Source organism: Gymnogyps californianus, unplaced genomic scaffold (assembly GCF_018139145.2).
Source record: "Gymnogyps californianus isolate 813 unplaced genomic scaffold, ASM1813914v2 HiC_scaffold_33, whole genome shotgun sequence".
NCBI classification, from domain to species: domain Eukaryota; kingdom Metazoa; phylum Chordata; class Aves; order Accipitriformes; family Cathartidae; genus Gymnogyps; species Gymnogyps californianus.
The window spans coordinates 1,135,279-1,423,636 of record NW_026114213.1 but is presented as its reverse complement, the minus strand read 5'-3'; the positions used below and the strand labels follow the sequence as shown (position 1 = coordinate 1,423,636).

The 288,358-nt window shown below is 40.8% G+C and overlaps 1 protein-coding gene across 22 annotated transcripts; it reads left to right on the top strand.

Annotated features, from left to right (window-relative positions):
* Window positions 1–49,709: 49,709 nt before the first annotated feature.
* Window positions 49,710–264,273, top strand: LOC127028488 (single-stranded DNA-binding protein 2-like). 22 transcript variants are annotated; one of them, XM_050914234.1, is made up of 17 exons: window positions 49,710–49,768; window positions 109,422–109,494; window positions 119,563–119,624; window positions 121,410–121,494; window positions 207,313–207,402; window positions 227,036–227,095; window positions 230,240–230,306; window positions 230,498–230,568; window positions 234,293–234,360; window positions 235,604–235,652; window positions 237,413–237,445; window positions 248,468–248,522; window positions 251,818–251,888; window positions 253,123–253,201; window positions 256,207–256,235; window positions 261,197–261,295; window positions 263,728–264,273. In XM_050914234.1, exons 1-17 carry the CDS (start codon window positions 49,710–49,712, stop codon window positions 263,755–263,757), a joined length of 1,080 nt encoding a protein of 359 aa, XP_050770191.1. In that variant the 3' UTR covers window positions 263,758–264,273. The 22 variants fall into 22 exon arrangements, with proteins under 22 accessions (XP_050770191.1, XP_050770190.1, XP_050770189.1 ...); XM_050914233.1 differs by having other exon boundaries at window positions 237,413–237,448; window positions 263,739–264,273; XM_050914232.1 differs by having other exon boundaries at window positions 237,413–237,448.
* Window positions 264,274–288,358: the final 24,085 nt, after the last annotated feature.

Genomic DNA, 288,358 nt, shown 5'->3' with positions numbered 1-288,358 from the left:
CAAGGTACAAAGAAAAACTTCCTTTTCTATGAGTAACAAGAATATTCAAAACTGTAATAGTTAACCTAAAACAAATATGTACAGAATGAGATATAAAACCTCAGGTTCCAGATCATCATTCAATCTGAAAATAAACAAGTGAGATGATATAAAGACAGATCGGCACATTACTATACATATTTATGGAGGAGTCCTTGAACTTTTATTTGAAACATCTGATTCTAGCTACTACTGAGATTAAAGAACTGAAGAGAATAGGAGATCTCATCCCTAAAAGATACACTTATGTTTGTTTTGAACTAAGAAGAGATTGCAAATTAATGAGTTCTTTCAAACAATGTGTGGTCATTTCATCTGCTGGAAAATACCTGCCACAGAGACATATTCTTTCAATTAAATTTGTTGGTACACATAATTTAGGTTTCTCAAACTGAGAAATTAGAATTAACCCGCTTTACATCTATCAATATATTTATTTTTATAGCAGATTTTCACTCTACAAACTTAGTTTTTATTTTGATTGGATTGAAAGTTGTTCATCTCTGTTTCAGGACAGTAACATTCTCATTTCCACTATTGACACTTTATTAAGCCTGATTGCCTTAGGATATAGACACATGAACAAGTTACTGCAGGGTAAGTGTACTGGGTCTGGCTGGGTAGAGTTCATTTTCTTCATAGCAGCCTGTATGATGCTGTGCTTTGGATTTGCGACTAAAACAGTGTTGATAACACACCAATGTTTTGGCTATTGCTGAACAGCGCTTGCACAATGTCAAGGCCTTCTCTTTTTCCCACTCTGCCTCCCCACCACAGCAAGTAGGCTGGGGGTGGGCAAAAAATTGGGAGGCAACACAGACAGGACAGCTGATCTGAATTGGCCAAAAGGATATGCCATGCCATATAACTTCATGCTCAGCACTAAAAAAACTGGCGGGGGGGGTGGTATCTTCCAAGGTGACCATTGCTTGGAGACTGGCTGGGCATCAGACTGCTTGTGGAAGGTGGTGAGTGATTGCCTTTGCATCACTTGTTTTTTTCCTCTTTCAGACTTATTAAACTGTCTTTATCTCATCTCACCTCACGAATTTTCTCCCTTTTGCTCTTCCTGTTCTCTCCCCCATCCCACTGGTGGGTTGGCAGGGGGAGTCAGCAAGTGGCTGTGTAGGTGCTTGGCTGCTGGCTGGGGTCAATCCACCACAGTAAGTTAGGGTGTTAATTTACAAGTCAACATCTGTGGTGGAACTGCATCTGTGTGTGCATAAAATGAGGTGTAATCTACCTTGAATTAACTCACTTTTATCCCTGAGTAAAAGTGTGCACACAAGCTGTTACCATGGAGTAGGTAATAAATTGTAAATATACAGTTTTGCTTTACTCTGTCATCAGGGTCAGGGCAATGTTTTTTACCCTACTGAAGTGTCTGAGATGCAGATACCTACCACATTTTGCTTAAGGTTGCTGGCAGAGAACAGGCTATGAATGACCTGCTTTGATTCCTGCTGCTGAAGGACAGAGCAGATAGCTGGGGAAGTCAACCCATTGAACTGGGCAAACAAAGCTGTGGTAGCCTGAGATAATACTTTACCCAACTGTCTGCCTACCCCTATGTGGGGGTTAACATAACAGCTCTACCTTCTGTCATCCTGGTTCACAGTCTGTACTCCACAGTGTGTAGTTTGCTGGACTGTAAACAGGGTTCACAAAAGTGCAAGTGCATTTCTGCATCCTTACAGACTGTGGCCTCCCTCATCCTGTGGTTGTTTAGCTATCTGTTGGTCCAACTGGTCCCACCTACTACAGCTTGTCTTGGATCCACACCCTTATGTAGGAGAGACATACATAAGTGTTGTTATGGAACAGGCATGAGTATCTTTCTAATTTCTATCCATGTTTACGTCAAGTAAAAAACAGCAATAGAGAAATGAAAGCAACTAATCTGTACAAGGCATTTTTCGGTATATCTCACTGTGCTACTCAAATTTATCCCAATATAGACAACAGAGATAAACATTTTAGCACACTCTTCAAAATGCAACCTGTGAAGATGTGGTGGGTTGACCCCAGCTGGCAAAGCACCACACAGCCACTCGCTCATTATCCCCCCTCCCAGTGGGATGGAGGAGAGAATAGGAAGAGCAAAAGTGAGAAAACTCATGGGTCAAGATAAAGATAGTTTAATAAGCGAAGGCAAGAGGAAGAAGAAAGAAAAAAAGAAAAAAACCCCCACAAGTGATGCAAAGGCAATCACTCACCACCTCCCACAAACAGACCAATGCCCAGCCAGTCTCTGAGCAATGGCTACCTTCCCAAAAAACCCGTCCCCTCCATTTTTATTGCTGAGCATGATGTTATATGGCATGGAATATCCCTTTGGTCAGTTCGGGTCAGCTGTGCTAGTTGTGTCCCCTCCTAACTTCTTGCATACCCCAAAACTACTTGCTGGCAGGGGCAGAGTGGGAAAGAGAGAAAGCCTTGAGGCTGTGCAAGCACTGCTCAACAATAGCCAAAACATTGGTGTGTTATCAACACTGTTTTAGTCGCAAATACAAAACACAGCACCATACAAGCTGCTATGAAGAAAGTTAACTCCCCCCCAGCCACACCCAGTACAGAAGTTCACCATTACAGGGCACAAGGTTGTTGCTTATCATATCCAGTTAGTCATTAGTGAGATTTTTTTTTTGTGATGATGAAGGGTGACAGGATTATACTTTTTATCAATACACTAAACTAATGATGTGTACAAAATACTTCAGTATATCTTCACCAAATCAAAACCTGCTCTAATATCTATAGGAGGTTTGTGTCCTACTAGCTTTGGTTCTATAGTTTCATCCAGTGATCTGAAGTTTTGTCAGTGTATTTGGACACAAATTATTCTTCAGCATTGACTGATATGGCAAAGAAGTCTGTGGTGGTGTCGTGGTTTAACCCCAGCTGGCAACTAAGCACCACACAGCCACTTGCTCACTCCCCCCCACCCCTGGGATGGGGGAGAGAATCAGGAAAAAAAACCCTCGTGAGTTGAGATAAAGACAGTTTAATAGGACAGAAAGGAAGGAAAAATAATGATAATGATAATAATAATATGACAATAGTAATACTAAAAGAATTAAACTATACAAAGCAAGTGGTGCACAATGCAATTGCTCACCACTCATTGACCGATGCCCAGTTAGTTCCCGAGCTGCGATCCGCCCCTCCCAGCCAGCTCCCCCAGTTTATATACTGGGCATGATGTCATATGGTATGGAATATCCCTTTGGCCAGTTTGGGTCAGCTGTCCTGGCGGTGTCCCCTCCCAGCTTCTTGTGCCCCTCCAGCCTTCTTGCTGGCTGGGCAGGAGAAGCTGAAAAATCCTTGACTTAGTATAAACACTACTTAGCAACAACTAAAAACATCAGTGTGTTATCATCAACATTATTTTCCTACTAAATCCAAAACACAACACTACACCAGCTCCTAGGAAGAAAATTAACTCTATCCTAGCTGAAACCAGGACAGGTGGGTTGATCCTGGCCAGGTGCCCACCAAAGCCACTCTATCACTCCCCCTCAGCTGGACAGGGGAGAGAAAATAAAATGAAAAGCTCGTGGGTCAAGATAAGGACAGGGAGAGATCACTCACCAATTACCATCACGGGCAAAACAGACTTGACTTGGGGAAATTAATTTAATTTATTGCCAATCAAATCAGAGTAGGATAATGAGAAATAAAACCAAATCTTAAAACACCTTCCCCCGAACCCTCCCTTCTTCCCGGGCTCAACTTCACTCTCAACTTCTCTACCTCCTCCCCCGCCCCGAGCGGCGCAGGGGGACGGGGAATGGGGGTTTCGGTCAGTTCATAACGCGTTGTCTCTGCCACTCCTTCCTCCTCAGGGGGAGGACTCCTCACACTCTTCCCCTGCTCCAGCATGGGGTCCCTCCCATGGGAGACAGTCCTTCACGAACTTCTCCAACGTGAGTCCTTCCCATGGGCTGCAGTTCTTCATGAACTGCTCCAGCATGGGTCCCTTCCACAGGGTGCAGTCCCTGAGGAACAGACTGCTCCAGTGTGGGTCCCCCACGGGGTCACAAGTCCTGCCAGCAAACCTGCTCCAGCATGGGCTCCTCTCTCCACGGGGCCACAGGTCCTGCCAGGAGCCTGCTCCAGCGCAGGATTCCCATGGGGTCACAGCCTCCTTCGGATATCCACCTGCTCCGGCATGGGGTCCTCCATGGGCTGCAGGTGGATATCTGCTCCACTGTTAACCTCCCTGGGCTGCAGGGGGACAGCCTGCCTCACCATGGTCTTCACCACAGGCTGCAGGGGAATCTCTGCTCCGGCGCCTGGAGCACCTCCTCCCCCTCCTTCTTCCCTGACCTTGGTGTCTGCAGAGTTGTTCCTCTCACATCTTCTCACTCCTCTCTCACAGCTGCTGTTGCGCAGCAACTTTTTCCCCCTTCTTAAATATGTTATCCCAGAGGTGCTACCACCGTTGCTGATGATTGACTCAGCTTTGGCTAGCAGCAGGTCTGTCTTGGAGTCAGCTGGAACTGGCTCTATCGGACATGGGGGCAGCTTCTAGCATCTTCTCCCAGAAGCCACCCCTGTAGCCCCCCCACTACCAAAACCTTGCCACATAAACCCAATACAGGAGCTTCAGTAATCCAGGGAATTTTAATATTATTAAATTGCAAAGTTTTCACATTTTTAATTATTTCCTCAAAACAGAGCATTATTTTAACAGGCATTTCAAAAAATACCTTTCAAGTTAACCTCAAGGTCAGCTTCCCATTTTGCAGTTTTTTTAGTAGAATTCTTGATGAATTCTGGTAAGATTACATTATGTCAAAGGTGTCCTTGTGATTATCTGCCTTTGCAAATATCAGAAAAATGAAAGAAAAAAGCTTTACTCATCTTTTTAAAAAGTACAGAAAACTCAATGTCAGAATTTATAATTTTTCACATGCTTGATAGTAATTTTGGTCAGGTCAGAATACTGCCACTGAATTGCCATTTTGAGTCAATGATGTGGACTGCCTTCAGAGGTCTAAATGAGTTATCCAGGAGTTCCCCAGGTTTCAGTTATACTACAGTTCATTGTATTTTTATCTTCTTCCTTGTTTCAGTCTACATTTGTACTATTTTCCAGACTTGGTCTAGGTCTATATTAGTCTGGGGCTTAAGCATACTCTTAAGTCCAGATCCTTTTTAAAGCCTAAACATCAGCTCACTGGTATGCCACTAGTCTTGAAAAAGCCAGATGGCTCTGTATGCAGAGAAACTCAGGTATAGGTGCAAAATGGATCATGCTTGAACTCTGGCTCTACAGTGAGTACTGATGTATGGCATGAACTACATGGCTGTGAAACTTAAGCCCAAAGTCAAGCATGACTATGGAAGGCAGGATAGTAACCAGTCAGTGCAGCTCTCAAATTTCAGGCTTAATGCTTCAACCTATCCTGGGGGAAATGCCATATATCCTTCTTTCAGTCATTGCCAGAGTACTTGTACCTCAACCAAATTTTTCCTTTTGCCTTGGTAATATGCAAAATTCAGGCAAGAATTGCTTACCTAGGAGTGGAATAAAGTATTTTGGGAAAAAAGTCTCCAAAAAAGTAGTTTACATACATATTTATCTTATCTAGACCTCTGTCCTTTGTAATTGTAATCTAGATGTTCCCCCATGTCTCAGTCTGGTTCCCTCAAACAAGTAACTTCCTCCATGTGAAGTATCCTTTTTAAACCTGCCAAAGTTTATTTGATCTCCTGTTTTAGCCAGCCTTTTCCTTTCTTGCTTCAAACCACCTGTAGGTTACCTGAAGAGGACGAACAGTCTTTAAAATTAATTGTCCTGGTTTGCCTTTGTTAATTGTGATGGCATAGGCTTGCAACCCTAGTTAGGAGGACATAAAATTAGAACTAATAAGAATTTGTGACAATAGTCCACGTGTGTTAGAAAAAATGAAATTTTTTTTCAGAGGCCTACAAGTCTCAGTACATGATCAAAATTGTAGGTTAATTGGCATAGCAAGCAGTTGTTTGAGTAATTTACATGACTATAATATTGATATGGAAGGGTATATCTTGTTTAGGGAGGGTAGGGAGGGCAAAAGAGAGCTGGTGTTTTCTTGCATATCAAGATTATACAACAATTGTTCTAAGGTCCAGGATGTGAAAGAAGATAGATGGGCTGTAAGTTTGTGGGTGAAAGTAACAGGAAAAAAATGAGGGCACTGTCACAATATAGGCTTTTGTGGACCATTGAACTGGGAAGATTAGGTGACTGAAAATTTGTAAACTGATAGAATCGTGTGAAAGCACCAGACGTGATGAAATGCAGGAATTTAACAGCTCTGGACATCTGTTAGGAAATCAGAGATATAGGAGACAAACCAGCAAATTCTAGGAATGTGTTTTTCAGAATTTTGGAAAAGATGAGACTCTTCCAGATTTGATTCAAGCCAGTCAGATGGAACTGGTTGAGAATGTGAAGGTGTAAAGCAGCTGGGGTGAGACTGACCTCTAAATGTCAGAGTTCCTAATTCTTAAGCAGGGAAGGAAAAATAAAAGCAGTGGACCTTAAGAACTTGTTATTCAATAAGTTCACAGAATTGGCAAGATAATTTTTCTGGGAAACAAGTCTAAGAGATCCTGTAGATTTCACAGTTCCTTAAAAAATATATTAAATCAGAAGCATAAACTCTGACAATGGAGAAGCTTATTAAGAAATCAAAGTAGATAAATCATGAGCTTTTCGATGACTTAAAACACAAAAAGGAAGAGTATAGGAAGTTGGAAACTAAGCCAGATTCCAAAAAAATGAGTATAAAAACATGGGGATAAATTAGAAAGGACGAGATAAAAAATCAAATACAGTTAATGATAAATATAAGGGATAACAGGAGAGTATTCTAAAGGTGTTGTAGCAGGAAGAAGAAAATCAAGGAAAAAGTTGGTCTACTTCTCAAAAGGAATAAAAAGATATTGATACTAAAAAGGCCAATGCTTTTTTGTTTCCATCTTAATAACAACAAAAATCCCCATGATCAGTCAACAAAGTAATTAACATCAATGATAAAGGGGTAAGAATTGAGACTAAAATCAGGAGAGAAAAAATCTTGGATACTTGAATAGCATTAGATGTATTCAAATGAGCTGGGTCTGGTGAAATTCAGCCTGGGATATTTAGAGATCCACCTGTAGCAGTTGCAGAATTATTACTGATTATTTCTGAAAATGCATGAAGGATGACTGAGGTTCCAGAACACTAAAAGGGGCAAACAAGTGAGAGAGAGAGGAGAAACTCTCAAAAGATCAGCCATCTTAGCTTCAATCTTGGATGAATTAGTTAAACTATTTATATGCCTCTAAAAGACAACAAAGAGATAAGTAGCAGCCATCATGAATTTATCAAAAGCAAATCATGTCAAATCAATCTAATTTTCTTCCATGACAGAGTAATGGGCATTAAGAATAGGAGGAAGCAATAGACATCATACATATTCAACTTCAATGGGGTTTTGGCACTATATCATATAATTCTCATATGCAAGGTAGAGAAACACATGAAACTACTATTAAGTGGTAAACGACTGACAGAAAATATATTTTCAGAGTATTATCATTATCAAATTAGAGATACATATCAAATGGGGGTTCACATAGGTCTTTTCTGGTCCAATGTTATTTAACAGTTTTAGTAATGACTTAGATAACAGAATAGAAAATGTTTCTTAAATCTGGAGATAACAGCAGGTGGAGAAGGGCTGCAGTCATTTTCAAGGACAGGGTTAGAATTCAAAATTTTCTTGACAAATTAGAAAAATAGTCTGAAAAACAGGATGAAAATTCAACAGGGGCAACTGCAAACTTTCACTCCCAGGCAGTAGTAACCAGCTGCACGTGGGAAGGACAGACTTTGTACTGCAGAAATAAATACTAGAGTTGTAGTAAATCAAAGTTTAACAAGACTCAACAACATCAGACTCTCACAAAAAAGGTAGACATTATTCAGGGATGTATAATTGGGAGTGTCATCTGTAAGACTTGCAAATTAATCCTTTTGCTTTACCCAGTGCTGATAAGGCCTCTACTGGTACACTCTATATAGGCTTGTGCTGTACAATTCAAGAACTAATTAGAGAGAATAAAGAGAAGCACAGTGAGAATGAGGCCTAGAAAGCATCATCTGTGAGGGATGAGTGAAGGAAATGAGGTTGTGTAATCTACATAGAAAAGATGGAGAGAAACATAAGGGACTTAAAATGCCTAAAAAGTAGCTGCAAAAGAAAGGCAATGCATTCTTTTCCATGTTTACTGCTGGATTAAATTGCAGTTAGGAAGATATAGTTCCAGGAAAATCTTTCTAACAGTAAGGCTAGTGAAACACTGGAATAGATAGCCTAGGATCAAATCTTCATCACTAGAGTTTTCTAAGATCAGGTTAGACAAACATCTATACAGAATGATGTGTCTAGAACTGAATCTGCACTGAAGCAGTAGCATGGACTAGAAGATATTCCAGATATTTCCTATGATTCGTCTGATTTAACTTTAAAATATTATAGGAGAGGTGGGGTTAGTCAGTACAATTTATCTTCAGCTGCTTATTTTTTCAGTCTTTTTCCTTTGAGTTAAATATTACTTTAATATTACTATTAAATATTGCTTTAATATTATAAACATTTTTATATTATGATATCATATTATGATATTTTAATATCATAAAATATTACAGTAAGCAGATCAACATACAAGAACTACTGCAAAGCCTATCCAAATCTGTCACAGCCCAATGAGTGATGCAAGTTAAAATTTAAGAAGTTTTATACTCGTTTTGCCCCATACATGGGTTCTGAGGTTTTAATAGATTTACCTGAACAAATGCAGCACAGTTCTATATAATCTTGTTATATTAGTCTCATATCAGTGCTGTAGATCTCTACAGCTACTTCTCATTGACTGTGGTACATGTATTAAGGAATAAAAAGCTATAGGCCTTCTTCCTTGCTTCTTTCCCCCCCTTCCTGTCAATGACTCAGCCAATGAGCTCATAGAAACTCTACTGGGAAACAGAAGCCTTCATGGAAGTAACTGCCAGTTAATTTTCAATATTCAGTATTTGTGACACTCAACTCAGGTTCAGTAGAAGCCAGTATTAAAATACATTTAATCACCGGTGTCTACAAAACAACATATGACTTACATTATATGTGCAAAGCCATTAGCCAGAAATATTTAGTTTGTTGCTGTCCTGGTTTCGGCTGGGACAGAGTTAACTCTCTTCTTAGTAGCTGGTACAGTGCTGTCTTTTGGATTTAGTGTGAGAATACTGTTGATAATACCCTGATGTTTTAGTTGTTGCTAAGTAGTGCTTATCTTAAGCCAAGGACTTTTCAGTTTCCCATGCTCTGCCAGCAAGCAGGTGTGCAAGAAGCTGAGAGGGAGCATAGCCAGGGCAGCTGACCTGAACTAGCCAAAGGGGTATTCCATACCATGGAACATCATGCCCAGTATATAAACAGGGGGGAGTTGGCCGGGAGGCGCGGATCGTGGCTCGGGAACTAACTGGGCATTGGTCAGCGGGTGGTGAGCAATTGCATTGTGCATCACTGGGTTTTTTCCCTTTTTTTCCCCTCTTCTTTTTTTTTGTTATATTCCTTTTCATTACTATTATTAGTATTATATTTCATTATTACTATTGTTAGTATTATATTTTACTTTAGTTATTAAACTGTTCTTATCTCAACCCACAAGTTCTACCTTCTTTCCCGATTCTCCTCCCCATCCCACTGGGAGCAGGGGGAGTGAGGGAGCGGCTGCGTGATGCTTGGCTGCTGACTGGGGTTAAACCACGACAGTTGCCTTTCTTGATTCAGGTAGTAGCTAAAGTTTAGAATCCTGCAAGTTTTGTCTATGAGGAGAGAAACAGATGAGGGAGCTGGTAGCTATGACATGATCCAGTTTATTTACCAAGAGTGTACACAAGACTAAATGAAAAAAAAGATTGCTGCTTCACTTTGCCTTTGCAAGTACCCCTGATACTGTGCCTGGTGCTTTCTCGCTCTTAGCTTCTCTGCTTTTTACCTATTGCATTCATGGACATGAAAACAAACATCAGAGATTTCTAATTTAGTTAATGTCTAACCTCCATGCCCCCTTGTGCTTTTTATATATATTTATATATATAAATATATAAAAGCCCCAATAGATGACACAATATAGCCTTATTATGTACCTGTGTTCTTCATAGTGGCCTCTATTGTTTAAATTATCAGGTTGCACAGTGGACTCAACAGCTTATTTACAGTTATACTGCATGGAAGATGCCTGTTAAACTGACCAGTTTTAACTACGTTTAAATTAACCAATAACATCATGTATTATCTGTATTTGGATGTGTCTAACAACTATTCATGACACTGAGGAAAAAAATGTTGGGAATTGTGCGGGTTTGGGCAAATATACCTACACTGTTCACTCTGGGCCTGATCCAAAACTCACTAAAGTCAATGGACATATTGCCATTGATATCACTGGGCTTTGGATCAGGACCAAGGCTACTTCAGTCTTTACTCAGATCTTGCTCTGGCAATTCTCCCATTGAAGTCAATGAGATTATTCCCTGGTATAACAGAACTCACAGTCAGGAAAATTTTAATGATATTCAGTCTACATTTTCTATGTCTTAATATTGCCCCATTAATCCTAGTTATATCTCATTATTTTATTTTCAGGGACCCTCCTTAGTCAGGCAAAACTCCTGCTGACTTCGATTAAGGAAGAAGGATCTCACTGGGATCTTTACTATATGGAAGCTGCTGTCATGTGCCCCCATGATGTCTTATAGGCAAACCATGCATGGTATTTCTGCTTGTAAAGACTGCAGTATTGAGCCTATGGTAATATTGAAGAGGAGAGAAAGATGAAAAGACTTGTCAGTACAATTTCAAGACATACAGCAATATGAATTTTTAAATAACTTGATCTTATAAAAACATTCTATCATCTTTCTATTGCACATTCTCACAGCTATATAAAAATCTGTAGTAAAATTATTGTAAGTAGTTTCTTTGATTAAGAACTCAACATTTGTGGTTTAGAATAGCTTTATAATTTGCTGTGGACAAGACAGATAACATGAGATCTCTTTCTGAACAATCATTTATTATGTATAATTTGGCCTTTCCAGATAGTTGGATTGGAATGTGTCCTAAATTACCAGAAGTTAAAAATTTCTTATACATCCTAAAAAAGTTCATTTTCTATAAATTTGTATTAAAAGCTTGGATTTTATTTAGGATTAAGACATCATATATCTCTGATGGTCTTTATGCATATAAACTTTTGCACACTTATAATTCTATTAGTTTAAAATGTTAAACTCAGGTAGTAGAATTTCATTAGTTTCTCTTCTGTCTGTGGTGTGCCAGAGCTGTGCTCTGAGAAAAGTATAGAGTCCCTTCCCCTCCATCCAGTCACTAATCAAAAGACTAGCAAGGCAGCAGACACCACCAAGGCAACCTGGTGTTGTGGTTTAACCCCAGCCAGCAACTAAGCACCACGCAGCCGCTCACTCACTCCTCCCCCCTCCCAGTGGGATGGGGAGGAGAATTGGAAAAAAAAGTAAACCTCATTGGTTGAGATAAGAACAGTTTAATAACTAAAGTAAAATAAAAATAATAATAATAATAATAATATAATAATAGTAATGAAAAGGAATATAACAAAAAAAGAGAGAAATAAAACCCAAGAAAAGACAAGTGATGCACAATGCAATTGCTCACCACCCGCTGACCGATGCCAGAGCAGGGATCCGTCCCTCCCAGTCAGCTCCCCCCTGTTTATATACTGGGTATGACGCTCTATGGTATGGAATATCCCTTTGGCTAGTTCAGGTCAGCTGCCCTGGCTATGCTCCCTCCCAGCTTCTTGCACACCTGCTTGCTGGCAGAGCATGGGAAACTGAAAAATCCTTAACTTAGGATAAGCACTACTGAGCAACAACTAAAACATCAGAGTGTTATCAACATTATTCTCAGACTAAATCCAAAACACAGCACTGTACCAGCTACTAAGAAGAAAATTAACTCTATCCCAGCCAAAACCAGGACACCTGGTTAACAAGGTACCTAAGGCTAATGGGCTAAAACAATATAGCACGTCAGCACACTGCAACACCAAGCCCCTGGACAGATGTCATGGACGGTAATACCTTTGCCAGTTTTTTAAGTCCTTGGAACAAGAACCCTCTTTTTGTTTGCGTTTGTACAGCAATGGGCACTGAATGACTGGGATTTTATGGTAGTAGAGTAACACTAATAATATTAATAATAAAATAATTAATACTAATGCTAATTAAAAGAAAGAGGGTGTGGACATTATACAGCACACAACAAATACTCTGAAATATGTTCCCATTCCTGATACTGTGTGCTTCCCTACTCTGTTCTGGAGAAACAGTATGAATCCTTCCAGCATGGATATGTGGGACTCTCTAGTAAGGACGTGATTTTGCCCATTAGGGATATCAGTTATGCCCAACAGCTATGACAAATCACTTTTTCTCTACATGCTGGATTTCCACACTTTTCTATCACATACTAGTAATTACTTGTTGTAGATTTACATGTGTATTCCTTTTGCTATCAGTCATATTCATTTTTTGGTAACTGCACAGACATCACATACATTAAGATTATGAATGGAAAACATTATTGCATGTTCTGTGTTCATCACCGCTGTCCTTATTTGCTCCACCCACTCCCTTTGCTGGTTTACAGCAAATGGAGATACAGCTCTCAGGTCACAGTTCAAATCTATTTCTTTAATAAGATAAATTCAAATACTCCAATGTTTGTGCAATTATGGAATTCTTCAGGAATGTTACACTGAAAATCAGCATATTCAAGAGATGTTTACTCAGCAGCTGAATAAGTTTACTTCTTTGTTCTAGTCCGTAACTCCTTTTCAGATATGAGGAAGCACAAATAATTAAGATGCGGAAACATATGCAAAAGAATGACTTGAAGGATGCATTTACATTATCATGTTTAGTTCAGATCAGTTTGCTCCCAATTATCCTAACTCACCATTCTTTTGTTTGCATCATGAAGCATGCAAATTAGATTCCTTTCAAATTAAGCTAAATCAAAAGATGCACTGTAAGAGCCCATCCAATTTGTTTCAAAGGAGCATTCAGTCCATAGGACCAAATTAGTCTGAAGTAAACCCCCAAAATATATAGTGTGGTCCTCAGCACCAGCTCTGTAGCTCTGTAGATCTGTAGATCTGATTCATTGCACTGCATTAATGGAGACATACCCTAATTTGCATTTCAGAGAACAGTCCCTCTAAGAGTCCTTTCTATTATTTGTTTTCCACCTAGTCTCCTGGTATCTAACCCGATCCTTCTTTGACCATATACTGATGGTGCAGCTTTTTCAATAACCAAATTAGACAAAAAAGTTGGTAGATAAGGAAAAATGCTTGTCACCAGAGTCCAGGCACTGTCTTAGCTTGTTTACAGAACCTCCCTATAAAGAGAATGGGGATCAAATTCACCCCTCAAGCTTGGATATCCTGTATGAGAAGGGCAACATTAGCTTGTTCAGAAACAGCGTCAGCTTGGATGTTGAGCCCTCTCTGATGTTTAATTACAACTAGTGAAATTATACAGTTACATTAATCCATTCTGTATATATCTATTATTTATTGTAGCTACACACTTTAATGTATTTTAAAATGTCAAGTTAAATTCTTTGAAAAGAATCTCCATCCTTTATTGGATGCGGGGGGAAACAGAGTGACAAAGGATGAGGAAAAGGCTGAGGTACTTAATGCTGCCTTTGCCTCAGTCTTTAATAGCAAGACCAGTTGTTCTCGGGGTACCCAGCCCCCTGAGCTGGAAGACAGGGACGGGGAGCAGAATGAAGCCCCCATAATACAAGGGGAAATGGCTAGCGACCTGCTACACCACTTCTTAGACACACACAAGTCTATGGGGCCGGATGGGATCCACCCAAGGGTACTGAGGGAGCTGGCGGAAGTGCTCACTAAGCCGCTTTCCATCATTGATCAGCAGTCCTGGCTAACCGGGGAGGTCCCAGTTGACTGGAGGTTAGCAAATGTGACGCCCATCTACAAGAAGGGCCGGAAGGGGGATCCGGGGAACTACAGGCCTGTCAGCCTGACCTCGGTGCCAGGGAAGGTTATGGAGCAGCTCATCTTGAGTGCCATCACACGGCACGTACAGGACACCCAGGTGATCAGGCCCAGTCAGCATGGGTTTATGAAAGGCAGGTCCTACTTGACTAACCTGACCTCCTTCTATGACAAGGTGACCCGCTTAGTGGATGAGGGAAAGGCTGTGGATGTTGTTTACCTGGACTTTAGTAAAGCCTTTGACACTGTTTCCCACAGCATTCTCCTGGAGAAGCTGGCTGCTCATGGCTTGGATGGGTGTACTCTTCGCTGGGTAAAAAACTGGCTGGATGGCCAGGCCCAAAGAGTTCTGGTGAATGGAGTTAAATCCAGTTGGTGGCCGGTCACAAGTGGTGTTCCCCAGGGCTCAGTATTGGGGCCAGTTCTATTTAATATCTTTATCAATGATCTGGATGAGGGGATCGAGTGCACCCTCAGTAAGTTTGCAGATGACACCAAGTTGGGTGGGAGTGTTGATCTGCTTGAGGGTAGGAAGGCTCTTCAGAGGGATCTGGACAGGCTGGATCGATGGGCCGAGGCCAATTGTATGAGGTTCAACAAGGCTAAGTGCTGGGTCCTGCACTTGGGTCACAACAACCCCATGCAATGCTATAGGCTTGGAGAAGAGTGGCTGGAAAGCTGCCTGGCAGAAAAGGACCTGGGGGTGTTGGTCCACAGCTGGCTGAATATGAGCCAGCAGTGTGCCCAGGTGGCCAAAAAGGCCAATGGCATCCTGGCTTGTATCAGAAATAGTGTGGCCAGCAGGACTAGGGAAGTGATTGTCCCCCTGTGCTCAGCACTGGTGAGGCCGCACCTTGAATACTGTGTTCAGTTTTGGGCCCCTCACTACAAGAAAGACATTGAGGTGCTGGAGCATGTCCAAAGAAGAGCAACAAAGCTGGTGAAGGGTCTAGAGCACAAGTCCTATGAGGAGCGGCTGAGGGAACTGGGGTTGTTTAGCCTGGAGAAAAGGAGGCTCAGGGGAGACCTTATCGCTCTCTACAACTACCTGAAAGGAGGTTGTAGAGAGGTGGGTGTCGGTCTCTTCTCCCAAGTAACAAGTGATAGGACGAGAGGAAATGGCCTCAAGTTGTGCCAGGGGAGGTTTAGATTGGATATTAGGAAAAATTTCTTCACCGAAAGGGTTGTCAAGCATTGGAACAGGCTGCCCAGGGAAGTGGTGGAGTCACCATCCCTGGAGGTATTTAAAAGATGTGTAGATGTGGCACTTAGGGACATGGTTTAGTGGTGGACTTGGCAGTGTTAGGTTTAAGGTTGGACTCGATGATCTTAAGGGTCTTTTCCAACCTAAATGATTCTATGATTCTATGATTTTGTAATTAGCATATGAGTAACATTTTTTATCTGATGAGTTTCACAAAAAGATAGATGTTGGACTGTCAGCATCTCTTATTTCCATTAACCTTCTTTTCCTCATTAATAACTGACCTAGAGCAATAAGAGCCAGTCATGAATTCAAGCAAGTAGAACAGTCCACTTTTCTAGGCTGTCGTGGTTTAACCCCAGTCAGCAACTAAGCACCACACAGCCACTCGCTCACTCCCCCCCAGCAGGATGGGGGGAGAGAATCATAAGGTTAAAAGTGAGAAAACTCATGGGTTGAGGTAAAAACAGTTTAATAATTAAAATAAAATAAAATAATAATAATAGTAATAAAAATTATAATGAAAAGGAAAATAACAAAGAGAGAGAAATAAAACCCAAGGAAGACAAGTTATGCAAATGAAAACAGTTGCTCACCACCAACTGACTGATGCCCAGCCAGTCCCCGAGCAGCAGCCCCTCCGCCAACCTCCCCCTTTAGTTTTATTGCTGAGCATGACATCATATGGTATGGAATATCCCTTTGGTCAGTTGGGGTCAGCTGTCCCAGCTGTGTCCCCTCCCAACTTCTTGTACACCCCCAGCCTACTTGCTGGTGGGGTGGTGTGAGAAGCAGAAAAGGCCTTGACTCTGTGTAAGCACTGCTCAGCAATAACTAAAACATCTCTGTGTTATCAACACTGTTTCCAGCACAAATCCAAAACATAGCCCCATACTAGCTACTGTGAAGAAAATTAACTCTATCCCAGCCAAAACCAGCACTTAGGTCCAGTACTTTTTGCTGCATTGAGCCTTAACAGAGTAAGCAGCAACATATCTGCTGAAAACCATTTACAGCTCCACAGGCAACAACTTTTTACTGCATTTCGTCAGTTTCACCCATTTAACCACTCCAACCTTAATACAATAACATGACCCACATGTACTAAAAGCCCTGTTAATAGTCTGATCCTGGAAAATTATCAAAAAGTATATAAAAAGACAAGCACAATAGAACACAGAGGATAAGAACGTTTAGCATAACAGATTCCAATATCATTATCTCCTGTATATTCTTTCTAATTCAGACCAGTTTTGTACATCTCAACTGTGAAGATATATCTGATGAAACAGAAAAGCTACGGTGAAGAAACAATGAATATGAAATGTTTGCAATGTAGTATGAAAATAGTGCTTGGGATTTTAATACACTGTAATTGACAACACAATATTTCAGTGAAAAGATAATCTGATATTAAAATTATGCAGTGTTTAAATAATCTAATTTTGATAATGACAGTAAAATGTTTTCTGTAATGCAAGCAAACCATAAACTTTAATATTTTTATCATTCAAATGAAGTATTTAATATGTCTGAATGCTGTAACTATTATATTTTAAAAATAACTTTGCTATGGACTTGTATTAAATATTATATTTCAAATACTTAACAAAAACTGGTAACGTCACAGTATAAACATATTGAAATGCCATGTTACATTTATTTGGGAAATAATGAATCCTGTGGGAGTGAGTCAAACTTTTTCTTCAAGTCAGTTGTATTACAGACTTTTTAAAGAGCTGAAATTTAAGAACTCTTTCCCCATGTTTAGTCGAAAACTGAAACTGTGATGGGTTTTGAATTTCCAAAGATAAACATTCATTCCCATGGATAGTCAGTGTTCCCATTGCTTCTTGTGTTGTATTGGGCTTCTGAGACAGAGGATTAATCTGTTAAGGAGTTGTTCAGAGTGAAATTGCACTAATGTTAAAAGCACCGTTTTGTTTGTGACATTCATCCTAAGACTTTTTTCACAGCTGTTTGTACAAAAAGTAGTGTTGCATCAATTATAAAATATCTTAAAGGAATTTTGATACATAGACTAGATAAAATGAGTGTTCAGAGTAATTTGTTCACGTTAGTTCAGTTAGGTTTTTAATATGGAATATTCTTGCCTTTTTTTTCCTTAGGGTTCTTTCCTTTTCTCCTACACAGGAGCAGAACATATTCACCATGAGCAGAACAGACTCCATTATGTGGCTTGTACAGTTTCGACATCAGGCTATGTAATCTGGGGCACTGCAAAGCATACTTTGATGTTTTGAACTTGTGGTGCTTTTCTCTTTACAGCTGGAAAGTGGAGTGGTGCAGATAAGTCAGCACCACATCATGGGATCTTTGTGTAAACTGAGGTGAGTGTTAGATTATAACTTGCTGTCGTGGTTTAACCCCAGCCGGCAGCTAAGCACCACGCAGCCGCTCGCTCACTGCCCCCCCACCCCTGGGATGGGGGAGAGAATCAGGAAAAAAAAACTCGTGAGTTGAGATAAAGACAGTTTAATAGGACAGAAAGGAATGAAAAACAATGATAATGATAATAATAATAATATGACAATAGCAATACTAAAAGAATTAAACTATACAAAGCAAGTGGTGCACAATGCAATTGCTCACCACTCGTTGACCGATGCCCAGTTAGTTCCCGAGCCGCGATCCGCGCCGCCCGGCCAACTCCCCCCTGTTTATATACTGGGCATGACGTTCCATGGTATGGAATACCCCTTTGGCTAGTTCAAGTCAGCTGCCCCGGCTCTGCTGCCTCCCAGCTTCTTGCACACCTGCTTACTGGCAGAGCACGGGAAACTGGAAAGTCCTTGGCTGAAGATAAGTGCTACTTAGCAACAACTAAAACATCAGAGTGTTATCAACATCATTCTCACACTAAATCCAAAACACAGCACTGTAGCAGCTACTAAGAAGAAAATTAACTCTGTCCCAGCTGAAACCAGGACACTTGCATCATGCCCCCTTTGATCTGTGCATATATTCTTTGATCCCTGCACAACACATTCAGCCATGTACTAAGCAATTCTTTCTCCTTTGTCTAATGCTGCCAGATATTACATTGGATATTCTCTTAGGTTTTTTAAATGCATGTTTAAAGTGGAATATATATATATAATGTTCCCTTATGCTGCTATATTTAATTTGCAAAGATATGTTTTATACACTGTAAATTTTACTTCTTACCAAAAATATATTATCCTGGAAGCAAACTGAGTCAAATGTTCTCAATGTGCTTGTAATTTCTTCGCAATTGTGTGAGGTGTGAAAATTCACTTGACTGTTTTAGTGAAAGATCTGAAGGCTGGGAGATACAAATTGTTTTACTTTTGCCAAGCAAGCATGGAGAAGTACAGATTATATCATTTCTGGAGAGAAGATGGAGGAAGTGTAGTTCCAAAAGACAACCTCAGGCTCAAAGAAAAAGAAAAGGACTTAGGACAAACATTTTAATTTTTAATCATATATGTATATAGTAAAGATTTATTAGACCAAAGGATAAGATAAATGATCGAAGGAGCTTAATTAAAGTTTTAGGTAGCAAAAATATGCAGAATGTCCCAGGTACAAACTTCTTCAAACAAGGGATTTCTATTACTCATGAAAGAAACAAAAAAATGACCTTTTTTTGAGTGGATGAAAGGTCTTTTTGTTTATGTTTTTGGGTTTTTTTTAGCAGATTTAATGTAATTTTTACTCTTTATTTGAAAATGATGATTCACTCATAAAAGCAGACATTAGATTTCATGGTATTAAATTTACTCATAAATGTGGGAATCAAGAAAATATCTAAGTTGGTATTAGTGATTTTGTGTTTTGCCTTCTCAGTCATTACCTTAGCATGGCACTAGGAGGCAAATTGACAATAGAGGTGTCATCCCTCTGACATCAAAATCTTTAAATATTGTGATCTTTCAAGCATCAAATGGCACCATTCATGAGAATAAGTTTTAGTAATTTTTTTGTGTCAAATTCCAGACTGAATTATTACAGTCTCCCTAGTGTCTTCCATATAAGTTCAGAAAATGGCAGATCAGTGATTCAGAATACCTTACTGGGAGTCTGACCACTGATGTAACCAATCATGACAATTTCTAATATACTAATGTGGTGGGTTAACCTTGGCTGGCTTCCAGGTGCCTACCACGCTGCTCTATCACTCCCCCTCTGCTGCAGGATGGGGGAGAAAATATGATGAAAAAAACTCATGGGTCGAGATAATGACAGGGGGATCACTCACCAATTACCGTCACAGGCAAAACAGATGCAACTTGGGGGAATTAATTTAATTTATTGACAATTAATAACAGAGTAAGGACACCGAGAAATAAAAACAAAACTAAAAACACCTTCCCCCCACCCTTCTTCCCAGGCTCAACTTCACTCAAGACTCTTCTACCTCCTCCCCTCGAGTGGCACAGGGGAATGGGGAATGGGAGTTGCGGTCAGTTCATAACGCTTCATCTCTGCTGCTCCTTCCTCCTCACGCTTTTCCCCTGCTCCAGCATGGGGTCCCACCCACGGGATACAGTCCTTCAAGAACTGCTCCAGCATGGGTCCTCTTTCCATGGGCTGCAGTTCTTCAGGAACAGACTGATCCAGCATGGGTCCCCCACAGGCCGCAGTTCCTGCCAGGAGCCTGCTCCTGTGTGGGTTCTCCATGGGCTGCAGCTTCTTTCAGGGCATATCCACCTGCTCCAGCGTGGGGTCCTCCATGGGCTGCAGGGTGGATATCTGCTCTGGCGTGGTCCTCATGGGTTGCAGGGGGACACTCTGCTTCACCATGGTCTTCACCACAGGCTGCAGGGGAATCTCTGCTCTGGTGCCTGGAGCACCTCCTCCCCCTCCTTCTTCACTGACCTTGGTGTCTGCAGAGTTGTTTCTCTCACACATTCTCACTCCTCTCTCCCAGCTGCTGTTGTGCAGTGTTTTTTACCCTTTCTCAAATATGTTATCACAGAGGTGCCACCAGCTTCGCTGACTGGCTTAGCTGTGGCCAGCGGTGGGTCCATTTTGGAGCTGGCTGAAACTGGCTCTGTCCAACATGGGGACAGCTCCTGATGTCTTCTCAGGGAGGCCACACCTGCAGCCCCCCCACTACCAAAACATTACCACATAAACCCAATACAACTAAATATATAAGCGAAGTTAGGTGAAGGAATATTTAGACTGCAGATCTTGACAGGACTGAGATACTTAAATTGTCTATGTTGACAAGACATATATGTTTCCAGAAGCAGACCAGCTTAGATAACCTTAAGAGGGAAAATTTATGCATCTATGTACTGTGGACATATCTAGGGTAGAAAGCAGCTAAAAAGGCATTGGGGTTGAAAATGAATAGTTTGGATTCAGGTACCAATAGGGCAGTTAGAGCCTAGGATCTTAATGGTATTGAACATACAGAATAATAAAAATGCTAATTACTCTGAAGAAAGAACATGGGCATTCTCAAAATGGGCACCAAAATACATACATTTTTAATTTCTCTTTGGCTCAGATTGCATTCTGAATTTATTAACTATCTTGTACATTCAGATGTTATAATAATATGAAAGCCACAGGAAAACCTAGGAGAAAGTTCTGTTTTCACAATAGGGTCTAAAAAGTGTACCATACTGTACATAAGGCTGTGGTCATATATTGAAAAATGAGGTTGAATAAATATTCATTATCTTAAAAATCTATTCTGTGTGCTAAATTAGCAGGTGTTCTTTCAAAAGGTAGCATAATTACATATGTACTGCAAGACTGCATCAACATGCATATGGGTAGTAACTGAGGTTTCACAGGCAAGTGTCATTCCGGCTCTTCCTAGATATTGAGGGAAAATATATATTTATATATTTTGCAATTCTATACAGAAGTTTATTTAGACAGTTTTGAAGGATTCTATGCCTATCACAGGGAGACTCTGTAGGAGAGTTGGAAACATGCTTTTAAAAATGTTTCCACAAGTATTTACTAAAACAGAAAGTCTAATTCAATTTCACCATGTTCCTGCTCCTTTTGTTTACTTTTCTGTGAATATTTTAACTAATAGGTTTAAGATGAGGATTATTTATAGAAACAAATTTTAAGCAAATATTACATAAATCTAATGCAAAATATAGTTTAGATTTTAAAAAGCAAATATTTTTACTAGAAATCTAATTATAAGCTTTACTGTAATGTATATTTTATTATAAAATAATTAAATCAGGAAATATGTGTATGTACATATGTGTCCTGGTTTCGGCTAGGACAGAGTTAATTTTCTTCCTAGTAGCTGGTATAGTGCTGTGTTTTGGATTTAGTAGGAAAAGAATGTTGATAACACACCGATGTTTTTAGTTGTTGCTAAGTAGTGTTTAGACTAAGTCAAGGATTTTTCAGCTTCTCGTGCCCAGCCAGCAAGAAGGCTGGAGGGGCACAAGAAGCTGGGAGGGGACACCATCAGGACAGCTGACCCAAACTGGCCAAAGAGCTATTCCATACCATATGACATCATGCCCAGTATATAAACTGGGGGGAGTTAACTGGGAGGGGGGATCGCGGCTCGGGAACTAACTGGGCATCGGTCAACGAGTGGTGAGCAATTGCATTGTGCACCACTTGCTTTGTATAGTTTAATTCTTTTAGTATTGCTATTGTCATATTATTATTATTATCATTATCATTGTTTTTCCTTCCTTTCTGTCCTATTAAACTGTCTTTATCTCAACTCACGAGTTTTTTTTTCCTGATTCTCTCCCCCATCCCAGGGGTGGGGGGGCAGTGAGCGAGCGGCTGCGTGGTGCTTAGCTGCCGGCTGGGGTTAAACCACGACAATATGGTTTTGCATTCAGTCAGGGACTACTAGCTCCAGGGTTAAATAGCAACTATGCAGAGGGCATAGTTTGAATCACAGAATCATAGAATTGTTTATGTTGGAAAAGACCTTTAAGATCATCGAGTCCAACCGTTAACCTAACACTGCCAAGTCCACCACTAAACCATGTCCCTAAGCACCATATCTACACATCTTTTAAATACCTCCAGGGATGGTGACTCAACCACTTCCCTGGGCAGCCTGTTCCAATGCTTGACAACCCTTTCGGTGAAGAAATTCTTCCTAAGATCCAATCTAAACCTCCCCTGGTGCAACTTGAGGCCGTTTCCTCTCGTCCTATCACTTGTTACTTGGGAGAAGAGACCGACACCCACCCGATACGGTCCCCCACAACATTCTTGCCACTAAACCAGAGCGATATGGATTTGAGGGATAAACTGTTAGATGGACAAGGAATTGGCTGGATGGCTGTGTCCAAAGAGGGGCTCAATGTCCAAGTGGAAACCAGTGACAAGTGGTATCCCTCAAGGGTCCATACTGGGAACAATATTATTTAATAACTTCATCAACGACATAGATAGTGGGATTGAGTGCACCCTCAGGAAGTTTGCAGGTGACACCAAGCTGAGTGGTGCAGTTGGTTCGCTTGAGGGAAGGGATGCCATCCAGAGGGACCTGGACAGGCTTGAGGAGTGGGCCCATGTGAACCTCATGTACTTCAAGGCCAAGTGCAAGGTCCTGCACCTGGGTCGGGGCAACCCCTGGTATCTATAGAGGCTGGGGGATGAAGGGATTGAGAGCAGCCCTGAGGAGAAGGACTTGGGGGTGTCGGTTGATGAGAAGCTCAACATGACCCGGCAATGTGTGTTCACAGCCCAGAAAGCCTGTGTATCCTGGGCTGCATCAAAATAAGCATGACCAGCAGGTCGAGGGAGGGGATTCTCTCCCTCTACTCTGCACTCGTGAGACCCCACCTGGAGTACTGCATCCAGCTATGGGGTCCTCAGCACAGGAAAGACATGGACCTGTTAGAGCGGGTCCAGAGGAGGGCCACAAAAATGATCAGAGGGATGGAACACCTCTCCTATGAGGAAAGGCTGAGAGAGTTGGGGTTGTTCAGCCTGGAGAAGAGAAGGCTTTGGGAAGACCTTATTGCAGCCTTTCAATACTTAAAGGGGGCTTATAAGAAAGATGGAGAAAGACTTTTACCAGGGCCTGCAGCAACAGGACAATGGGCAAAGGTTTTAAACTGAAAGAGGGTAGATTTAGATTAGATAGATATAAGGGAGAAATTCTTTACAATGAGGGTGGTGAGAGACTGGAGCAGGTTGCCCAAAGAAGTTGTGGATGCCCCATCATTGGAAGTGTTCAAGGTCAGGTTGGACTGGGCTTTGAGTAACCTTATCTAGTGAAAGATGTCCCTGCCCATGGTAGGGAGGTTGGACTAGATGATCTTTAAAGGTCCCTTCCAACCCAAACCATTTTATGATTCTGTGAAATCCTTAGACCTTTTAATTCCCTTAGATACTGCCCTTTGTATAAGCTGATCTTAAAGTCTGTATTTCAAGTGTTGGGATGTGTTGTGATATTGTTAGATAGATCAAAGGATGCAAGAAAATTAGACACTGCACAATTTCCAAAGAAGACAGAGAATCTTGAACCTGGATCATGACATATGTAACAGAATTTTTTTCTAATAATTTGGATTTTCAAATATATTTAAATGTAATTCCTTATCTATAATTTCTCTTATGGGTTTGAAATCTTATATAAAAATTTGTTTTGTTTTTTAAAACCTCTCTTTTCACCTTTTAGAAAAGAAATAATAATCATATTTGTTTCTCTAATAACATAATTAACATCAGTGGTATATTAAATTATTTCTGTCTGCAAGGAGAGGTTCATAATTAAATCATAGATTTGCTACTGTGCAGTTTGAAGATGTGAGCTTTGCTTACAAGACAATGGGTTTATACTCTATATTCCATAGATTCTCATTATATGTCTTGTGTCAGCAAAATTATGTTAGACAATCTCACTACTTGCATCAGCTCATTTAATATTGTTTATAAGACAAAATCGTCCTTGATGTTATGCTTCTACTCATTATCAGAAATCATTTTTCTGTAGCATATTAATATTAAAGTTTATATATGATAAAATTTTAAAAAATATTTCCCAATAACAAGACCTACTGTTTTAGTGACTCATTTTATTTTCTTGTATTTCCTGGAAGATATTCCTTTTCTTTTTAAGGAATACAAAAATAAGTTGGTTACAACTCAACTCAGAGGTTGATTCTATAGGCTGTGCTTAGTGAAGGCTTCCATTTAAACCACTGATCTGGACAGGACATGCAGGATTGGGTACCTTTTATCAGCTTCTGAACTATGCTCTTTTGTACTGAATCTTTATAAAATAACATTAATTAAGACTTCAAATATAATGGAAAACTGCTAATTGAGAAATAAAAGAGAGCAAGGAAGAGAGAGAAAGAGGTAGAACACAGTCAGTCCCTTCTATAATATGCCATATCAACTTCAACCCACAAAATGACAGATGTTTTGACGCACGACACCATCCTAGAAATGCATTACCTAGAAAAATATTAAGCAATAACTACATATGTGGAGTATGCTACCAATTGCAGGTTTACTTCTCAAGGAATAATTATAAGGATCTCAAGGAATAATTATAAGGAATAAAAAGTAAATTCAGATTTCATTTTGACAAAATTAAAAATACTTCAATTTCAAATTCAACAATAAATTTACTGCCCTTGAATAGCCAAAGCTCTCAGTGAATATAATGCATATGTATTGCCAGATCATTCTAAATTGTATATTTGAAATATTGAAGCCTACTTACAAAATAGGAAGTAATGGAACATGTAGTTGTGTTGGTGTATTTTGGGAAATACAGTAACTTTTATTAATGTAAAAATGTAAACCTCATTATAAAAATATATTTCTTATTATCATCTTATCAAGGATATTTTAACTAAAGATTGAATTTCAGACCTTTGTAAATTATTTGTGGCCAGTTCAGCATATTTGTTATTGGTCATTGTGGTTTAGTACAGTAAACATTTTCACTATTACCTGTTTGTTTCAGTGCTCTACTTTGGCTAGTCTTCAGTTTATATTTCCATCTAAAAGGGCCAAATCCTACACTCATTTAGATCCACCCAACCCCATCAATCTCAGCCATATTCTTATTCTGATTTACAGCCTCATTAGGATTTTGATGATGTAAATGAGAGTGGAATTTGGTCCTAAATCTTCATTCGAAATTAAAGAGCATATTCACATTTCAGTATAGGATGTAGGAGTATATGCCTCAAACAGAGAATACACAGCTAAAACTTGGCAGGCAAGGTCTCAGATAGAGGGCAGGTTTTTTTTAATGTTGAGCTCACTTCTTTCCTAAAATAAGTAGGCACACATTCCCATGTATCTTGTAAAATCAGTAACAGTTCTGCACATGCATGTACAAGTGTAGTGCTGTTTTTACAAGCTACGCAACAATTCTTACTCATATATCTTTCTGATGAAAGAATCAAGTCATCAGTCTAAATATATTTGGTTTTACTTAAGTTGCAGGACTACAGAAAGAATAGTCGCTTACCCGCTCTTGATACTTTCTTTGAGTACCTCTACTACAGCACCAAAGGTTCAGATCTAAAAATCTCTAATTAGGTGGGCAGTGAATGAGAAAGTGCCCTTTAGAAGAAGTCTTTTTTTGGGGAAATTTATAAATCTTAGTCTTCAAGCCTGATCCAAAGCTCCCAGAAGTCAGAGGAAAAATTCTCATTAACTTCAGTGGCCTGGATCAGGTCCTGAAAAAGAAAATACCATGTATCACTTTCAGTATCTTCTATAAATTCAAGCCAGAAAACCTCTACTGCTTCTAAAACACCATATATTAAACAGTAACTCTGAAGAAGTTAATATTTATATTATGCAAATCCCATTATATTTAAATGCATTTTATAGCACATGTGGACTGGGAAGTACAATAAGTGACATATTTACTCTGACCTTATGCTGTTTGTAGCTTGGATGTGTATGTAACTCATAGCAGAGACCCACATTATCCAAAATCATTCTGTTCTTACCCATAAATTTCACCTATCATGAAAGAAGATATTTGGCAGAACTTGCTCCATAAGCATGATTTCCATATAGTTTTCTCTTAAAAAAATCAGAAAAAGAGAATGTCAGGAGACTAGAATGACCCTGGGCAGCTGATTTTATATGCTAAGCCTAGAATTCATTCAGCCATTGCTATCCCAATGCCAGTAAATTGTAAACAGTGTCACATAAATAATACATCACTAATGGAGCATGATGGTGTGGCCAGTAATAACTACCAAGTTTTGGGGATACTTGACCAAGCACACAGATTCACAATTCCCAGCAAGATCACTAGTGCAAGATCACTAGTGCAAGATCAGGTTGCATGTCACATGGACAGGTTTGAATACTTATGCACAAAAGGAAGAATTTAAGAATTTCTTGCTCATGTTAAATTAGGGCTGTTTGGTTTTGAGTTTATTTTAAAGTGTATTGAAGCTTGATTACTTTTAGTAATAGGTGAAGTACTGCAGAGTCAAGGAGTAGAAGAATTTTTAAAGACCTTACATAACTCTAGTGATATTTTTAAGCATATTAATTGGCAGGTGCTTCTCACAAATGAGGAGGTGACTTTCTGAAAATATATCTGCCTCGAGTATAGCATGGCTTATTTTGTAGCATTTATCAACAATAGAATTCACCACCTGTAAAAATGAAGAAGATTTTACATTTTTAGAAAGAAGTAATCAAGAGGAAGCTTTCCTCCCCAAAACAAAGTGAAGCAATGAACAGACCAGATCAGGAAGGGAATATGATCAAAACTAGGCAATTTTCAAATTCTGCAGAAGTGTTCAGAGTCATGTTCCAACCCTCCCAGCCAATAAATCTGCCAGTAATTGCAAGTGTTTGGGACTCATTATCATTTCAATATGATCATTATCATTTCAATATGATCACTCCTTGAGTAGTGATTATCCATGCAAATAAAGTTTACAAGATCTGGTCAGTGCATATAGTATGATTGTTCTACCAGCAAGACCATGGGTGGGCAGTGCCAAGCCCTATTGCTCAGCTGCCTGTGGTCCTCACAGCTTAAAAAGGGAGTTCTTGGAAAGACCAAAAGAAATCAAGTATTTAATAATAGTGCTGTCAGTAACTGGTTCATAGTAATTTTCTCTTTTTTGCTTGAGACAGTTACCCTTAATGCCCAACATAGAGAAATAGTTGGATCATGCTACATACACAGAGCTGAGAAGGAAGAAGAATCTGATGCTGTATATCTTACCTTCATGATGACAGACAGAGTGTTTTACTATAAATGTTTATGCATTAATACACAGAAACCTGTCATAGTAAGGTTTTTCTAGATATTTTAATTCTGCTGATGCAAAGTGAGGGTGAAATTACAGGTGCCAGTCTGCAATGTAGAATGCTTACCATTTTGGAGTGGCTGATCACATCTGGAGCCTTTTGGGATGCAAAAGTACTGGAGCATTATTGCAAAACTTAGGGACACTTATGTTACCATAACTTTTGTTTTTAACCTAAATTAGTAGATTTAATTTTTTTTTTCTATTGGAGGGAGGATCTTACTGGTTATATTATACTTACTTAGCTAATCAGCTAATTCAGCAGCAAAGCAAAAAGAATATCAGACCTTTAGCTCTTGTCAGAAAATTTTTCTAGTTTGACCTTAGACTGAGACAGGCTAGTATAAAACCATGGATCAGTGGATTTTTTCATTAATTTCAGCATATTTTAAAACTCCATGATCTACAGTCCCCAAATCTGACCTATCACTCTAAGTTAGCATGCAGTGTTCAACACCATTATAGTGTTGAAAAAAAAAGTATAATAAATTTGTGAATTTGTCTTTTTCCTCCTTTAAGTTATCATAATACTTTCATAACACAGCAAAATCAACAGACAAACATCTAGAGACAGATAGGTGGATCCACAACACACACATGACCACTGTACTGTGAAGGCTATGGGAGTAAGAGTGTCTCACTCTTCTATTTTGTTATTTTTATAGTTCTTCCTGTATGGACCATGTTAATATAACATTAAATTTGATTTTATATATCACAGCAGTCTTTTACCATTATCAAAGCCCCCAGTTGCCCTCTATTGAAAATCTCTGCTGAAATTTGAGACTGTTATGAATTAATATTTATAATATTATTTGTCATTTCTATTTGTTAATATGTGTATGGGAACACAAAAAGGTTTGAGAAAGGTTTGATTCTTCATGTTTCTAGTACACAGTAGCATTTCAAAATCCTTGCAAAATTTCCATCAGGTTATTGTAGTAATAATTACACATGTATGCAGTTAATGTTCCCTGACTGCTTGTCCTGGTTTTGGCTGGGACAGAGTTAACTCTCTTCTTAGTAGCTGGTACAGTGCTGGGTTTTGGATTTAGTGTGAGAATAATGTTGATAACACTCCGATGTTTTAGTTGTTGCTAAGTAGCGCTTATCTTCAGCCAAGGACTTTTCAGTTTCCCATGCTCTGCTAGCAAGCAGGTGTGCAAGGAGCTGGGAGGGAGCATAGCTGGGGCAGCTGACCTGAACTAGCCAAAGGGGTATTCCATACCATAGAACGTCATGCCCAGTATATAAACAGGGGGGAGTTGGCCGGGAGGCGCAGATCGCGGCTCGGGAACTAACTGGGCATTGGTCAGCGGGTAGTGAGCAATTGCATTGTGAATCACTGGTTTTTCTCTTCCCCCCCTTACTTTTTTTTGTTATATTCCTTTTCATTACTATTATTAGTATTATATTTCATTATTACTATTGTTAGTATTATATTTTACTTTAGTTATTAAACTGTTCTTATCTCAACCCACGAGTTTTACTTTTTTTTTTCCTTTCCTCCTCCTCACCCCACTGGGAGGGGGAGGGGGAAGTGGCTGTGTGGTGCTTAGTTGCTGGCTGGGGTTAAACCACGACACTGCTTCTGATCCTCTATGTCTGTTCCCTGTCTGTGGTCTTCTGTTGAAATCATACAGTCTGAATATAAGACACTGCAGACTGGTCAGAACTCAAAACCCTAGCAAATTTATAAATCCTGCTTATGAAAGAAATATTCCAATCCATACAAAATAAAAAACCTAAATGTTAATATACACACATTTCTTCTAACATTTAGTATATATTTGTTGTGTTAGAAATATCTGAAATGTCTTTGATGTATTTTCCATGTTTTTCCACAATTTCCTGTTATGTAAGGTATTTCTCAGTAGGGTTTATACTCAAGAATAGGTTGCATTGGGAACTATAACTAACATCTGGCCTAGACTGTTTGGGGTTTTTTTAGCTCACTGAGCATTACTGGTGTGTAGAGTATGGTATTTTTTCTATACTGTTTAGTGTATTTATATAAAATATTCACTCTGAAACAGACTGCTTCAAATTTATCATCTTGTGGCACACATGATCTTTCATGAGAATCCAGTGTTTTAAATACAGATTTTTTTGCTTCAGAGAAGATATTGTCAAAGTTTGGTCCAGCTTTCTTCCCCCTTCTATTTGAAAGTCAGTGATCTTTTAGGACAATTTTCTATTATGCATTTCAAATGCTAAGGCAGTGTTTGTTGCAGGATATGGGCCATAGTTTATCAATGAATCTCACTTTGTTCTTCTACCTCTTTCTGCTAATGTGGTACAGAGAAGCATGCTTTCATTGAAGTTCCTGTTTGATGATGGTAAACATCTATAATCGTGTGACTAATAATCTTTAGTCCTGTGACAATGCAACACATGCTACTTCTATCATATCAGGAAGTATTTGGTTGCATATTATTAGTTTTGGGAAGAGAAATTTGATAGCTCTTACCTTTTACCATATGTGCTGGCTACTGGTATCACCTTTTGTAGCTTAGTTGGAAAGAACATAGTGTGGGGCACATAATACTAAGGTTGAACACACATCTTAAACCTCATTAGCCTTGCCACCTCCCCCATCTAAGTAAATGATCATCCTTCTCCCACTTTTATGCATTTATTGTAATATCTCATATCTGAACTCCATTCCTAATGGTGTCCTTGACTTTCAGTGTTTTCCTTTTACTGTCCTCTTGTAGCTGCTGCATTCAAAGTCTGTTCTGCTCCTAACTTCATCTTATTCTCCTCCTCCAGTGCTAAATAGCTTTGTACAAAGTGTATGCATGTGTCTATATATGTGTGTGCATGTATAAAGAAGTATCAGTATACACAAGATTTTTTCCATTGTTTCCCATACCTAAAGCTCCCTTTTTGCCTTTCTTGACATTTTCTATGCACAAAACATTATGAGGCAACTTTTTCACAGTTACATGGCTCAGTGCAGAAATCTCTATGGCCTTAAAAATTTTGCCAGGAAAATATTTTAAGAGATATTTAACCCTTTAAATGTGCCAAGTATATTCAGATTTTATTAACTGAGCCAGCTAATAACATGCAAATTTCTTTTGTTAATTTTGCCCTACCTATCTGCAGTGCCAGTTACCCTCCTCCTTTCAATGCTTTCCTTTTTTCCATCCCTGCATTCCAGCACCCAAAAGGGAACAGAGAAACATTTGCATTCAGTTAAAATTAAACAAAAAGCCTGTACTTTTGGCTAAGGCATGCATAGTATCTTCATGCAAACCAAACAAAAATACAAAGTAGCTATCTTACTGCATCTTCAGAGGAATCAGGCATTCTTTTTATTATGTTCTGTTAGCTAATATACATGCTCTACACAGGTTCCTTAACTGCACCATGTAATGTTATGTTAGATTTTACTTCACCAAGGAATATTTCTTGAGTCTGACCCTGACTCTGATGGCAAGAATCCTGAGGTCTTTTAACAAAGTGCTGGCTCAACCAGGACATGGACCTGGGCAACCTGCTCTAGGTGACCCTGCTTGAGGGGGGGGAGGGTTGGACCAGATGATCTCCAGAGGTCCCTCCCAACCTCAACCATTCAGTGATTCTGTGATTCAGCAGTGACCACAGAACCACCCTTTCAGAGAGAGGCACTGACACTCAGCACACTATCCTGTGTTGTCAGCAGGGAGGGTGCAAGAATTACAAGGATTTACTGCTCTCCTAATACTGCTGATTCATTGACAAAAATGGAATTAAATTGTACAATATTAGTACTATTCATAGCCCTTCTACCCCTGTTGCAGACTGCAATATTTCTAAAGACATTTCCATTGGTGACAGAAACAGATCATCTACAAAACTCTGACCAACACTGGATCAAACAAAGATCATTAGTAATTTTGCACCCACAACTTTGCTCTTGTTTGTAGGTTGGGATTTTGTAAACTAGCTAAAAATATGGCACTCCGGTAATTTGAAGAGGAATATGACATCAGAATTTACAGATGGATTTAAGAAAAAAATAAAAATTAAAGGTTGCTGTTCAACTGAGCAGCATTATGGATTAGTCTGGTGCAGGAACAACTACATCCTAATGGATGATGTCCCTATTACTATTCACTTGAGCAGCTCCAGGACTGGATGCCTATCTGCTACACTTGACCCTCAAGTCTCTCCTGACAGTTGGCTGCAGTACTTCTACTGCATTGGTAAATGATAAAATGAATATGGTTAAAAGGAAAGGGATGCAATGAGCTGTTAGCATTTCTCCTCTGCTTTGTGGTCTGTTAATTGCACAAAATAATCTCATGCCAAATTCAGCACATTTGGGAGCCCTTATCAGAAAGAATCTAAACTTGGGCACAGAAAGTTTATGGTGAAATGAGCATCCCTCTAAAAAGACATAGTTTCAAAGTGTTCACTGATACTGAAACAATTTGTGCCAGGAAAAAAGCTATGCGGCTTTTAAGTTCCATCCCCAGCAGGGAAGTCTAGAACCTGTTGTAAGCCCAGGGGCTTTTGACCAAAGCATGGGGAGAGATAGGCATCCCAGAAGGGAGCCAGGTTGCTGACTGGGAAGGTATCTGGAGATTGCAATCAATAAAATTAGGGAATTATTCAGTTTTTAACTGTGTTCACAAAAACTGTTCTTCCCTCTTGTTCAATGATTGTCTAAGATAGTGAACTGCAGAAACTGTCCTGGGAGTAAGGATTCTCATCTCTACAGTAAATGCCCTGATCACTAGTCTGCAGGGTCCTATTCCCTTTTGTACATAATTTTCCTGGAATCTGGCATATGTTTCTGCATACCAATAGCTTCAGATGCTGGGGGGGCATCTATCTTTCAGCTAGCCAAGACTCTTCTGTCTTTGCAGTATGTGGAAAGAAAGCAACTAGAGCTGTATTTTTGAAAGGGTCTGATTCTGTGTAATATATTCTGAGAATATTTACCAGGGGCGGTAGAGGGAACCTAAATGGAAATATGCCTAGTTTCTATAGTGCAGTGGAACTTAAAGCAGGAGATGTCAAATTGGGCTGTGTGGTGCTTGACAAAATGTTGAGTCAAAAAGAAACATACCTATGAGTTCATAGCTGCCAGCAGCTGAAAGTGGATATTTTAGATCACAATATTCTGCTTAGTACTTCAGTTCCAACCAAGTCCTTCTTTAGGTACCTACATCCTTTACTAGATCTAGCCCATATAGTTTATATAATATTTTGAAGAATTAAAATGTTGTATAATTAGTATTGATATTGTGATAGCTCAGGCAGGATCAGGGCTTCAGCTCTTCCAGACAGGTAGATGAAAGTCTCTGATCCATAAAGTTTGTCATCTAAATAGACAAGGCATTAGTAGAAATGCAACAGATAAAGCTGAAAAAACAATCAAGAAAGATGCAACAAAAGCCCACAACATTTGTCCACACCAGAGGACTGACAGTTGATCTCATATGGCATGAATAAGGGGACAAAGAAAGGAGACTCTTCTTGGCCTTACAGAGCACTAACTGTTGTGTCCAGAGGAGGGCAACCAAAGCTGGTGGAAGGGCTGGAAGGCATGTCCTATGAGGAGCAGCTGAGGACTCTGGGTTTGTCTAGTTTGGAGAAAAGGAGGCTGAGGGGCGACCTCATTGCTCTCTACAGCTTCCTGAGGGGAGGGGAAGTGGAGAGGGAGGTGCTGATCTCTTCTCCCTGGGATCCAGTGACAGGATGTGTGGGAATGGTTCAAAGCTGTGCCAGGGGAGGTTTAGACTGGACATTAGGAAACATTTAATAGAATAATAGAATCATTGAATCATTTAGGTTGGAAAAGACCCTTAAGATCATCGAGTCCAACCTTAAACCTAACACTGCCAAGTCCACCACTAAACCATGTCCCTAAGTGCCACATCTACACATCTTTTAAATACCTCCAGGGATGGTGACTCCACCACTTCCCTGGGCAGCCTGTTCCAATGCTTGACAACCCTTTCGGTGAAGAAATTCTTCCTAAGATCCAATCTAAACCTCCCCTGGTGCAACTTGAGGCTGTTTCCTTTCATCCTATCACTTGTTACTTGGGAGAAGAGACCGACATTCACCTCGCTACAACCTCCTTTCAGGTAGTTGTAGAGAGCGATAAGGTCTCCCCTGAGCCTCCTTTTCTCCAGACTAAACAACCCCAGTTCCCTCAGCCGTTCCTCACAGGACTTGTTCTCTAGACCCTTCACCAGCTTCATTGCCCTTCTTTGGACATGCTCCAGCACCTCAATGTCTTTCTTGTAGTGAGGGGCCCAAAACTGAACACAGTATTCGAGGTGCGGCCTCACCAGTGCCGAGTACAGGGGGACAATCACTGCCCTAGTCCTGCTGGCCACACTATTTCTGATACAATTTCTTTACAGAGAGGGTGGTCAAACCCTGGAACAGCCTTCCTAGAGAGGTGGTTGATGCCCCATGCCTGTCAGTGTTTAAGAGGCCTTTGGACAATGCCCTTAATACCATGCTTTAACTTTTGGTCAGCCCTGAAGTGGTCAGGCAGTTGGACTAGATGATCGTTGTAGGTCCCTTCCAACTGAAAATATTCTATTCTATTCTATTCTTACAATCACTATCAAAGTTAGAGGAAAAAGCTTTCCTAGCATCAATAAACAGTTAATATATTAGAAAATAGAGGACATAAGCTTGCTGTTGTTCTTCAGTCTCAGCTTGTATTGCTTTCAATGGCTGTTTAACCTTGACAAAGACAGAAGTATCCAGGCCCAATGCTTTTAATTACAAGTGGCATTTTTAAGCCTTCTGTGGTCTGCACTTAATCCAAAAAAGTGACTTCATTTTGGACTTTGGCAGTATAGATGCTCTCTGTAAAAGGCAGACTGCAAACTAGCTTCCATCCTGCTTTAATAATAGGTTCACAATCCAAAAAGGAACTTTAAACACTTTATTTTAATATTCAGACTTAAAGCTTTCCTTCTGTAAAGGGGTTTATAACCCAGCCCTAAAAGACTGCCTTTGAAAGTTGACTTAAAAGGTCTTAGGAAAGCAGTGAATTTTTAGATTTAAGCTTTCAGTATTTAAAAAAGATTAACAGTTGAACAAAAATAAACAAATTGGTAACTTGCATGACCAGATCTGCCCTGACTAGGTGATAAATTCAACCTCTTTTACAGCAATCAAAATGTGCAGGATGCTCCAATGCAGAAACACTGTTTCAATAGTGCTTCCTGCAAAGTGAAACTGATAGGGATCGGTGCTGCTGGAAAAGATTTCTGTGGAGCATGCACTAACCAAGCTCTTCTGCAACTGCAGACCTGGCCCTTATCAATGAGAGCAAAGACATGCAGAATGAATGGGAAAAGAGAGATGGCATGCAAGAAACTTAAAGAAAGAACTGAAATGAACACTAAAATCTGGTTTCTACATGGCAGATAGCCAGAGGAAGGGCTTGTCTTCTGCTGAGTTGTAACCAAGCCCTACTGAGATTCCCGTGAGCTTTCAAGGAATTGGCAGAGGCCAGGGCAATCCACATGGGAAAAAAAACAAAACAGTTTTTTATTCAAATTAGATGTAAATGTTCTGATGGATGAGCTATTTACCATTTCCTTTGAGAACTTTGTAGATCCAGAATTTTCACTATTAGCAGTTTTCCCTGAATTTCAACTACTTGTTCCATTTATTGATTTCATTCCAATTTGCCTAATTATACCACTTTCTCCACAGTCAGCTATTCTGTATATATCCCAAATCTCTACCTGTCCTCAGGAAGCTCCTACTGGAGTCAGCTGCAGTATCCCTGAATTGACTGGTTAAGACTGTGTCATTTGTTTGTATCCTTATGGCATCTAAAGGCTGGTACCTTACCAACACCCATGGTTGCCTTTTAACCAAGCTATTTCTGAGTTTTATATATATATACACCCCAGAAATTCTATTGCATCAGCATCTGGACATTTTGGTTTGCTCTTCTCTAAAATTACCTCTGTGTGTCAATATTTTTCCTTATGATGATGCCTTCAGAACTAAATGTGAGTTCACAGTAGAATATTTTGTATATTTTGTTATAATTTTTGAGCTTATCATTCCACATGAAAGTATTCTACTCGCAGCCGATCTGAATTCATTTTTCAAGTAAGTTTTCAAGTAAGTTTTCATGAGGCAGTATCAAATGCTTTCCTGAAATCCAAATATATTATATCTACTGCTTTCACATCATCTGCTAAGTTTGTAATTCTATCAAAAATGCAATCAAGTTTGTCTGGTGAGGTTTATTTTTTATAAATCCCATGATTTGCCTACCAGTGAAGGATGAAGGACTGAGTCAACCTTTGCAAGCTTAATCGAACTCATCTAAACCTCTGTGTTGAATTGGAAGTTTTGCAAGAAGAGGCTTGCTCTCAGCATTTGCCTCACTTTGTGGTTTCTAATGGGATGGAAATACTGGAAGAAAAGGCTTTGGCACTGCATTTTAGTACTTCTGCACTGCTTAGAAATAGGGAGAAGCATAAAAATGTTTCTTTTAAAGTAGACTTTCAGACTGTAAAAAAAGGTTTTGGAAGACGAAAAAAAAATTGTTAGGTAATAGTTTAGGTCAAACTTTACTCTTAACTAGTTGTTTCCATTTCCTTTGCTGACCATGCCAGGAAAAAAAATTAAGAGAAAAAAACCCAACATAGGCAGTTTGAGTAGGTTTTTGGGTTCTAAGATCCCACTGGTACATCTGAGATCTTTTAGAGCCTTAACCTGAGAAACAGTTGACAGACATACAATTATATGACAGACATACAATTATATGACAGATATACAATTTCTGCTATTTAACTCAAATTAGCACAGCATCTGATGAACTTTGAGACCTTGCTCAGTAGAATTCTCCCTACTTCAGAAAAAAACACCTCAAATCTTCCTTTCTGAAGACTTTCAATTTTTATTTTCTTAGGCAATTGCTTTCCCTATCAAAAATATCCTTTCATTTGCTTTCCACTTTTGTTCACATTTTGGGGTTTCTATATTCCTGTTTGAATTTGAAAGGGCTCCCTTTACTGTGTTTTAATGTGTGTATTGCTCAGAGAAGGGAATTATTAGGACTTGGGCAGAAAACCCAAGACACATAAAGGATTATTTCTATAGACAAAACACCCAGGCATATAATAGTGGGGCAGAAATAAAAAATGAACTTGAAAGAGGTTTAAAGAGAGTGAATGCATTGGATATTATTGGGTGAAAAAGGAGTTACCTTAAAGAAGAGCCCAGTGTGTTTCTGCATGTAGTTCAATCAGTGGATTAAAAAAAGGAAGGAAAACAGAAAACCAACCTGGTTAATTAAAGTGTAAAATATCTGTTCTTTAAATATTGGTGTTGTGGGTTGACCCCGGCCAACAGTCAAACACCCACACAGCCGCTTGCTCACTCCTCTTGCATAAAAAGAAGGCAAGAAGGCTCATGGATGAACAAAATGGCAGTTTAATAGGTAAAGGAAAAGCTGTGTGCGCAAGCAAAGCAAAGAAGGAATTTATTCACTACTTCCCATTGGCAAGGAGATTTTTAGCCACTTCCTGGAAAGCAGGGACTCAGCACGCATAATGGTTACTTGGGAAGACAAATGCCATAACCACAAACATCCCCACTTCCTCCTCCTTTATCCCAAACTTTTATTGCTGAGCATGACATCATATGGTATAGAATATCTCTTTGGTCAATTTGGGTCAGCTGTCCTGTCTATGTCACCTCCCAATTTCTTGCCTATCTGCAGCCTACTCACTGTTGGGGTGGCCAGAGTGGGATAAAGAGAAGGCCTTGATGCTGTGCAAGCACTGTTCAGCAATAGCCAAAACGTTGCTGTGTTATCAATATTGTTTTAGTCACAAATCTAAAACACAGCACCATATGGGCTGCTATGAAGAAAGTTAACTCCATCCCAGCCAGATCCAGTACAATTGGCTAAATCATGGTACTGCACAAGTGCTTGGCACCTCAGTTGAACACTAAAGCTGTCAAAAGGGCTGACATTCATGCAAGTACAAGGGATCCACATACCCTTTTTTACTGGGTAAGTGTTCTGAGATGCCTTTGCACAAGCAAATGCAGTGAGAACACCTGTGGTAGCTGAAATAGCAGCTTCATTAGGGTTATGTTGTATCTATATGACTTGTGCTGTAATTGGGGGATAGCTTGTATACCTGCTGACCAATCTTATTTTCCCTCTCTGGGCCTGGTTGGTGAAGGAACAAAAGAGGACATGTTATAATAAGAGACAATCACTCTGGAGCATGTTTAGTTGACAAATACTCATTAAGGCCATGGATGAACACCCTCTACCACCTGCCCTGTGCCAGCTGATGAGATTCCTGCACCCAGCCTTCCCTCAACTCTTTCTCTACACTCTTTTCTGAGGTTTCCACCATGTAATAGAGAACACATGTACAGTTTGTGCGACTGTTCCCTAGCCCATTTCAGTCAATGTAAGCCATGTTCATGTGCACAGCTTAACTAGTAGGTCTCTCATAAGTGAGGTTATTTTGACTAAAATGGCTTAAGCAGCACACACTTAAGCAGCTCACTTGGCAGGCCTGAAAGTATAACCCTCTGAGGGGTAACAGCAGCAGGGAGCCATGCTAAGACTGCAATTTGTCCAGCTGGCAAAGTTGAAATTGGAAGAGGACATGCCCACAACCTAACTTGCTTGCTCCTTTCAAAATGTGTTTGATCAGCCTTGTTCACGGCTGCTCCTTTCCCACTAGTTTCTGGGTAATGAAGAGACAGTCTCTTATTTGCAATCAAATAATCCTTCAGTGCTTTGGAGAGCCATTGTATCCATATCCAGATACATAAGCAGTCCTTCTTTGGAAAAACTGGTAAGTAATTGTATAATCATCTCTGTGGTGACAAAAAGTGAGAACATACATAACTTCAAGACATTTAGAATAATAATGTGCCTAAGCAAGTACATATTTTAAAATGTGTTGCTTGTGTATGAAAAGATTCTAGGCAACTTCTGGCAGTCAGGAGAGACATTCTACCATAAACCTCTTCACAGCAGGCAGCTACTCAGTCTGAAAATTAATATATTCAGGGAAAGATGCATCAGATTATTCTTTAAAAAAAAGGAAAGACTGCAGTGAATCTTGTTTTCTTTGAGTATTGCATGTGATGCTATACAGACTGACTTTTTTCACGAATCTTAAGATAAAACATGATATCATCAAGAAATATTTAAATAGAATCATAGAATAGAATCATAGAATCATTTAGGGTGGAAAAGACCTTTAAGATCATCAAGTCCAACCGTTAACCTAACACTGCCAAGTCCACCACTAAACCATGTCCCTAAGTGCCACATCTACATGTCTTTTAAATACCTCCAGGGATGGTGACTCAACCACTTCCCTGGGCAGCCTGTTCCAATGCTTGATAACCCTTTCAGTGAAGAAATTTTTCCTAATATCCAATCTAAACCTCCCCTGGCGCAACAGAAGATTTAGACACTGACATATGAAATATGTTGACTATTGCTATGCTTTTTTATTTGACTTGGTCATTTTTAGCTCAAGTTTCTACATATTTGGCTTCTAATGTACACTTAAAAAATGAATATAGGACATATTTAAAACTTTAATATGCTTTTCATTATGTAAGATATTTTTTATGTTTCAGATAGCTTGGACGATGTCACTAAACTTGTCAGATTCCCCTTCTGCTTCTGATAAACTAACACAATACTTTTGAGTTAGGCTTCATACTCCTGCAGAGAAATATCCAAATCCTTCCAAAAGATTGTTTACATTGACATCAGAGAGGATGGAAAACAAATGATGACATTGGTATTTGTGTTAGGAGCCATATACTGCCAGAACCACTGAAATCAGTGGCAACACTCATGTTGGATGCTAGCATTTATAAATCCATTATTTATTTTTAAGCAGACCTAATTTGGGAACTTTGAAATAATTTGCTAGTCCCCTATTGTTTTGACTTCCATCTGTCCAAGTACTTCTTGAATGAGGAGATTGTTGGGTAATAGCTGCTGGAGATATATATGTGGTAGATTCACTGGAAGGAGTTAAGAGAAAGATTTTATTCAGTTTCCCTCATGTCCTTCCAAAATTTGAAATTTGTTATTTCCTTACTTCTTAGCAGTAATGCTTAGTCCTACATCCTGATCCTTCCTGGTTTCAATGGGAAACTTGCTCATGAATGGACTATATGATCAGACCTGCTAAACCTGAATTTAAAATTTGTTGTTTCCTTAGACATTACAAGCACCTATGGAAGAGAAAGGGGATTCATAAAAGACGGTGAAAAAGGAAAAAAAGTCTCAGTAAAAAAAAAATTATTTCTTAAAATCAATTTTAAAGAATCCGTGTGCAGGGAGAAAGACAAAAATAATCTAAAATGGACACTTTTTATCATTGTGCATTTCTTTGCGGGATTAATTTCGCATTTCCATTAACATTAATGCTACCTTTAATACTGACAGCTTTAAAAAAAAGGAATATGCTTGCCAGGATTGAATATATTTAAACAGAAGTATCAAATCCAGAACAATTCTCATGAGCAGCCACCGACTGATGATGGAAAATGGAGTACTTGGGAAGTCAGACCAAGTGCTTAGTCCTGCTTCCATTTAAGGTAATGAGAAATCAGGTCCAAACTCTTTAAAGAACTGTAATCTTAAAAAAAAAATAAAATAAAATCAGGGGGAAAGCTAGCATATGTAAATGAAATGGCTCCCTGATTCCTTTGCATTCTGGACAATTAGATATCTTTTTCAGGTGAAACTTTTTTCTTCCCACATTCATATATGATTTACAAGAAATTTCAATAAGGCTTACAAGAAATTTCAATATGCTGAACAATTTCAATATGCTGAACAGAGAATGCCTAAAATCTGAGGTATGTCCCAGAGTCTTGTCAAGAACAGATAAAATAATCTAAGATTTTAGAAACATCAATAAATGTCTCACTAGTCTGGCATGAGCCTCTTGAATTCAACATGCTGGAAAAAACTCACTGTGGCTAACTAAAAATGGTGTTAGAAAAAACAGCTATGCAGGGTGTCATGGTTTAACCCCACTCAGCAGTTAAGCACCACGCAGCCACTCCCTCACTCCCCTCCCCCACTCCCAGTGGGATGGGGAGGAGAATCGGGAAAGAAGGTAGAACTCGTGGGTTGAGATAAGAACAGTTTAATAACTAAAGTAAAATATAATACTAAAAATAATAATAATGAAATATAATAATAATAATAGTAATGAAAAGGAATATAACAAAAAAAAGAAGAGGGGAAAAAAAAGAAAAAAAAACAGTGATGCACAATGCAATTGCTCACCACCCGCTGACCGATGCCAGAGCAGGGATCCGTCCCTCCCAGTCAGCTCCCCCCTGTTTATATACTGGGCATGACGCTCTATGGTATGGAATATCCCTTTGGCTAGTTCAGGTCAGCTGCCCTGGCTATGCTCCCTCCCAGCTTCTTGCACACCTGCTTGCTGGCAGAGCATGGGAAACTGAAAAAATCCTTAAGATAAGCACTACTTAGCAACAACTAAAACATCAGGGTATTATCAACAGTATTCTCACACTAAATCCAAAACACAGCACTGTACCAGCTACTAAGAAGAGAGTTAACTCTGTCCCACCCGAAACCAGGACAAGGGAAATTAAAATGGTCTCTTTCAGAAATGATTCCAGATAGGACAGACATGCCAGCCTCAGGATTGCTACAAGGGTTTTGTACTGGGCAAAGAAAGTAATAAGAAACTAAGAAACTTTTGGCATTTCAACTTTATTGAAAAAGGGCACAAAGGAACCACCTCTGGATATTATAAAACTCACAAACAAATTCTTTAAAGCTGCACAAGGAAAGATAACAACAGCCCGATATTTCATTCCTAGCATAGTAAAGAATCCTATTATAGCCAATGCAGTTATGGGTGCACCAGCTGTACTCTGGAAATTCTATATAATTTCTGTCTGTTTCTGAAACAAAACCCCTGTGGACAGCTTGTGAAATTAAAAAGTCCTCCTGTTTCACATACATGCCCTTCCACATCTCTGTTCATTTACCAATGTCTGGAATTAAGTAAGTTGTCATAATCAGACATGATGCCTTTCCAGGCCAGGAAGGAACTTCTCAAGAGCTGTCTTCCTACCCTGCACTCTTGTATATTAGCAACAGTCATATAAAAAATGCACCTCCATCTTCCTTCCTAAAATCTATACTTTGGGATACTCCAGACAGACATATCCCATGCTGTCTGAGGTTCAGGGCAATGTAAGCTCTGGAGGGAGCAGTGTCCAGCTCTCTTTAGTTGGAAGAATGGTTAGTTTTTGGAGTGCAGAGGAAAATTTTAAAAAAGGAAAAGGAAATGGAAGAAACTAAAACATCTCTTCTCTCCAAGCCCACTTTTGAATCACCAGTAGCAAAGGGCTACCAAAGGTCAGGTAAGCATCATGAAGCTGGGCTATAAATTTTGACCTCAGAGATCAAAAACAATAAAAGAAATCTATTTTAAATAACACAGTTCCCCTGAAATTTTAGGCTTCTTACCAGCTATCCTAGGAAATTGAGATACTACCATGCCAGTCAGACTATCAGCAGTAAATATGTGAAGATCTCAATGGGAGAGAAACAGATGGGAGGAGTAACTGTTTCTAACACAGCTCTATGACATCTCTATTCCCTTTTTCAGGACTCCATTTTGTAACCATCCCTGTTCCAGCTACTCAGACCATGACTTGATTGTCCTCACAGACATGCAATACCACCCTTCATTGGACAGAAAGGCCACTTGCAGAGAAAGCAAGTAGCTTCAATCATGGGAACCATTCTGCTTGAGTAAACAGATCTCACACTGGCCAAAACAAGAGGTCAGAATAGCTCAATCATTTCAGCTCCCTAAATAATATCAGCAGACTTGAACATGGGAAGCGTAATTCAAGAAACCAGCAGAGAACACAGAATGAATAGATTGTACTTTGGTTCCTCTAGTGTAATTGTGTTTGTAATACACGGTTGTAACAGGGACTGAATTTCCTTATAGAACTCTGTTCTTCATATCTCCCAGTTACCCATGAAGAGCCAAGAATATAGACAAGGTAAGTTCTGCAATACATATTAACTGAAACTGAGAAATAAAAAGATTCCACATACTTTTGGTTCAGTGAAAGCCTGTGTGAGCAATAGGTGATATTATCTTTTCTTCTTATTATTATTCCATACACTATTGAGCATTTTAAATCAATTTTCCTTGTTATTTGCTGGAATTTTGGTAGGTTCTGTGGATTATATTCCATAATGCTTTTGTTTATATATGAATCTGTGATCTGTTGGAAGTTTAAGAGAAACAAAACATATATAAGTACAAATCTCTTCAAGTATTTTATACATCAGTAAGTTTCTGAATGAATAATGTTGTGGTTTTCTTTTTTACTTTTAACACTGCTATTGGTGAGCTGTTAAACAATCAGTCAGATCTGGTATACCTTTGATTTAGTATGTGCCTGTGTTTTTAATCATCATCACCCTTTCCCTGGGCCCAAGGTCCAAAACAGCATGAAGTTTTAGCCAGTTTTCAATATAAATATTCTTAACTGAACATGAAAACTTCAAATAGTTTGTAAAAGTAGAAGCAGCAAATGCTCAAATGTTGGTGTTAAAAGCAAATGAAATAAACATTCAAATATCAGAGTTCACTTGCATACTCTGTACTTCTCAAAAAGAAGAGCAAGCTCAAAGATGATGATTTTATTTTTCTATGATTTTTGAGATCTAGAGAAATTAGCTCCTTTGCATAAAAGCCCATAATGCAGGCTGAAATTATCTCCATCTTCTCCAGGTTATACATATCAAAGAAGGCAGAAAAGCTCCACAAAGCTACTGTATGTTTGAATGTGTTGATATAATGTGGCTGATGTTTTACACCACTGGGATGATATTTAATTTACCAATATGTGCTAAGTAAATACGTGGAGAGATAGAACCATTTTATTCATCTTTTATATTAAGTATGATCATTTAATGTTAAAGAGCTATCCAGGGAATAGAACATCACATGTATTTGTATTATAGAACTGTGTAAAAGTTTGCCAAAGCTGTCACAGTATGATAGCTTTGGCCATTTATTTCCCAGATCTTCACTTTGAGTACTACTGCTTGCTTTATAATCTTTTTTTATGAACAGAGATTAATAAATGTAAAAATCTTGAGAGCTCTGAAGAGGTTAGTTGTCTTAGTCGTGATTAATTACTGGCTAAAGTCAAACTCTTCCCTCTGATACACCTGTGCAACCCCAGGCCCATGATATGTAACCTCATTGGTACAGCCTCACAAAATTGCATTTTGACTAATCCCAAACCCAAAAGAAACAAATGGCTAACATGTTAAATAAGCCTGTTGAAGTCAACAGCAGTCTGCATATGTCAAACTAACTCAGGAATTAGCAGCTACTCCATATTGGGTTCATCCTTTCTCTGTAACATTGCTGAGTGCAGTGACCCTGAAAATAAAAGCAATTTTGATTCTGCTAATGTCGTTTCTGTTTGTTTGGGATTTTTTTTTTAGTATAGCACTAGTGGGAGCTAAGGCACCATAGCAGTAAAGTACTTACCCACAAATCCTTGTACCCACATGATGCAAAGATAGATCTGCCCATGCAGAGCTTTGTGTAGAATTGGGGTCCAATTTAAAAACACATCCTCCTGATGAAGCACCTATATTCCCAGTTTTCAAGCTGTGGTGGTTAGTTTTTTTTTTTCTCTAGTCCTTGGCACATACAGTGCACAGAATCACATTCCTGATGTGACACATCATTAAACCACCAATGGTGACTACCATCTATCCTTCCAAATATTAATAACTGAGGCTAACCTACTATTTTTTCACAAACAACTGGGTTGTCTGGTAACATATAGTTTCAGTCAGAGAGCTTAAAACACTCAAACCAGTTGAACAGAGCCAGTTCCAGCTGGCTCCAAGATGGACCCGCCGCTGGCCAAAGCTGAGCCAATCAGTGACACTGGTGGCACCTTTGTGATAACATATTTAAGAAAGGGAAAAAAAGCTGCGCAACAACAGCTGAGAGAGAGGAGTGAGAATATGTGAGAGAAACAACCCTGCAGACACCAACGTCAGTGAAGAAGGAGGAGGAGGAGATGCTCCAGGTGCCAGAGCAGAGATTCCCCTGCAACCCATGGAGGTCCGTGATGGAGCAGATGTACACCCTGCAGCCCATGGAGGACCCCACAAATCCACTGCCTTCCCTTCATCCATGAGGAGGGTGACCTTATCATAGAAGGAGATCAGATCAGTTAGACAGGACTTTCCCTTTGTGAACCCATGTTGACTGTGCCTGAGGATTGCATTGTCCTTTAAATGCCTTTCAATAGCACCCAGTATGACCTTCTCCATAATTTTTCCAGGAACTGAGGTTAGACTAACAGGTCTGTAGTTCCCTGGGTCTTCCCTCACACCCTTTTTGTAGATTGGAATAACATTGGCTAGCTTCCAGTCAGCGGGGACCTCCCCAGACTCCCAAGACCTTTGGTAGATGATCAAGAGGGGTCCTGCCATAACATCCACTAGCTCCTTCACTACTCTAGGATGAATCCCATCAGGCCCCATGGACTTGTGAACATTCAGCTGATACAGCTGGTCCCTTACTATTTCAGTGCCCACAAATGGAAAGTCACTGTTCCCACACTCGTGGTCCTCTGACTCAGGGGACCAGGCAGCCCAAGGTCTATCAGTATTATTAAAGACTGAGGCAAAAAAAGCATTGAATGCCTCTGCTTTTCCTTCATCCCTATTAGTCAGATGACCATCTTCATCAAGTATCGGTTCAATGTTTTCTTTAGACCTCCTCTTGCTATTAACATACCTAAAAAAGCCTTCTTTGTTGTCTGACAGAACACTGGCCAGTTTCAACTCTAACTGAGCTTTGGCCTTTCGTGTCTTCTCCCTGCATATATGAACCACAGCTCTGTAATCTTCCTGCAAAGCCTGACCTTGCTTCCAGAGATTGTACAATTTCTTTTTCCTCTTGAGCTCCACAAGGAGTTCCCTGGTCAGCCAAGCTGGTCTTCTGCCCCACTTGCTTGACTGATGACACAGTGGAATCACCTGCTCCTGTGCTTCTAAAAGGTGGTTCTTAAAGACTGACCAGCACTCGTGGACTCCTAAGCCCTCAAAAGCAGATTCCCAGGGGACTCTGCTAAATAGCTCCCTGAATAGCTTAAAGTTTGCTCTCCTGAAGTCCAGGGCAGCAACTCTGCTGTCCTTTTTTCTCATTACACTGAAAATTTTAAGCTCAACCATTTCATGACCACTGTGGCCAAGACAGCCACCTACCAACACATCCCCCACGAGTCCTTCTCTTTTCACAAATAGCAAGTCTAGGAGGGCACCTTCCCTAGTTGGCTCACTGAGTCCCTGTGACAAGAAGTTATCTATCTCCTACAAACTTCAAGAATTTCCCAGACTTGCTTGTCACAGCAGTACGATATTCCCAGTTGATGTCTGGGAAGTTGAAATCTCCCATAAGGACAAGGGCTACCAATCCTGAAATTTCTCCTAATTGCCTACAGAATAACTCATCAGTGCTTACATCCTGGCTGGGCAATCGGTAGTAGACACCCACTACAACATCTCCTTTGCTTTCCTTCCCCCTAATCCTCACCCAGAGGCTCTCAACCACATCATCACTAACTGTAAGGGCTGTACAATCAAACCTTACATATAGTGCGACACCTCCACCTCGCCTGCCCTGCCTATCCCTCCTGAACAGCCTGTAGCCCTCCATCCCAGCACTCCAATCGTGGGACTCATTCCACCAAGTCTCACTAGTGCCAATGATGTCGTAGCTCTGGGAGCTGACCAACCCTTCCAGTTCATCCTGTTTGTTTCTCATACTGCATACGTTGGTGTACAAGCATTTCAGATGTGCTCCTGAGCCCTCCGTGCTCCCAGGAGCAGTGTAAATGCTTTTTTGCCACCCTCAGGCGATGCCATGCCAACCCTTGGCTTACCTACTGCAATCCTGTTGGTATCCCCTTCCCCCATTGATTCTAGTTTAAAGTCCTCTCAATCAGTCCCATCAGCTTATGCCCAAAGATGCGTTTTCCCCATCGGGACAAGTGGATCCTGTCAGGCCCCAGCATACCTTGTGTCTCAAGGGCTCTTCCATGGTTTAAAAACCCAAAGTTTTGATGATCCTGTACCAAAATAAGTGTCAACTATCCTTCTAGCATTTGCCTAGGAATATTCATGCTCACTCTTTTTCTTCCCTCAGCTACTCGTATATTTTACTCACAACCCAAGTCCTTCTTTGTTCTCTGTCCTGATTCTTTCTCTGCCTTTCTTTCTATAATTTTTTGCTACCCATATTCACATTGAATAAAATCAGTCACATGACTAGCCCTCATGTGAACTCCATGGTACAATATATGTAAATATTATTTGGTATGAATGAGGTCAAAATATGTCCCTTTAGTTCACTCTTCACTCTTTATCACCCAAATTCATTGTGCATTATTCCTGGACTTTGCTTCCTTTTTTCTATTCTCACCCATTGTAGGGATGGTTCACCGACTCTGGTGCAGGTAAAACCAAAAAGCCTTTATTGTTTACAAATTTGTGCTTATATAGATTCATTAGCTGTCCACGCGCTCAGGCTTGTTCCATGATTAGTTAATACTTTCTGTTCACGTGCCGCGGCTAAGCTTCTGATTGGTGCTGTCGAGCAAGACACACGTCTTCTGGCTTCAGTCTCATATCTGTTTTCCAAGTTATTTCAGTCTTCAGCTTATTTTCTGCGCACCTGCTTTATCACTTATTTACTCCCTCATTCTATGTCTTTCAAGGCTATGTCTAATTGTTCAAGGCCGCTCGCAACACTCCCTGCGAATCCCACAACCCATGGTCATTTACACTTCCTTTTTTCCCTTTTTTAGCTTATCTTATCCTTCCATTCTATGTTCTTGCTCATTTTCTTCTGTCATTTCCCACTTCTTTCTACCCCCACCATAACTCTTTATTGCCACCTTGCTTGTCATTCTTTCTCTGGTTTTAGTGGTGTAACTTTGTCCTGGTTTCAGCTGGGACAGAGTTAATTTTCTTCTTAGTAGCTGGTACAGTGCTGTGTTTTGGATTTAGTGTGAGAATACTGTTGATAACACGCTGATGTTTGAGTTGTTGCTAAGTAGTGCTTATCTTCAGCCAAGGACTTTTCAGTTTCCCATGCTCTGCCAGCAAGCAGGTGTGCAAGAAGCTGGGAGGGAGCATAGCCAGGGCAGCTGACCCGAACTAGCCAAAGGGGTATTCCATACCATGGAACGTCATGCCCAGTATATAAACAGGGGGGAGTTGGCCGGGCGGCGCGGATCGTGGCTCGGGAACTAACTGGGCATCGGTCAGCGGGTGGTGAGCAATTGCATTGTGCATCACTGGTGGTTTTTTTTTTTTGTGTTTGTTTGTTTGTTTGTTTTTTCCCTTCCTCCCCCTCCTTTTTTGTTATATTCCTTTTTATTACTATTATTATTATTATATTTCATTATTACTATTGTTAGTATTATATTTTACTTTAGTTATTAAACTGTTCTTATCTCAACCCACGAGTTTTACTTTTTTTTTTTTTCCCCTCTTTCCTCCTCCTCACCCCACTGGGAGGGGGAAGGGGGAAGCGGCTGCGTGGTGCTTAGTTGCTGGCTGGGGTTAAACCACGACAAACTTGCAAGTAAGCAGGAGTCTGGTCCTGCAAAGATGTGGAGGCCTGGGGTGAGTACTGTCAGCTGGTTGAATAGACAGCCTAATACACTTCTTTCAACTACTCTGTCCCACTGACCTGTTAATATAAAAAAATATAGTGGGGCTGTCGGGGTAGCAGTGGTTTCTCTCTTCCTATCACCTCTCAGGAGAATGCAATTATTTGAAATGTACCTTTAAAAAAATCTTTAGTTTTTGTTGGTTTTTTTTTTTTTTTAGCTTTTCTAAGACATACTGTTTTGATTCAGTATCCCTACTGTGATAGGGAACGCACTCTCAGCTTGTCCCTGCCCTTCCTAGCTGTGCTAGAAGAAGGGTTTGAGCTTTGGTGCTCAAGGAATGTAGGAGCTGAGCAGATTTCTGTGGGGGGGCAGACATAGGTACTCAAATAGTTTGGGGCCTGACAGAACTAGCATGTGCCATAGCTTGGGGGGTACTTGTGGGTACTAAAAGAGGATTTGAAGCCCAGCACGAAGGGGTCTAGGTGGAAGGGCCCATGAAGTGGCCTCCGAGGTGGTCAGAGGGCTCAGGGGCAAGGGTGTTGCAGTGCCAAGGTTTGGTGTGGGCCCTCACGTAGTGCAGGGTGTGTGGAGCATCTCCAGTGGGCCAGAGGAGGCACAAAAGCGGTGGCAGACCCTAAGGTAGTTTGGGGCTGGGTGTCAGGGCCCTGCAGCTGCTGAGGGGACTTCTGCAGGGAGTGGGGTCACCGTGGACGCCGAGGGCAGTTGGGGTGGAGGGGAGGAGGGGGACGGAGGCAGCCGCAGGGCCGCTCTAGATCCCAGGGGGATGGCAGAGGCAACTCTGTGCCGGCTGCGCCCTCAGCCTGCGGGGGATGGGGGGCGCAGCGCACTCCACAGCTGGTTGAACGGGCTAGGGGCGGGGAAGGGGTGCCGGGGAGGGCGGCAGTGCGCGGTGGTCTGTGCAGCTGGCTGAACGACGGGGAGACTGGGAGCTGCCTGGTGGTGCTAGCTGTGGAGTCCAGTCCGCACTTTTCCTCTCTCCTTCGTGCTCTCCCTCGCCGGTAGCAACGGAGGGCGGGTAGCGCGCGCTCAGAACAGCGAGTTGTTTAAAATCCTTCTAGAACCGTTTCTAATTCCCCCTTGCACCAGGGAAGGGAGAGCGCAAGCGGGGGAGGGGAGGGAGGAAGAAGAAGGAGGAGGAGGAGGAGCCGAGAGGGTGGGGGGAGAGAGAAGGAGGAGGAGGAAGCAGTCTGTCCTGTTCTCTGCCTGTCAATCACCGCGCGGGGGGTGTGCCCTCCTGCGCGGCGGGCCAATGGGGTGTGTGTGTGGCAGCGTCTCCATGGTGACGGGGCTGTTCCCGGGGAGGGTGTGATGGGTTGACAGGTGCGTGACAGTCGGAGCTTTCTGCAGGCATGTACGGCAAAGGCAAGAGCAACAGCAGCGTCCCGTCCGACAGCCAGGCCAGGGAGAAGTGAGTACAACCTGCCTGACCGGGCGCCTACACACGCACATACCTTGCACAACGTAACTTTCCTGCTCGCGGGTGATATGGCCGGGTGTGCGCTCCGGGAAAGGAGGGGGGAGCCTGTGGGGAGCGGAAGGGACCGAGCGGGAACGGGCCGGGGCGGCGGGAGGCAGGGAGGAGTTGGGCCGTGGGGGTCCTGGATCTCGCACCGCGGTGGGCAGGGAGGCCCGACACGGGGGCTGGGAGCGATGTGGAGGGAGGCGATTGAGGCTGGCCTCTGCGCCGCGGGCGAGAAGGGTCCGGGAAGGGGTCCCTCAGCGCCCCGCGGCGGGAGAGGTGGCGGGACAAGAGGGGCCGGCAGGGGCTGGGTGAGTGGGAAGGAGGAAAGCATAGGTCGTGCTGGCGGGGACCATTGCCCGCCCCCCCTTCCCCCGCTCCTCAGCGCGGCGGGATGTGGGGTCAGGGAGGGCGACCGTTGAGCCGTCGGCGCGCTAGGGCGAGGACGGAGGAGTGCACTTGGGCGCCTCTTCCTCCTGGCCCCAGCGGGGCCAGGGAGTGTTTGTGGCAGCGCAAGGTTTTGGGACAACTTTGATAACAAAGAGCCTCAGCCTGGCTGCTGGAGATGGTGCTGCCGCCGGGTGGGGGCGGGGGCATCGGGAGCCTCCCACCGCTGCTTTATAACTCTCTGGCTCTCAACTTTTCATCGGGACCGCGTATCTTCCTGCCCCCTCCCCGTTTGTCTTCCTCTTCTCCGCCTGGCTGGCCCTGCCTGCCGTGTCTGGGCCCGGGGTGCGGGCAGCGGCCGGGCCGGGGAGGGGGCACGGAGTGAAGTGCATTGTTCTCCGGGAGTTAAAATGGGGTTACTGCAAGCAGGGGGGGGGAATTACTTGCGAGGGATATTGTGTTTCAAGATACAGGGGAAAGCAGTGGTGTGTTCATTGTTTCGTTTATTTTTCGTCCGTTAAAAAAAAAACAACAGCAAAGGTGTTAGAAGAAAGCAAACGGTTGTCGTGTGTGTGTGTGTGTGTGTGTGTGTGTGTAAAAGGGACACCAAACGCTAAAACTTGGTCAAAATTGCCTAAGGCTCAAATAGTGTGCAAGAACTACTTTTTAGGTGTTGGCACTGTGATATGAAAAATATAAATAAAATCTGGTAAAACCATGTAAGGATTTCTTTATTTAAACATACACAGGAAGAAAAAAATAATAAAAGGCTTCAGACTGGGAGAAACTAGACAGTGCACATGAGAAATGCTGAAAACTGACAACGTAGCACATGCAGTCAAATGCCCACAGTAAATATAGTGGCAGTGATGGGATAATAAACAGTGTTGTTTGGTTGAGCGGGGTTTTAGGATTATTTCCTTCAGATATGATAACGTTATACATTACTTGCAGATATAGTAGGTGCAAAATAATTGGAAGGAAAAATGACTTTTGAGTAGTGTCTCTTTAAGTTCACTGTAGTTGCAGCTTTGCTTTGCATTACTGAGATTGGTTTAGCACAGGCAGGAGGTGATGGTTGTGAAGGAGGAAAAGCCGAATACAGCGAAAGGAGAGGAGGAAGTGTATAAGTGGCTTTAGCCTGGTCAAGGCTACTGAGTCAGTCTGCTGCAGCCTGTAGAAGGTTGAGAGAGGCTGTTGAGAGGGTCAGGTGACCTCTAACCGAAAATATGTTTGCATGTGTCTTCTGCAAAAATAGTATTGCTTCAGAATTGCATTTAATATGACAATGAATAGTCCAAACATGAGTGATGAGTTTTTGTTCAGGCAGTTTGTCTTGAACTTTCAACTAGAAGTGTTCTGGGTTTGGATTTTTTTGGGGTTTTTTTGTTGTTTTTTTGTTGTTGTTGTTGTTGGTTTTAGTTTTGGGGGAGGTGGGTTTTGCTACAGTATTTTAGGGACTAGATAAGAGAATATGAGATTCATCTGACTGGATAAACAGTAGCCCTATAGGTTTATTTTAATTCCACTTTGCAAAGTCTACCCAATACAAGCTACACACAAAATTCTTTTGATTCTAGGGCTGTGTGCTGGTTTTGACTGGGATGGAGTTAATTTTCTTCATAGTAGCTATTATGGGGCTATGTTTTGGATTTGTGCTGGAAACAGTGTTGATAACACAGAGATGTTTTAGTTATTGCTGAGCAGTGCTTACACAGAGTCAAGGCCTTTTCTGCTTCTCACACCACCCCACCAGCGAGTAAGCTGGGGATGCACAAGAAGTTGGGAGGGGACACAGCTGAGACAGCTGACCCCAACTGACCAAAGGGATATTCCATACCATATGACATCATGCTCAGCATATAAAGCTGGGGGAAGAAGAAGGAGGAAGAGGGGACATGTGGAGTGATGGCATTTGTCTTCCCAAGTAACCGTTAGGCATGATGGAGCCCTGCTTTCCTGGAGATGGATGAACACCTGCCTGCCGATGGGAAGTGGTGAATGAATTCCTTGTTTTGCTTTGCTTGCGTGCACGGCTTTTGCTTTCCCTATTAAACTGCCTTTATCTCAACCCACGAGTTTTCTCACTTTCACTCTTCTGATTCTCTTCCCCATCCCACTCTGGGTGGAGTGAGCGAGCGGCTGTGTGGTGCTTAGTTGCCGGCTGGGGTTAAACCACAACAGGCTGAAACGTTAAAATATTTTCAGTCTTTTTTCTTTTTAGCTGACTTTTCTTCCCGAGTTCTGCTGACATTTTTCTTAGGGTGCAAGAGCTCTCAATACCGACATGCAAGAAGTCAGGCAGGGGAGGCAGGAGGCCAACTTGGCTAAGTCAAGACCTCTTAGCCACACTAAAATACAAAAACAACTGCATAGGCAGTGGAGGCAGGGATACACGTGCTGGGGAGTTTATAGGGATATGGCCCGGGAGTGCAGGGAGGGGATCAGGAAAGCCAAGGCACAACTGGAGCTGAACTTGGCTAGGGATGTAAAAATCATAGAATCATTTAGGTTGGAAAAGACCCTTAAGATCATCGAGTACAACCGTTAACCTAACACTGCCAAGTCCATCACTAAACCATGTCCCTAAGTGCCACATCTACACGTCTTTTAAATACCTCCAGGGATGGTGACTCCACCACTTCCCTGGGCAGCCTGTTCCAATGCTTGACAACCCTTTTGGTGAAGAAATTTTTCCTAATATCCAATCTAAACCTCCCCTGGTGCAACTTGAGGCCGTTTCCTTTCATCCTATCACTTGTTACTTGGGAGAAGAGACCGACATTCACCTCGCTACAACCTCCTTTCAGGTAGTTGGAGAGAGCGATAAGGTCTCCCCTGAGCCTCCTTTTCTCCAGGCTAAACAACCCCAGTTCCCTCAGCCGCTCCTCACAGGACTTGTTCTCTAGACCCTTCACCAGCTTCATTGCCCTTATTTGGACATGCTCCAGCACCTCAATGTCTTTCTTGTAGTGAGGGGCCCAAAACTGAACACAGTATTCAAGGTGCGGCCTCACCAGTGCCGAGTACAGGGGGACAATCACTGCCCTAGTCCTGCTGGCCACACTATTTCTGACACAAGCCAGGATGCCATTGGCCTTCTTGGCCACCTGGGCACACTGCTGGCTCATATTCAGCCAGCTGTCATCCAACACCCCCAGGTCCTTTTCCACCGGGCAGCTTTCCAGCCACTCTTCCCCAAGCCTGTAGCGTTGCATGGGGTTGTTGTGACCCAAGTGCAGGACCCGGCACTTAGCCTTGTTGAACCTCATACAATTGGCCTTGGTCCATCAATCTAGCCTGTCCAGATCCCTCTGAAGAGCCTTCCTACCCTCAAGCAGATCAACACTCCCACCCAACTTGGTGTCGTCTGCAAACTTACTGAGGGTGCACTCAATCCCCTCATCCAGATCATTAATAAAGATATTAAACAGAACTGGCCCCAGTACTGAGCCCTGGGGAACACCACTTGTGACCGGCCACCAACTGGATTTAACTCCATTCACCAGAACTCTTTGGGCCTGGCCATCCAGCCAGTTTTTTACCCAGCGAAGAGTACACCCATCCAAGCCATGAGCAGCCAGCTTCTCCAGGAGAATGCTGTGGGAAACAGTGTCAAAGGCTTTACTAAAGTCCAGGTAAACAACATCCACAGCCTTTCCCTCATCCACTAAGCGGGTCACCTTGTCATAGAAGGAGGTCAGGTTAGTCAAGCAGGACCTGCCTTTCATAAACCCATGCTGACTGGGCCTGATCACCTGGGTGTCCTGTACATGCCGTGTGATGGCACTCAAGATGAGCTGCTCCATAACCTTCCCCGGCACCGAGGTCAGGCTGACAGGCCTGTAGTTCCCCGGATCCCCCTTCCGGCCCTTCTTGTAGATGGGCGTCACATTTGCTAACCTCCAGTCAACTGGGACCTCCCCGGTTAGCCAGGACTGCTGATCAATGATGGAAAGTGGCTTGGTGAGCACTTCCGCCAGCTCCCTCAGTACCCTTGGGTGGATCCCATCCGGCCCCATAGACTTGTGTGTGTCTAAGTGGTGTAGCAGGTCGCTAGCCATTTCCCCTTGGATTATGGGGGCTTCATTCTGCTCCCCGTCCCTGTCTTCCAGCTCAGGGGGCTGGGTACCCCGAGAACAACTGGTCTTGCTATTAAAGACTGAGGCAAAGGCAGCATTAAGTACCTCAGCCTTTTCCTCATCCTTTGTCACTCTGTTTCCCCCCACATCCAATAAAGGATGGAGATTCTCCTTAGCCCTCCTTCTGTTGCTAATGTATTTATAGAAACATTTTTTATTGTCTTTTACGGCAGTAGCCAGATTAAGTTCTAGTTGGGCTTTGGCCCTTCTAATTTTCTCCCTGCATAACCTCACGACATCCTTGTAGTCCTCCTGAGTTGCCTGCCCCTTCTTCCAAAGGTCATAAACTCTCTTTTTTCTCCCTGAGTTCCAGCCAAAGCTCTCTGTTCAGCCAAGCTGGTCTTCTTCCCCACCGGCTCGTCTTTCGGCACATAGGGATGGCCTGCTCCTGCGCCTTTAAGATTTCCTTCTTGAAGAATGTCCAGCCTTCCTGGACTCCTTTGACCTTCAGGACTGCCTCCCAAAGGACTCTGTCAACCAGGCCCCTAAACAGGCCAAAGTTTGCCCTCCGGAAGTCCAAGGTAGCAGTTCTGCTGACACCCCTCCTTACTTCTCCAAGAATCAAAAACTCTTATCATTTCATGATCACTGTGCCCAAGACGGCCTCCAACCATCACATCACCCACAAGTCCTTCTCCGTTCACAAACAGCAGGTCCAGCGGGGCGCCTTCCCTAGTTGGCTCCCTCACCAGCTGTGTCAGGAAGTTATCTTCCACACACTCCAGGAACCTCCTAGACTGTTTCCTCTCCACTGTATTGTATTTCCAGCAGACATCTGGTAAGTCAAAGTCCCCCATGAGAACAAGGGCTAGTGATTGTGAGACTTCTCCCAGCTGCTTATAGAATATTTCATCTGCCTCTTCATCCTGGTTGGGTGGTCTATAACAGACTCCCACCTTGATATCTGCCTTGTTGGCCTTTCCCCGATTCTTACTCAATAACAAGAAGGGTTTCTTTAGGTACATAGGACAACAAAGGAAGATGAAAGAAACTGTACCCCCCTGATGAGCAAAATGGGACACCTGACTACAACCAACATGGAGAAGGCTGAGGTACTCAACAAGTTCTTTGCCTCAGTCTTCACTGGCAAGTGCTCTAGCCATGCTGCCCAACTCACAGAATCCAAAGGCAGGGACTGGGAGAATGAAGAACTGCCCACAGTAGGAGAAGATCAGGTTCAAGACCATCTAAGGAACCTGAAGGTGCACAAGTCCATGGGACCTGATGAGATGCATCCGAGGGTCCTGAGGGAACTGGCGGATGAAGTGGCTAAGCCACTATCCATCATATTTGAAAAGTCGTGGCAGTCCAGTGAAGTTCCCACTGACTGGAAAAGGGGAAACATAACCCCCATTTTTAAAAAGGGAAAAAAGGAAGACCCGGGGAACTACAGGCCAGTCAGTCTCACCTCTGTGCCCAGCGAGATCATGGAGCAGATCCTCCTGGAAACTATGTTAAGGCACATGGAAAATAAGGAGGTGATTGGTGACAGCCAACATGGCTTCACTAAGGGCAAATCATGCCTGACAAATTTGGTGGCCTTCTACGATGGGGTTACAGCATTGGTGGACAAGGGAAGAGGAACTGACGTCATCTACCTGGACTTGTGCAAAGCATTTGACACTGTCCCACATGACATCCTTGTCTCTAAATTGGAGAGAGACGTGGATTTGACGGATGGACCACTCGGTGGATAAGGAATTGGCTGGATGGTCGCACTCAAAGAGTTGCGGTCAATGGCTCGATGTCCAAGTGGAGACCAGTGATGAATGGTGTCCCTCAGGGGTCGGTATTGGGACCAGCGCTGTTTAACACCTTTGTCAGTGACATGGACAGTGGGATTGAGTGCACCCTCAGCAAGTTTGCAGATGACACCAAGCTGTGTGGTGTGGTTGCATGCTGGAGGGAAGGGATGCCATCCAGAGGGACCTTGACAGGCTTGAGAGGTGGGCCTGTGCAAACCTCATGAGGTTCCACAAGGCCAAGTGCAAGGTCCTGCACCTGGGTCGGTGCAATCCTAAACATGGATACAGGCTGGGCGATGAGTGGATTGAGAGCAGCCCTGCAGAGAAAGACTTGGGGATATACTGGTGGATGAAAAATTGGACATGACCCAGCAATGTGTGCTTGCAGCCCAGAAAGCCAATCGTATCCTGGGCTGCATCAAAAGAAGCATGGCCAGCAGGTTGAGGGAGGTGATTCTGCCCCTCTACTCTGCACTCATGAGACCCCACCTGGAGTACTGCATCCAGCTCTGGGGTCCCCAGCATAAGAAAAACATGGACCTGTTGGAGGGGGTCCAGAGGAGGGCCACAAAGATAATTAGGGAGCTGGAGCACCTCTCCTATGAGGACAGCCTGAGAGAGACAGGGCTTTGAGCAACCTGATCTAGTGAAAGATGTCCTTGTCCATGGCATGGGTGTTGGAACTAGATGATCTTTAAGGTCCCTTCTAACCCAAACCATTCTATGATCTATGATCATAAAGCACATAAGGATTTTTATACTCTATGAAATATTAATAATAATTTTCAAGGGAAGCCTGCCAAACTGACCTATTTCTGAATAGTAGCTGCACTCCTAAGTAAAGTTATGGGGAGCCCTGCTAGATGATGCTGTTCAATTTTTACATACACTTTGTCTCCCACTCATTATAACTAACAGCTGAAAAAATTAATTGCTCATGTATAGATTATCTTATATAAGACACTTAAATGGATTGATTTTAAATCATGGGCTAGCCTAGTTAGGAGTATTTTTCAAGTCTGGAAAAGGTGTGTGTGTTTTTTGGATTTTTTTTGTTTGTTTGTAATCAAGGATGTAATATATTTTACAGACTGATCCAGTGCCAAATATGTTTGTAGTGTAGTATCTCACTATAAGCTGCCTTTAATATTTGTCTTTTGAGGTTAGGTAATGTCTATTAAATAAAATGAAGATGTTTTGTAAGTCACTTAGAGAAGCCTCTGGCAAGTTTTCAGTTCCAAAGATGGCATTCATTTTATGTTCTTTCTCTTTGTCCCTCCCATGTGACCTTGGGGGTAAATTACCTATTTTGTGTAGCTTAACAACAAATCTGAAGTGTTTATAGATGAATTCAGGAAAAATAATATCTAACTTTATACCACAGAGATATAAAGTGTACAGCTGTGTACAGCACAGCGAGCTAAAACCTGAAAAATGAAGGCATGGTATCTGTAAAGCGCAAAGAAGATGAAAAGAGAAAAATCAGAAATCTTTTTACCTCACTTCCTCCCATTTTGGAACAGTTGTGACTTAATTCTGGGTTCAGGCCACCCCTATTGCATAATGGATGATAAAGTTGTATTAAACAATAGCTCTTGTTCTACTCATGCTGTGCCAGAGCCAAAATTAGGCTCCTCTAAATTGTTAAAGGAAAAAGACTAAAATTTTTCTTAACATCCTCTTTTGTTATCTCTTCACAGCAAATGTATCTTTTTTATTTTTCTTCTTATTCCTTTAAATTGGATTAATTCAGATTAGGAGTTTGGACCTCCTAACATTTCATTGAGTGGCAAAACTCTATGAACTTTTAATCTTGGAGAAAAAAGGATCGGACCATGCAAATTTTATATCCAGTTATATACCTTTTTAAACAGCACTTCTATTGGCATTCTCAAATAGTAATATCTGTAGATATAAAGTGTTTAAAGTTAGAAAAAAATAGTTAAAAAAACATATGTTATAAGCAAAATTAATTTCTGAAGGGATTAGCTGTTTTGTGTTCAGTTATCTTGATCTTTCAGCGGTCCTCTAAGCTAGGTTTTTCCCAAGATGCTTTTTTCTTGTTGGGGCTCAGCAAGCATTCAAATTTTGTTTAAAAATTACCAGGTGATTAGAGACTTCTATTTAGTTTAATATAAAAGGATGCATGATCAAAGTAACAATGTAGAGAGAAGCATTAAAATCAATTATTGATTTCTTTGCAGCTTGGGGTAGGAGAGGACCAAGAGAAAGTGAGAATATTTGATTGCTGTGAACATGGTATTCTTGCTCCTTTTTTTTGCATGACCCTACTTGTAAATGTCTTGTAAGTTTGATCTCTGCCAGTTGGCTGCATGAAGGAAGATGGGCATTTTTCTCTTTTCTCTTTTTCTTTTCCACATTGCTTGTACTGCTTTGAAGAAACAGAAAGTGTCCCCTTTGTTTCTCCTCAAGTCTGTTTTGGTTGATTGGCTGTTTGGATGTATTGGTCTTATATACGAATGGTTTGAGTGCCTGCCTTGATATATATCTCTTCCCAGGCAGGAAAACAGTGAAATTTACACAATTTCTGTCTTTTTAAATTTTTTTTGGTGGTACCAATAGAGTTCTCCATAAATACAGAAAAAATTAGCAATGCTTTCCTCATTTGATTCTGCTGCTGTTAAGCAAACCTCTGAGATTTCCTAAGGTTTTGGAGGGTTTGTGGATTTCTGGAGAATTGTGTGGATTTTTATTATTATTTGAAAAGACAGCATTACATGTATTTACATTACTAAGGCTATCTTTGCCACTGAGATATCTTTGCTTTGTCTGTAAGCTACATAAAAATAAGATACAGATTAAAAGTTCATTGCCATCAATGATAAATTTTCTGTTTGTCACTGGGAAATGGTGAGCTAGTTTTTCAAACTTCAGGTGGTGAAAGATATTGATATCCACACCCCCCTCCCCCCCGAAAACAAAATTGATAGTTTAATCCAGACTGCTTTACAAAATTTAGATTTGACATTTGCACACTGGTTTCATCCATTAGGTCTAACTTATAAAATATATCACTGTTGTATGTAACAATGTAGAAGTTGCAGGAATACTGTTTGGGGAGTCTATGAACATACAATTTTTGCAATTTTACAAGAATATATTTTTTTAATAGGGAGGAGCACAGAAAGGAAGGTTCTGGAAATGGTAACTATTTCTCAGTATTTATTGTTGATCATGGTACTTCAGGTGCTCTTCTATATTGTGCAGGTATATTGGACAGCATATCAAAGCATTTCACATAATGTATATGCTATAATTCAGACCACTAAGAAGAATTGCTCTTGCACTGTAGATTTAACAGGTCACTGATAGACACTATGATAGCTACAATGGACTATAGAAACATACTTCAGATTAGCAACGTGCTGAAATATATACCTAAATTTTAAGTGTATTGTCTACAGTGGGGCTATTTGTATGCATATAGTTAAGCACATGCTGAAGTGCTTTATTGGACTGAAAAGGCAAGAACCAAAGGAAAAAAAAACCTATTTCTGTATTGCTTCCTCAATTGGTCTGCTCATAAAAGTTGTCTTTTTTTTTCTTTCCTGTGTTTATTTTTAATTATGAATGTAATGAGGTGTCTGATTCCACCTTTCATAGCCTCTGTAATGTTAAGCAAATTTTTGCTACTGAAGAGTAGGGACTTCTGAAACCCATTGAAACCCACCCAGCAGATATACTGTTCACTATAGTAAGCATGATTTGGACTCGGTTAAGAGATAATTAAATCTTGCCGGAGGAGACAGTAGTTAACAGAAACAGGTATATATTAATAATTCATTTGGCTGAAATTATAGGCAGACGATAATGTCACCAAGTATTAAAGTAGCCAAACAAGATTTTTATAACTTTGCCAAACTTTAACTGTTTGGGCTGAAAATTTATAACAGCATATATATGCCTTGTGCTGATTTATTTAATTTCTGTGTGTGTAAAATTTTGATTGAAAATATTTTGGCTGGTTTTGAAAATTAGAAAAAGAGAAAAATGTATTTTCCAATGTTTTAAAAGTTCTGGCAGCTTTTACTGTGGAAACCGATAGTACCACTCTCCTTTGGAACACTTGAAATTTGGTTGAAAAAGCATGAGGGATTTTATTCCAAGGATGTCTTTTGCCATTTGCATGACAAAGCATCTGAATTTAGCCAGGATACAAGCCTTTCAAAAAGATCAATTTGCATATGCTTAGGGTTTACTAACTGTAATCTCTGAATATTTCATTTTTTTCTGAGAATGCTGCAAAGATGCATTCTGACTAGACTGCACACATGCCATTCTCACAGATTTGAGTGAGCAAGCCCAAATGTTTGGTTTCTGTGTGACATATATCCTTTCCCATTCAGTGACAGAACATGCAGTAGCCAAGGGCTTATGGGTGAAACCAGACTTTTTCTGTAAGGAGTTAAGAAACTGCATCTGGCTGCATAGGAGACATGATCTAGGAGCTAAGAAGGGGACAAGGGATACTGGCTAGAGTTCACTTGTGGATGGAAAATTTGTATGAAGAGCTGGGCTGAATGCAGTTTGTTAGAGAAAGGGATTGGACCTTGGAGAAGAAGAATTTGACAGGAATGTGGAGAGTGCAATGAGAGAACTGGAACTGGCCAGGCAGAGGGACTGAAAAAAGAACTGAAACATATGGAAATACTGGGATCAGAGGAGAAGCTTGGAGAGAAATTTGGGACTGGACACTGATGAGAAGGAGAATGTAAATATGAACAATTGGAGCCTACAGTTGAGAGATGTAAGGAAATAGAGATAATTGGCATTTGACTTGTGAAGGAGACTGAAGGGAGTAGGGTAGAAATGGCAGATCTAGAGATAACACAAAGAATTACTCTCTAAGGAGACTGGCAGTAGGATCAGAGATCTGACTGGGAGCTCAGTGAATCTAGACAAGGAAAATGAACCTGGTACAAAGCAGAGAATAGAGCCAGAACAACAACCAGAATACCTTGAAGGAGACAAATCAGAAAGGGGAAAATTTTTGTTAAGTTAGGAGGAACATACACTCCCTCAAGATACTAGAAAAGAATCATTCCTTTGCTGCCAGTACATCTGTGGAACTCAAGGGTAAAATGTCTTATACTGAAGATAAAACCTACAGATACCGATCAAATACTGACACTTGGGTGGAATGGGAAAGGTGTGGGTGGTAGTTGTAAAACCTGTGGCACAAATGAGATGCCATGTGAAATAATTTTGTGAGGGTGTATTGGGTTTGCATGGCAAGGTTTTGGTAGCGGGGGGGGCTACAGGGATGGCTTCTGTGAGAAGCTGCTAGAAGCTTCCCCTGTGTCCGACAGAGCCAATGCCAGCCAGCTCCAAGACGGACCCGCCACTGGCCAAGGCCGAGCCAATCAGCAACGGTGGTAGTGCCTCTGTGATAACATATTTAAGAAGGGGGAAAAGTTGCTGTGCAACAGCAACTGTGGCCAGAGAGAAGAGTGAGAATATGGGAGAGAAACAACTCTGCAGACACCAAGGTCAGGGAAGAAGGAGGGGGAGGAGGTGCTCCAGGCACCGGAGCAGAGATCCCCCTGCAGCCTGTGGTGAAGACCATGGTGAGGCAGGTTGTCCCTCTGCAGCCCATGGAGGTCCACGGTGGAGCAGATATCCACCTGCAGCCCATGGAGGACCCCACGATGGAGCAGGTGGATGCCCAAAGGACGCTGTGACCCCATGGGAAGCCTGCGCTGGAGCAGGCTCCTGGCAGGACCTGTGGACCCGTGGAGAGAGAGGAGCCCAGGCTGGAGCAGGGGAAGAGTGTGAGGAGTCCTCCCCCTGAGGAGGAAGGAGCAGCAGAGACAACGCGTTATGAACTGACCACAACCCCCATTCCCCGTCCCCCTGTGCCGCTCGGGGGGAGGAAGTAGAGAAGTTGGGAGTGAAGTTGAGCCCGGGAAGAAGGGAGGGGTGGGGTGAAGGTGTTTTAAGATTTGTTTTTTATTTCTCATTATCCTACTCTGATTTGATTGGTAATAAATTAAACTAATTTCCCCAAGTCGAGTCTGTTTTGCCCGTGACGGTAATTGGTGAATGATCTCTCCCTGTCCTTATCTTGACCCACAAGCCTTTCGTTATATTTTCTCTCCCCTGTCCAGTTGAGGAGGGGACTGATAGAGTGTCTTTGGTGGGCACCTGGCATTTAGCCAGGGTCAACCCACCACAGAGGGAAAGATTGGGAGCTGTAGAGAGCAATGAGGTCGCCCCTCAGCCTCCTTTTCTCCAAACTAGACAAACCCAGAGTCCTTAAGCCGCTCCTCATAGGATATGCCTTCCAGCCCTTCCACCAGCTTTGTTGCCCTCCCCTGGATGCATTCAAGGACCTTCACATCCTTCTTAAATTGTGGGGCCCAGAACTGCACACAGTACTCAAGGTGAGGCCGCACCAACGCTGAATACAGCAGGATAATCACCTCTATTGACTGGTTGGTTATGCTGTGTTTGATGCACCCCAGCATGCGGTTTGCCCTCTTGGCTGCCAGGGCACACTGCTGACTCAACAAAATTATCCATTTTGCAGTCCACACGCCCTCCAGGTTTTTTTTTACAATACAGCTGCCTAGCCAATTATTTCGTATTTGTGCATTTGTTTTCTTATTCCTGAGTGTAGTACTTTAAATTTTTCTGCATTTAGTTTTCTCTTATTAACTTTCCCATCTCTGTTCATGTCCCCAAAAGGGCTTATAATATTTCCCAACTTGTCATCTATGCTTTTATATTTCTACATCCAGCTCATTAATGAAAGTCTTTTGATTGAATTGGTTCAGGATAGCAAGAGCCTTCTTGAAATGTCCTCTCATTTGTACTAACGTACTGATGACTGACTATTTTTTCAAGCAGCTGTACACCATTTTTTTTTCATTTCATGAAGACTGTTTCCTTTGCTTACGTAAATGTCATGTGATGAGTTAAGAATCAAAACTCTTGTATCTTAACTTTTAATAAGCTATCCACTTGTTCTTTCTTATTCACTATGCAGTTACCCATTGAAATAAACCAAACTGAGTGGACAGATTTTTAAAATTATTTTTTTCTTGACAGATTATGTGGACTCTTTCTTATCTATGTATTCTAAAGGTGTTTATAAAATTGTTTCTGGAATTGTTTTCTGTATGTTTTTGATAGTAAAGCTGATGTCTGCACTAATTTTTGTATTTTTATACATGCAATGGCATGTTAAGATTTCTGTTGCTTGTTCTTTTTGTTTTCTCCAATACCAGACTAATATAATATGTGTAAACAGTCTCTGGAATAGGGATGCAAAACTGTGACTCTTTGTCCTCACATGAGCACTCTGACAGTTGGACTGAGAAGTTGAGCAGCTCACTTCTGTTTGTCTAAAACTTGCTTTCTTTTCTGTACAATGGCAGAGCTTCATCTTATACTGTGGCAGTTAAAACGTAGTCCTGGAATACCGGAGATGTGAGTTTGAATTTAATCATCTGAAGTGGGAAGTAAATTCAGATTTTTTTTTTTTTTTTTTTTTTTTTTTTTTTTTTTTTTTACTGGGGAAATGGCCTAACATCTAGGATTGGGGATGTGAAAGTCAGGAGCAGCCTTGGCTGCAGTGACTATGAGATGGTGTCATGGTTTAACCCCAGCCAGCAACTAAGCACCACACAGCCTCTTGCTCACTCCCCCCATGGCGGGATAGGGGAGAGAATCAGAAGAGTAAAAGTGAGAAAACTCATGGGTTGAGATAAAGGCAGTTTAATAGGGAAAGCAAAAGCTGCGCACGCAAGCAAAGCAAAACAAGGAATTCATTCACCACTTCCCATTGGCAGGCAGGTGTTCAGCCATCTCCAGGAAAGCAGGGCTCCATCACGTGTAATGGTTACTTGGGAAGACAAACGCCATCACTCCGAATGCCCCCCCCTTCCTTCTTCCCCCAGCTTTATATTGCTGAGCATGACATCATATGGTAGGGAATATCCCTTTGGTCATTTGGGGTCAGCTGTCCCGGCTGCGTCCCCTCCCAACTTCTTGTGCACCCCCAGCCTACTCGCTGGTGGGGTGGTGTGAGGAGCAGAAAAGGCCTTGAGGCTGTGTAAGCACTGCTCAGCAATAACTAAAACATCCCTGTGTTATCAATCAACACTGTTTCCAGCACAAATCCAAAACAGAGTCCCATACAAGCTACTGTGAAGAAAATTAACTCTATCCCAGCCAAAACCAGCACAGATGGTATTGTTCAGGATCCTAAGAGGAGGGAGAAGGGCAAAAAGCAGGACCACAGGCATGGATTTCAGGAGACCAGACTTGGGCCTCTTCAGGGATCTGCTTCGAAGAGTCCCATGGAATAAGGCCCTGGAGGGAAGAGGGGTCCAGGAGAGCTGGTTGATATTCAAGGATCACTTCCTCGAAGCTCAAAAAAAGTCCATCCCGACAAGTAGGAAATTGAACAAAGGTGGCAGGAGGTCTGCATGGATGAACAAGTAGCTCCTGACTGACCGAGGACATAAAAAGGAAGTGTACAATGTTAGGTGATTTTAAGAGTGAGGCCACCTCCTCCAGCCACTCTGGCCCAGGACTCCCTCCTTCCTGCCTGCTGGAGCCCAGCCTGGTGCACCCAGGGATCCGGGGTCTCTGCCCAGGCTGAGGGATGCAGCTGTCGCTTTCCCATTTGCAGGTTCAACCAGTAGCAAAGCTGAACACATATCCCAGAGACAGACAGGCATAGGACATACATAGACACACACAGGACACTGACATGGCCGGTCACACAGACTGCCACAGACAAGGTGTTGCCTTCAACAGCACCTACATATAGGACTCACATAAAACATAAACATAGACAGCCAAGTCCCCTTCCTCCTCTTTGGCTGGCAGAGACAGGTCTCTAGTGAAGGCACACACATGACACTCTCTAGGTTTACAAGCACACACACATTCGCGGCATAGCCCCTCTGTCTGCCTGGTACCCCTGCCTGGATCCTGGGCCCTCTTACCCACTTCATGGGTCCCCTACTCCCTGGCTAGTTCAGCTTGATGCTTGCTTGCTCGCAAACACGTACGCACTCACACACTTGTCCCACAGGCATTCCACACAGGGCATACTGGCACGGACCTTTGCCTGCCTGATACCCCTGCCCGGATGCGAGGCCCTCCTCTGCTACTTGCTGACTAGCCCAGCTTGAAGTTTGCTAGTGAATTACACATGCACACACACCTCACCTCCCCCCCCGCCCCTCCAGGTTTGGGGAAGATACAGACACTCAGTCCCCCAGCAGCTGGCACCAGGCATATGGGCTGTGACCTGTGGTCCTGCTCCAGCCACTGGTGCTGAGCCCCTTACTTGCCTCACTCATGCCAGTTCCCCCCAGTAGCTGGTGGTTGGGACACACACTGTTCCCATCCCAGTAGCTGGTGGCTGAGGCCCCTGCTCGCTCCATTAGATGACACCACAGGCTGTGGGGCACCTATAACCCTGGTCTGACTCCAGTAGTTGGCACCCAGTCCACTCATGCCAGTCTGCCAGTCCCCCCAGTAGCTGGCACTCCAGGCTCAGTCTGTAGGCCCTTCCCTAGATCCAGAGTGATATGGTCCCTCTAACTACTGATGCTAGGACCTCCACTCCAGTAGCTGGTGCCATGGGGTGCCTACACCCCTGGTCTGACTCCAGTAGCTGGCACCAAATCCATTCATACCGGTTCCCCCAGTGGCTGGCACCTAGTCCTTTCAGTTCATATACACATGCACACATGTGCCTGCAGTCATGTCAGTCCCCCCAGTAGCTGGTTTTCAGGACGTATGCTGTTCCCAACCCAGTGGCTAGAGGTTAAAGACCCCCGCTTGCTCCAGTAACTGATGCTGAGACACACCCCCACCCCCATTCGCTCCAGTAGCTGGCACCACAGGCCTGGGGTGCCTACACTCCCAGTCTGACTCCAGTAGCTGGCACCAAATTTCACTCACACACACACACACAGATCTCACCAGTAGCTGGTATGTAGTCCTCTCAGCACACACACACATGGGATACAGAGTGAGATTATGCAGAGAGATAGTTAAGAAAAGATTTAATGAGAAGATATAAGAAGATAAGACAGACTGTGGTGATCAGGCACAGGGCTCAGCCAGACAAGTACTCATCGGCCCCTTTTAGACCCTTTTCTGTCTACCCCTCCCTCTTTGTTGCTCTCTGCTCCCCCTTCCCCTGCACATCGTCTCATCAGCTGGAATATTCCACCGACCCCCTCCAACATCCTGGACCCTCAAGTTTGTATCCTCATCAGTTGCAAAGTCCCAGTTTGCCTGTAGTTTCTTGATAGCCCCTCAATTAGCATGACTGACCAGATTTGTTTCTGGTTGTCTTCGTTAATGTTAATTGGTCAGGTTTTATGGGAGGAGTATCGAGTTTGTACTGGGTATAAATGGAAAGGTTTTGGTAGTGGGGGGTGGGCTACAGGGGTGACCTCTGTGGGAAGAGGTCAGGGACTGCCCTGTGCCAGTCACAGCCGGTTCCAGACAGTTCCGCAGCAGACCCACTGCAGGCCAAAGCTGAGACAGTCAGAGGAGTTTGTGGTGCTTCTGTGAAAACATATTTAAAAAAGGGTGGTAAATGCCAAAAAAAGGCAGCAACAAGGGAGAAAGGACCAATAAGCCAGAGCAGTAGGAGGCACTCCATAGTGGAGCCAGTAACACCCAAAAAGGGACTGTGGCCCATGGATAACCCATGCTGGAGCAGAGGAAACAAGTAAAAAGGAAGGAGCAGTGGAATAACAGAATGATAAACAAGGAGCGGCAGAAAGAAACCACTACACTGATCCCAACCTCCTGTGCCACCCGCGGCCTAACCAAAGGGACTGAGTTCAACCTGCAGTGATAAAAAGGGGAGTAGAGACTAGGAAGTGGGGGGAGAGGTGTTTTCCCTAAGCGTTTAGATGTATGTCATCTTTGTTTAGAATAGAATAGAATAGAATAGAATAGTTCAGTTGGAAGGGACCTCCAACAATCATCTAGTCCAACTTCCTGATCACTTCAGGGCTGACCAAAAGTGAAAGCATGTTATTAAGGGCATTGTCCAAAGGCCTCTTAAACACTGACAGGCATGGGGCATCAACCACCTCTCTAGGAAGCCTGTTCCAGTGTTTGAACACCCTCTCGGTAAAGAAATGCTTCCTAATGTCAAGTCTAAACCTCCCCTGGCACAGCTTTGAACCATTCCCATGCGTCCTGTCACTGGATCCCAGGGAGAAGAGATCAGCACCTCCCTCTCCACTTCCCCTCCCCTCAGGAAGCTGTAGAGAGCAATGAGGTCGCCCCTCAGCCTCCTTTTCTCCAAACTAGACAAACCCAGAGTCCTTAAGCCGCTCCTCATAGGACATGCCTTCCAGCCCTTCCACCAGCTTTGTTGCCCTCCCCTGGATGCATTCAAGGACCTTCACATCCTTCTTAAATTGTGGGGCCCAGAACTGCACACAGTACTCAAGGTGAGGCCGCACCAACGCTGAATACAGCAGGATAATCACCTCTATTGACTGGTTGGTTATACTGTGTTTGATGCACCCCAGCATGCAGTTTGCCCTCCTGGCTGCCAGGGCACACTGCTGACTCCTATTGAGCCTGCTGTCAACCAGCACCCCCAGGTCCCTTTCTGCAGGGCTGCTCTCCAGCCACTCCTCTCCCAATCTATACTTGGGCCTGGCGTTACTCCATCCCAGGTGCAGAATCCGGCATTTGGACTTGTTAAATTTCATGCCATTGATGATTGCCCAATGCTCCGATCTATCCAGATCCCTCTGCAGGGCTTCTTGTCCCTCAAGAGAGTCACCAGCACCTCCCAGTTTGGTATCATCAGCAAACTTGCTAATGGTGCATTCAACTCCTGCATCCAGATCATTGATAAATATATTGAACAGAACTAGCCCTAGAATTGAACCCTGAGGAACACCGCTGGTGACTGGTCGCCAGCCAGATGCAGCCCCATTCACTACAACCCTTTGAGCTCTGCCCTTCAGCCAGTTCTTCACCCAGCACACCTTGAACCTGCTCATCTCACAGTTGGACAACTTGTCCAGAAGGATGCTGTGAGGGACAGTATCAAAAGCCTTACTAAAATCCAGAAAGACTACATCCACCACCTTCCCTTCATCCACTAGGCAGGTGACCTTATCATAGAAGGAGATCAAATTAAACAGGACTTTCCCTTTGTGAACCCATGTTGACTGTGCCTGAGGATTGCATTGTCCTTTAAATGCCTTTCAATAGCACCCAGTATGATCTTCTCCATAATTTTTCCAGGAACTGAGGTTAGACTAACAGGTCTGTAGTTCCCTGGGTCTTCCCTCACACCCTTTTTGTAGATTGGAATAACATTGGCTAGCTTCCAGTCAGCGGGGACCTCCCCAGACTCCCAAGACCTTTGGTAGATGATCAAGAGGGGTCCTGCCATAACATCCACTAGCTCCTTCACTACTCTGGGATGAATCCCATCAGGCCCCATGGACTTATGAACATTCAGCTGATACAGCTGGTCCCTCAGAATTTCAGTGTCCACAAATGGAAAGTCACTGCTCCCACACTCGTGGTCCTCTGACTCAAGGGACCAGGCAGCCCAAGGTCTGTCAGTATTATTAAAGACTGAGGCAAAAAAAGCATTGAATGCCTCTGCTTTTCCTTCATCCCTATTAGTCAGATGACCATCTTCATCAAGTATCGGTTCAATGTTTTCTTTAGACCTCCTCTTGCTGTTAACATACCTAAAAAAGCCTTCTTTGTTGTCTGACAGAACACTGGCCAGTTTCAGCTCTAGTTGAGCTTTGGCCTTTCATGTCTTCTCCCTGCATATATGAACCACAGCTCTGTAATCTTCCTGCAAAGCCTGACCTTGCTTCCAGAGATTGTACAATTTCTTTTTCCTCTTGAGCTCCACAAGGAGTTCCCTGGTCAGCCAAGCTGGTCTTCTGCCCCACTTGCTTGACTGATGACACAGTGGAATCGCCTGCTCCTGTGCTTCTAAAAGGTGGTTCTTAAAGACTGACCAGCACTCGTGGACTCCTAAGCCCTCAAAAGCAGATTCCCAGGGGACTCTGCTAAATAGCTCCCTGAATAGCTTAAAGTTTGCTCTCCTGAAGTCCAGGGCAGCAACTCTGCTGTCCTTTTTTCTCATTACACTGAAAATTTTAAGCTCAACCATTTCATGACCACTGTGGCCAAGACAGCCACCTACCAACACATCCCCCACGAGTCCTTCTCTATTCACAAATAGCAAGTCTAGGAGGGCATCTTTCCCAGTTGGCTCACTGAGTCCCTGTGACAAGAAATTATCTTCCACAAACTTCAAGAATTTCCCAGACTTGCTTGTCACAGCAGTATGATATTCCCAGTTGATGTCTGGGAAGTTGAAATCTCCCATAAGGACAAGGGCTACCAATCCTGAAATTTCTCCTAATTGCCTACAGAATAACTCATCAGTGCTTACATCCTGGCTGGGCAATCGGTAGTAGACACCCACTACAACATCTCCTTTGCTTTCCTTCCCCCTAATCCTCACCCAGAGGCTCTCAACCACATCATCACTAACTGTAAGGGCTGTACAATCAAACCTCTCCCTTACATATAGTGCGACACCTCCACCTCACCTGCCCTGCCTATCCCTCCTGAACAGCCTGTAGCCCTCCATCCCAGCACTCCAATCGTGGGACTCATTCCACCAAGTCTCACTAATGCCAATGATATCCCAATACCTGAATCAGTAATTAAATGTTTATGTTAATTGACAGTAAATTAGGTTAAATTCCCCAAGTTGATTATGTTTTGCCCATGACAGTAATGAGTGAGTGATTTCCTTGTCTTTATTTCAACCCATGAGTTTTCTTGCTTCTGTTTTGTCTATTTTCTCCCCCATCCTGCTGTGTGGGTGGGGGAGCGCAGAGGGTGGTTGTGGGCGTGATTTGCTGCTGGCCAGGATAAACCCACCACAGAGTTGCTGTCCGATCATGCAGGGACAGGATTAGGAAAGCCAAGGCTGACCTCGAGTTGAATCTGGTGAGGGCTGTGAAGGGCAACAAGAAAGGATTCTAGAAGTATATAAAAAGCAAAAGGAAGATGAGGGAAAACATGGGCCTGCTGCTGAATGGGGCAGGGGACCTGGTGACAAATGATACAGAAAAGGCTGAGCTACTCAATGCTTTTTTTGCCTCAGTCTTTAACAGTAAAACCAGCCTTCAGGAATCCCAGGCCCCAGAGACCAGAGTGAAAGTCTGGAGAAAGGAAAACTTAGCCTTGGTGGAGGAGGACCAGGTTAGGGAATACTTAAACAAACTGGATATTACACCCATGAGTGCTGACGGAGCTGGATGATATCATTGCGAGTCCACTTTCCTTTATTCTTGAATGGTCATGGTGTTTGGAAGAGGTTCCTGAAGACTGGAAGAGAGCATATATCACTCCAATCTTCAAGAAGGGCAACAAAGATGATCTGGGGAACTGCAGGCCAGTCATCCTCACCTCGATCCCTGGGAAGGTGATGGAGCAGCTAATCCTGGGAACCATTTCCAGGCACTTGAAGGTCAAGAATGTGATCAGGATTAGTCAGCATAGATTTACAAAGGGGAAATCAGGCTTGACCAATCTGATAGCCTTCTACAATGAAGTGGCTAGCTTGGTGGATGAGGGGAGAGCAGTGGATGCTGTTTACCTCAGCTTTAGTATGGCTTTTGACACTGTCTCCCATACCATCCTCATAGACAAACTGACAAAGTATGGGTTAGAGAAGTTGACAGGTGGATTGAAAACTGGCTGAATGGCCAGGCCCAGAGGAATCCCATGAAGTTCAGCAAAGGAAATGCAAAGTCCTGCACCTGGGGAGGGTTAATCCCAGGCACTAATATATGCTGGGGGCTACCCAGCTGGAAAGAAGCTTTGCTGAGAAGGACCTGGGGGTCCTGGTGGACAACAAGCTGACCATGAGCCAGCAATGTGCCCTCACAGTAAAGATCAACAGTATCTTGGTCTGCATTAGGAGGAGTGTTGCCAGCAGGTCAAGTGAGGTGATCCTTCCCCTCTACTCAGCACTGGTGAGGCCACACCTGGAGTAGTGTCCAGATCTGGGCTCCCCATTACAAGAAAGATATGGACTTCCTGGAGCAGGCCCAGTGCAGGGCCACAAAGATGATTAAGGGACTGGAGCATCTTTCCTATGAGGAGAGGCTGAGAGAGCTGAGACTGTTCAGTCCAGAGAAGAGAAGGCTCAGGGGGGGATCTTATCCATGTGTATAAATACCTGAAGGGAGGGTGCAAAGAGGATGGAGCCAGGCTCTTTTCACTGGTGCCCATTGACAGGAGAAGAGGCAATGGGCACAAACTGAAACACATGAAATTCCATGTGAACACAGGAAAACACTTTTTTTTACTGTGAGGGTGGTCAAACACTGGAACAGGTTGCCAGAGGAAGGTTGTGGAGTCTCCATCCTTGGAGATACTCAAAACCTGACTGGACATGGTCCTGGGCAACCTGCCATAGCTGATCTTGCTTGAGCAGGAGGGTTGGACTAGATGAACTCAAGAGGTGCCTTCCAACCTAAATGACTCTGTGATTCTCTACTGTATAACAACATGAGAAAACTTTCATTGTTGTTTTAGCAGCCACATTGTCCTGGTTTCGGCTGGGACAGAGTTAACTCTCTTCTTAGTAGCTGGTACAGTGCTGTGTTTTGGATTTAGTGTGAGAACACTGTTGATAACATGCTGATGTTTTAGTTGTTGCTAAGTAGTGCTTATCTTCAGCCAAGGACTTTTCAGTTTCCCATGCTCTGCCAGCAAGCAGGTGTGCAAGAAGCTGGGAGGGAGCATAGCTGGGGCAGCTGACCCGAACTAGCCAAAGGGGTATTCCATACCATGGAACATCATGCCCAGTATATAAACAGGGGGGAGTTGGCCAGGAGGAGCGCATCGCTGCTGGGGCATCGGTCAGCGGGTGGTGAGCAATTGCATTGTGCATCACTTGTCTTTTCTTGGGTGTTATTTTGTTGTTGTTGTTGTATTCCTTTTCATTACAATTATTATTATATTATTATTATTATTCTTAGTTAGTAGTGTATTTTATTTTACTTCAGTTATTAAGCTGTTCTTATCTCAACCCATGAGTTTTACCTTTTTTTTTCCTCCTCTCCACCCCACTGGGAGGGGGGAGGAGGAAGCGGCTGCGTGGTGCTTAATTGCTGACTGGGGTTAAACCACGACAGCCTTTTTGGCACCCAACGTGGGGCACCAAAAGGTTGAGATAACGACAGATCTGATCAGAGTGTGTTAAAACAAACTTGTTATAAGTATTCATTGTATTGGTTTGATAGTCACTGGTTACAATGTGGATTCTTTTGCTCTCAAAGTTGGCATGGTTGTTCTGGAAGTTGCATTATGTAATACCTTACTTGCAGTATATGCTCCCTGTTGTGCTGTTTATCACCTGTGGGAACCAGGCTAGAGTTATCATGTTGTTGTTTTTTGTAACACTGGCATATGATAGGATAGAAGTGCAGGCCGTGAAACTAATCGGGTGTTTGTACTCGGCATTGTTGTCACCTCTGTACTTCAGGAGCCACCTATGGGAGACTATTAATAATTGTACCTTTTACATTTTCTCCTCTGGGAGCCAATCTATGGAGGAGACATCTCCGTACTTCGGGTGCTATCTCCTAGAGAATATTAATAATTGCACTTTCTACCTTTTCTCCTCGGGGAGCCAACCTATTGGGGAGACATCTTCCCACATCTTCCCTTTCTCTGCCAGGTTAATTACAATAGCATTGGAGGAGTTGTTTGTAAATTTTGAATATCCTTGGGATGTTGAACTCAGCATGGTCCTATTGCTAGGAACCAGCATGTTCCCGAATGTGATTCAGATCTTGTTTAGGGTTAAACAACTATTTAAAAATACCACCCAGAGATCAGCTCCCACGACTGCGGCTACTCAAACCCTGGTGACAGGCACTGCAGCTACTCAAACTATGGCAACAGGCACTGCGGCTACTCAAACCCCAGCGACAAGCACTGCAGCTACTCAAACCATGACGACAGGCACTGCGGCTACTCCAATCCCCACAACTCTGGATACTCAAACCCCAGCGATAAGCACTGTAGCTACTCAGACCGCAGCGACAGGCACTGTGGCTGCTCAAACCTTGGCAATGGATGATGCAGCTGAACTAGAGAATCAACCGGTGCCAATATCAATCGCCCCTATACAGAAGAAGAAATATACAAAAAAAATCAGTTCGCTTAGCGAAGGATGAAGGTGAACCAGGGTCATCACGAGAACAGGAGGAAGAGGCAGAACCAGAGATAATCACACCATCCCTATCCCCGAGTGAGCTGCGAGATATGCGAAAAGACTTCAGCCGTCGTCCAGGCGAGCACATTATCACCTGGCTGCTCCGATGTTGGGATAATGGGGCCAGTAGCTTGGAATTAGAGGGTAAGGAAGCCAAGCAATTGGGATCCCTTTCTAGGGAAGGTGGCATTGAAAAGGCGATTAGAAAAAAACCACAAGCCCTCAGCCTCTGGAGGCGACTTCTATCGGGCGTGAGGGAAAGGTACCCCTTCAAGGAAGATGTTGTATGTCAACCAGGCAAGTGGACCACCATGGAGAGAGGTATCCAGTACCTGAGGGAATTAGCCATGCAGGAGATGGTTTATTATGACCCAGATGATGGGCAGTTACCCACAGATCCAGATGAAGTCCAATGCACACGACCCATGTGGCAGAAGTTTGTACGAAGCATACCATCATCGTATGCCAATGCATTGGCAGTAATGGACTGGAAAGATGAAGAGGGACCAACAGTAGATGAATTGGCTCGCCGACTTTGGCAATATGAAGAAAGTCTCACTTCCTCCCTCGTTGCGGCTGTGGAGAAACTGCCAGACATACTAGCCGAGAAATGGTCCCAAGAGTTCCAGTGATTTGAGGATAAGTTTGGCCGCCCACCTGCATGGACCAATACCTCAGCTATTAGGAGAAGGTATTCTTCTGGGCAAGAGACAGGAGAGAGAAGGTACACACCATGGGGTATCCTGTGGTTTTACCTGCTTGACCACGGAGAGGATATGAGGAAGTGGGATGGAAAACCTACCTTGGTCCTAGATGCATGGGTACGGGAATTGCGAGGAAAAACAACTACAAATGAGGGTTCTTCCAGGAAAATGGTTGCTTCAGCCTCCAGTGGGCAGTGTGAGTGGTGTGGCAGAAGACAGAGTGGAAGGGCTGATCTTACTCCTGATCCTATGAGAAGGAATTCTAATCCATTTTTACAAAGAGTGAGTGGAGAATCCTATGACCGGGACTAGAGGGGCCCTGCCTCCAGCCAGGTGGAGGAGAGGGACAACCAGGTTTACTGGACTGTGTGGATCTGATGGCCTGGCACATCAGACCCACAGGAGTATAAAGCTCTAGTAGACACCGGTGCACAGTGTACTCTAATGCCATCAAGCTATAAAGGGGTAGAACCTATTTGTATTTCTGGGGTGACAGGGGGATCTCAACAGCTAACTGTATTGGAGGCCGAAGTGAGCCTAACTGGGAATGAGTGGCAGAAACACCCCATTGTGACTGGCCCAGAGGCCCCATGCATTCTTGGCATAGATTATCTCAGGAGAGGGTATTTCAAGGACCCAAATGGGTACCGGTGGGCCTTTGGTATAGCTGCCTTGGAGACGGAGGGAATTGAACAGTTGTCCACCTTGCCCAGTCTCTCTGAGGACCCTTCGGTGGTGGGGTTGCTGAGGGTTGAAGAGCAACAGGTGCCGATCGCTACCACAAGGGTGCACTGGCGGCAATATCGCACCAACCGAGACTCCCTGATTCCCATCCATAAGCTGATTTGTCGACTGGAGAGCCAAGGAGTGATCAGCAGGACTCGCTCACCCTTTAACAGCCCCATATGGCCAGTGCGAAAGTCTAATGGAGAATGGAGACTAACAGTAGACTATCGAGGCCTGAATGAAGTCACACCACTGCTGAGTGCTGCTGTGCCAGACATGCTAGAACTTCAATATGAACTGGAGTCAAAAGCAGCCAAGTGGTATGCCACAACTGATATCACTAATGCATTTTTCTCAATCCCTTTGGCAGCAGAGTGCCGGCCACAGTTTGCTTTCACTTGGAGGGGCGTCCAGTACACCTGGAATCGACTGCCCCAGGGGTGGAAACACAGCCCCACCATTTGCCATGGACTAATCCAGAATGCACTGGACAAAGGTGGAGCTCCAGAACACCTGCAATACATTGATGACATCATCGTATGGGGCAACACAGCAGAAGAAGTTTTTGAGAAAGGGGAGAAAATAATCCAAATCCTTCTGAAGGCTGGTTTTGCCATAAAACAGAGTAAGGTGAAGGGACCCGCACAGGAGATTCAGTTTTTAGGAATAAAATGGCAAGATGGACATCATCACATCCCAAAGGATGTGATCAACAAAATAGCAGCTATGTCTCCACCAACTAGTAAACAGGAAACGCAAGCTTTCTTAGGTGTTGTAGGTTTTTGGAGAATGCATATTCCAAATTACAGTCTGATTGTAAGCCCTCTCTATCAAGTGACCCGGAAGAAGAACAATTTTAAATGGGGCCCTGAGCAACAACAAGCCTTTGAACAGATTAAACGGGAGATAGTTCATGCAGTAGCCCTTGGGCCAGTCCGGGCAGGACCAGATGTTAAAAATGTGCTCTACACCGCAGCCGGGGAGAATGGCCCTACCTGGAGTCTCTGGCAGAAAGCACCAGGGGAGACCTGAGGTCGACCTCTAGGGTTCTGGAGTTGGGGATATCGGGGATCCAAGGCCCACTATACTCTAACTGAAAAAGGAGATATTAGCAGCATATGAAGGAGTTCGAGCTGCCTCAGAAGTGGTCGGTACTGAAACACAGCTCCTCTTAGCACCCCGACTGCCGGTGCTGGGCTGGATGTTCAAAGGGAAGGTCCCTTCTACACATCATGCAACTGATGCTACATGGAGTAAGTGGGTTGCACTGATCACACAATGAAGTCGAATAGGAAATCCCAGTCGCCCAGGAATTTTGGAAGTGATCACGGACTGGCCAGAAGGCAAAGATGTTGGAATATCGCCAGAGGAGGAGGTAATGCATGCTGAAGAGGCCCCACTGTATAATAAACTGCCAGAAAATGAGAGGCAATATGCCCTGTTCACTGATGGGTCCTGTCACATTGTGGGAAAGCATCGGAGGTGGAAGGCGGCTGTATGGAGTCCTATACAACAAGTTGCAGAAACTGCAGAAGGAGAAGGTGAATCGAGTCAGTTTGCAGAGGTGAAAGCCATCCAGCTGGCTTTAGACATTGCTGAACGAGAAAAATGGCCAATACTTTATCTCTATACTGACTCATGGATGGTGGCAAATGCCCTGTGGGGGTGGTTGCAGCAATGGAAGCGGAGTAACTGGCAACGCAGAGGTAAACCCATCTGGGCTGCTGCATTGTGGCAAGATATTGCTGCCCGGCTAGAGAACCTGGTTGTGAAAGTACGTCATGTAGATGCCCACGTACCTAAGAGTCGGGCCACTGAAGAACATCAAAACAATCAACAGGTAGACAAGGCTGCTAGGATTGAAGTGGCTCAGGTAGATCTGGACTGGCAGCATAAGGATGAATTATTTCTGGCTCGGTGGGCCCATGACACCTCAGGTCATCAGGGAAGAGATGCAACATATAGATGGGCTCACGATCAAGGGGTGGACCTGACCATGGACACTATCGCACAGGTCATCCATGAATGTGAAACGTGCGCTGCAATAAAGCAAGCCAAGCGGTTAAAGCCTCTTTGGTATGGGGGACAATGGCTGAAATACCAATATGGGGAGGCCTGGCAGATTGACTATATCACACTCCCACAAACCCACCAAGGCAAGCGCCATGTGCTTACAATGGTGGAAGCAACCACCGGCTGGCTGGAAACATATCCTGTGCCCCATGCCACTGCCCGGAACACTATCCTGGGCCTTGAGAAGCAAATCTTATGGCGACATGGAACCCCAGAAAGAATTGAGTCAGACAACGGGACTCATTTCCGCAACAATCTCATAGACACCTGGGCCAAAGAGCATGGCATTGAGTGGGTATATCACATCCCCTATTGTGAGGGACTGAAAGAGTTAATGTCTGTCAATGTCTCAAACATTGTAGCAACCAAGGTGGGGTCTGCATAACAAAAAGGGGCATTAGCAAGAAGTTGGCTGGCATGGACACAGGGGGTGTGCTGGAGGGTGTGCAGTCCTGTGTTCTGGCAGAACCAGCCTGGTAACCCACCACATGTGGCCAGAGGCCACACAAAGCTTATTTGAGGAGGGGGCTTGTAGCTCCTTGGAAAGTCCCTAAGACCACCACCCCAATAAGCCGCACATGCTCAGTAGATAAAGAACCCTCTGGAACACTACTATATATGTTGAGAACTGTCTGGAATGAACCCATATAAGTCTTCAAGAGGCGTGACTGTGGATGGAGATTTAGACTATAAAAGACACAACTGCAAAGAGCCACGTTGCGCGCGCGCCCATCACCGGAGGATTGCTGCGCTCGTCACCGACACCGCGGGATCCAAGGGTGGTGACTATCTCTTTTTCTTTTCCCCCTCTTTCTTTTTTTTTCTTCTTCCTCTCTTTTCTCTCTTCTTGTGAACGTTTTGCTGCAACCCACGCTGCCCACCGTTATGCCTTCCACAGTTTGGATTGTTCAAATAAAGCATTCAAAGTGATCGTTTGGTGTCGTTTCACCTTAATTTAGCCCGGGGGGATCCCAGAACCTCTACGACCCTCTGGTCTGTCCGGTCTGGGTTGTAACAAATTTGGCGTAGTCGGCAGGATCCCCTCATTGGTGCTAAAGCGATCACTGGGACTCGGCTTTTACCGAAGCCCCTCTCAGAGAGGAGTCATACACCAGGGGAGACAGTCCTCTGAGGACTAGTACGGGATCTGGTCCCTATAATTGTATACTCATAATGGCCTCCCTGGGAGGACCGATTGTAGATTGCACCCCTCTCCTGGAGAGGTTAGAGGGCTATAATGCCCGACCTTCTCTCTCTGGTATGACTTGGGCCCACAATAATTGGCACGATCCACAAGCGGTAGCCGACAGAATTTCCACCTTGGCTAATGAACAAAAACTGAAACAAGGAAAGGGGAAGGCAGTAGTTTGTGTGGTTTTAGGAGCAGCTCTGGTGGCAGCACAATGGAATAAACACATGGCCCAACACGTGGAAGGGGAGACAATAAAATCCCTTCAAGATCTGGTGGGGACTCTGCAGGAGCAATTAGGAAATGAGACAAGACATCTCTCCGATCAGCTTACCGCCGAGCGGGTGACTAACCAACGGCTACACACCGCTTTGACGGAAGCTTTGGAGCCAGAGCGAATATTGCGGGAACAATTAGATGAAATCCACTCCCCAATTGTTGTAGAAAATTCAGATGCCGATTCTGACGAGGGGAAAAATCCAAAATCGTTATACCCTCTTAAAGACCTAGACCCTATAAAAGAAATATTTTCCCTCGGGGAGGGAGCTGTAATGTGACCTTTGATTAAAACTGAGACTGTGGATGGTGGTCAAGGAGGGGCCCAACAAGTTACCACTCGTATCATTCCCTATTCTCCCACTGATTTGGGTAAAATTCAGGAGAAATATTCCCAGGGCCCCCGAGAAACTGAAACTGAGTATGTGTGGAGAGTGTCTCTTACCGGGGGTGACCGTATCTTGCTGAGTGAGGACGAGGCGAGAGGATATTGGGGTCCGGGAGTTTTTCTAACCACAAATGACAATAGAGAACCCTGGTCCCTGACCCAAAGAGTGGCATACTGGGTGGGTGGATTGTATCCCATGGAAAGGGGAGACCCCTTCTCGATTGAAACACCTACGGCGGGGCACATTTTAGAGAGTGTACAGAAAACTGCATGTCTCCAGTTGATGCATGACCGGTTATTGGTTCCGCAACAGCCCTCTCCCATGCAATATGTGGCAGACCCCGACAGGTTGCATCCCCTTATAAGAGGATTACCTGATGCTTTGAAATTATATGCGGTGCAACTACAACATCGGTTGAGGGCGCCCCGACCCCGGAGGAGGGGAGGTCCCCCGGAGATGACATGGGGAGAGGTGGCACAAGAATTGATTAATTACGGGAGACGGATGGGATTTACTGGCCATGGAGAGACAAAATCCAAGGCGGACCTTAGGAGGGTGGAAGGCAATGGGGGAATAAAAGCTGCACCCCCCAGGCCGACGCAGCCCCCTGATAGTAAAAGATATGCCTTATGGACAGAAGGCATCTCAAAGGGGATTCCCAGGGAGGTGATGGATGGGTTACCCACCCCCAATCTGGAAAGTTTGGTGAAAGGCTGGGACAAAATAAAGGAAACCCCATCTCCCTCGAACCCCAAGGATTTTGTCCTCCCATCCCGGGAACCTGAAACAATAATCCTGTCCGCCCCCCGGGAGACTGCGTTGATCGATCTGAGTGTCCAGGAGTTGGGAAACCCCCTCCGCCATCCCCAGTCGGTGAGCCGGGGGATGGCCAGTGGATCTATTTAAGGAGGCTCACAGAAAACGACAAAGGGGACTTGTTAATTACCTTTGCCCCGGATCACTTTAAAACTCCAGTCACCTTTTTAGTAGATACTGGAGCCCAGATGTCAGCTCTCCGGGAGGATGTGGCTAACCGCTACGGGATAGCGGCGGATAAAAAGCAAATTTGGGTTACTGATGTGTTTGGAAATTCCAGACCCCAACCAACCGCTCGAGTAAAATGCTGGTTGCCTGGGGACGAATCCCCGATAGAGGTTTTGATGATATTGGGGAGGTTGCCGACGAACATCGTGGGACTTAGGGTTTCAGTTGTTCAGCGGGTCATTCTTTGCATTGTTTGCCTGATCCTGTTAGGCCCGTTGCTGTTCTTTATTAGGGAAAAGATGGTGTGGGGAAAGTTTATATTCTTACTTTGTGAATGTATAATCTTGTCTCAATCAACAGGGAATCTGAATAACCAACCCAACCTGGCATGGGAATTGATTACTGGTTTTGTCCGAATCTGGAATCGAACAGACCAAGGGTTTTGCGTGGACCTCCCTACGTCCGCGTCAGAGGGTCTCAAATTTGCCGTTATTTGGTTAAATCTCTCACGAGTGTTAAATACAAAATTAGAAATGTTAAACCAAAAGTGTATTCGGAATACTCTCTGGAAAGGACAATGTTTGTGGGGAATTGACTACACACCTCCTCCAGGGTGGGAAGCTGACTACATACCCTCTCCAGTAGCCTATAGGTTTCCAGTTAACACGACCTGGAGGGATATGTGGAAGGCTACATGCTGGAAGCAACAGCTCTGTACGGGAACTACAAGTGCTGCCCTTGCAGCCCGAGAGGGTTGGACAGCGCGTCCCCAGGAAGTGCACCTCCCTTGCATGTCTGTACTGAATTCGAAGTGGTATCCCCGGGAGGAGGAGATCCCTTGTAATCTGGTACATTGGTGGGACCCTCCCCCTCACGGTGAACCCCTACAACATGAATATAATGTTCCGTTATCCCCAGGTTGGTGTATTCAAATTCCTCACAGATGGGGTGGCTATGCCCACCAGAATCGTTCTCATTATGAATATGCTTGGTCCCTTAAGCATGCTTTACTTGATCCGGACAATATAATTGATGCGCGGGAAATAGATCCCCTACCCTATAAGAACACCCCCTTAATGACCTGTTCACGGACCATTGGTTGTGAATCGTTAACATGGGACCCTATAGAAACATGGTATGTCTCAGAATTGCGAACTTTCATTTGGGATATGTGTACTTGTTGGGGTTTTCCGGTACCAGGATTTAAACCTAGAGATCCCAGGTGTAAAGGGCCCATTACCAGTTGAAAAACTGCATTAAAATGTGGAGTCACACTTACCCACGAAACCAAGTGGAACCTTGTGTGGAAAGGAGAAATCGGAATAACTAAATCCTATGACCCATTAACGTGCTCCACTACGAGATATCCATCCCCTCAGGGCACCTTTTGGGCATGTTCGAATGGGAAAATGTACTCACACCTGCATGTACACGAAATGGCAGGTTTACGCTGTACCATCGGCGTTCCAACAATGTGCCCTTCTAGAGTGTTCAATTTCTCAGTGCCCCATCATAACAGAAGGCGCCGGGAAAGTGATGGACCCGAGACGCGACCCGAGTGGGCAGTGCGTGGAGTTCGAGTGCCTGATTATTATACCTGGGGCATGACAACATCTCTAATGTTGGAGAATATATTTACCCCATATGTGACCCTTAAAAGGCACCAATTCGTTTTAGAAAATCTGACCTGGCAAGTACACGTCCTAAGCAATTGGACCCGTTATGCCTTCGGGGAAACGAATTTACAGATTCAACAAGTGTCTAAAATGGCTTTGCAAAACAGATTAGCTTTAGATATGTTATTGTTAAAGGAGCAAGGTGTATGTGGAATGTTAAATCTCACCGATGGAGAATGTTGTCTCACCATACACAACGCAACCACCACCATAGAAGAAGCGCGAGAGAAGATGAGAGAGGTGACAGAGAAAACCGGAGAACTTTTTCAAGCGATGCAGCCCAAGGATCGGTTTAACAGCTGGGATCCGAAAACTTGGCTCACCTCTCTTGTAGGCTCACTGGGACTTACAGGTTGGGGAAAATGGCTTGTAAACATTGGCCTCATGATACTGTGTGGATTTTTATTTTTGATGATGGGCCTTGCAATAGGCAGATGTATGATCTCTCGTTTGCTATCCCCCATTACATCCATTCGTCATGTACGGATCACAACGGTCGAGGAAGACCTCAGGGAAAGTGACTTTTGAATATTGTTGTAATGTTAGGGCTGTGGGTTCTTGTTTTGCCTATTCTTGTTACTCTTACCTTGTGTTTCCTCTTTCTGCTGTCTGTGAAGTCGCCACCCTGAATGAGGATTATATGGACAATGTTTGAGCCACGGGGTGGTGTGAGGGACTGAAAGAGTTAATGTCTGTCAATGTCTCAAACATTGTAGCAACCAAGGTGGGGTCTGCATAACAAAAAGGGCCATCAGCAAAGAAGTTGGCTGGCATGGACACAGGGGGTGTGCCGGAGGGTGTGCAGTCCTGTGTTCTGGCAGAACCAGCCTGGTAACCCACCACCTGTTGGCCAGAGGCCACACAAAGCTTATTTGAGGAGGGGGCTTGTAGCTCCTTGGAAAGTCCCTAAGACCACCACCCCAATAAGCCGCACATGCTCAGTAGATAAAGAACCCTCTGGAACACTACTATATATGTTGAGAACTGTCTGGAATGAACCCATATAAGTCTTCAAGAGGCGTGACTGTGGATGGAGATTTAGACTATAAAAGACACAACTGCAAAGAGCCACGTTGCGCGCACGCCCATCACCGGAGGATTGCCGACACCGCGGGATCCAAGGGTGGTGACTATCTCTTTTTCTTTTCCCCCTCTTTCTTTTTTTTTCTTCTTCCTCTCTTTTCTCTCTTCTTGTGAACGTTTTGCTGCAACCCACGCTGCCCACCATTACGCCTTCCACAGTTTGGATTGTTCAAATAAAGCATTCAAAGTGATCGTTTGGTGTCGTTTCACCTTAATTTAGCCCGGGGGGATCCCAGAACCTCTACGACCCTCTGGTCTGTCCGGTCTGGGTTGTAACACCTATCATGCACCAGCCTCCGGGAAAATTGAGCGATACAATGGGTTGTTAAAGACTACATTGAGAGCAATGGGTGGTGGGACCTCCAAACATTGGGATACACATTTAGCAAAGGCCACCTGGTTAGTCAACACTAGGGGATCTGTCAATAGAGCTGGCCCTGCCCAATCAGAACTTTTACATACTGTAGAAGGGGATAAAGTCCCTGTAGTGCACATAAGAAATATGCTAGGGAAGACAGTCTGGGTCACTCCTGCCTCAGGCAAAGGCAAACCCATTCGTGGGATTGCTTTTGCTCAAGGGCCTGGGTGCACTTGGTGGGTGATGCGGAAGGACAGGGAAGTCCGATGTGTGCCTCAAGGGGATTTGATTTTAGGTGAGAACAGCCAATAGATTAAATTGTATGATGTTGATTGCTGTATAATCTTGCCACTGTATGTCATCATTATTATAACTGTTATATGCTATATTAATGGTATTACAGTAAGAATTACTTAGATTAATGAAGAATGAACTTTGACAAAACTGAGTGAAGTGCAGTAGTGATGGAACCAGGACTGACTTCAGCATGCAACAATCCAACACCACACACCATCCTCCTGCTGCGCCCAATGTCACCCACCCCACTGGGAGGGGGGAGGGGGAGGGGGAAGCATGTGCATGGTGCTTAGTTGCTGGCTGGGGTTAAACCACGACAGAAGTATAGCTATGACTGCAGTCCTTGGAGCAGGCCCTTCAGGGGAGTTAAGGGCAGCTTCTTGTCAAACTGTGGATTCCGTGTAGCTTAGGCATGAAAAAGGTGCCAAGCTCTAGAAAACGGAGAACTACAGGTTTCAGCTGGGGAAAAAGGAGGAAAAAAATTAGGCTTATTGCTTGCCCTATCTTAGTTGTATGTATAGCTTTATTTTTCAAAGTACTGCTTTAAGTCCCTCTTTATGTCTGGCCTTCTTCCACTTTCTCTTCTACTTAGCTTTGTGCCTTTATTCCCCATAAACAAAATGACCTGAGCCTTTTAGTGTACTAAGCTCTCCACTCCTCCAAAACGAAACTTTCACACTGCTTTGATATCCACATATCATCCTTAGGAAAACCAGCTTCATTTGTGACAACAGAGCCAAAATATAAATGAAGCTAACTTCTGTTGTCCATTTATTTCCTTTATCTCTTTCAAATTACTTAAAGTCTATTTTAGGACAAGTGTGCTGAAGTGGGGTTTTTTGTTCTTTTGTTTCAAGTTCGACCCATCTGTGCAAGAACAGTGACTGGATGGATTTCCTTCTTTTAAGTGTATTGAGAGGATGCTTTTTTTTTTCCTTTTTTACTCATTTCCTGTGCAAATTATAATTAGTAAAATATCAATTTATGAAAATGTATGTGTCAGAAATCAAACTTCTGATTGCAGGCACAGTTTGTCAGCTGTAGTTGTGGATTGTTAAGATTTGTCTAGCTCTTCGGTGTCCCCTAGAATAGAATTCACAGACTTTTTGATCTCATCCTTGTTTGACTTTACAGTCTGCCTTTAGACTCATTTCAGCTGAAAGTTCAGTCTTTCAAGTAGACACATTTAACTGAGAGCTGACTATGATGTAACCAAATACTTTTTGCTGAGCTTGTATAAGTCTGGTTGAAACACAACCCTTGACGTTAACCCAAAACTCTCAATGGAATTGATCAAGTCCAAATTGCTAATGAAATTGCTGTTTTGCTACAGACTTGGTTATTTTATCATAGAATCTTGACCTCTCTGATGATAAGTTCATCCTTATTAGTGAGCAACAGGTCCAGCAGTGCCTCTCCCCTGGTTGGGCTTTCCATCACCTGTTCTAGGAAGTTGTCCTCAATGTACTCCAGTAGTTTCCTGGACTGCTTGCAGTTCGCTGTGCCACTTTTCCAGCAGATGTCCATGTGGTTGAAGTCCCCTATCAGGATCAGGGCCTGCGAGCGTGATGCTTCCTGCAGTTGAAGAAAGAACTCTTCATCAACCTCCTCTCCTTGATCAGGTGGCCTGTATTAGACACCAACCACAGAGTTTCCTTTGTTGGCTTGGTCTCTAATTTTCACCCATAAGCTCTCGACCTGCGCATTGCTGTTCTTCAAAGATAGCTCTGTGCAATCAATCCCATTTTTGGCATAGAGGGCAACTCCCCCACCTCTCCTTTCTTGCCTGTCCCTTCTGAATAGTTTATAGCCGTTTTGTTTCTTTCCTATCTCCTATTCCTAAAGAAAAGACTTTTCTTTGAAAGAGAGAATTTCAATCATGAAGAAGAAATTAATGTAATGGGAAGAAAGTACTGATTACACAGTATCCTGTGTTTTATATTTACTTTCATTTTATTTGCAATGCTTCTTACTTTTGGGAGTGATTTCACCTTTTAGAAAAAATCCTTATAAGTTTTCTAGAAAGGACCCAGTATTTTGAAAATATGGTAAATCATGTTATCAGTATATGTAAATCCCATGGTTGTACATGTAAAATTTCTTTTTTTTAAATATTGACATTGAAAATGTCTTTTACTAGCAGATGTATTTTGAATTTCATTTAATGAGTTTGGAAAATTAATAATGTTCCATTCTTGGGATTAAGTGTTTTTACTAGTAAAGATATTAATCTTTCTAATATTAATAGATATTAATCTAATATTAATCTGTAGTGTATTTTCTGTGATAATATCAACTTAATGCTCATAGAAACAATCTCCAAGACTAATAGTCTACCACTTTTTATTGTTTTTAAAAAAAAAGTTACATCAAAATCAATGGCAACCTAAGCTTGCCTGTGTTGTCATATTGGCATATCACAGCCTTTCATTTGGAAGGGCTGTGCTTTCTGAAGAAAATATTTGAGTGCAAAAGTGGAACTATAATTCCTTAATAAATATGTTGTCTCTTGACAATCTCAGGACAAAATGGATCATGTGGCTGATGGGCTGTATGATCGTGTCATAAATATTCAGTGATTTATGAGAGTGAAAGTAAAGATTCCACCCAATGCTAGGACTATAAAAGTTGTGGTGCTTTATCAAATATTTGTAATTATAACAGTAAGATTTGATAAAACAAAAAAAAACCTTTGATTTTTAAATGCTAAATATTTTATTTACTGTTCTTTTCTCCCAACTGTCAAAGAATACGGGGCTAGTCATGGAAGGCTCCAATTATTTCAGATTAGGTAATCCTTTGATATGAGGTGTGTGTGTGGGAGTTGATAAAAGGTATTTATAGAGGGAATATGGATGAGTTAATGAAATTACATCAGGTGTATGAGGAATAATAAAGCTCCTCTGCTGAATCTGAAACTGTCTTACAAGTGAAGGTTATGACTCCCAATGACAATCTCTTGAACTGTTCAGCTCCTTTAACTGTTTATTACTAAACCCTCTTGAAACTGTGTATTGTTTAATCTGCCTTGAAATGTAAATTATAAGTCAAGGACTTTGAGTAATATAGTGAAAAGTTGTCTGATTTTTATTGCATCCTCTGCAATTACTTTCTAAAACTTGGTAAATTGCTGTTTAATAGCTTGTTATAGCAATGTTCTTTGACAACAAAACTGTTGGTGCCTCCTACAACTGTGGTATAGTAGGGGAAATGCTCCATTCTGCTCTGCTCCTTTTTTATAAAGAAATAAAAAAACCTTCTGTGATGATGCCAGTGTTAATAAAATATTTATAGAGTATTATACATGGAGAGGATGTTTTAGAAACTTAAAGAAACTTAATGTCCTGCGGAATTAACTTTGTTTTTCCTTTGTGTTATATGCATATTGTAAAATAATATAAATGGAAGTGGATTTTCTGGGCTGGAGTAGGAAAAGTACTTGATCAACAAATAAATACACACAGAGTAGTGCTTGCACACAGGACAGACTACATAAGAAAATACAAAGCTAGGAGAGATAAAGGAAAGCTTCAGAAGATGAACAGTGTGAGAAATATGAAAATACGCCTCTAGTAATAGTAATATGCTTCACAGACAGATATGAAAGGTACAACACATTGATGCTTCTGACTTCTGTTGCAGCTACTCAAATTCAATGCCACAATTTTACTGTTTGTACATCTAATTCTTTATAGAAGAGAGATGTTTACACTTTGAGACTTAATATCTGTAGAAATGTGTAACTGGATGTCGTGGTTTAACCCCAGCCGGCAACTAAGCACCACACAGCCGCTCGCTCACTCCCCCGCAGTGGGATGGGGGGAGAGAATCAGAGAATCGGAAGGGTAAAAGTGAGAAAACTCATGGGCTGAGATAAGAACAGTTTAATAATTGAAATAAAAAAAAAAAATATAAATTATAATGAAAAGGAAAATAACAAAGAGAGAGAAATAAAACCCAAGAAAGACAAGTTATGCAAATGAAAACAATTGCTCACCTCCAACCGACTGATGCCCAGCCAGTCCCCAAGCAGCAGCCCCCTCGCCAACCTTCCCCCTAGTTTTATTGCTGAGCATGACATCATATGGTATGGAATATCCCTTTGGTCACTTGGGGTCAGCTGTCCCAGCTGTGTCCCCTCCCAACTTCTTGTACACCCCCAGCCTACTTGCTGGTGGGGTGGTGTGAGAAGCAGAAAAGGCCTTGACTCTGTGTAAGCACTGCTCAGCAATAGCTAAAACATGGGTGTGTTAGTAACACTGTTTTCATCGCAAATCCAAACCATAGCCCCATACTAGCTACTATGAAGAAATTTAACTCTATCCTAGCCAAAACCAGTACATGTATGCACATGCTGAAACTGCGCTTTTTTATTCTCCTGATGCTAGCTCTGTAGTGTTATTTTTTTTAACCATGTTATGGTGGAACCTGTACTCTTAAGCTAGCAGCAGATCTTTTAGTTAAAACAAACATAAACAATCTCCTATCCCACAAAAACTTAAAATATTTTGGTGATAATTTTTTATTGATTTGGTTGCAGGGTTGTTGCAAACTGTATCTAAACCCTGAAATATCATGGGGAAAGATGATAGGAACATTCCAAGAGGACAGGCCAGATGTTCTGCTTTTTGGAATAATACATAAACTGCCTTAAGTATTGAGGTCATCTTTGAACCCTGTTTGCTCCATAATATTATGGTTATAAGAACCATAAGATAAAAATGCCATGTACTCCACACTAATTTATGATGTATCTGACTACTCAGAGGTGCTCCTTGGACCCAGCTTGCCATTTCCTCTTCCCTCAACCTGCTGTTTAGCACGGGAAATTTCCCAGCATTTGTTCTGCTTGTTTTTTCATCCAACATATTAGAGTCAGAAATTGGCTCTATAAATTAGTAGGGCAGGATCATAACATTCAGTGACTTGATTTAACCCGTAAGTTACTCTGTGACATTCCTCCAATAAAGATATTGAGGTGTCATTACATAATACTAGATTTTTGTTCTTCACATTCAAAGTTTCAGATTCAGTAAATAGTCATTTTCCAACTCATAGATGATCTGCCTCTTAATATTTTATATTTGTTATTTAGACCCCAGGAACGTCACTGCTTGAAGTGTTTGAAGTATGAGTGTTTTCTAGTGGCAGAATTATCTTTTGTCTATTTTTTAAAGTAATACAGTTCATAAAATTAAGTAAATTTCAACTGTCTGAAGCATTTGTGTGAATAAGTAATGTTCAACTATAGTATCTACAAGAGTTCAGCAGAATTGTACTGATATTCTCTTTTCTTAATTGTCAAATGTTTCAAGTGAAGATGTTTGTATACAGAAACACTATACTTAGGTCCTGCATGGAAGGAAATATATGAGATGATTCTAACAAATCCAAACCAATTTGAGTGTCTCTCTAATGTAGTATGATCCAATATGATGTACAAGTTTCAAATATGTGATTAAAGATGATAAAGCATAGTGTTGTATGCTTTAGCAAGATCATTTCTCTTTATGCAGTTTTTCTAGCACTTTAAGAATTTTCCTTTCAAAATGAAGTAATGCAAGGTTATTGAATCCTAGCTTATTTTCTGGGTTAATTGTCCTAAAACATCATGTTTGCTGTGTTTATTTTATAGTTGACATGACCCCATTCTGCTGGCCTTCTTTATTCTTCTGAGTACAGAAGGCAGTTAAATGTAGGTGGATTCTACTTGCATTTCAGTACCTTGCCTGCTTACAGAAATGAAACAAACTTGATGTGCATGTGTGTACCTGCAAATCAAAACAAAGTTGGATTTGCTCATTTGACTAAGTCACTTTCAGTTTGAAAAATATGTAAGAAATAATGGTACAGTTCAGATCTGGGAATCTTGTTGGCTACAAGATTCATTTTGGATTAGAACCAGTGGAAGAAAATATCTATAGCCTTTCAATCCTTGCAGCATCTGTGTTAGCAGCCTTCTAGAGGAGCATCCCAGTTGAGGGGAAAAGTTAGCCTCGGCAGAAAGCTCCAGAGCAGAAAAGGAGCAATCATTTACTCAGTTTGCTCATTTACCTTTCTCTGAATACCTTCAAACTCCACAGGTCATACTTCAGGGCAAGAGTACTGCATATATTACAAAACTGTTGTAGTAACTGTTTCAGATTTATGTGATGGGCAGCAACTGTGTGTTTCGGTGGTGCAGGGAGAGGAAAAATGTTTTTCTCCTCCCATCAGGACTGCATTTTTGGGTGTGTTGCCCCCCCCCACCCTGGTTCCAGTGTGCAAAATATGTTCATATGGGTGAGTCACCTCTGTTACTATGTTTTGAATACTTTCCTCCCTAATGTAGTTTATTTTCGGCAGGGAAGGGAAAGAATTTATGCTGGTTTGGTTCTTTATTTCTATTAAAGCGCTGTTAACAACTTATAGCTGAGGGAGTTCTTGATATTTCTAGCCTGAGATATCTAGATATGTTAGCCTCTTTATATATTTTTCCCCTGATAATATATTAACTGGGGGAAAAAATGGCTCTTGTTAGTTAATCTATTCATGAGCATGCTTGCCAAATTGCCTGTACTTATTCCCAGGAATCTGAACACTTCAGAATTTTTGGGGAAGTTTGGGTCCTGGTCTAAACTGTGACAGATGTTAGAAAAAGATTTTCATTGAATCTTCCTCTTTATTTTTAAGAGAATGTATTTATTATTAAAAATGTATGCAATTGATATTCTGCTCAAAAAAACACTCAAATTAGAAGTAAATAAACTAAAAGGATCAAAGAATCATAAAATGGGAATTCTTGTTATATTATTATTTATATTCATAAATAGTATGAAAAACTTTGTTCCTCATTTTTTTCAAGTATCTTTTGAGCAGCAGGATGCTCTGTCTTATTCCTAAAGTTACTGTTTTATTGACTGCCTGGCTTAGTCTGATGTAGTTCTTTAATATTCCAAATACTGAACTTGCTGGCACATCTTGTATATACAGCATTTTCAACTTTCTGAATAAACTTACCCCTCCATGAAATTTATATCACTATTACATTGAAATAAAATACTTCATATTGACCTTTTGCATTTAAGAACCATTTAAAACTGTTTAACCATAACTTTACAAATTTTGTTATCATAGGTTCTTTTTTTTTTCTTTTTCCTCTAACAAAATTTCATAATCTGTTTTGAAATCTGTTTGAATAGTAATTCTGTTTGAATCATTGGAATAATATCTTCATTAGGCAAATGATTCCTCCAAATTTGAGAATATTGTTATTATCATTAAACTTATTATTGGTTATACTTATGTTAGCTTGTCTCACTGAAATATAGTGATTCCAGTAAATACTCTAAAGGTCTCTCTGAAGGGCCTAGGGGGTGGGGGAGGTGGAAATCATGTTCAGTTTAAAATGAAAATTAAATGGCATTTGATGTTGGGTACAATTTGTCCATACTACCTTTTTCTCATTATCCACTCTAAGCTATTCTATTTATATATGGTAGTATATTTTATTGTTCTAACCATATCCACTTAGCAATCTGATGCAATTCTGCAGAGTAGAGAGATGACTTTGTGCCATCTATGCAAAATCTTTGTCTTAAGTCCTCTGATTGCCAGTCTGGTCTATAACATAAATTAAAGCCTCTTGAAGGTTGTCAACAACCACCAGGTTATATTCTATTAACTGAGACCAGCTGGGTACAAGTAAGTATTGGCAAGCCTACAGCAGCTCTTCACTACCCAACTATTCCTTTAGGGAGCTTGAACCTTCCAGTAGTTATTTACAAAGCTGAATCCTTAAATCTGGCAGCTAAAATAGTAGAAATAGTAGTGGTCTTTTTTTATTTATTTAATCCTAACTTCCCTGCTCCTCTGTGGTGGGTTGACCTTGGCTGGCCACCAGGTGCCCACCAAGCTGCTCGGTCACTCCCCTCCTCAACTGGACAGAGGGGAGAAAAATATAACGAAAGGCTCGTGGGTCAAGATAAGGACAGGGAGATCACTTGGCAATTACCGTCACGGGCAAAACAGACTCGTCTTGGGGAAATTAATTTAATTTATTGCCAATCAAAATCAGAGCAGGATAGTGAGAAATAAGAACAAATCTAAAAGTACCTTCCCTTCACCCCTCCCTTCTTCCCGGGCTCAACTTCACTCCCAACTCTTCTACCTTCTCCCCCCCGAGCGGCACAGGGGGACGGGGAATGGGGGTTGCTGTCAGTTAATAGTGCTTTGTCTCTGCTACTCCTTCCTCCTCATGCTCTTCCCCTGCTCCAGTGTGGGGTCCCACCCATGGGAGACAGTCCTTCACGAACTTCTCCAATGTGGGTCCTTCCCATGGGCTGCAAGTTCTTCACGAACTGCTCCACCGTGGGTCCTTTCTACAGGGTGCAGTCCTTTGGGAACGGACTGCTCCAGTGTGGGTCTCCCGCGGGGCCACAGGTCCTGCCAGAAAACCTGCTCCAGCATGGGCTCTCCACGGAGTCACAGCTTCCTTCAGGACACATCTGCCTGCTCTGGTGTGAGGTCCTCCACAGGCTGCAGGGTGGATATCTGCTCCACCATGGACCTCCATGGGCTGCAGGGCGACAACCTGCCTCACCATGGTCTTCACCATGGGCTGCAGGGGAATCTCTGCTCCAGCACCTGGAGCACCTCTGTCCCGTCCGACTCGGTGGGTGAGGGTGAGGTTAACCTTTTGATTCTCTGTGCGGTAATCCGGAGCAACGACAATTACTCGAGAGGCTCAATCAGATCACAACTTTACTCAAAACTTGCTTAAAACTTGGCAGAAAACAGCGGATAGTGGCTTGGCAAAAACTTGTAACAGTATAACCACGACAAACTCCTCGCCACGATATTACCATGACAAACTCGCAATGATATTACCACGACAAAGTCGCAATGATATTACCTTTATGTGCCCAGAATAAGGTCAGAAAACAGAGAGAGAGAAAAGAGAGATACAAGAAAAGGGGAGAGAAAGAAAGATATCACCACCCTTGGATCCAGCGATGGCCTCTGCTCTGGGTTGTAGTCCTCCAGTGGTGGGCGCACGCGACGTGGCTCTTTGCAGTTGTGTCTTTTATAGTCTAAATCTCTGTCCACAGTCATGCCCCCTGAAGACTTATATGGGTTCATTCTAGACAGTTCTTGACATATATGGTGGTATTCCAGATGGTTCTTCACCTACTGAGCATGTGTGGCTTATTGGGGTGGTGGTCTTAGGGACTTTCCAAGGAGCTACAAGCCCCCTCCTCAAATAAGCTTTGTGGCCTCTGGCCATATATGGTGTGTTACCGGGACTGCATACCCTCTGGCACACCCCCTGTGTCCATGCCAACCAACTTCTTGCTAAGGTCCCTCTTTGTTATGCAGACTGTACCTTAATTGCTACAATGTTTGAGACATTGACAGACGTTAACTCTTTCAGTCCCTTACACACCTCCTCCCCCTCCTTCTTCACTGACCTTGGTGTCTGCATAGTTGTTTCTCTCACATATTCTCACTCCTCTCTCCCAGCTGCTGTTGTGCCGCAGTTTCTACCCCTTCTTAAATATGTTATCACAGAGGCGCTACCACTGTTGCTGATTGGCTCAGCTTTGGCCAGCGGCGGGTCCGTCTTGGAGCTGGCTGGAACTGACTCTGTCCGACATGACAGCTTCTGGTGTCTTCTCACAGAAGCCACCCCTGCAGCCCCCCCGCTACCAAAACCTTGCCACGTAAAGAGCAGGTTTTCTGGCAGGACCTGTGGCCCCGTGGGGGACCCACGCTGGAGCAGTCTGTTCCTGAAGGACTGCACCCTGTGGAAAGGACCCACGCTGGAGCAGTTCGTGAAGAACTGCAGCCCGTGGTAATGAACCCACATTAGAGAAGTTTGTGGAGGACTGTCTCCCGTGGGAGGGACCCCATGCTGGAGCAGGGGAAGAGCGTGAGGAGGAAGGAGCGGCAGAGACAACGCGTTATGAACTGACCACAACCCCCATTCCCTGTTCCCCTGTGCCGCTTGGGGGGGAGGAGGTAGAAGAGTTGAGAGTGAAGTTGAGCCCGGGAAGAAGGGAGGGGTGGGGGGAAGGTGTTTTTTAGATTTGTTCTTATTTCTCACTATCCTACTCTGATTTGATTGGCAATAAATTTAATTTCCTCAAGCCGAGTCTGTTTTGCCCATGACGGTAATTGCCGAGTGATCTCCCTGTCCTTATTTTGACCAATGAGCTTTTCATCATATTTTTCTCCCCCTGTCCTGTTGAGAAGGAGGAGTGAGAGAGCAGGTTGGTGGGCACCTGGTGGCCAGCCAAGGTCAACCCACCACAGTGTGTATGTGTATATGTATCTATTTATATAAAAGGCATAGTTTCATGCAATCATTAATGTAACCTGTTAGCCCACATAGAACAAATGGGAGATAATCAACCATTCTGGTACCAGACAGGTCAAAACTGTATTGAGCTTTGGAGAAGTAGAGTGCTCAGTAAAACCAGTTGTTACCAAGTGTCTCATGTAAATCTTCAGTTCCAGCTTACTATACTTGAAATTTAGTCCTACTGTTGTAAAGTTAGCACTGACACATAGAAAGGTTTTTATGTGTTGTTCACCTTGAATGAAATGTGAAAAGCACTTTGGAGGGCCAATCTTGCATTGTTATCTGCAAATGTGAGAGAAAGGCATGTGAAAGAGAAAAGCAACAGCCTAAAGAACTGCCAGTTGGGTTTGCGAAGGTGTTTTTAGAAATAACACAGAAATACTTGGAATAGAAGAAGCATTGAGGGAACTTGTTACTCAGTTTAGGGTACTGTATTAAACGATTAAATTTGAGATTGACATCACAAAAGCTAACTTGAGAGTTCAAGTATAAGAACTTTTTTGTATTGGCTTGATTTTACAATTGTGATATCCATTTCAAGATGATATTAATCCATATTTCCATGAGCTATTGTATTTCTAATTGTTAAAAGATGTTCAAATCTACATAAATAAGTCATCTTGGCATTTGATGTATGTTGTTATTGAATAAGCACCAAGAAACTTAAACAGTGCCGATATACCAAATCTTAACAGGGATAATGTTATTTAAAAAGCATGTCTTCTGTAAAGACAGTAAAGTCAGTTTTTCTGTGTTCTGAAGAAATAGTTTGATCAAAACTCTTTAAAAAGTCACTGAGAAGAAATTAAAAAACCTGCTCAAGCAGTAGTTTGAACCTGAGTAGTGGACAAAGTAGTATTTATATTTAAATAAATCATTTTTGAGTGCCTTTTGAGTGTTAAATTTATTTTGCACTATTATTACAGAGGATGTTTAGATAAAATGCCTTATCACTGATCATATTTTGGAAAACGTGTTTTGAAACTCTCTGTAGCAAAACTAACTCCATCCCTAAAGTCCTTGCAAAGAGATCTCCAGCATTTTTTAATTGTAATGCTTTGAGTCCTTTAAGATATATTCACTATCTTTTCCTTTGTTGACAAGCTAACAGTAGTACTTTTTAGCTATGCTTGATATGCCACTGTTGGTATTCCCTATGGGTATTAGTGCTTTCAAATGTGCTTCCATAGGTGGAGTCAGGTGTAGACTCATGCAGCTGTATTAATAGGTGTGCAGTGTTGCAGTGCATCCGCCTATTGGAGCATAAGCCTTGATGCTAACTTCTGGAAGCTTAAATTGTTTTGCTGCCAAGACCCCATTTGTGGGGTTTTTTTGTTTGTTTTTGTTTTCCTCCTTCCCCATCTTAAAACCTGACCATGGCCTTTTTGAGTCTTCTTTTTGTTTACTGTTTTGCTGCTTTGGGTACACACTGCAGCATTCCATCTTGACATTATGACAGTGGCTTACAGTCTACATCTCCTGACTTGCCTGCTTATAAAATGTCAACAAAGTTAATTTGTAAACTAAATTTGTTTATGCCTTCAAAAGGCAACTGAGATTCTAGTAGTTCTAGTAATCCCTACTTACAGAACTGAGAAAATATAATTTGGGGACCTAGGGACACAAAAAAGCAAAATCTAAGATAACTTTTTCTGAAGTGAATATGTACTATACAGAAATGCATTCATAATTGGTAAGAGCAAAATAGCCAATCTGAATTGTGTCCTACACATGGTAGAATTTCAGTCTTTTTGATGCTTGGATCTTTTAAATTTTGATTTAGAAATAAGAAGTGCTCAGCCAGAGGTTGTCCCAGAAGTGGTTTGCTTATTTTCCCTTGTTTTTATTATGAAAAAATACAATACCATATCAGTTTTTCCACCAAACATCAACCATCAGTATGGAATCAAATACTTTCATCCCTGTTGTCCAGTGTCTGCTTTCTTCCTTTGTAAGACCAGCAAGTAGAAGCAATTTGGTCATTTAGCAATAAAATTCTCTGGATTGCTCATCACACTTGGTAGTATAGCTTCACAACTACAGGATTTTAAAGTTACTGGGTTGGTTGGTTTTTTTGTGTGGAACAACTCTTTGTTAGCCAGATTGTGAAATATCTTCCTTCCACTGATGAAATTCTTTCTGTTTTGGAAAGTATTCTCACTAAACATTTCTGGGAGGATATTGAAACTAGCATTTTTTTATGCCTTACTTCTTGAAAGAAAATATTTCCAGTAATTTCCAGTTTGGAGTCTAAGCAAATTATCTGTAAAGTTGTAAAATATGTATGTTTGCGCAGTAGACTATCCCCTCAGCAGTTTGAGAGAGGACTTGAAGCTTAACAAACTTGTCATGCATAGACTGCAGCTTGTAGCTGGATGCTTGAGTTGAGAAATTGCAGGCTTATAGCTTTCCAGCAGGTTAGCCAGATGTGTGAAAATTCAGCAGACAGGTGTAATAGGGCTGGCAGCCATATGTTAGTTGGTAGGTCCGATCATATCAAGTTGTGTGCAATTGACCTATGGGTGCAAACTGCAGTGAAGTTTTTTGTGCATGATGTTTTGCAGGATCAAGTTATGTGTGCTGAAAATTTCTGTACCTATACTATGTAGAGTATCTTTGGGTTTTTAAAAATTTTTTTTAATATATTCTTTTATTTTAAGGGAAATACCTTGAGTTCTTTCACTTTGGTCCCTTGTGCAGAGCTTCTCTCCCAACATGAATAGCAAACTCAAAGCTGATGGTGTGATTCTTCCCAGGAATCAGCATAGTAGCTGCCCATTTTGGAAGGGAAACTTTCCAATTCAAATGGATGCTTAGTTGTCATCTTATTGGACACAGAAGTTTAGAAAGGTGAAACTTAATAGCACACCTTTGAAAATTGCTTTTCCTGGTGGCCTCAGTACTCTGATGTTGATTGAGCCTGCACTATTCAGTGCACTGTTAAGCAGGCAAGCAGTTTTCATGATCTCTGCAGAGAAAATGACTGAAAGAAAAAAGGAAGTGCATAAAAGTTAATGTCATAGTTGATAGCGTGTTATCTGCAGCTCTGGAGTCGCAAAGTATTCAAAGGCAATGACTCAGCCTCCAAAATAAATAAAGGAAAGCCATTCTGAACTTGGGGATTGGTGGTGAAACAGGACGCTTTAGAAAAAGCTTAGTGTTTTCTCACATATGCATTGGCAAGACATTCAGAAGTACAGGCTCCAGCTTTTGCGAGACAAGGCAGTGGCGTTGAACAGGTAATGAATTTACTGCTGACTCCATGCTGGACATCCAAATTGACACCTCCTGGTGTTAGCAGCTTTAACACAGTCTCTGCCAGTGCTGAAGCTGCCCTTAGCACCAAAACAGGTCTCAGCACTACCATACTTTGGGCACCATAATGTTGCAGCCAGAACAGCCGTTGAATTCCACTCTTCATGGAGGCCATGATGATTTACACTGAGGGCATGCTTCCTAGCCTGACTAAAGTCAAGGTCTGCTTTCCCCATTTCTAACACCACCAGTTGTTCTGTCAGAGAAGGAAATTTGATTTTATTGAAGTAGAATTAATGTGATCTGTTCTTAAGAAGCAGAGCCAATGTTATGTTCTTGGCTTGTCTGATCCTAAAAAGTGAACATTCGTGGTGATAGAGATTATTTCTGAGTGGACTGTAAATCCCTGGACCATTTCTTTTTCCCTTTTCAAAAGACACGTACTAGACTTTCTTCAGTCCTTCCAGGTTCAGAAAATACTTTGTCTTGTTTCTTAGCAGTGTTGAGGGAATATCATCAAGTCCTCTCAACTGTAGTACAGCTGTCTTACTATAAGTATTCTTTAACCTGTTGTTTCCTATTACTGTGTGTATTGCTGTTGTTGCATTTAAATAATAATGCTGTCTTTTCCTGTTTTGTGAAGGTGGGAAAAAAGTAGGCATTAAGACTTCATACTTGACATTCTTTCCTTTATGCTCTTTTTCCATTTAATAGTAGAATTCTAGCTCTTTGGTGGTATAAAATGTGTTCTTGCTGCCTTATTAACGTCCTTGCTAATTGAAACTCATTTTGGACTTCAGTCTTTCTGATTTTGTCACTACATGCTTCTGGTGTTCCTAAATACTGTTATGTCTTTGTTTTCTTTTTTGTTGTTGCACCTTTTTCTTCTATCACTGAGGTATTTGTGACGCAGCCAAAATAACCTCATATTATTTCCTATCTTTCTTCCATGTGATATTTGCCATTGAGTTGTTTGGTGGGGTTTTTTTTAAATATAGTCTGAATCACTTAAGATGTCTTGCACTCTTTTCTTCAGGTTATTTATTTATTCAAGAAATTCTTTCCACCAATTCCCTGAATTTGTTTGACAAATTCAAACAGGCTAACAGTTGTCTGTTAACCTTATTCTGATGCTTTCAGGACTTCCTCTCTAGAATGGAATGCTATCATTTCATAATCATTCACACAAATTACTTTCCACCATTACTTTTTAGATAGATACTCAGGGAAATAATCCTATATGATTCCCATAAGATTGATGACGTGAACACATTCTTGCTTGTCTCTTCCTCCTTTTTTCTCCCTCTCCCTTTTGAGACTGACTCCGTTTCATGATTCTTTTGTGGCTCCTGGCAGTTTACTGTTTTATTCTTTTGTGATAATGACCATTATTTCAGCTTGCCATTGAGATAATCTGCCAGCCAGGAGTGTTAATAAGAGTCAGTCTTTGTCTATCTGGTTCTAAAAGGAAACTTTGTGATGAAATTCAGGAAGTAGTTTTCTAATATATTGCTGAGATGCAATTTCATCTAAACCAGTCAGTAAACTTAGAAGTGTTCTTTCTGAAACTTTGTGCTTCTTAGTAGAGGAGAATCTGTGTTTTAGAAATCTCTACAGCTGTATGCTGCTATCTGAACCCAAATTCTTCAGCTCTTTCCTATTTATTTGTTACTGCATGGGTATGCTGAAAAGCCAGGCATGATCAACTCAGAAGCTTTCCAAATAGATGACTGTGGATTTCCACCTGTTACCAGTTGGCTGCCATGTAAGTCTGTAGGTACACTGACCTCAAGCTGCTTCAGTAATATGCCAGTTTTTGATACTTAAAAAGAACTCTTTAGAGCATCTAACCAACTACCAAATAAGAACATGTTTTTGACATGTCAGCTGGAGCAGGCAGTGAGTGGGAAAGAACAATACAGTCTTTATTTGACTAATTATCTGTGCCTTCTCATGCTGTTGCACAAGTATGCTGCTTGCTAGTCGCCTACAGTGGGATTAGCCATGATATGCTCTAAAAGAAGAAAAAACCCCAATTATTTGCCCAACATTAACTATGACTCTTAAAAAGGAGATAGGCAGTGACTCCTACAGCCCTGCCTGTATTCCCATCCAGAGTCCTTGTCTTCCAGTTCTTCACATTGTGACAACTTAGATATTAGTTTCCTGCTGTCTCACTGTACAGCTTTGAAGAGGGGAGTTGAGGTTTCAGTGGCAGTGATTCCTGGTAGTCCTTATTGTTGTGGAACCACCATGTTTAATAAAGGTATTAAACCTATACTTTCTGAGAAGAGCTAGGAAAACTGGCAAAAACATGGATCCTTCTAGTAGCCAGATATTCAGAAATACTGTTTTCCTCATATGAATGAAATAAAGTAATATCCTACTTGCCTTGTGTAGTAAGTGGAGCTGATTCACATTGCAGCTTCCAGTTGGCACTGATTTGAGATTAATCTAATTCATTCTTGGGGAACTGGCTGTATACATTCATGCTTCCTCCTTTTTCTCTGCCTTTTCCTGATACTGCTGAAAACAGAGAATACTTTCTCCTGAAAGGATAGTTCCATGCTGTTAGCTCTCCTTACTGCTGGGGCAGGATGCATTTCATTAAACTCTTTAACCATAATAAATTACATAGTAGGGAAAAATAGCTTGTAAAAATTTGTTAATATCCCATTTGAAAGAAGCAGGGAAGACCAAAGTTATCACCTTTATTACCAGGAAGAGGTGGACCCTCCTGTATTTATAAAGGTGTTGAATTTTCTCAACTTTCTTTTTAAAACGTGTTTTGTTGTTTAACATTTTTAGCTAACATTGTCCTGGTTTCGGCTGGGACAGAGTTAACTCTCTTCTTAGTAGCTGGTACAGTGCTGTGTTTTGGATTTAGTGTGAGAATGATGTTGATAACACGCTGATGTTTGAGTTGTTGCTAAGTAGCGCTTATCTTAAGCCAAGGACTTTTCAGTCTCCCATGCTCTGCCAGCAAGCAGGTGTGCAAGAAGCTGGGAGGGAGCACAGCCAGGGCAGCTGACCTGAACTAGCCAAAGGGGTATTCCATACCATGGAACATCATGCCCAGTATATAAACAGGGGGGAGTTGGCCGGGAGAGGTGGATCGTGGCTCTGGCATCGGTCAGCAGGTGGTGAGCAATTGCATTGTGCATCACTGTTTTTTTCCTTCCCCTCCTCCCTTCCTTTTTTTGTTATATTCCTTTTCATTGCTATTATTATTATTATATTTCATTATTATTATTTTAGTAGTATATTTTACTTTAGTTATTAAACTGTTCTTATCTCAACCCACGAGTTTTACTTTTTTTCCTTTCCTCCTCCTCACCCCACTGGGAGGAGGGAGGGGGAAGCGGCTGCGTGGTGCTTAGTTGCTGACTGGGGTTAAACCACGACAGACATTTAACAAATTTTATAGGTAACATTTAACAAATTTTATAGTTATGATGAATTGAATAGTTTATATGGTTAACTGGAACATGGATAAAGGAAGAATGATAAAGGAACTACTTAAACGTTACCTTAAAAATACATTTGTTCTCATAAAATGACAAGTCTGAGATTCTAGCCACAAGGAAGAATTAAAGGCATTTTGTGGCTGCTCTGGCATTTGTCTGACCCTCAACAGGCTGATTCTGCTCACTAATCAAGCAGAAAAGTCTTTACTTTTTTTGTTGGGTTAGTTTTCTAACCACTTTAGCTGGGGATGGGAGAAGAAATGAGGGAGTAGTGGGAAGAGGAGGCTTGCTCCTCAGTGTCAGTGAGTGGTTGGATTAACTCAGCCTTCTTTCCTGACCTTACAGGAAGGAATAGGCCTATTTCAGTGTAAATAGCATGTCCTCACAGAGGAAAAGCATAAAGGGCAAAGGCCACATCAGCAGCAGACCGACTTAGTGTTGGACAGCCTTGAGAATTATGAGATAAAGGCATTTTATTATGTATGCATGGTCTCAGCAAGTCACCTGAACACCCAAAGACCTTGACTTGCTTCCTCTGGTACAGCAAAGTAATCCTTGATGACAAAAGATTTCCAACAGTAATAATTTGGCTAGTCTAGAATAAGCCTCAGCTTCCTGCGCCTTTGGGCCCGAGAGAGAAGGAAGAGGACAGTCTTTCAGCCAGTACAGAGACTAAAGAACTATTTGTAATGTGACTTCAGGGATGATATATCTAAATGATTCAGCTTTCTAGACTGGTGACATTAGATTGGGGAAGGTAAGAAGGTGGGAGAGGAAGCTGCAGAAATACATAATCTGTTAAGCAGAGGTAGTGGCAACTGAATAAACTGAAAGAACAGGACAGTTGAAAGCTACATAAGAATCACTCTGAAAATGCAAAGTCAACTAGAATTAATTTTGGCACATGTTTCACTTTTCATTTGCATCTATCATTTGCAAATGAAATTAAAGGTAGCCCTATTTCTGACAATTGCAACTGTTGATGCACTTGATGTTTAACAATTTTCACATAGCTATATTGTAGGAATAATGATGTAGCTGTAATGGCCTAAGAGAACAAGGTTTGTAGGAAGATATACTATATTTTGTTACACCAGCAAATATAGCTGGAAAAAGCAGACAAACTTCCAGGCATATAAGCCTTACTTCTCTTTTAATCATGGACTAGGAAGTCTGTGAAATTCTACTGGTAAACTTTTTGAGGAATATATGTGCACAACATAGTTGTGAAACCTTAGAGGTCATCAAGAAAATCAACCTTTCGATGAAGCATTTAGAATTTGGGAATCAATGAAAATTATCCCATTCAGAATGCAGTATACAGAAAGAATGTTTTAATATTGCAGTATTTTGGATCTGTAGTAATTTCTACAAGCTGAGACCTGAGACAAAAATTAATTTGAAACTTGGTCAGAATCAAATGAAAATAACATGTGGAGCAATGTGCATTGTGACATTTTAGCACAAACCAAGACATCCTTAGCAGATGAGAATATTTAAAAACATGGTCAATTAAATGCTTGTGGGAGAGACCACAGACACCACCACAGCATATATCTCTGATTTTTTCAAATGATCAATGGACACCAGATACTTATTTGATTTTTAGTTGAATACTGGAGCACAAGTTAATGTGTTGCTGGAAATGGTTATGCTAGCATTTAATCTCCCCCTACCTGTGGATTTCAATTAGTAAACGTATGTGAAATTATCCCCACAAAAAGAATTTGTGAGTTTAAGTGTATGGGTAAACTGAAAAAAAAAAATTATTTCTAATAGCATCAAAGTAAAAGGGCACTTACTAGGTTACAACTGTTTTTAGCACTTGAAGCAGTATATACAAATGAAGAGAGTATATACAATCAAGGGGAGACCAAAATTAATGAGACATAGTTTCAGGATGTCTTCCAAGCAATCAGGTAGAATAGAGAATAGACGTGAAAGTACCTCCCCAGAATCATGCTACTAGAAAGCTTTTCCTCTCTGTAAAACCAGAATAAATGAAGAGGAGGATCAGCTAATTCCTTTTGTACTGTAAACCTAATAGAAGGTACTGAGTCCATTGGTTATTATAACACTAGGTATAAGCCCCAAATAGTTAAATATGTACAGGGAGAACATTTTTTTGCTATCTACAAAGAGAGGAAGAAATAAGTGGTTATGGATAATGTCAAATACGTATATTTTTATGCTGCCTGTGTTTGTAGGGTTGTGATAGGAGCTCTCCAAAAAAGCAGTGCACATATTCGAACAAACATTTAGTATCACTTTTGGGACATACTGTTTCCTCATACTAATGTTTGTTTTTTGTTTAATACCCAAGTGTTTCTCAGAAAACCAGTCACATTGTTGATAGGATAGAGTACTAACATTAACATAGATGATGTTTTGAGCTGGAAAAAAAACCAGTAGACTGGTATGATTAGAGGCTCTTGAAAAGAGCAGTCTGCTGGCCTCAAGCTAAGCAAACAAAAATGTAAATTATGTATCGATGAAACAGCATGCCTGGGAGAGCTAATGCACGAAGGTGTGTGTACAGAAAAATAACTGTAAAGTTGAGGCCATCATTAATGTACCTGCCTAAGCAAATGAAAAAGCATAAGCAAATTCTTGGGTATAGCTTGAGTTTGATGCTGCATCTAAACAAATTGATCTTCCCACAATACAAAGAAGCTGAGTAGAGATAGGCACAGGTGACTCTACTATGTTGACTTTGTGCAGCATAGCACTTCTACATCCAGCACAGCCCTTATTATTTCTTATTCCAGTCCTCTGTTATCATGGATAATTGAGAGCTGACTGAATCACCTTAATCTCAGGTACTAGGAAAATGATTAAAATTTGGACCAGATGATCTTTCGAGGTCCCTTCCAACCTGGGCTATTCTATGATTCTATGATTGCCAGTATGATAAAATAGGGAAGAAAGGATGGTTTGGCCATGGCATACATGACTGTTGAAAATATGAAACTTTCCAAAAAGTTGTTTACCCTTGTTAGTTGAAACTGACCAACACCAGCTTGCTGTCAAGAGCTTAAGAGCAGTTTTAAATCTACTGAGGTGATGGGTTTGAGAAAGTTTGTTTGAGAAACTTCAAACTTGAAATGTTTTTTAGCTGTTGTATTATATTTTAAATATGGGCTCAATGCTACTGTCTCTTACTTTAGAGAATGAGATTTATATTTTAGATATTAAATCGGTGAGATTCCTAGGAATCTCAGGATTTGAAATGGAGTCTATATAACTTTTTTTAAACAAAAGAAAAAAATACTGCTTCTCTGTATGGGTCAGAGTAGTGATTTTGGAATATTGGAAGTCTCCTTAAACACAGAAAGGAACATTTAGGATCTTTGCTATGGAACTACTTTTAAATGTTGCTCAGATGCTTCACTCTTCTTCACACAAACTAAAAATTATCTATGGATATTGATTTATTAGTTTTCATTGTGATTTTTAAATTATTATTTAATATTAAATGTTTTATGGGTAGTATGTTGTATGCAGAACTTTCCATACACAATTAGTTTAAAAAATGAAGTCTATTAACAATCCAAAAATGCTAGATTTATTTCTGCAATACTCAGATCTGGAACATTACAACTATATATATAATTTTTTCTATATCCAGCATCAGATGTTAACAGCATAATGGCTATTGCTGGCAAAGGAGGTGCTAACATCTGATATATTTCTGTGATTGCACTAATTCTCTGTCATAGACTTTGTGAAAGAGTATACTACTTGGAATGTGCTTTTACACACTGCCAAATTTGGGGAGTGTGAGGCTTTCACTCTACCACATTGATTTTATTACTTTCTGGATAATGGTTATACACAACTATACCTTCAGTTAAAATATATTTTTTTTTTAGGTATGTGTATTAGGTGTATGTGGTAAGGTTTTGGGGGAGGTGGTGGTGCTGCAGAGGTGGCCCCTGTGGGAGAAGGTCAGGGGCTGCTCTGTGCTGGACACAGCTGGTTCCATCTGGTTCTGCACCAGATCCACTGCTGGCCACAGCTGAGCCCATCAACTAAGTCAGTGGTGCCTCTGTAAAAACATATTTAAGAAAGAGCAGAAAATGCCGGACAGGCAGAGGAGGAGGGAACAAAAAGAGTGAGAAATAACAGAAGGAGCACCAAGGTTGGAGGAGGAGGAGGTGTTCCATGGCAGAGTAGATATTCCCTGCAGCCCTTGGAGGACCCATGCCGGAGTAGAGATAAACTGTAAGAATGGAGTGGCAGAGAGAAACTGCTATGTACTGACTGTAAACCCCTGCTTTGCACTGCTTGTGGCCTCGCTGAAGGGACTGAGTGTAACCTGCGATGATTATAAGAGGGGGGAGGAGAGGAGTCTGGAGTGAAGCCTGGGAAAGGGAGTAGGAAAGGTGCTTTAATGTTTGTCTTTTTGTTTCTCACTGCCACTATGTGTTTAATTTATTTGTCTTGAAGGGGGGGAATCCTGGCCTATGGCCTGTCTTTATAAAAAATTACTACAGACTTCACATAAATTGATTAGCATAGGATGTCATAGGATGTCAACAAGTATGTAAATATGAAAATTTAACATATGTTTACTTGCTACTTTTACAAAATTTTTCACATCATTTTATTGTGTAAAGACTCTCTTTGAAAATGCCAAGTCCTTTGGTGTTGAAGAATATCTCACTATTATTTTCTTAGTCTTCTGCTCAGATGTGAAATAGTTTATACCTCTGTTAGTTGCAGACTGGACCCTCTTTTCAGGGAAGTTTGCTGCCTCCCTGGGGCCCGAATTAGGGATGTCACCACAAGACTGAAGAGCTTAGTACAACCTTCAGACTACTATCCATTCCTGCTCTTTCATGTGGGTACTAATGATGTCGCAACAAAAAGTCTGAGGTCAATCAAAAGAGACTTCAGAGCCCTGGGAAGAATGCTAAAAAATTCAGGAGCACAGGTAGTGTTTTCCTCAATCCTCCCAGTAATGGGGGGAGGCTTTGGAAGAAACAGGCGAGCCCAGGATATCAATATCCAGGACTGGCGCCTCTGCCAAAACTTTGGGTTTTTAAACCATACAAGAGCCTTCGAGAGACAAGGTATGCTGGGGCCTGACAGGATCCATCTGTCCTGATGGGGAAAACGCATCTTTGGGCATAAGCTGATGGGACTGATTGAGAGGACTTTAAACTAGAATCAATGGGGGAAGGGGATACCAACAGGATTGCAGTAGGTAAGCCAAGGGTTGGCATGGCATCTCCTGAGGGTGGCAAAAAAGCATTTACACTGCTCCTGGGAGCACGGAGGGCTCAGGAGCATATCTGAAATGCTTGTACACCAATGTACGCAGTATGAGAAACAAACAGGATGAACTGGAAGGGTTGGTCAGCTCCCAGAGCTACGACATCATTGGCATTAGTGAGACTTGGTGGAATGAGTCCCACGATTGGAGTGCTGGGATGGAGGGCTACAGGCTGTTCAGGAGGGATAGGCAGGGCAGGTGAGGTGGAGGTGTCGCACTATATGTAAGGGAGAGGTTTGATTGTACAGCCCTTACAGTTAGTGATGATGTGGTTGAGAGCCTCTGGGTGAGGATTAGGGGGAAGGAAAGCAAAGGAGATGTTGTAGTGGGTGTCTACTACCGATTGCCCAGCCAGGATGTAAGCACTGATGAGTTATTCTGTAGGCAATTAGGAGAAATTTCAGGATCGGTAGCCCTTGTCCTTATGGGAGATTTCAACTTCCCAGACATCAACTGGGAATATCGTACTGCTGTGACAAGCAAGTCTGGGAAATTCTTGAAGTTTGTAGGAGATAGATAACTTCTTGTCACAGGGACTCAGTGAGCCAACTAGGGAAGGTGCCCTCCTAGACTTGCTATTTGTGAAAAGAGAAGGACTCGTGGGGGATGTGTTGGTAGGTGGCTGTCTTGGCCACAGTGGTCATGAAATGGTTGAGTTCAAAATTTTCAGTGTAATGAGAAAAAAGGACAGCAGAGTTGCTGCCCTGGACTTCAGGAGAGCAAACTCTAAGCTATTCAGGGAGCTATTTAGCAGAGTCCCCTGGGAATCTGCTTTTGAGGGCTTAGGAGTCCACGAGTGCTGGTCAGTCTTTAAGAACCACCTTTTAGAAGCACAGGAGCAGGCGATTCCACTGTGTCATCAGTCAAGCAAGTGGGGCAGAAGACCAGCTTGGCTGACCAGGGAACTCCTTGTGGAGCTCAAGAGGAAAAAGAAATTGTACAATCTCTGGAAGCAAGGTCAGGCTTTGCAGGAAGATTACAGAGCTGTGGTTCATATATGCAGGGAGAAGACACGAAAGGCCAAAGCTCAACTAGAGTTGAAACTGGCCAGTGTTCTGTCAGACAACAAAGAAGGCTTTTTTAGGTATGTTAACAGCAAGAGGAGGTCTAAAGAAAACATTGAACCGATACTTGATGAAGATGGTCATCTGACTAATAGGGATGAAGGAAAAGCAGAGGCATTCAATGCTTTTTTTGCCTCAGTCTTTAATAATACTGATAGACCTTGGGCTGCCTGGTCCCTTGAGTCAGAGGACCACGAGTGTGGGAGCAGTGACTTTCCATTTGTGGACATTGAAATTGTAAGGGACCAGCTGAAATGTGGCCGATGCCCCAAGCTTGTCAGTGTTTAAGAGGCATTTGTACAATGCCTTTAATAACATGCTTTAGCTTTTGGTCAGCCCTGAATTGGTCAGGCAGTTGGACTAGATGATCGTTGTAGGTCCCTTCCAACTGAAAATATTCTATTCTATTCTATTCTAATTTTACATACTCGAACTGTGGCCATTTTTATTTTGTTCTAGTCTTTCTTATGTCATAGTTAAAGTCAGTATATCCATTAATCCTACTTGTTACACTGTGTTGAATCTTTTTTGATTTCTTTGCTATCTTTCCTCAGAGAATCAGTTTTCATCAATCTTTTTGCTGTGACTAATGCAGTAAAACATTAGTATCTTTTTTTTTATCTCTATGGCAAATGCATTTATTTCTGAATTGAACTATAATGTTGTTAACTTCTGTAAAGACTTCCTGACAGAATAATAACTAGAATGGGCAAACAATTTAGATTTAAAATGAACCAATCAGATTAGTTTATACTTTGCCTTCTGTCTCGCATCTGTTTGTGGAAGGTAGTCCTGGCTTTCCTGTCAGAGGAGTTATGCAGTTCCTTTGCTATTGTGGTCCCACTCTTAATTTATCACAGTTGAATCATCTTGGAAGCCTAAAATGTGACATATTTTATCTTTTCCTGAAATCTGTCTCCTCCCACCCTCTGCTTAAAAAAACAAAGTTGTTTCACCATTTCATTTCATAGTTAGTATATTTAGACCAGGATGTAATAATGTATGTCAAAGTGTAGGAGACTTTATAATTTTAATTACAGTTTAATTAGCACATTCCATATGCTTATATCACACCTCTAGGGTTGTCTTTTTTGTTGTGTTAAAAAAATCTCAGTTTTTTTTTAGATGCTGACCAACTAAGATGCATGCAGGGTAGTGATATTCAGTTATACTGGAACATTGCTGGCATGTGCTGTGTTTTGCAGATAGAATCTGGGAGTCCTTAGATGATACTTACAAATCTTTTATGATATTAAAGTATTGTGCTGTCGATTTGGGTATCATGGTGCAGTATTCACTAAAGCTTTTAATAGATGGCAGACTTATGAAGGTGGTGTATCTGCAATAAATGCCTGGTTCTGGTGCTTTTTTGCTTTCCTTTGTGGGATAGAAAGGATATGATCACACAAATCCTTTTATCTGGACTGCAGGCTTCATGTTTTGATAAGAACAAAAAAAATGTGCATCTTGGAAGACAAATGAAATATTTTAAAGTGTTACTAGGTATATAAGTCATCTTGGTTATTATATAAAGTTCTTCCTCTGTCTTTTACATCTTTCTGATCTTAGATTTTGTCTATAACCATTTATTGCTTAAAAATTGAATCATAGTTCAACTGGAAAGTATTAAGTCAACAAGATTTGACTTTTCTTTTTTTTTGAAAGATCCAGTTGTGCTTTTGAGATGAGAGGCTAGAATAAGTGATCCTCTCTCTCTTCACAGTACTTAGAAAAAGCATATCACTGTATTGTCTCTGAGCTGTTAGGCATTTGAGCAATAAATGGTACCATGCTCCATTAGAATAACTTAAGTGCTTTCTCCTTATCACACTGTATTTATTCATATGGCTTAATACAAACTAATAGACAACTGTTTTGTAAAATACTAGAATTACAATTTCTAAGCATTATTATTAAATCATTATTTTAAACAGATGAAAATCTCAGTGAATGAGATTTCATTTTGAAAGACTTGAAAAATGCAGACAGACAGGAATGTCTCTAGAGAATCAGTTGCAGAATAGGAAGTGCTACATGTTTAGTTTTCTAACTCAGATCTAGTCTATGTTAATAGAAATTGTTGTTTATTACTGCTCACCTGTTCTTGGTTTTTTTAAAAGGCATTCTCAGCCCAAGTTCTAGTGGATAGCCATTCAGGGTATGAGTCCACTTTTTGCAATGAGATCCTTGTGCCAGCTCTATTGATTTACTTGGAGATGTGCCTGCCTGCTGAAGATCACTTTTTTGTGAAGCTCCTTCTGGAACTGTGACAATAATTTGTAGCTGTGTTGTCATCAGAACTCAAAGATGCATGTCTGAATAAATCTAAAAATATGTTTAGGCTCTGCTTAAGAGATATGGTTGTACTACAGTAGTGTCATGGATTCTGTAATTACTTTTCCTGATGCAGCTTGAAGTTTGCATGTTCTTTCAATAAACATAGACTATTGTTCACATGTGCTCATAGCTTGACACATTCTACATGTAAAAATTTTGATTTGGAAAGATAATCAGGGTTGCTGTATGAATATATTCTATTTACAGTAAGCATGCTATAGTGGGCAAATAGGCAGCAGTAGGTCAGTTGTTAGCTAACTGGGCACCTGTCCAAATATCATTAAAATATTGACATCAAGTAATTTGGTTTTTTAATAATATTTAATTAACTACTATTTAAATACCTCTGCTCAGATTGATCTACATGTTCTAGTTTTAAAAGTTCAGTATAGATAATAGATTTGACATGCTTGGTGCATAATGGTTTCTGAAAGGAAACTGTGCAACACTGATTTCTGAAATCCTTTGTTTCTAAAAAGAGGAACAAACAAATGCACAATACTAAATATTGTCTTGTTTATTTTTCAGATTAGCACTGTACGTATATGAATATCTGCTCCATGTAGGAGCACAGAAATCAGCCCAGACATTTTTATCAGAGGTATGTTTTCCCCATCTTCTTTTTTTCTTCCATAACTTTCAAGCATGTGCAAGTGAAATAAATGTCAGTTTAAAATAAAAAGCAGTGACAACCTTGAATATCAGTTTACATTGATCAGCATAGATTTCTGATCCTTCAAAAGCCAGTTTGCTATGTCATTTTACATGCCTTAGTATAATTACTTTTTCTATGATTTGTTACCCCCTGTTCTCTGATTTGCTACTACACTGAGAGATTCCCCTATTTTCTCTAATAAATATGCATGTTAGAGAATGCATCAATGGTGCTCCTTTTTGATGATCTTCTAACTTATTGTTGATACCCCCAATTGTGAATAATGGAGCCATCCTAAATACACAGCAGTCAAGTATTTTACATCCTACTGTCATATACTTGCAGTTCTCATTCTCTTAAGCATTGTTAATCTCCATATATAGTCTTACCATGCTTCTAACCACTTCTTTTCATCTGATGAATCAATTATGACTATAACCATTTAGATCCTGTTTCTTAAACACTTTTTAACTGCTAGTAGAATTTTGACTATTACACAATAGTTAGTATTTTTCATAGTCTTTTAAAGACTATATATCTTTTGAAGATTGAAGTAAATGATATCTCTTTAGCATTTTATATTTATTCTGGAATACAAAACCACTTGTGTACCAAACATATTGAAGTCTTTTCACAATATTGTTTTTAATAAAACTTTCTTTGATGAGAATATTTAAGATAATAATAACTGAGTAGTGAGCAGAAGTGAGAAAAAAAAAGGCAGAATGTTGTACTAGGATAATTTGCTGCTTCAAATGTTACTTCTTGTATTGGGTTTACATGGCAAAGTTTTGGTAGTGGAGGGGCTGCAGGGGTGGCCTCTGTGAGAAGAGATCAGGAGCTGCCCCCATGTCAGACAGAGCCAGTTCCAGCTGGCTCCGAGACAGACCCGCCACTGGCCAAAGCTGAGCCAGTCAGCGAAGCTGGTGGTGCCGCTGTGATAAAATAAAGAAAGGAGTGAAAATGCTGTGCAGCAGCTGTGAGAGAGAGGAGCGAGAAAAAAATGTGAAACAACTCTGCAGACACCAAGGTCAGGGAAGAAGGAGGGGGGAGGTGCTCCAGGCGCTGGAGCAGAGATTCCCCTGCAGCCCTGTCATGGTTTAACCTCTGTAGGCAGCTAAGCCCCACACAGCCGCTCACTCACTCCCCCACAGAGGGGTGGGGGAGAGAATCAGAAGGGTAAAAGTGTGAAAACTCGTGGGTTGAGATAAAGACAGTTTAATAGGGAAAGCAAAAGCCATGCACGCAAGCAAAGCAAAACAAAGAATTCATTCACTACTTCCCATTGGCAGGCAGGTGTTCAGCCATCTCCAGGAAAGCAGGGCTCCATCATGCGTAACGGTTACTTGGGAAGACAAACGCCATCACTCTGAACGTCCCCCCTTCCTTCTTCTTCCCCCAGCTTTTATTGCTGAGCATGCTGTCATATGGTATGGAATATCCCTTTGGTCATTTGGGGTCAGCTGTCCCAGCTGTGTCCCCTCCCAACTTCTTGTGCACCCCCAGCCTACTCGCTGGTGGGGTGGGGTGAGGAGCAGAAAAGGCCTTGACTCTGTGTGAGCACTGCTCAGCAATAACTAAAACATCCCTGTATTATCAACACTGTTTTCAGCACAAATCCAAAACAGAGTCCCATGCAAGCTACTAAGAAGAAATTTAACTCTATCCCAGCCAAAACTGTACAAGCCCGTGGAGAAGACCATGGAAAAGCAGGTTGTCCCCCTGCAGCCCATGGAGTAGCATGCCAGAGCCTGTGGAGGACCCCATGCTGCAGCAGGTGGATATGCCATGAAGGAAGTTGCAGCCTGTGGAGTGCCCACACTGGAGCAGGCTCCTGGCAGGAATTGTGGCCCATGGAGAGGAGCCCATGCTGGAGCAGTATTTTCCTGAAGGACTGTACCCCATGGAAAAGACCCATGCTGGAGCAGTTTGTGATGGACTGTATTCTGTGGGAGGGACCCCATGCTGGAGCAGGGGAAAAGTATGAGGAGGAAGGAGTGGCAGAGACGAAGTGTTATGAACTGATGCCAACCCCCTTTCCCCATCCCCCTGCGCCACTCAGGGGGTGAGTGGAAGAGGTAGAAGAGTCTGGAACACAGGGGTGAAGTTGAGCCTGGGAAGAAGGGGGGGTGGGGGGAAGGTGGTTTTGGTTTTGTCTTTGTTTCTCACCATCCCACTCTATTTTTAACTGGCAATAAATTAAATTAATTTTCCCCAAGTCGAGTCTGTTTTGCCCATGATGGTAATTGGTAAGTGATCTCCCTGTCCTCATCTCCACCCATGAGCTTTTTCATCTTATTTTCTCCCCCTGTCCTGTTGAGGAGGGGAAGTGAGAGAGTGGCTTGTTAGGCATCTGGCAGCCAGCCAAGGTTAACTCACCACACTCCTCCAAAAGATAATAGAATTATATGCTAGTGATGATATTTTGGAGGTGGGAGAGGGAAGGAAGAGAACAGGAGGGTTGTTTTAGGTAGATATCATGGAAAATTCACATAACAGCTAGGTAAAAGGGGTAAAAATTGTGGTAGTATGAATTTATGCTTATATTAAAGTATGTTTTTGACAATTGTTTTTTCTTTTAGTAAAGCAACATAAAAATAAGAGGAAAAAGAGAAAATCATGGAGAGTACAGTCTTGGCTTTTACAAAACAGCTGTCATAAATAATACACTGTGCAGGATTCATTTTGCTCATTTTGATTTTAGGATATATTTGCAAAATGAGTAGTTGAGAGTTTAACTTCTGTGACATTTGGATTTCAGGAAAATATTCAATATAGTGTCTTGACACATTTCTCTTAAAACTAATTAAAACTTGGACTATAGAGAAAATGTCAGATCTGAACCAATGCAATCTGAGAATATATCACAGCTTTCAAATTCAGACTGAGACTAGCCAAAAGACTATGAGTACGAGGCAGAGATAATTAATAATGTATTGGATCGGTATGAGGTGTCTGTTAGGTTTCACACAGAGCTCTGAGCTTGTTTATCCCATTCATTAGCAATGCAGAGGGGCAAAGACTATGCTGGTAATGTTTGTAAATGGTTGTATGTTGGAACAAAAGGCAGTTATCACTAATACAGAGAAACCTGGAAAAAAACTGATATTTGGTCCGAAAGTCATAAAATGAGGTTCAGATTGAGAAAACCGTACACTAATACAGCTTGGAGGAAATAATCTAAGACACAAGTTAAATGGCAAGTGGTAAAAGCAGCACTTGTGGGCTGTAAACCACAAAATAATAGCTCTACCCCCCCTCTCTACCCCATGTGAGTCAGCTGTAGTTGTTAGAAAATTATTATTGGCATACAGGATGAAAATGAGAGAACAGCAGTTGAGAGAAGTCCAAAAAAAGTCTTCTAGACAAATAATTTATGATATTATGAAAGTTACAATTTTCCATCTGTCTTTGTACTTTTCTGACTCATGCCTGTTGAGAAGCAACTGCCCTATTGCAGTGAATTAATTGCGAGAATGCTTCTGTTTTAGGAGATATCTAGGTGGCATAGGAGAAAATTGATATTGTTTTGGTCGCTCCTGAAAGAGCATGGCTGTCTGGGCTCAATGCCCTCTCAGCTCTGGCAGTCCGTAGCTGCCAGAACAGTTTGGGTGGATTTTTTAAAAGATGAAATAGTTCAGAGTAGCTTTAAAACTGACTATTGGAGCATAAAAGAAGTAAGCATATATAATCTGAGCAATATAGCTGTCTGTGATATCTAAAGAGTATAAATGACAGAGATTAAGATCCCTTAAAGTTCTACCAGGGAAAGTGACTAAGAGTAATGGAACAAAATTAAGAAAAAGAAAATTTAAGTTAGATATCATGAAATCACTCTGATATTAGATAACTTAGAGATGGTTGTCTTAAGCATTTCTACATTTTTGTGATGCATTGTGTCTAGTTTAAATTTCATAGAACTGATTCACAGATCAGTAAGTTCCAGAAGCCCTCTGCTGGTCTTTCTCACTTACAAGATGCACTGTGGTTTCCATGTCTTTGTGGTCCCTGTTGAGTACAGCCTTCAAAGTTTTGTTGCCTTCATCTCTAAAATGTAGGACCTCATGTTCAACTAGCCTTTTCCTGGATCTCTGGATTGCAGAGACCTCTAGTTTATTAACTATAGCTCTAGTCTCTTGGTCTGCAAATTACTTCCTTTCTAAAGACATGGTGTGAAGTAATTGATTGAAGTAACTCAACAGCTGTTTCATCCCTAAATATGTAGTTATTGTACAATTGGCAAAATGGCAAGGAGCCAGCACAACTAGATTTCATGTAAAGCATGTCATTTTCTTATGAGGGTTAAAAAAAGGCTATTCAGATGAGGTACCCAAATTTTTGAAACAGAAGAAGCTGCTCTGCTTCAGAATCTTTCCTTTGATGTCCAAACTGCTACATTTTCCTTCAAGAGTTGATCCTTAGCCCACATATTTTAATGCTTTAGTATCCTTGGAAATTAGGTTCCAGTCTTGAAGGAATAATTTCATTAGCTTGGCTGGACCAGGAAGGTAGGCATTTCCTGGTTAATAGATCATCAGTTATGAACTTAATTGGTACAGTTGACAACGTGGGTATTTTTTTAAAATTAATAATTCTTCATAATTCTTTTAAGATTAATTCTTTTAAGATTAATTCTTTTTATGATTAGAAACACTGACATCTACCAGATGAAACAGAATGCATATTTTTTTAAAAAACAAAACAAAGAAAAGAAAACCCTCAAGTAACCCCCAAACTTCCATATTCCCTTCAGGCTCCTTCTTTGAATACATTTATCAAAATGAAATGTGTCCCAATAAAAAGGACCAGCGTAAGACCTGTGAATCAGGTAATTTCCTTGTCAAGCCCTGCTTTGAAGAGCTCAAATACTGCGTAGACATCGTGAGGACTTTCTACACAGACATAATTTTTACTCTAACAACTGAATGATTTTCCAACTTCAGAAACAATTTTTCATTTTGACTATATATTGCATCTCTTCTTCAGTATGTTGCTTTTGAAACATCCCAGAAGTACTGTGTATTCCTGGTGATAAACACAAGTCCTTCCAAGCCATTCCCAATGGATGTGAGGAGCACTCATGCCTCAGAGGAGTGCATTTGAAGAGCGTGAAATACCTTTTTAGTAGCTTTGGGTTTTATTTATATTTTTCATTTTAATTAACATTTTTATCTGGCAGAGTTTAGGCAAGAGTTCCTCATTTTAAAAAGTCCTTTTTATATCTTAACTGTTGTTACATGGCGAGGTGTGTGTGTGTGTATGAAGCTCCATGCAGTTGGCTCATTCTGCTGACTTTGCTGACAGAAATGCTAGTGCCTCTAGGTTATCTCTTAAAATAATTTTTAAACAGCAGAATGATTTTTGAATAGTTGTGTCCATTTACATAATACATCAAAATTACATTAGGTAACTTCATATGAGAGTGAAGAAAACTTTTTAGGTGTACTAATTATATATTCCTCTCCTGCAAGCTATTGACAGAAAATATATATGCTTAACTTTCTTAAGAGTTAGGTGCAGAAATCAAGTTGGAGTTGAGAATCAAAGTTTTATTTTCTTTTGAAAAATCCCAGCTTTACCAGTGACTCTTGCAGTATGAACACTGTTAGGTTTTGTGATAAAAGCTTGTCTGCACACCCACAAAGGAGCCCAGAAAGACAAGGGAGGGGAAAGCCCAAATAATAATACCCTGCCCCAGCTCCTCCCAGGTCCATCACAGGAGCTATCAACTCTGTGATGGGCCTTATCAAAGGCCTATCTCCACAAGCCCAGAGGAGCACAGAGGTCTCAGGGCAGGCAAGAACCCAAATTAAGGACTTGGAGGAACGGATACCCTGTCTGGGCCTCTCCCAGGAGACCCTTAGCCCCATTGTCCAGATGTGACACCCATCAAGATGAATCAACACTAGCGCACCTTTCGGACTGAGAGGGGTTGCTGCCTAGAGGTATGGGACACATTATGGGATGCAGGGGAAGAGCATTTTGGGATTGCACAGGATTTATTATGGTATGTTTAGGGGAGGAGCCAAAGGTGAAAGGAGAGGGATTTAGGTGATTTGGGGAGGAACAAGTGTGGGGAAAATAGAGGCGTAAGGGCCGATTGCATGTAAATAGGTGCTGATTGGTGCATTTGTTTGGTCATACCCTGCACCTGATCAGTGCAGTCTGTCCTATCTTCTTATTAAATTCCTTTCTTACTCTTTCCTGGGTGAGGGATTCTCTATGCGCTCTGTGTGTGTGTGAGTGTATGTTGGGGGCTGAGTGCCAGCAACTGGAGTCAGACCATGGGTCAGAGGGCCTGTGTGGCTGTGGTGCCAGTGATTGGAGAGACCGGAGTGACTGGACTTCACTGCCAGCAACTGGAGTGAGACCTTGGGTCATAGCAGCCTGTGTGTCTGTGGTGCAAACAGCTGGAGTGAGTGAGGGTCTGGGTGCCAGCAACTGGGCTGGGACTGCAGGTTGGAGGGCCTGGGTGCCTGGGTGCCAGTGACTGGAGAGACCGGAGTGAATGAAACCAAGTGTCAGCCACTGGGGTGGGACCAGGGGTCAGAGGCCCATATGTCTGTGATGCTAACAACTGGAGTGAGTGTGGGTGTGCAAGTGAGTGCGTGAGCGCTAGCAAAGATCAAGCTGGACTAGCTGGCGAGTAGGTGAAATGGCCTGGGAGCCAGATGTGTGTGTGTGTCTCTAACGGTGAGACCACTGGGGATTGGCTACTGGGGGACCAGGGGAGTCCCAGCCAGCTCTGGATGTGCATGTGAGACAATCAGTTCCAGCAACTGGAGTGGGGCTGTGGCCTAGGGGGCTCATATGTCCAGATGCCAGCAACTGGGGAGACTGGGATCCAGGGGCAGCTACTGGGCAGACTGAGTGTCTGAGCCCAGCTGCTGGAGGGATCCTCATTATACATATGTATAGATATTCTCACTAGTGGACCTCCATCCTGCTCAGCCAGAGAGGGGAGCAGGATGAGGCTGTTGGTGCTGTCTGTGTTCATGTGTGTGCTCTGAGTGTCTGTCTGTGATCTGTGTGGCCTGCCATGTATATATGTGGTGTATATGTGTGCTCTGTGTGCGTATGCCTACTGGGAATACATCTTCAGCCTCGCTACTGGTTAGACCTGGGGATGTGGAGCTGCAGCAGCCTCGCCTCTCTTGTCTTCTGCCTCTCTCTTCCGCACTGTCGGATTCAGTGTGGAAATCAAGTTGGAGCTGAGAATCAAAGTTTTATTTTCTTTTGAAAAAATCCCAGCTTTACCGGTGCCTCTTGCAGTATGAACACTGTCTACCTTTTATATTAAGCATTTATATACCTTTATATATATCTTTATATACATTTCATATTAAAGTTGTTTAAGCATTTCATTAAAATAATGCTCCTTTCATCTGCCATTACTTCTGTCTCTAGAGCAGAATATGGTATGTATTTAAACAATTATTTTTATCAATTTTTGCAGGAAATAATGCTATGTGTAGTTGTAACTGGAGGAATTTGGAGTATATAGAATGCCCTGGTTTCCACCTTGTTTTAAGATGAGCTGGCCTTCCTAACAGTGTTGTATGGATTTCTACAGAATCTTAAGTTATTTGTGATAGAGTTCCTTAAACAATCACACTGGCTTTATTATAGTTCAAACTCTTTAGTTTTGTAGTTAAGGACAAGCTGATGACTATGTGTCCTGGTTTCGGCTTGGACAGAGTTAATTTTCTTCTTAGTAGCTGGTACAGTGCTGTGTTTTGGATTTAGTGTGAGAATGATGTTGATGATAACACTCTGATGTTTTAGTTGTTGCTAAGTAGTGCTTATCTTAAGCCAAGGATTTTTCAGTTTCCCATGCTCTGCCAGCAAGCAGGTGTGCAAGAAGCTGGGAGGGAGCACAGCTGGGGCAGCTGACCTGAACTAGCCAAAGGGGTATTCCATACCATGGAATGTCATGCCCAGTATATAAACAGGGGGGAGTTGGCCGGGAGGCACGGATCGTGGCTCGGGAACTAACTGGGCATTGGTCAGCGGGTGGTGAGCAATTGCATTGTGCATCACTGGGTTTTTTTTTCCCCTTCCCCCCTTCCTTTTTTTGTTATATTCCTTTTCATTATTATTATTATTATATTTCATTATTACTATTGTTAGTATTATATTTTACTTTAGTTATTAAACTGTTCTTATCTCAACCCACGAGTTTTACTTTTTTTCCCCTCTTTCCTCCTCCTCACCCCACTGGGAGGGGGAAGGGGGAAGCGGCTGCGTGGTGCTTAGTTGCTGGCTGGGGTTAAACCACGACAGCATGTCATTAATAAAATGATTGTGTGGTAACGGTTAAGATACAACACTTGTAAAGAATTGCAGAGAGCCAGAATGCTTTCACAGTGTGTATGTTGTCTAATGTGTTAGTTGATCAACAATAAAAGTGTGAAGTCAAAGGTAAGAATTCTTAAACTACATTTCCTTTGAAAACAGTGTTAAATAAACCAGAGTTCTCGGGTAGGAAAGCAAGCATAGATAGTATATCTCTATTCAACAGTTTGCCAGTGCAGACAAATCAAGTCAAACTAGTTTTACATTTTCATTGCATGGTGAGAGAATGGGTTATAACTCTGTTGTTACTCTGATGTTAGTCAGATTTGTCACATTACCTCTAACAGTAAAGTACTCCTTGAGGATTCTAAAACGTTTGCTCACTTCAGATGTGGAGAGAAGACTGCCACCTGCTGAATCAGTAACGTTAGTCCTGTATCTTGTATGTTTTTCTTAGGAATTATTCTTGGAAAATCTTTTAGATAACTTTAGGGGTGGTTTTTAACACTTTTTTGTTATGCATTTTTGAACTTAAATAAACCCCTGTCTTAATGGTGGAGAGATACAAAATATATCCTTAATAAAATTGTATTAAAAATTTTTTAAAAATAAATCTAAAACATGCTTTGCTAAAATAAGAAGCATCAGCTAAATTAATAAGTGTGTGTATTGGTTGTACATGGCAAGGTTTTGGTAGCAGTGGCAGAGGCTGCAGGGGTGGCCTCTGTGAGAAGAGTTCAGGGGCTGCCCTGTGCTGGACACAGCTGGTTCCAGCCAGCTCCACAACATCCTCACTGCAGACCAAAGCCGAGCCAATCAGCAAAGTTGGTGGCACCCCTGTGAAAACGTATTTAAGAAAGGACACAAACGCCAGATGAGTAGAGAAGTGAAGAAAAAAGTGAGAAACAACCATACAAACACCAAGGTCAGAGAAGAAGGAGGGGAAGGAGGGGCTCCAGGCACGGGAGCAGATTCCCCTGCAGCCTGTGGAAGAGATCACTGTGGAGCAGATATCTACACTGCAGCCTGTGGAGGACCCCATGTCAGAGCAGTTGGATATTTCCTGAAGGAAACTGTGGCCCATGGAGAACCCATGCTCCGGCAGATCTTTTCCTGAAGGACTTCAGCCCATGGAAGGACCCATGCTGGAGCAGGGGAAAAGTTTGATGAGGAAGGAGTGGCAGAGGGGAATTGTTGTGTACTGACTGTAACCCCCAGAGGCTCAGGGACGATGAGGGGTGGGGTGGGGGGGTGGGGAGGTAGAGGGAGTCGGGAATGAAGGAGCAAAGTTGAGCCTGGGAAAAAGGGGGAGTGGGGGAAAAGGTGTTATTTTAATTTTTTGTTTCTCATCATCCTACTCTATTTTTTAATTGGCAATAAATTAAATTCATTTTCCCCAAGTCGAATCTGTTTTGCCCATGATAGTAATTGGTAAGTGATCTCCTGTCTTTATCTCAACCCATCCTATTTTCTCCCCCTGTCCTGCTGTGGAGGGGGAGTGAGAGAGCTGCTGGGTTGGCATTTGGCCCTTAGCCAAGGTCAACCCACCACAGTGTGATAAAGTAAGTAATATGGCCACCCAGACTGATGATGATTAAGCCTTTCATAACTACAAAATCTTTTATTCTTCCTTTTTTACTACCTGAATAAATTATGTAATGCTTTTTAGTCACAGTGATCACAAAAAGAGTACAGACTGTTTTTACTGTTTCTCTTTAGATAAGATGGGAAAAAAACATCACACTAGGGGAGCCCCCAGGATTCTTGCATTCCTGGTGGTGGTAAGTGTCAATTTTCTTTTCCTCTGATTTTTAGAATATGTTTATTGTGAATTCTAACGTCTGGAGACAAGAAATTCAGGTGAACATTGTAAAAAGGATGTGAAGATAAGTATCAAGAACTATTTTCTTGTAAAGTGTTGAAAGAACAGAAAATTAGATATAGGAGAGTATATAGATATTAGATATAGGAAAAGAAATATTGAATAATGGATTGATAAGGCAGCATCTTTGAAAGAAGATGGCCTGCATTTCTTTGTTTACCATCTTTTATTAAATTGTGCATTTAAGAGATCATTCTCTATATCCTGAATAACTACATTTGAAAGAAATATATACAGAGACTCTGCAAATAGATGTGAGCTTCCTCAGTCTTTAGTGCACATTTTAGTCATGGGAATAGCATATGAAAGCCATTAGCTGAACCCAAGCTACCAGCATTTTTGAGAGGCAGTGTATGTTAGCATGAGCTTGGAGTTGTAGTAGCTGCTTTTGCAATTTCTTTCAGCTCAGAACATGGGTAGGACACAGAGCTGACTTGTAATTTTTTATGCATGATGCTCCTTACTTATATATATTGGTGTCTAGAGAAAATATACAAATTTTACGTATATATGCACATTTGTATATATAAAATCCCCAAGGCAAAAAGAGACTGCTATTTAGCAGTGATTTGAATATATGCAATATGGCTACATTTGCAAGAATTCAAAATTATGGAGAAGATGGAAAACCATCCATACAAGAATTCTGTACAAGAATTAAGCTATAAGTTGTAAAGTAGTCCCACTTGAATATAAAAACCCATGTGATTTGTACAGCTGTGTAGAAGATGACATATTCTTTATTGACCTTTCTTCTTTTAATTAAGTGATGGAAGCCTGACAAGGAGAACTTGTTCCTTGTATCTCTGATGTCTGCATTATCCTTAATTTTGATCATCTGCAGCAGAGTGGTCAAATTTTCCACAATTCTGAATTATGGTGCTGGGCTAAGTTAGAGGGTTAAGTCTAAAACAATAGAGAAACAAAATAAAACTAACAAATTTTATTCTTTTAATTGTTCTAGCATATAGATAATTTCATTCTAGAAACTTTGAGGCTAACATTCCTGCCATAATGAAATATCTTATATACTGTTTCTTAACAGTTCAGAGATACTTGTAGTGTGTTAGAATAGATTCATGTATAACTCCATTTGAGGCAGGGGAAGACTTATTGGAGTATCATAATTTCCTTTTACTCTTTCATTCTTTATCAACCAAGAGCTATAGGGTAGCATACCCTTCTATTTCCTACTCTTATCCATACATTTGTTTCTCTAGGAACTTTTGTTTAAAGGACAGCATTGGAACTTGGAAGAACTCCCAGTTTTCTCTTCATTTTCTTGCCTTTTCACAACATCACAGTATTACTGTATGAATCTGTGCCTTCCAGTGCTTTGTGGTAGTAAATTGCAGCAGTTGCAGAGGTATGAGGTTAAATGCAGAGCTTTATTAATTTGCTTTATACTCTGAAAGCTTGTATATTAGACTAGCTTCTTGGTTTATACTACAGTGGTTTTAAAGAAATACAAGCACTGCTTGCTTCAGAGAATCAGATAACAGGACTTGATTCCTCATAGATGTTTTACAAAGCTGAATTCTTTCATAGAGGTAAGTGTTTTCAGCTCTTGGCTAGAAAGTGATATGTCTATTTCACACATATATATGTGTGGTGTGTGTACACCATAAAATTTATGAGAATTACAATGATTTTCTCACCATATCTGTTACTTCTTAACTTGCAGTGTATTTTGGGATCTCTACTGTGCAGCTCCAGAAAGACGAGAAACATGTGAACATTCAAGTGAAGCAAAAGCCTTTCATGACTATGTAAGTTTTATATATCTTTATCATGTTTTTATTAGTTGCATGTATGAATGTGATGATAGAGAAATATTTCTGCAGGATGGTGACTCAAAAATGCAGGAGTCCGTCATATATAAGTAACTCTTATTTGCTTTCTGGGGATGCCTTAGAATTAGGACTGTCTAATCCTGTGATTACCCAGTGTCACATGGGAAACTCCTGGAATCTATCTCACAGGTCAAAGTACTGTCCCATGTATTAATACAGAATGAAGGATATCCTTCTCTCTCTCCCCCATGGACACATCAGCCTGGTCTCAGTTGCAAAGGCCCAGGCCAAATAGAAGCACAGATATGTGCTGTCCAAATAACCATACCCTGTCAATGCTAAAGAAAAGACAGTTCAGTAGATGAAATTGATTCCATGGCTTCTGGCAGGACCATACTGATTTAACATGTGATTATTCTTTAGATATTTTGGTATCCTGAAATAAGTATTTTTTGTTACAGTAGTAAACACATGCATCATAGAACAAGTTAAATATAAATCATCTAGTCTACTAGAGCAAAAGAAAAAGGGGAAGGGACAAAAGTATTATGCAGATTTTGATGCCACTGAGTTCCAGTTCGAAACACAGCAAGAAGTTTGATGGTGTTTTGCCTGCAAGGGCCAAAAAAAAGTTCTAGAAACTAGTGATGACAACACTGTAACAGTTTTCCATTCCTTTTTTTATATTCCCATAATGTAAATGGAGAACTCCAGCACTCTGGAACTGCATTCCAGAGTTGGAATGGAATTTGGAATACATTTACTATGACAGCTCTTCTTCATCTGTTGATTTCCTTTTTACCGACGAAATCCTCAGGAGGCTGACTGAGCTGGGTTTATCATTCCTTTGGGCCATTCATATAATATAAAGAAGGAATATAAACACTCCCCCAATTATATAATTCTGAAACCTCTTTCCTTGAGTGTTTTCTAGGTCTGTCTTAAAAATATTTTCTAATTATTGCAGAAAAATATTTCTACACATAAAATTAAAAGTAGGCTGCCATACCACGATGCCTTATGAACAGAAATTTGGAAAAATTTAGACAAATCAACTAAGTGATTATTTTCCACTGTCTATTTAATTTTAAGATACTGACACAAATTGTCATAATCTGATGACAGCTCAGCATCCTATAATATGTGAACTAATGGTGATCTTGCCTTATTTGTAGTTAACAAAGACTATGTTACAAATGCACCATTAACACAATTAGAACTGTTAAGCATATTTTACGTATAGACTAATGACACTTTAATACCCTGTCCTTGGTGGTTAGATTTTGAGGCTGACTGGTAGACGAGCTTGGATAGTTTTGCACAGTAGTGTCTATGCTGCATTGATTACTCACTTGTCATAATGAAAAAAAAGTGTGAGAGAGGAGAAATTGGGAACAAAATTATGAGGAAGTTTCCCGTTCACTGAGGTGTTAAGGTCAACCAAATTGGTAAAGCATATTCCTCAAATTAAAAACAAAGTAACTATTGCAAGTACAAATTTCTGCCATCTTTTTTACCTTTTCTGTTTTAAATATACAGCGGTTGAAAAAAAATACAATATTGCAATAGCTTTGCTGTTATGAATGCTTGTTATTAGAGCAATGTTTAATTCCCCGCTGAAGGAGGAATAGGTTTACAGGAATAGATTATGACAGTGAGGAATGACTGTAGTGAAGTAAATTTGTAGAGATCAGAATCCACAGTATGACAGTTGACTTCAGCGGGCCATTGTGCACTGACAATATAGTGTGTATAACAAAAGCCAATGATGTGGTGGGTTGGCCCTGAATAGCAGCCAAGCACCCACACAGCTTCTCATTCACCCCCCCCTTTGTTTCGGGGGGGAGGGGAGGAGTGAGATAGAAAGAACAGGTGCAAGAAAACTCATGGGTTGAAATAAAGACTGGGAAATCACTCAGCAGTTACTGTTGTAGGCAAAACAGACTCGACTTGGGGAATTTAACTTAATTTATTGCCAATTAACATAACCTAAACATTTAATTACTGATTTGGGTATTGGGAAACAAAGACACACTCTAATAGTTTGATGTCCTTCTTATATTGAGGTGCCCAAAACTGCACACAGTACTCGAGGTGGGGCCGCACCAGTGCAGTGCAGAGTGGGACAATCACCTCCCTCGACTGGCTCGCTACGCTGTGCTTGATGCACCCCAGGACACGGTTGGTCCTTTTGGCTGCCAGGGCACACTGTTGACTCATATTCAACTTGCCATCAACCCAAACCCCCAGAGCTCTTTCCGCGGGGCTGTTCTCCAGCCTCTCATCCCCCAATTTGTACATATAACCAGGATTACCCCATCCCAGGTGCAGAATCCGGCACTTGCTCTTGTTAAATTTCATACGGTTGGTGATTGCCCAGCTCTCTAGTCTATCCAGATCTCTCTGTAAGGCCTCTCTACCCTCGAGGGAGTCCACAGCTCCTCCTAATTTAGTATCATCGGCAAACTTATATGCAGCTGGATTTCATACATCTGCAATATACTGGGGAGAAAAAGACTAAGAGGATCCTTCTTAGATTCTATCTATAGTGCTATCCTGAAAAACAGTGCATATTAAGTTTTGTCTAACATCAACTGTCTAATCAAGCAAACTGAGTCTTGTCTGTGTGCATATCAGTCTGTTCTTGACTATTTGTGTAAAAGAACAGTAAAACCAAAACTCCTTTAGATTAGTTATATTTTTCTGTTCTGTGTTGTGGTGGATTGACTCCAGCTAGCAGCTAAGCACCACTCAGCTGCTTGCTCACTCCCCCTGCCCGGTGGGACAAGAGAGAGAAAAGGAAGAGCAAAAGTGAGAAAACTTGTGGGTTGATATAAAGATAGTTTAACAAGCGAAGAACAAAACAAAACAAAAAACCCAACAAAACAAGTGATGCAAAGGCAATCACTCACCACCTCCCACAAGTAGACCAATGCCCAGCCAGTCTCTGAGCAATGGCTATCCTCCTACCTTCCATTTTTATTGCTGAGCATGATGTTATATGGCATGGAATATCCCTTTGGTCAATTTGGGTCAGCTGTCCAGGCTGTCTTCCCTCCCAACTTCTTGGCCACCCCCAACCTACTCGCTGTGTGGGGTAGAGTGGAAAAAAGAGAAAGCCTTGATACTGCTGTGCAAGCAGTGTTCAGCAATAGCCAAAACATCGGTGTGTTACCAACACTGTTTTAGCCACAAATCTAAAACACAGCACCATACAGGCTGCTATGGAGAAAGTTAACTCCATTCCAGCCAGACCCAATACATATATGTATATATTTTTGTATATATTGTATATATATTTTTATCAAGCTAGTGAGAGAAGAATCTTTCATGGCTGACAGCAGGAACATGAAGTGACTCTCAAGGTGGATGTTGTAACTGTTTGCAATACTATCAATGTTCATCCTAGTAAAGATTAAATAAATGGAAAAGCAGAGGCCTATTTGGGCTTTAAAAAGATTATGTACGTTCATACTAAGTGTAAATATTTACAGCACCTCCATATTATCTAAATTCTATTTTTATTTTCTACTGAGATTTGCAATTAGAAATTTTTTTTCTGAGTGGACAAGTTTCTGAACTCAGGTATATTTACATAATATATTTCAGGCCTGAAAAGACAAATGTATGTCATGAAAGTGTGTATGCTGGCTCAGAGAAATAGGTTCTGTCCTTGAAGCTTAATGTAAATATTTTAGAATTAGAATTAGAAATGCTTTGTTTATGTTTCATGTAACTCAAGGAAAAAAAAAAACAACCAACCACCGCCACTGGTGCTAGCTTATTAATATTGCAGACACTTCAGTAAGAATAGTTTATTTGAAGCAGAAAAGCCTCCATGTTTCTTTTCCAGATATCTATTACTTTTGCTGGAGGAAAGCTTCTATGTGCTTTGCAATCTTGTGAAATGAGTAATCATTTATATGGATGCTCTGAGTTAAAATTTAGTCTTCGCTGTAGAATGGGGTTTTTTTTCTTCACAGTGTCCTAAGGAGATCTCTTCATCTCTCTAGTTAAGGACTTGTTTCTCTGGGTTTTGAACTGAGTTCTTCTGTTGAGAGAAGCAGGTTCCAATGTGCATATTATTCCTGCCTCCTTTCCATTTCTTTACAAGCTGAAAACTTACTGGGTTAAAAGACAAAATAAAATGTAAATCTTGTGATTCCTCAGAGAAGGCTGTTGGGTTTTAGAGCCATCCCTACCAATGAACTTCTGATTGCCGGAAGTGGCCATTTTCCTATTCCACAGGCTTGACCATTCATTTGCATCTCAGGACTCTGGGTTTGGAAGGCCGGTACCTGAAAAGTTCTTTCTTGTAAATTGATTTCTTTATGTAATGGTTAAGATCTTTTTACAGTCCAGAAGCTCTTATGCCTCCCACCCTTATTATAATGGAAGTTGTTCCACATGGTGTTGGTGTAGAGAGGGATCTATTAATTCTCACAAGTAGCTATAGCAAAATCTTGATTATTTTCCAGGTTAGGTTTTATTAGTATATTTTCCACAGCTCTTTGAAAGATCACTTTTGATATGAGTAATGGTCTCTTGTTTATTTTTATGGCTCCTAAAAGACTGCGAAGTAATTTACAGGATAAGAAAAAGACACATTCACTGCCCCAGAGACTGTACAGTCTCATAAACAAGTATCACACTTCCACCTGATTTGTTAGTATGTTTTAACAGTAAGCTATATGGCAGGGTTCTTAGCTTTACTTGAAGGCTGTAGGATATATTAAAGACTGCTATAATCAGTTCTGTACAGATTTTTCCTTTTGAAGATCTTAGTGATATAAACCAAATTTCTCTAGAGGCTATTGGGCATAGTGTTTGGGCATTTGAGATGGCTGTTCAATCTCTTTATGTTAGTATTTCATAAGAACAAATTGGGTCTCTGGATTTATTCTGATGTTTTAAGGAGAAAAGAAAAATACCACTTTTTCCCCCTCTTCTCTGTGTCCAGCTTCCTTCAGTAGAACTAAGAGGCAGTTCCTTGCCCTAAGCGCCCAGAAGACCATAATTTGTCATCAGTAGTACAGAGAATTTGAGGGTCTATGAATATTTTTTACGGCCATAAATTTGAAGACTTTTGTTCCACAGCTCAATGAAACTGTATTCTGCAATGAGGACTGCTTTATTCTAATTTCATAAAACTACTTTTTTAAATACTAGAATTCACAGAAAATTGTCTTTTAGGTGAAGATTTTTATTGACCTAAACACATGGAAGCTTATTCTATTTCAGGATAATTTTTGAAAATGGGTTTTCTTGTTGTGTTCTCCAGGTGGTCTGAGTCCATGATTAACAGCAGTCATAATGTTTTCCAGGCAGTCAGGCACAGAATCTCATTCTCTGCCACTCATGCATATCAGGGGAGGACTACATGGCCAACTTAAGCTGTTCATTTTCTTGACTTCCTCAGCTCTTGCTATTGTGATCTTCTGCAGGGAGCCTAGATAGACAACTTGTACTTCTGGGTCCTCCCAGCTTTCTTGCTGAAAATTGGATTCTAGATCTGGTTTCCAGTTGTCTAGTTCCATGGAACAGGGCATGGAAAATGCATGTTTCCTCCTTTTGCTTATAAAACAACAACAAAAACTGAAGAGCAAGAGGCAAGTACAGGCAGAGAGAGACAGAGAGTCAGAGAGAATGTACAAAATGCTGAATTCAGTTTCACTCATGAGGAGAATGCCAAATTCTGTCACCATGGAATCGTGAAATATATAGATCCATGACTGAAATGAAAAGAACAGTTTGCAACTCTCTGAGCTATTAGTTAGCCTTCCTGCAAACTCAGAAGAACCTCTCTCCGTTGCTTTATTCTCTGTTTATGTTTTCAAGTTTCTCCATGTTCCCATGGGCTGTAATTAATATCTTTATCAATTAATATCTTTATCAATGATCTGGATGAGGGCATCGAGTGCACCCTCAGTAAGTTTGCAGACAACACCAAGTTGGACGGGAGTATTGATCTGCTTGAGGGTAGAAAGGTTCTACAGAGGGATCTGGACAGGCTGGATCGATGGGCCGAGGCCAATTGTATGAGATTCAATAAGGCTAAGTGCCGGGTCCTGCACTTGGGTCACTGTCGTGGTTTAACCCCAGCTGGCAACTAAGCACCACGCAGCCGCTCGCTCACTGCCCCCCACCCCTGGGATGGGGGAGAGAATCAGGAAAAAAACCTCGTGAGTTGAGATAAAGACAGTTTAATAGGACAGAAAGGAATGAAAAACAATGATAATGATAATAATAATATGACAATAGCAATACTAAAAGAATTAAACTATACAAAGCAAGTGGTGCACAATGCAATTGCTCACCACTCGTTGACCAATGCCCAGTTAGTTCCCGAGCCACGATCCCCCCTCCCAGTTAACTCTCCCCAGTTTATATACTGGGCATGATGTCATATGGTATGGAATAGCTCTTTGGCCAGTTTGGGTCAGCTGTCCTGATGGTGTCCCCTCCCAGCTTCTTGTGCCCCTCCAGCCTTCTTGCTGGCTGGGCACGAGAAGCTGAAAAATCCTTGACTTAGTCTAAACACTACTTAGCAACAACTAAAACCATCAGTGTGTTATCAACATTCTTTTCCTACTAAATCCAAAACACAGCACTATACCAGCTACTAGGAAGAAAATTAACTCTGTCCTAGCCAAAACCAGGACAGTCACAACAACCCCATGCAACGCTATAGGCTTGGGGAAGAGTGGCTGGAAAGCTGCCTGGCGGAAAAGGACCTGGGGGTGTTGGATGACAGCTGGCTGAATATGAGCCAGCAGTGTGCCCAGGTGGCCAAGAAGGCCAATGGCATCCTGGCTTCTATCAGAAATAGTGTGGCCAGCAGGACTAGGGAAGTGATTGTCCCCCTGTACTCAGCACTGGTGAGGCCACACCTCGAATACTGTGTTCAGTTTTGGGCCCCTCACTACAAGAAAGACATGGAGGTGTGTATTGGGTTTGCATGGCAAGGTTTTGGTAGTGGGGGGGCTACAGGGGTGGCTTCTGTGAGAAGCTGCTAGAAGCTTCCCCTATGTCCGATAAAGTTAATGCCAGCGGGTTCCAAGACGGACCCGCCGCTAGCCAAGGCCGAGCCAATCAGCAACAGTGGTAGCGCCTCTGTGATAACATATTTAAGAAAGGGAAAAGAAGTTACAGGGGAGTTGCAGTTGCAGCCAGAGAGAGCGGAGTGAGAAGATGTGAGAGAAACAACTCCACAGACACCAAGGTCAGGGAAGAAGGAGGGGGAGGAGGTGCTCCAGGCGCCGGAGCAGAGAGATTCCCCTGCAGCCCGTGGTGAAGACCATGGTGAGGCAGGCTGTCCCTCTGCAGCCCATGGAGGTCCACGGTGGAGCAGATATCCACCTGCAGCCCATGGAGGACCCCACGCCGGAGCAGGCAGATGCCCGACGGACGCTGTGACCCCGTGGGAAGCCTGCGCTGGAGCAGGCTCCTGGCAGGACCTGCGGACCCGTGGCCCCATGGAGAGAGGAGCCCACACTGAAGCAGGTTTGCTGGCAGGACTTGTGACCCCGCGGGGGACCCATGCTGGAGCAGTCTGTTCCTGAAGGACTGCACCCCGTGGATGGGACCCATGCTGGAGCAGTTCGTGAAGAACTGTAGCCCGTGGGAAGGACTCACATTGGAGAAGTTCGTGAAGGACTGTCTCCCGTGGAAGGGACCCCACGCTGGAGCAGGGGAAGAGTGTGAGTCCTCCTCCCCCTGAGGAGGAAGGAGTGGCAGAAACAACGTGTGATGAACTGACCCAAACCCCATTCCCCGTCCCCCTGCGCCGCTCAGGGGGGAGGAGGTAGAGAAAATAAGGAGTAAAGTTAAGCCTGGGAAGAAGGGAGGGGTGGGGGGAAGGTGTTTTAAGATTTGGTTTTATTTCTCATTATCCTGCTCTGATTTGACTAGTAATAAATTAAACTAGTTTTTCCCCAAGTCGAGTCTGTTTTGCCCGTGACGGTAATTGGTGAAGTGATCTCCCTGTCCTTATCTCGACCCACGAGCCTTTCGTTTTATTTTCTCCCCCTGTCCAGCTGAGGAGGGGGAGTGATAGAGCGGCTTTGGTGGGCACCTGGCATTCAGCCAGGGTCAACCCTCCACAAGGTGCTGGAGCATGTCCAAAGAAGGGCAAAGAAGCTGGTGAAGGGTCTAGAGAACAAGTCCCATGAGGAGCGGCTGAGGGAACTGGGGTTGTTTAGCCTGGAGTAAAGGAGGCTCAGGGGAGACCTTATCGCTCTCTACAACTACCTGAAAGGAGGTTGTAGAGAGGTGGGTGTCAGTCTCTTCTCCCAAGTAACAAGTGATAGGACAAGAGTAAACGGCCTCAAGTTGCACCAGGGGAGGTTTAGATTGGATATTAGGAAAAATTTCTTCACCGAAAGGGTTGTCAAGCATTGGAACAGGCTGCCCAGGGAAGTGGTGGAGTCACCATCCCTGGAGGTATTTAAAAGATGTATAGATGTGGCGCTTAGGGACATGGTTTAGTGGTGGACTTGGCAGTGTTAGGTTAATGGTTGGACTCGATGATCTTAAAGGTCTTTTCCAACCTAAACGATTCTATGATTCTATGATTAAAAGCAGAGATTCCCAAGCACAATTCTGTGGTTAAGTGTGATTTCTTTTGACTGTGGAGTATATGTGATACCCTGCATATATTGCACTTGGCCTACTTTATCTGGTAATGATTAAGGACTGTTCTACAAAAAGCAATGCTTCTGTTCCGAGTTATTTAAAAATTTCCATGGGACTTCTGCAGAACTTGTGGAAGGGCCTTTACATGTTTTCTAGTCATCAATATGTCTGTAGTTTCACCTTTTGAGTATGTTCTTGATACGTACAATTGTACATACTATGTAGATACTGCCTTTTGTCCACCTGGAGAGTAGATTATTTCTTAAAACTAGAAAAAAACTTTAAGTGGTCATAACATTCTTTTCATAATCAATACTGCCCTCTTAATGAACTTGCCACAACATTCTTGCCTCTAAAATGGAGAGATATGGGTTTGATGGATGGACTGTTAGATGGATAAGGAATTGGCTGGATGGCCACATCCAAAGAGTTACAGCTCAATGTCCAAGTGGAAACCAGTGACAAGTGGTATCCCTCAAGGGTTCGTACTGGGACCAATACTATTCAACATATTCATCAACGACATAGTGGGATTGAGTGCACCCTCAGCAAGTTTGCAGATGACACCAAGTTGAGTGGTACAGTTGATTTGCTGGAGGGAAGGGATGCCATCCAGAGGGACCTGGACAGGCTTGAGGAGTGGGCCCATGTGAACCTCATGAGGTTCAACAAGGCCAAGTGCAAGGTCCTGCACATGGGTCGGGGGAATCCCCAGTATCAATACAGGCTGAGTGATGAATGGATTGAGAGCAGCCCTGTGGAGAAGGACTTGGGGATATACTGGTGGAAGAAAAATTGGACATGAGCTGGCAATGTGTGCTTGCAGCCCAGAAAGCAAATCATATCCTGGGCCGCATCAAAAGACGCGTGGCCAGCAGGTCGAGGGAGGTGATTCTGCCCCTCTACTCCCCTCTTGTGAGACCCCACCTGGAGTACTGTGTTCAGCTCTGGGGTCCCCAGCACAAGAAAGACATGGACCTGTTCGAGTGAGTCCAGAGGAGGGCCACGAAGATGATCAGAGGGCTGGAACACCTCTCCTATGAAGAAAGGCTGAGAGAGTTGGGGTTGTTCAGCCTGGAGAAAAGAAAGCTCCGTGGACACCTTATTGCGGCCTTTCAATATATGAAAGGGGCTTATAAGAAAGATGGAGAGAGACTCTTTACCAGGGCCTGTAGAGACAGAAAGAGGGATAACAGTTTTAAACTGAAAGAGAGTAGATTTAGATTGGACATAAGGAAGACATTTTTTATGATGAGGGTGGTGAGACACTGGAAAACAGGTTGCCCAGAGAGGTTGTGGATGCCCCATCATTGGAAGTGTTCGAGGTCAGGTTGGACCAGGCTTTGAGCAACCTGATCTAGTGAAAGATGTCCCTGCCCATGGCAGGGGTTTGAAACTAGATGATCTTTAAGGTCCCTTCCAACCCAAACCATTCTATGATTCTATGGTTCTATGAAACATATCTCTTTCCCTATAGTCACTGTTAAAAGAATATAATTTACTTTTTTGTATAAATGGTGTTCATTTTTGAGTATGAATGAAATGCCTGCCTTTCCTGCTATTTCATTTTGCAGAGATATGTTTTAATTCCTATTGCTTAGGCATATTTGTAGTAAAATAACATATTGTGGTGGGTTAACCTTGGTCAGCTGCCAGATGCCCACCTAGCCGCTCTCTCACTCTCCCTCCTCAACAGGACAGGGGAAAAAATAGGATGAAAAAGCTTGTGGGTCGAGATAGACAGGGAGATCACTTACCAATTACTATCACGGGCAAAACAGGCTCAACTTGGGGAAGATTAATTTCATTTATTGTCAATTCAAATAGATTTGAATGGTGAGAAAGAACATAAAAAATTAAACACCACCAACCCCTCTTTTCCTAGGCTCAACTTCAGTCCTTCATTCCCAACTCCTCTACCTCCCCCCACAAGTGGCTCAGGGGGGATGAGGGGCTACGGTCAGTATATAACAGTTCCTCTCTGCCACTTCTTCCTTCTCACACTTTTCCCCTGCTCTGGTGTGGGTTCTCCGCTGGACAGAATTCCTTCAGTAAATATCCAACTGCTCTGGCATGGGGTCCTCCATCAGCTGCAGTGTGGATATCTCCTCCAGCATGGTCTCTTCCATGGGCTGCAGGGGAATATCTGCTGTGGCACCAGTAGTACCTCCTTCCCCTTCTTCTCTGGCCCTGGTGTTTGTAGTGCTGTTTCTCACTTTTCCCCCCCTCTTTCTTAAATGTTTTCATAGACGCACCACCAACTTTACTGATTGGCTCATCTTTTGCCTGTGGTGGGTCTGTTGCTGACTCAACTGGAACTGGCTATGTCCGGCATTGGGAAGTCCCTCGTCTCTTCTCACAGAGGGTACCCCTGCAGCCCCCCGCCCACTGCTACCAAAACCTTGCCATGTACACCCAATACTTAGATATGAAAGCTAGAAGGAGACTAAGGAAGCCTGTAATTTGCTCTGACATTCCATATCAGAACATATCGTTGAGGCAATCAGCTCTGGTGCAGGAGCGTTCTGCAGGAGAGCTCGGAGACTCGCCAGGAGCCAGCAGCTCTCACGAGAGAGAGTGGCTGACGAGGTGTGGGCGGGGCCAGGAGTAACAGCGGCCACCCCCCACTCCCACAAAAGGCAGCCCTAGGGAGCGCTGAGAACAGGATGGGCAAACAGGGCATGGCGCTTCAGCCAGGGCTTGGCACGGCAGATTGCATGATGGTTCACGTGGAAGGGCACCTCTTCGAAGGAGGGACATTCCACTGGCCAAATGGAGAGGCTTGAAGTCCACATAACCCAGCAACCGGGCACCGTTCTGTGACCATCTGCACAGGTCAAGGGCACTCATCCTACCTGACCCTTGAGGCAGAATGGTGGGCACACGTCTGAGAGCAAAGGCTGCAGCTCCAGCTGGGGGGTCTGCACCATCTACCCCAGCGGTGGCCGATGCCTCCACCCAGATGGAGCTGCTGAAGGGAGAGGCTGCAGTGCAGACCTCAGACTGCAGGAAGTGCCTAGACCTTTCTCCTGAGGCAGGGACAGGCAGCAGACCTGCCTGCAAAAGGTGTGCCCAGGTGGAGGACCTCCTGCAGCAGGTGGCTGAGCTGCAGGAGGCAGTGAGAAGGCTGTGTAACATCAGGGAGGCTGAGAAGGAGTTAGATAGCTGGTTCCAAGCGCAGTCTGCAGTGGACCCACAGCCCATGGCCAAACAGCCAAAAACTCCCCCACCGGCACACACGGAAGGGAGGGGGGCCAATAATGCAGAAGAATGGAAGCTTGCAATGTCAAGGACCCGCAGGAGGAAGAGACTTCCCCCGAAGCCTGAGGTGCCCTTGCAGAACCGCTTCACCACTCTGCAGACTGAAGAGGAAAGACCCATCACATCAGGAGAGACACTGGAGCTGAGTAAGGCAGCCCAATTTGCTCCCTGTATAACAACCAGTGCAACTAAGAAAAGGCGACGGGTGATAGTAGTAGGCGACTCTCTTCTGAGAGGTACGGAGGCACCCATTTGCTGACGTGATGCACTCTCTAGAGGGGTGTGCTGCTTACCGTGGGCTCGTATCAGGGATGTCACCGAGAGACTACCAAGCCTCGTACAGTCCACTGGCTATTATCCGCTGCTGTTGTTTCACATGGGCACCAGGGATACAGCCAGGAGCAGCCTGAGGAGTATCAAGAAGGATTACAGAGCCCTGGGAGTGGCGGATAAGGGACTCTGGAGCGCAGGTAGTTTTTTCATCAATCCTCCCGGTCAAAGGCCAGGGGTTTGAAAGTGCCAGTCAAATCTGGCAAATCAACAAATGGTTATGGGACTGGTGCCACAGCCAGGGGTTTGGCTACTTAGACCATGGGACTTGCTTTGAGAAACCTGATCTACTGGAGTCTGATGGGGTCCATCTGTCAGAGAAGGGGAAGAGCATCTTTGGTCATAGGCTGCCAAGCTGGTGAAGAGGGCTTTAAACTAAAGTTGCTGGGGGAGAGGAACCTCAATCCATCCCACTCCTACCAGTTTGATGCCAGGGCCAGCAATAGGTACCCAGAGCCTGGAGAGGGATCACAGGCCAGCAGGAGAGCACCTGAAGAGCAGCACAAAGGAATTCCAGCCAGTAAGTCAGCTTCATCGGGGGCCCAACTTAAATGCCTCTATGCAAACACACGTAGCATGGGGAATAAACAAGAGGAGTTAGAGATGTGCGCACGCCTGCAGGGCTATGATCTTATTGGCATCACAGAGACGTGGTGGGATGGCTCCTATGACTGGAGTGTTGGAATGGAAGGATACAGGCTCTTTAGGAAGGACAGGCAGGGGAGACAAGGAGGGGGTGTCGCCCTCTATGTCAATGACCAGCTGGAGTGCATGGAGCTCCGCCTAGGGATGGATGAGGAGCCAATGGAGAGCTTATGGGTCAGGATTAAAAGGAGGGCAGGGACACTATAGTGGGGGATCTGCTACAGGCCACTCGACCAGGAAGACCGAGAGGATGAGGCCCTCTATAGACAGATAGGAGCAGCCTCACATTCACAAGCCCTGGTCCGCATGGGGGACTTCAACCACCCCGATATCTGTTGGAGGGACAACACAGCAGGGCATAAGCAATCCAGGAGATTCCTGGAATGTGTTGATGATAACTTCCTTCTCCAAGTGATAGAGGAGCCAATGAGGAGAGGTGCTATGCTGGACCTTGTTCTCACCAACAAGGAGGGGCTGGTGGGGAATGTGAAGCTCAAGGGCAGCCTTGGCTGCAGTGACCATGAAATGGTGGAGTTCAAGATCCTGAGGGCAGCAAGAAGGGCACACAGCAAGCTCGCTACCCTGGACTTCAGGAGAGCAGACTCTGGCCTCTTCAGGGATCTGCTTGGTAGAGTACCATGGGATACAGCCCTGGAGGGAAGAGGGGCCCAAGAAAGCTGGTTAATATTCAAGGATCACCTCCTCCAAGCTCAGGAGCAATGCATCCCAACAAAGAGGAAGTCAGGCAAAAACACCAGGAGGCCTGCATGGATGAACAAGGAGCTCCTGGACAAACTCAAACACAAAAAGGAAGCCTACAGAGGGTGGAAGCAAGGACAGGTAGCCTGGGAGGAATACAGAGAAATTGTCCAAGCAGCCAGGGATCAGGTTAGGAAAGCTAAAGCCCTGATGATAGAATTCAATCTGGCCAGGGACGCCAAGGGCAACAAGAAAAGCTTCTATAGGTACGTTGGTGATAAAAGGAAGACTAGGGAAAATGTGGGCCCTCTCTGGAAGGAAACGGGAGACCTGGTTACCTGGGACATGGAGAAGGCTGAGGTACTCAACAACTTCTTTGCCTCAGTCTTCACCGGCAAGTGCTCCAGACACACCGCCCAAGTCGCAGAAGGCAAAGGCAGGGACTGGGAGAATGAAGAACCGCCCACAGTAGGAGAAGATCAGGTTTGAGACCATCTAAGGAACCTGAAGGTGCACAAGTCCATGGGACCTGATGAGATGCATCCGAGGGTCCTGAGGGAACTGGCGGATGAAGTGGCTAAGCCACTATCCATCATATTTGAAAAGTCGTGGCAGTCCAGTGAAGTTCCCACTGACTGGAAAAGGGGAAACATAACCCCCATTTTTAAAAAGGGAAAAAAAGGAAGACCTGGGGCCAGTCAGTCTCACCTCTGTGCCCAGCAAGATCATGGAGCAGATCGTCCTGGAAACTATGCTAAGGCACATGGAAAATAAGGAGGTGATTGGTGACAGCCAACATGGCTTCACTAAGGGCAAATCATGCCTGACAAATTTGGTGGCCTTCTACGACGGGGTGACAGCATTGGTGGATAAGGGAAGAGCAACAGACGACAGCTACCTGGACTTGTGCAAAGCATTTGACACTGTCCCGCATGACATCCTTGTCTCTAAATTGGAGAGACATGGATTTGATGGACGGACCACTCGGTGGATAAGGAATTGGCTGGATGGTCACACTCAAAGAGTTGCAGTCAACAGCTCGATGTCCAGGTGGAGACCAGTGACAGGTGGCGTTTCTCAAGGGTCGGTATTGGGACCAGCGCTGTTTAACACCTTTGTCAGTGACATGGACAGTGGGATTGAGTGCACCCTCTGCAAGTTTGCAGATGACACCAAGCTGTGTGGTGCGGTTGCATGCTGGAGGGAAGGGATGCCATCCAGAGGGACCTGGAGAGGCTTGAGTGGTGGGCCCGTGCGAACCTCATGAAGTTCCACAAGGCCAAGTGCAAGGTCCTGCACATGGGTCGGGGCAATCCCAAGCACAAACACAGGCTGGGGGATGAGTGGATTGAGAGCAGCCCTGTGGAGGAGGACTTGGGGATACTGGTGGAAGAAAAATTGGACATGACCCAGCAATGTGTGCTTGCAGCCCAGAAAGCCAACCGTATCCTGGGCCGCATGAAAAGAAGTGTGGCCAGCAGGTCGAGGGAAGTGATTCTGCCCCTCTACTCCGCTCTCGTGAGACCCCACCTGGAGTACTGCGTTCAGCTCTGGGGCCCCCAACATAGCTCCAGGACATGGACCTGTTGGAGCGAGTCCAGAGGAGGGCCACGAAGATGATCAGAGGGCTGGAGCACCTCTCCTATGAAGAAAGGCTGAGAGAGTTGGGGTTGTTCAGCCTGGAGAAGAGAAGGCTCCGGGGAGACCTTATAGCAGCCTTCCAGTACCTAAAGGGGGCCTACAAGGAAGCTGGAGAGGGGCTTTTTACAAGGGCATGTAGTGATAGGACAAGGGGTAATGGCTTTAAAGTGAAAGAAGGTAGATTTAGATTAGATGTAAGGAAGAAGTTCTTCACTGTGAGGGTGGTGAGGCACTGGAATGGGTTGCCCAGAGAGGTTGTGGATGCCCCCTCCCTGGAAGTGTTCAAGGCCAGGTTGGATGAGGCTTTGAGCAACCTGGTCTAGTGGAAGGTGTCCCTGCCCATGGCAGGGGGGTTGGAACTAGATGATCTTTAAGGTCCCTTCCAACCCAAACCATTCTATGATTCTATGATATTCTAGAAATCCATATGGTTAAAGATTGCACTGGTTCATTAGAAAAATAAAAAGAATAATTAAGAAGTATTCAGTACAGAATACTCTAAGTAGTGTGTCTTAGAAGGTGATATGTCTTTGGCTTACTTAAATGTTCAACCAAAAATCTGCAAGGGTCAAAGGTAAAGAAATGCTAATGTCAGTGCCTGAGTGTGTTTGCATGTATGACCTTCAGTATTAGAAGGTAAGCAAAAAATCTCCAGTTAGTAAACTGTTTTGCAAAATGTGATATATGTTTAGAATTCTTATCTTTCTTCCAGTTGTCAATTGCATAGGAACAGTAGTATAAAATGAGGTGAATGTGTATATGGGAGGACAGTAGTTTTTGGAAGGTTTGGAGAGGACAATGTAGTAGTATTTGCAATCTGAGAGTCTTCTTGTACAGTGGTATTGGCAGAATTGTGCACAGGCAAGCTTAACTTTTTCAGTCTCTTCAACTGCTTAAGTCTGTTACTTAGTAGATGTTCTTTAATGCAGTTGTTTGGAATGGAATGATTAAAGCATGCTCCAGCCCTCAGTCAAAGTAAGCATCACTTTCTACAGGAAAGCTTCATTGACTTGTATCAGGATTTGGTCCACGTATTTGTAGGTATATCTCAAATACCTCAAAACAATGTTGTACTGTTATCTCGAAGACCTATGAAACTATTTATGTCTGTTCTTCAGAAATTTGCCAAGTTGAGAAATTGATACTTTCCTTGGAGTGTAGGGACCCCTTTTGCAGGAAAATATGCATTTATTTTTTGTTTCATGTTAAGAAAATCTCCAAGAGAATTCTCCTCACATTTTCATAAAGAATGAAGATGTGCCCTTTCTGCCCCTACATTTCTCCTTCATCGTTCCTTCCCATAAATTATTGGATAATATAATGACTTAGATTTAAAGTACTCCATGTCACAAATCTAAATTGTAAGCTCTGATACAGAAATGTATTGTTTCTTACAATCCACATAAGTTTTTCTCTTTATAGAGACAGTTTCATAGGTAAATTTATGCTGTGCTTTCCTTTTAATATGAGGACTAAATAATTTTTTTCAGGTAGAAAAAAACAATATATCCTCCCCAAAATTTCAACACTTATCTGTTGACAGGAGATTTAATTTTCTCAGCATTTAGAATTAAAATAGTTAAATAGTTTGAGTTAAGTGGAAGCCTCTGACAGGATAAGGAAGTACTATCTCCCTGGTCTTTCATTGTTCTGAGAGCGAGGCAGTGGACATGCTTAAAGAGTGCCTCTTTTCTAAGAATGTTTTATATTTCATTTACATTGAGAGCTATAGGAGATAAGAGCCTTACTAATGACGGGAGACTTTCATGGAATGTTCTGTGGCAAAACCAGTATTTTTCACAATAGAACACTAAAAAGGTTTTTATATATGCCTATATTTAAACCCATGCCAAGTTTGTGAAATGGGACAAAAGGAGGAAGCTTTTTGTTTTCTTTTGCTTGGAGGTAAGGGGTAGTATGTAAGGATCTAAGAGATAAGATGGTGAGTACAGGATAAGGTAGAGGTCAGAAGATTAAGGGCAGTGGCTGGAATGCTCAGGTTGCTTTGCAACTTTCCAGAAAACTTTAGTGTTTGGAACATACAGGTAAAATCTGATTGTAATTTTTTTTTTTTTAATATTGATAATCAACACTGTTAAATTACTAGAAGCTTTAGCCCATAATAGATTTCTCCATGAATTTACTTTTCTGTGTTCTGAAGTCTGGCACTTTCTTCATAATTAAAATAAATTCAAGGTTATTCTGCTCTAAAGTTATGTCATGTTATTGTCTAGAAGGCGGCCCCACTGGAAATTTTTGATTAGTTCTATGGAAATCCCAGGATATTACAAATTGTTTCTACTTGGTTGTGCTGATGAACAGTTGTTAACTTTTAACCATTTCTCAGAGCTATGTTGTTCAATATATCTTACTCCAAAATTTCAAGCAACTGACTCCTGATGTATTTGGAATAAACTCTATTTATTCAAATTTAAATTTTCGGTTTTGATGTGCTATAATGGAGTATTTATGCTACTACAACAAAGGTTGTGTTATAATTTAAAACTTAGACTTAATGATTTGGAGTAAACTCAAAATCTTTTTAACCGAGGTTTCAATAGAGAGGGGATATTTTTTCTATTACAAGTGGAAACCCTTCTTTATACACATACACATTTCATGGTATACATTTTAATAAAATATAAATGTATAAACCTTGTGGGTTTTAGATATTCCCTCAGAAGTTGCAGAAATTTTGCTTGTTGTTAATTGGTTTTGCTTTTAAGAATGAGAATATACATGCTACCATGAGTTTAAATAGAGTGCATTGAGAAATGACTTATTTCTAAACTTTTGTTTTAGTAGTTGCATTTAACAATGTTAGATTTACTGCTGTTAACATGGATCATTCTTATTCATTGCATACTGTAAGCGGTATGTTTTTAAAGTGGTCTAGAAAGTTATTAAAGGAGATTAAGTTGTAGCTTAGTAACATTGGGAATATTAAATTGGCTAACAAATGCTCTAAATTTAGAGTTAAAGATCATTTGACATGAATATTTAACATTGTACATAATGCTTTACATCAATGAAGTACTGAACAAACATTTGATCAATAGAGAGCAAATGTTGGATTAAAACCTTGCAATAACCTAATTCTAGTGCATGCTTTTCTTCCCCTACTTCTTGCCCCCTCCTGGTATTCTTTCTTGTGATGCTTTATTTTCCATATCAGCATTTCATCTGATATTTATTATTCTAAATGAGAGTAGAGATTTAGGTTGCCTTTTATTAAATGTTTTCATTTAGAAGTTCCAATTTAGCTAGTGAAATTTCTCTATTAGGTCATTTCAAGAGAGTATTTCGAGAACTCTGTATAGGTGTCTGTATCCATGTGTGCATATGTATGTAGTGATATATTCATATCTATTAGAATAATAAAGTACAAGTCAGCACTACATTGATGTAAAGAATTTTTATTTTTCTGATAACAGTATTTGGCTACATTTGAGGCACTCTGCTTAAATATATTCTTCTTTAGCCTCATAAAAAGTAAAAGTGAAAGTGAGTCTTATTCCTGCACAATATGCCAAACACAAATTTTGTAATAAGCTCAACTGCTCTGTTAATACCTTTAAGTGACTCATTTCAGACTTGCTTAACACATGCCTGGAAAAACCAAAGACTTTAACATCCATCTGCTCTCTAATATGATGAAAGATGAGTCCTGAAGATCACAAATTGTGGGAGACATGCAACTCAATAAGAACAGCTGAACAACAAATGCCTTGTGAGAGGTGGTGAAAAATGAAGTCATGACGAGGAAAAGCAGGCAAGCCTCTTGAGGGAACATGGATATCCATGACTGACTAGAACAGAATAGAATATTTTCAGTTGGAAGGGACCTACAACAATCATCTAGTCCAACTGCTTGACCACTTCAGGGCTGACCAAAAGTTAAAGCATGTTATTAAGGGCATTGTCCAAAGGCCTCTTAAACACTGACAGGCATGGGGCATCGACCACCTCTCTAGGAAGGCTGTTCCAGTGTCTGACCACCCTCTCGGTAAAGAAATGCTTCCTAATGTCAAGTCTGAACCTCCCCTGATGCAGCTTTGAACCATTCCCACGCGTCCATCCTGTCACTGGATCCCAGGGAGAAGAGATCAGCACCTCCCTCTCCACTTCCCCTCCCCTCAGGAAGCTGTAGAGAGCAATGAGGTCGCCCCTCAGCCTCCTTCTCTCCAAACTAGACAAACCCAGAGTCCTTAGCTGCTCCTCATAGGACATCCCTTCCAGCCCTTTCACAAGCTTTGTTGCCCTCCTCTGGACTAGAACTGACTAAAACTGTCACAGCCAAACATTGCACTAAATATGAAATATACATTATATAACACAAGTCACAGGGAACAGATAATAGTCTGTTTAAATTTTCTACCAGATTAATGCCTTAATATTTGTCCTGGTTTCGGCTAGGATAGAGTTGATTTTCTTCTTAGTAGCTGGTACAGTGCTGGGTTTTGGATTTAGTGTGAGAATAATGTTGATAACACTCTGATGTTTTAGTTGTTGCTAAGTAGCGCTTATCTTAAGCCAAGAATTTTTCAGTTTTCCATGCTCTGCCAGCAAGCAGGTGTGCAAGAAGCTGGGAGGGAGCATAGCCGGGGCAGCTGACCCAAACTAGCCAAAGGGGTATTCCATACCATGGAACATCATGCCCAGTATATAAACAGGGGGGAGTTGGCCAGGAGGGGCAGATCGTGGCTCTGGCATTGGTCAGCGGGTGGTGAGCAATTGCATTGTGCATCACTTGTCTTTTCTTGGGTATTATTTCTCTTTTTTTGTTGTTGTATTCCTTTTCATTACAATTATTATTATTACATTATTATTATTCTTAGTAGTATATTTTATTTTACTTTAGTTATTAAACTGTTCTTATCTCAGCCCATGAGTTTTACCTTTTTTTTTCCTCCTCCTCACCCCACTGGGAGGGGGGAGGGGGAAGCAGCTGCATGGTGCTTAGTTGCTGGCTGGGATTAAACCACAACAATATTACAAGTAATTGTGCTAAAATGAATTCTTGAGCTTGCACAGACAATCTGTTTTACATCAGAAAAAATGTGGTACAGATCTCCATAGTAGGATATCAGTTTTCAAAATGAGGTCTTGAAATCTTCTGTTGTTTTTTTTAACCCCACATTAATACCATTCCAAACAATGCAAATTTTCTGTTAACTTAGCTGTTGAAAATGTATAAAACTTTAATGTATGCAAATAGATCATTTCATTTCTATGATGTAAAGTGTAGCAGAAAAAACCATACATGCATACATGTACACTTAGAGCAGAAAGAAGATTGTGGCATAGTCAAGGAGAATTAAAATTAAACCTGACTTAAGATGAAATTCTGCTTTGCGCTTTTTCATTCCAGGCTGTTTAAATGTGGCCCTTCCTTAATTTAAATGGACATCTCCATAGTGCTGTCACAGTAAAGTACACAAACTAGATTTATGTCAGTTAGCAAGGATACTTATAACAAAATTGAGATGCAGCAGCCTGTAACCCATCAGAGGCTAATTTACACTGCCAAGAAAGTAGTACTCTGCATAATTCACACCAGAAGAGGAGCATGACCTAATTTACTCTGACATAGGAAGAAGACAAAGCTCAGTATTAGATATGTGTTAAATATTATGTTCTGAGACATAGAGAATCTCAAAAACATTTTCCAATTCTGCTTTTGAATCTGATTTCCTTAAATGTATTTCAAACCTGAAATCTTAGCCTGTGAAATGTACAAAGCTCTTAACTATAAAATAGTTAAAGGAAAGTAATCCATGAGGTGAATTTTAGTATCTTTTCTGTTGGGGGGGAGCATACAGATCATAGAATTATAGAATCATAGAATGGTTTGGGTTGGAAGGGACCTTTAAAGATCATCTAGTCCAACCCCCCTACCGTGGGCAGGGACATCTTCAATTAGATCAAGTTGCTCAAAGCTCAGTCCAACCTGACCTTGAACACTTCCAATGATGGGGCATCCACAACTTCTTTGGACAACCTGCTCCAGTCTCTCACCACCCTCATTGTAAAGAATTTCTTCCTTATATCTAATCTAAATCTACCTTCTTTCACTTTAAAACCATTGCTTCTTGTCCTGTCACTACAGGCCCTGGTAAAAAGTCTTTCTCCATCTTTCTTATAAGCCCCTTTCATATATTGAAAGGCTGCTATAAGGTCTCCCCGGAGCCTTCTCTTCTCCAGGCTGAACAACCCCAACTCTCTCAGCCTGTCCTCATAGGAGAGGTGTTCCAGCCCTCTGATCATTTTTGTGGCCCTCCTCTGGACTCACTCCAACAGGTCCATGTCCTTCTTATGTTGGAGGCCCCAGAGCTGAATGCAGTACTCCAGGTGGGGTCTCACGAGAGCGGAGTACAGGGGCAGAATCACCTCCCTCGACCTGCTAGCCACACTTCTTTTGATGCAGTCCAAGATACGGTTGGCTTTCTGGGCTGCAAGCACACATTGCTGGCTCATGTCCAATTTTTCTTCCACCAGTATCCCCAAGTCCTTCTCTACAGGGCTGCTCTCAATCCATTCATCCCTCAGTCTGTACTGATATCGAGGGTTGCCCCGACCCATGTGCAGGACCCTGCACTTGGCCTTGTTGAACTTCATGAGGTTCACATGGGCCCACCTCTCAAGCCTGTCCAGGTCCCTCTGGATGGCATTCCTTCCCTCAAGCGAATCAACTGCACCACACAGCTTGGTGTCATCTGCAGACTTGCTGAGGGTGCACTCAATCCCACTGCCTATGATGTCATTGATGAATATGTTGAATAGTATTGGTCCCAGTACGGAGCCTTGAGGGACACCACTTATTACTGGTTTCCACTTGGACATTGAGCCCTTGACTGCAGGTTGTAGTGAGGTGGGTGTCGGTCTCTTTTCCCCAGTAACAAGTAATAGGATGAGAGGAAATGGCCTCAAGTTGCACCAGGGGAGGTTTAGATTGGATATTAGGAAAAATTTCTTCACCGAAAGGGTTGTCAAGCATTGGAACAGGCTGCCCAGGGAAGTGGTTGAGTCACCATCCCTGGAGGTATTTAAAAGATGTGTAGATGTGGCTCTTAGGGACATGGTTTAGTGGTGGACTTGGCAGTGTTAGGTTAACGGTTGGACTCGATGATCTTAAAGGTCTTTTCCAACCTAAATGATTCTATGATTCTATGATTCTACGATTCTATGATTCTACGATTCTTTGGATGTGGACATCCAGCCAGTTCCTTATCCATCTAACAGTCCATCCATCAAACCCATATCTCTCCATTTCAGAGGGAGGAATGTTGTGTGGGACCGTATCAAAGACATTACAGAAGTCCAGGTAGATGATATCCTTAGCTCTTCCCTTGTCCATTGATGCAGTCACTCCATGTTACAAGGCCACTAGGTTAGATAGTGCATATAGTGGAGTATCATGTTAAACTTCATAAATGAATTTTACATGAATAAGATTTGCAGTAAGACTTGTAAAGACAGATACTTGAATCCCTGTGGAGTATAACCTCATTGACTTTATCACAGATCTACACAGATATTGCAATCTGCCTGTACAGATCTGATAGCAGGACTGGGTCTTTTGCCCTAAGCTGGTAAACAATTTCATGGTTGAGTAGCATTGTATGTGTGAATATTCTCATTAAACTCCCATATATGTTTGAAGTGTTAGGATCATATGAAACAGTACAAAAGCAATGGATCATTCTTGTTTACTGTCCAATTTTACTTATTTCTCAATATAGAAACCAACTCTTCAGTTATTTATTCTGTTTTTTCTTCCTGAATATTCATATGCAAAGAGACCTTTTTCTGATTCGCTCTACTGTGAAGAAAACCTGTAAATTTCTGTTTATAAGGACAAAATTCTGTTGAGGAGGGGTCCCTTGGTCAACTCTCATGTATCATTGCAGAAGGCTTTTTACTCAGTCCCAACAGTTCATTTATCACATTTTATTTTCCCACTATTTTTATGGTTTTACATTGTTCCATTCTGTGTACACCAACATAGTGTTTTCTGACTCCAATTGCCAACTGTTTTATATTTCTTGCTTCAGTTGCTTTTCCCTCATTGTTATATGGAGGACATTTGGTGTGTTAGTATAGCTCCTACCACTCCTAAGTCAGATAAAGTTGCTGTCTTGGCTTTCACTCATTTAGAATAGTTTACTTTCTGCTAGTTGGATAGTTTAATTTAGCATTTCCAGTAACTACCCTCCTCCCTTGAAAACTAAACAGCCTCCTACCAACTGTTCTTTCTCTTTCTGTGTGATGGCCATGTCTTGAGGCTTTGTGGAATCTTCTGTTTTCCTTGATGCTGGAAAAAAAGGCTTGCTTTCACTATATTTTGGGAAACTTTTCTTCAGTATTAAAAAGGAAGTTACTGATCAGTCAGCATCTCAGGTTTCTGTGTTCCCTTTGGCAGTGGCCTTTCTTGATGTTCGGCTGTGGTGTTCTCTTGGAACTTGGCTTCTTCTGCTTGCTAGCTGAATACTATTAATTCTTAGATAGTTAAAACTGTGCATTTTCTATACCACCATGAATATTCAGTCCAGGCTTTGAAACAAAGCTTCTTCCTGTTTCCTCAAATTTGAAATTTAATCCTATGCCTTTTCAACAGAGACATGTAGGAAAATTGTCATTTCCCTTTTCTCTAAATAGGAAAAAGGAAGCTCATTTACATCCCTGCTTTCTTTCCTGATAATTTGTAGTAGAAAATTGATATTGTAAATTCTTTTTTGCAGCTCTATAGTATGGGCGGGGGGTTGTTTGAGGTTGAAGCCTCTGCTCCCTAAATCATTTTCCTTAAACTATATGAGCAACTCAGCTTTCATTATTTTTAAAAAATATCTTTCTTAGCCTGCTTGATTGATTAGAAAATATAACCTGAGCTAAAGATGGAAAATGATTAGGCACCAAAAAAAAATCCCTAATAAAGATGACATTGCTTATATTCTGTTTCTTGAAATCCAAATTGCCATAAGAAAATGGTATTAAAGGTGTATCCAAAAGGGTGATTTCAAAAGAGGGCTTTACACTGTTTATTAATGCTTTACTGTGTTATTAGATGTCATCTCATCCCATAGTGGTAATTATAGAACCTTTATAATTAATAAATATACATCTTTTTTATTGCCACTGAAAGAAGTACACCAACAAATGTAAGTTTTAGTTTTCTTACAATATGTATAATAATTTTATGAAGTGGAATCTATAGATTAAGATTCTTTAAAAAGTCTGTTTTTATTTGCTTACAATTTTGTTAAACTTCAGCAATTCCATCTGAATTGTCTATTCAAGGTGTCTGCTTCAGAATTAATTCTTTTTTTCTTAGTAACTTTTAGCAAAAGTAGTTCTCAGAGGGTTTATAGAGATATCTCTCAACCAAATAAACAAATCGACAAAACTGTTCTTCCTTTTGGTGGAACCATTATGTTTTGCTGGGGGAGAAAGAAAGGAATGAGATAGCTCACCCACCATGGCCAAAATAATCTATGACAATATAATGTTTCTACATACTGGAAGCATTATTAGAGACTGGCATCATTGTTTTGCAAATGTCCTAAATATTATATTTGTAAATATTGTCCTTGTACTCAGTATGCTTCTCCCTTACCATCCTCATGTGCTACAAAATTGAAGTTGGAGGAATGTGCAGTCCAGCCCATCCTGTGAAGCATGGGTTCCACAGAAAAAAAGCTATGCATGATCATGTAATTGAAGAGTGTGTCACCATGCTTACAGGCATGGGGCTAGAATTAAACTTAGAAGTCAGGGCAATCTTCTTGGAAGTTGGAGATCATAGAATCATAGAACAGTTTGGGTTGGAAGGGACCTTTAAAGGTCATCTAGTCCAACCCCCCTGCAATGAGCAGGGACATCTTCAACTAGATCAGGTTGCTCAAAGCCCCGTCTAACCTGACCTTGAATGTTTCCAGGGATGGGGAATCTACCACCTCTCTGGGCAACCTGTTCCAGTGTTTTACCACCCTCATCGTAAAAAATTTCTTCCTTATATCTAGTCTGAATCTACCCTCTTTTAGTTTAAAACCATTACCCCTTGTCCTATTGCTACAGGCCCTGCTAAAAAGTCTGTCCTCATCTTTCTTATAAGCCCCTTTAAGTATTGAAAGGCCGCAATAAGGTCTCCCCGGAGCCTTCTCTTCTCCAGGCTGAACAACCCCAACTCTCTCAGCCTTTCTTCATAGGAGAGGTGTTCCATCCCTCTGATCATTTTTGTGGCCCTCCTCTGGACCCGCTCCAACAGGTCCATGTCTTTCTTGCACTGAGGACTCCAGAGCTGGATGCAGTACTCCAGGTGGGGTCTCACCAGCATGGAGTACAGGGGCAGAATCACCTCCCTTGACCTGCTGGCCACACTTCTTTTGATGCAGCCCAGGATACGGTTGGCTTTCTGGGCTGCGAGCGCACATTGCTGGCTCATGTCCAATTTTTCATCCACCAGTATATCCCCAAGTCCTTCTCCACAGGGCTGCTCTCAATCCCTTCATCACTCAGCCTGTATTGATACTGGGGATTGCCCCGACTCATGTGCAGGACCCTGCACTTGGCCTTGTTGAACCTCATGAGGTACCCATGGGCTCACTTCTTGAGCTTGTCCAGGTCCCTCTGAATGGCATCCCGTCCCTCAGGTGTGTCAACCGCACCACTCAGTTTGGTGTCATCAAAGCTGAGTGCTGTCATAGAGATGTGTGCTTGATAGCCCCAGGCTTATGAGTTACTAAGCCTGCATGCTTCAGTTCCTCAGTGAGTGCTGTGATGCTAATTGGTGGTTTAATTTTGTTCTTTTTAAAGGGTGTGGGAGGGAGTGGGGATGTGACATCACCAGCAGTAGTTCGAGAAAACAGTGGTCACCACTACACTTTCCATAAAGTACAGTCCTGAGTACGAGTGTTTGTCTAAAGGAAGGGGAGGGGCTGTGATAGCAGTTAGACATCTGTGAAGTTAGATGGTATGAGAGTTGGGTTTTTCTGGAAGGTATTTTTTATTAAATAGCTATGTCCTATTTAAATCCCATGTTAAGCATGCAAATTCTTTTGGATGGAACCTTCACATTCTACTACAAGACCCTCTTCAACTCTAGTGGAGTCTTTAAAGTGTCCTTCAATGACAGTTTGGGCTAGTCTGCATTTTTGTAGCTTAGACATCCCTAACAATTGGTGTATTTACTGTTGACAGACCTGTGACTTAAAAACATCAAAATACATGAAAGAGAAAAAATTATCATGTTTATTTTGTTGTATCTTTTTAATTCGTCAGCTACCCAAAATGCAAAATAAATCAATATCTCAAAGAAAAGTGTAGCTGAATGACGCTATGCACATTGCAATGTATTGCAACTATCCTAGCTATTCTGTTCTGGTGAACAAGCAGGAGTTTTATATTAAGGCGATTCCTGTTCTCCAGTTCTTGAAGAGTAGGATTTTTGTGTAACTCAGTCCCCCACTGGTTCAAAAATAGGGCTGGCAGAAAGAGCAGAGGATGATTTGTTTAATAGTGTTAGCTGGGAATGGTCTGGTTGTCAGAGTCCAATACTCTCTGACCAGGTTCTTTTAGACATTCCACACAAGGAGGATTTAATGTTTTAATACCAAATTTACTTATTTGAAGATATTTGTTGTTACACAGGATTTTGATTTAGCAGAGTGAGACAGCAATATACTGAAATCACAATACAAGCATAATATAGCAATTATACAGTTGAATCACAATACAAATGTGATTCCCATTATCAGTCTTTCATCATCATGGATGCTCACTGTCACAACACCGGGTGCCCCCAGTTGCTGGGAAGGAATGCATGGGTTGAAGTCACCTCAAGCCCATTGCTCTCTTCAAAGTTCATTTTGTTGTTGGTTCAGTTTTTATACTTTATGTTGGGCTGAGCCACATATACACTTCCTCTGTCCTGGTCTGGCTAGCTCAAGAAGATATTCAGAACCTTTTTGGTTAACTCTGGGAAGGTCATTTACACAACCAGTTGATCCACTCAACTGATACAGCCATTTATCTAAAACAAAGGCCACCTTCCAATCCCCTTTGTGTTGAGGTAAGTTCAGCTTTCTTTGCAACAGATGTGGTTACTCCCTGTATTCTTCCCTGAGCTTCATGAGCACATGGCCTGTGCCCATCTCCTCTGAGCCTTCTTCCATTGTAGGGGTTCGTTGATCTGACACACCAGTTAACGTTATTAATATTATTACCATTGAGCCTAGGTTTGAATGATTGTTAAAACCTCTGTTTTTGTTTTCTGCTTTAAAAATACATTTAAAGCTAGCAGGAACTGAGAGCTAGTAATTTGGGCCCTGATGAATTAAATTTCAGCTATGGGTGCCTAAAGATTGGCTCCAAAGTTCATGCCAATATAGTTAGCCTGATTTTTTTTTTTTTTTCAAAATCTCTGAGTATGCAGCAGCTTTTATTGAAGCCAGATGAATTCCAGAGGTGCTCTAACTGTCATAAATCAGGCTACCTATTTAGGAGGCTGAGTGCACATATGGTACTAGGATACTTATTCTTTTAAATCTTGGGTTTTATTGTTTCAAACTAAGGCTCAGTTTATACATGTTTCAATAGTAATATATTTGTTTTTTTAAAAACATTTCTTGATACAGGGGTAATACTGCATGAATTGAAGGGATTTGATAAACTGGTCACATAAAAGACTTGATATATCCTGGTTCTGTAAAAAATTTCCTGGTTTAAAAAAATTACAGTAAAACATAATAATTTGAATACCTGGTCTATTTTTTTTTCAATTACTCACATTTTTCAGAGTTTCAGGGTAAGATCAAAGGAAATATTTCAAGAAATAGATTATAAAGCACTTATGTATTGGATTTCATATTTATTAGTGACTAGAAGCTGTGTCAGAAAGTGTTCTAACTTTATTAAATGGAGCCTGACAAATGTTGCAGCAGTTGAGATACTGCCTTGATAACAGTAAAAATCGTATTATTATTTTTGTGCTTATTGTAAGCAATTACACACCACCATTACCTAAACGTGTATATTATGTATTCTTCTGGAAGAAGAATTCTGTCAGTAATATTGTTTTTTTAATAGTCATTTCTATGTTATATTTTTACTGGATACACCTATTGAAGCAGCAAAACTGTAAAATGCCTCCATTTTTATATTGTGGAGAACATGCCTTATTTGAACTTTTTAAAACATCATGTAGTCCCACAGTCCTGATATAATTCTCCTAACTGCTTGTTATTTTTATTTCCTCTGACACTGAATCTGTCGATCCTTAAACTTTCTTTTGAATGAGCTCTAACTCTTCCTTGGCCAAAAGATTGTTACCTAGTACTCTCTACTCTTTCATAGACATGAGGGCTTATAGTTCAGGTGCCTTTTGCTCTTATGCTGAAACTTTCTATTTGCACTGTCAGTAACAGTTTTCAATAAAAAATGCTTCTTGCATTTCAAAGAGCTTTCTTAATATGGGGGAAAAGGAAGTTTTGAACCTGATGCTGTTATGATAGCTCTGTGGTTCACTGGAACTTAAATAGGCATTTGCCTGCTCTGTAAAAATGTTTCTATACTAGTTAATTGGTACTATACAAATTGCAAGAGTAAAATGGAATAACTTAATTGTTGAATACCTAAACTTGATGTACTGTTTTTTAAATATTTTATGTATTTATAATTTTTTATAACAACTTTGCCAGAATCTCACTATGAATAACTTTTGAGAATGGGTGCTTAGCTGACTCTCTGTAGACCAGTGGTCTCCAAAGTGGGGTGGGTACACAGGGTGTGGGAAGAAAATATTTTTTGTACCATTAATAAATAAAATAAAAGAATATTTTTTAAAATAGTGTTTATTTAATCTTTATCTCATCATTTTTTAATTTCTATTTTTGTGTATGTTTTATAATGTACATAATATATTAGTACAGTCATATATGTATATAATTTATAAATAAATATACATATATTGGAGGTGCGTGCTCAAAAATATTTTACTAATAGTGATGCATGATCAAAAAAGTTTGGAGACCGCTGCTGTGGACCATCTAACTGTGCTCCAAAAGTGGTCTGAGGCTCTCATGAGAAAACAGCACAGAGCCCTCTAGAACATAGCTAGTGAATGAGTTTGACATCAGGAGATCTGAATGAAGAAAAGGAGGAGGAGCTAAGGGGTTGTAATTATTTATCGTATCAATTTTCTCTGTTGTTTCTACCTTTTTCTACATGTAGCTTTTGGAAGTATCTAATCTGCAAGGTCATTAAAATAAAAAAAACTCAAGAAGAAAACTTCTGCAATACGCCACTTAAGACATTTTATACTAAATTGTTTCTTTGGGTATTACCTATTAATGTAGACTTGGAGGTGTTTCATTATCTAGTGTTTCCTTTCCTGGTGTGAATTAGTGAGCTCATGGCCTAGTTACTTAACCCCTGAACCTTTCCTTACCAGGGGAATTCTTTGACTGCTAGACTTGCATACTATAACAGAGTATAGTTTTTAGTCTTCCCTTGACAACTACTGTCACTTTGACATTCTGTTTGGGAAATCAAATATGTCTGTCTCTAGAGCAGACATTTTTGTGTTGCTTTATGGATTAGGTAGCAGAAGGTGATAAAAATCACAAATAGCTTTTACTATTGGATTGGTACTGGATACCTCTCTCCATGGTGGTCCACTTGCCTGGTTGACATACAACATCTTCCTTGAAGGGGTACCTTTCTCTCATGCCCAATAGAAGTCGCCTCCAGAGGCTGAGGGCTTGTGTCTTTTTTCCAATCGCCTTGTCAATGCCCCCTTCCCTAGAAAGGGATCCCAACTGCTTGGCCTCCTTACCCTCTAATTCCAAGCTACCGGCCCCGTTATCCCAGCATCAGAGCAGCCAGGTGATAATGTGCTCGCCTGGATGACGGCTGAAATCTTTTCGCATATCTCGCAGCTCACTCGGGGATAGGGATCGAGTGATTATCTCCAGTTCTACCTCTTCCTCCTGTTCTCGTGATGACCCTGGTTCACCTTCATCCTTCGCTAAGCGAGCTGTCTTTTTTGAGTATTTCTTCTTCTGTACAGGGGCAACTGATACTGGCATGGGTTGGTTCTCTGGTTCAGCTGCAGTGCCTGTCACAGGGATTGGAGTAACCATAGTGCCTGTTTGCTGGGGTCGGAGGGGCTGCAGTGCCTGTCGCCGGGGCTGGAGGGGCTGCAGTGTCTGTTGCTGGGGTCGGAGTGGCTGCAGTGCCTGTCACCGGGGCTGTAGGGGCTGCAGTGGCTGTCATCTTGTTGTCAGATCCAGAGACCTTTGCTTCCCCTTGAAGGTACTGAATAGTGTTGAACAGGGCTTGGTAGGCATGAGCCAGGCCCCAGCACATTGCAGTGATTTGTGTCTTCCTGGAATTGTCAGGGTGACAGCATACCTTTTCCAAATATTCTACTAGTTTTTCAGGATTCTCCACTTGTTCAAGGGTGAAGTTCCAAAACACTGGAGGTGCCCACCGTCCTAGGCATTTGCCCATGATACCCCACATACCCTGCCACTCATAACTCTGCAGCTTTGGGGCAGATCTCTGGGTGATCCTCTTAAATAGTTGTTTAACCCTGAACAAGACCTGAACCACATTCAGGAACAAGCTAGTTCCTAGCAATAGGACCATGTTAGTTTCAACATTCCAAGGATATTCAAAATTTTCAAAATTCTCAAACACTACTGGAATTAGCCTGGAGGAGGAGGGGAAGGTGAAGGAAGGTGTCTCCCCCATAGATTGGCTCTCCGAGGAGAAAAGGTAAAGGGTGTAATTATTAAGAGTTTTCGCTAGATGATAGCTCCCGAAGTATGGAGATAACGGCAATGCTGAGTACAAATACCGGATTAGTCCCACCACCGATAATTTTATCGTACCATAAACCAGTGTTACATAGTAAAGCAAAGCGAAAACCTTAATCCACCTCACCTTATGGGTGATAAGCAGCAGCACAGGGACTATATATGGCAAGCAAGGTGATACATAACATAACTCTAAGAATGAGCGCCACAACTCTAAGAGCCAATAAACCAACATTGTGACCAGCGACTACTAAACTAATACAATGAATGCTTATAACAAATTCGTTTTAACATGCACTGGTCAGATCTGTTGTTATCTCAACCCTTTATGCCCCAGGTTGGGCGCCAAAAAGGACTGTCATGGTTTAACCCCAGTCAGCAGCCAAGCACCATGCAGCTGCTCCCTCACTCCCTGCCCGCCCCCCCTGCTCCCAGTGGGATGGGGAGGAGAATCGGAAAAGAAGGCAGAACTCGTGGGTTGAGGTAAGAACAGTTTAATAACTAAAGTAAAATATACTACTAAAATAATAATAATGAAATATAATAATAATAATAGCAATGAAAAGGAATATAACAAAAAAAAGGAGGGAAGGGGGGGGGGGAAGGAAAAAAACCCCAGTGATGCACAATGCAATTGCTCACCGCACGCTGACCGATGCCCCAGCAGCGATCCGTGCCTCCCGGCCAACTCCCCCCTGTTTATATACTGGGCATGATGTTCCATGGTATGGAATACCCCTTTGGCTAGTTCAGGTCAGCTGCCCCGGCTATGCTCCCTCTCAGCTTCTTGCACACCTGCTTGCTGGCAGAGCATGGGAAACTGAAAAGTCCTTGGCTTAAGATAAGCGCTACTTAGCAACAACTAAAACATCAGAGTGTTATCAACATCATTCTCACACTAAATCCAAAACACAGCACTGTACCAGCTACTAAGAAGAGAGTTAACTCTGTCCCAGCCGAAACCAGGACAATAAAATACACTATTTTCAATAACCTAGGATCTGTCAGCTTCTGACCTCCAGATGCGTGGACAAAGAATGTGTATTATTGAGAAGTGCCAGTCCAGTGCCAGTGCACAGTTTTCTGTTAACTACTCACTTCAGCTTGGTTTACTTTTCATTGTATCATTGTGTCTTCAGGAAAAATGATTGATTAATTGCATCGATGTAAGCATGCAAACACATTTCCACATTAAAAAATGTTATTTTTTTAAAAAAAGTTCAGTGTTCTGCAAAGATCAAGAATTAAACTAACAGTTCTGATTTAACTATCACAAGTTATTTGAGGGTTTTATTCCAGAGTTTAGTGAAATATTGAAACATAATAATTTCATCTGTATTTTATTTGAATGAAAAAGATATTTTAAATAATGCTTGGAAGTATAAAGAACAGGTGATCACTCTGAGCATTCTTTCTGTGTGTACCTACTACATTAGCCAAGGCACAGAATCTTTTTAACTGCATTTTCATTCCATATTTAACAGTATCATATGTCTGCATTTATTTACATTTAACCTATATCTTAATTTTGACCTCTCTGAAAGTATTTTAAAATAAGTCAATTAATACTTCATGGCAGTTTTCCTGTGTGTGGACAGATGTCTCATCATACTGTTGAGTGACATAACCAACCTTTTTTTAGTAAGTCGTCTAAGTATCAGCTAGATGATACCAGCTTACTGGCACAAGTAACATTCTGCAAACTGAATCTATGCTCTTGGGGCTGTGTCACAGTCCATTTGGATCTCTCAAATTTACAGGATAACATACTCTGTAAATTAAATTGTATTTCATGAGCCCATAAGGTAAAAAAAAATCAAACAAGGGATCAATCCTCTTTGTACAGACTAGTCTAACACATGAAATCTCAAATTCATTACTTCATTAATTCATTAATTCTCTAGCTTGCAAATTCTCTCACTTGCAAATTTTTTAACTTCTAACTCATGTGCCTATGAGCAAAATAGTTACCTAGCTGATGATGAGAGCGCTTGTTCTTCCTCCTCCATCGTGGTGCGGGCGTCCCCTGTATCACACCGGGAAGCATGAAAGCCTCAGCAGTCTGGCTGCTGTTGGATCCACTTCAAAAGCTTTTTGGATTAGCTGACATATTTATACCTTCCAGCTTGGAAGTTTGGTCTATGCCATTTCCATAAGTTAGTGGATTCTGAAGAAACTGCCAGTTACTATGCAAAAATGCAGGAGATGATGGCTGCAGGAGACAGCAAGCTGCAGATGATAATGGTGGCAGAATGACCCTTATCCCTTCCTGTCCATTGTGTCCTGCATACATGTTGCTCTTGCTTTGACCTAATGACACTGCTCCCAGCATACATCAGACCTTACCATGAGCTGTGTGTTAAGCCAAAACCTGAGCAGGAATTGAGTGAACAGTCACAGGCTGTGCACAACAGAATAAATCCCTTGAGCTCTTTGATTCTGTTTTTTAAATTATATTTTCACTTTCTGTACAGGTATTTAGTATCCTGTATAAAAAAAGATAAAAACAAGACTGAAATACTGCTCTCTAGCAGTCTCAAGTGTCCATCTCAAAACTGGCTATCAGCCTTGATGAAGTATGCAAATTTTTCTTGCTTGTCTCATCTTCTCCTTTTCTCAACCCACTGTCACCGTTGTTCTGATAATTCCCCACTGCTAAGTGATTTATTTTTTTTTAACTGGAACTCCTTTAACATTCCCTTTTGGTTCACACCTGTTATAGGCAAAGATGCAACCCTGCATATTTCTTCACGAGAGACCTTGTGATGAGTTATGCCTTCCCTCTGAACCCCTTCTAGCATTACTGACTGTTTCAGAAAACACACCAAGACCTCTGCTTTAATTTTTTATTCTGACCTGACAGACATTCAAATTCATTGCCTGTAACTGCACTAGAATCAACATATTATTGCATATGTTTGATGAACCATAGAACTGGTTCAAGTTTCATTTTCAGTTACTTAGTTTCTGAATGTAACACTGTTGTCAATATTCTTTGTTCTGGTTGCTCAGCAGTTTGCAGTTTAATATTGTCAAGGGACTGTTGTATTATGGCAAAATGTTTTTCTTCTCATTTCTGTGTGGGGTAAAGTTTAAGTAAAACCACATTCTTTACAGCTTGTTTTTATCTGTGAACATTTTGGTAGCTTTTTAATTAAACAACAAGCCAAAAATTATACAATTCACCAAGAATTCCAGAAAATTGTATCTGCTCTTTAAATAGGTGCTATTTTTTTTCTATATTTGAGTTCTTTCAGTGGTTTTTTTTCTTCTTTTATTTCTGAAGATATGCAGTTAGCACACACTGCGTCTCTACGGTACTTTTTTTTTTAGATACAAAATGAAATATTGAATTGTGGTAAGTAGTTCATATGCTGCATTACTTCTGTACTGAGTTCTGGAACCAAGCTTTTATCTACTGTTAAGTATAAAACCCCCTTTTGTTTGCTAAACTGTACTCTATATTCTAGAGTACATAATGATCTAAACCATTTCTAAATCAAGGGACCAGTAACTTAGGCATGCAATAATATCTCATAAACCTCCAGTTCTGCACATAGCTGTTGGGAAGCTGGGATTCTCCAAGTCAAAGGGAGATTTCCTTGAGATAATTAATCTATTTTAAAGTAATTAACATTTCAGTTTTCTGCATGCTCACCAATCATTTCCATGTTTTTCAGTCTGAGAGCAAGACTAAACCTGTAAGACAACCTGTGAGGATTTTAGGTAGCCCCTGCAAATTCTGTTCTGCAGGAGCAAACATTGCAGGTCCTGATCTCTGTTCTAACTTCTGAGTTTTTCCTGGTCTAATCATATATTTGAACAGAGATTTTAGGTACACTAGATTCTCCTCTTTTTCTCCTACCAACACCTGGCCCTGGCTGTCTCCCAACATCCGCTTCCTCCAATCCTCCTGTCATGTAGCACAGTATCTCAGTTCACTGAAGGAGTTAGGTCTCCTGTGAAAGTCAGGCTGTGACCAGCCTGACTTTCTTTTTGCTGTAGATTGATTTCCCTTTTTTCAGCTCTGCCATCTTTGTAGCAGAACAACGTTATACTCAGACATAATCAGATTCCATACTTGCAATCTCAGTTGCCTCTTCTCTGCTTTTGAATCACTGCTCAAATCTTTGATTCCTCTCTCCCTTCTTTCTCCATGTAGGATCTCAATGACTTCTTAAAAAGAAAAATAAACAATAACATAGTGTGACCTTTCCCCTTCCCTGGTTTGTCTTTTCTTTCCCCTTTTCCTTGTTCAGTTTTCTTCTGTCACAGATTTGGGAAGGACTTTTAACTCTCCTTCAGTAATTCTTCCCACTTGCTCCATTGTTTCAATCCTTCTCATCTCTTGCTTTCTTTGTATAAATTATTTCCCTTTCTTTTGTTCTTAATCTCCATTCCTATCTGATGTTTAACTTTGAAAAGAAGTTTTTCAGTCCCTCTCATCTTTAAAAACAAGGCAGAAATTTTTTTTACTCCATTTTCCTTTAGCTACACACTCTCCCACCAGCTTTTCATCTCTCAACTGGCTGAATACACTGTTTACATGTGGAGTGCCTCTTCTCCAAAGATATCAGAGACCTTCCTCAATACAGATTCCACTTGTTATATTAAAATGAAATGGACCTCTTGACCCATTTTTTATTTCCTTCCTTCTTTCCTTCCTCCTGTGAGTAATTTTAGCTGTTGCTCAATATGCTGTTTGTGTTAGGAAGCTGTTTACCAATTTAATGCTGTATGATATGCAGTTCAAATATGGTAGCAAAATTGTTTTGGAATTTTAGATTAATTTCTGTTGATAGTTTAACCACTTTAGTTTTCCCTTCTTAATAAAATGTTAAATATTTTCAGACTTCTCAGAGAAAGCCTTATTAGTTATGCTTAACATTGCTATTATAGAATACAAAGTTTGCTATTAAACTTATTAGTTGTCTTTCTGAAATTTATTGCATTTAAATTCAGCTGTCTTCTTTCACTTCATTCTTTGCAGCTTCAAATGCCCTGATTAGAAGGCAGTTCAATCGGTCTTACTCTAGAGGAAAGAACTGTCTGTCTTCTCATTCTCTGAACCTTTGTCTACCACTTTTATACCAATTCCACATAGAGGAAACAATCCAATTCCCTTATCTCCTGAGAATGCAAAAAACCTCCCAATCAACCTATGTTGTCTCCCTTCAAACTAAACTTCAGTGTGCCCCAAACCCCACTGTGTCATATTAAGAAATGCAACACAACTTTGATTTGTCCTTATCTTCCAGCAAGAATGTTGATAACAAGACTAATCCCTGTTACTTAGAAAGACAAATCTGGAAAAGACACAAAGTAACGTTGCATATCTAACATTTATTTAATGGAAGAACAGGGGAAATAAATCCAGACAGTAAATAAAGGAAGTGAAAGTTATCACTGTTTTTATAAGTAGTCTAAGTATCAGTTTCACTAAGTTCTTGTGGCAAAATAATAAATGTTATAAGCCTTAAAGGAGGTTGCTGAACTGTTGCTGCGCGTTGTTTTCAATTCTAATATATGTTAATGACTCATTTCCCATCAGTCTAAAATATTAATGAAAGACACATTCATTGTCTGCATTAAGGTATCATATGCATACCTGTATTGTGCTTTATGACTATATTTATTTTTTTGGCATTTTTTTTCTTTGTCTTTTTGACAAAGATTGCCAGAGTATACTGTGTTTTGGCTATATTTTCAGATATGGTGTGCATTTGTGTGTGAAAGTAAAAAATGAGGGATGGCATTCAGTAGTATAGCTCTGACAATGCTAATTTTATTTAATTTTCATTTATTCCTTTACATAGATATTGTTAGGTGGTTTAAAGCCAGTTTTGGGGTTTTTGTCCCCAACTGCAAGAAACTAAGCATGCTGTATAATCAAACATCAGTCAAGAAAAGGATACTGAGATAGTGAGTTCACAACAGAGGGAGCTGAAGAGTCTGTGAAATCTGACTAAATTATAATAACACAGGACTTTTAAGTTAGAACTAAATTGGTCAAATAGCACAAAATTTTAGGTATACTTTTTAGCACATTAAAGAACTGGTTTTTCAGAACAGTTAGTTGGAGAGCCCACATTATTCTCAATTTAATATTAAATAGTGAACTGAAGTTTATTTAAGACAGGATAACTGAAGAGATGATCTGGACGTTACTTAAGAAAACAACAACAGTTCCTTAGAAGCCAGTGTGCTACTGAATGGGAAGGTAAGGTAAACTGGGATGGTTAACCAGTACAGTTTGAAATCCTGTTCGAACTAAACAAAAACCCATGGAAATTTGGAAAATTTTAGTGAAGAGCAAATAGAAAGGATCATAAATTTCAGCAAGCAATGTTTAAGGGGAAATTAAAAGGCTGAAAATACATTTTCAGGACTGTGGGCAAAAGTGCAAAACTAAACCAATTCTTCACGTTTATTAAAAACAGAAAGCCTGCAAAAGAACTGAGGGTTAAGAAAGCTAAATTGAGAAATATTCCATTGTTTAAAAATTAGGACTAATCCATATAATACTTAACTGTCATAGCAAACTAGAACAATGGAGGAAAGGGTCTGGACCACTGTAGGTAGTTCAGTGAAGACCTCTGTAATTGTGGTCCAGAAAACTGATCAAGATAAAATTAAAACCAGAAGGGAAGATTAGATAGATTAATCTGAATTCCTGTCTATATCAGACCATAAAGTTTCACCCAAGATCTCTGTGTCAAGTCAAAAAACTTTAGCTAGACTACATGTTTTGTCCCTATAATAAGAGTATGGGTCACAGAAGAGACCAAGGGACCTCCAGTGCTGAAGGATATTGATTAGGTAAGACATTCTCAGAAGATTGCAGCAGACAAACCCTGTCCTGTGCTTCAGAAGAGAGTGAAAAATACCCTTGGTCCCTGTCATTGTAGTGGTCATGGTCATGACCTATGAGGGTTACCCAACCAGCGGGTGTGTAAAGATCGTGATCGTGGGGTTTTCAGGATTCCGCAATACACAAGGACATGGAGGTCTGGGTTTCTGATAATTTCTTTATTACAAATTACTACAAAACTACGATTAGTAAAAACAAATACACACACACACACACTCTACAAAATTACCACTAGGAAAACAAGTGTATATCACAAGAGTACAGCAAATATATGTCTATTACAAGTTATTACAGAATTCCAACTGGTAAAGCAAGTATATACTTATGAATCTTTACCTGTGCACATGCTTATAAAAATATTATGTGAGGTGTTACTGGTACAACACTCACCAAACCACTCCCAGGAGTGGGGCTAATTGACAACAGAAAAGTCTCACTTCAAAGATGATCCATGTCATGGAGTCCAGAGTCAGCCAGGCGTCCCTGGCGAGGGTCCGGTCTGTCTGGGAGATCTCGTGCAGTGAAGCTCATTTTGGGTAGGTATCGAGTTACTTTTTATACCTTTTTTGGTATAGATACATAAGTGGGCATAGGACATCAGTTCCCAGAATAGTTGTTGCTGACTCCTGTTTTCCTGGCAGGTCAGTTCTTTATCACAGTTTCTTTGTCCTGCACCCATCAGGGTTTCTTTGCCCTGTCAACTACTCCCCGTGAAGGAGGTTTCAGCTTATCAGGGATGTCTCCTGACTCTGGCTAAGGAGATATTCTTCTTTGTCAGTATGTTTACCAGGTCGCCTTTGTGCCAGCTCCTGTCACTCAACCCCTTGGCCTATGGTCATTTATGGCTCATTAGGAGTGAGACTACACCGCATCTGCTGCATCTCTCTTGCCTCCTAGTGTGTGAGGCAGAGGAGACTTATATCAACATCAAGCCCAATGTTGTTAGAACTCCTGAGAGGGTTTATCGATTGAGACACAAGTATACAGTACCGGTTTAGTTAAAAGTGATACACACAGTGATTTGATACAAGATATAATACAAAAAAGCACAATTCCAATAGCTAATATGAGAACTAATATCATTAGTTATCATTAGCATGTGTCCATGCTCCACAGCCTGGTAGCCAAGACCATAGCCATGACCAGTCAGTTGGCAGACCCCCAAGCAGAGATTGTTCTCGAGCTATTTGGTGAAAGGTACAGACATGTTGAATGATATTTACATCGTATTCAATTTGTTTAGATTTGTTAGCATAAAAACAACAGGTAGTATTTATTAAAACACAAACACCTCTTTGTGAGGCTTGCCAAATAGTCTTTATTGTTTGCTCTTTCTGTGTTTGAGATTTATGCTATTTAAAAAGTTTGTGTCCCACAACTCTCATATATATTATGTATAAGCTCTCTCTTTTTGAAGAAGATGTAAATTATGCTTTCAAACATGTATGATAGTTTGGTCAAAGATGATGACGAGGATCCTAAAAAGTGACAGATTTTTGCTGCTACAGATTTTCAGTGTTCATTTTAGGACATGATTAGGGATTTTTTCAAATGAGTCCTAAACACTTTCTGAAAATCCAGTCTATTTTCAGGTGTCTCCAGTTATACATTAGAAAGAGAGTAAAGAAAATTATAAGTTTGGGGGTTTTTTTCTTTTAATGTTTGGGGTTTTTTTTAAGGTATGCCATTTCAAGGATGATAATTGTTTCCAGGTTACTTACCTAATTTTCATCTAATTAGTTTAATGCTAAAATGGTAGTTACTCTTCTTTCCTGTATTTCTGTGGGGTGAGAGAGAAGTCTAATCCCAGTAATGTTACTGCTTGAGATGATGCTTCCATAATGAATAAAGCACTAAGCTCACTATTGAATAAAGATTATTTTTCTATTCCTATGTCTGGAGTTCAGACTGAGAGATGACATTTCTGAAGGCAGACAGAGTGTATTTCTATTGTATTTTCATTATGGGTACTTCTCAAGAAGGTCTGGTTTTAAGTCTGATCAGAACTTAATAGCAACTCCACTTCTTAAGAGTGTTATAGAGATTCACTGTATAGTCATAGTGCACTGTCCATATTCTCATCTTTGCTAGTTCTTCCTGCCCTCTTTTTGACGTAGCAAGAATTGCTTGCTATGTCTTCCTCTGTGAATTTTCTGCCTGTAGGCACCTTTCATCCTTATTTACATTTATGGAAATCAGTATCATAGAATCATAGAATCATAAAATCATAGAATGGTTTGGGTTGGAAGGGACCTTAAAGATCATCTAGTTCCAACCCCCCTGCCATGGGCAGGGACACCTTCCACTAGACCAGGTTGCTCAAAGCCCCATCCAACCTGGCCTTGAACACTTCCAGGGAGGGGGCATCCACAACCTCTCTGGGCAACCCATTCCAGTGCCTCACCACCCTCACAGTGAAGAACTTCTTCCTTACATCTAATCTAAATCTACCTTCTTTCACTTTAAAGCCATTACCCCTTGTCCTATCACTACATGCCCTTGTAAAAAGCCCCTCTCCAGCTTCCTTGTAGGCCCCCTTTAGGTACTGGAAGGCTGCTATAAGGTTTCCCCGGAGCCTTCTCTTCTCCAGGCTGAACAACCCCAACTCTCTCAGCCTTTCTTCATAGGAGAGGTGCTCCAGCCCTCTGATCATCTTCGTGGCCCTCCTCTGGACTCGCTCCAACAGGTCCATGTCCTGGAGCTATGTTGGGGGCCCCAGAGCTGAACGCAGTACTCCAGGTGGGGTCTCACGAGAGCGGAGTAGAGGGGCAGAATCACTTCCCTCGACCTGCTGGCCACACTTCTTTTCATGCGGCCCAGGATACGGTTGGCTTTCTGGGCTGCAAGCACACATTGCTGGGTCATGTCCAATTTTTCTTCCACCAGTATCCCCAAGTCCTCCTCCACAGGGCTGCTCTCAATCCACTCATCCCCCAGCCTGTGTTTGTGCTTGGGATTGCCCCGACCCATGTGCAGGACCTTGCACTTGGCCTTGTGGAACTTCATGAGGTTCGCACGGGCCCACCACTCAAGCCTCTCCAGGTCCCTCTGGATGGCATCCCTTCCCTCCAGCATGCAACCGCACCACACAGCTTGGTGTCATCTGCAAACTTGCAGAGGGTGCACTCAATCCCACTGTCCATGTCACTGACAAAGGTGTTAAACAGCGCTGGTCCCAATACCGACCCTTGAGAAACGCCACCTGTCACTGGTCTCCACCTGGACATCAAGCTGTTGACTGCAACTCTTTGAGTGTGACCATCCAGCCAATTCCTTATCCACCGAGTGGTCCGTCCATCAAATCCATGTCTCTCCAATTTAGAGACAAGGATGTCATGCGGGACAGTGTCAAATGCTTTGCACAAGTCCAGGTAGCTGTCGTCTGTTGCTCTTCCCTTATCCACCAATGCTGTCACCCCGTCGTAGAAGGCCACCAAATTTGTCAGGCATGATTTGCCCTTAGTGAAGCCATGTTGGCTGTCACCAATCACCTCCTTATTTTCCATGTGCCTTAGCATAGTTTCCAGGACGATCTGCTCCATGATCTTGCTGGGCACAGAGGTGAGACTGACTGGCCCCAGGTCTTCCTTTTTTCCCTTTTTAAAAATGGGGGTTATGTTTCCCCTTTTCCAGTCAGTGGGAACTTCACTGGACTGCCACGACTTTTCAAATATGATGGATAGTGGCTTAGCCACTTCATCCGCCAGTTCCCTCAGGACCCTCGGATGCATCTCATCAGGTCCCATGGACTTGTGCACCTTCAGGTTCCTTAGATGGTCTCAAACCTGATCTTCTCCTACTGTGGGCGGTTCTTCATTCTCCCAGTCCCTGCCTTTGCCTTCTGCGACTTGGGCGGTGTGTCTGGAGCACTTGCCGGTGAAGACTGAGGCAAAGAAGTTGTTGAGTACCTCAGCCTTCTCCATGTCCCAGGTAACCAGGTCTCCCGTTTCCTTCCAGAGAGGGCCCACATTTTCCCTAGTCTTCCTTTTATCACCAACGTACCTATAGAAGCTTTTCTTGTTGCCCTTGGCGTCCCTGGCCAGATTGAATTCTATCATCAGGGCTTTAGCTTTCCTAACCTGATCCCTGGCTGCTTGGACAATTTCTCTGTATTCCTCCCAGGCTACCTGTCCTTGCTTCCACCCTCTGTAGGCTTCCTTTTTGTGTTTGAGTTTGTCCAGGAGCTCCTTGTTCATCCATGCAGGCCTCCTGGTGTTTTTGCCTGACTTCCTCTTTGTTGGGATGCATTGCTCCTGAGCTTGGAGGAGGTGATCCTTGAATATTAACCAGCTTTCTTGGGCCCCTCTTCCCTCCAGGGCTGTATCCCATGGTACTCTACCAAGCAGATCCCTGAAGAGGCCAGAGTCTGCTCTCCTGAAGTCCAGGGTAGCGAGCTTGCTGTGTGCCCTTCTTGCTGCCCTCAGGATCTTGAACTCCACCATTTCATGTTAGCAATTAAGCATGACTTAGCATGACTTAAGTGCTGTCTGCTTTCACTAAAGTAGGCTGTATAACAACATATTTGTTTTATTCTTCTGTGAGTCTTGGTTGAATTGCACAGTAGCTGACTGCGTCTTCCAGAATATGAGAAAGGATATTTGTCATGGTGGTTTTGGTAAAATCCAGAATCAGGTTTTGGTAAAATCTTGCTTGTTCTTTCTATTTTTTCATCATAATCCTTGAAGTTTATCCCTTAATCTTCTCACATGAGGCTACATCAAATTTCTTTAACAAAAATCTGAAGATGCCTCTGTAGGATATGCAGTGTCTTTAATACTTACAAAAAGACCTTCATGTTCTCATTGATTCCAAAGAGAGAACCCTTAAGGGTTGATGGTTCTTAAAGCAAGGAATGGTCACAGGCGGTGGTCTATACAACTGAAGGTAAGCTTTTATGGTGTAAAGTTACACGGTACAGTGATTTTATTCTTTTCATGAACAAAGACTTCAAGCAAATGTCTTTGAAACAAATACGATCTTTAAAGTTCTCTTGAAATTCAGGAGCCTGTTGTGAAAGGAGATCTCTCTGAACTTGCTATGGAACCACCACAGGAAAGACCTATTGCTTAGAGGTCTATGAAGGTCTGACAGACAGATTATTTTTAAAGCTAGAAGAAAAGTTAAACCAAGAAACAAACTTGCTGAGCAGAAAATGTTTCTCTAAGAATATAGTCATTTTTTGGACCTTTCTAAAATTACCTCTTAAACTCTAATTACTTTCACTGACTCCAGTGAAAATATAACAACTTAGGCTGACTGAGGATTGGTTGATCTCTATTGTCAGCTTTTCTGACAATAGAGACTGCAGTAATGGACCCCAGTAATGAAGTGACTTGTAACTCACAAATAAAATTATTTTAGGGTAAGAAGTTTCTTTTCCAATATAACTTAATTTGGAATGAAATTAACTTAAATCACATTGAGTGAGATTTAGCTGGCACAGATGTAAGGACTACTTACTACTTACAGAACACTGTACTGTGTTCAGTTTTGGGCCCCTCACTACAAAAAAGACATTGAGGTGCTGGAGCATGTCCAAAGAAGGGCAATGAAGCTGGTGAAGGGTCTAGAGAACAAGTCCCATGAGGAGTGGCTGAGGGAACTGGGGTTGTTTAGCCTGGAGAAAAGGAGGCTCAGGGGAGACCTTATTGCTCTTATCTACAACTACCTGAAAGGAGGTTGTAGTGAGGTGGGTGTCAGTCTCTTCTCCCAAGTAACAAGTGATAGGACAAGAGTAAACGGCCTCAAGTTGCACCAGGGGAGGTTTAGATTGGATATTAGGAAGAATTTCTTCACCGAAAGGGTTGTCAAGCATTGGAACAGGCTGCCCAGGGAAGTGGTTGAGTCACCATCCCTTGGAGGTATTTAAAAGATGTGTAGATATGGTGCTTAGGGACATGGTTTAGTGGTGGACTTAGCAGTGTTAGGTTAACTGTTGGACTCGATGATCTTAAGGGTCTTTTCCAACCTAAATGATTCTATGATTCTATGACTATGGGTGGCAGTAATTGAATTCTTTTCCTTCAAATGCTAGGAAGGTTTTAACTTTTCAAGTTGGCCCATTTCTTAGGAAGAACTTTATCTTAAGGTGGATTTTTTTTCCCCCTCCTTTTGTTAGCTACCAGGCAGTACAAAAAGTCCATCCTTATATATTTACATTTATATGGTGTATGCATTTACTTTACCTCTCTCCTACTGTGTCAGGTAGCAAGACAATAATTACAGGGGTTTTATTTTTCTTTCTGCTGGCTAAAATAAATTTATTTTTTCTGTGGTATAGATTTTATTTTGCCATCTCTGTGATCCCTAACATTTTTTGTAAGACATTTAAGTACTGTCCCACCCTTAATGCTTCCTTTTCTGATGTTAAGGGGAGAGAAAGGAGTTTACACACAAGGCTTCCTCGGCCTCTAGAGAAGTTATATCCTGCTTGGTCTAGCTTTTTTTGCAAGTACAGACTCTTGATTTATATTAAGATACTTCTCATTGTTATTACTACACCAAATGGACAGTTATTTCTTTAAATACATAATAAATGTGTAAGATTGTAGTTGTTAAAAACATAATTACAAGGTGAATTCTCAGTCAAGCTTGGTTTACTTTTTTAAAAGCCTTTCTTGACATATGAGTGTGTTCATTTCAGTTTGGTTATAGTTTTTTTTTTAAATCTTGATTATAGCATGCCATTGGTATTACATGTCACTGCCTCATAGTATTGTAATGGATTTAACTTCAAAACAACCCTGTAAAAATAGACAATATTAGTTTTAAATGTTTGGATTTTGTTTCAATAATGTTATTTAATGTCTTGAATGCAGTAGTTAGGTTAAATTTGACTCAATTTTCTCAGGACTGTTACATCTCTTGGTTTTAGAAATTTAATTAAAAATGTTTTTGCTGAATCATATGAATCTGAAAGAGTGATTTAGTGCTACATAAATGTCCTGTTTATGCTTTATAAAGCAGTTAAAGTACTATAGAAGAGGTGAGTCTGCCCTTGAGATAGAGCTAGAAGTATGAGGCTAGTGTGAAAATCATTTTAAATAAGGGTTAAAAATATTTTCTGAGCTTTGATGAAATCACTGTGCAGTCTTTTCTATAATCTGAAGTAAAACAGTGCACTGAGAAATTTGGAAATCCAAATCTGCCAACTCTGGACTTCAAAATATACAATGGGAATGAAACATTACTATCTTTAGGCTTGATGTGGGAGGCATTCTTTGAATATTTGAATCTTAATTTCAAAGATGTTGAATACCTTAAAGATAAACAGAGTTCTGTGCCCAGCACTTATGAGATCTCCAGTTAAAGAGAAAGTTGCTCTTTATAAGGATATTAAGTGATAGTGTCAGTATCACAGTATTAAGTGATAGTGTCAGTACAGGCCAAATACTGAAAAATCTTATTGAATTCAAATGGATTTTGTAGTAATACTCTGTTGGGGTTTTTTTTGTTTTGTTTTGTGGGGGAGGGTTGCATACTGGAACAACTTTCTCAATAAAAAGCATGACAGGGCATCTAAAACAAATGATAATATAAGAGTGTGAGAATAATTACTGCTTCATTACTACATTATTAGGAAGTCCTCTCTTTCCAGAAAAAAAAAAAAAGTATTTTCACAATAAAATTTTCTCACTGTCTTTGGTTCTCATCTTTGAAATACTTACAATTTCTCTGTATTTAGAGCCCCAGACTTTGCTTGAGCTTACTTTTAGAACTCTAACAGACAAATAAGTGTAAAATATTTTGGAAGAGGTGGTACATGTAAAATATGAGCTCATTCTGACCTATTTCCATATGTCTGCTGCTACCGTTTGCCGATGGAGTGTCCTTCAGTCTTTTCTTCACATGTCCATATCTATAGAGAAAATGCACATAACTTTCCCAATCTTGATTTTTAAAAAAAGTTCATTATGCTATTAGAAAAGCCCCAAATAAGTAAGTGGATCCTTTTACCCTCACAAGTTTGAGTAGTTTTATCTCATTTTCTTTTAAACTTGTAGTTCCATTAACCAAGTTGTCTGGACTCAGTACTCCTGTTGCCCTTTGTAGGGGCTTCCAACTGGGGGCTTCCTAGTCTTCTTTGTCTCCACTGTACTGTGCTCCTTGCTTTCTGTGAAGCTTTACTTGGCTATCTTTTCTTTGCCAGCAACCACTTAAATTCTAAGAAAATTCATAACATCTCGGAACTATTCCAGTTTCCTAAATATTACATTGCTCACAAGGCAGCCTTTCTCAGAAGAGAAAGAGATACTCTTGCATGAACTTGGGTTACCAGGCTCAGAGCAGTCCCAGCGAGCTGCACCTAACCTACCTGCGGGAAAGGAGGGGGATGCCCTCTAGAGAACGCAGTAGCTTTAAAATGTCTATGTCATTTAATTGCCTTTCTTATCTTGGGATGATCTTTAGTCCCTTTTGCTGACTTTGCAACATGCTATTAGGAAAAAAACCCTCAAAGACATGGACTGTTTTAATACTTTAATGTTTTAATGGAGTGTTTATTGGCCTCTGAATGAAAAATAAATGATAGTTAAGTAGTAGTGTAACGATTTTTGGGTTTGTGTGAGGTTTGGGTGTTGTTTTCCATAGATACAACTGATAAAGAAAAATAGTGGCAATATGTAGTGTTCTGTGTATTTACAGTTCACATTGGTATTAAGATAATATACTGGTATCAGAATCCAGAGATGTAATTACTATTATATAAGAAGTTATAAACTGTTAGTTGTATGGCAGATGATTAATGACAAACTTTTTCTTAAGAGTATAAAAAACATGGCGAACTAAGTATTGTCATGCACAAAACTTATAAAGTTTGAGTATATAATATTTTGAGTGTTGCAAACATAAAATAGGCAGTCAACTTTTTTTGGGGGGAGGGGAAATAATTTATACTTTTAGGTTAATTTAGTATTAATTCATGGTAGAGATATGCTGCTTTTCCCTGAAATTAAGGACTGCTGAAATTTAACAGTTCACTAAAATTTAATTTGTGGAGAGTAAGAGAAATGAAAGGCTCTATACACATATGTACTTTTCTTTTGCCTGGAGTGATTTATAGATTCTTTCTGTCTACATTGCAGTGTCTAAAGACATTCTTGTCTGAAAGGCTCTAGCTTAGGTAGGGTCATTGCAAACAAAATCTAGTTAAAACTGGCTAGTAGTTCTGGCTTGAGTCTAGCTTGTCTTTCTATTCTCTTCAATATAAATTTGCTTTATTGTTCAAAACACTGTTTACATATATTCTGAATTGTTATAGCCAAAGGCTGCTGGTTTTGGCTTGGAATAACAACCGTGTTTTTTGGATGGGTAAACAAATTGAAAAGGAAGACTGTATTTATTTTGCCTTTTGAGTATTTCACATGAGCATCAATAACACAATGTTCCTCTGGAATGAGTAGCAAGGGAATTTAATCAATACATATTAAATGACACATTTTCATTGTTTTAAATATGGTATGGAGACTTGCTGTGATTTCTCTTTTAAAAATAAGGTTCTGTAATTAAATCTTTAGATTCAATGGGCACTGTGTTATGTTGGCATATTGCCATGTCTTAATTTCCTTGGAAGAATAAAAGCCAAGTGTCTCAGCTACTGGTGAAATGTTAAGAACCCGGTATGAGACACACTCTGAAATGTCTTAGTGTGATGGCGTTATTTTATAATATAAATACAATAAAATCATGCATGTATTGTAACACCATGAAAATTATGTGTAAAATTAAAATGATGTAAGTTAAGCTCTTAATTATTTTGTTCTCTTGATTTTAGATCTTGTTTGAAATTAAAACTAACTAAATGGCATTTAAAATAATTCTGAGTCAGCTTTTAAATACAGAAGAAGTCATAAAATGTAAATACTAGGAGAAGCTATGACAAGCAGTTGGTGACTCTATTAATTTTCTCTTTTTTTTCTTATGAGGACTGTGTGCTGTTTTGTGTATGGCACAGACAACGTACCAGTAGGGGCACTTCTCTTCCCCATTCTTTTTATCCAGTAAGAGTTAAACTCAAAAATGTGATTAAGTTTTTTAGTAACATATTAAATCTCAAAACTAAATTGGAAGAGATAAAAGGTAGTAGTGGATCAGGGAAAGGGGAGGAACTTAAACAAAGAAGGCAAAGAAACAAGCAATTTATCAGAGAGAGAAAAGAAAAAGAAGTGAGAACAGAAAGAATAGGCAAAAGCACAAAAAGTGGATTTTGCAGGTTTTGTCTTGAAAATTTTGGGGGGGGAATTTTTCGGGACAAAATGCTGTTGTACAATTGGCCCCAGCCAATATGTCATTCTACATAATATGAAATGCCATACAGCATGTAGGCCTTAATCATATAAACACATGCATAACTTTCATGAGTGGTCTTACTGAATAGTCAAAAAATTACTCATGTGAATAGCTATAAACATACATATTTTATGTGTTTGTGATCAAACCATTAGTGAAAGACTACCCTTCTCTATGGAGAAGATTTGAGGAGTAAATGCATGAAGATTTTAAACAAGTACCATACTTCAATCTTGTGTATTTTATTCACTTTAGAATGTATTTGGTTACATTTTTGTATATCACACCTTAAATTACTTACAGCGACCAGATTAAAAAAAAAAAGACTAATAATGAATTAAAGTAACAACAATCCAAAATATGTTATACAGATTAACTACATGGAAAACTTGATGATTTTGAGTTAATTCTTAATATAATTTCTTTAACATAAACCAACATAAAAATATTTACATTCTTTTCACTGAAAAAGTTACTGCATTTTTAAAGCTGAGTAATACTGAATGTTAATAATATTGCACAACTAATTTGTTTCCTCAGGGTCAGTCACTGAACCTCCATAAATTTGGCATTTGGTATTTTATTTATTTTTCAGATTTTTATTTTTTCCCAGATTGGGAAATCCCTCAGTCTAAAGAATATCCAAAATCTACAAAATAAACCAAATAATAAAAGCACAGATTTGGGTTTTCATTAAACAGAGCTAAATTCAAAACAATAAAATAAATGCTTACTCTTAAGTACTTACTCATAAGTAAGTGCATAGAAAAAACTCCTTACAAGAAGTTGTTTATAGCTTGGAATATTCTCCCAGAGGAAGTGATAAAAGCATCACTACTTTCAAGTCATTTCAAAGCAGAAGGGACAAAGCACTTGGGTATACATTATAAGACAGTGTAATAGTGTCAGTGAGTAGCTGACCTAGTATTTCTTTTCTATCCAGAAACTGTATGTAGCTTTAACCATACAGCATACATATTGTTCTTTATATTTATGTGCTTCTCCTTTATTCAGGAAGAGTCTAATGACATTTGGGGGAGGGAAAGCTCATTAGCTTCCTTCCTGAGTAATGTAATTTTTATTTCCTGTTGTAACAGTGGCCTCAGCCAAAACCAACAATGTAAAAAGGGGGTGGGGGGAAGGGTTGCCTGTGCAAAACATGTGCTTGTCTGAGGTGAAATTCTGGTTACAAGAAAATGTTGAGACAAATGAGCAGTTTTAAAAAATACTTTGCAACATGATAATTGCAGGAGACTTTGAACTTTATGTCCTACATTGCAAAGGCAGCCAGTCAACCAAGATAAACCTTGTTCCAATCTTCAGGTATAGTTCTTTAGCTTTTGACAGATAAGGGGAGCACTGCTGTTGACTCCTTATTAATGGATTTGAGCAGTATCCCTTGAAACCAATGGGGATTCTGCAACAGCTAAAGAAAAGTACCCCAAGTTTGGAATGCTGAATATGCTTAGAGTCTTCCTATTGGCACACATCTTTTTCTTAGCATGCTAAGGCATGAGTTAAATTTGAAAATGTGAAACAGCCTACTCTTGTGTCTTGTAATTTTGTATTAGCATTATAGCCTGGCAGAATCACATTCTATTTTTTACTTTAAAACCCTTTTTTTTTCCTGAAAATAACCTATATACTTAGTATTAGATTGCTTAACAAATATTGCAGGAAATGGACAGCAGTATTGTTGAGGATGAAAATGAAAAGAAAATGAAAAGTTTTTAAAAAATGGTTACACTGAGTCAAGTAATAAAATGCAAACTTTTTTTTTAGTACCTTTTCAATTGCACATATAATAATTGTCATGCACATAACCATTATACACTTTTCTGTGCATAAAGGAGGATTTTAACATATAATTGAAAGTCTGTTGTACTGGGTCTGGCTGGTATGGAGTTAACTTTCTTCATAGCAGCTGGTATGGTGCTGTGCTTTGGATTTGTGGCTAAACCAGTGTTGATAACACACCAATGTTTTGACAACACACCAATGTTTTGACTATTGCTGAACACTGCTTGCACAGCATCAAAGCTTTTATTTCTCACTCTGCCCCCCTAAGTGAGTAGCGCAAGAGTTTGGGAGGTGACACAGCCAGGACAGCTGACCCGAATTGGCCAAAGGCATATTCCATACCATATAACGTCATGCTCAGCAATAAAACTGGGGTAGAGGAAGAAGGAGGTGGGAGTTTTGGCTTCCAAGGTGGCTGTTGCTCAGAAACTGGCTGGGCATTGGTCTGCTTGTGGGAGGTGGTGATTGATCTACTTTGTGTTGCTTGTTTGTTATGGGTTTTTTTTCCTCTCTTTCCTTCTTCTATTAAACTGTCTTTATCTCCACCCACAAGTTTACTCACTTTTGCTCTTCCTATTCTCTCCCCTGTCCTGCTGGCTGGGGGGGGTATGTGTAAGTGAGTGAGTGGCTATGTGGGTGCTTAGCTGCTGGCCAGGGTCAACCCACCACAGCTATATAAGTTCATGTTACCTCAAACAGCCTAAGTTAAACATTTTGTCCATGCTTCATATTGTATATATTTAAAAACAGATTTTCCTCTCCTTTTCACACAATTGCTACTATATTTTGAACTGCTTTTCACTCTGGAAATTTCAAGTTGGTTCATTCAGTCTAACTATAACTATACATTCACTAACTTGAAATACTTGTCCTGAATGAATATGGTGTGAATCTTGCTACGTTGCATGAATTTGGCACTAGTATACAATATGCCACATACACTTATAAGTCTACACTAGACTAACACCAAGCTAAGGCCACTAAGACAAAAAAACCCCTTTTGGTTATCCTTCTGCTATACAAACTCTGAATCTTTTCGCTTGAGTTTCAAGGCTGGAATGGTAGCATTTACATTAGGCTGCAGATTAAATATATTTGAGTAGGAATTATATTTTCCTAAATCTTGAAACTTCATTATTTAGTATCTCTTGAAATTGCTTATTACCAAGTTATTAAAAATTTACTATATTGTTTATTTTATTTGTTCAGCTCATCTGTTTTTGGTGTGTCCATTAATAATTGTGATATTGTAGTCATTTGTACCTCAATGCTGATATGAAGGGCTAATAGCACAATGGAAGTAAGAAAAAAATGAGTAATAAACCAGTATTTGCTGCTTAAAAACTGTGTGAAGCATTTTCTTTCTATTCTGTACAATAGACAGCTTTGAAAATGAAGACATTCTTGTTATTGTGAGGTTTCTTTTGAAGAAGTAGTAAATTGAGTGGTTAGAAAGTAAGGAGAACTACCTTCCTTGCATATAAACTACATTAGTCAAATATTAATTAGAATAGTAATCACAGAAATGTTCAATATAGCTAATAGACACCAAGGAATGAGACCCTGTTTTCTAAAACAAATTCTGAAAAGTCACTAGCCATTTACTGTATGCACAACCCTTTACAATTTGAGTTCCCTAAATAATTTAATGAACCTAACATACATTGATACATTGCATCATTGGGGAATGTTATTCAGAAGGAAAATTAAACACAGTAGCTCTTCATTTTACATGAACTAAGGGGAATGAAGGACTTCAGGCAGGCAGATTAGGATGTTTAAGCTTTGCTGTATGGGGTGGGTTGACCCCAGCCAACAGCCAAACACCCACACAGTCACTTACTCACTCCCCTCTCCCATGGGATGGGGAGAAAATAGAAGGAAGATGAGAAGACTCATGGATTGAGATAACAGTTTAATAGGGAAAGCAAAAGCCGTGCACACAAGGAAAGTAAAAAAAGGAATTAATTCACTACTTCCCATCAACAGGCAGATGTCGAGCCACTTCCAGGAAAGCAGGGCCTCAGCACACATTAACAGTTACTTGGGAAGATAAATGCCATAACCATGAACGTCCCCGCTTCCTTCTCCTTTCCCCAAGCTTTCATTCCTGAGCACAACATCATATAGTATGGAATATCCCTTTGGTCAGTTTGGATCAGCTGTCCTGGCTGTGTCCCCTCCCAACCTCTTGCTCAGCCACAGCCTACTCACTAGCTCACAAGGTTAAATATCCTCAAGGTACACACCAGATTTCCCCATCCTTTCGCATTACCCACCAAGTGCACCCAGGTTCTTGAGTGGAAAAAAAAACATGAATGGGTTTGCCTTTTCCCAAGGGAGGAGCAACCCACACTGCCTTTCCCAGCCACTTCCAGCCACTATGGGAACCTTATCTCCTCCCACAGTATGTAGGGGCTTTGTTTGGGCAGGACCAGGGACATTCCTCCCCTATGTTGCCCCACATAATGATATCATCAATGTACTGCAGATATTCAGGGGCTTTGCCCTGTTCCAGTGTAGCCTGTTTCAGTCCATGACAAATGGTAGGACTGTGTCTCTACCCCTGAGGCAGACGATTCCAGGTGTACTGGACACCTGAGAGAGCAGTTGGAGTGTGTGGAGCTCTGCCTAGGTATGGATGATGAGCCAACTGAGAGCTTATGGGTTAGGATTGAAGAGAAGACAGGTAAGGGTGACATTGTAGTGGGTGTCTGCTATAGGCTGTCTGATCAGGAAGAACAAGTGGATGAGGCCTTCTACAGACAGCTAGGAGCAGCCTCACGTTTGCAGGCCTTCGTTCTCCTGGGGGACTTTAACCACCCCAATATCTCCTGGAGGGACAACACAGCAGGGCATAAGCAATCTGGGAGGTTCCTGGAGAGCATCAATGACAACTTCCTCACCCAAGTGACAGAGGAGCCAACGAGGAGAGGTGCTCTACTGGACCTCCTGCTCACCAACAAGGAGGGGCTTGTTGGGGATGCGAAGGTCAAAGGCAGCCCTGGCTGCAGTGACCATGAGATGGTGGAGTTCAGGATCCTGAGGGGAAGGAGGGTGAAAAGCAAGCTCACAACCCTGGACTTCAGGAGAGCAGGCTTTGGCCTTTTCAAGGATCTGCTTGGAAGAGTCCCATGGGATAAGGCCCTGGAGGGAAGAGGGGCCGAAGAAAGCTGATTAATATTCAAGGATCACCTCCTCCAAGCTCAAGAGTGATCCATCCCAATGAGCAGGAAGTCAGGCAAAGATCCCATGAGGTCTGTGTGAAAGAATGAGGAGCTCCTGGCCAAACTTGAACACAAAAAGGAAGCCTACAGAGGGTGGAAGCAGGGATGGGTAACCTGGGAGGAATAGAGAGACATTGTCCAAGCATGCAGGGATGAGGCTATGAAAGCCAAAGCCCACCTGGAACTGCGGGCAGAGATGTCAAAGGCAACAAGAAGGACTTCATTAAGTACATAGGAGACACAAGGAAGACTAGGGAAAATGTGGGCCCACAGCTGAATGAGACAGGGAACATGGTTACACAGGACACGGAAAAGGCTGAGGTAATGAATGCCTTCTGTCGTGATTTAACCCCAGCCGGCAATTAAGCACCACACAGCCGCTCGCTCAGTCGTCCCCCCCCCCCCACAGTGGGATGGGGGAGAGAATCGGGAAAAAAAAAAGTAAAACTTGTGGATTGAGATAAAGACAGTTTAATAGGACAGAAAAGGAAGGGAAAATAATAATAATAATAATAGAATATACAAAACAAGCGATGCACAACGCAATTCCTCACCACCCACTGACCGATGCCCAGCCAATCCCCGAGTCACAGTATCCCCCGGCCAACACCCTCCACTTTATATGCTGAGCGTGACGTCATATGGTATGGAATACCCCTTTGGCTTGTTTGGGTCAGCTGTCCTGGCTGTGTCCCCTCCCAGCTTCTTGTGCACTCCCAGCCTCTGCTGGCAGGGCAGTATGAGAAGCTGAAAAGTCCTTGACTTAGTACAAACACTGCTTAGCAACAACTAAAACATCAGTGTGTTATCAACATTATTCTCATCCTAAATCCAAAACACAGCACTATACCAGCTACTAGGAAGAAAATTAACTTTATCCGAGCTGAAACCAGGACAATATCCACCCCTTATTCTATACCATTTACGTTATGCCCAGATCCCACACTTTCCAATACATTTCCAATTAATCACCACCACCTTTCCTGTCTTTTGATACATATACACACAGATATCATTCCCTTATCTATGGGCCTTTAAAATGTCCGTTTAAATGTCCCTTTATGTTTGTTAAAATATCCCTTTAAAATGTCCATTAGGTTCATTTAGTCCATGACTTTGGGCTCCATCTGTCATAACAGTCTGTCTGGACAGGAGGGATGGTGCAAAGTCCACTCAGTCGGCAGAGCAGGATCAGGCTTTGGTGTGGTGCAGCGGGCAGGTGACATTGGGCGCAGCAGGAGGATGGTGTGTAGTGTTGGATTGTTGCATGTTGCAGTCAGTCCTGGTTCCATCACTACTGCACTTCACTCAGTTTTGTCAAAGTTCATTCTTCATTAATCTGGGTGATTCTTACTGTAATACCATTGATATAGCATATAACAACTATAGTAGTGATGACATACAGTGGCAGGGTTATATAGCAATCAACATCATAAAATTTAATCTATTGGCTATTCTCACCTAAAATCAAATCCCCTTGAGGCACACATCGGACTTCCCCATCCTTCCGCATCACCCACCAAGTGCACCCAGGCCCTTGAGCAAAAGCAATCCCACAAATGGGTTTGCCTTTGCCTGAGGCGGGAGTAACCCAGACTGTCTTCCCTAGCATATTCTTTATGTGCACTACAGGCACTTTATCCCCTTCTACAGTACGTAAAAGTTCTGATTGGGCAGGGCCAGCTCGATTGACAGATCCCCTAGTGTTGACTAACCAGGTGGCCTTTGCTAGATGTGTATCCCAATGTTTGGAGGTCCCACCACCCATTGCTTTCAATGTAGTCTTTAACAATCCATTGTATCGCTTGATTTTCCCACAGGCTGGTGCATGATAGGGGATGTGATACACCCACTCAATGCCATGCTCTTTGGCCCAGGTGTCTATGAGATTGTTGCGGAAATGAGTCCCGTTGTCTGACTCAATTCTTTCTGGGGTGCCATGTCGCCATAAGATTTGCTTTTCAAAGCCCAGGATAGTGTTCCAGGCAGTGGCATGGGGCACGGGATATGTTTCCAGCCATCCGGTGGTTGCTTCCACCATTGTAAGCACATGGCGCTTGCCTTGACGGGTTTGTGGGAGTGTGATATAGTCAATCTGCCAGGCCTCCCCATATTGATATTTCAGCCATCATCCTCCATACCAAAGAGGCTTTAACCGCTTGGCTTGCTTGATTGCAGCACATGTTTCACATTCATGGATGACCTGTGCGATAGTGTCCATGGTCAGGTCCACCCCTCGATCACGAGCCCATCTATATGTTGCATCTCTTCCCTGATGGCCTGAGGTGTCATGGGCCCACCGAGCCAGAAATAATTCACCCTTATGCTGCCAATCCAGATCCACCTGAGCCACTTCAATCCTAGCAGCCTGATCCATCTGCTGATTGTTTTGATGTTCTTCAGTGGCCTGACTCTTAGGTATGTGGGCATCTACGTGACGTACTTTCACAACCAGGTTCTCTAGCCGGGCAGCAATATCTTGCCACAATGAGGCAGCCCAGATGGGTTTACCTCTGCGTTGCCAGTTACTCTGCTTCCATTGCTGCAACCACCCCCCCAGAGCATTTGCCACCATCCATGAGTCAGTATAGAGATAGAGCACTGGCCACTTTTCTCGTTCAGCAATGTCTAAAGCCAGCTGGATGGCTTTCACCTCTGCAAACTGACTCGATTCACCTTCTCCTTCAGCAGTTTCTGCAACTTGTCGTATAGGACTCCATACAGCAGCCTTCCACCTCTGATGCTTTCCTACAATGCGACAGGACCCATCAGTGAACAGGGCATATTGCCTCTCATTTTCTGGCAGTTTATTATACAGTGGGGCCTCTTCAGCACGCATCACCTCCTCCTCTGGTGATATTCCAAAATCTTTGCCTTCTGGCCAGTCTGTAATCACTTCTAAAATTCCTGGGCAACTGATACCGACATGGGTTGGTTCTCTGGTTCAGCTGCAGTGCCTGTCACCGGGGTTGCAGTAGCTGCAGTATCTGTTGGTCTGTTTTCCCTCCCTTCCCCCTGAGAGTGCTGCATAATATCGAGCAGTGTTTGGTAGATACTGGCCAGGGCCCAGCACACTGTGGTAAGTTGTGCCTCTTTGGCATAGCCACAGCATTTTCCTTTCAAATATTCTACCACTTTATCAGGGTCCTGTAGCTGTTTGGGAGTGAAGTTCCAAACCATTGGAGGTGAGAAGTTCTCTAGATACCTGCCCATATGTCCTGGTTTCAGCTGGGATAGAGTTAACCCTCTTCTTAGTAGCTGGTACAGTGCTGTGTTTTGGATTTAGTGTGAGAATGATGTTGATAACACTCTGATGTTTTAGTTGTTGCTAAGTAGTGCTTATCTTAAGCCAAGGACTTTTCAGTTTCCCATGCTCTGCCAGCAAGCAGGTGTGCAAGAAGCTGGGAGGGAACATAGCCGGGGCAGCTGACCTGAACTAGCCAAAGGGGTATTCCATACCATGGAACATCATGCCCAGTATATAAACAGGGGGGAGTTGGCCAGGAGGGGTGGATCGCGGCTCGGGAACTAACTGGGCATCGGTCAGCGGGTGGTGAGCAATTGCATTGTGCATCACTGGTTTTTTTCCTTTTTCCCCCTTCCTTTTTTTGTTATATTCCTTTTCATTACTATTATTATTATATTTCATTATTACTATTGTTAGTATTATATTTTACTTTAGTTATTAAACTGTTCTTATCTCAACCCACAAGTTTTACTTTATTTTCCTTTCCTTTCCTCCTCCTCACCCCACTGGGAGGGGGGAGGGGGAGGGGGAAACGGCTGCATGGTGCTTAGTTGCTGACTGGGGTTAAACCACGACACCATATTCTCCCACTTGCCATGCCACCCATGACTATCCAGCCTCAGGGCAGATTTCCAAGTGGTATTCTTAAACAGTTGTTTAACCTTAAACAAGACCTGGAACACATTCAGGAGACATAGCAATAGGAACATGGTGGTTTGAACATCACAAGGATATTCAAAATTCTCAAGAGCTACTGTAATTTGCCTGGAGGAGAAGGGGAAGCTGAAGAAATGTGTCTCCCCCGTGGCTTGGCTCTCCGATGAGAAAAGGTACAAGGTGTAATTATTAATAGTTTCTGACAGATGGCTCCCGAAGTACGCAGATGATGGCAATGCTGAGTACAAATACCAGATTACTTTTACAACAAGCAATTCTATCGTATCATAAGCCAGTGTTACAAAGTAGAACAACATGATAACTCTGGCCCAGGTCCCACAGGTGATAAATAGCACAACAGGGAGCATATACTGCAAGTAAGGTATTACATAATGCACCTTTAAGAACAAGTGCACCAACTTTGAGAGTGAATACATCAACATTGTGACCAGCAACTATTGAAATAATTTAATGAATGCTTATAACAAATTAGTTCTAATGCGTTCCAGTCAGATTTGTCGTTATCTCAACCCGTCATGCCCCATGTTGGGTGCCAAAAAGGACTGTTGTGGTTTAACCCCAGCCGGCAATTAAGCACCACACAGCCGCTCGCTCAGTCGTCCCCCCACAGTGGGATGGGGAAAGAATCGGGAAAAAAAAAAGTAAAACTTGTGGATTGAGATAAAGACAGTTTAATAGGACAGAAAGGAAAGGAAGGGAAAATAATAATAATAATAGAATATACAAAGCAAGTGGTGCACAATGCAATTGCTCACCACCCGCTGACCGATGCCCAGCCAATCCCCGAGTCGCAGTGTCCCCCGGCCAACACCCTCCACTTTATATGCTGAGCGTGACGTCATATGGTATGGAATACCCCTTTGGCTTGTTTGGGTCAGCTGTCCTGGCTGTGTCCCCTCCCAGCTTCTTGTGCACTCCCAGCCTCTGCTGGCAGGGCAGTATGAGAAGCTGAAAAGTCCTTGACTTAGTACAAACACTGCTTAGCAACAACTAAAACATCAGTGTGTTATCAACATTATTCTCATCCTAAATCCAAAACACAGCACTATACCAGCTACTAGGAAGAAAATTAACTCTATCCCAGCTGAAACCAGGACGCCTTCTTTGCCTCAGTCTTTACTAACAAGACCGGCCTTCAGGAATCCCAGGCCCCAGAGACCAGGGCAAAGGCTGGAGCAAGGAAGATCTACCCTTGGTGGAAGAGGGTCAGGTCAGGGAATGCTTAAGCAAACTGGACATACATAAGTCCATGGGCCCTGACGGAATACACCCATGAGTGCTGAGGGAGGTGGTAGATGTCATTGCGAGGCCACTCTAGGTAATCTTTGATCGATCATGGCAGCTGGGAGAAGTGCCTGAGGACTGGAGGAAAGGAAATGTCACTCCTATCTTCAGGAAGGGCAAGAAGGAAGATCCAGGGAAGTACAGGCCAGTCAGCCTCACCTCGTTCCCTGGGAAGGTGATGGAGCAGCCAGTCCTGGGAACCGTTTCCAGGCACATGAAAGACAAGAAAACCATCAGGAGAAGTCAGCATGGATTCACCAAGGGGAATTCATGCTTAACCAACTTGATAACCTTCTATGATGACATGACTGGCTTGGTAGATAAAGGGAGATCAGTCGATATTGTCAACCTAGCCTTCAGGAAGGCTTTCAAAACTGTCTCCCATAAGATCCTCATAGAGAAGATTAATGAAGTATGGGCAGAAGTGAGGTGGATTGAAAACTGGTTGGACGAACAGGCCCAGAGGATGGTGATCGGTGACATCTGGTTGGAGGCCAGTGACTAGCAGTGTACCCCAGTGGTCAATATTGGGTCCAGTTCTGTTCAACATCTTCATTAAAGATCTGGATGAAGGGGCAGAGTGTACCCTCAGCAAGTTTGCTGATGACACAAAAGTGGGAGCAGTGGCTGATAGGCCAGAGGATCATGCTGCCATCCAGAGGGACCTTGACAGGCTGGAGAAATGGGCTGACAGGAACCTCATGAAGTTCAACAGAGGGAAGTGTAAAGTCCTGCACCTGGGGAGGAATAACCCCAGGCACCAGTACATGCTGGGGGCCACACAGCTGGAAGGCAGCTTGGCAGAAAAGGCCCTGGGGCTCCTGGTGGACACCAAGTTGAACATGAGCCAGCAATGTGCCCTTGCCGCAAAGAAGGCTAATGGTATCCTGGGCTGCATTAGGAGGAGTGTTGTGAGTAAGCTGAGGGAGGTGATCCTTCCCCTCTGCTCAGCACTGGTGAGGCCACACCTGGAGTCCTGTGTCCAGTTCCTGGGCTCCCCAGTACAAGAGAGACATGGACATACTGGAGAGTTATGTAAAGTGTCACAAAGATGATGAAGGGACTGGAGCCAGGCTCTTTTCAGTGGTGTCCAGAACAAGAGGCAATGGGTACAAATGGAAACACAGGAGGTTCCGCCTGAACATCAGGAAACACTTTTTGACTGTGAGGGTGACCGAGCACTTGAACAGTTTGCCCAGAGAGGTTGTAGAGTCCCCCTTCTTGGAGATATTCAAAAGCTTTGTGGATGTGGTCCTGGGCAACCAGCTCTAGGTGGCCCTGCTTGAGCAGGGCGATTGGACCATATGACCTCCAGAGGTCCCTTCCAACCTCAACCATTCTGTGATTCTTTGTTTCTGTGACACCCCTCCACGTGAACGTAAACTGGCCTGCACTCTGGTGCTAAAGGAATCGCGAAGAACACATTGGGAATATCAGTTGTGGCATACCACTTGGCCGCCTTCAACTCCAGTTCATGTACAGCAGCACTCAATGGTGGCGTGACTTCGTTCAGGCCACGGTAGTTCAGTTAACCTCTACCCTCTGTGAGAATTTCACGCTGGCCATATGGGGCTATTAAAGGGTGAGTGAGTCTTGCTGATCACTGCTTGAATCTCCAACTGATTAATCAACTTACAAGTGGTAACCCAGGAGTCTTGGTGTGATACTGCTGTCAGTGCACCATCGTGGTAGCAATCAGTACCTGCTGTTCTTCGACACACAGCAACCCCACAACAGAGGGATCATTCGAGAGGCCAGGCAAGGTAGACAACTGTTTAATCTTCTATGTATCCAGGGCAGCTACACGAAAGGCCCACAGGTACGCTTTAGAGTCCTTAAAGTACCCTCTCCTGAGGTAGTCTACGCTAAGGATACATATGACCTCTGGGCCAGTCATAATAGGGTGCTTCTGCCACTTGTCCCCTGTTAAGCTCACCTGGGGCTCCCTTTCCCTCCAGCAGGGGGAGGCTGGCTCCATGGGGCACCCCTGACAGCTGAGACGCTGGCCCATGGAAACGAAGGAAGAGAGGTTCTCTATGAAATGCCAGAGCCAGTGGGACATTCTCTCCACAGTTGGTATCTCAAGGTCTGGCTTGTCCGTCATTGCCAGAGTGTTGACATACGACACTAGTGCATTTTGCACAAACCTCCTCCACATGGCCCGTGTGCACTGGGCACCATCCAGATCTTTGGAGGCCTGGTTGTTGTCCAGGTCACTGTAGACCACCATTGCTAATTCTCTCAGACATTAGCCACCTTCCTCAACAGTGGTCCACTTACCTCGGTAGTTTACAAGACCTTCCTTGAGGGGATACCTTGTCTTGTGCTCAACAGGAGCCACCTCCAGAGGCTGCGGATTGTCACCTCTGATTTGATTTCTTTTTCTGTTTTCCAGTCCCTAGCTAGGTGTCCCAGCTGCTGGGCTTCCCTACCCTCTAAGTCCTGACTGTTGTCCCCAGTATCCCAGCATTAGAGCAACCAGGCAGCAATCTGCTCCTGTGGCTGGCAGCTGTAATCTTTCTGCATATCTTGAAGTTCGCTCAGGGTTAGGACCCGGGTGTTTTCCACCTCTTGGGTGACTTCTGTCACTGAAGGACTGGTTTGCTGGGGCAGGGTAGGGCAGAGTGGGAAAGAGAGAAAGCCTTGATTCTCTGCAAGCTCTGTTCAACAATAGGCAAAACATCGGTGTGTTATCAACACTGTTTTAGCCACAAATCCAAAGCACAGCATCATACTGGCTGCTATGAAGAAAGTTAACTCCATCCCAGCCAGACCCAATATACTGTAACAATGAAATAATTTACAAAAGAAACTGACCTTACAGTCCTGTAAATCTAGGTCCTTTTCCTTTCATCAGCTGTTACTACTTAAAGATCAGGCTACTAGGTTAAATTAAACAATTGAATATAGTACTGTTTCTATGGGACTTAATTATCTATTGTAACCTTACACTTTGCAGTTTTGTCAGCTTTTCCTTTGTGCTAAATATGATATCCCTCCCTTGGGAACTTTGTAGTGTCTGTGGAGACACTACCCACAGAAACTTGGTAATTTTTGAGAAAACAGCAGAACTCCCTGGAGAACAAAAAACCTAGAGTTGTTTCTAGGGATTTGAAAACTTAGAAATGGAAGCAAAGAAAAAGAAATTATAGGATAGATTAGCTTTAAATTTCTTTATCTTGACCATTGCTCAGAGGAAATCCCAATAAATGTTGCATTTCCCTCATTCCTTTAACAAAAAATCATTTGGACGTAAACTTGCTATCTGGCAGCTCAGCTGCTGTCTTTTAGAAGTGGGTCTTATTTTGTCAAACTTCCCCAATTTAAGATTCAGAGAAGAAGAATGTCAGCTTTCCAATACTTTATTGATGTGAATCTTATCAGCGGATAGCGAGAGCTTTATAATTTCCCATCAAAAGTCTGTATTACCATTGCTAGCTTCCCCAGTGTAATACAGGCTATTTACCTGATGGTAGGGGACACAGCTAGAATGCTGGTTTGGTTTAGCCATTTATAGTTTGTATTATGCCCCTGTAGCACAGCACTTTGAGGTCAGTCAGCTCTCTATAATTAACCAACCGGGCTGGGAAATTATTAGGTTTTCTCTATCAGCATGAAGAGAAATGGTATCACAGAAATATAGACTGTGGTCAGGAGGATAGAAGGGAAAATATCTCTGGCTGTCATAGTTTAGGTAGTTTAGGATGAAGAGAAAACTTAATTTTTTTTTTTTTTTCTTTTTAGGGGAGGTGCCTGAGTTTTGACTTTAGATACTTCACCTACCTCAGAAAAGACCTGGGTCTGTAGTTCTTTCTCAGCTGAGGAAGTTGGCCAGCTATCTTATGTTCCAATAGGCAGCACATTACAGACACTCTGCTACTAGCCTGTACATTATATAGTTCTTAGACTGCTGTAGTTTAACCTGGTCTTAAAGTAACTTTTAACAACTTTATGTAGTGGGAATTATTAAGGTGACACATTGGTGACTTTTGTTGCTCTCTTCCACTTGAGCAGAGCTAAGCTGGATCTGTATTTTGCTTCCTACAAGCTTCTCAGTGTTAGGTGAGAGGAGGAAAACAGCTTTTTATGTATAGAGAAATATGGATTATTCCAACTAGTTATCACTTGTATTTATCACTAGTCTTTTAGATTATCTTGGACACTGTCCTGAAGTGAAGCTGACTATGACAGTTAGGTTTGTACTAATATACTTAGTTAGGGAGCTTGGAAAAACATGTTTTGTTTTTTTTTTTTTTGATCAGTGTTATGTGACCTGACTTATTTATATAAATAATAAAAAATGGTTTTTATACCTGTGTTACTTTATAAAAATTATTCCCCATAGTATGTGCATCTTCAATGAAGATATATGTACATAATTCACATTAAAAAAACAATCTATATATAATGAAACATGTATAAATGTATATTACAGGCAAGGTTGGATAGTACCATCTTTTATGACAGTTGCCTGACTATTTCCAGTTGCTTATAATTCTGTCTGTTTGGGATGGAGTTTTTTCATGCCATACTCCTGGTTTTGGCTGATCTTTTTTTCATGGCGTGCAATGAAGAATTATATGGTGAAGGAGAAGTTTTGGCAATCTTAATTCTGGCAATCTTAAATGGACTAGCTTTTGTCTCTTGTTCCTTGTATAACGTATATATCTAAAAATAAGATCTGTCCTATGTCTTACAGGTTAGACCTGTTTGTTTCTCAGCATGTTGAGGGTGGGTTCAGTCTGAGCAGAGCAGTATACTACTGTGCCTGTTGTTCACTGGCATAGAAGCATTAAGGGTCCTAAGAAAGGAGTGAATTTTAGGGGCAGCCAAAAGCATCTTTAAGGAAAAAGACTGACTGTAGCGGCTGCCTACATATGTACTGTGTTTATAATTCCATTATTTAAAAGCATTTTTTAAAAGTAAAAAAAAATTGTTTTACTATCAATATTAGCATTTTCCCCTCAGATAGCTACCCATATGGGTGTCCCAGTGGTCCACAGGACAGGACAAGAGAGAAAGCCCAATGGGATAGCTGTTTGCATAAGGGGTCAGTGTGCATGAATCATCATTTTTACAAAAAAGGAGGTACCTTGACTCCACTTTATATGTCTAGAGTTTGCTGGCAGTGTGGAGGAATGGCCATAACTACCCTGAGCATTAGAGCCATGGTGGAACCAGCTCTTTGAGTATGTCTCCTTCTTTCAGATGACTGTGGATGTGATGCCACTGTGAGATTTTGAGATTTCCCCTAATTTAGAGATTGGAGAAGCAATGCATTCTTTAAGTTTGTGTGTTTACTCTCACATTAATGTTTAAAAAGTCTTTAAAATTGAGAGCAAAGAGCTGTGCCTTTTCCTGCATTCTACTACATCAATGTGTGTACATTACTTAAAATAATCGTAATAATAAAATAAGCAAAAATCTACATAAAGATTAAGGTTTTAAAAGTATATTTAAGAGCTTTAATAGCTAATTAACCCTAATATACTCAAGTTCTCATTATCACAGGTATTCAGTCACCATAAAGTGTAAAATAATTGGTTCCCTGAAGAGAAACATCTTAACATCATAAGGAATCTATAAGGAGTATGCTAGGAACTAACAGAGTTCTTTTTCCTCATATGAAGTACTGAATTCCCAGAGAAATGAGGATTTTTAGTCTTTGTTAGATGAAAATTTATCATGCTGGATCCAACAGCTGGAGAGAGGCAAGACTGCTGCTGCTGCTGCTCCATATCCCTAGGTCTAACCAGTAGTAAGGCTGAAGATGTATTCCCAGCAGACACACACACACACACACACACACACACAGAGCACACATATACGCTACATATATACATGGTTGGCCACACAGATCACAGACAGACACTCAGAGCACCCATGCTCCCCTGTCTGGCTGGACAGGATGGAAGTCTACTAGTGAGAATATATATACACATATGTGCAAGATGGATCCCTCCAGCAGCTGGGCTCAGACACTCAGTCTCCCCAGGTGCTGGCACCTGGACATATGAGCCCCTGAGGCTGCAGCCCTACTCCAGTTGCTGGTACAGACCATCACACACACATACAGGCTGGCCAGGACTTTACAGGTCCCAATAACCAACCCCCCTGTGCTCCCACCTCTAGAGATACACAGGCACTATCACACCCAGAGCTGGCCCTTAGAGAACCACTCACCCCCTTGCTCCCAGGCCACTTCATCTATTCACCGTCTTGTCCAGCTTGATCTTTGCTAGCAATCACACACTCACTTGCACACTCACACTCGCTCCAGTTGCTGGCAACACGGGCATCTGACCCATGGGTGTGACTCCAGTTGCTGGCACTCACACCCCCATACACACACATGCACACAGAATAGAGTGCCCTCACCCAGGAAAGAGTTAGAAAGGAATTTAATAAGAAGGTAGGACAGACTGCAGCGATCAGGTATAGGGCATAGCCAGACAAGCGTACTGACCAGCAGACTATTTACCCATGACTGGCCTTATTTTCCCACACTTGTTCTTCCCCATATCACTTAAATCCCTCTCTTTTCCCACCTTTGGTTCCTCCCCTAAACATCCCATAATAAGTCCTGTGCGATCCTGAATTGCTTTTCCCCTGCCTGCCATAATGCCATGTGTCCCACCCCTAGGCAGCGACCACACTTAGTACGAAAGGTCATGCTCCCGATGACTCATCTCGATGGGTTTCATGCCTGGACAATGGGGCTGATGGCTCTGCTGGGACAGCCCTGGGAGGGGCTGTACAAGGTGTTCATTCCTTGGGAGTCCTTGATTTGCGTTCTCATCTGCCATTGTGCCCCTGTGCTCCTCTGGGCTTGTGCAAATGGGCCTTTGATGGGCTGATGGCCCCTGTGATGGGCCTGGAAGGAGCCGGCAGGGTATTATTTGGGATCCCCCTCCTGCCATTGTCTCTCTGAGCTCCTTTGTGGGTGTGCAGATGGTTGGGGTTTTTTTAATATTCTAAATTTAAAAAATATGTCTGTGATATACCAGACCATCATTCCAGATGGAAAGTGCTTGAGAATATTTCAGAGGCAGAATATTTCAAATACTGAAGCCCTTAGAAGAACATCTAAAAAGCCTTATACAGCCATGTCCTCTGAGTGCTGAGCCTTCTACCTCAGCTGTCCTTTGAGTATGGGACTGTTATCTCTCTTTTGAATACTAATATACTCTTTTGAATACTGATATCCTATGAGGTAGCATGCAGGACTCCTGTTATTGTTAGACTATCCAAGATAATTACTTTATAATGAACAGCTGTTAGCATAAAAATGTTAGGTGGTCTTAGACACAATACTTAATTCTGATTTAACACTTAGAGATGTTAACTCTGTCCTCAAAATTTGCATTTATCCAAAGGTAGATGTTCAGTTAATGTAAGAAAAATTATATAGGCTAGCTTTCAATTAGTTTTAACTTTATCACATTTTTTCTTCAAATTGGCAAGGCTTTTCTCAGACTCTAATGTTAAAGATTAAGCATTGTAGCTGTTCTTGAAAATCCAATTTACATACATATGTCTCAAAAATCTTATGTAGTGGACTATTTTATTATAAATTATGCAATCCATACATTGCATGTAACATTTCAGTTAAACTAAAAATGCTTGAATATGCAGAGGATTTTCACAAAGGCTAGCTTCAGTCTTGGTAAGGATGGTCTCTCTACACATCCTTTGTAGTTGATGAAAAAAGATGTAATCCTCTATAGGATGACTTAGAGCAACTTTCTCTTTGTGTTAGCTATAGAGGGAACCTGAGGAGATGAGCCTCACTGGACTAGTTAGTCTTGCATGGTAGCCATTCATAAAGACTTCATTCAGTGTTATATGTAAATTGAGATATTCCAGCATATATCTCTATTTTTCAGATGCTTGTTATTTTTCTGAAAATGTTGGTCTTGTGCTGACTCTTCTGCTTGTGAAATTAACTTCATGAAGTTTATAGAACAGCTTTACTCTTAAAAAAAATAATGAAATCTCTTTGCAAGAATAATAATATAGGTGGGGGTTTTTTAATTCCAATTACTCAATGGCTTAAAATTACTACATACTTGTTATGGAATTAAGGATTTATCATTCAACACTCATATACATGAGAAATGCCACTGATTTTAGAGTTGCAAAATTCAGGCTTGAGACTTTAAAGAAAAGTATGTATTGTGTTACATACCACTAACTCTATCGAGAACAGAGCTAATGTTCAAAAAAACAAATGACTTCTTCAGCATGTTCTATCTATGAAAATTTGGTGTCAATATTAAAATATCTGTGAAGTCACACATTTTTGGTTTTTTGGACAGAGCAATATTTACAACATGGTCTTAAAAAAGACAGAGATATATCTGTAGTTAGTATTTTAGTAGCAGTTATTAAAGAGTAATACATATCAAGATATGAAGGTCCAAACAAGAACACCTGAATGTACTCTTTCTTGAGCAGAGGAGCAGTTTCATCATGATGTGAATTCTACAATTCAACTCCTTCTGAAGTAGCATTTGGGTTTCTATCTGTATGCTTTCTTTTTCAGCCTACTACCTATAGAGACAAAAATCCAATTTGGATAGAGAAGGAATTACTGAGGTTGGCTGTGATTTTTTTCTGAAGGTATACAGATATTGCCAAGACTGCTGAATCACTCCTAGGAGACCTAAGAATAACCTCAAACCTCTCTAATTTTCATTTCATATTCAAAATTCAGGCTTTCAACATACTTTTTTCACGTAATTATTCATAGCATGTTTGCTCTTTTGTGTTTCATGACTTGGAGAAAACAGAGAACTGTAGAGAAACTTTAATCTTACCATTATTACTATCTATATTTTTAAAATGGGAAAGCACTTGACTATTGTGTGGAGTGCAGTGGTATCAAAACTGGAATACAATAGCATAGCAATCTTAAAATCTTTGAAAAATAAAATGGGTTTAATAATTGGCTTAATTAAATGATTTAACAAAAGTGTAACATGAGTCAGTGGGATAGCATTTGGTATTTTGGTTCTGTACATAGATATACATTATTAAATAGCAGAGTGCTTGGAATTAAGCTGAAATAAATGCTCTTATTTTAGTAGAAAATTGTCTGAAAACATTTGAAATATTACTCTTTTTTATATTTTCATAAAGAAATAGGAAAAGACAAGTATTCAGCTTTTAAGTATAGTTCTGTTCAGTTCTAAAACAGAATAGACAATAATTTGATAGATTAGTGTATTTCCATATTTAAAACACAAGTTATTTTTGCACTTTTCCTTATTTTATGAAAAAAACCCCATTCTGTTGATACCTTTGTGTAATAGCAATTTTTAATAACTTCCAATAAATAATGAAGGTTTATTTTAAAATAGCTTTTCTTTATAATCATACTTTAGAGAAATCCTTCACTGGAAATTGTGTTATAAATAATCCAAGGGAAGAAGAGCTAAGAGATAGGACTGAAATGCTGTCTTTGCACAAGACTGAAATCTTTTTATTCATTGATAGCAAAGGTTTCCTTAAAAATCCTTTCTGTTATAATTAACAGTTTATTTCAAAACTAATATGTAGTTTTCAGTTCTGTAATAGAATTTCGCTATATCAGCTAAGTAGAATGAAAACCCCAGATTGGACACTGGGATACAGTAAAGCAAAGTATAATCCTACTTCAGATATAGGGAAGCTCTACTTACAGTAAGATTGTTTTGGGGGTAGGATTACTACATGGGGAGAGAAGAACTATCTTTTAGACAGATGGATTCCCACAGTATACCATATTAGTGAACAGCTTTGATACTTCAAAGTAAACTGACTCAAACCCAATTTTTTTTTCAGAAGACAAAATGTGATTCTTTTTCTTCTGATAACAGATCTATAACTTGGATATTAATAGAATTATTATTATAGTTCACTATATATTTTTTATCACTCATAATGATGTACAAGATGGAGTGAACAGAAGTACAGTTTCGGAATCCAAGTCAAACTGTAAGGAGTTGCAATTTGATAAAAACTGAGCAGTTAGAAAGAATACCTTTTACAATTACACTTTTAAGACTATTACTGCAGTGTGAGTGCCTTTCTGTTACAGAACAGAAATTAAACATTGTAGATCTATATATATCAGTGAAACTATACTAAGGATTAATTAGGTCTTGTGAGCTAGATTTTTCAAATGGCTTGCTTGGATGAATGTGATGAATCTGCCTTTTGGGGCAAGATCTTCAAATCATTCTAAATAGACCATGTCTGTTCAGTCCAAATCTGGATATGGTTCTTGTGTGTACAGCTGAACATTCAAGGGCTCTACAGAAGGAATAATAATTTATTGCTAGTTCTTTTTTTATATTTTTGTTCAGAATTGTGAGTAGTTTTATGTTCTATCTTAAAGAAAATGAGAAGGTTTTTTAGTGGAGAATTAATGTAGTATCTCTTAATATTGTCTGATTTGTAGTAGGTAAAAAATAATGAAGCACTATCATAGTAACTGGCTAATAACTTATAAATACTCGATAAGTTACAAGTTGAAGTGTTTACAAAAGGAAATTTGCTGATCTTGTTACAATATTGACTACAGTACATCAGGCAATGAAGCTGTCAATGGCCAGGGGGCAAATGAAATCGGAAATAATAATCATTGATCATTTGTCTTTTCAGGGGAAAAAAAAAAAAGATTTAAATTCCCTTGTCATGAACTTGAAAAAATAGTACTGAATACTTATCCTATGTCCTTCAGGGGAAAAAAAAAGGCAAGTTTTTAATTGTTCTCCCAAAGAAGACAACATATTTGTATGAAAAATATTCTGTAAAATATAATAAAACTTAATATGCACTTTTTACATCTGTCTGTTCATCTGGTTTTTATCTGTTTGCATAAAGCTGGAGAATGCATGAAATTCTGTGAATTAGAAGGTATAGAGAGAATCGGAAGTGATAGAGGAGCCAACATGGAGAGGTGCTCTGTTGGATCTCCTACTCACCAACAAGGAGGGGCTCATTGGGGATGTGAAGATCTAAGGTAGCCTTGGCTGAAGTGACCATGTGATGGTGGAGTTCAGGATCCTGAGGGCAGGGAGGTGAATTGAAAACTGGCTGAATGGCCTGGCCCAGAAGGTGGTGATCAGTGGCGCAAAGTCTAGTTGGAGGCCACTGACTAGTGGTGTACCCCAGGGGACAATACTGGGTCCAGTCCTGTTCAACATCTTCATTAATGATCTGGATGATGGGGCAGAGTGTACCCCCAGCAAGTTTGCAGATGACACAAAACTGAGAGGAGTGGCTGATATGCCAGAGAGTCATATCAGCCACTCAGGGCTCAGGGGGGATCTTATTAACGTATATAAATACCTGAAGGGAGGGTGCAAAGACAACAGAGCCAGGCTCTTTTCAGTGGTGCCCCATGACAGGACCAGAGGCAATGGGCACAAACTGAAACATAGGAGGTTCCATCTGAACATCAGGAAACACTTTTTTTCTGTGAAGGTGACTGAGCACTCGAATAGTTTGCCCAGGGAAGTAGTGGAGTCTCCCTCCTTAGAGATATTCAAAAACCTTCTAGACATGGTCCTGGGCAACTGGCTCTAGATGGCCCCTGCAGGAGGGGTTGGACAAGATGACCTCCAGAGGTCCCTTCCAACCTCAACCATTCTGTGGTTCTGTGATTCTGTATTCTTTAAGATAATAAGTAGTAAGTAGGTAATAAGTAGTTAGATTTTTGGTGCATTATATATATCCATGCTTTCATGACACAACAACCAGAAAGCTGTGCTTAACTTACAAAAAAAGTTGGAAAAAGGAGGGTATGAGAAAGTAATGAAAATAGACAGTTGGCTTTTGGATTATTTTGCTGTTAATACTTCTATTTTGGTGCATCAGAGACTGATCACAGCTAAACATAATGGCCTCTACTAGTCTTCTGTTCTTGTGCTTATTTACAGTTCTTTTAATTTGCATCACTGGCTGTGATGAATTAAGCAATACTGATTTGAAGAGACATTTGCTTTTCATATGAATTTACTTGTACATTCATCTCAGAGCTTTCAATTGACTAGCAGAGTCTTATTTAAACTTAGTATGAGTTTTAAGCATGGGGTTCAAGGAGATATCTACCAGAAATTAAATATTTTCTGCTTTTCCTGCCAACTGTATGCTGTTATCAGTGTTTTAAACTTAGTACTAACAGCAGCTGTAGTTTCCCTGTGTTCTCCTTCACATCATTCCTTACATGTCTCTGCTTTTGTCAAAGTCTTTGTAAAAAGCTTGACAAGATCAAGCCACTTGGAATGCTGAGTCTACTTTTCCCAGTGCTAACCAAAGGTTCCTCTCAATACTTTACACACTGTCTGTCTGTAGCTACCTATTACCTCTGCTTTGGACTTAAATTGTGAACTTTTTCATCAGGATCATCTCTTTGTTCCCTGTCTACAAAGCATAGGACAGTGAGGTCCTGGTCTATCACTGGGTATTTTTGCTTATCAATATACTTATCGATAACAATAGCAACACATAAAATAAATAGTAGGTCATGTTGTGAAATGAAATTATGACATAGTCTTAAAAGGAGTTCATGTTCCCTGTTCAGTTTGGGTAAATTACCTATGTATTAATGTCATATGAACATAAACAAAACTAACTTAAAATGTTAAACATTGCTTCTGTCAATTTTATTGAATTGATTGTTTTAATATCCTCCATGAGAGAATATTTTTAGTCTGGTTATCGCATATTTTGGTTGCATATGTATATATGACAAAGTTATATTAATATTCCTATACCATAATTTTTAAAAGACATCTAAATTCATTTAGATTAGAAAGCTCAGTGATTTTTAAAATAAAAGGATAATTGGTTTATTTATTAGATATCAAAATTATCCTTAACATGAGGTTAAGTGCCAATTGTATCTATATTTGAGTAGTTGAGCTTGAGGAGTGAATTATATCTTAGTCACATTAAGGTTTAGATGAAATGTAAAATGATACTCCATATATAATACAGCTAGCTTTCTGGATTTATATAAGGTAGATTTTTTATGAAAATATCGCTCTTGATGAAAAATCTAAATTTCAGAGAAATGGATTTAAGTGTTATTATTTCTGAAGATCTTGCCAAAATTCTCATGACCTAACTTCTCTCTGAAGCAGGATTCAGAAAGAGGAATGAAAGCTTAAGTATGTCTGGCATTACTTACAGTAGTTCAAAGTACATCAAAAGCCTTTTCTGATTCTCATTCAAAATCAGATATGACATTTTGGATTAATCTAAGTAAAGCTTTCAGGTTTATTATTAAAGTGATCAGAGTCTCAGCAAAAGGAATATGAATGGTAGGAGTTCCTACACCATGTAATATTTTCAGTAAATGCTGCTTTAGACTTCAGAGTTCTGAGATCTATAGTAAACATGAAGTTTTTTGGGTATTTTTGTTTGTTTTTTCTTGGCCTTGACTTCAGAAAAATGGTGCATACAATTTATTAATAAAGTTTGCAGCCAGTTTTGCAACTGGATGTTTTTGCTCAGTCCATTCAGTTTGTAGGACTCTCACAAAAACAGGTTAGAAGTTTGTTCTTCCAGAATGCTCTCTAAATCACATTTTTGCTATAAATTTTTACTAGTATGATGAATTTTACATATTTGTACTGATATTGCTAATTCACTTCAATATGTTCACTCTGGGCTGCCTTTACTAATGCAATGCATTCATGATGCATCACATTCTGTCAGAGTCTAGGAGAGTATCTCCATGTTTAGATCAAAATTTAGTTTGGAGATCAGTTAACTCCAAGGAGGTAAAACATCTCGCAGTTTTTTGAGGAGGTGCACCTTGTGTTTGCTCAATTTTTATCATGGGAGCAATCACTTTAACATTATTTTCTTCTCATGGATCATCTGAATCATCATCATGAAGAGGATTGGGAGGGTCAAGATCAAGCCAGATATCTCCTGACCTTTCATGGTCCTTGGTATACATAGCAGCCATCACTTAAGCATGGTCTATTTGAGTAGACTGTAGTAAGTAATCCCTATGCATGTGGGCATCGGCTATGATCTGAGGCTGCAATTTTGATTCTAAGAATCTATTATGACTTTCTAGTAGTGTACATCGTGTTTTATACATCATGTTATCTTTTATAACTGTTTCTTTTTCTCTTTCTAGCATACTATTCTTACATATCTCCTCTTCTATCTTTTCCACTACAGCTCTCAAGTAACTTCCTAACAAACAGCAAAAGCCTGCTTTCCTCTCTCCTTTCTTCAGCTTTTTAGAATCTTTCCATTTTTCAAATTAATCCCAAATATTATTGGGATCACTACAATGTTCTTCTACCCATGGAAAATCCCAATTAGGATTTATCCATCCCTCTCTTTCAAATTTGTCAGCTAGCTTTTTCCAGCCTTTGTTGCTATTCATAATTTATACCCTCTAAATGGTAGTGGTCCTGTCTGTAGCTGGTCTTATCACTACCCTTCCTTACTCACAGTGCTAGTCACCTCTCTTAGGCTCTTATTCATGACTATAATGCTAAATCAGAAATCCCGTTATTGCTGAACTGTTAGTAAATAGCATTCACTCTCAGGAATATCCTGTCCACAACGCCAATTAGTGTCAGAGTCCAATACTCTCTGACCAAGTTCTTTTAGATATACCACACAAGGAGGGTTTAATGTTTAATACTTATTTGAAGTATAAAATTTAATACTTACTTATTTGAAGATATTTGACATTACATGGGATTTTGATTTAGCAGAATGATACAGCAATATACTGAAATCACAACACAAGCATAATATACCAATTGCAATATACAGTTGAATCACAGTACAAATGTGATTCCCATTACTGGTCTCTATATGCTCACTGTCACGACACTGGGCATCCCCAATTGCCAGGAAGGAATACATGGGTTGAAGCCAGCTCAAGTCCATTGCTCTCTTCAAAGTTTGTTTTACCAGTTGTCCAGTTTTTATACTTTATGTTGGTCTGAGCCACTTATACGCTTCTCCCATGCTGGTCTGGCTAGCTCAGGAAGACATTACACTCTACTAATTATCTCAGAGAAGGCTGTTTATACAACCTGATGACCCACTGGTACAGCCACACATCTAAAACAGAGGTTGCCCTCTGGTCCCCCTTGTGTTGTGATAAGTTCAGTTTTCTTTACGATAATTGATGGTCGTCCTTTACATTCTTTCCTGAGCTCATCACTCTTGCCCATCTCCTCTGAGCCTTTTTCTATTCTGGGGGTGTGTTGGTTGGTCACATTCCACCCCTTGCTCAGACCAACATTAAACAATTACTGGTGTAAGCACAGTGAGCTTAATACATTCACCGTATGAATGACCAGCCCTCTTGCCGGTGCACAGTGAGGGTGAGACCATATATATATATATGGGAAAATGGTAATTTGCAACAGTTTAGTATGTGATTTAACTTGAGTTAATATATCATTCATGTGTACTACTTGATTTTTAAGGTAACAGATCAATATCAAGGTTGCAACAAATAACAATATGATGATTAGTAACAATACAAGTATAGAATGTAACATCAGTTACAGTAAATTGGTAGCCACCATTGAGTGCTGCTGTACATGAACTGGAGTTGAAGGCGGCCAAGTGGTATGCCACAACTGATATTCCCAATGTGTTCTTCGCGATTCCTTTAGCACCAGAGTGCAGGCCAGTTTACGTTCACGTGGAGGGGTGTCACAGAAACAAAGAATCACAGAATGGTTGAGGTTGGAAGGGACCTCTGGAGGTCATATGGTCCAATCGCCCTGCTCAAGCAGGGCCACCTAGAGCTGGTTGCCCAGGACCACATCCACAAAGCTTTTGAATATCTCCAAGAAGGGGGACTCTACAACCTCTCTGGGCAAACTGTTCAAGTGCTCGGTCACCCTCACAGTCAAAAAGTGTTTCCTGATGTTCAGGCAGTACCTCCTGTGTTTCCATTTGTACCCATTGCCTCTTGTTCTGTCACTGGGCACTACTGAAAAGAGCCTGGCTCAGTCTTCTTTACACCTTCTCATCAAGTATTTATACACATTGATGAGATCCCCCCTGAGCCTTCTCCAGGCTAAACAGTCCCAGCTCTCTCAGCCTTTCCTCATAGGAGAGATGTTCCAGTCCCTTCATCATCTTCGTGGCCCTGTGCTGAACTCTCTCCAGCATGTCCATGTCTCTCTTGTACTGGGGAGCCCAGGAACTGGACACAGGACTCCAGGTGTGGCCTCACCAGTGCTGAGCAGAGGGGAAGGATCACCTCCCTCAGCTTACTCACAACACTCCTCCTAATGCAGCCCAGGATACCATTAGCCTTCTTTGCGGCAAGGGCACGTTGCTGGCTCATGTTCAACTTGGTGTCCACCAGGAGCCCCAGGGCCTTTTCTGCCAAGCTGCCTTCCAGCTGTGTGGCCCCCAGCATGTACTGGTGCCTGGGGTTATTCCTCCCCAGGTGCAGGACTTTACACTTCCCTCTGTTGAACTTCATGAGGTTCCTGTCAGCCCATTTCTCCAGCCTGTCAAGGTCCCTCTGGATGGCAGCACGACCCTCTGGCCTATCAGCCACTGCTCCCACTTTTGTGTCATCAGCAAACTTGCTGAGGGTACACTCTGCCCCTTCATCCAGATCATTGCCCTGGCAGCCAAAAGGACCAACCGTGTCCTGGGGTGCATCAAGCACAGCATAGCGAGCCGGTCGAGGGAGGTGATTGTCCCACTCTGCACTGCACTGGTGCGGCCCCACCTCGAGTACTGTGTGCAGTTTTGGGCACCTCAATATAAGAAGGCCATCAAACTATTAAAGTGCGTCCAGAGGAGGGTGACCAAGATGGTGAAAGGTCTTGAGGGCAAGACTTAGGAGGAGCAGCTGAGGTCACTTGGCTTGTTCAGCTTGGAGAAGAGAAGGCTGAGGGGTGACCTCATCGCAGTCTACAACTTCCTCAAGGGGGGCAGTGGAGGGGGAGGTGCTGATCTCCTCTCTCTGGTGACCAATGATGTACTAATGTACTTGTCGTGGTTTAACCCCAGTCAGCAACTAAGCACCACGCAGCCGCTTCCCCCTCCCCCTCCCAGTGGGGTGAGGAGGAGGAAAGCAAAGAAAAAAAAGTAAAACTCGTGGGTTGAGATAAGAACAGTTTAATAACTAAAGTAAAATATAATACTAACAATAGTAATAATGAAATATAATAATAATAGTAATGAAAAGGAATGCAACAAAAGAAGGGGGGGGGGAAGAAAAAAAAACCAGTGATGCACAATGCAATTGCTCACCACCCGCTGACCGATGCTCAGTTAGTTCCCGAACCGCGATCCGCGCCTCCCGGCCAGCTCCCCCCTGTTTATATACTGGGCATGACGTTCCATGGTATGGAATACCTCTTTGGCTAGTTCAGGTCAGCTGCCCTGGCTCTGCTCCCTCCCAGCTCCTTGCCCACCTGCTTGCTGGCAGAGCATGGGAAACTGAAAAGTCCTTGGCTTAAGATAAGCGCTACTTAGCAACAGCTAAAACATCAGCGTGTTATCAACATCATTCTCACACTAAATCCAAAACACAGCACTGTACCAGCTACTAAAAAGAAAGTTAACTCTGTCCCAGCCGAAACCAGGACAGTACTAAACTAATGTTTACTAATTTCATAAGTATCATTAATATTACAATGCAAATGATCTCCTGCTACTGTACATACACACATATTCTCATTAAAGACTTTAGGAATGACAGCAAATCAGCATAAAGGTATTATTTCTGTATGAGTGGCCTTCATCTGTCCAGTTCCTAGCAACTGGAATATTAACTCATCTGTAGCTGCATTATAATAAGGGCCCTCAATGGTTTTAGGCCATCCTCCTTTGAATTTATCTTTAACTAAGTCAGGGAACATTCATTCCAAGGTTTGTCCTTGACTACTTTCAATAGCTACTCAAATCTGACATAACCTGATATACTAGTTAAGTGAAACACAATATAAGAAAAAGGAGAGACGACTTCTTGTGATATATTTTTGGTGGTTAGTAATTGGGATCATAGCAATATCAGAGGCAATTGCCAGAGGTGCCAATTGCCTTGCCAGTCTTGTACTGAAGTTTGTAAAGCTGTTGATAGCCAGCTTGCAGTCATTCTGGTTACACCAGCTTCAGTTTCTCCCAATACTGACAATTTATTTGCTAGGGTTTCAATATCAAATGAATTCAATATTTCTGTTCCCTTACTAATTCCACCCAACAAAGTTTGGATGATATCTCTCTTAGTTCTGTGTCCTATTAGTCTAGGATTTTGTAGCCACCAATCATAGAGAAGGTCACTATAATCAGCACAAGTCTTATTCCATGCACTAGTGCGCACATTGGTCAGGTTCAAATGTACGTTCATTGGCATTAATTTTGGAGCCATAATCATGGGCTCTTGTCCATCATGCAATTGCATTAAGTGGGGGGTACTTTTGTTAAAAGGTTGTTTGGGATGTTTTTTAAGATACAGAATCAGGAACAAGTGGTATCTTAATTTTGTCCATTCACATTGACTTGCCTATTGGTTATTACTGGTGTTTATGGAAAAATTGCTGTATATTATTTTATTGTTCTCATTGTTTATAGTTAAAGTGTAATTCTTATGAGCCATTAACCTATGTTTATTCACCTTACATGTCTGTAATAGTCATTTCATTTTATTGTTAAAACCATGTGCAGCTTCCCATCCAGTGTTATCACATATAGTAAAATTCAGGTTATCTTTAGATCTTAGGGTTAGTGTAACATTAACACCTACTATCAATCCTTGATGTCATGTTAATACAGATGGTATTCCTCCTGTAACTGTAGTTTCAAAGATGGGTTGTGACTGGTGTTCAACACTTGAGTTGTTCCATGGGCAATGTGAAAAGGCAGAACCTGTTAGAGACAGGTCAGATGTATGTTCCAGTTATCAGTATTTCCACAATGATAAGGTAGTCCCACATTTTCCTGCAAAAGACATCTAGGTCTTGGACATAATCCAAGCCTCAATTTTTGTTAACTTACTCCCTTTAGTGTCTACAGCATCCCATACTCCTTTTCCTTTGTAGAGGAAAACAGTCACCCATATCGATCCCTGAGTTGGTTGTTTAACCACAACCTCATCTCCAGGACTTCGATAGGGTTTTACTTCTGTTTTAACAGGAATTCGTGCAACTACTGACATGAATCCCTTATCTATGGGACTTCCCATGGGAGTTTGCCACTTATTTAGCCAACTTACAACTCCCCACAAATGGAATCCCCACTTAGAGGTATTAATAGATTTGCTCTTGTGTAGCTGTTGCTTTAGTAGTCCATTCCATCGTTTCACTATCCCATTACTTTGAGGTAGATATGGTAGGTGAAAAGTCCGTTGTACTCCATTTGAAGCTCACCAAGTTTGAAGTTCTTTATTCTTAAAATGTGATCAATTATCAAATTGTATTTCTCTGAGAAAAGGAAAAGTAGCAAACCACCGATTTAAACCAGCAATGGTTGCTAGACCAGTTGCAGCTCTGGTGGGGTGCATGTTCCCCATACCACTAATTATTTCTTCTCCTGTGAGGTTTAATTTCCAGCCTTCAGGTGTTCGCTTTAAGGGACTGATATAATCTACTTGCCAAGTTTCCTAGAGTAGTTTACCTTCCCTGAGATTGGCAAACTTTTGACATGAGTCTACAATTTGTTTTGCCAGAATTTTTGTCACAAGCCATCCTCTCCTTGCAGCCTGTTGAAACAAATCATAACTCCCAGTGTGTCCTAGCCATTCATGTAACCATTTACCTAGCCATTCTGCCTCAGAATTTTGTACTACATTTATTCTAGCAAAATCATCGGCCATTTGATTCCACTTTGCCTCAGGGTTTTTAGGTTTTTGGTGAGCAGATACATGTCCTATGGATATGCTCTTAGATTGAGCACGTGATTTCCCCATATGTCTCTACCATTTACTTGCCAATTGTTTTTCACCCAATTCTCTAGCCACTGTGTGGCACTGGCCCATACAGCATATGAGTCTGTATAGACATAAGTGGCTCTTTGTTCCAGGGCCATCTCCAGCGCTCTGAGCTCTGCCAGCTGGGCCGAGCCACTGATTTCCTCTGTGAAAGCTTCTCTGGTCTCTACCAATATAGCTGTGGCTTTGCCTCTCTGTTGTTTCCCCATGCGCTGGGCATTCCCGTCTGTGAACCATGCCCCAGCTTTTGTCTTGCCGTCCCAGGGCAGGGCAGAGGGCAGCTGGGAGTACTCCACAGGCATCCTGAGTCACTCTACACTCTCTGATAGATTGTTTTCTTTATTCGTCCCATTACTTGTCACCCGGTGTTGTATATACAAAGCTGATGGCTGTACTGTAGTCTTTTGCACTACCTAGGGGTAACTGCTTACCAGTTAAAATTGGTTTTAAAATAGGAATAGGCACACATAACTTGATTTCCCTTTCTTGAGTTAATGGCTAAGAGCACTTTCTCGAACAGAATGTAGTTCTGTTGAGAGCCTTGCCAGGATTTAGAGCCAAAGGTAATAGGGTAATCCTTTTTAGTTTGCACATCTTGTTGCCATAATCCCCATTGATATGCCTTATCACCTATGCCTATATGTACTTTAAATGGGTGTGTACGGTGGATGGGTCTCATAGACTGGTAAATAAAATTTCATCTTTTAAAGTAGTTATTGCTTCATGATGTTTCTGTTCCCAGTTTCATACTGCATTTTTCTTCAGCAAATCATACAGAGGTCTTGCTAGAATACTGAATCCAGGAATGTGTGACCTCCAAAACCCGAAAGTTCCTAACAAAGCTTGCAAGTCTTTTTTATCAGAAGATGCCGGAATGCTTTGTATCTCTGCTAATATAGATTCTGCCACACTTTTCCATCCTCCTATCCATAGGGTACCTAAAAATGTAACCTTTTGACTTAGTCCTTGCTGTTTTGAGTCGGGAATGCTAATATTTAATTCCCGTAAATGCTGGACAATAATGTTCATACTTTGGTGAACTGTTTCCTCATCTGGTCCTCCAATTAGAATATCATCTATATATTGTAAAATTGTTATTTCAGGTGGGAGGATGATTGATTCTAGCTCTTTAGCTAACATGGCATCGGCAATGGTGGGGCTATGTTTAAAATTTTGGGGTAAGTGATTAAAGGTGTATTGTATTCCACTCCAAGTAAAAGCAAACTTTGGTTTGTCTTGCTCTTATATTGGGATCACAAAGAACATATCTTTTATATCTAACACTGCCAGTCACAGAAAAGCACGTTAATTTATTGTATTAACTATATCTACTATGCTAGGAACAGCAGCCCTATAGTCAATAGTCATGCGCCATGTCCTGTCTGGTTTAACAGGCCATATGAGGCTGTTATATAGTGAATGTTTTTTTTTCTATAATACCCCATTGCTTTAATTGCTTAATTCTGTCACAGGTTTTATGGCAGGAGCAGGTAGCTTATACTGAGAAATGTTAACTGGTTTACTATTAGGCAGAGGTGGGGCTATTTGTAGCAGATTTTTTACAGGCTTAATCATATGGAGATTAGTTTTTAACTAATTAGTTTTTAATTAAGTCCTCCTGTAACTGGAGGACTACCAATTTCCCATTTGCCCCAGCTATCTATCCAAGACTGTCCTTTCAGAATATCCATTCCCAGAATATTCATTTTGCCCAATAACAATGGTTGTACGGTATGTCCATTAGACAATATTAATTTAGCCTGTACAACTGACTGGATAAGTGTTAATTGCACCATTAACACCTACTACTGAATCTGCTTCTTTCTTTAAAGGAGCTTTACCTTCATAGGTACGTTGATCCATCATTGAAACTTGTGCTCCTATATCAATCAAAAATGTTGTGGTGTACTTATCATTTACAGCAACCAACATTTCCAGACTGGCAATCATCTATGCCTTATTAGGTCCAGCTCCACACCTTTTTCCAAACCAGAGTTACTGATGCAGCTGATTCCTCATCCTGACACTACTGCCATGTTCTCAACAAACTATTGCTCCCCCTTGCTTTTTGATGCCAGCTTTAGCATCATTGAATCTTAGACAGTAGTTTGAATTTGCTTGCTTCATGGACAGTAGTGCTAGTAGTTTCAATGTAATCTAGAGGCACTAGCTTGTCCGTGCCTGGAGTCCAGCATGGACTTTTACTTGCTTGGTCTTCACAGCACAACTCACCTGTAACATGCTCGTGCTTTGCCACAGAGGACAAGGGCACTGCCTCCAAATAAACCAGTAGCAGGAGGGGTTTGCCTGATGCAGCTGAGGAAGAAGTGGATATCAACCACCTCTAGGAATTCATCAGGGACTAGTATTGTCCAGCTAAAAGTGCAGAATTAGAGCTGATGTGGAAGACATTTGTGAAGGAGGCTTGGGCGATGAGGGAATTGAGTTGGTAAGAGTGGCCATAGATCTGCCTTATATGTGAGATCCAACTTCTCTTATTCATTCCAAATAGACTTCTAAAAAATTGGAGATTGCCTTTTTGTGGAAAAATTTAGTAACAACACATGTTAAATTCTTACTTTGGATAAAAATAAGGATGTCTTGCTCTAAGCAAAATACTTAAAATGAAATGTCCAGATTAGTGAATGAGAGATTAGGATTTTTATGGATAAACTCAAGTCCTTTCTTTGTAAAATATTTTGATCACATATAGAACTCACCCTGTGAGCTTCTGTCACAAACCACTTTTTGTGATAGCTTCAGAAAATGACCTGTGTATTGCAAGTTGCTCTTATGATTTTTATATGTGGTTTCAATATTTGCAGATAGTGAATTAATGGAATAACTAATCTATTTGTATTTTTATTTTGTATTTACTTTGTAATTTCTTTATTGGTAAAAATTAGTCTAAACCATGGCTATCAGCTACTGATTAGACACTAGTTTTAATTTTTTTATATAATCATCTATTTTTACATTGCCTAGTGTTGCTTGGGTAGATCAATGAATGTTCACAGTAGTTGTTATTCAAGTAGACCATTTTAATTAATAATTGTAAAGAGATACCATAAATTCAGTATTTTAGATAGAAAAAACAAATGAAGTTTTCCATTTTAAGGAAGTAAAATATATGAAGAGATTAAACAATTTAAAATTTCTTTCTATGAAAAGCAGGGAAAGCAAATTTCAAATATTGCAAATATTTTAAATTTGGAAATGTAATGGAAATATAAATTATGAACAACTTGTAATGCATGCAAAAAGAAGCCATGGTTTGTAGTGAGACTGTGAAAGGAGAACTGAATGATTCATCAGAACAGGCTAAATAAGAATATTTCAATGCAGCTGCTGCAGGTTTGTTTATTGATCTTCCTGATATAAGTTTTAAAAATGTTTGTTGTATAGTGCAGGCTAGAAAACATATAATACCTAAAACACTGAAAATGCTTTGTTTCTGTTTTTGGGACTTCATTGTCCTTTGGGGGAAAAAAAATCCCAAACAAACAAACAAACATGAAACCAGAAACAAACCCCAATACATTACATAATGAAAGATAGAAATTGTAATTTCATGAACACCTAAGCCTAAATTACTGTGGAATGACTATAACTACAAAATTCTTACAATTATAAAGCATCACGCACTTACCATTATTTAGCAAGGTGTGATAAAACTGACCTACTATTGTAGCCACTCACACTTTGCATCATTCTGTCCTCCTTCCCACTCCCAGAAATATAGAGGAGAAATGGTTTTACGTAGTGTCCATAAACTACACAATGTAATCAAGTCTCAAATAATTCAGGACAATTAAAACCAACACTTTGAATACCTCCCCGTAACATCATGGTCCACAAACAAAAAATGACCAAAATTAACAGAGTAACTTAAACTAATTTTTAGTAACTAGCATGAAGCAAAGAGCTGGTTCCCTTCTAGTTGAGACCTTTTTCTCCAGAAACCATTAGAACTGAGAATAATTAAATAATTCAGTCTGGATCACTTGTGGTGTAATCACTTCCACAAGATGTTGCTTTCCTTCTCCCTTCATCATCACAAAGAATTCCCTTTTGCCAACCTCTGTTTTATTACTGTATGATAGCATTGTTCAGATCTTTTGGCCATCCTCAGAGCAGCTTTCCAAAATGGGGCTTCAGTCCTCAAATAAATAGCTTTCTGAGGAGGCTGTAGAAACTGTCCAACCCCATATATTTACTTTGTCAGGCTCCTTTCTATATGTCTTCTCCATTAACAAAGTTGTACAAAAAACGGTCCTCCTAAAACGTGTTCACTTTAGAGCCATATCCCCTTCATAAGAATCAATAGTGTCAGCATCTCCAAAAGTAATAAATTTCTTTACATCTATAAATGTGTGAGAGAGAGACTTATGTTCATTCATTGTTATGTCTGTAGCTCAGTAGACAAAGAATTGTTCTGCATGGCTGCTACTATTACAGCAGCCATTTTATCAGGCCTTGAAAATTGTGTATATTCCCTCAGGTTGAATGAATGGAGCTGGATTCCTCTGGTATCCTTGCTAAGTCAGATTACAAAATTGTAATCAAAATGTATTTTAAAAAAAACCTATTGAGACTTAATTACCTAAATGTTATCTTTAGGCATATTTTAAAATAAAGCTTTGTTAGGAAAGTTTAATGGCTAATAGAAATCCTAACAGATAATTTTTAACTTTTTTTCCACCCTGTTTTGGAATAGTCATTATTTCTTTCTCTTTTTTTTTTTTTTACCTGTTAAGTATAATTTACCATTTTTTCTTTTGCTCTGCTCTGTTTTAAAGTGATTTTTGAAGTGTGGAAAACAGAGTGAACTCTGCTGGGGCAGATCGCCATATCCCTATAGGAACACTGTACCATGCAAAGTCACTCTCTCCTCTTACATTGTTTCATAATCAGGGTAGTCTGGCAGAGGTCTCAATTAAGAAGGACATCTAAGACCCATTTTCCATTGTTCATTAAGTCACTCTGACATGCATTAATGCCTCATATAATTTAGTTTAAATAATGTGAGCAAATGTGGAACTTGTGGTGGGAGCCTTCAGAAAACCGGTCATATATCAAAGGAGGTGCTACTTGGTTCTTTTTTTGAGATCTCTTCACTTACAGGATTTTGAATAACTGACTTGATACTGTTGACATATGTTTGCCCAGTGATTTATTTTAGTCTGTTCAAATGCTTTATTCTGTAACATCAACTCTATTGGACATATTACAGTGCTTCACACATGACCACTAAAGACAGACACATCTAAGGTAGCATAGGGACAATAAGGCATTAGTATGCAAGGAGGGATGATATTGTAATCAGGTTCATAATTATTAATGCCCTTTTAATGGGCTACTCCCTCTTAGTTCGAGGCTGCAGTGCAGAGTATTTTGGACATTTTAGGTTGTTCAAGCTTTTAAAATCATCAGTTTTCTCCATCAGTGATGTTACTGTTGTCATTCTTTAGCTAGAACACCTGTACATCTGGAAGTTGTACATCTGTTCATGATTTTACTTGACATTATGATCTGATGCTCAGTTTAACCAAGTCCATTTTTTGCCTAAAAAAATCCCCAGAACTTTCTTGTCTGTTCTCCTTCGGAAATATAGATACTCTGAGAGTAATTAGTGGGCAGACACAGATGCCGTGCAAAAGAAAAGAAGGATAACAAAATTACATTGTTCTTCAGGAGTTATTTCTGTGCATTCACACCACTTGCTTATTTTCCCCTCTGGGAGTCCAAGATAGTGCCACAGACCTGGAAGAAGGACCTGAGATGTTCCAGGGAGTAGTATGCTTTTCCATGCATCTAAGCAGCCTCATACTCCAATCCCATGAACTTCAGGCAGTGTTCAAGGAATGGCCATTACTAGCAGATAATCATCTTTATTTGCTGAAGCTTTATAGAATAACTTGATAGGTTTATGTTAGTCCTTCACAAAAAGATATTATGATTCAAATGTGGTTGCTACTTCAAATTCATGTGACTGACATTTTTTGTCAAATGCGATTAATATTTTAACATTGATCCTACAGACCAGATCTTTGCATAAATAAGAATGGCCTTTATTACAGGGTTTTCTAGGGAATCAAAAGTCTCGTACTCATTTCTGAAGCCAGTACTTATTACAATCTTCATGCTTTAATAGCACGTTCTAGACTTTTGTTTGAGAAGAACATACAGCTTAGATGCTAAATATGTTACTGATAGTTGTTCAAAAAATTAATTCTAAAGCACAGTTTAGGCCATTGAAAAATTAACTGAATATTTCCTTTTTGCTTGGTTTAAAAAGATCGGTCCATCTTTGTGCCAGTTTTCAAATCTTTCCAGCATTATTCTTTAATTTCCTAGACAGTGTGCCAAACACCTGGAAATATAATTTACAGATCTGCATCTTTTTGATAGCAAGTGTGAGAGTACATGGAGTAATAAGTTAATAAATGTCATGCATATTCTGTAGGGCAGATATTGGCAGATCATTAGTGAACTGCAAGCGGCTCACTTTTTGCATTGTGTGTGCATGAGTACTTTTACAAAAGACTGTAAGTCTTTATAGGTGATTCAGTCTTGTGCCCTAACAGAAACATATTGCAGGAAGAAAGACTGCTGGAAATTAAAAGTGACTGAGGTTCCAATACATGACAACAATAATGATTTGGCTTTCCTTTTTGTGATGATCTCCTGCTTATAAATTGCCAGAAGCAATATTCTTTACTTGCTTCTTCCATCTGAAGGATTTGCAAAGGTAATTTCATTCTTTGATTCACTTCTTAGAAATACCTTTTTTTTCTTTTCCTTTCCAAAAATGTAACCTGAATTCTTCTAATTTATCATGGTGGTTATTTTGAGGGTTGGTAAAATCATGAGTATTACTTGTAGTATTGTGAGCATTCCTTCTTGTACTATTTCTAACAGAATCATGTTTTGAAGCTTGATATAATTCTGAAAGAATATTACAGTCTGCTGAAATTATCTTTAAAGTGCTTGGAAATTGCTCATAAAATGCATAAATTAATTTCCTTATGCTACATATATATCTGTATGCATGTGTGGGAATGTTTATACACATAATACAAAAAAAAGTGTGCAAGTTACATTCTCGCTTGTGTATATATAGACAGACTGAGATACATTTTTTAAAAAAATCTAGTCAAGATCTAGCTAGTCAATACATATTTGTATGTCCATACAATCTCTAGCATCCTTCCCCTCAACATACACTTGTCATCTTTAACAAATCATTCTGCTTGTATAAAATAAGACTAAACACTATACAATTTTAATTTACCTTTAGATGAAACAATGACATTATGACATATCTGGAGACTTACTTTCTGCATTTTGGTCATGGCAGGTTTTTTGGGGATTTTTGTTTTGGTATTTTTATGCCTACCATGCAATCACAAAGGTTTATTTCCCTTTGTTCTTTTCAGAGTGCTGCAGCAGCTCCCAGTCCAGTGCTAGGAAACATTCCCCAAGGAGATGGCATGCCAGTAGGTCCTGTACCACCGGGTTTTTTTCAGGTATTCAGAAAAATTATGATTACAGGAACTTTAGGATAGAAAATCCTCCATAATACTGTTTAAAAGTTTGTAGAAAAGATCCTCTTCTAAACTATATGTCATTATACAGTACAATACTTGAGACTTTTTTTTTAACAAAAGTAAATAGATGGAAAGGAAGGGATCTCTCTAACTGACAAATATTCAATTTGTGAAATAGTACAGCACAAATCATTTCAAAATTTCAGGAATAAGAAATGGTGCCAGTTGATGGTTGGAGCTTGAAAATGCTTGAATATAATTTTATAACAATTTCTTATGATAAAATATTAGAATTGAATATTAGAATTGAAAGAACAACTTTGTTGGTCATGCCACAAGCCAGACATTTAAGATGTTCAAATTTCAATGAAAGTTAGACATAGACAATTAAGAATATCCTACTGAGCATCTCTTTGCATTGAAGATCTCAACCCCAATGCCTAAAAACAAGCCAAGGAATTAGAGCATATGTTGCCTCTCATAAGTTTTGTCATAAATGAAATTAAACAGCCAGTTACCACTTTGGATACTAGCAGTACAGAATACTAGGATGGAAAAAATTGCAACTTATAGTGTAAGGCCAAACTACAACTGTAGTCAAAGATTGGATTGTTCATATGAGTGAGCTTGCATCTCCTGGTCACCAAAGCTCAGTTCTTTTTCTCCTCACTGGCAAACTCTCTTTGTGCAGCAGTAGGAGCAAATGCCACTCTGGAATTGAAACAGTCCTTTAAGATGGGGCACAATAGAGATTTCCACTTCACATACTTGAGCTCATGATGTGAAAGGAACAATTCAGATTTCCAGGACCATGATGTGGGGAGAAGATCATTATAGGAAGCTTCTGTTCCATAAAAAACAAGTGTTGAAATCCACGTAGAGATACAGGGTAGCATCATTTTCCTTCTTCCATGAGATACATAGACAAAAGAAGCTATTTAATCTGAAAAAAGAGATGTTTTACTCTCTTACATCTTTACAACACTTTATTCTCTTATCAAAATGGTGATTGTAAAAAATGGCAGGATATCAGCAGTCTTTATTTCATGTTTTTCTTCTGTATGTAAGTGACAATGGATTATTTGCATGGTGTTCCTTTTCCCACAGTCACAGGGGGAAAGAGTGCTATGTTGCAGTATTGATACCTACCTAGAGAAATCCAAAACCTGGCATGAGCATGTTGTTTCCTTGATTGACTCAGAATCTGAAGTGTGGTTTTTAGAATCATAGAACCATAGAATAGTTTGGGTTGGAAGGGACCTTTAAAGGTCATCTAGTCCAACCCCCCTGCAATGAGCAGGGACATCTTCAACTAGATCAGGTTGCTCAGAGCCCCGTCCAACCTGACCTTGAATGTTTCCAGGGATGGGGAATCTACAACTTCTCTGGGCAACCTGTTCCAGTGTTTCACCACCCTCACAGTAAAGAATTTCTTCCTAATATCTAGTCTGAATGTACCCTCTTTCAGTTTAAAACCATTACCCCTTGTCCTATCGCAACAGGTCCTGCTAAAAAGTTTGTCCCCATCTTTCTTATAAGCCCCCTTTAAGTATTGAAAGGCCGCAATAAGGTGTCCCCGGAGCCTTCTCTTCTCCAGGCTGAACAACCCCAACTCTCTCAGCCTGTCCTCATAGGAGAGGTGTTCCATCCCTCTGATCATTTTTGTGGCCCTCCTCTGGACCCGCTCCAACAGGTCCATGTCTTTCTTGTACTGAGAACTCCAGAGCTGGATGCAGTACTCCAGGTGGGGTCTCATGAGTGCAGAGTAGAGGGGCAGAATCACCTCCCTCGACCTGCTGGCCACGCTTGTTTTGATGCAGCCCAGGATACGGTTGGCTTTCTGGGCTGCGAGTGAACATTGCCAGGTCATGTCCAGCTTTTCATCCACCAGTATATCCCCAAGTCCTTCTCCACAGGGCTGCTCTCAATCCATTCATCACTCAGCCTGTATTGATACTGGGGATTCCCCCGACCCATGTGCAGGACCTTGCACTTGGCCTTGTTGAACCTCATGAGGTTCACACGGGCCCACTTCTTAAGCCTGTCCAGGTCCCTCTGAATGGCATCCCATCCCTCAGGCATGTCAACCGCACCACTCAGCTTGGTGTCATCTGCAAACTTCCTGAGGGTGCACTCGATCCCACTATGTCGTTGATGAAGATATTAAACAGTACTGGTCCCAACACAGACCCCTGAAGGACACCACTTGTCACTGATCTCCATCCAGACATTGAGCCGTTGACCACTACCCTCTGGATGTGACCATCCAGCCAATTCCTCATCCACCGAACAGTCCATCCATCAAATCCATATCTCTCCAATTTCGAGAGAAGGATGTTGTGGGGGACCGTGTCAAAGGGCCTTACACAAGTCCAGATAGATAGATGACATCCTTAGCTCTTCCCTTGTTCACTGATGTAGTCACTCCATTAATACATTTAATACATGAATGAAAAGATACTTGCAAGTACAAAATATCTCATAGTTGCCAGTCACAAAATCTTCAGGAGTTGGCAGAAGTGAGGCTAATAGACAGGAAAAATTTCTGTGTTGTTAAAGATTCCTCCATAGGGGAAAGTCTTTCCTTTTCTGTTCCACTAAAGCTTCCATTCTTTTCGCCAAAAAGCCTCAGTACTGGCTTCATATCTCAGAAGAAAAAGATTCTTGTTTGTCAGTATCTGAATTCAGTCTTATTTGAAGTCCCACAGACAGCCTGCTCTTTTTCCAAGGCCTGGGACTGAAAATAAACTGAGAAAAATCTATTTTTGCTGTAGCATTTTGTAACATTAATTAGAGCTATAATCAACTCAAAAATATGTCTGATGAATCTTCTGCAAGGCAGGTTTCAAGAACTGATCTACGCAGTCCAATTAGTTTGGACTCCTCCAGAGATTACCATTCACCTATTCTTAAAATTGCCGAGTCCTTGTCATCATGTATCTCTGTAACGTGCAAGACCTGAAATGAGTCCTTTGTAGTTTTAGTTGCTAGAAATCTACTGTCTTCAGTTGAATGGCCTAGTTAACAAAACAAATGTTTTCAAGAGACTATTAGTTTTCTCTGTAGTTAAATGTTTAAGAATATATATAAAGAAATAACATTTTAGTTAGCAAATCCAACTGTAAGTTTGATAGCAAATATATTAATATGGTTGGGAGCAATCCTGACAAAAGGAAGTTAAGCCAAAATTAAGTCAGTTACATATCAGTGTACAGAAACTAAGGTGTGTATAAAGCAAATATGTTCAGATAGTCCATGATAATGTGTTGTGGTGTTGGGATGTCTATTGTCAAGAAGCAGTTAATATCTGGTTGTAATGCTTTCAGAGCTGAATCTTACCGATATCAATTTATCTGAGGACAAGAAAATATATTGGCAGACATCAGCCCTGTAATGTGGACCTTGAAAATTGAGGGACATCATCTGTTTCTTAAAAAGTAGGTGAAAAGACAAATAAGAAAGACAAACTCATGGGCAAAACATCCTACTTTCTTAATAGATGCTGTCTTTCTAGTACATCTTTAACTAGTAAATCAGTTTCCATATACTCTTCTGCAACTCCACTGATCCTGACTGATCACAAGAGTAAACCAAACCACAGAAAATATGTTCACCTGTCTTAGCCTGAATACTGAGGAACTCCAGTCCCTTTCCTGTGAATTACCAGACTTCTTTCACTGAGGGATGAGAATTTACACTTGGACCTGCAATTCACTCCTAGATTATGAAAGTGAACAAGTCTGTTTTTTAAAGAGTGGGAAGATTATAGAAATAGTGGTAGAATGGTACTTATATCTATATATAGTTCACTAAGACTATATTTAGTTTACTAAGACTTTCCATTACAAAAACATTGTAACAGTTCAATGTTTTGCAAACTACAATTTATTTGGAAGATCATCCTGGAATGATAAAGCTGCCTTTCGTTGCATTCATGAAAATGTTTGGATTGGTCTAAGTTACAGCTGTCAACAACCACTATCTTCCAGCTCTACTAGGCTAACTCTGAATTGCTAGGTGACTTAATATCATTTCATTTTTCATCAGTACTGGCTCTTAGTTTTGCACCGGAACTTGATTTCAGTGTGTGGTGAAAACTACTAACTAGGACACAAGCAAAATGGATCCTCTTGCTACAGCAGTTGCTTCTCATCAGACAATTCAGAGGAAGGTGGAAATTAGGTAGGGACTGTGCTAGGAACCAAGAAACCTTACATGAGTTCCAGTTTCGCTGGAACTGCTGCCCACTGCTGTTAATTCTGTCCTTTATTTTTTATAAAAGAAAAAGAATCCAGTACACTAGTATGACACAGTAATCGCTCCTATAGTCAAACACTGGAAGCTTTGCTAAATGTGGTGAGTTGACCCTGGCCAACAGCCAAACACCCACACAGCCTCTCACTCACTCCCCTCTCCTGTGGGACAGGGAGAAAATAGAAGGAAGACAAGAAGACTCATGGTTGAGATAATGACAGTTTATTAGGGAAAGTAAAAGCTGTGCATGTAAGGAAAGCAAAAAAAAGGAATTAATTCACTGTTTGCCATCGGCAATCAGATGTTTAGCCATGGCCAGGAAAGCAGGGCCTTAGCACATGTTAACAGTTACTTGGGATGACAAATGCCATAACCACAAACATCTCCGCTTCCTACTCCTTTCCCTGAGGTTTTATTGCTGAGCACGTGTCCTGGTTTCAGCTGACAGGGAGGTGACGAGAGACAGCCAACATGACTTCCCCAAGGGCAAATCGTGCCTGACTAATCTAGTGGCCTTCTACGATGGAGGGACTGCGTTGGTGGATAAGGGAAGAGCTAAGAATGTCCTCTACCTGGACTTCTGTAAGGCCTTTGATACGGTCCCCCACAACATTCTTGCCTCTAAAATGGAGAGATATGGGCTTGATGGATGGACTGTTAGATGGATAAGGAATTGGCTGGATGGCCATATCCAAAGAGTTATAGTCAAGGGCTCAATGTCCAAGTGGAAACCAGTGACAAGTGGTATCCCTCAAGGGTCTGTACTGGGACCAATACTATTCAACATATTCATCAATGAGATAGACGGTGGGATTGAGTGCACCCTCAGCAAGTTTGCAGATGACACCAAGTTGAGTGGTGCAGTTGATTCGCTTGAGGGAAGGGATGTCATCCAGAGGGACCTGGACAGGCTTGAGGAGTGGGCCCATGTGAACCTCATGAGGTTCAACAAGGCCAAGTGCAAGGTCCTGCACCTGGGTCGGGGGAATCCCCAGTATCAATACAGGCTGAGTGATGAATGGATTGAGAGCAGCCCTGTGGAGAAGGACTTGGGGATATACTGGTGGAAGAAAAACTGGACATGACCTGGCAATGTGTGCTTGCAGCCCAGAAAGCCAACTGTATCCTGGGCTGCATCAAAAGAAGTGTGGCCAGCAGGTCGAGGGAGGTGATTCTGCCCCTCTACTCTGCACTCATGAGACCCCACCTGGAGTACTGTGTTCAGCTCTGGGGCCCCCAGCACAAGAAAGACATGGACCTGTTGGAGCGGGTCCAGAGGAGGGCCACAAAAATCATCAGGGGGCTGGAGCACCTCTCCTATGAAGAAAGGCTGAGAGAGTTGGGGTTGTTCAGCCTGGAGAAGGCTCCAGGGAGACCTTATTGCGGCCTTTCAATATATGAAAGGGGCTTATAAGAAAGATGGAGAGAGACTCTTTACCAGGGCCTGTAGAGACAGAAAGAGGGATAACAGTTTTAAACTGAAAGAGAGTAGATTTAGACTGGACATAAGGAAGAAATTCTTTACAATGAGGGTGGTGAGACGCTGGAACAGGTTGCCCAGAGAGGTTGTGGATGCTCCATCCCTGGAAGTGTTCAAGGTCAGGTTGGATGGGGCTTTGAGCAGCCTGGTCTAGTGGAAGGTGTCCCTGCCCATGGCAGGGAGGTTGGAACTAGATGATCTTTAAAGGTCCCTTCCAACACAAACCATTCTATGATTCTATGAAAATAATCTAAGGTGAGGTAAACTCATTCAGCTGTGATCAGAAGAGATTAGTTCATAGAATTCAAAGAGGCTAAGATGTTAACAAAAAATCTTATTTCCAGTTTCTGGTCTGAGGACATCTTTTTTCACAACAGTTAGTTCTGTACAGTAGTGTCATGATTTAACCCCAGCCGGCAACTAAGCACCACGCAGCCGCTCGCTCACTCCCCCCACCCAGTGGGATGGGGGAGAGAATCGAGAAAAAAACCCAAAAACTCATGGGTTGAGATAAAGATAGTTTAATAGGACAGAAAGGAAGGAAAAATAATGATAATAATAATAATAATAATAAAATGACAATGATAATACTAAAAGAATTAGACTATACAAAAGAAGTGATGCACAATGCAATTGCTCACCACTCGCCAACCGATGCCCAGTTAGTTCCCAGGCAGCGATCTGCCCCTCCCAGCCAACTCCCCCAGTTTATATACTGGGCATGATGTCATATGGTATGGAATATCCCTTTGGCCAGTTTGGGTCAGCTGTCCTGGCTGTGTCCCCTCCCAACTTCTTGTGCCCCTCCAGCCTTCTTGCTGGCTGACCATGAGAAGCTGAAAAATCCTTGACTTAGTATAAACACTACTTAGCAACAACTAAAAACATCAGTGTGTTATCAACATTATTTTCCTACTAAATCCAAAACACTGCACTATACCAGCTACTAGGAAGAAAATTAACTCTATCCTAGCCGAAACCAGGACAAGTAGAAAAGTGTTATATTTGAAAGTTTTGTTAGATTTAGGCCTAGTGAGATCTTCAAAGTAGTTAGTACTAGCTTCACTCTGTTCTTCCTGAGGACAATGAGATCTGAAGAAATTCATATTATATACTTACATATCATGGTATGGTATGAATGAAAAAATATTTACTTGAGCATTTAGATGTTTTGTCATGGAAATTTTGAATTCCCAGTACACCTCTATTCTACGATACATGCCAGTGCATCCATTTTAAGTGCAAGTTGCATTCAGGTACATACCAGTACTCTTCAGGTAGTTCAGTGCTGTCTCATTTCCATCTATCTCTTTATTGTGTCCTGGTTTCGGCTGGGACAGAGTTAACTCTCTTCTTAGTAGCTGGTACAGTGCTGTGTTTTGGATTTAGTGTGAGAATGATGTTGATAACACTCTGATGTTTGAGTTGTTGCTAAGTAGCGCTTATCTTAAGCCAAGGACTTTTCAGTCTCCCATGCTCTGCCAGCAAGCAGGTGTGCAAGAAGCTGGGAGGGAGCATAGCCAGGACAGCTGACCCGAATTAGCCAAAGGGGTATTCCATACCATGGAACATCATGCCCAGTATATAAACAGGGGGGAGTTGGCTGGGAGGGGTGGATCATGGCTCTGGCATTGGTCAGTGGGTGGTGAGCAATTGCATTGTGCATCACTTGTCTTTTCTTTTTTTTTTTTTGGTATTCTTTTTCATTACAATCATTATTATTATTAGTTAGTAGTGTATTTTTATTTTTACTTTAGTTATTAAACTGTTCTTATCTCAACCCACGAGTTTTACTTTTTTTCCTTTCCTCCTCCCCACCCCACTGGGAGGGGGGAGGGGGAAGCAGCTGCGTGGTGCTTAGTTGCTGGCTGGGGTTAAACCATGACATATTGATCTTAAGATCAGCTAAAAAAATTGAGATTTATTACATATGTCTTTTCACAAAATATTTCTTTGTGATCTTTGTCTATATTATCAGCTTTACTAAGTAAATAAACAAAGGTCAGAGGAAAGTTTTGGAGCTTGTGTTCATTGAAGTATGTTCAATTTTTTAAAAACATGAAAAGTGTTGGTTTTATAGGATTTTCTTTGCCTTTTAATTATTTTTTTCAGTTTTAACATAGGTAAATATAGAATTCTAGGTTCTAATCCAGTGGAATTCATTGTTGTATTGGGTTTGCGTGGCAAGGTTTTGGTACCGGGGGGGCTACAGGGGTGGCTTCTGTGAGAAGCTGCTAGAAGCTTCCCCTATGTCCGATAGAGCCAATGCCAGCCGGCTGCAAGATGGACCCGCTGCTGGCCAAAGCTGAGCCAATGAGCAACAGTGGTAGCGCCCCTGGGATAACATATTTAAGAAGGGGTGGAAAAAAACCTGCGCAACTGCAGCCGGGAGAGAGGAGTGAGAATATGTGAGAGAAACAACTCTGCAGACACCAAGGTCAGGGAAGAAGGAGGGGGAGGAGGTGCTCCAGGTGTTCCAGGCGCCGGAGCAGAGATTCCCCTGCAGCCTGTGGTGAAGACCATGGTGAAGCAGGTTGTCCCCCTGCAGCCCACGGAGGTCCACAGTGGAGCAGATATCCACCTGCAGCCTGTGGAGGACCCCATGCCGGAGCAGGTGGATGCCCGAGGGAGGCTGTGACCCTGTGGAGAGCCCGCACTGGAGCAGGCTCCTGGCAGGACCTGTGGCCCCATGGAGAGAGGAGCCCACGCTGGAGCAGGTTTGCTGGCAGGACTTGTGACCCTGCAGGGGACCCATGCTGGAGCAGTTCGTGAAGAACTGTAGCCCATGGGAAGGACTCACATTGGAGAAGTTTGTGGAGGACTGTCTCCCATGGGAGGGACCCCACACTGGAGCAGGGGAAGAGTGTGAGGAGTCCTCCCCTGAGGAGGAAGGAGCAGCAGAGACAACATGTGATGAACTGACCGTGACCCCCGTTCCCTGTCCCCCTGCACCACTGGGGGGGAGGAGGTAGAGAAAATCAGGAGTAAAGTTAAGCCTGGGAAGAAGGAAGGGGTGGGGGGAAGGTGCTTTTAAGATTTGTTTTTTATTTCTCATTATCCTACTCTGATTTGATTGGTAATAAATTAAACTAATTTCCCCAAGTCAAGTCTGTTTTGCCTGTGATAGTAATTGGTGAATGATCTCTCCCTGTCCTTATCTTGACCCACGTGCCTTTCATTATATTTTCTCTCCCCTGTCCAGCTGAGGAGGGGAGTGACAGAGTAGCTTGGTGGGCACCTGGCATCTACTCATCACAGTCCTTTTTGGTGGCTCCCCATTGGAGAATCGAACCCCGGTCTCCCACGTGATAGGCAGGGATACTCACCACTCACCATTTCTCTAAGTTAGTGAGAATTTGCACTGTGGAAGATCTGACTCAGGTTGCTTAATTTTGTAGTTGTGGTTTAACCCCAGCCAGCAACTAAGCACCATGCAGCTGCTCGCTCACTCCCCGCCACCCAGTGGGATGGGGGAGAGAATTGAAAAAAAAACCAAAAAACAAACCCTCATGGGTTGAGATAAAGACAGTTTAATAGGACAGAAAGGAAGGAAAATAATGATAATAATAATAAAATGACAATAATAATACAAAAAAAATTAGACTATACAAAAGAAGTGATACACAATGCAATTGCTCACCACTCGCCAACCGATGCCCAGTTAGTTCCCAAGCAGCAATCCACTCCTCCCAGCCAACTCCCCCCAGTTTATATACTGGGCATGATGTCATATGGTATGGAATATCCCTTTGGCCAGTTTGGGTCAGCTGTCCTGGCTGTGTCCCCTCCCAACTTCTTGTGCCCCTCCAGCCTTCTTGCTGGCTGACCATGAGAAGCTGAAAAATCCTTGACTTAGTATAAACAGTACTTAGCAACAACTAAAAACATCAGTGTGTTATCAACATTATTTTCCTACTAAATCCAAAACACTGCACTATACCAGCTACCAGGAAGAAAATTAACTCTATCCCAGCCAAAACCAGGACAGCAGTGCAATTATGAGAAACATTTAAATGCATATTTAATGAAACCCCAGTTATCTTCACCTCTTTTATTACCTGGCTGACAAAAAGTTTGCCATGTCTGCATCTATATAAAAGAATCTTTCTTTTTTTTTTCCAAGGCACTCAGGTAGATAAAAACATTGAGATTGTACTTAACTCACCTGGGAGACACTGCTAAATAGTTAAGTCATCAAGTGCCAACTGAGATTTGGAGGAAACAGGTGGTTTATAATTCACAGTTCACTTTTTTAGTTTGTTAGATTTTTTTTTAAATTAAATTCTACCACTGACTATACCTTTTGGACATATAAGTATGTTTTTAAATGTGTTACTGTTTCGTAGCAAATTTGTTAAGATTTGTTCTAGTTGAGCTAACCTCTAAACCTTATTTCTAAAGTGCATATATAATGTAAAGGAATTGTCATGTAGTTTGCTTCATTCACCAGTTTTGATCATCAGAAATACTAGGATAAGCATGGGAATAATGTGTTGACAGCATGTTTGAAATACAAATGTTACACATTGCTCTTACTTAAAGCAAAAAATCCCACCCAAAATCCAACCCACCAAAGTAATATAAGGCTGTCATGACATCTAGTGGCAGTTGTTCATTCTTATATTAGCTCAATCCATATTATTTTAATATATTACTTTTAGCCTTGTTGTGCTTTAGTAGAGCTGACCTAATGCTCTAGCACAGCATTATTACAGTAAGACAGAGCAAAAAGAACTTTTCCATTTCTTTTCCTGCCTAGCATTACTATTAGCTATAAAAACCCCTAAATTTAAATAGCACATAGATAGTGAAAATAACCAAAATGAGTTAGTGAATTAAAAATCAGTAACAACAAACATCTCTTTGCATTTCAAAACAGAAATAGTGAACTGAAAATGGTTTTTTTAAGCTTATGTGAAAGGATATAAAAAGTCTATCCTTTTTTAAAGTCATTGATCAGTGAAGCCTCCCAAATAAGTACAGATGGCACCTTTCCATCTCTTCTGATTCCAAGACAGTGTGGAGTGAAACCACCCATATACAGGTTCACTCAGTCCTTGCAGTCACTTTAATCTAGCTCACATGTGTTAGTCTCCTAGAAACTATTCTACTGGCCAGGAATCTGCTGGGTACATGATCCTCTATGTCAGCCCCTTTGCAGTCACAGAATATCCTCCCAAATTGCTAATTTGAACAAGCATCCAACAGTAAGAAAGATAAGGAGGGAGAAATCCTCCAGCATCCCTTTAAAGCCATTTTGAATTGTCTACTGAGGGGATGTTGTTTGTACAAGGAATGAAGATACCTAATTCCTGCTGCTAAATTACATGGCTAAAGTTAAACGATACCGATATCCATCAGACTGATCTTTGCAGGTCCATAGTGTGTATCTACATTGATTTTGAAATTTTTTTGGTTTTTTTTAAACCTCTTTGAACTGTTTAAACTACTGTCTTCCCCTAATCCTCATGTAGTTTCCTGGTTTTCCAGGATATTGCCATTTTTTCCAACATTGGAAACAAAAGGAGTCATATTTTGAAAAGTAAAATTTTGATTTTTGTATGAGCAAACCTCTGCTTAATGCAGCGGGACGATCTGTTTCAGAACTTTGTACTCTTACATTTTGTGCAGCATTGACATGAGGATGAAAAGCACTTTTTATAAGCTTTCGATTCTGTACAAAAATATGTTGCTAATTTTTTTGGTATTTTTATAAACTGAATAGAACAGTAAACCCATTGGGAAGAGAGGGGACATAGCTAGAATTAAAGGTGATAAAATGAGTTCCATCCTGCTTGAAAGGAAATATAAAAGTTGAAAGAGTAGACATTCTGTGAATTATGCACTATTATATAATAATATCATGTAATGTGATACTATGTTAAAATATGACTGACTTGAGAGATATTGCTGACATCCCTTTTATGAGATGTACAACTGTAAATAAAGTACTGTTTGCTGAATATAGTAAATCAAGTACACTAGTGTGCTGCACTCCATAGAATGCAATTACTTGACCTTTAAGGAAACTGTTTAGATTCTGATTTCCTCCCACTCTTACTGCTTCACACACAACCCTTTTTTCTCTCTTTTTATCATAGAATCTCACTATCAGATAGAGGGCATGAAGAAGCCTCCATCTTTTATAGCACATAATTTCAAAGGCTCTTTTTACTAATTGTCGTGGTTTAACCCCAGCCAGCAACTAAGCACCACACAGCTGCTTGCTCACTCCCCCCCAGTAGGATTGGGGGGAAGAGAATTGGAAGGGTAAAAGTGAGAAAACTCGTGGGCTGAGATAAGAACAGTTTAATAATTGAAATAAAATAAAATCAAATAATAATAATAATAAATTGTAATGAAAAGGAAAATCACAAAGAGAGAGAAATAAAACCCAGGAAAGACAAGTGATGCAAATGAAAACAATTGCTCACCGCCAACCGACCGATGCCCAGCCAGTCCCCAAGCAGCATCCCCCGCCAACCTTCCCCCTAGTTTGTTGCTGAGCATGACATCATATGGTATGGAATATCCCTTTGGGCAGTTGGGGTCAGCTGTCCCAGCTGTGTCCCCTCCCAACTTCTTGTGCACCCCCAGCCTACTCGCTGGTGGGGCAGCATGAGGAGCAGAAAAGGCCTTGACTCTGTAAGCACTGCTCAGCAATAACTAAAACATCCCTGTATTATCAACACTGTTTTCAGCACAAATCCAAAACATAGCCCCATACTAGCTACTATGAAGAAAATTAACTCTATCTCAGCCAAAACTAGCACATTCTCCACCCCTTATTCCATATCATTTACATCATGCTCAGGTCCCACACTATCCAATACATCCTCATTAACCACCACTCCCCTTCCCATCCTTTGATATAATACACAGATATCATTCCCTTAGTCTATGGACCACCTCTGTGAAATGTCTGTAAAATGTCCACAAAATGTCCATTGAGTTCATTTAGTCCATGATGTTGGGCTCCATCTGTTATGGTGGTAACTCAGGACAGGAGATGTGGTGTGTTGCGTGAAGTTATTGGGCCCCAAAGCCAGCTCAGGTCAGGTCACTGCTGCACTTGCACTGCTTCTTGTAAGGCTTCTCCTCCATTGGTTCAGGTGGTTCCTGCTATAGTAATTCCTATAACATGCAACTCAAATCATGGGTTACAACAATTTAAAGTTATATTTCCATTACAATCTCCACCCCTGGTCCCTTTGGGCCAGGTTATAGGGTTTAACATTGCAATGAACTCCTCCCCTTGCTCCTAGCTTGGCTAGCAACAAGGGGTTCCTGCTATAGTAATTCCCATAACATGCAATTCAACTCAAGGATTATTTTCACCCAGGATTAAATCACCTTGAGGTACACATTGGACTTCCCCATCCTTCTGCATTACCCACCAAGTACACCCAGGTCCTTGAGCAAAAACAATCCCACAAACAGGTTTGCCCTTTCCTGAGGAAGGAATAACCCAGACTGTTTTTCCCAACAAGTTCCTTATATGTATTACGGGGATCTTACCTCCTTCCACAGTGCGCAGGGGTTTTGATTGGGCAGGGCCAGGTCGACTGGCAGATCCTCTAGTGTTAATTAGCCAAGTGGCTTCTGCTAAATGTGTATCTCAATGCTTGAAGGTCCCACCACCCATTGCTCTCAATGTAGTCTTTAACAGTCCATTGTATCGCTCGATTTTCCCGGAGGCTGGTGCATGATAGGGGATGTGATACACCCACTCAATGCCATGCTCCTTGGCTCAGGTGGTTATGAGGTTGTTTCGGAAATGAGTCCCGTTGTCTGATTCAATTCTTTCTGGGGTACCGTGTCGCCATAAAACTTGCTTTTCAAGGCCCAAGATAGCATTCCAGGCAGTGGCATGGGTCACAGGGTATGTTTCCAACCATCCAGTAGTCACTTCCACCATTGTAAGCACATGGCGCTTGCCTTGGAGGGTTTGTGGGAGTGTGATATAATCAGTCTGCCAGGCCTCCCCATATTGATATTTCAGCCATCGTCCTCTATACCAAAAAGGCTTTAGCTGCTTGGCTTGTTTGATTATGGTGCACGTTTGACATTCATGGATAACCTGTGCAATGGCATCAATAGTCAAGTCCACTCCTTGATCACGAGCCCATTTGTATGTTGCATCCCTTCCTAGATGTCCTGAGGTGTCATGGGCCCACCGAGCTATAAATAATTCATCCTTATGTTTTCCCACAATGCGACAGGATTCATCAGTGAACAGGGCATATTGCTTCTCATTTTCTGGTAATTTATTATACAGGGGGGCCTCTTCAGCACGAGTCACCTCCTCTGGTGACACTCCGAAGTTTCGGCCCTCTGGCCAGTCTGTGATCACTTCCAGAATTCCTGGGCGGCCGGGGTTTCCCATTCGAGCCCATTGCGTTATCAGTGCGACCTACTTACTCCATGTAGCATCAGTTGCATGATGTGTAGAAGGGACCCTCCCTTTGAACATCCAGCCCAGCACAGGCAATCAAGGTGCCAAGAGGAGCTGTGCTTCTGGACCAACTACTTCTGAAGCAGCTCGAATTCCTTCATATGCTGCTAATATTTCTTTTTCAGTTGGAATGTAATGGGCTTCAGATCCCCTATATCCCTGGCTCCAAAACCCTAGAGGTCGACCTCGAGTCTCCCCTGGTGCTTTCTGCCAGAGGTTCCAGGTGAGGCTGTGGTCCCCGGCTGAGGTGTAAAGCATGTTTTTCACATCTTGTCCAGTCCAGACTGGCCCAAGGGCTACTGCACGAATGATCTCCCCTTTAATTTGTTCAAAGGCTTGCTGCTGCTCAGGGCCCTATTCAAAGTTGTTCTTCTTCCGGGTCACTTGATAGAGAGGGCTTACAATCAGACTGTAACCTGGAATATGCATTCTCCAAAACCCCATGACACCTAAGAAAGCTTGTGTTTCTTTTTTGTTAGTTGGTGGAGACATAGCTGTTATTTTATTGATCACATCCATTGGGATATGACGATGCCCATCTTGCCATTTTATTCCTAAAAACTGGATTTCCTGTGCAGGTCCTTTGACCTTACTTTGTTTTATAGCAAAACCAGCTTTCAAAAGAATCTGGATTATTCTTCTCCCCTTCTCAAACACTTCCTCCGCTGTGTTGCCCCATACGATGATGTCATCAATGTATTGCAGGTGTTCAGGAGCTTCACCCTGTTCCAGTGCAGCCTGTATCCATCCATGGCAAATGGTGGGGCTGTGTTTCCACCCCTGGGGCAGTCGATTCCAGGTGTACTGGACGCCCCTCCAAGTGAAAGCAAACTGTGGCCTGCACTCTGCTGCCAAAGGGATTGAGAAAAATGCATTAGCAATATCAATTGTGGCATACCACTTGGCAGCCTTTGAATCCAGTTCGTATTCGAGTTCTAGCATGTCTGGCATGGCAGCACTCAGCGGTGGTTTGACTTCATTCAGGCCTCGATAGTCCACTGTTAGCCTCCACTCTCCATTAGACTTTCACACTGGCCATATAGGACTATTAAAGGGTGAATGAGTCTTACTGATCACTCCTTGTCTCTCCAATTGATGAATCATCTCATGGATGGGAATCAGGGAGTCTCGATTGGTGTGATATTGTCGCCGGTGCGCTGTCATGGTAGCAATTGGCACCTGCTGTTCTTTAACCTGCAGCAACCCCACAACAGAAGCATCCTCTGAGAGACCAGGCAAGCTAGACAGCTGTTTAATCTTCTCCGTACTCAAGGCAGCTATACCAAAAGCCCACCAGTACCCTTTTGAGTCCTTGAAATACCCTCTCCTGAGATAGTCTATGCCAAGGATGCATGGAGCCTCTGGGCCAGTCACAATGGGGTGTTTTTGCCACTCATTCCCAGTTAGGCTTACCTCAGCCTCCAACACAAACAGTTCTTGGGATCCTCCCATCACTCCAGAAATACAGATGGATTCTGCCCCTTTGTAATCTGATGGCATTAGAGTACACTGTGCACCGGTGTCCACCAGAGCTTTATACTCCTGTGGATCTGATGTGCCAGGCCATTAAACCCACACAGTCCAGTAAACCCGGTTGTCCCTTGCCTCTGCCTGGCCGAAGGCAGGGCCCCTCTATTCCTGGTCAGAGTCTTCATTACTTGATTTTTGTAACTGCAAACCAGAAGTCCCTTCATCAGGGTCAAAAGTAAGATCAGCCCTTCTACTCTGCCCAACAGACACTGGAGAAGTAATTTTCCTGGATGGATGCTTTTTGGCTGTTGTTTTTCCTTGCAGTTCCTGTACCCGAGCTTCTAGTCTCCAGGTAGGTTCACCATCCCACTTCCTCATGTCCTCGCCCTGGTCACGCAGGAAGAACCACAGGGTTGCACGTGGTGTGTGCCACCGGTACCCTCTCCCTTGAACAGAAAAAGGCTGACTCTTAATAGCTGAGACCTTGGTTGGTGTGGGTGAGGAAGACCTATCCTTCTTGGCTTGCTTGGACAATTTTTGGGTCAGTCTGTCCACAGCCGAGACACAGGTCCACATGGAGGAACTGAGATTATCTTCGTATTCTTGGAGTTGTCTGGCCAGTCCATCTATAGTTGGTGCCTCCATGTCTGTCCAGCTCATTATTGCCAGGATGTTGGCGTATGATGTTGGTGCATTTCGTACAAACTTTTGCCACATGGACCGCATGTACCGGATTTCATCTGGGTCTTTGGATACCTGGTCGTCATGCAGGTTGCTATAGATCATCTCCACCATGGCTAATTCCCTCAGATACTGGATACCTCCCTCAATGGTGATCCATTTGCTTTGGGAATTTGCAAGTTCTTCCTTGAAGGGATACCTGTCCTTCACACTTGACAGGAGTCGCCACCAAAGACTGAGGACTCCTGCCTTTTTTCCAATGCCTTTGTCAATGGCCTTATCCTTAGCAAGGGATCCCTGCTGCCAGGCTTCCTTACCCTCTAATTCCTGACTATTGGCCCCAGTATCCCAGCATCAGAGTAACCAGCTGAGAATTAGCTCGCCTGGTTGACGGCTAAAATCTTTTCGCATATCTCGCAGCTCACTTAGGGATAGGGATCGGGTGGTTTCTGTCTCATTTATGATTTCAGTCTCTTCCTCCTCCTGTTCCTGTGACTGCTCTGATGCAGAACAGGCTGCCTCTTCTGATTCTCCCTCCTGCTCCCTCTTAGGAGAAGCTTCTTCATCTCTTACTAAATGAGCTGACTTCCGCTTCCATTGTTTCTTTTTAGTTATAGGGGCGACTGATATAGTGTCTGGTTTAGTCATAGTGTCTGGTTTAGCCATAGTGTCTGTTGGTATGTGTGGTGGGTTGACCCTGGCTGCAATTGCTGTTGCACAGCAACTTTTCCCCCTTCTTAAATATGTTATCACAGAGGCACTACCATCGTCACAGATTGGCTCGGCCTTGACCAGTGGTGGGTCCGTCTTGGAGCTGGCTGGCATTGGCTCTATCGGACACAGGGGAAGCTTCTAGCAACTTCTCACAGAAGCCACTCCTGTAGCCCCCCCGCTACCAAAACCTTGCCATGCAAACCCAATACATTCCACCCCTCGCCTCTGTGAATCACATATTTAAGAATTATCATTAAAATCCACATTCATCACACAATCTTCACAAACTTCTCAAACTTCACTCACATCAACAAAAAGAATTCCCTACACCAAAATCAAAATAACATCATCACAACACCGAACAAAAGTGGACAATTTACACACAATCCACCCCTTGTCCCTTCACCACAATTACAATAACCGAAATTCCCCACAATCATTCCGCTCTCTAACATTGTTCAGTTCATGTTTTGCCCATTACCTCTCCCAATTACTATTCTTATCTCGAATTCCTCATGTCCCACGTTGGGCGCCACAAAGGACTGTGGTGGGTTGACCCTGGCTGCAATTGCTGTTGCGCAACAACTTTTTCCCCTTCTTAAATATGTTATCACAGAGGCGCTACCACCGTTGCTGATTGGCTCAGCCTTGACCAGCGGCAGGTCCGTCTTGGAGCTGGCTGACATTGGCTCTATCTGACACAGGGGAAGCTTCTAGCAACTTCTCACAGAAGCCACCCCTGTAGCCCCATCCCTGAATTATCAACAGTGTTTCCAGCACAAATCCAAAACATAGCCCATACTAGCTACTGTGAAGAAAATTAACTCTATCTCAGCCAAAACCAGCACACTAATGTAATCTTTTCACAACTGTCATTTAACTTTTATTCTCCAGTTTGTAAACCCTCTGTATTTTAAATTTCTTTCTAGTATCTTTTTGGAACATGTGTTTATGTAGAAGATTATTATTACAACTTTCATCTGATTCTGACATGTGAAAGGTTCAGTTAATTTTTTTCTGCAGATCATGTGAAAAATATTACTAATTATTAGTAACATAATTATGTTGCTAGTTATTACTAATATTTTTACATGTATTACTAATAATGATGACAACTGACATAGTTTATAACACAGTACAGCTGACAGAGCCCAAATATGCCATTCATTCTTGAAGCAATGATGTTGACCATAGAGTTTTAGTGACCTGTTTGTGTTCCTTAGCTATAGAAGAGGAGATGGTTTCTGGTAAGGTACATTTGTTTTATTTCTAAGAGATCCCAAAGAGTGGGTTTCTGCAATAGCTCATTTGTCATAAGAGATTTCTCTTGGGAAGTTCTATGAGACTCCTTTCTTTTATATCTCATTTCTCTTATGACTGCTAGGCAGTTTCATGAATGGAAGTGAGCTTCTGTTTCATAATATAAAGTTTTATGGCGTTTTTGCTTTCCCAGTGCCCAGCAATTTAGGCACAGGAGAGAAGATGCTAGTGTATTAGTAGAAGGTTTGAGAGGAAACCTCATGGAAAGGTTTTTTTTCCCCTCAAGCTCTTAAAGGAAACAGTCTTTTTTGTCCCTGTATTCACAATCAAAGTTTACATTTAGTCTTCATTTTCTTCTGGAATTATAGGTATGTTTGCTTGCCAAAATAAACCTCTTCATCATATGTTTAGTCAGATGTTTGTGCTGTTTTCCTGTAGATCTCGAACTTGCCACTAATCTCCCTGCTTTTTAGATTTCCAGATTGCTGTCACACTTTGAGGTGGAACAAGTAGAGATGTTAAAGCTATTTGCTGATGCTACCATTTGTTTATCATTTATTTCTGGACCTAGTTTAAGGGATTGAACTTTTTTCTAGGCTACAAAGTAGTATAGTAGTAGCAAAGAGCCACTAGAATCTCACAGAGTGCAGGATGGTATGAGAATTGAGTGGATATTTGGTTTTGAGAGAGGAAGAGTTGTAATGAGCATGGAGCTATGTATGGAGGGATGGAAGGAGTACAATACTGAGTTAATATAGTTCACCACCACCAAAAGTTCTAGATCCATCAACAGCAAAGTTCTAGATATTTATGACTTGAACTTGAAATCCGTGCCCTCGCAGGTTAAATCTTGTATTGTATTTTACTGTATTATTATAAAAAAGTGAAGGGAAAGTATTTGCTAATTATTATGCTGTTATTTACCTCTTGAGTCTTCCAAGAACATTTTTCTTTTGTATTCCCCCTTATCCAGTCAAAAAATTAGATGCGTGATTATATGATCTAAATGGTTTCTTATTCTTCATAGTTGATGCATTAAGTTGTTTATATCTGCCTTCACAACAGCTGTAGCAAAATTTTATATTTTAAAATAATGTATCTTAGTAGATAGATACACTAAGAATCTTTAAATTTATTTAGTTATAGCTAAACATTGCAGAATAATGTACTGGATGCTTTATGGAAGCATGTAAGCTGGATTCCTGAGGTTTGAGCATGACACAAGCCATATGCCCAATGACTCAACACAGTATTTACAAGCTAACTTGAATTATTCAGCACTACTTTTTTTTCCATAGCCTTTCATGTCCTCTCGATACCCTGGAGGTCCAAGGCCACCTTTAAGAATACCCAATCAGGTAAGAATTTATCACTGATGCACATTTGTGTTCCAGGGGCATGGTGCAATATTGAGAACAGGGAATGTTCTCTCGTTGACTACCAATTTCTCTGACATACAAAACTCACCTAGTTTCTCTCTACCCCATTTTGTCTGACCATTAAATGGCTATTTTGATATGGTGTGTGATAAAACACACCACTCTCAGCTCACTTTCCTATGCTTAATTAGTGTCTACACCTCAAAATTTATTGTGCATTAAGTCTGTCTACAGAGGGAGAATATAGTTGTCTCGTGCAGTGCTTCATTAACCTTAGCCAATCAGTGCTGTCTCCTCTGAGAAGGCAGCAGAATGTCTCCATGGTTGTTATATTCTGTAAACTTTCCTAACCACATTAAGCAGTTAGCACTGAGAATTTTTTTACTTAATTATGCATAAAATGCATCACTCCCTCCTATTCTTTGTTAGATGTGTAAAGTATTTTTACTTTGCAGTTATGGAGATTATTGATGAGGTAAAGATATCATAAAGTACACTGTGCCTCTTACAGAATGAGTAATGAGCTGCTGTTTGTCAGTAGAGACCTTTATTGGCCTATCTGTGAAGAGATGGTTCTGGAAGCAGATAACTTTTGCATTTTTACAAATTTTTACATTTTTGTTCTCCTTAGTGTAGATAGATGAGGAGAACACAGTAGTTAGTAGATGAAAAGTTAGAGATAAGCAGATGGAAATTATCAGTTGAGCTCTTAAAGTGAAACTGAGTCAATTAAAAGATTGGAAAAGTTTTATAGGATAGCTGGAATAGGGGCTTTCTGTGCAGCTTAGACTTCCAGGGCTGCTTTTCTTGTGGTCACAGCTTGATGAGGAGACTCTTCTGCTCCAGCCTCAGTTCTGGCTATTGTTTATGTCTGTATGGCACAATGTCAACAAAATGATCTTGAGCACTGGCACAACATTGCCAGAAAGTTGAAGTTTAAATTTTAGTGAGCTGGACACTTCAGGTTGCAAGACTTCTTCAGATGTTCCTCTTGATGATGTTTGAGAGCAGGTTAAGTTATCTATAGCATAGCTACTTACTCACAAGGGAAATAGGTGACTTAACATTCCTGAAGTGATCATCAAGGGACAATATAAGAGTACACTATTAGGGCTTTAGTTAAATATTTGTTATAGATATACTGTAGCTCAGTATCAGATATCTTCCTGCTTTTTGCACCTTTCAATAATGTTAGCCAAAGATACACAAGTGTTTGGCTTTCACTTTTTTAATTTCTCTTTCTACATTTCTGAATTGTATAAATACTGGCAGGTAAAAACTGGATGAGGTAAATGCTATAAAAGTGCTATCAACCTGCAGTTTTAGTTTCAGAACTATTTTTCAGCTATTTTTGTCTGTACATTAAATTATTTTAACTGTAACATAATCTTAGTGAATTACAGCTCTTGCAATTCATTTACATTGTACTACATTCATGAATTACTGCTTTTGGCAATGCTGCCATACTGTAAGTTACAGTATATATGGGCAGTGTGTGGAAGTAATAAACTATTGTAATGCAGCTTTAAGGTTAAAATTTTGATTACATGAAAGTCAGTAAAAATCAGACTTGAAGTTCCCACTGTAACTATAATTCTATCGCTTAATGCATTGCAGTAGGGATTATATTTCTTATGCAAGGAAGTGTAACAAAGGGCATGCGTACACAGCACAGTGCAGCGCTGTGTAAGGATATCTGAGCTAATTTTAAGCTTTTTAGCAAGGAAAGTTAGCATATACTGAGTATCACACTAATGCACCTAAAGTGCCTCTAGTACTCGCTCATCTAGTCTTACAAGAGCATCTGCTCTTGGCAATGCATTGTGCTGTGCAATTTTCTTGAAAAGTAACACTGGAAAGGAACTGCAGTCTCTTATGTAACTATCCACACTAATTACTGCATGAGTTAAGTCTTCAGTCAAATGGGCTTACAGCAGTTCCCCCCTCCTTGCCCTTATTTATCACCTGTCATCTCTGACAGAAATGAACAGTTCTTGCTTCACTAGTATTGATTTAAATTATGTAGTCTCAGATTAATATATATTCCATAAACACTACAATAGAATACCTTTTGAGTAGGTGTTAAAATGAAGTAACAATGTGGATCTTAATTTTGAATTTCCTACCTCTTGTGGAAATAAACCTTGGAGTATTTGCAGATGGTTCCCCTTTGTATATATCCCAAACTACCACAGTATTTCCAAGTCAAGAGTAACTGAACCATTCCCTCAGTAAGCAATAACTGTATTGCCTGAGTAGATTACTTTCATAACACCAGATTTATTTACTCCAGATGATACATTTTTACTGAAAATGTGTTGTTGTTCTGAAATGTTAAATAGCACTTTATGGATCAACTACAAAGATCCATTTATAACAACATTTTTCTAGTTGACTAAACTATAGGTAAGAGACTGTAGAAATTAGCCTTAAACCTAAAGGTTACTATAAACTCAAAGGGCAGATAAAAACCTGGGGATTTAAAAATAATATGTTTGATTTGGACCAGAGGTGAGGTAACAACACAATATATCTTCATGCTTGATTTAGGAGCAAGTTTTGTGACTCTTGTACTACTCTCCTGTAGATTGATAATAAGCTTATTTTAGCATTGATGTCCTTCAAGAGTAAGGCAGAGTGGAAGCTAAAATATCACTCATATCACAGCCCTAATTTACCCTTTGAATGCTGTGAAGTTGGCTCATTTATGACTTATTCTCAGAGAAGATTACAATCTTCACATTCTGGCCTCTTAAAGGAAGATGTTAAAATAATGGTTAAAAAGGAAAACTGTAAAAATTTAAGCTTAGGATAAATTACCAGGTAACCAAGAAATAGGTAATGTTCTGAGGTTAAAAAATAGGTAAGGTAAATTAAAGGACGAATTGGGGAAAAAAGAAAGAAAATTAGGCAAGAGTATATTTTGGAGATTATTTATACATAATTCCATGGAAGCCCAAGATTTTGTTTGTGCAAATCCATAATCAGGGTCTTAGGCATCTCTTCCAGATTGCTCTTGATTCGGAAGAAACATCTGAGAATTAAAAACAAAATACCTGTATTATATGTTTAACACAAATTATAGTGTATTATCTCCTTTTAATACTGTTTCTATGTCTGCAGGCACTTGGAGGTGTCCCAGGAAGTCAGCCATTATTGCCTAGTGGGATGGACCCAACACGGCAGCAAGGTGAAGTGTGAAATAATTATTTGGAATGTTCAAAAGTACTATGATCTCAAACTTGTGTCTTTCTCTTTATGTTTCAAAGCTTACTGCAATTTTGTAAGCTCTTTGTTAAACTAAGGGATTATTTGTTAAAGTTGTTTTAGAACATGCTTGTATATTGCATAGCTGTTCAAGTTGCATAATTTTCTTTCCAGGGCATCCAAACATGGGTGGGCCAATGCAGAGAATGACTCCCCCAAGAGGAATGGTTCCTTTAGGACCACAGGTACCTTCCATGGATATATATCTCTTTTTATTGACAGGATCTGTACTTATACTATATTACTCTGGCTTTCTGTGAGTTGAAGATAGAATGTGCCAGGACCTGTTCTTCTAATCCCATTTTAAAATAAATTTTATCTCTTATAGAATTAATACTGAGTTGCAGCTGTACAAAGTCTCAAATTCAAGAATAAGTTATTTTAATTAACAATTGAAATTAAAGCTTACTTAAGTAACTTGCTTATTTCAGAAAAGTTATGTTTGTCCCCCAGACAGTGTATGTTATAACTAAAGGCTAAGATTTGTAAAGGAGCTCAAGGACTGAGTAGGTGTTTCCTTATCCTCCCAACCTAATTAATTGCACTGTTTAGGAGGGAAGAATTAATCTAATACAATTAAGTTAGTCAAACTCTTTGTAGTAAAAAACCCCAAAAATATTCTTTGAAGATTTTTCTTCATCCACTATTGATCTAGATTTTTGTTGAATGCCAGAGAGATTTTAATGTAAAATTTGAAGTTCACGCTGCCATTTCTCCTCCTTATCAATCATAAGCATCTCTCTAGCTCTGTTTTCAAGGAGCGAAGCAACCTTGAATTGCAAGAATCAGCCTGCTGCCTTGCTGCACAGGCAGTAAATGGGAAACCCTTAATGTGCTGGTATAGAAATGCTTATATCAAGTATAGCATTTATATGTTTGTTTCCCAACTGATATAAGCTATTACCAGTAGAAATGCTTTGATGCCTATATGATTGTCATATACTTATGTCAATATAAACCATGACTGTAAACAATTTTTTTCAGTGTAAAGACATACATAGTGTGACTTAAGTCCTCCAAAACCAGAAAAGTTACCTCAGTTTTATATTTTATGATTCTAGACTGTTTTAAACTAAATAACTTGAAGCAAAAAGTGGTATACAGTTGTAAATGCTTGAGTCTTTGAAAAGCTCCAAAGGCTTTGGTTCAGGCTTTTTCAAGCTGCAGTTATGCCAGCTGAACAGGCTGCTACCTACAATATGTGACTGGCTACTTATTCCAAGTCCCCTCTGCTGATGAGCTTCTCACATGCTCCCTAATGCATTCTAGTCAAAAACAATTGGATTATCTTAAATATTTAAAAAATAAGTCTTGGCTAATCTGGCTCATTTTGACCACCAGAAGTTAGGGAGCACTTTTATGAACAACTCAACCACCAGATAAACAGTGGAGATGGTGACTGATTAAAAAGTTGTAAGGAACAAATTAGGGCAATAACTTTTGCAGAGAGCATAGCTGCAGCTGAAGGAACCTATGTATCAGTAGCGTTAATGAAAATATTTTATGACCGAGAAGTACATTTGAGTAGAATTCTTCTATCCCTGCAGGATTCCATAAAGATCTTTAACCCAGGTCCACACAAATGATTCTTGAACTAAAGTAAAGAGGGGAGATACCAGACAGACCAAATAAGGAGAATGGTTCAGCCCTCCAAATCAAGATGTGAAAATGAAATAAAATAGATACAGAACTACTGTTTTGTTACAGTAAGACTGTGTCCTCTTCCAGATCCAGTAGTGCCAACTGAAGATGTTACTGTGCCTAGCTGCTTTGGCTACCCACCAGTTACTGCCCTACAGTTCTGACAGAGGAGTTGTTACTGTGAGCATCCTCTAATCTGTCAGGCAAAATTATCTAGGATAACTCAGGTTAAAGAGGTGGTTTGAGTTAATCTGGCTGACTTTTGCCTGAGCATGCACACCAATCAGTCTGCCAGCACTACAAAAAAAGGCAGGAATGAGTAGTGCTTGATGACTAGCTACTATGAATAATACTATCTTCAGATGGCACAGTTGGATCTAGAAGACATCAGTTTGCAGCCTTTGGACCTATGTCGTGGTTTAACCCCAGTCAGCAACTCAGCACCACGCAGCTGTTTCCCCCTCCCTCCTCCCAGTGGGGTGAGGAGGAGGAAAGCAAAGGAAAAAAAAAGTAAAACTCATGGGTTGAGATAAGAACAGTTTAATAACTAAAGTAAAATATAATACTAACAATAGTAATAATGAAATATAATAATAATAGTAATGAAAAGGAATATAACAAAAAAAAGTAAGGGGGGGGAAGAGAAAAACCAGTGATGCACAATGCAATTGCTCACCACCCGCTGACCAATGCCCAGTTAGTTCCCAAGCCGCGATCCGCACCTCCCGGCCAACTCCCCCCTGTTTATATACTGGGCATGACGTTCCATGGCATGGAATACCCCTTTGGCTAGTTCAGGTCAGCTGCCCCGGCTATGCTCCCTCCCAGCTTCTTGCACACCTGCTTGCTGGCAGAGCATGGGAGACTGAAAAGTCCTTGGCTTAAGATAAGCGCTACTTAGCAACAACTAAAACATCAGAGTGTTATCAACATGATTCTCACACTAAATCCAAAACCCAGCACTGTACCAGCTACTAAGAAGAGAGTTAACTCTGTCCCAGCCAAAACCAGGACAACCTATTATTGCAAACCAGCTATCTATGGGACACTTTTGGGAGTTTCTAATAATGAAGGAAATTATAAGTGTGGGGGTTTTGTTTGCAGCAACAGAACATCCTCTTGTAGTTCTAGATCAGTTCTAGGTAACTGATATGTCTCGTATCACTCAACGTATATACAGCACCAGACCAATACTTTGAATCTCATTGTTGGATTTCTCCCAGGTCTTCATGACTTCATTTTGACATGGATTTGTGAATCTGACCAATATAGAGAACATCCAGAAAATTGAGTCATATAGGTTATAGTATAATATATGTAGTTTATAGTATAAAAGTAGAGCATATTAGTTCTAGTATTGGAAAACAGCAACAATGATTTAGGATTTTTTTCAAGTAAATCATTTCCCCCCCCTTCAAAGTGCACAGCTGTTCATTTTAGAGAATATGCTATTATCCATTCCTTTGGAATATCAGAAAAATTTAGCAGGATTAACAGAGATTACAGAGTGAATTATGCTTGTGAGGTGAGAAAGATTGCTCTGCGTTCATTTAAATAAAAATAGATATAATTTAATTTTTCAGATAAATAGTACAGTTGCTAGGTTTTTGCCATAATATTATCAAAGCACAAACTCTGATTTTATAGGCCTTGGGCAATATGTTTATTGGCATTGTTATGACATTCATTATCATATTAAATAATTTTCATATTGGTTAGTTACCTTAGATTTATTAGAATAGACTGATTAGAAGATAAATGTAATTAATAGTTATTTTATATGTTATAAAAGTGATATCATGTGGTGTAATTTCATACAAGCATTTATTGATACACTGTTCATTAACAAAATCTAATTAAAAATAATTTTATTTAAATTTTATAATGTACAAATCTCAGAACACTCCAGATTTCTTATTTTGATTGAGCTCCCTTGATATAAAAGTTGAATACATTATAAAACCTGCCCCTCACTGGCCATTGACTTGATCTCTATATGTGTAAATAATTCCTCCTGAAACAACTGACATTTTAAGTATTCTTAGTGTGTTTATATTGTTTGAGTAGTACATGTAATTCTTTTTCCTTGGGGATAACAATATTATTTTTTTAAGTCAACAATGGAAACTCCTGAGAGAATGAATTACATTGGCCTATCTAGTCAGCAGCTATGTAGGGATATCATTAACCTGCTGTCCTTTCTTTCCCTCTCCTCTTTGGTTTTGTTTTTTTGTTTTGTGGTAGTCTGACCCTTGGTTATCATTGCAGAACTATGGAGGTGCAATGAGACCCCCGCTGAATGCTTTAGGTGGCCCGGGAATGCCTGGAATGAACATGTAAGCATAATAATAAAATCTTATAATATTTAGAAAAAAACTTTATTTCATTGTAGAAGTAACATTTAATATAAATAAAATAAAAGAATGTCTGAAAAGTCTAAAATTTCCATTTTGCCTGCTGTATGGTAAATTTCATGTTTATGTGATTTCTGTGGAGATAATGCAGCCTAAGTCAAGTAGCAAACTAATTTTAGATACGTATCTAAATATATGCTTAAAATGTATGTATAAAATGGCATGTTTTCAATTTTTAATATATAAAATATATAAATATATCCCTATAGAAATATAGTTGTTATTATTCTTAGATACGTATTACAGCAAATGGCTTGTTTTTCTAAAAAATAGTTTTAATCAAAACATTTATAAGGAACTAGCATTACTTTTACTAATGAAACCTTACTATATTTGCAATATTCTAGACCCATACTCAATATATGTTTGCTACAGTCTTTCAGGAAGGTATTTAATTATGTAAGCAAGAGTACATTTCTATGGCTGAAATTGCACTTACAGTTTAGTACCTTTCTGCTTTGGTCTATATTGTAAATAGACTTTTGCGGAATGTGTGATACTTCCTCCAAATATTTTTAAAATGTGAACAAAGTACAAAGAAAAACACTCTTCATGAGAACTTAAAGAATTTTGCAACTTGTATTTTACTCTCTTTAAAACTTTTGTGCCACAATAAAACATTATCTCTATGTAACATAGAGTTAAATTCTCCCTGAACAAGAAGAAAGCACTATAAGAGGCACAAATTTGCAGCGTCTTTCAAATTGTTCCATTGAGAACATGATAGGGGAATGTCTGACGCTTCCTAAATCTGCAAGTGTTCTGGCACTGATGCAAAACTATATCATCTCCACTATAGCCTCTGGCAGTGTGGCTACTGATGAAAGACTTATGATACAGTTATAGCAGGTAGTGTCCTGAAAAGGCCATAGAATGAGTTAGGAACTGAAATGTCTTAAATGTAAATGGCAAGGTTCTAATAATAAATGAATTATCTTTAATCATCTCATAAACTGATTAAATGAAGAAGGTAGTGCAATAATGATAATTTTGCTATACCATTATAACTTGGTGTAGTTATGGTTTATAATCACACTTTATTACAATTTAAAAAGCTATATCCTAACTTAATCTGGGAACAGATTACTTGAAAACATTTGCTTCCTCATAATTGGTCAGAAGCTGGGGGGTCGTTCTGTTTCTCATTTTTCATCTTCTGTTACAGGGGTCCAGGCGGTGGTAGACCTTGGCCAAACCCAACCAGTGCCAATTCTGTAAGTAAATATTTAAATATATTAGACATCATCTTATATTAAGGGAGTTGTTTTTCATCAATACACCAAACCACAGGAAACAAAATCTACTTGCATGCTTTATATTTTTTCCCCATTATATCATGTTCCTTTTAACCCTAATGCAGAGTAGGTACAGTGAGGACCATGTCTTAACAGAGAACTCATTGACCATTTTTGACTGCAAATATCCAGCTCTGTTCATAATCACACAACAGCTCTACATCAGTTACAGAACTTCCTTAACAAAAAAGTTTTCCTGGAGTATATTTAAAATATATTTTAGCTTCCTTTAGTGTAAGTAAGAAGAGTTAGGTCAATACTATCTGGCTAGCAAGCTCTACAGAAATCATAGTTTGAGAAGATTTATCCTAACATGCGCTTACATATTTTACATAACAAAAGCACATTTACTCCTGTTAACTAGGGAACATAGAATCATAGAGCAAATGCTTGCAAGACATCAGCATTTGCAGTTGGATAAGATGGGTCTGGCTTGCCAGATGATATTGGTTCTTTTTGTTGTTCTCAGTTTTGATTTTTTATTTCTACTGAATTACTATTAAGAAAAAAAAGAGCTGAAACTCTTCCTCTCTTTATTTTTGCATGCACTCAACTAAAATGGGCACTAGGGTATTTTTCAACTCATAGTTGAAACATTTTCACTCTATGAAATTAATTGAGAAGTCCAGTACTAGATACATTTGTAAAAATTAGTTGGCTGACAAGTTGTCTGCAACCATGGAAAATGCTTATTCTACAAAATAATTTTGTCATTTCTCAATTGAGTTTAAGTCATACCCCATCCTCCTATAACGGTATTGCTCCCTGCTCCTTCAGAGACAATCATCACAAAGACTATTTCATAAAGAAGAAAAACGGATTCTTTGCAGGCAACTGCTTTTCTCCAAATATCCTTTGTAACAAATACCAAAATTGAATTTGAAATTAAATTAGGACACTGTCCTTTTAAAAAAAAAGAAAGAGTAATGCAAAGAAATAAAATTAGTATCTTCTCGGCTGAAAGAAATGGAGAGAGATGCTTTTCCTTTTATGGTCTGGGTTTTAATCAAGATTCAGTACATATAAGGACATAGAAATTTAGTCCCTGTTCGGTATGACTCTGAAGTCCTGTTGACTTAAATGCAAGTATGTGCTACTTAAGCTTAGAACTTTATAAAGCATATTACATTAATAATCTTACAACTGAACCTTTTACAAGATTGTAGATCTTTACAGAGCTTATTGTGCCTCCCACACTACGAATCAGAAGATTCTTGTGATGATAGACACAAGGACTGGCATTGGTACTAGAGTTTGTAACTTGGTATCTTACAAGAATGATGTTGGCTGTTCAACATGCATGCATCACTTAGTACAAAATAATAGATATCAGACCTCAACTTGCATACATTTAAGTATGTGAATTATGTTATTCCTGTTGATTTCAGTAAAGTGGGTTCCAGGACACAGTAATCTTAAACAGGAATATTTTGATTTGAAATATTTGGTATTAAATTCTGTTTATGACTATATTGCAAGTTTTAGTCTTGAACATACAATAAGCTGTTAATTAGAAAAGGTGCTGTGTGTTTGTTAACAATAGCATTTTCCCATAATCTTTAACTTTGTCTTTAAAATTAATTATACAAATATGCTTTAACATATGACTGAATAAATGTAGGTATGGATACCATCTCTCTGCAGAAGAAATTACTGTTTTGTTTCTGTTGATATTACAGATACCTTATTCTTCAGCATCTCCTGGGAACTATGTAGTAAGTACACTGTTATGTATTTGCTCATTAAAATAGATGTTACATTTTATTTAGGCAAAGAAATTATTGTCTACATGAAGAATCCTTGTGTGTTGGTTGAGAACTGAACATCTGATCTGCAATTAGCTGTTTTGTCTGCCATCTGTGGTGCATATGTTGATATTCATTACTAGAATCATTATCAGTCTGCTCTAAATTGCCCTGAGTACTGTTTTATTTCAGCATATGTTTCCATAACCAACAAAATATATTGTCTTCAATAATAAAGGACAAAAACCCCCAACTTCTTTGGTGATACAATATTATGCATGAATTTCTGAACTTCTTCAGGAAAAAAAGCATTTGAAGAATTAGAAGAAGATTTTATCTCCCCAAAGATGTATAAATGGGTCCCTATAGCTAACATTTTAAAGGATATTTTTATTCTTATAATTACCTTCTAGAGACTTGAAAACTTTTTTTCCCTCCATATTCTGTTTTGGTTTTATTTCACAAACGTTGTCTTAATTTATTATGGATTAGTTGGTATTCTTTTTTCTTAGTATTAACTGTCATTCAACCCCAGGTGACATGTGCTGCACAAAGGATTTGTGCAGCACAACACAGACCTGAAGGCTATGCTGTATGTGCAGCACAGCACAGCACAGTGCAGCACAGTGCAGGCCTAGGCCTACTCAGGTTAACTGTTATGTGGATCACTAACTCTTCGATGTACAGTGGTCTCCTGGTCAGGATTACTACATTCCACCCCTTGATCCACATATAGTTTACCTTTCTTAAATATAAGTTACAGATTATATTAGTAAGTGGTTCAGCTAATAGAAAGTTTCTTATACATAAGCTAGTCACTACAAATAATAATAGTACAAGGATAATGACAAGTAAAACAAATACTGGTTGTGAAAATAAGTGTAGAGCAGCAATATTAGGGCTAGGACTATTGAAGATTTCCTGCCATCGGGCTCCACCCCTCCTCCCATGTCCTGTAAGACAATGGTGGTGCAAATTTCACCAAACAGTCCAGTTACTTGTATAGTAGACAGGAAGGAGCTTTAGTGCAGCCAGTGGGCAGCGGCATCCAACACTTCATGTTTGTTTATACATAGCATGCAGCAAACAAAAGCAGCAGTGTGAGGCTCCACATAGAAGTTCTGCATGAGATAAATCAAAGGCATTATTTTATGTACAGCATATGTTGAGGCACATAATGAGGTGTGTTTGCCTGCTCCTCTAGGATTAGGTACATGGCCTCTGGTCCCTTTGCCAGGATCTCTGCAGGGATGAATTTCCTTTGGGGAGTCCGATACATGCAGTTGCCTCTGACTCACAGTGAGTCATGAGACTGTCAATATCTTGGATTGTACCTCATAGTGCTGGTGATGTAATAGAAGCTGGTAGGAGATATAGCCTTGGAAGTATACTTTATTATTCAAATTCATTACAGCTTGTTGTAGCACTGCTGGCCAGTTATGCAGAGTGTGAGAGGAACAGCATATGTAACTGTTCCTTCAGTAAGGCATTGGTCTGCTTGATTAGGCCAACTCCCCTGGGATGATGAGGCATGTGGTATATCCAGTGTACTTTGTGCTCGGCAGCCCAATGTTGAACCTTTTCGCCTGTAAAATGAGACCCATTGTTCGACTGGATACAGGTGGGTGGGCCTATCCACTGGCTAAGTAATCACAGGCCTTTCAGTGTCCCTTTCTGGTCGGCATGTGTAGCCAGGGACACAGCAACATAGTAAATGTGTCAACTATTACCAATATGTACTGTAACTGCTGTGCTTTTGGTAAGGGCCCAATGTAATCTATTTGCCAGGTATAGCCAGGGACAGGGCCTCGTTGAATTTGCCCGTAAGACTGCTGAGGCAACTTTTTATCTTTCAATACCTTTGAGACTGCACACCGCTGCACTAGCTCCTGAATGACTTCCCAGGTACATGGGAGGCCCCAACTTTGGGTCCATGTGTATGTACCATCAACACCCAGGTGCCCAGATTTTTCATGGGCCCATTTACCAAGGGCTTGAGGATTTGAGCTAATTGATCAACTGTGGCATTGTGCTCCCACCCCTCCCTGACACCCCAGGTGACATGGAGATCAACATGTTGAACCCACAGGTTCAAATTCGCACATTTCTGGGCTGTTTCCATAAGTCCTGACCCCACAATGTTTTCCTGTGTATTGTCCAATTGTCTGCTTGCTGCTTACTAACCCATGCGGTTAATCCCTTATACACCACCCAGGAGTTGATATATATATGCATAGCTTGGGACTGGAGGTCTCTTCTAATATCATGAGCACAGCCATTAGTTCCGCATACTGACTGCTACCCCCCTTGCCTTGCCGAGTCAAAGAGATTTGCTTGACAGAATTAAAGGTGGCAGTCTTCCACCACCTCTCCCCCTTAACATATCTTGCTGATCCATCCATGAACCAGGCACACTGTCGCTGCTCAGGAGTGAGGTGTTTGTATGGTGGGGCTTCCTGAGCCCAGGCAGGGGGTAGCGGCTCCAAACTAGGTTGAGATACAGTTGTCAGTTCTAGTTGGGCTATTTTTTCCTTCAAGGCACTGATTTTGTGGGGACCTGGCTTTGCCTGCATGGGTGTCCTGGTTTCGACTGGGACAGAGTTAACTCTCTTCTTAGTAGCTGGTACAGTGCTGTGTTTTGGATTTAGTGTGAGAATGAATATACCATTTCCCTTTTACAGTGCTGGACTGTTGTGCGTTTCCAATTCTATAGTTGGTATCATTAGACAAAACTCACTGCAATATAGGCAAGCCCACATTCAGAGTAACAGTCTCTCCCCCAGTGACTCGATCAGTTTCTACTAAAGCGCAATATGCAGCCAGTAGTTGTTTTTCAAAAGGCATGTAGTTCTGTGCCGGGGGGGGGGGAGCCGACATGACCAGAAGCTAAGCGGGATTCCCCTCCCTTCACCTTTTTGCCACAAGCTCCAACGTGCTAGCAATATCATCTCCTGAAACTAGGACTTCCAGCTCAAAAGGTTTGTGAGGTTGCTTAGGACCCAGTGCAACAGCATAGGAGACAGGGTGCTTAGCTGGTTTGAAAGCTCTTTTTTCATCTTCCCCCCATACAAACTGGTTCCTCTTTCTTGCTACATTATGCAGAGGTCTTAAAATCTGTGCTGTGTGGGATAAACTGGACAGTACCCCAGTAATCCTACAAAGCGCTACACATCAACCTTGCTTTGGGGCTCAGCTATATGAAGTACTGTTTGTTTTGCAGCTTCAGGCATAATCCAGCAGGGTCCTTGCCAGATGAAGCCTAAAAATTTTACTTCAGCTGCTGGCCCTTGTGCTTTTTGTGGATTGACTTCCCAACCATGCCCCCTCATGGTGTCCACGACACTGCTCAGTGCCTCTCCAACATCCTGCTCTGTAGGTCCAGTCAGCAGGATGTCATCAATGTAATGGAACAGTTGACACTGGGGACAGGCTGTGCTCCTCCAAGTGCTGAGCCACAATCCCGTGACAAATCATGGGGCTATGCAGGTATCCCTGAGGCAGCACTGTAAAGGTGTACTGCTGGCCTTCCCAGGAAAAGGCAAGGTGTTCCTGAGACTCTTCAGCAATAGGAATACTGAAGAAGGCATTCGCCAAGTCAATAACAGCATGTCAGGTGCTTGCCTCAGCTTCCAGCGGCTCGAACAGGGTGAAGATGTCTGGCACGACGGCAGCCATGGGAGGGGCGGCTTTGTTCAAAAGCTGGTAATCCACAGTCATATGCCAGGACCCATCTGGTTTCTTTGCAGGCCAAATAGGGCTATTAAAAGGTGAATGTGTCTGTCTGATAACTCCAGCTTCTAAAAACTGTTTAATAGTTTGAGAAATTTCAGCATGCCCCCCAGGCAACCAGTATTGTTTTAAGGCTATAGGATGGAGGAGGGTCAGCACAATGGGGGAAGTCACAATCCTCCCTACCATAAGTGCCCGGATCTGAGCTGATTGGATACCATATCTTCCCCTAGTGGTATAAAAGGTCTTGCCTGCTAACGGATTGTGCCCTATGATATATTCAGGCACTCTTGTAATCCATACTTGAGCCAAAAATGATGGGTATCCTTCTAATTGCAAGATCAGAGAAACTTGTTGAGCCGGCTCTTCTCCCCTCCCCCTGAATAATTAATATTCATCAGTTTATTCTTGGGGTAATGGAATGGATTTCCATCAATTAGGGTTACTTCTGCCCCAGTTTCCAGCAGGACCATAACCCATTGCTTATCATGCCAGCTCCAATGTATTACAAGCAGAATGTGTGGGCGATGGTCCTCCCAGCTAGCTCCCTTTATTATCCATACTGGAGAGGGACCACACATTTCCTATTCTTGTTTCCAAGGAGAAAGGCTGGGGTATTTAGAGGCAGCTGGGGAGGATGCATCTTCACTGTCGACAGAGGGTGATGCGGGTGGGACTGATATCCTAATGCTCCGCACTTCCCTTCACACCTTCCTCTTTTCTTTTGCTTTCTTATGCAAACTCCACAAATAAGGAGTTGATTTGCCATCTATCTGCTCCCTAGGCACTCATGCCTGCATTAGTGCCAGAAACATCTCTTTCTGTGTAACCTTTCCCTTCAGCTGTTGCATTTGAAATGCATCAGGCTCCGTCTCCTCTTTTTCAGTCTGATAATCACCAAGCTGTCCTAGTGATAGGTCTTCCCACAGCAGCCCCTAGCAAGGAAATTATTGGTCCTTTCAAGGCAAATGGGCGCCCTCTAACACGCAGGTTTTCATGCTGGGTGCAAAAGGTTCCATATCAGGACTTTACAAGTTATGCAAATACATGCCTTGCCGTGTGGCCGATTCCCATAAATACTGATCAGTCTCAGCTATACTTTTCCAGGATTCTGCTTTATCGTCCCAAATGGTAGGCGAGGGATACTCTACTTTTAAAGCTTCCTGGAGCTATGCTCACAGGGAATAGGATACATTACCCTGCGCTCCTCTCAGTCGCTGGGTAATCATAGGGTTTTGCGAGATGACACCCAAACACTTTAATTCTTTAGGATTTAAATTTATACTATCGCGTCCAAAGTCCCATACTTGCAATAGCCAGTGCAAAAGCCTTTCTCCCGGCTTTTGCCAGTATGCTTTCAATAAATCTTGTGACTCAGGCTGTGTAAAATCACACACTGAGACAGCCTGCTGGGATGCCTCCGGAGGCCCTTTGCTTTGTGACTCACTAATGACCAGATGAAATGCAATTGCCTCACTCATCCTCTGATCCCTATGTCCATTTGTCCTCACCAGAGAACCAGGGATCCTCATCCTACCATTCATCCCTCTGGCAAATAGCTCATACCTCAGCACTGCCCTTCCTGGGCTGCTCCGTGCACCCCTCCCTGCACCGCGGGCACCTGCACCACCGCTTGCTGCCCAGGGGCTGCCATGAGGAGCTATGCCTGCAGCTCATGCAGTTCATTTTGCATCAGCTCTAAATGCCCCCAAGTCCGTATCAAGCATGTTAGTAACAACCAAAGACAGCGCAAATATTCCTTGCCTTTTCCTTTCCCCAGCCCCTGCTTTCTAAGACAAGACAATACTTCAGCTGAGGTGGGGCATTCAGACAATTCCTCCTCACTTTTCCAACCCATTGGTGAAGCTACCTGGGCTAAATACCTTGCAAATGCCCCCCCCTGGCTGCTTGCAGGGTCAGCCAGGCACCCAGTTTCTCTCTTCTTCACTATTCTTTCTTGTGAAAGGCATTTCTCACTGGATCCTGCTGACTACACCAAATGTTTTGCACCAGGAGGTGCTGGTCTGTTATGATCCCATTAAGAAAGGCTCTCAGACTCTGTAAAGTATCGTTTAAAATGCTATTTATTAGAGCTAACACTGTAAAGAAAGAGAGAATAATATAGATAAACTTATGTCACTTTAGATGCTGGGAACCCCGAGTGGTGTAGCATCAAACGGCCCACCAATTCATGCACAGCACGCCATGCAGACCCAGATCCCATCCATGGAAGGGGTACCGCATTTTGGTCATTCGAGCTATTATAGGATTTTCTTAAAAGGAAACAACTCTATTCATCATTTCTACTGGCAAACAGGAAGGATGCTCGTGTGAGAACTTCTCGTTGCATTTTTAGATAAAGGCAAGGCGTAATCGCGGGTACCAAGTGGGAGCTGCCTGCAGGCTCCTCTTGTACAATGATCTGGCTGAGTTAATCCTGCGGCCAAATGATTTGTGCAGTGCAACACAGGTCTGAAGGCCGAGATGTACGTGCAGCACAGTGCAGCACAGGCCTGGGCCTACTCAGGTTAACTGCATTGTGGATCACTAACTCCTTGATGTACAGTGGTCTTCCGGTCAGGATCACTACATAAGCTTAGTGCACAAGTACATGGATAAAAGGATAAAAATTCCCAGAAATTTGGAATATGTGATTTAAAGGTCCCTTTGAATTTAGAGTCTGTAGCTCTACAATGGAAACGGGGAAATTTTTCGTTGCTCAGGGTTACAGCGTTGGTGGATAAGGGAAGAGCAGCTGATGTCATCTACCTCAACTTGTGCAAAGCATTTGACACTGTCCCGCATGACATCCTTGTCTCTAAATTGGAGAGAGACATGGATTCGACGGATGGACCACTCGGTGGATAAGGAATTGGCTGAATGGTCGCACTCAGAGTTGTGGTCAATGGCTCGATGTCCAAGTGGAGACCAGTGATGGGTGGCGTTCCTCAGGGGTCAGTATTGGGACCAGCGCTGTTTAACACCTTTGTCGGTGACATGGACAGTGGGATTGAGTGCACCCTCAGGAAGTTTGACAATGACACCAAGCTGTGTGGTGCGGTCGACATGCTGGAGGGAAGGGATGCCATCCAGAGGGACCTGGACAGGCTTGAGAGGTGGGCCCGTGTGAACCTCATGAAGTTCCACAAGGCCAAGTGCAAGGTCCTGCACATGGGTCGGGGCAATCCCAAGCACAAACACAGGCTGGGGGATGAGTGGATTGAGAGCAGCCCTGAGGAGAAGGACTTGGGGGTGTTGGTTGACGGGAAGCTCAACATGACCCGGCAATGTGTACTTGCAGCCCAGAAGGCCAACCGTATCCTGGGCTGCATCAAAAGAAGCATGGCCAGCAGGTCGAGGGAGGTGATTCTGCCCCTCTACTCCACTCTCGTGAGACCCCACCTGGAGTACTGCATTCAGCTCTGGGGCCCCCAACATAAGAAGGACATGGACCTGTTGGAGGGGGTCCAGAGGAGGGCCACAAAGATGATCAGAGGGCTGGAGCACCTCTCCTATGAAGAAAGGCTGAGAGAGTTGGGGTTGTTCAGCCTGGAGAAGAGAAGGCTCTGGGGAGACCTTATAGCAGCCTTCCAGTACCTAAAGGGGGCCTACAAGGAAGCTGGAGAGGGGCTTTTTACAAGGGCATGTAGTGATAGGACAAGGGGTAATGGCTTTAAAGTGAAAGAAGGTAGATTTAGATTAGATGTAAGGAAGAAGTTCTTCACTGTGAGGGTGGTGAGGCACTGGAATGGGTTGCCCAGAGAGGCTGTGGATGCCTCATCCCTGGAAGTGTTCAAGGCCAGGTTGGATGAGGCTTTGAGCAACCTGGTCTAGTGGAAGGTGTCCCTGCCCATGGCAGGGGGGTTGGAACTAGATGATCTTTAAGGTCCCTTCCAACCCAAACCATTCTATGATTCTATGATTCTATGAATAAGCATTTCAAACACTTTTGGCAAGGCCAATCTTAACACATTCATTTCTGATTCAATTATAATTTGGAGGGAAAAAAGCTATGGGGCTGCTAGCAGTATAAAATGAAATTGTGATTATGCCTTGATTTGTATAACCTAACCTGTGGACTTCATACTTTATAAAAGATGCCCAGTGACCTTGCTTACTTTACAACAAAAGGGAATCACAAGATGAACTGGTAGGTGGTGTTATATATAAGGTGTTCTGGTTTCGGCTGGGACAGAGTTAACTTTCTTTTTAGTAGCTGGTACAGTGCTGTGTTTTGGATTTAGTGTGAGAATACTGTTGATAACACTCTGATGTTTTAGTTGTTGCTAAGTAGCGCTTCTCTTAAGCCAAGGACTTTTCAGTTTCCCATGCTCTGCCAGCAAGCAGGTGTACAAGAAGATGGGAGGGAGCATGGCCAAGACAGCTGACCCGAACGAGCCAAAGGGATATTCCATACCATGGAACACCATGCCCAGTATATAAACTGGGGGGAGTTGGCCAGGAGGGGCAGATCGCTGCTCAGGCATCGGTCAGCAGGTGGTGAGCAATTGCATTGTGCATCACTTCTTTTTTCTTGGGTTTTATTTCTCTTTTTTTTGTTATATTCCTTTTGATTACAATTATTATTATTACAATATTATTATTATTCTTAGTTAGTATTATATTTTATTTTTACTTTAGTTATTAAACCGTTCTTATCTCAACCCACGAGTTTTACCTTTTTTTTTCCGATCCTCCTCCCCACCCCACTGGGAGGGGGAGGGGGAAGCGGCTGCATGGTGCTTAGTTGCTGGCTGGGATTAATCTACGACATATGTCAATTTTAATTCAGTCTGTATAATATTCCACAATTCTTTTTTAAAAACACCTGTATATATATATGTGTGTGTGTGTATATATATCTGGACAGGCTGGATCGATGGACCAAGGCCAATTGTATGAGGTTCAACAAGGCTAAATGCCGGGTCCTGCACTTGGGTCACAACAACCCCATGCAATGCTATAGGCTTGGGGAAGAGTGGCTGGAAAGCCACCCGGTGGAAAAGGACCTGGTGGTGTTGGATGACAGCCAGCTGAACATGAGCCAGCAGTGTGCCCAGGTGGCCAAGAAGGCCAAGAGCATCCTGGCTTGTATCAGAAATAGTGTGGCCAGCAGGACTAGGGAAGTGATTGTCCCCCTGTACTCAGCACTGGTGAGGCCACACCTTGAATACTGTGTTCAGTTTTGGGCCCCTCACTACAAGAAAGACATTGAGGTGCTGGAGCATGTCCAAAGAAGGGCAACGAAGCTGGTGAAGGGTCTAGAGAACAAGTCCCATGAGGAGCGGCTGAGGGAACTGGGGTTGTTTAGCCTGGAGAAAAGGAGGCTCAGGGGAGACCTTATCGCTCTCTACAACTACCTGAAAGGAGGTTGTAGCGAGGTGGGTGTCAGTCTCTTCTCCCAAGTAACAAGTGATAGGACGAGAGGAAACGGCCTCAAGTTGCACCAGGGGAGGTTTAGATTGGATATTAGGAAGAATTTCTTCACCGAAAGGGTTGTCAAGCATTGGAACAGGCTGCCCAGGGAAGTGGTGGAGTCACCATCCCTGGAGGTATTTAAAAGATGTGTAGATGTGGCGCTTAGGGACATGGTTTAGTGGTGGACTTGGCAGTGTTAGGTTTAAGGTTGGACTCAATAATCTTAAGGGTCTTTTCCAACCTAAATGATTCTATGGTTCTATGATAATTCCTTCTCAAATTAATGACAAATTAATAAAATATGTCAGGATGATGCCAGCTGCATAAATTTGGGTATAGTCATATCACTTACCTAGAGTGCTAAATCATAGAATACAAAACAAAACAAAACTCCAAGGAATATCTATTTACTTAGTTTCAGGTATTTCTGTGTTGCAAATCTGTTTATGAGTAAACATTGTACAGAGACTGCTCTGGTTGTTAAACAAGCTTTTTAAGGTTCTTTAAAAATGTCTCCAATAATTTTATTCTAAAAGTCCTAATTGTTTAGTAAGAACTGAATCATAACTTCTTGCTTCCTACATTTGCAGAACCACTAATATTTTGAAATAACATGAAAAACTGCCTACTTATAGTTTGATAAAAATGTTATGATGTCAATAAAAATAAACTGACCCCCCCACATTTTCCATAATAAAAATGATGCAGAATGCTAACAACAGATGATTATTTTCATTGCTATATGACTTTTATTATTTTTTGTTATCATTTCTTATATTTTAAAATTGTAGATATACTGTTCCAAACAGAGAGATTTTTTCAATAGCACTGAATATAAAGGTTTGATTATTCCTGTCTGCTTAAAAGGACATTGCTGAGATTTGGTAAAATTCACTGAAATATTTTGGAATGAGGCGGAGAAGTTCTGGAATTAAAACAATAGACACTTTCTCACTGGCCTGCTAAAAATAACATTTCTTACAAAACATTTAGCAGTAATACACTAGTGAATTGACTGTTTCCAGACAGTCAAAATCAGTAATGTAGCAGCTTTCTGACTGATAGCACTTCTCCCCAGGTTCATACAAGTAAAATACTGAACACTTCAGTGGGAAGCATCTCTGCCAATCAGTGATTAACTCTCAGTTAATTGCATATTAAAGAGAAATCTTTTACCCAGAAGTAGCAGCACGTTCCTGCAGTCAAACAACATTTATATACCTCCATGCCCTTGTGTTGTGGTTTAACCCCAGCCAGCAACTAAGCACCACACAGCTGCTTCCCCCTCCCTCCTCCCAGTGGGATGGGGAGGAGGAAAGAAAAAAAAAAGTAAAACTCGTGGGTTGAGATAAGAACAGTTTAATAACTAAAGTAAAAATAAAATACACTACTAACTAAGAATAATAATAATTGTAATGAAAAGGAATACAACAAAAAAAGGAAATAACACCCAAGAAAAGAGAAGTGATGCATAATGCATCACTGCCAGAAATGCCAGTTGGAAAACTGGTGGTAACAAAAGTAGGTTGAAGGAATTAAATATAATTGTCTTGGGCCCTGATCTAAGTATCCCTCTTGTCTGACTCACAGCATGGTTCAAAGTTTTTGACTAATGGATCTTCTTGGATCCATAGATCTACATATATCAGAACTCTGTGCCAGGGCCTGCTGACCAATGTTGTTGTCTTAATGAGCTGTTTTGCTAGCTTATCAGAAAATGTGCATGTTTTTGACAGAGTAACTCATGACATTCATGATACTTTTTTTCTTTTGTAACATATTCATTCTTGACTGTTGTATTTTTTTCTTTTCATGCTAACTGTTATTTTCTACCCTCTCTAGGGTCCTCCAGGAGGTGGAGGGCCACCAGGAACACCTATCATGCCTAGTCCAGCAGGTATTGAAATCTACTCAGAAAAAAATGAAAGAAAATTATAAGGGATTTTAGGAAGTGCACAAATTTTTTTTTCAGATTTTTCTGTGCTATTAATGCAGACAAACTGATAGATCCAATTGATACATTTTTCATGAAGGATCAGGTAATGAGGTGTTAGTTTTGTACTTTCTGTATCAATTTTTTTTTCTGCTCTTTCCCTTTCTTTCTCTCCCTGCTGTGTTGCAGAGATGCAAAGCCTTGTATCTGTGCAGTTCAAAGCAATTCATTACTCTGGCTCTTGAGCCCATCTTTTCTTGCATGATTTTAGCAATAGCAAGAAAAAAAAAGAAAGAAGACAGAATGTGTATTTGGTTTTGCTAATGTTGTTCAGGACAATTCTTCCAGTTCTGAAATCAGGAGATTTTTGAATCCTTCCTCTATAGTACCCTATGTGATAGACCTTACCGATACATGGCTCTAGCTATGCATGACTCAGAAGCATGACTGCATCACATGGCTATGTCATCTGACTGACAGCATGGTTATGCTGGACAGACTGCTCTCCTCTATCCTGCAATGGAGGAGTAAGGCCCCAGAGGAACCACTGCCATGTCCTATTTGTGATCTGTTCCCAGAACTTCACTGTCCCATTGTTTCTCCAAGTTACATGATCTGTATCTTGGAATTCTGACCACATGGAGATTTTGGCCATACAGATTGGCCACCATTCCTATTAAGGTTTAAAGAATCGAGGAGGAGGATGGGAGCATTCAGGACAGCTAGCTAGCTTCTCAAGGCTTAAAGTTGGCCAACTAGATGTATTTCCCTCCATGGATGTTCAGCAAAGTGTCTGACATGAAGGAGGAACTGCAAGATATGGAGGATGCTCTCCTCCCATGGATATTATCAGATATGTGCTAAAAAGAAACTAATTACTTTTTGTGTAACCCAATATTCAGCAGATATTCAGACTCCTTTTGGCCAACATCTGTATTTGTAACCCACTTTGACCAGCTAAGAGGGACCTGTTCATCTCGATGATGCTATAGCATCCTCAGTCCTCACGTACTACATATTCTTGCTGTCCTTTACAGCACAAGAGGGTAGGGAAGTTTTCTAACTACCCATGAAAACTTACTGCACCGATGTAAAATCTTAATTAAATACAATTCCAGGGCTTTAAAATGTGACCTGAAATAAAAAGTAGGGCTTCCTTGTTCATATCATTAGTGAAAAAGATAATTAATGTGAGCTGGCAGTTAAAAGGTAGAATCTCTTTTAACATAAAAACAAACCCACAGAGAGCCTGCACTTTTTTAAAAGCAGTCAGCACTGTAGTTATGGCATGTGTTAAGCTGTCTGTGTGCACTTAAAATAAAGCATCTATTGAGGAATTGTTTCTATTTTCAATTAAAGAGACACTAAGGTGTTTTAAGGCCTCTGCTTTCCAAAGTATAAAAACACTTAGACATTGGCCACCTGAGAATTTTGCAAAGGTACTCACTCACTAGTGAGAAAACCCTTCCAGCTCTGAATGTTCCCATGGCCCGATCAATCTGTATATGTTTTTATAAAAGGCAGTAGAACTTAGGGTGAGCCAGGGTTGTATGTTTCAAAAGGATCTTGTGGTTAAAGAACTTATTGTCTACCTCCTTGATCATTAAAAATAACTTTTTATATGCTAATTTTACTTTTGCTAACTTTAGGCTAAAAGCTTTTAGTTTCCCTCTTTTTTAAACAATATATTTGAATGTCCTAGTGATGCATAGTTCTTTGTATATAATGGAATTATTTACTCACCAAGGTTACATTAATTAATGCTTGGCAAACTGTATCAGAAAGATAAAGGAATAGACAAAGACCTTGATTTTAACTGCCCCGAGTATGTACAAATATATTCTTGCACGAGGTCAGGCTGCATTCCCAGTTCCAACACACATCAGTCTGGTCTAGGCTTTCTTGCTTTCACTACTTCTGACTCAAAAGTCCCTTGTTTTGGAAAAAGATTTACAGTTCAGCAGTGTTTTTTTGTGTCTGCTGTTAAGCTCAAAACTCATGGTTCAAAGAGATGGAATAGTGTTTTGGAGGAACTAGGTATAGAGCTACTTAGCTATTCTTTTACTCTTTTTGTAGATACTATAGAGGGTAGTGTTTTTCCAGAGTTGGCTATATTTTTTAAAGATATGCTGTCCCCTTAGGGATTTATTTAGACTTTTCTGAGGTCATTCTCCTCTCAGTAAACTTTTTTGTTACATGGCCTATCTCTTGTCAAGTTCCCTTGTGAAAGGTTTTTTCCTAATTTGTCTACCTATCATCTGCTGCATTTTTTGCCTTCTCCTTCTTACAAATATTGATGAGGGGTATTAAGACTTTGTGTGTGTTAGCAGTAGGGATAAGTTGGAGCTGGGAATGAATAATTTGTATCTACTAGTAGTTTTCAGGCATTGATTTCCTAAGTTCAACCAGAAGAGTTATGTGGGTTGTATTCCATATGTCATTATTTAAATCTTGCATTTCGACTCTGGAGGTGCTCCAGTCTGAAAGTTCATGTACATTGAGTGGAGGGAAAGGGCATATCTGTCCTCTGGTTCTATGTGAAGTAATCCCAGACTGAGAAGCAGTATAGCTGTGTCAACTTCTGGCAAGGCCCAGTGAAGCTCTTGGCAGAACTTATAGCTTAGGCATCACACTGTGCCAACATGGATTTGTTGTTTTTGGATTCAGGTTGGTTTTGAAGCATTGCACCACACTGTACCATGAAGATACATTAGCTAAAGTTGTCCTTAGAGAGGTGATCTTTGCACAATATTCCACTGAATAGTTAGATATATTAAAAATCTAATAGACTGACACAGATGAGAATAAAAGATTTTCATTCACTACACTAACCTGAAGGCTATATAAAAGAAGCTATTTATTGGTTATTACAGATGGAAAACAAATTACAGGAAGTGTTGATAAGAGAGAAACTCCTGTCTTATAGAGTATTGAAGATGAGTGAAGTAATTTGGAACTCCAGGAAAAAGAGTTTAAGGAATTAAATAGTTACAGATACTTGGTGATTTATAAACCTTTTAACAGTCATGCATAAAAGTAGAGTCTAGAAATAGTCACATAGGCACAATTGCAATTATTTGTTTTGATATCTCTATTGTGTGGTAGAAAGACAAAAAGGGAATGAAATCTTCCATTATATTCCACTGTGTATCAGTGATTCAGGAACAGAAATAATATGAACTAAATGGCAAGAAATGTATTAGGTGAGCAGTTTTATTGAAAGGTATATATTAGCACTTAAAATAATCTCTTATTACAGATTCAACCAACTCTGGAGACAACATGTACACTTTAATGAATGCAGTACCACCTGGACCCAACAGACCTAATGTAAATATGAATCTAGTTATATTTTTTAAAATTATACAGCCTTGTTTTATCCAAACCACTACATTTCCATCACACCGTGTCCATTTTAGTTTTCTTAATTTTTCGCAAATCGATCATGCCAGTACGTGCAAAATAATGATTGGGGCCTATTTTTCTACACAGAAAAGACCTGAGAGGCATGTGCATGTGGATATTGGGGATGACTTAGTTTGTCATACTGCAGTGCAATAGATTTCTGTACCATATGACACCATCCTAGGAGCTGCCACCAAGCATTAGCTTCTGCTGGCTTTAAACTTTCATTATAAAAAAGTCTCTATGACTGAAGAGGGAGAAGAAAACTGTTGAAAGTGGCCCAGTATTATATTTCCTTGCTATTCTGTAAAAAAGGATAAAACCAATACCTTTAAGAAGAAACAAACTTCCCTGTTTATCTAAATAAGGTGTCAAGAATGAAAGCTAATGATAACATTTAGGTATTTGCCTCATTAACTACCGGACTGGTGACTATTTTAGCCCAAACTTCAGTAGTTCTAGAACTGACAAAAATCGGAATTCTTAGATAGAACTTGTTTCTTTTCTGATCTCTATCTATGCCTTCAATTTTGTTGTATTTATCTGATTACAACCATATTTCATCTAATTACAGTCCATATTGTGAGCCTTTTGAAAAAAGGACAATAAAACTTTAAGAATATAGATATTTAGATATTGCTAAATTGGTATGCAGTGAATTTTAGAAAATGTTCTGTAATGCTAATGCCTTTAAGTTTTTGAAGAACTGAATTTAAGGTTAATATCTTAAATCTGTAAGAAACTGATCATATTGCAAAGGTAATGCAGAGTAGTCTGACTGTCAGTATAGATAGGGTGGGGTTTGAAAACTGTTAATTAATCACTAATTGAAGTGAATAGTAAAATTCTCTGTAACTTCAATGGGAGTAGAGTTAGGTTAGCACTTGCAGGTTTGAAAATCATGTACAAAGTATTGAAGTAGATTAGCCAGCCTACAGAAACGAGTTTCTCAAAAATGATGAAGGTAGCATTGGAAAAAGTAAAAAAAAAACAATGACACTTTTTGCAATCATCACGTGGAAGACTTTCACTTGACTTTCACATTCAGAGATGGGACTGTGCATTTTTCCTTTACAATTTTTTTCTGAGGAATATTTTTTTATTAGATTATCTTAAAAAATTGTGCAGTAATATTTTTTAATGTCTGATCTGTTTATAGTTTCCAATGGGGCCAGGGTCAGATGGACCTATGAGTGGACTGGGTGGAATGGATTCACATCATATGAATGGATCATTAGGTAATAATAGTAAATGTTATGAACATTGTGAATTTACAATGACCAGTGCCATTTTCTATGATTAGTTCTCTAAGTTATGTGGGAGACTGTATGTTAAAATCTTTTAAAAACTAAAAAAGCTGTATATACATTAATAAGAAATATTAAGACACTTTTTAAGCATATGATGGATTATATAATGCACCTCTGGAAGAAAAATACTGTATGTTATTTATATAACAGAGTATAATTTTAATCCAGTTGTTTCAAATCACTCTATAAGCATATCATCACAGTAATGTAGAACTGATGGCATAAGACCCGTTTTTCTTTATCTCTCTTCCTCTTTCAAAAACTTGAGAAGGTGTCATTATGACATGCTGGTCTGAGTTCTTATCAAGTACATGGAAGTAAGTTATTACATATATTGACGTATGTGTTAAGCTGGTTTTATCCCATATTTTGACATCCTTATTTGTTCTATAATTAGCCTTCTGTCTGTTAAGTATTAGTTTTATTATTCCATCCCCATAAGCAGCTTCAGACAGTTGCCATTTTAGTGCACCAAGAAAGAACATGAATTCTTGTCAGGGCATGCAGAGGCAGGAAGAATAGAGTACTTTCTGTCTTTCAACACTATGGTTTTCGAAAGACTCTTATCTAAGGGAGAAGCCTTACACAATTCTACAAAACATGCACTGCTTTATCCCCTGACTATCCTAGCAAACTCTGCTCTTACTCTTTGCTGGATGGATGATAGACACTTGAAAGGGATTTAAGCAACAATCTGCAGCTAAATAAATTGCATTTATGCCTTCCTCTTCCATACCCACAGGGTAAATAAATACCTTGTATTTATTTGTACTCATACCATAACACCAAGCCAATAACTCTGAATACAGTTTCTGTATTCTGTTCTTCACTTCTATCTGCACCAAGGAGTGTCATTCATACGGGCAACAACAGGGGGGAACCTCAGTCTGCAAAGACTTCAGATCTCTTTCCTCTTCTGTCCCCACTGTTGACCAGCAACGTTCTCTTTTACATCTGGGAGCTGGCCCTATGACACAGGGCACCTGCAACACTGCTGAATAGCATTTTTCTTTATGTGGAAAAACCCAAGCAAGCTAAATACATGATGGGCAAGCAGAAGCCAAGCTGTCACTGTTCTCCCTGCTTCTATCCATACTACCATGGTGGATGGAAAATTAGTACAGTTATAGCCTAGAAGCTGGAGACTGTGAGACAGGAAGTATAAACAGGTAAGAAGAAGGGAGAAATTGGAAAAGGCTATGCCAAGATGAGAAAAAAACTAAACCATCAAACCTCACTTAGGAGATATATTCTGAGCAATTAAAATTCAACAAAATGCATCTAACTCCCAATAGAATTGTCTTTTTTTCTTGGCAAGCAGGTCTCTGAAATTCATATATTACTTTGCATAAGGCCATCTTGTGAGTTTATAGCTTTTCTTTACATATTACTATCCTAAAATGGACTGTTGCTTTAATTAATAATGATGCACATTATGTTCAAGTAAATGAAAACCTGTAAATGATAATTGCATCTTTTTCTGTCACTTATTATAGCCCAAGAATTATTTCTCAGCTAAAAGAAAAATTACAATTGAAACAGTTACAGATGGATTTTATATGTACCTAGTTGGTTAGTTATTTTCTCTAGTGAAAATTATGTCATGTTTAGTCAAATTAACAACAACTGTTTTCTAAGGTTAATTTAATTTCTAAAATGGAACCTGAGTTCTTTTAGGAATGTAAGACTGGAAGAGATCTCCTGCATTCAGTTCCATGCTGCAGTAGGCAGTTATGTCTCATAATCACAGGCATAAATTGGTCAAGCTCCATCTTGAACTTCTCTAGCTTCTTTGACCACAACCCTTCTACTGGATATCTGTTCATACCTCTGATGGTTAGAAAGAAATCTTTTTCTGATTTCCACCAAAATTTTTCCATTTGTCCATGACAAAATGACTCTTCCTCTTCCTAATGTTTATGTATCTGGTGTATTTATAGTGAGAAATCATATTCCTTCTCAGCCTTAATTTGCCTGGCTAAGTATACCAAGCTATTTCAGTCTCCTCCCATAACTCCATTTTCTTGATTTTCTCTGACACTATTCCAGTTTGAATTTGTCTTTGCTGAAAATAGGTGACCAGAATTGTTTACTGTCTGTTGCTGCTAGAAATGCTTTTCTTGATACATCCATCCTTAAATTATATTTCATTTATTCTTGGCTTCAACCAAGTGAGAGCTACAGCATATGAGAAAAATTCTTTTTGTTAGTCTTGCACTCATTATATTTATTTTTTTTTGGTTTCTATTACTCCAGTCCTCAGGATCACCTACTTTCTTCTGAAAGATATTATCATCATCAGTATTTGTAATGCATCCAAAGTTGATGTCATTTTAGCAAATTTCAGTAGTAGGCTTCTGCTTCTGGGGGCAAAGACATTGATGAAACACCCCCCAGCTGACCCTAGAGATATTTCATTAGCAGTCTTCTATGGAGTTTTGGGTAGCTGAAGTTCAGTAAAAATGGTGATCATTTTTGTCAGCAACATTAACTTTTACTAGTTATCCATGATTTTGGGGTTTTTTTCCCCTCAAGCTGAAGCAACATCTTCCTCAGGTGTATGTACCCAAAATGAATTGCAGTACCTGGCTAAGAGGACAGGGAGGTTGGACATATCCTTTTCTGAGTTGTGTCAGGCTGTCTCATCCTAAAGGATGCCATTCAAGGAACTGACATAGATCAGAAATGTGTCCTTTGTTCTTTTCTCCTTTTTTTTTTTTTTTTTTTCATTAGGTGTGTACACAGAGAAAGGACTAACATTATTCACTATTGACTATAAACTTTTACTCAGAGAGACAGTGGGAAGGAAGGGAGATCAAGCACAGTTGTGTTTTAACATACTGCTGTTACACTATATATTTTAGTATGAAAAATAAGCTCTTAGATTAATTTCAGCTCAAAACTAATTGAATAATTATCTATTTTAATTTAAGGCTCAGGAGACATGGACAGTATTTCCAAAGTGAGTATCTAGTAAAATATTTGGAATTTTTAGAATAATATTTCACTCTAAACAAATTTTCATTGTCTCTATTAAACTTTTTATTATGTATCTACATTTTCTGCTTGTCAACTCTTTGGAGGCTGTGCAGACAGAATTAGCATTAATTGAAAGTTTAAAAACTATCTATAATCAATAGGGAGTATAAGTAGACTTATTTCTTACTGCATAACAATGTGTATTAATGAATGTGATTAACATATATCCAGTTCATAATCTGATTGATCATGTTATAATCTTCCATACTGTTAAGACAAATGAATATAGTTCTAATAATCAATTCTAGTTTAATGCAAATTTGGGAAAATGTCATTAGGATGTTACTTTTATGCACTGCATCATTCCTTTTGTCACCTCTGTAAGACAACATTAATATCTTAATCACTAGTCTAAGTCCCTAAAAGCTAGATTAAAAAGTAGTTGCAAAAAAAGCACTGTTTTGATACAACTGTTAAACAAACATTAAATAGTAAACACAACCATAAAATAGTATATGCAAAATGAATGTGAGTTTAACCTGTAGGGATTTTGCAGCTACAAAAATAATATTGTGCTTGAATGTGTCATTTCTTCTATAAAAATAAAAATCTGCTACATCTGTAATCATTATTAATTTAGGGACTTATTCAAATAAGGAATTAATGAGCTTATTCAGTGTTGATAAAGTGGTAGAAATTTGTCCTTGTAAAATACTGTGTTTTGTACTCAGCATCTTCAGATGTAACTGACTAAAACTAATAAAAATATCACTAAAATTGTCTCCCTGTATTTTTGTGCTTTTGATCTATAAATATTGAATTGATGAAGGGATTGTTTCAGTTAAAATTTTATAACTCATTCATTTGAAATTGCTGTAACAAAATTCTTATCGATCTTCCAAAAAAAAAAGGAATGAGAGTTTGAGTGAATTAATTGCCTGCATCTTTTGGTTGACCCAGGACTAAGTGCTACAGCGCTGTGGCTAGATCTCTCTCAGTATAGACTTTGCCACTTTGAATCTGGCTAAGGCTTGTCTGCACATGTTCTGGTCATACTAAGGTTGTCACTGTAGATGCTCTCTCAGGCTAGCACTGAGATATGATGAGATACAAACACATGTCAAAAGGGAAGAAAATATCAGCCTAAATTCCTGTGGGTTAAAATAGAAGTTTGTAGTATGAATTCATTTAAAATACACTTTCAAATGTTCAAAAAACAGGAAGCATTCTTCAATTAGTGATACAGTCCTTTTAAAATTACATAGGTGATTATAGCCTCGGAATAACCTTCCATGGCCTTTCATGGAGAGTAGGACCACAGCAGTATGCCTCTTAGGCCATTTTGGGGCTATGAGGGAAAAACATCTATAGCAGTGCTACATTTTTGTAAGTTTTGAAGATCTGTATCATGTTCAGGCCCTGTGAAGAGTACAACAGTGGACTGAAATGACCATGTTGCCTTAGCTGTGCTGTGCTCAGGTGTACAGTGGCAGATTCAATATACACCTCCAATGAGATAATAAACATACAGCACATTTTTAATCAGTGTCTATAATTTTTCTTCAGATTTTTTTTTCAAAATGCAGCATTTTTAAAGTAGAAAACATTTCCATTAGCTTGCCACTAAAATTATTTTTTAAAACCTGTATTCAACCCACTGGTATTAAGTATCAGCATATGCGCTAATATGATTATTAGAAAACCTGGATCCAAAAATTTACCTGGAAGTCTAGTAATTTGTTAACCTTAATACATCATGGAAATCATATTTGATGCAAGTCTTTTTCAAATAGCTAAAAGAAAAGTGATGTTTACTTGGGAATTAAGTGTTGTATTGTTATACCATTATATATAATAGCTTTTAAATATCTTTTTCTGGGTAGCACTATGCCCAATATGCAGCCTTAATTGATACTAGTAAAAGTGTGTGGGCAGAGTCTTGCATATAGCATTAGCAATTTCAGGTAGATAATAGTATATAATACTTTTGGAACTTGATTGGAAAAGTTTTGCATGCAAGGAATAGTAGATTTCTGGGATTTGATGTATGCAAAATTAATATGTGGCTGCCTTCCAATTTTGTACATAGTTTACCAGGATTCTTCTTGTTAAGGCAACAGTCTCCCTTTATACATCACCAGCTAGTTGTTCAACTGGCTTTTTCACAAGTAGTTTTCCAGATTACTAATTAATGTGACAGAAATTGTTCACTGAAGTTAACACAGTTTGGGGTACACGTTGCTAGATGCTCAAGGCCAGGCACAGGATTTCAATGGAGTAAAATGCATATTAGAGGAACAGATTATCTATTACCACTGAGATGAAGAAAATTAATCCAGCCTTGGTAGAATCATTACAGCTGACAGAATTCCTAGCTACATTTTCCAGAGAAGATTTTAATTTAATTGACTGAATGACAAAACATGACTTTTTTTAATCTATAAATATGAATTGATGAATTGACATAAAGTAGATTGAGATGGGGGAAAGTAAATGAACTGAAATTATGCATATTAAATAAACATTAATAACCAGTGTTTCTTGCAGTGCCCGTGGAATTTCTGCAGTCATCAAAGAAATATTTGCTTTGGAAAAACTCAGCTAGTGCTGCAATGCTAGACCCCATACTGGCAATAAAAGCAGCCCAGAAAGTTGCTATAAAAGCATTTATGTCAGGAATTTGAATCTTTGGGTTTGGCGCACTGTAGCAACTGCAGAATTTCAAAGCTTAGTACTACACAGAGAAAGATAAAATAGGAGTAAATCCCCAAGGAATGAACAAAAGTCTGGAAGCATCATATAAAATAAATGTGACAAGGCCTTAGTGGGTTTTAAACTATATATTCATAGATTTTAAAGGCAGAAGGGACTGATGTGATTGTCTAGTATGACCTCCTGCATAACACATGCAACAGGACTTCCCTGAATTAATTTCTGCTTCAGGTGCAATAGCTGTGGTTGAACTAAAGCAATAGTTTTCAACCTTTTTCAAGCTGTAGATTCCTAAATATTTGGTATAATAACTTTACTAAATAGCAAACTTAATTGTCTGATGTTAATTAGCTAGTTAATTTTTAGTTGCCTTTGATGGACCCTTCACCTGCTGTCCAGTGATTCCTGGAGATCTGAGGATCACAGTTTGAAAACCAGTGAACTAGATTGTGAAGAAAACAACAGGGCTAAGGCAGGGGTCTTGACCCTACTCTATAAGCTGCATTTCAGCTGCCAATTAAAAACAGTTATGTCTTCATGGCGGTTATGTAATTCATTTTACATTTCATCTATAACTGAAAATAAATACATCAGGCTGAACCCACAAACATATTTGCCCATTCAGGTGGAAATGGTAATCTTCCTTCAGGGGAATATGGATAAAACTTAACAGCAGCCTTTCAGTAAGGAGACTTTCTCTTAATTTAATATTTCCTATTTTTCACCTGATGTATGCCCCATTGCAGCCTTAATTATACTAAATGAAGACTGCAGGCAGGTATTTTCAAAGTATGATATATTTTGCTTTTTTTTAAGAAGCTTCATAAATCTGTAAGCTAACAGAAATGCTGTGTTAGGATTGTAATTGAGAATTAACAGAAGAAAAAGAGGACAAATTAATTTATGATTCTTACAGATGTTATCATTTGGTCACTTTGATCAAATGCACTACTTTGAGTTGCATTTTGTTAGCCTACCCATTGACTATACTAGGTTTGTGTTAAGCTTGCTTAAACTTTGTGTTAAGCCTGCTCAAACTTTAAGCCTGATGCATTTGTATATGTACAGATATGTACATATGTATATGCTGTATTTGTAAATCCTGTGTTTAATTTTTCTGGATTAAAAAAATTCAAGGGAAGAACTATGATAGACATAGTAAATATTTTATGATGAAGTTCATAATTTCACTCCCCCTTTTCCCTGACTGTTCCTTTTCCATCACAAAGCCCGTATTAATAGGAGTCTAACTGTGATGGAAAGAGAATCATCCATGCTCCAGGCATGGTAGGGTACCACAAATCAACTTTGTAAACACACCTAACTACTTGTAGTATTTACAATAATCATGTATTGATTATTGATGCTGAATAATTTCTGTGACAATTATCTAGCTTTATTCTTTCTGTGACTAACTGAATCTTAAAAGCATTTTCTGAACATTATAGAGGTGGTTGTGTGGGAGCACTTCCATAAAAAAAGAATTTACCTTCAGGAGTCTTTGTATTGTTATTATTTATTAGCATTTCACTTGCACCTAGACACTCAAAAAGTAGATGAAGACCCTACTGCATTATGCTCTGTGCAAGCAAATAGCAAAAGTACAGCTCCTCCTGAAAATGTTTGCAAGGCCAATCCTGTGGCTGGCTGTTATTCGTGAGTCTTTTATCTAATACTCTTGTTAACTCATTTATCTATAAACTCTGTATATAACTGCTCTTGGTGAAGTGGTTTAGCAACTCAAAATTTAAACTAGAAGTTATTTCAACAAACTACACACTATGAACAAATACTTCAAATACGGGCCTTGATTTGTGAAGGTCTGTGTAGACCAGATCTGTCCACATGTCTACCTTTAAGTACGTATTCTGAACTCATATATTTCAAGGCACATGCTCATATACCACTGATTTGACCATACTGATTTAATGTAGTTTCAGAGCTAATACTTATTCCTACCATTTATACTTCTTCCCAACTTTAGTAGGAGAACATGCTGGCTATAGCCTGAAAACAAGAATTACAGGTAAATAGTTGTTACTTCAGAGGAGAAAATACTTCTTTGCAGGTTAAAATTAGTAATTGAAATATACAGAACTCTACAGAGACTTATCTTTCAAGTTCAGAAATTCCAGTGCATTGTATAGATACTCTTTTGACATGCTAGGTGAAGCTGGGAAAGGAACTGAAATCTTCAACATTTCATCTATATTTTGAAATCTTGTTTAACAGAACTCTCCCAGTAATATGAGCATGAGTAATCAGCCTGGCACTCCCAGGGATGACGGTGAGATGAGTGGAAACTTCCTAAACCCTTTTCAGAGTGAGAGCGTAAGTATTTAAGCAGTTTTTTACTTGGCAAAACTTTATCCCTGATCTTTTATTTTAAAAAATAAAAATAACATCCAGAACAAACAGTTTTGTAGTGTACCTGTAATGCAATGCTGTACCTTACGTGGTTTTTTACTAGCTTCTAAAATTATAGTTTTGATTCACTAAAAAATTGTGCCAAATACTGTTAGAAGTTGAGCTGAAACTGAAAAATGTGTGAGGTGTAGATTTACTGCAGAAGCTCTTTTTCTAGATTAAGAGGTCAATTGTCAATGAAATTTAAATCTATCAAGCAGTAATAATTACGCCATATATATTCAGTAATGCACAATGGGCATTTGTCAGGCAATATCTGAACAGCCTAGATACACATAGTTGGCAGATCTTTACATTTGAGTGTTTCAATTTTTGTTTTTTCAAACTTTGACTCCTGAATCATGTATTTTGCAGGGCAGTAATGTCTTTTAGAACAGGATTCACACTGATGTATATAATTAGAGCATCAAGAGATCTTACGTTGAAAGATGTAGCATGCTTTTAGAGCAGAGAAAGCAAAGATGCCCTCTAGTGTTCATTCTGGGAAAAATGATATTTTTTTAAATTGAGAATGTTTGAGGCAGCAAAACATGGTATAAAATACATTACAAAGCAAGACTAGTATTTTAATACTCATGTGCCTGAAGTTGGGTTTCTAAATCCACGTTTAGGTTCCTATATAGAAGTGGCCTGATTTTTCAGAAGTGCTGAGTGACTTCAACACTTCTATTCTTACTGGAAATCACTGCTGTTCAGAAGTGAGTGCAACTCCATTAACTATGCCAGTGGTGATATTTAGCTCAGAAATTATGAAGACTAAACAGTTTCTCTTAGATCACACAACAGTCAAAGTTCATGGCAAATTTCATGAAAATCAGATTGGGGGGGTGGTTGCTTCTTAAACTAGTGAAAAGGAAGAGGGAGTATTTTCTGCATGTTAGCTGTTTGTGTCCTCATAAAGAGGGCACATGTTCAGATTGTTTGGAGTATTGGAGAAAATTGATTTGTACAAAGCAAAAAGACTGATGTTTCAAAATCTGCAAAAAAAGCAGTAACCACAAAATCTCCATTAAATGTGTTCCTTGGTCATGATAGTCCATGTTAGTTCTCAACTCAGCATGCTTTACTTGTTCTGAGGACAAACAGTCTAATTCAGCAGGCAGACCAGTTCACCAAACCAAACTCATTAAAAGAAGGACATCAGTTGTACTCAAAAGAAAATTAGTTTTCTCAGACACTTACTACTTACTGGATTCTAGATACTCCTAGTTTTCCTACCTGAATGAATCTGGGACCCAACTAGTAAAATAAGCTTTGCTGGGCCCACTATGAGAGGGCTCAGCACGATGGGAGTAAGCCCTAAAGCAGACAAACCATCAGAGACATGATATGGGACAAAATGGATTTTACCCAAGTGGTCCATTCTATGCAGTTTATATGACAGAGAAGACCCATCCAGAATGCTTTTTCTGAATATGTTTTGACACTTAGAAATGGCCACCTCAAAAATCTAGCTTTGGTAGGGTTTTTTTATTACATATCTGTTTTTGCCAAGGCAAATGAATATCTTTCTGTTTCTTGTATCAGTTTTCATAACACTAATATTTCTTGCATTTGAACATTTTCCTCTATTTAGAAGATTTTAGGCCAATTAAGTATTTCTGCAGTCTATAAGTTTCAATTGAAATACAAATTAAAATAAGCATATAAATGTGCATTTGTATTAGGCATTGTGGTGTCCCATTATTTGTAACGAAGTATTGCTGACTTGAGGGCAACTATAGCTTGTATAAGGGCTGCAGTTCAATTTGTGTTACAATAATAATGTAATATGGTGACTGAATTTTCAGTTCACATGAAGAATAACCACTGATACTTGATTCAGCTTGCCTCATAAAATCTATAATACAGAATTTAAAAATAAGCCAAAAACCTAGTTTAATTCCAGTCAGATGTATCTTCACCTTTTTCCCATCAAGTAGTAAAAAGCCCTTCAAAATAGTTATGTGGTTCAAGTGACCACAAATGTAGCTGGTCTGTTTGAGACTAGCTATCTTGCCCAGCTAAATCCCTCCAGTAGCCGACATTGACCAGTAAAAGGCATGAAAAGCATCAGTGAAATATTGATTCATCACGCTACCCAGGTAGCAGTGCCCAACACTGAAACTGTCAAGTGAATTGATTTCATCAGCAATAGCTATATTTTTACATAATAATAGAAGTATAACAGAAGTTATGATACCACAAAATGAACTACAGCCTTGATGTGCTATAGTACAAATTTAGGAGAAAATTCAAATAGCATGTTGACATTTAAACTCATTGCTCTTGTCCAAAAGTGGTTTTAGTTACCTGGGAAAGAACTGTTGTTAAAATGTGGATTCCTCTTTTTCCAGTACTCCCCTAGCATGACAATGAGTGTGTGATCTGTTACCAAGTCTCCTCATGAAGACCACAGTGAGTTGGCTCTCTTCAGAGAGCTACTACAGAAGAAAATTATTTGTCCCAGTGTACAGTTTAACAAAAGAATCTCAGACACAATCAGAACCAACATTTTTTTCCTACCATCTCCCCAGTTTTGTCAAGAAATTGGGTCCCAAACATGATTGAGACAACAGTAGAGTGGCGTAACAGAGTTGCCCAAGATGGAACTGCAAACAATTATCTGTCTATGTAAATATATGCGTTAATGTATATGTATGTGTGTGTGTGATGTAGAAATACACACATACATATACAAATCTGCAAGACGTAAAATATTGTCACATGACATCTTAAGTAGAAATGAGTAGGGACTTTTATTCCATCTTTTTTTTCATGCTTACATTTTAATTATTAAAGTTTGCTTTCCTTCTTCCCTCCTGAACTATGTTGCATATATCACTGCTTTATAAATTATATTTAAGGTGAACTCAAATGATAAATTCTTCTGATTTTGTAAATGTCTGCCATTATTGATAGAAATAAAATTGCTTATAAGAGCTCTCATTAATTTGTGTTCGATACCAGTTACCCTGTGAATCACAAACTGTATTGTCTCAAGAAATAGAAGAAAGCATAATTTTTGGAGAAATTTAATAATTTTCACCTAGTTTGGTGATTTTTTTTTTTAATACTTTGCCTTTAGAAAAAGAAGCACTGAAGGTTATTTTTCTTCTTTAATTGAAGCCTAATATCTGCAATATCTATTTTAAATGGAAGTCTGAATTTGATACAAGCTTCTCAGTTTATATAGAGTACTATAAATTTATTGTAAGCGAGCTCAAATTGCTATAGAATCTAGCAATAAAGTATCAGGGTTTCTGCCCTTGGAAATGAGTTTTCTATTTAGCATGATCTTCCATAGGGTTGGTAGTGGAAATACAGTAGAGTCCTTATTACTGAAATATTTTCTAACAATTTACAATTATGTTTCCCCTTTTCAATGATTCTCAACTGAATTGTAACAATCCATAAGCCTGATTATAAACAGCATCTCCCAAGCCTATTCAGAAAATCAGATCACCCTGGTACTTCAATATGTATTTTTTACTAGGTTTATCAGGCTGAAACACCCCACCCCCGCAACTTTCCAGTAAGCAGTCATTTTTGTGAGCCAAAATGATTGGGTGAACTTTTTATGACTACTAACCTTGTGAGGGTCCTATCTTTTGCTATAAACATAAGAGAAACAAAGGTCTGAGCCATTTCATAAAGAGATTGGTGTATTGGACATGAAAGCTTGGGACAGAATGGAGAAAAGGTATATGGCCTTAAAGGAAAAGCTTCTAGAAGCAGTCAGTCCCCTGTCTCCTCAAGCAAAGTTCTAAAACCAAGATTATAGTAAATTTAGTTCCTAATGACTTCCAGCTCCCCCAAGAAAATGAAAGCTCGCAATTGTGTAGTGGTCAAAAGGTTGATGGTCAGCAATGCAGACACAAAGTGGCTGAACTAAAATTCATGCCACAGACAAAGCGCAAAGATCTTACCTTGGATTTTGTATACGGAAGAGCCGCTTACATAGGGGAAACAGTTCTGAGATATGTCTATGCAGTCTTGTAAGGAGATTTTTTTTCATGAAATTGTGATGAAGAGGTGTATGTAATGGGCTCATTGTGAAGGTAGATGCACATAACTGGATGTGTAATGTGAACTACAATCTCCTAACTAATTTTTATTTTTATATATAATATATATATGAAAATAAAAAGATGTAATACTTTTTACTCCCGTTAGGACTATTCAAAGATGAAACTCTTGGAGACAGGGTCTTACTTATGTTAAAATGTCAAAGATTTTGGTGGCATTACTTTTTGTTAATAATAACTACTTTGATCAGTTGTAATCATAAACTAGATGATAGTCATTATATGGTTTTGTTGACTTTATTCTCAGTGATTATGAAGGTTGAATTCATTTGTTTGTCTTTGGAAAACAGTTTGTTGCTGTCTCAAAAGATGCCAGAAGCCCCTACTATTGATTTGATTTATAAAAAGATAAAATGAGATTTCAGTACCTGAGATCCTGAACTTGACTGTTGTCACTAATACCACTGTTTCAGTGGCTTATGTCTCCTGTGCACCCCAGCTTCTACCATAAGTAGTGTAAAGTTCAGGCGTGCTTGCAGCCTACATTTGGCATCTATATTATCCTTGTTGGTAGCCTTCTAAGGACTTTAGGACTCTATTCTGCCCAGTTTCAGTCATATGATGTCACCGCAACTGGACTAAGATAGATGGATATGTCTGGACTATGCATCAAGTGCCAAAGCCCATTCACACACCAGGTAAGTGTACCCTCAAGTGATCTCTTAAACTGTTGAGTACATCTGGGGTCTGATGTGTATCCCTAGGGGAACACCCTGTACTGTCCCAAGCCAAGCCAGGGCTCCTGCAGGCAAGCAGTGTGTCCAGTGACCACGCAACAACTGGCCTTGATGGCATCACTGAGGGCTCTCTTACAAAACAGAGTGCATGCCACCACTGGAGCTTCTCACACTGGCAAAATTAAGCAGAATCAGGATCTAGTACTAATCAGAAACTGAACTTTTTTTCTTTTTGAATTTGCTGCTATCTGCAATAGTTTAGCTTATAGGCACCTGTTAAGGAAAAAAAATCTGATCATTAAATTAAAACTGGGTAAATAAGAGCACAGAATATAATATGCCCTTTAAAATGGAACTGCCAACACATACTGAATAGTATTATCAAAATATGTTATCCTAATTTAACTACAAGAGCATAACATCCTTTCAGTCACATAATTTTTCTTCTGTAGTTCTTTTGAACTCCCTTCTATACAATTTTTCTTACTGCCAGCATATCTTTGTTTCCCCTTTCCATTTCCTTTCCAAAACATTTATATTAAATTTAACATTGTTGCATTGATCTTACAGTGTTAATCTCAGTATATATGCTGATGGCTTCAAAAAGAACAGGATTGAGCCCTGCTTCTTGTAGGCTAGCATTCTATGCCCTGATATAGCAAGTTGCTAAGTATGCCCAGCACTTTTCATACCTAGGTAGCCCCATAGACTGGTGGGATAAAATATGTGTAAGCTTGCAAAATTTTAGTTTCAGGACATCTGCTTGAATATTCAGTGCATATCTTATTATTAGAATTTTTATCAGATGTAAGTAAACCTAATCACCTTGCTTTTTGTAGGGAATGAACCTATACTTACATACATGAGTAAAGTTATTTACATGCACATTGGTAAGATCAAGTGATTATAACTATACATAGGTTCTGCAGCTGGACCATAGAAAACAATTTTATGTGCTAAATATTCCACTTACTATGAGTAGACCTTTTGTTTTTTTTAATTTGCATAGAGCTTTTTATTTGTTCATTTGTTCTCTTTCTTTTGCTTATAAATCCTGTAGGATTTTCATTGTATATAGGAGTATTAATATGGAAGGAAAGATTATTTCTAAGCACTGATTTTTTTTCTTATTTATTTCTAATTTAACTGCTGTTTATTTCTGTCTTTATGCAACAACATTATTGATAATGTCAGAATTTGTCCAGCTCTGTGAGGAATATTAATTTAAGTGGTACAGGATAGTTTTTCTACACTGGGTTTTTAAATAGATTTCTCTCTTTAATGTAGAAATAAATAGATCATGATTCTCTAAATGAGTCTTTCATACAAGGTTAAAATAAGGCTTTTTAAAACAGAAGTGATTAAATCTTAGAATAGCAGAAATAGTGTAATAATGGATCTCTCTTACTGTAAGAACTCTGGCAAAAATTCTGGCCTTGTAGAAATCAGCTGAAGTCATGATTTGCTACAATGAATCCAGTATTTTACTTACTGCATAAACCCACAAAAAGGAGTATTCATATCGAGATTTTATTTCCATATGTAAGTTTTGTATAGACAAGAACAGGGCAAGGAAGAAGCTGTATGAATCACAAGTAAAACATGTGGCCTGATGTGCATTTAAAAAATACATGGATATTTGTATGTATAGATTGCATTATTTTATTAATAGCCTGAGCATGAGGAAGAACTGCAGTTGAACTCAGTGTTCTCCCCCCTTTATTGTAGACTGAATTTGGTGCATGTGAAAAACATGGCAATAACCTCAAGTCTAGTCTTTGACACACCTTACACTGCCCAGTGGAATGTGCCCCAACCTTGACTAGGAGTGACTGACTTTTCAAAGTGACAGAACAGGTCAGTTCCCAGATCAGTAAGTAAGTTTTCATGCAGTCTGCTTATGGCCACATTTGTCAATTTTTATTTGGAAGCCTTCTGATTGGAGACTAGGCCACCAATGTGTTATGTATTCAAATACCGTAACATCTTTCAGACTTATCAGCCTGTTCCCCATATCCCATGACCAGTCCTCTGAAGACACCCAGCCATCACTTTCCCTTTAAAACACAATGGGACATATGCAGACTAATTATTTATTTTAAATACTTCAAATTAGGAAGAAGTGAATAGAAGCTTGTTTCTTTATGGATAGCAATTTAGAATCTCTGCATCAGAAGGATAGCTTCTTGAACTGGCTAAAAATCATTTGAATTTTCCCCTGTTCTGTAGCTAGCAAATGAAATACTGCATGTGAGGAAGATTTGGAATTAGATGGGTAATTTAATGAGGGACCAGCTGTTACAATATTCAGCATTGTACATTTTATTCTTTTTTTTTTCCCCTTTACTAGTTAAAATGAATTTTCAGCTGATAAATGTTGCACTGATTTCTATTTCTCAGATCAGTTAATTATTTTTAAGTATTATCATCTCCTGTCCCTAGATATCTCTGATATTGTTGCTAAATATGGGCTGAATTCTTCAAGATTTGACCCTACACATTTGCATTTGAAGATTATAATAAAATAGAGTTTAGTGATGAAAAAAGATCTGTATAGGTAAATTTATTTTTCTTTAATTCACTGTAAGTGATGGTATAACCACAGTTCCCATTCCAAACAGGCATGGGTTTGGTTGGGCCCTAAGGATGGGTTGGGCCCTAAGGAAGGAAGCATGTCTTTCAAATAAAAAAACCAAAAAACTCTTACCACAGTGACAGCTCATTTCTCTTCAAACTGATCACACTAAGGACCTAATTCAGGATTTAATGGTATGAAACAACTATAAAAATTCAGTACACTCAAGTATACATGAGTTAGATTTAAACTTTTAGTGTGTGCAGCTTCCTCTACTTTCCAGACATTATTGGCTCAATCCTATAAGCTGCTGTTCATTCCAGTTGTCCTACTGAAACTTTGATGAAACCACTAGCATAAGGTCATTTTTTGCAGAATTTCACCCTGAACTGAACAAAATATATAGTTTGAGGTGTGACATTATTTGGCAGATGTATACAGTATAGAGCAAAATGCAAAAGGTGTGTAAAAATTAACAAAATGATGTTTCAACCTGAAAAACAGAGGCAAAAAGTCCTTATCTAAAATATTGCTTTGAGTGCATGCAAGTTGTCTGCCAGTGCTGTGACATTGGAAATATTACATTATGGTAACAAATTTAGAGCACATAAATGGATGATCTACTCAGCACATTAAAACTCTGATCCTGCAAACACATCCGCATTTGTTTGAAATAAAGCTTATACATGCTTAATTTTAAACATATTTTAAGAATACAAATACTTTCTTTCAGAACAGTGGGACTGCTAATAGGCTTAAACCTTGTTTGAGCATGGACAGTCTAGAAGCTCAAGTTAAGTCTTCCCTAAACAGATATTTTATTTTATTTTATTTTATTTTATTTTATTTTATTTTTAAGATTTTGCCAATGCAGGAGTATGTTTATGTATTGAAAGTATTGATATGTGGAACAGATTTGGCTTTCTTCTGTTTCTTATTTTGTTAGAGCATTGTTCACTACTACATGAACTATTTCTGTGAACTTGTCCTTTCATATTGTTTTAAATTGTATAGTCATAGTTTCCCTCAACATAGCTAACAGCTTTGCAATTTTAGTCCAAACTTCTGTTTGGTCACTCTTCTTCATTTAAGCTTGAAATATGTAAGGAAGTCTCTCATGTAATGGGAAAACTTGCCATAAAAATGTATAAAGGTTTTCTTGAACATGTTTTCACATTTAATAAAAATACAGTTTTCATTTATAATTTGAAATGGTCACTTTCTAGCCACTATTTAATTTCTATGTGCATAAGAAATTAAGAAAACAAATTGCCTTTTTTCCATTTGAATTCAGCATCGTAAATACTTGCTGAAACACATGGTTTTTGGGAAATCAGATCAAAACAAGATTTACTACATATCTTCTATGAATAATAAAAGTGGACTTTATTTTGAAAGCTCCTTCCACATCCCCAAAATTGGATTTCCTAACATCTGATATGTATGACTTTATAAGAGCTCAATTCACAAAAAGTCAAGTTTCATTTGTGTACCCTGTGTTTTCCTTGTATCTAATGGATGATTCAGTGTGCCCCTCATCTGTGTAAGTTTGTGTGTTTGTATCTTTCAGAAAAGTAATTGAATGGTCAAGCAGGCTTGTTCACAGAGTCTGGTAATTAAGTACTGGATAATATATCTGCAAAGTGTACCCAACTGTTCATTCAGTAACAAGGTATTCTTACACTACCTCGCTATTCTCTTAAGAACCTCTACAGTATTGCAATTAGGTCTAGGGACTCCCATAAGGTTTTACAATGACAAAACAAGAGGCTTAATTTTGCTAACAGAAAATTCTAGTAGTTTAGCACTAGTTTTCATAGGGAATCATCTGAAAATGTGTTTTTTGAAAGGCTGCACATTTTCTAAATACCCTGGTGTACTGGTGTACTAGTGTACTGGGTATGGCTAGGATGGAGTTAACTTTCTTCATAGCAGCCCATATGGTGCTGGTTTGGATTTGTGGCTAAAACAGTGTTGATAACACACCAATGTTTTGGCTATTGCTGAACAGTACTTGCACAGCATCAAGGCTGTCTCTTCTTCTTCCCATTCTGCCCCGCAGTGAGTAGTCTGGGAGTGGGCAAAGAAGTTGGGAAGGGGGACAGCCAGGACAGCTGATATGAGTTGGCCAAAGGGATATTCCATGCCATGTAACATCATGCTCAGCAATAAAAACTGAGGGTAGAGGAAGAAGGGAGGGTTGGTTTTTTTGTCTTCCAAGGTGGCTGTTGCTCAGAGACTGGCTGGGCATTGATCTGCTTGTGGAAGGTGGTGAGTGATTGCCTTTGCATCACTTGTTTTTTCCTCTTTCCTTCACTTATTAAACTGTCTTTATCTCAACCCATGAGTTTTCTCCCTTTTGTTCTTCATATTCTCTCCCCCATCCTGCTGGCAGGTTGTGTGGGTGCTTAGCTGCTGGCCAGGGTCAACCCACCACAACTCAAGAATAGACCATGCAATTTAAACATTTGGTCTGTTACAGAGATATATACAGTTCCTCAGAATAGGAGAGAATTATAACAATAACCATGACCAAAACTATGTTTGTCCCTATAGAGTGAAATCATCGGTAATCACTTTTGAGATGAAGAATTATTGCTATGGAATCCTGCTCCAATCAGTGAGGAGCCAAATTATCAACTGGATGAACCGAATATTTGCAGGCTTTATTTCTGTTGTTTAATCTTAATTTTTTCTTCTCTCTCATTTGGATTTTCCCATTAATTATACCATGCCAAACATATGGAAAGTTCTTCACATCTGTAAATAGAGTCCTACTATGGATAGTTTATTTCATTAGAGACATTGTGCATAACAGCAAATAAGGAGTGGCTGTGCAAGATCCTGAGAGCCCTCAGTGTTAGATATTAGGAAAGTTAGCATCACACAGGCTTATGCATTAGTCAAGACGATTTCTAACAATGACATAAAATGACTTGAAACAAAAGCTGATATTTGCCATGCAGAATGGAAGAAAAAATCCACATAAAGCATATTTAATTGAATTAGAAATTTACTAAAGATATAATTTATCAGGAGAATTTGAAAAGTATGTTATCAAATATAAACTTGTTAGCAGCAGACAGCAACAAAACTGAGAGCTATGATTCAGTAGTTCCTCTATTTTTTAATGTGGAGGTGCAGCCTGCAGAGTCTGTACATCCCAGCCGAGAGACTGCATGAGGGTTAGGTTTCTTGATCTAGACAGAAGGTTATGGACAAGGGGCTGCAATATCCACAGACCACACCTTTTGTTACAGATGAGCAAAGTACAAGTACCCTTTCAGTAGACGTCAAAGTTCATCTCTAACAAGAACACATAGAATGTTGAAAAGTTTAGCAAAAAGACAAAGCAGAGTTTGTTAAATTGTTGTCTAGAAACATGACATTCAAAAGTGGTTGTAAACTGTTCCCAGATGTATTCTCATTTTTCTAATTAACTCCTAGTTTTGATTTGATTTACAATTTACACTGTTTGTTAAGGAAGAGTAATACAAATTCCTAAACAAGGCCTGAAATACAGACTTGAACAGTGGCATGAGCAAAGTGGAAGCTGGAGCTTTCTATTATTTGAGAATCAAGTAACATTTTTTTTTCAGGACAAAAAGAATCCTTACAAGAAACTTTCTTAGCCTTGTAGTGGCTATTTGAGAAGTGTAAATCAATATGCTGTATATGTTTAAAGACCAAATTTGAGGGCTTTTTTGTGGCAAGTATCCCCTCACAAAAATATTGCAGTGCATCTGTTTTGTGCATGTTTGTCTAAAACCACAGAAACAAAACAAATTTTATGAATTGCCATACATGCTTTTGGCAAACACTCATTTCTGGTGGGGAGAGAAAGAAGATTTGATAGCTGGCGGGTTATCATATTTATCTGAAATACTTAAAGCATTGGTAAACTATTGTCAACTTTGTTCACATTGCACAAGATATTCTATGTAGAGATTTACTTTTTACTTTACTGCTGGCATTATATCCTCAGTGATCCATGCATATTTTGTAAATTCTTGTAGGTTTTGTGTAAGAAACCTTGTCACCATTGCTGTAAATACTGTAAATTCTTGTTTTGAAGCAAGAGGTGGCTTGATTTTATTATATACTACAATAGTATTTGTTCTGTCCTCAAAACTTGCTGTTCACATATAGTTAAAGCCTTGTTAAGCACACTTAGTGGTTTCATAATTTATTTCAAACAGCAAATATATAAGCCATTTACAGGAATATTAAATCAAATGTAACATAAGAAAATTCAACCCAGTTCATATCCTTTTTGAGAGCTTGGGGTTAGATTTTAACAGACGATAGGCAGCTGCAGTTTAGCACATTTCATGACTCAGTGCAATGTGTGCAGTGTATGCTTTCAAGCTGCAGCTGCCTATGTAAAGCCTGAGTAATCAGGCTGTGCAGGGAACTACACAACAAGGAAAGTCTTTCTTCCTATTGTCCCCTGCCCAAGGCAAGCTACAGAACTTCAGCAGACTGTCTCAGAGAAATTTTCCAACCTACAGGCTTCTTTGCACTAAGTAAGCATAGATATACTAGCTTTTCCTCTTTTGTCTCTTTTTTGCACTTCTATGTTGGTGCCAGAACAGAAACTCAACTCTGGGGTATGCAGGAGGTAAGGAAGCAATTTCTCCATATTTTGCCCTTGTCTCCAGCTACCACAGACTTTATGTGAGGCAGTCTTAAGGAGAATTTTATTATTTATCTGTTTACTCAGAAAGAAAACAACTCCAACTGTGAATTCATTTATACTGCTATTATATGATATACAACAAAGACTTGAAAATATATACGAATTCTTTGCTTGTTTCTAACATCAGAAATTCAAATCCCATCTAGACTGAAAGACTTTATGATGACTGGAAAAGAGTGAAAAAGCTGACAACACAACCCACGAAAGTTGAAAGGGATTCTTACTTGGATCATTTGAAGTTCTGTGTTTTATTTGTTGTTGTTGATAGTTTAAATGACGAGGTTAACCTTTTGAATAAAGACAGTCTTTGTTAGTGACTTTGCACCTTCACCCTTTCACATAAAACTTTGGGTACTTACAATAAATATTCCTCACACCTCCAAGACAAACTGTAGATAAATTCCTTGTATTGCTAAGGTCAAGAAAATGTTCTTACAGATTACTTGAGCCCTTTATGGAGAACAACAGGGCATAATCCCAATTAAAGACAAGTATTTGCAGGTCACATTTAAACAATTAGGTAGGTGTATTTTAGACAAAGAATGACTTTCACCATCATAAGTGAAACTAATGTATAAATCCAGTCTTTAAAAGCAAAGAAAACCTCAGTAATATTCCAAATCAGCAGGAATTAAATTTGTCAATATAAATATTAATGTATAAAAATATATAGAAATCTTGATGCTACCTCTGACCTTAAGCAATAATATTGATAATATTGAGGGAGTCTCACAAACTTTGTGTGTTTCAGAACAGTTGTTATCTGTCCTCAGCGAGTGCTTCATTGTTGACAGCTACAGCAAAGACCCAATCCATGCAATACCAAAAGAGTTCAAAAGCATGGCAATACAAAATTCCCACAACCTCATAAATATGCCAACATGTGTGTCTTGTGTTAGGATGAGTAATCATTCCAACTGCAAACTTCTCCAGACCATGTTTGTAACTTTTAAAAACAGCCTCTTAAACAATTTCAGAAGGGCAGCAGTCCATGTTGATGAAAGATCCAACAAGCTGCTTGACAACAATCATATTCCAAATGACTTATTGACACTACACCAGCTGCAATCCCTGGAAGGAATTGTACCATCTTTATTTGAAGCCCTTTGTGTCAGAAAACAGACCTTCCACTGAAGGCTTCCCTTTTCTAAGCATTCTTTTTGAAATATACAGCTATTTTCCACAGCTATTAAAGCACTGAGAGGTTTGGTGATGCTAGTTCAGACTTTAATGCTATTACAGACTGTTTTGTAATGGTAATATTATACCACTAGATCGTATTTGTTTGTATTCCACACTGTGTCCTGATTCATCCTACCCTAACTTTAGCTGTCTAAAAGTTAGCTGCCTAGGTTTCCTCAGTAAGTCACTGGAGGGACAGAAAAAGAGATGCCTCCAGAAGATTGCATTATGGCATCAATTGCCCTCTCCATTGATGAATCCTGAATGCTTTTAAGGGCCTAAAATTAGGTGGAATGAATTCAAGGGTTTATGTTTAGCCTCATATTCCTGTATACAAAAGTCTATGTATTTGAGCCTCATATGGGCAAGAATAATTAAGAATTTGAATCTGTGTGACTTCCAGATAATTTTCTGAATCCTTCAATCTCAAACATGAAATTTCTGCCCCCATAGTTTGCTGTTCTCTCCTCCTTTGCTTCCTTTTTTTTATAAACAGGTGCAAATTCAATTGACTTGTTTGAACATTTCTGGAGGGTTTGCCCCTGCCTAGAAATTCTGACCTTTATTTGTTAAATGAGCAGTCTTTGACTGCACAGATTCATTCACTTAAAGCAACACATGAAGAAAACATTGCATAGATGAATCAACACCAGCAATAGCATATGCTTCTTTTAAATTAAATATATTAATGTATATTCTTTCTAGGGGTGGGTAAATATACCTTTCCTAAGAGCTTTAAAGAATAAATATAGAAGCTCATAACTTAGGATTGTGAGAATCAAGGCAGTAATGGTAGTTTATGGTTTTTGTAAGCTTCTTGTAAATATATATATCTGATTTCACATCCTGGTTTGAAGATGAGGAAAGTGCCTAGTTTTACATAGACCAGTTCTTTGTAGACAGCGTTACTGTCTGGATTATCAAAGCCCATTTATAGCCGGTTCCACCTCAGGCTTGTACCATACACCTACCTTATTCTAGTTCGACTTGCTATCCTTCTTCATTAACTGTTGGTACCAAATCATAACAATGATTGTACCAGTTCTTGTTGAGAGTTGAGGAACAGCTGAGGTTGAAAAATATGAATGTTGTAACTTTTACCTTTTCACCTTCATGAAGTGTCCACATTCTCTTGTCTGGTCTTGAGACAGGGCAGCTGCTTCCAAAGTTACCATATTACTTCATCACAAAAAGTAGGTGTAATTTTCTTTTGTGAGTCTAACAGCAGAAATATTGATATGTTTGCTTTATTTTCTGAGTTGTGAGTCATTCAATGTTGAAAATGATATGCATCTTTTGTAGCTATGAATAAAAATAATTGAGAAATGCTTTTTATGATATGCTAGTACAATCCCTGCTCTACTGTTCAGTATTTTAAGTGCTGAACTTAACCAAAATATTATCTTTAAGAATTATCCTAGCATCATCCTTGCATGAAAATGGGTATGAATTTCCTGTTACTATTTCTGGGTTCTCAGTGAATTCTGGGACAAAGGTAAAACTGTTGCAATGGGGAAAGATTACTGTGGTAGCCACTTACTGACTACTTTTCAGATGCATAAAACAATTCTGTCTGTCATCTTATATTCTTCCAGTTTTCTTGGTAGATCACATTATTCTTGAATATCTTAATGGGCTTTGTCAGCCAACAGAGGAGAGGTGGACATGCTTACCACCCAGGAAGTATAGAAAAGTAGGAATTAATGAGTTACCTTCTCCAGCAGTCATTTATTTTTAGTGCTTAACTTTCAATTAACATTTATATTTTCAGTTATTATTTTATCATTCAGCATTTTGAGGTGGTTTGAGCAAAAGTATAGGAATATACATATAATTTACAAGAAATATAGGCTTGTGTTGTGCTTTTGTAATTCTCTTCAGCTTCAGTATATAAGCTATGAGCATACAAATTTCTTCCCTCTTTTGGGGTATTCTTTACTACCTAGTAGCTGATGGCTTCATTAATACTGGATATTTTAGTCTTCTGGGGCTAATGTTTATATTTTCCCAGGTGAAAACGTTATAGTATTCTCCACCAGATACAAGCACAATGTCATGTCACTGCAGCACATGCTGTCTTTTAGCTTCTCTCTATGTGATTGCATAATGAAAATTTAGAAATGCTGCTGTATAAATAAATTGCTATGCTGTTCATCCAATTCAGGTGTTCTGCATCCCTTGTTTGCTCAAAACTCCCATTAACTTAAAAGTTATTGCTGACTTGAAAGGGAGTTTTGGAAGTGCAAAGGAGCAGGGAGCAACTCTGTAGTAGTTTACAGACTGCTGTAAACTAATATCTTTTCAGAAATCAAAGAAATGTAGCAATTTAGCAGTGACTTCCTAGTGAAAACACTGAGTGGGCTTATCACTCAAGATTTTAAGATAAAACTGTCACTGTGTAATTGTATCTCATCTAATTTTGACACTTAACAAGTAATATTTGATGAGGTATGAATCTCAGTTGTATCTACATGTTTGATTATGATATACCAACCAATGCAAAACTGAAAGGTGAACAGCCATGTTTTAGTATCACAGCTACACAAAATATCAGTTTTCAAGAGGTTCTTTTCAGATTTTGTTTCATTATTTCTGAAATATTTTCACCACTGAAATATTTTTCTATGTAGTCACCTGAGGCTTGGCTTCCTTTCACCAACCAAAATAGTCTGTAGCCTTCTACACTGTGAAAGGCAAGCTCTGTGGAGAAACATGGGCTTTGTGCTTGCCCAACAAATTAGCAGAAATTTCATCCAAGCCATAAAAGCCTTTTATAGTATTCTGTGTTTATGTAATCAAAGCAATTAGGGATAGGAGCTTCAGGAATAAAGAGATCTCTCTATCTACCATTTTACTTTCTCTAATTCATAGGGATTTAAGAGTTCTTTTTTCAAAGCTCAGCTGTGTCTCTGTGAAACAGTGCAGTCTAAGAATCATGTGAGATTCAGTTTATAGAGATAGCATTGGAGCATGAAAGATTTACTTTTGATAGCAAGGAGTAATGTATGTCCCTATGGACATGGACACTTGCAAACAAGTCTGATACCAAGAATAAAAAAATCAAGATGGTACCAGTATATCAGATTCTGTACTACAGTGGCTTTTTTAGCTTTTCTTGTTTCTATTTTATTTTGCAGCAGAGGAGTTGGGGCATCTCAGATCATATGCAGCATTTTAGAAGTATATCACTCAACAATCATTTTATAAAGTCTAACTTCAAAATGCACTATGAATTATTAAAAAAATATATTTTCTTCTGTTTATCAACATGGTGGTTCCATTTTGTGATAAGTTAAAGTAAAGAGTTAATTTGTTGCACTGCCTAGCTGCATGAATTCATCCAGTGTACATAGGTATCTGTGCAGCATTACTTTGGGTTTTGTATTTGAATTTGCAGTATTGATTATTTTTCTATTTTACTTTGCCTCTGTTATTAGAATTGTAGTAAACATAATTTATACATATGATTTTACAACTGTTTTGCAACTGAAAAGTCTTTAAATTGTAAAGTTTTATTGATGGATACTCATTAAAATGGTATAAGAATTATATTAATAATTGTTTTGTGTTTCAATGCTCTCTGTACATAAATATATGTTTATTTATCTGATTAATGGTGCTTGTGTCTTGCAATTTTGGAGTACAACAAGAAGTAGTTGTATTTTCAAAAACTGTGTCAAAAAAACCCTTTTTTCCAGGAATAAATGGGGTTATGACAGAAACATATAAACCTCTAAAGCATTTATGACTTCAGGCAGTAATACATTTTTTTCAAGAATATAGAAGTATATAGTCTATAAAGATACAGAACTACATATTGTAGTCAATTTACTTCAGTAACTGACATCTGTATTTAAAACATCACCCAAAAGAAACATTTTGGAGGCATGTCCTACAGCTGCTGACATTGGTAAAAAAATATTTGTAAAGGCCTTTTATACACCTTACAGTGTCACAATTATGTTAGTCTGTAAGTCATACTAAAACTCTCCAATCTTACATCTGTTTAAATATTGAAAGAATTTTGGTAGAAACCTAAAACACTATTCTAGAACACAGCCTTCTAAATGATGGAAAATTTTGGTTCTAAATCGGAACTCCTTTACTAGCCCTCTGTTCTATAATTCTTGGAATAAATTCTACTTTGGCTCAAATTCCGGTCAGGAGCAGTTACATTGTTAGTTGAGCTGGTTGCTAACTGTCTACATACTGTACAATTGAGTAGTATTTCTTGCTAGCTCTAATGGCTTTACTTTATAGAATATTTATCCACATCTAATACTGAGCTAATCTTTTATTAATAAAGTGCCTTACCTCTTCTGGCACAATTTCTTTAAAGCTGTTGTGCTGTGTCTTGTTCTTCACAGCACTCATGAGGTATGTTACTGTGCTACACAAAGCTTTTAAAATTATGTTGCTTCAATTACAAATGCATGTTATGAGGAGATAAAAATCTAATATCCATTCTGGTTTTTCTTTGTAAATGTATTTAAAACAGTACTACACCTATTTTTGTTGTTGCTGTTTTTACTGTTTTGGTTCAGCACAAGAAGCTTTAAGCCATTAAGTGTGAATTATTTATTGACAAAAACTTTTTAAAAGGTCATTAGAAAAGAACAGTTCTGAAGGGAAGCCAATTTCTTACTCAGTTACCCAAACTTTTAAAACACTCACACTTTTTAACACTCTAATTCACCACCAATCCTCATTTCAAAACAACAATTTCACTGAAGACTCAGTGACATACATGTTTGTATGTAAGGCATCTTCTATCTGCCTTTGACCATTTGTTCTTCTCCCCACAACAGAGATCAATAAATACAAATTTGATGGCTCACAAAGATGCTTCTCAGAGCCTGCCTTAGCCATGTAGTGTTAGTCCAGCTACCTTCTGTGTGGTGACACCGGAGGTTCTGGTACAGGCTGCTGTGCTACAAAAGGCACTTTCCAACTGGGAAACTTAATCTGCAGCACAGATCTCCTCTGTGAACTTGGACCAGTAACTTAATTTCTGTAATTTTTCAGTTGTAAAAGGAGAACAATATAGCTGACTAAACTTGAATGTATTTTCTGAGGATAAATACACTGAAGACTGTAAAATACTCAGTTACTCCAATGGAGACTATTAGGAAACTAAAAGATTACAAGGGAATGCAGAGAAGGGAGATAATGAAGCCAACTGGAAGAAAGACATTTGAGTCAGTTACTTCAGCAGACAGGGTCAAAGGAGAGGAGCTGGAGTGCAGGACAAAAGAAGCTTACAAAAGCAGAGACTAGTTTTGGAAAAGGACATTTTAGGCTGTGAGGTCATTCACTTTCCAGGTGTATGTTTGCCAAGTATCCAAAGCATTGGTTGTCATGTGCATTGCTGGTTTGGATCCTGGATGGCCATTCCTGTTCTTGAAGGGCAGCTCATACTTCCAACAGACATATTTTGTATGACATGCTCCTGTACATTCTTCAAATAATGTTTCCCAACAGAAACAAGAGATGTTACCTTTTCTGTTTCTCTAAAACCCTTCTTTCTATACAGCCTAAGAGAGGTCTGCTGACCACTCACCCCAAGCATGTATTCCTCCAGGTACTTCAGAAATGTTTAGATTTGAGCAGATTTAGATTTTACATTTACCTGTGATGCTAACAGCTTTGTAGCTCCTAATCTCACAGCAGACAACAGATATATTATGGGCCAAATATCTAATCAGTGGGACTATGTTAAATGGAGGTGAAAATTACCTGTGAGAGAACAACAAATAAGCATAGTCTTAGAGAAAGCCTAGATAATGACAGTGACATGGTAAACCTGAAAACAAATTTACAGATTATTGGCATAGGCAGGCAAAAGACAAGTTAATTTTTTTTTTAAATAACAAAATGTTTAGTTCAGTTTAAAGACTATTCCTTCTAAGATCCAGGATCCATGGTATGAGAAGTCGATACTTGACTTTTTGTCATCTGTACAAAGCAGATGAGGAAGGAAAAAAGAATACTGACTGAATGCCATTTACAAGCCCTGTTCAGGTAGTAAGACTGAGCTATGCCACTGCCACTTCTAAGAGTCTGTTTCTTTCCTTCACAGAAGACAGAGGGAAAGAGCATTCAGTACAAACTTTGTTCTGAAGCAACAGAATAAAAGTAAATTTAGGGAATAGCACAGCATGCTGATTTTCAGAGCCAGTATCCTCTGGAATGTAGCTAGTGTGACAGTACAGCTATCCTGTTGCTTGCTAAAAGAGTATGTGACAAAGAAACAAAGAAACATCACTGCTGTAGTGCAGTGATAGTAGCACAGATCATGTGGGAAGAAAATCCCTGCTGCACTGAGAAACTATCTTGGTGAGACAGGTTGGTTAAAATTCAAATTTTCCCTGCTGTTTTGGGTTAAAGCTAGATCTTTAACAATGTTTAAATGAGTAACACACTTTGACACTCAAGAATCAGCTGCCTCAGGGTACATTCTTGTGTGACGTCCCCATTCCAATTGATTAACCTTATGAAAAGCCAAAATCAGATTCACGGTGCACACCAATACAGGCATTCTGGTTATGTGGGGATGTTCAAGAAACTGAAGGGCCATTGCAGCAAGGCTGGAAACATCTATCCCAGAGGAGAAGAGGGAGGTGCCATTCTTCATTTCCCCTACAAAGTGGCTTCTGGAGAAGAGGAGAAAGGTGCAATTGCTAATTGTTTCCAAGAGATGGTTCCCAGAGTACTGGGAATACAGAGACCACATACCAGATTAGGCTCAAGGCCAATGCTTTCATCATAGCTCTCTGTCCTGGTTTCGGCTGGGACAGAGTTAATTTTCTTTTTAGTAGCTGCTATAGTGCTGTGTTTTGGATTTAGTGTGAGAATGATGTTGATAACACTCCGATGTTTTAGTTGTTGCTAAGTAGCACTTATCTTCAGCCAAGGACTTTCCAGTTTCCCATGCTCTGCCAGCAAGCAGGTGTGCAAGAAGCTGGGAGGGAGCAGAGCCGGGGCAGCTGACTTGAACTAGCCAAAGGGGTATTCCATACCATGGAACGTCATGCCCAGTATATAAACAGGGGGGAGTTGGCCGAGCGGCGCGGATCACGGCTCGGGAACTAACTGGGCATCGGTCAATGAGTGGTGAGCAATTGCATTGTGCACCACTTGCTTTGTATAGTTTAATTCTTTTAGTATTGATATTGTCATATTATTATTATTATCATTATCATTGTTTTTCATTCCTTTCTGTCCTATTAAACTGTCTTTATCTCAACTCACGAGTTTTTTTTTCCTGATTCTCTCCCCCATCCCAGGGGTGGGGGGGCAGTGAGCGAGCGGCTGCGTGGTGCTTAGCTGCTGGCTGGGGTTAAACCACGACAGTCCTTTTTGGCGCCCAACGTGGGGCACAACGGGTTGAGATAACGACAAATCTGACTGGAATGTGTTAGAACAAATTTGTTATAAACATACATTATATTAGTTCAATAGTTGCTGGTCACAATGTTGATGTATTTGCTCTCAAAGTTGGTGCACTTGTTCTTAAAGGTGTGTTATGTAATACCTTACTTGCAGTATATGCTCCCTGTTGTGCTGTTTATCACCCGTGGGAACTGGGCCAGAGTTATCATGGTGTTGTACTTTGTAACACTGGCTTATGATACGATAGAATTGCTGGTTGTGGAATTAATCTGGTATTTGTACTCAGCATTGCCATCACCTCCGTACTTCGGGAGCCGTCTATCAGAAACTATTAATAATTACACCTTGTACCTTTTCTCATCGGAGAGCCAAGCCACAGGGGAGACACATTTCTTCACCTTCCCCTTCTCCTCCAGGCAAATTACAGTGGCTCTTGAGAATTTTGAATATCCTTGGGATGTTCAAACCAGCATGTTCCTATTGTTATGTCTCCTGAATGTGTTCCAGGCCTTGTTTAAGGTTAAACAACTGTTTAAGAATACCTTTCGGAAATCTGCCCCGAGGCTTAATAACCATGGGTGGCATGGCATGTGGGAGAAAATGGGCAGGTATCTAGAGAACTTCTCACCTCCAATAGTTTGGAACTTCACTCCTGAACAACTACAGGACCCTGATAAAATGATAGATTATCTGAAAGGAAAATGCTGTGGCTATTCCAAAGAGGCACAACCTATCGCACTGTGCTGGGCCCTGGCTAGTATCTACCAAACACTGCTCAATACTATGCAGCACCCTCAGGGGGAAGGGAGGGAAAACAGACCGACAGATACTGCGGCTACTCCAGCCCCCACAACAGACACTGCAGCTACTGCAACCCTAGCGACAGGCAAGGCGGCTACTCCAGCCCCGACAACAGACACTGCGGCTACTCCGACCCCTGCGACAGGCGCTGCAGCTACTCTGACCCCTGCGACAGGCGCTGCAGCTACTCCAACCCCTGCGACAGGCGATGCGGCTACTCCAACCCCTGCGACAGGCACTGCGGCTGAACCAGAGAACCAATCTGTGCCAGTATCAGTCGCCCCTATACAGAAGAAGAAATATACAAAAAAATCAGCTCGTGTAGCGAAGGATGAAGATGAACCAGGGCCATCACGAGAACAGGAGGAAGAGGCAGAACCAGAAGTAATCACCCGATCTCTATCCCTGAGTGAGCTGCGGGATATGCGAAAAGATTTCAGCCGTCGTCCAGGTGAGCACATTATCACCTGGCTGCTCCGATGCTGGGACAATGGGGCTAGTAGCCTGGAATTAGAGGGTAAGGAAGCCAAGCAGCTGGGATCACTCGCTAGGGAAGGTGGCATTGATAAGGCGAGTGGAAAAGGGACACAAGCCCTCAGCCTCTGGAGGCGACTCCTGTCAAGTGTGAAGGAAAGGTATCCCTTCAAGGAAGACGTTATATGTCAACCAGGCAAGTGGACCACCATGGAAAGAGGTATTCAGTACCTGAGGGAATTAGCCGTGTGGGAGATGATTTATTATGACCCGGACAGTTTACAATTACCCAAAGATCCAGATGAAGTTCAATGCACACGACCCATGTGGCGGAAGTTTGTACGGAGCGCACCATCATCGTATGCCAACCCATTGGCAGTACTAACTTGGAAAGACAAAGAGGCACCGACAGTGGATGAAATGGCTCGCCAACTCCGGCAATATGAAGAAAATCTCTCTTCATCCCTACGAGCCTGTGTCTCGGCTGTGGAAAAACTGTCCGAAAAGTCCGAAGAACTGATCGAACTGATCAAAACCTCCTACTCCCCACCTGTACAGACCAATATCTCAGCTATTAGGAGTGAGCGTTCCTCTGATCAAGAGAGAGAATATAGAAGGTATACACCACGGGGTACCCTGTGGTTTTACCTGCGTGACCACGGAGAGGACATGAGGAAGTGGGATAGAAAACCCACCTCGGTCCTAGATGCACGGGTACGTGAATTGAAAGGAAAAACAACCAGAAAAGGGGATTCTTCCAGGAAAGATGTCACTCCGGTTTCCAGACAAAGTAGAAGGGCTTCTGACCCTCTTGAAGGGACCTCTAAGTCATTTTTACAAGAAGTGAGTAACAAATACTCTGACCAGGATTAGAGGGGCCCTGCCTCCAGCCAGGTGGAGGAAAGGGACAACCGGGTTTATTGGACTGTGTGGATCCGATGGCCTGGCACATCACACCCACAGGAGTATAAGGCTCTAGTGGATACCGGTGCACAGTGTACTCTAATGCCATCAAGTTATAAAGGGGCAGAACCCATCTGTATCTCTGGTGTGACAGGGGGATCTCAACAGCTAACTGTATTGGAGGCTGAAATAAGCCTAACTGGGAATGAGTGGCAGAAACACCCCATTGTGACTGGCCCAGAGGCCCCATGCATCCTTGGCATAGATTATCTCAGGAGAGGGTATTTTAAAGACCCAAAGGGGTATCGGTGGGCTTTTGGTATAGCTGCCTTGGAGACAGAGGGAATTGAACAGTTGTCCACCTTGCCTGGTCTCTCTGAGGACCCTTCGGTTGTGGGGTTGCTGAGGGTCGAAGAACAACAAGTGCCGATCGCTACCACAAGGGTGCACCGGCGGCAATATCGCACCAACCGAGACTCCCTGATTCCCATCCATACGCTGATTCGTCAACTGGAGAGCCAAGGAGTGATCAGCAGGACTCGCTCACCCTTTAACAGCCCCATTTGGCCAGTGCGAAAGTCTAATGGAGAATGGAGACTAACAGTGGACTATCGTGGCCTGAATGAAGTCACGCCACCGCTGAGTGCTGCTGTGCCAGACATGCTAGAACTTCAATATGAACAGGAGTCAAAAGCAGCCAAGTGGTACGCCACAATTGATATTGCTAATGCATTTTTCTCAATCCCTTTGGCAGCAGAGTGCCGGCCACAGTTTGCTTTCACTTGGAGGGGCGTCCAGTACACCTGGAATCAACTGCCCCAGGGGTGGAAACACAGCCCCACCATTTGCCATGGACTAATCCAGAATGCACTGGAAAAAGGTGGAGCTCCAGAACACCTGCAGTACATTGATGACATCATCGTATGGGGCAGCACAGCAGAAGAAGTTTTTGAGAAAGGGGAGAAAATAATCCAAATCCTTCTGAAAGCCGGTTTTGCCATAAAACAGAGTAAGGTGAAGGGACCTGCACAGGAGATTCAATTTTTAGGAATAAAATGGCAAGATGGACGTCGTCACATCCCAATGGATGTGATTAACAAAATAGCAGCTATGTCTCCACCGACTAGTAAACAGGAAACACAAGCTTTCTTAGGTGTTGTAGGGTTTTGGAGAATGCATATTCCAAATTATAGTATGATTGTAAGCCCTCTCTATCAAGTGACCCGGAAGAAGAACGATTTTAAATGGGGCCCTGAACAACAACAAGCCTTTGAACAGATTAAACGGGAGATAGTTCATGCAGTAGCCCTTGGGCCAGTCCGGGCAGGACCAGATGTTAAAAATGTGCTCTACACCGCAGCCGGGGAGAATGGCCCTACCTGGAGTCTCTGGCAGAAAGCACCAGGGGAGACCCGAGGTCGACCTCTAGGGTTTTGGAGTCGGGGATATCGAGGATCTGAGGCCCGCTATACTCCAACTGAAAAGGAGATATTAGCAGCATATGAAGGAGTTCGAGCTGCCTCAGAAGTGGTTGGTACTGAAACACAGCTCCTCTTAGCACCCCGACTGCATGTGCTAGGCTGGATGTTCAAAGGGAAGGTCCCTTCTACACATCATGCAACTGATGCTACGTGGAGTAAGTGGGTTGCACTGATCACACAACGAAGTCGAATAGGAAACCTTAGTCACCCAGGAATTCTGGAAGTGATCACAGACTGGCCAGAAGGCAAAGATTTTGGAATATCACCAGAGGAGGAGGTAACGCGTGCTGAAGAGGCCCCACTGTAGAATAAACTGCCAGAAAATGAGAGGCAATATGCCCTGTTTACTGATGGGTCCTGTCGTATTGTAGGAAAGCAGCAGAGGTGGAAGGCGGCTGTATGGAGTCCTATACGACAAGTTGCAGAAACTGCAGAAGGAGGAGGTGAATCGAGTCAGTTTGCAGAGGTGAAAGCCATCCAGCTGGCTTTAGACATCGCTGAACGAGAAAAATGGCCAATACTTTATCTCTATACTGACTCATGGATGGTGGCAAATGCTCTGTGGGGGTGGTTGCAGCAATGGAAGCAGAGTAACTGGCAACGCAGAGGTAAACCCATTTGGGCTGCTGCATTGTGGCAAGATATTGCTGCCCGGCTAGAGAACCTAGTTGTGAAAGTACGTCACGTAGATGCCCACGTACCTAAGAGCCGGGCCACTGAAGAACATCAAAACAATCAACAGGTAGACAAGGCTGCTAGAATTGAAGTAGCTCAGGTAGATCTGGATTGGCAGCATAAGGGTGAATTATTCATGGCTCGGTGGGCCCATGACACCTCAGGCCATCAGGGAAGAGATGCAACATATAGATGGGCTCGCGATCGAGGGGTGGACCTGACCATGGACACTATCGCACAGGTCATCCATGAATGTGAAACATGCGCTGCAATTAAGCAAGCCAAGCGGTTAAAGCCTCTTTGGTATGGAGGACGATGGCTGAAATACAAATATGGAGAGGCCTGGCAGATTGACTATATCACACTCCCACAAACCCGTCAAGGCAAGCGCTATGTGCTTACAATGGTGGAAGCAACCACCGGCTGGCTGGAAACATATCCCGTGCCTCATGCCACCACCCGGAACACTATCCTGGGCCTTGAAAAGCAAATCTTATGGCGACACGGTACCCCAGAAAGAATTGAGTCAGACAACGGGACTCACTTCCGGAACAATCTTATAGACACCTGGGCCAAAGAGCACGGCATTGAGTGGGTGTATCACATCCCCTATCATGCACCAGCCTCCGGAAAAATCGAGCGATACAATGGACTGTTAAAGACTACATTGAGAGCAATGGGTGGTGGGACTTTCAAACATTGGGATACACATCTAGCAAAGGCCACCTGGTTAGTCAACACTAGAGGATCTGCCAATCGAGCTGGCCCTGCCCAACCAGAACTTTTACGTACTGTAGAAGGGGATAAAGTCCCTGTAGTGCACAGAAAAAATATGCTAGGGAAAACAGTTTGGGTTACTCCTGCCTCAGGCAAAGGCAAACCCGTTCAGGGGATTGCTTTTGCTCAAGGGCCTGGGTGCACTTGGTGGGTGATGCGGAAGGATGGGGAAGTCCGATGTGTGCCTCAAGGGGATTTGATTTTAGGTGAGAACAGCCAATAGATTAAATTGTATGCTATATAATCCTGCCACTGTATGTCATCATTATTATAACTGTTATGTGCTATATTAATAGTATTACAGTAAGAATTACTTAGATTAATGAAGAATGAACTTTGATAAAACTGAGTGAAGTGCAGTAGTGATGGAACCAGGACTGACTTCAGCATGCAACAATCCGACACCACACACCATCCTCCTGCTGTGCCCAATGTCACCTGCCTGCCACATCACACCGAAGCCCAATCCTGTTCTGCCGACTGAGTGGACTTTGCATCATCCCTCCTGCCCAAACAGACTGTTACGATAGATGGAGCTCAAAGTCATGGACTGAATGAACTCAACAGACATTTGATAGAGACGGCCCATAGACTGCGGGAATGATATCTATATGTATATATTAAAAGACAGGAAAAGTGATGGTGATTAATTGGAAATGTATTGGAAAGTGTGGGATCTGGGCATAACGTAAATGGTATAGAATAAGGGGTGGATACTGTCCTGGTTTCGGCTGGGACAGAGTTAATTTTCTTCCTAGTAGCTGCTATAGTGCTGTGTTTTGGATTTAGTGTGAGAATGATGTTGATAACACTCCGATGTTTTAGTTGTTGCTAAGTAGCACTTATCTTCAGCCAAGGACTTTCCAGTTTCCCATGCTCTGCCAGCAAGCAGGTGTGCAAGAAGCTGGGAGGGAGCAGAGCCGGGGCAGCTGACTTGAACTAGCCAAAGGGGTATTCCATACCATGGAACGTCATGCCCAGTATATAAACAGGGGGGAGTTGGCCGAGCGGTGCGGATCACGGCTCGGGAACTAACTGGGCATTGGTCAATGAGTGGTGAGCAATTGCATTGTGCACCACTTGCTTTGTATAGTTTAATTCTTTTAGTATTGATATTGTCATATTATTATTATTATCATTATCATTGTTTTTCATTCCTTTCTGTCCTATTAAACTGTCTTTATCTCAACTCACGAGTTTTTTTTTCCTGATTCTCTCCCCATCCCAGGGGTGGGGGGCAGTGAGCGAGCGGCTGCGTGGTGCT

Excerpts from the sequence above, each read along its gene's own strand:
- LOC127028488 (XM_050914230.1), top strand. The coding sequence starts at position 49,710 with ATGTACGGCAAAGGCAAGAGCAACAGCAGCGTCCCGTCCGACAGCCAG. Across the intron at positions 230,569-234,268 it reads TGGTTCCTTTAGGACCACAG|TCTGACCCTTGGTTATCATT; the intron begins GTACCTTCCATG and ends GTTTTGTGGTAG. Across the intron at positions 235,653-237,412 it reads ACCCAACCAGTGCCAATTCT|ATACCTTATTCTTCAGCATC; the intron begins GTAAGTAAATAT and ends TTGATATTACAG.